Source organism: Takifugu rubripes, chromosome 12 (assembly GCF_901000725.2).
Source record: "Takifugu rubripes chromosome 12, fTakRub1.2, whole genome shotgun sequence".
Lineage (NCBI taxonomy): Eukaryota > Metazoa > Chordata > Actinopteri > Tetraodontiformes > Tetraodontidae > Takifugu > Takifugu rubripes.
The window spans coordinates 11,691,198-11,954,070 of record NC_042296.1 but is presented as its reverse complement, the minus strand read 5'-3'; the positions used below and the strand labels follow the sequence as shown (position 1 = coordinate 11,954,070).

General features: G+C 43.9%; 28 protein-coding genes, 4 long non-coding RNA genes, 2 other non-coding genes and 1 pseudogene across 68 annotated transcripts in view; 13 read left to right on the top strand and 22 right to left on the bottom strand.

The window, feature by feature from the left end:
* Positions 1 to 216: 216 nt before the first annotated feature.
* Positions 217 to 5,404, top strand: slc39a4 (solute carrier family 39 member 4). Its single transcript, XM_003969355.3, is given in 13 exon segments — positions 217 to 388; positions 1,681 to 1,804; positions 1,807 to 1,991; positions 2,538 to 2,748; positions 2,821 to 2,963; positions 3,087 to 3,264; positions 3,351 to 3,523; positions 3,701 to 3,886; positions 3,968 to 4,063; positions 4,208 to 4,256; positions 4,333 to 4,485; positions 4,568 to 4,755; positions 4,831 to 5,404. Coding segments are annotated over 13 exon segments (1,860 nt in total). The 5' UTR covers positions 217 to 343; the 3' UTR covers positions 4,960 to 5,404.
* A 1,671-nt stretch (positions 5,405 to 7,075) lies between these two features.
* On the bottom strand, positions 7,076 to 15,657 carry recql4 (RecQ helicase-like 4). The gene is made up of 28 exons (XM_029845436.1): positions 15,264 to 15,657; positions 15,018 to 15,051; positions 14,835 to 14,944; positions 14,604 to 14,749; positions 14,291 to 14,415; positions 13,052 to 13,952; positions 12,889 to 12,971; positions 12,709 to 12,808; positions 12,431 to 12,608; positions 12,079 to 12,189; positions 11,808 to 11,966; positions 11,625 to 11,717; positions 11,412 to 11,548; positions 11,257 to 11,340; positions 10,963 to 11,151; positions 10,616 to 10,798; positions 10,334 to 10,532; positions 10,058 to 10,251; positions 9,839 to 9,922; positions 9,585 to 9,722; positions 9,407 to 9,514; positions 9,183 to 9,345; positions 8,968 to 9,097; positions 8,728 to 8,894; positions 8,479 to 8,656; positions 8,248 to 8,401; positions 8,050 to 8,158; positions 7,076 to 7,282 (listed from the first exon to the last, which is right to left on the bottom strand). The coding sequence occupies exons 6-28, from the start codon at positions 13,568 to 13,570 to the stop codon at positions 7,161 to 7,163; spliced, it is 3,582 nt and encodes a 1,193-aa protein (XP_029701296.1). The 5' UTR covers positions 13,571 to 13,952; positions 14,291 to 14,415; positions 14,604 to 14,749; positions 14,835 to 14,944; positions 15,018 to 15,051; positions 15,264 to 15,657; the 3' UTR covers positions 7,076 to 7,160.
* Positions 15,658 to 16,469: 812 nt separating this feature from the next.
* cndp2 (carnosine dipeptidase 2) lies at positions 16,470 to 22,034 on the bottom strand. Its single transcript, XM_029845408.1, is given in 13 exon segments — positions 16,470 to 16,855; positions 17,305 to 17,420; positions 17,422 to 17,453; positions 17,591 to 17,732; positions 17,901 to 18,065; positions 18,158 to 18,318; positions 18,432 to 18,515; positions 18,638 to 18,866; positions 19,509 to 19,597; positions 20,685 to 20,847; positions 20,965 to 21,108; positions 21,172 to 21,249; positions 21,883 to 22,034. Coding segments are annotated over 12 exon segments (1,452 nt in total). The 5' UTR covers positions 21,232 to 21,249; positions 21,883 to 22,034; the 3' UTR covers positions 16,470 to 16,788.
* Positions 22,035 to 23,182: 1,148 nt separating this feature from the next.
* On the bottom strand, positions 23,183 to 25,767 carry LOC105417206 (zona pellucida sperm-binding protein 4-like). The gene is made up of 9 exons (XM_029845407.1): positions 25,471 to 25,767; positions 25,265 to 25,389; positions 24,988 to 25,180; positions 24,612 to 24,784; positions 24,195 to 24,292; positions 23,971 to 24,119; positions 23,700 to 23,877; positions 23,502 to 23,625; positions 23,183 to 23,383 (listed from the first exon to the last, which is right to left on the bottom strand). Exons 1-9 carry the CDS (start codon positions 25,646 to 25,648, stop codon positions 23,297 to 23,299), a joined length of 1,305 nt encoding a protein of 434 aa, XP_029701267.1. The 5' UTR covers positions 25,649 to 25,767; the 3' UTR covers positions 23,183 to 23,296.
* Positions 25,768 to 26,810: 1,043 nt separating this feature from the next.
* Positions 26,811 to 33,778, bottom strand: dus3l (dihydrouridine synthase 3-like (S. cerevisiae)). The gene is given in 24 exon segments (XM_029845394.1): positions 26,811 to 27,130; positions 27,204 to 27,297; positions 27,300 to 27,331; positions 27,428 to 27,618; positions 27,713 to 27,786; positions 27,869 to 27,904; positions 27,907 to 27,964; positions 28,297 to 28,407; positions 28,554 to 28,583; positions 28,585 to 28,620; positions 29,023 to 29,139; positions 29,228 to 29,262; positions 29,265 to 29,379; positions 29,500 to 29,541; positions 29,699 to 29,790; positions 29,876 to 29,938; positions 30,059 to 30,244; positions 30,247 to 30,409; positions 30,485 to 30,532; positions 30,534 to 30,607; positions 30,610 to 30,754; positions 30,929 to 31,029; positions 31,359 to 33,171; positions 33,651 to 33,778. Coding segments are annotated over 21 exon segments (1,737 nt in total). The 5' UTR covers positions 30,677 to 30,754; positions 30,929 to 31,029; positions 31,359 to 33,171; positions 33,651 to 33,778; the 3' UTR covers positions 26,811 to 27,057.
* A 1,986-nt stretch (positions 33,779 to 35,764) lies between these two features.
* On the top strand, positions 35,765 to 48,233 carry LOC115251850 (A-kinase anchor protein 9-like). Its single transcript, XM_029845525.1, is given in 11 exon segments — positions 35,765 to 36,017; positions 40,550 to 40,823; positions 43,635 to 43,679; positions 44,188 to 44,250; positions 44,985 to 45,134; positions 45,255 to 45,410; positions 45,503 to 45,699; positions 45,791 to 45,900; positions 45,962 to 46,381; positions 46,384 to 46,697; positions 46,699 to 48,233. Coding segments are annotated over 10 exon segments (2,859 nt in total). The 5' UTR covers positions 35,765 to 36,017; positions 40,550 to 40,772; the 3' UTR covers positions 48,052 to 48,233.
* Positions 48,234 to 48,247: 14 nt separating this feature from the next.
* On the top strand, positions 48,248 to 79,612 carry akap9 (A kinase (PRKA) anchor protein 9). 5 transcript variants are annotated; one of them, XM_029845002.1, is made up of 48 exons: positions 48,249 to 48,552; positions 49,710 to 49,766; positions 50,857 to 51,004; positions 51,109 to 51,179; positions 51,257 to 51,374; positions 51,492 to 51,589; positions 51,659 to 51,764; positions 52,000 to 52,234; positions 52,968 to 53,022; positions 53,801 to 54,121; positions 54,460 to 54,735; positions 56,080 to 56,192; positions 56,474 to 56,607; positions 57,394 to 57,626; positions 61,348 to 61,510; positions 63,409 to 63,503; positions 63,797 to 63,914; positions 64,531 to 64,569; positions 65,428 to 65,660; positions 66,061 to 66,180; positions 67,654 to 67,830; positions 68,288 to 68,380; positions 68,620 to 68,772; positions 69,009 to 69,095; positions 69,500 to 70,507; positions 71,015 to 71,152; positions 71,225 to 71,269; positions 71,355 to 71,480; positions 71,608 to 71,652; positions 71,748 to 72,328; positions 72,452 to 73,715; positions 73,804 to 73,861; positions 74,085 to 74,206; positions 74,337 to 74,504; positions 74,576 to 74,743; positions 74,971 to 75,254; positions 75,516 to 75,666; positions 76,106 to 76,444; positions 76,518 to 76,784; positions 76,898 to 77,088; positions 77,166 to 77,271; positions 77,361 to 77,546; positions 77,622 to 77,825; positions 77,907 to 78,139; positions 78,261 to 78,355; positions 78,487 to 78,628; positions 78,726 to 78,856; positions 79,070 to 79,612. In XM_029845002.1, the coding sequence occupies exons 1-48, from the start codon at positions 48,445 to 48,447 to the stop codon at positions 79,111 to 79,113; spliced, it is 9,447 nt and encodes a 3,148-aa protein (XP_029700862.1). In that variant the 5' UTR covers positions 48,249 to 48,444; the 3' UTR covers positions 79,114 to 79,612. The 5 variants fall into 5 exon arrangements, with proteins under 5 accessions (XP_029700863.1, XP_029700862.1, XP_029700860.1 ...); XM_029845003.1 differs by having other exon boundaries at positions 48,248 to 48,552; positions 71,748 to 73,715; XM_029845000.1 differs by lacking the exon at positions 64,531 to 64,569 and having other exon boundaries at positions 71,748 to 73,715.
* On the bottom strand, positions 79,605 to 83,092 carry cyp51 (cytochrome P450, family 51). Its single transcript, XM_003969360.3, has 10 exons — positions 82,763 to 83,092; positions 82,598 to 82,696; positions 82,227 to 82,403; positions 82,013 to 82,139; positions 81,764 to 81,938; positions 81,570 to 81,689; positions 81,266 to 81,461; positions 80,622 to 80,717; positions 80,360 to 80,528; positions 79,605 to 80,275 (listed from the first exon to the last, which is right to left on the bottom strand). Exons 1-10 carry the CDS (start codon positions 82,922 to 82,924, stop codon positions 80,097 to 80,099), a joined length of 1,500 nt encoding a protein of 499 aa, XP_003969409.2. The 5' UTR covers positions 82,925 to 83,092; the 3' UTR covers positions 79,605 to 80,096.
* A 499-nt stretch (positions 83,093 to 83,591) lies between these two features.
* On the bottom strand, positions 83,592 to 88,968 carry krit1 (KRIT1 ankyrin repeat containing). 2 transcript variants are annotated; one of them, XM_029845005.1, is made up of 17 exons: positions 88,745 to 88,968; positions 87,503 to 87,669; positions 87,216 to 87,372; positions 87,035 to 87,127; positions 86,832 to 86,961; positions 86,499 to 86,742; positions 86,285 to 86,400; positions 86,030 to 86,173; positions 85,772 to 85,928; positions 85,564 to 85,671; positions 85,157 to 85,313; positions 84,891 to 85,042; positions 84,634 to 84,800; positions 84,458 to 84,545; positions 84,175 to 84,381; positions 83,979 to 84,095; positions 83,592 to 83,822 (listed from the first exon to the last, which is right to left on the bottom strand). In XM_029845005.1, exons 2-17 carry the CDS (start codon positions 87,602 to 87,604, stop codon positions 83,733 to 83,735), a joined length of 2,229 nt encoding a protein of 742 aa, XP_029700865.1. In that variant the 5' UTR covers positions 87,605 to 87,669; positions 88,745 to 88,968; the 3' UTR covers positions 83,592 to 83,732. The 2 variants fall into 2 exon arrangements, with proteins under 2 accessions (XP_029700865.1, XP_029700866.1); XM_029845006.1 differs by lacking the exons at positions 87,216 to 87,372; positions 87,503 to 87,669; positions 88,745 to 88,968 and having other exon boundaries at positions 86,832 to 86,965.
* Positions 88,969 to 89,091: 123 nt separating this feature from the next.
* On the bottom strand, positions 89,092 to 98,939 carry LOC101064294 (krev interaction trapped protein 1-like). 9 transcript variants are annotated; one of them, XR_003890232.1, is made up of 6 exons: positions 92,714 to 93,255; positions 92,427 to 92,583; positions 92,246 to 92,338; positions 92,109 to 92,176; positions 91,905 to 92,004; positions 89,866 to 90,000 (listed from the first exon to the last, which is right to left on the bottom strand). XR_003890232.1 is itself a non-coding variant. In XM_029845012.1 (5 exons), exons 1-5 carry the CDS (start codon positions 92,813 to 92,815, stop codon positions 91,981 to 91,983), a joined length of 444 nt encoding a protein of 147 aa, XP_029700872.1. In that variant the 5' UTR covers positions 92,816 to 93,255; the 3' UTR covers positions 91,130 to 91,980. The 9 variants fall into 9 exon arrangements, 7 of the variants coding, with proteins under 7 accessions (XP_029700869.1, XP_029700871.1, XP_029700868.1 ...); XR_003890233.1 differs by having other exon boundaries at positions 91,905 to 92,001; XM_029845012.1 differs by lacking the exon at positions 89,866 to 90,000 and having other exon boundaries at positions 91,130 to 92,004.
* LOC115251703 (protein rapunzel-like) lies at positions 93,347 to 96,839 on the bottom strand. Of its 5 annotated transcripts, none has more exons than XM_029845014.1 (6): positions 96,281 to 96,447; positions 95,994 to 96,150; positions 95,817 to 95,905; positions 95,679 to 95,743; positions 95,475 to 95,574; positions 93,347 to 94,652 (listed from the first exon to the last, which is right to left on the bottom strand). In XM_029845014.1, the coding sequence occupies exon 6, from the start codon at positions 94,618 to 94,620 to the stop codon at positions 93,934 to 93,936; it is 687 nt and encodes a 228-aa protein (XP_029700874.1). In that variant the 5' UTR covers positions 94,621 to 94,652; positions 95,475 to 95,574; positions 95,679 to 95,743; positions 95,817 to 95,905; positions 95,994 to 96,150; positions 96,281 to 96,447; the 3' UTR covers positions 93,347 to 93,933. The 5 variants fall into 5 exon arrangements, with proteins under 5 accessions (XP_029700874.1, XP_029700875.1, XP_029700876.1 ...); XM_029845015.1 differs by having other exon boundaries at positions 95,475 to 95,571; XM_029845016.1 differs by lacking the exons at positions 95,994 to 96,150; positions 96,281 to 96,447 and adding an exon at positions 96,825 to 96,839 and having other exon boundaries at positions 95,475 to 95,743; positions 95,817 to 95,854.
* LOC105417217 (protein rapunzel-like) lies at positions 96,943 to 99,185 on the bottom strand. Its single transcript, XM_011609506.2, has 2 exons — positions 99,068 to 99,185; positions 96,943 to 98,251 (listed from the first exon to the last, which is right to left on the bottom strand). Exon 2 carries the CDS (start codon positions 98,217 to 98,219, stop codon positions 97,533 to 97,535), a length of 687 nt encoding a protein of 228 aa, XP_011607808.2. The 5' UTR covers positions 98,220 to 98,251; positions 99,068 to 99,185; the 3' UTR covers positions 96,943 to 97,532.
* Positions 98,803 to 100,270, top strand: LOC115251704 (uncharacterized). The gene is made up of 4 exons (XR_003890234.1): positions 98,803 to 98,847; positions 98,938 to 99,009; positions 99,147 to 99,668; positions 99,756 to 100,270. It is a non-coding gene; the product is annotated as an uncharacterized lncRNA (long non-coding RNA).
* Positions 100,271 to 100,617: 347 nt separating this feature from the next.
* Positions 100,618 to 103,225, top strand: LOC101062629 (1-phosphatidylinositol phosphodiesterase). Its single transcript, XM_003969362.3, has 4 exons — positions 100,618 to 100,746; positions 100,924 to 100,992; positions 101,755 to 102,325; positions 102,727 to 103,225. Exons 2-4 carry the CDS (start codon positions 100,949 to 100,951, stop codon positions 103,006 to 103,008), a joined length of 897 nt encoding a protein of 298 aa, XP_003969411.2. The 5' UTR covers positions 100,618 to 100,746; positions 100,924 to 100,948; the 3' UTR covers positions 103,009 to 103,225.
* Positions 103,226 to 103,521: 296 nt separating this feature from the next.
* On the top strand, positions 103,522 to 105,070 carry LOC115251674 (uncharacterized). Of its 2 annotated transcripts, XM_029844719.1 has the most exons (5): positions 103,637 to 103,755; positions 103,828 to 103,890; positions 103,991 to 104,041; positions 104,151 to 104,342; positions 104,541 to 105,070. In XM_029844719.1, the coding sequence occupies exons 1-5, from the start codon at positions 103,701 to 103,703 to the stop codon at positions 104,780 to 104,782; spliced, it is 603 nt and encodes a 200-aa protein (XP_029700579.1). In that variant the 5' UTR covers positions 103,637 to 103,700; the 3' UTR covers positions 104,783 to 105,070. The 2 variants fall into 2 exon arrangements, with proteins under 2 accessions (XP_029700580.1, XP_029700579.1); XM_029844720.1 differs by lacking the exon at positions 103,991 to 104,041 and having other exon boundaries at positions 103,522 to 103,755.
* Positions 105,071 to 105,207: 137 nt separating this feature from the next.
* On the top strand, positions 105,208 to 107,502 carry mrpl9 (mitochondrial ribosomal protein L9). Its single transcript, XM_003969363.3, has 7 exons — positions 105,208 to 105,492; positions 106,053 to 106,212; positions 106,321 to 106,445; positions 106,566 to 106,619; positions 106,692 to 106,790; positions 106,908 to 106,991; positions 107,190 to 107,502. Exons 1-7 carry the CDS (start codon positions 105,409 to 105,411, stop codon positions 107,439 to 107,441), a joined length of 858 nt encoding a protein of 285 aa, XP_003969412.2. The 5' UTR covers positions 105,208 to 105,408; the 3' UTR covers positions 107,442 to 107,502.
* A 456-nt stretch (positions 107,503 to 107,958) lies between these two features.
* On the bottom strand, positions 107,959 to 111,903 carry prcc (proline rich mitotic checkpoint control factor). Of its 2 annotated transcripts, XM_029844717.1 has the most exons (8): positions 111,635 to 111,902; positions 111,139 to 111,428; positions 111,014 to 111,061; positions 110,387 to 110,869; positions 110,025 to 110,117; positions 109,788 to 109,934; positions 109,628 to 109,693; positions 107,959 to 109,493 (listed from the first exon to the last, which is right to left on the bottom strand). In XM_029844717.1, the coding sequence occupies exons 2-8, from the start codon at positions 111,334 to 111,336 to the stop codon at positions 109,407 to 109,409; spliced, it is 1,122 nt and encodes a 373-aa protein (XP_029700577.1). In that variant the 5' UTR covers positions 111,337 to 111,428; positions 111,635 to 111,902; the 3' UTR covers positions 107,959 to 109,406. The 2 variants fall into 2 exon arrangements, with proteins under 2 accessions (XP_029700577.1, XP_003969413.2); XM_003969364.3 differs by having other exon boundaries at positions 111,139 to 111,903.
* Positions 111,904 to 112,552: 649 nt separating this feature from the next.
* Positions 112,553 to 117,024, top strand: LOC101063292 (heparin binding growth factor). 2 transcript variants are annotated; one of them, XM_029844718.1, is made up of 6 exons: positions 112,553 to 112,845; positions 114,016 to 114,092; positions 114,241 to 114,379; positions 114,731 to 114,886; positions 114,963 to 115,124; positions 115,560 to 117,024. In XM_029844718.1, the coding sequence occupies exons 1-6, from the start codon at positions 112,813 to 112,815 to the stop codon at positions 115,578 to 115,580; spliced, it is 588 nt and encodes a 195-aa protein (XP_029700578.1). In that variant the 5' UTR covers positions 112,553 to 112,812; the 3' UTR covers positions 115,581 to 117,024. The 2 variants fall into 2 exon arrangements, with proteins under 2 accessions (XP_029700578.1, XP_011607753.1); XM_011609451.2 differs by having other exon boundaries at positions 112,554 to 113,016.
* Positions 117,025 to 117,460: 436 nt separating this feature from the next.
* mrpl24 (mitochondrial ribosomal protein L24) lies at positions 117,461 to 121,476 on the top strand. 2 transcript variants are annotated; one of them, XM_003969297.3, is made up of 6 exons: positions 117,461 to 117,609; positions 117,814 to 118,000; positions 118,335 to 118,430; positions 118,760 to 118,863; positions 119,635 to 119,765; positions 121,121 to 121,476. In XM_003969297.3, the coding sequence occupies exons 2-6, from the start codon at positions 117,818 to 117,820 to the stop codon at positions 121,255 to 121,257; spliced, it is 651 nt and encodes a 216-aa protein (XP_003969346.2). In that variant the 5' UTR covers positions 117,461 to 117,609; positions 117,814 to 117,817; the 3' UTR covers positions 121,258 to 121,476. The 2 variants fall into 2 exon arrangements, with proteins under 2 accessions (XP_003969346.2, XP_011607754.2); XM_011609452.2 differs by lacking the exon at positions 117,461 to 117,609 and adding an exon at positions 117,636 to 117,730.
* A 3,635-nt stretch (positions 121,477 to 125,111) lies between these two features.
* Positions 125,112 to 140,468, top strand: LOC101063517 (versican core protein-like). 2 transcript variants are annotated; one of them, XM_029845478.1, is made up of 14 exons: positions 125,112 to 125,263; positions 129,550 to 129,629; positions 129,758 to 130,135; positions 130,610 to 130,784; positions 130,891 to 131,018; positions 131,484 to 131,777; positions 131,857 to 132,711; positions 133,272 to 135,644; positions 138,126 to 138,239; positions 138,344 to 138,502; positions 138,577 to 138,659; positions 139,085 to 139,229; positions 139,303 to 139,485; positions 139,839 to 140,468. In XM_029845478.1, exons 1-14 carry the CDS (start codon positions 125,244 to 125,246, stop codon positions 139,946 to 139,948), a joined length of 5,097 nt encoding a protein of 1,698 aa, XP_029701338.1. In that variant the 5' UTR covers positions 125,112 to 125,243; the 3' UTR covers positions 139,949 to 140,468. The 2 variants fall into 2 exon arrangements, with proteins under 2 accessions (XP_029701338.1, XP_029701339.1); XM_029845479.1 differs by lacking the exons at positions 138,577 to 138,659; positions 139,085 to 139,229; positions 139,303 to 139,485; positions 139,839 to 140,468 and having other exon boundaries at positions 133,272 to 135,517; positions 138,344 to 138,484.
* A 549-nt stretch (positions 140,469 to 141,017) lies between these two features.
* LOC115251791 (uncharacterized) lies at positions 141,018 to 143,836 on the top strand. The gene is made up of 2 exons (XR_003890334.1): positions 141,018 to 141,140; positions 141,594 to 143,836. It is a non-coding gene; the product is annotated as an uncharacterized lncRNA (long non-coding RNA).
* An 11,326-nt stretch (positions 143,837 to 155,162) lies between these two features.
* Positions 155,163 to 155,249, bottom strand: mir9-1 (microRNA mir-9-1). Its single transcript, NR_105287.1, has one exon. It is a non-coding gene; the product is annotated as a microRNA mir-9-1 (primary transcript).
* Positions 155,250 to 166,217: 10,968 nt separating this feature from the next.
* Positions 166,218 to 182,677, top strand: LOC101063738 (myocyte-specific enhancer factor 2D homolog). Of its 7 annotated transcripts, none has more exons than XM_029844513.1 (13): positions 166,218 to 166,432; positions 169,913 to 170,251; positions 170,864 to 171,067; positions 171,298 to 171,435; positions 172,223 to 172,436; positions 172,727 to 172,783; positions 173,781 to 173,962; positions 174,716 to 174,745; positions 176,400 to 176,529; positions 176,600 to 176,762; positions 177,839 to 177,907; positions 178,429 to 178,479; positions 178,979 to 182,677. In XM_029844513.1, the coding sequence occupies exons 2-13, from the start codon at positions 170,198 to 170,200 to the stop codon at positions 179,424 to 179,426; spliced, it is 1,740 nt and encodes a 579-aa protein (XP_029700373.1). In that variant the 5' UTR covers positions 166,218 to 166,432; positions 169,913 to 170,197; the 3' UTR covers positions 179,427 to 182,677. The 7 variants fall into 7 exon arrangements, with proteins under 7 accessions (XP_029700373.1, XP_029700372.1, XP_029700374.1 ...); XM_029844512.1 differs by having other exon boundaries at positions 166,219 to 166,432; positions 172,220 to 172,436; XM_029844514.1 differs by lacking the exon at positions 174,716 to 174,745 and having other exon boundaries at positions 166,219 to 166,432.
* A 603-nt stretch (positions 182,678 to 183,280) lies between these two features.
* On the bottom strand, positions 183,281 to 186,693 carry LOC101063963 (transmembrane protein 79-like; annotated as a pseudogene).
* A 443-nt stretch (positions 186,694 to 187,136) lies between these two features.
* On the bottom strand, positions 187,137 to 190,835 carry LOC105417208 (uncharacterized). Its single transcript, XR_003890148.1, has 2 exons — positions 190,696 to 190,835; positions 187,137 to 190,007 (listed from the first exon to the last, which is right to left on the bottom strand). It is a non-coding gene; the product is annotated as an uncharacterized lncRNA (long non-coding RNA).
* Positions 190,836 to 193,301: 2,466 nt separating this feature from the next.
* Positions 193,302 to 193,367, bottom strand: mir125a (microRNA mir-125a). Its single transcript, NR_105386.1, has one exon. It is a non-coding gene; the product is annotated as a microRNA mir-125a (primary transcript).
* A 216-nt stretch (positions 193,368 to 193,583) lies between these two features.
* LOC105417209 (uncharacterized) lies at positions 193,584 to 211,956 on the bottom strand. Of its 4 annotated transcripts, none has more exons than XR_964975.2 (6): positions 211,877 to 211,956; positions 211,285 to 211,463; positions 208,662 to 209,810; positions 205,979 to 206,030; positions 200,718 to 200,782; positions 193,584 to 193,658 (listed from the first exon to the last, which is right to left on the bottom strand). It is a non-coding gene; the product is annotated as an uncharacterized lncRNA (long non-coding RNA). The 4 variants fall into 4 exon arrangements; XR_003890316.1 differs by lacking the exon at positions 193,584 to 193,658 and adding an exon at positions 197,101 to 198,978; XR_003890317.1 differs by lacking the exon at positions 193,584 to 193,658 and adding an exon at positions 197,101 to 198,978 and having other exon boundaries at positions 211,285 to 211,385; positions 211,877 to 211,943.
* A 1,890-nt stretch (positions 211,957 to 213,846) lies between these two features.
* LOC101067258 (trypsin-3-like) lies at positions 213,847 to 215,309 on the bottom strand. The gene is made up of 5 exons (XM_003969299.3): positions 215,169 to 215,309; positions 214,944 to 215,094; positions 214,594 to 214,847; positions 214,332 to 214,468; positions 213,847 to 214,146 (listed from the first exon to the last, which is right to left on the bottom strand). Exons 1-5 carry the CDS (start codon positions 215,206 to 215,208, stop codon positions 213,997 to 213,999), a joined length of 732 nt encoding a protein of 243 aa, XP_003969348.2. The 5' UTR covers positions 215,209 to 215,309; the 3' UTR covers positions 213,847 to 213,996.
* Positions 215,310 to 216,107: 798 nt separating this feature from the next.
* kmt2ba (lysine (K)-specific methyltransferase 2Ba) lies at positions 216,108 to 239,473 on the bottom strand. Its single transcript, XM_011609456.2, has 36 exons — positions 239,064 to 239,473; positions 235,664 to 237,098; positions 235,144 to 235,307; positions 234,555 to 234,644; positions 234,147 to 234,303; positions 230,564 to 230,834; positions 230,270 to 230,331; positions 229,959 to 230,189; positions 229,730 to 229,839; positions 226,772 to 226,876; positions 226,516 to 226,629; positions 226,002 to 226,148; positions 225,625 to 225,717; positions 225,298 to 225,415; positions 225,107 to 225,220; positions 224,665 to 224,852; positions 224,467 to 224,565; positions 224,269 to 224,379; positions 224,026 to 224,102; positions 223,695 to 223,861; positions 223,527 to 223,609; positions 223,184 to 223,318; positions 222,917 to 223,075; positions 222,699 to 222,816; positions 222,502 to 222,580; positions 222,173 to 222,333; positions 221,883 to 222,047; positions 219,527 to 221,792; positions 219,155 to 219,277; positions 218,951 to 219,063; positions 218,702 to 218,827; positions 218,347 to 218,599; positions 218,154 to 218,264; positions 217,934 to 218,017; positions 217,715 to 217,844; positions 216,108 to 217,626 (listed from the first exon to the last, which is right to left on the bottom strand). Exons 1-36 carry the CDS (start codon positions 239,367 to 239,369, stop codon positions 217,351 to 217,353), a joined length of 8,541 nt encoding a protein of 2,846 aa, XP_011607758.2. The 5' UTR covers positions 239,370 to 239,473; the 3' UTR covers positions 216,108 to 217,350.
* Positions 239,474 to 240,110: 637 nt separating this feature from the next.
* Positions 240,111 to 243,416, bottom strand: LOC101064417 (zinc finger protein 271-like). The gene is made up of 7 exons (XM_003969369.3): positions 243,084 to 243,416; positions 242,507 to 242,627; positions 242,261 to 242,376; positions 241,939 to 242,059; positions 241,706 to 241,821; positions 241,436 to 241,579; positions 240,111 to 241,340 (listed from the first exon to the last, which is right to left on the bottom strand). The coding sequence occupies exons 2-7, from the start codon at positions 242,604 to 242,606 to the stop codon at positions 240,651 to 240,653; spliced, it is 1,287 nt and encodes a 428-aa protein (XP_003969418.1). The 5' UTR covers positions 242,607 to 242,627; positions 243,084 to 243,416; the 3' UTR covers positions 240,111 to 240,650.
* A 760-nt stretch (positions 243,417 to 244,176) lies between these two features.
* LOC101067620 (NADH dehydrogenase [ubiquinone] flavoprotein 1, mitochondrial) lies at positions 244,177 to 248,246 on the bottom strand. 2 transcript variants are annotated; one of them, XM_003969300.3, is made up of 11 exons: positions 248,156 to 248,246; positions 247,194 to 247,306; positions 247,035 to 247,117; positions 246,766 to 246,936; positions 246,376 to 246,559; positions 245,937 to 246,126; positions 245,650 to 245,862; positions 244,992 to 245,158; positions 244,823 to 244,904; positions 244,582 to 244,727; positions 244,177 to 244,398 (listed from the first exon to the last, which is right to left on the bottom strand). In XM_003969300.3, exons 2-11 carry the CDS (start codon positions 247,296 to 247,298, stop codon positions 244,321 to 244,323), a joined length of 1,419 nt encoding a protein of 472 aa, XP_003969349.1. In that variant the 5' UTR covers positions 247,299 to 247,306; positions 248,156 to 248,246; the 3' UTR covers positions 244,177 to 244,320. The 2 variants fall into 2 exon arrangements, with proteins under 2 accessions (XP_003969349.1, XP_029700504.1); XM_029844644.1 differs by having other exon boundaries at positions 247,194 to 247,309; positions 248,156 to 248,176.
* A 1,251-nt stretch (positions 248,247 to 249,497) lies between these two features.
* LOC101064641 (potassium/sodium hyperpolarization-activated cyclic nucleotide-gated channel 3-like) lies at positions 249,498 to 254,624 on the bottom strand. Its single transcript, XM_003969370.2, has 7 exons — positions 254,167 to 254,624; positions 251,804 to 252,233; positions 251,558 to 251,719; positions 251,249 to 251,467; positions 250,650 to 250,796; positions 249,938 to 250,178; positions 249,498 to 249,733 (listed from the first exon to the last, which is right to left on the bottom strand). Exons 1-7 carry the CDS (start codon positions 254,622 to 254,624, stop codon positions 249,531 to 249,533), a joined length of 1,860 nt encoding a protein of 619 aa, XP_003969419.2. The 3' UTR covers positions 249,498 to 249,530.
* Positions 254,625 to 255,960: 1,336 nt separating this feature from the next.
* LOC115251760 (GATA zinc finger domain-containing protein 1) lies at positions 255,961 to 258,162 on the bottom strand. The gene is made up of 6 exons (XM_029845261.1): positions 257,710 to 258,162; positions 257,434 to 257,556; positions 257,291 to 257,350; positions 256,922 to 257,105; positions 256,678 to 256,850; positions 255,961 to 256,350 (listed from the first exon to the last, which is right to left on the bottom strand). Exons 1-6 carry the CDS (start codon positions 257,887 to 257,889, stop codon positions 256,306 to 256,308), a joined length of 765 nt encoding a protein of 254 aa, XP_029701121.1. The 5' UTR covers positions 257,890 to 258,162; the 3' UTR covers positions 255,961 to 256,305.
* A 141-nt stretch (positions 258,163 to 258,303) lies between these two features.
* Positions 258,304 to 259,784, top strand: LOC101067848 (chromatin accessibility complex subunit 1). The gene is made up of 3 exons (XM_003969301.3): positions 258,304 to 258,530; positions 258,670 to 258,796; positions 259,140 to 259,784. The coding sequence occupies exons 1-3, from the start codon at positions 258,378 to 258,380 to the stop codon at positions 259,217 to 259,219; spliced, it is 360 nt and encodes a 119-aa protein (XP_003969350.1). The 5' UTR covers positions 258,304 to 258,377; the 3' UTR covers positions 259,220 to 259,784.
* A 111-nt stretch (positions 259,785 to 259,895) lies between these two features.
* LOC105417210 (uncharacterized) overlaps positions 259,896 to 262,873 on the bottom strand; it is a 3,418-nt gene continuing 440 nt past the window's right edge. For 2 of the 3 annotated variants that reach the window (XM_029845262.1, XM_029845264.1), the window contains exons 2-3: positions 260,769 to 261,314; positions 259,896 to 260,220 (exon numbers count right to left, since the gene is read on the bottom strand). In XM_029845262.1, coding sequence (XP_029701122.1) covers positions 260,079 to 260,220; positions 260,769 to 261,314 — 688 coding nt within the window. In that variant the 3' untranslated portion in view covers positions 259,896 to 260,078. Of the gene's footprint in view, positions 260,221 to 260,768; positions 261,315 to 262,097; positions 262,248 to 262,873 lie in introns of those variants that run through there. The other variant, XM_011609460.2, reaches the window with a different exon arrangement.

Here is a 262,873-nt window from a genome sequence, read left to right as displayed (position 1 = left end):
AGACACATGTTGGTCAGACAGACAGGTAGATCATAATTCACCCCTCAGCCAATCAGCGTGCAGAGCTCAGGTGCATTGACGGTAATTTAACCTGCGCGCCGAACTCTGGAGTTCAATGCTCGTGCAGAAGAACCCCGAGTGTCTCAGCCTCTCCACGACTTCACATTTCAGCGCTGCAGTATTCAGACATGCGGTGTTCGGCGCTGCTGCTCGTCACCTGTTGGGGTGTGTTGGTTTCCGTGTCGGCATCCCCCGCTGTGGAAGAGGCGTACCGGGCGGTGGTGGAGCTGGTGTCTCCGGGGCAGCAGCAACTGACGGCGGATTCCCTCCGCTCGCTCTTTAAATGCTGGAGAACCGTGTGCAGTGCGGAGAGGTGTCGTGTGAAAAGGTGAGTTTTATTAGGCTGACCTCGGCACAGGTGCTCGCCGGGGGCAGGTGAGGGAGAGGGCGAGGTCCAACACATTCCTGATAAAACCGAATATTCCATAAAATCCGCAAACTTTATCACAAAACGCGCTCAAATTCCACAAAACCATCAGGTCGAAATCAGCGACCCCAGCGCGCTCGTTATACTCTCAAGATGCCTTTTCTATTCTTTCTTTTAATGTTAAAATCCTGAGATAAATGAATAATTCATCTGATTGATAATGAGGGGAGGGGGTCTAAAAATCATTTCACCATTTAAAACATTTATTTATTTAGGCCTATATACATTTCGTTAATTTCCCGACATGCCGTCCTATTCAGGCCTTTTCTTTGACAACAGTTTGGGTCTTTTAGATATACAGTAATAACGGATGTAGGTATTTAGCTCGTGTTGTTATAGCAATTATTGTGGTTGCTGTTCATTTAAAGCCACTATTAATCAAAAACTACTCAGTGGATTAATGTGCTGCTCTGAATGAGGTGGTTATACATTCAATTAGTGCATCACTGCTGATATTCAGGTTCTGCATTAGTTACTTTTTTTTTTTTTAATTATTTTTGCTGGCGACCCACGATGTGTGATTATGATTTGCTACGTAAAGGTGCATTCCTACGTGATATAAAGGCATCAGTTCATCCTCTGCATCCAGAGGAACCAACCTGAACTAAATTACCTGCAAACCTGCACAATAATCGGCCTGTTTTTATCGTATTTCTAAAAACAAATGATATGAAGCAGCCAGTAAAAGAATTCGCTGGCCCGGCGTTTCTACACGCATTCATCGCACCATATAGAGTCGCCCATCAACCCTCAGCGTAGAAGAACCTGCCACCAGATCCAGACCCAGGTTTTAAACGCAGACATGAAATTCCAAACACATTCAACGTGACGAGAGCATTTATCGCAGCTCTTTGCTGCTCTGTGAAATAGTTGGCTCATCTGATTCTCCACTTTATGGGCGAGAGTCCCTGAACCTCCGCCATAACGAGCCGTTATCTGATGATCGAGGAGTGTGCTGCTCCGATAAGCCGCCGTTGCTGAACAACCACATTTTCCGCCAGCGATTGCCCCCAAAATCCTTAAAAAGACCTTTAATTTGGTGCAACCTGATATCGGACCCCGCCGAGCTTCAGGAGAGGAAGCCGTTTGTTTCAGAGGGTCAAGAACAGAATAATGAGGTTCTGCTGGTAAAATGGGGGAATTGTTGACTTCTTAACGTGGGTTCCTCAATGTTCTGCCGTCTTTGTGAACAGTGTGACCTCCTTGAGGCCGTTGACCAGCTGATCAGCGCCATCACAGATGCCAGAAGTAAAAACGGAGCGACAAATGTCACCGTCGGCGTGGCTCAGTTCCCCGTTTTTGCCGCTGGGTGCCTCCTGTACTCTCCGCACCCAACCTGGTCTGCACAGCAGCCAAGCAGGGCCAATGGGGAGACCGAACCAACGCCTTCATACACAAACTCACACACACGGAGGAGCAACCTGGACACCAGCACATGGACCTGAATGGACTCCTGGTGCTGATCCACGACCTCCACCACCACTATAAGCCTTTGACCACCGAGGTGAGTTTAGGTTGCAGGTCCAATCAGGAGAATGTGGGGAAAAATGGGGTTTTGTTGGTTTTTTGCTGGTTCTCTGGAGGCAGGAAATGATGGTGAATGCAGCACTAACAGGGAGTGACGATCGAGGTGAATGTTCTCAGTCATCCAGGTCGAAGAACTCGTCTCCTCAGCTTGGAGCGGGTCAACTGAAGACCTAAAGAATCCTCTGGGATGGAAAGTTGGCCTGTTTCAAGCTGGAGAGAAGAGTCAGACCTTCTGGAAGACTGTCATAAAATCCATCCAGTTATTGTTTTTTTACACTTCTCTTCTGGGCATTAATGCCAACATTGACAAACCATCACCTCATGGGCAGAAGCAACCAGAAAAGGGTGTAAAACCAACAACAGCAAGGAAACCAAAGATGTTAAAGTCTACTTTTGACCAGGATTTACTCACAAGAAGGATTAAAGGGCACGTTGGAAAGGAACTGAACTGAATGTCGTTTTAAAGAGGAGCTCAACTGAACCCTCATTCGTCCCTTGTCCTCGTCCTTGTCCTTGTCCCCAGGCTCCCCAGAGTTGTGTAACAGCAGGTGACATCATGGCTGAGGTCAACGCATCATCTCCAGAGCAGAAACAGGAAGCTGGTGCCGTCATGGGCCGTGCGCTGTTTCACGCCCTGCACGGCCGGTGCATCCTCAGCCGCGCGCTGCCCAACGAGAGCTTCTTCCTGGACTACATGATGAGTTTTCTGGGCCCGGAGAACTTCACAGCCATGGGTAAGCATCCTCAGGAAGAAGTGCGGCTTCTGGAAGAGCTTTTTCCTCAAACGTTGTGTTTGGGTTGCACAGATCTGCAGGTTCTGATGAAGAGCCTGAACCTGGGTAAAGAGACTGGACACGAGCACCAGGACGATGAGCACGTGGATCACGACCACAGAGGGCTGAGGCTGAGGAGCAGGACCAGGAATGAAAGGAACACCACCTGGGATCAGGTGTGCAAAAGAAAGATGGCAGATGATCATTCAGATGATCGCCATGACAGGAACCGCTCCCAAGTATCAGTTCCCAAACAAACGGGATGTATTAACGAGATGGCTTCACTTCCTGTTGTCCAGCTCTGCTTCTCGCCTGAAGAGTTGATCCTGATCCACGAGCTGGGGGCCAATGCCTCCTCAGACATGGGTCGGTCCGGCTTGGCCCGGCTCAGCCCCGCGCTCGTCCAGCAGGTCCTGAGCGGAGCGTGCGCCATCACCACAGACTCGCACGCGTCGGACGGGCTGAGCATGACTGAGAGTCAGTGTGTTTTTTGGTCCTTGATGACTTCCAACTTGTTTGTGTGAATGCATTTTAGCTGGTAACGACCTTCTCCTTCTCTTTAGGATACTTATATGCCACCCTTGCCAACGTGGTGATAACCCTGACGGCGCTGGTTGGAATCGTGATGCTCCTGTGTACCTCCTGCACCAGCGCCTTCCAGCTCGTCATCCAGTTCTGCGTCAGCCTGGCTGTGGGCTCCCTCACCGGGGATGCTTTATTGCACCTTCTGCCCATGGTGAGCAGCTTAACACACCCCAAAATCCTAAAGAGAACGCCCAAATGATGGTCCGGGTGGACTCAGGACCTATTCAGATGAGGAGTAACAGCGGGGTGGCTCGGTCTTGGCCTGGTCCCGCTGGCTCACAGGTCGGGTTTGGGGGTTCGTTCTGATTCTGAGCCTCCTGTGCTCCAGTTTCTAGGTCTGCATCTGCACTCGGATGACATCAGCGGCATAAATCACGCGCATGACGACCACGAGGAGGGACCTCCAGACTATATTTACAAGATGCTGGTGGTGGTTGGTGGGATCTACTGCTTCTATTTGATGGAGACGATCTTCTCCCTGATCTCCAACAGTCATGAGCACCATCACCATGAGGTGAGGAACACCCTGGTTCTCCTCCTGATACACTGTTGTCGTGACGATACACTGAATTCTCCTCCCCCTCTGGACCCATAGGAGGAATCAGAGCCGCATCACTGCGACCACGGCAAGGTGCTGGAGATGTATCAGCAGGAAAAGAAAAGAGAAGCGACACGATCGACGTCAGAACTGGTGAGAAAACCGACGCCAAACACAATGAATCAGTCCCGGTAAACGAGAACTGGGTCAGAATCTGTCGTTGATGCAAGAGAGAGTCTAAAACTAGAACCCGGGCGCCCCTGGAGTGCGTTTGCTCATCCTGGACCTGCGTTTCAGGTCAGCCGCGACGATGGCGAGGGGCCGCTGGAGAAAGAGCGCAGCAGACGTGAGTGTTTCCGAGGCAAAGCCGCGCTCGTCCTCCTCGTATCGAGCTACTGATCGCCTGATTTCCCCCCCCCCAGGACAGCGGATTCTGCCTTTCATGATAACTATCGGCGACGGGATCCACAACTTTGCGGACGGGTTGGCGATGGGCGCGGCGTTCTCTCTGTCATGGCGGTCCGGCCTGGCTACATCGGTGGCCGTCTTCTGCCACGAGCTCCCGCACGAACTGGGTAAGCTGCTCCTCCACAGCCGAAGAGCTTCTGCTCTGGTCACTTCTGCACTGAGTTCTTGGCCGATTCCCTCTGGCTCCAGGCGATTTCGCCATTCTGCTGCACAGCGGCGTGTCGGTGCGCAGAGCTCTGCTCCTGAACGTCGGCAGCGCCATGTTCTCCTTCATCGGCCTCTACATCGCCCTGGCCGTGGCCTCCGACCTGGCCACCAAACAGTGGATCGCTGCCGTCACCGCGGGCCTTTTCCTGTACGTGGGGCTGGCCGACATGGTGAGTGACGCCGCCACACGTCTGCCGCCGCTTCTCCGAAGGCCGTCTTTAACTTCCGCCTCCTTTTGGCTTTAGCTTCCCACCTTGGTCCACATCAGCCACAAGAGGCCCTGGCTGATGTTCCTCCTGCAGAACGCCGGCCTGCTGACGGGCTGGGGCATCCTGTTGCTGCTGGCACTTTTCGAAGAGAAAATCAGCTTTTAGACGCATCAGCTCGTCGGGCGCCTTCGTTTCTGACCGAGTTAATGTATGACTGAGTTTACACACGCTGTAAAAGACACGCGGGGACTGAGCGAAGAGGCCGGAGGAGAAATTGGTGATTGTTCCTGGCAATAAAAGTACTCAAGCAAGGCTTCAAAACACTTAAAATGCCTCTCAGATGACGTCCAAACTGCCAATCCAAGCCGCTCCATATGTAAGATTAAACGTCCAAATAAGGTTTAAGGTGGAGAATCGGTCACTCGACTAAACTAACCGGTTGTTTGTTGACTAAATCAAGCGTCCGGTGCCCCGATATCTGTTACCCTACATCGAAATAATAAGTTGTAGTTAAATACAGTCTCATGAAATCCTTGGTGTTCCTATGTTTTAGGAGGTAAACCCCCCCCCCCCCCCCCCCCCCCCCCCCCCCCCCCCCCCCCCCCCCCCCCCCCCCCCCCCCCCCCCCCCCCCCCGCACGCACACACACACACACACACGTCCCAGCACACTTCATGGCTCTTATTTTGAAGGAAACTCTGCACTTTGTAATTTAAGTACTTTGCTGTACTAATTAATGTAAGAAATTGTGTGACTGTATGTTTATGTAATATAATATGCTTGTTTATTTCTTTATTTTGTCCTGAAAAAATAAACATTTTGCAATCTCTCCCATCCCAGCGGCTCCTTCTTCCCACGTCGTCGTCTTCCAGGGGCCCTTTATAGCCAGAACATTGGAGAACTAATAACTTTAATAAGAGACATTTACATGACATTAACATCTAATGAATTAGATCAGGACTCAAATGTTGACAACATCCCATCAGCACTTTATTAAACTTTGTATATGAAGGTTTTGTGAAATGAGCATTTATCACCAGGGTTCCAAAGTTTACCAGCTGTTTTTACTTCAGTTCATTTGAACTTGGGGTCATAAAACCTCCCGATTAGGGTTCAGAGTTCCTGTGAAGTCCCCAGACCCACCGGTGTCTGTGACAGGCTCGATTTTAATAAAGCTGAATTGAATTTAACGGGCAGCTCATCACACATCAGAGGCAGGCGTCAGTCCTGAACACGCAGTTTAATAGTGTAAATAAAGACTGTCCAATAAAAGGCTCAGATTGGGCCCTGATCCCTTAAGCCAGAGCAGTAAAACAAATGCAGATTACAGGATGAAGCTGCTGACAGCTGCAGGAGGATTTCCCTTAAGTCAGCTCTCCAATTAAAGCAATCTATACTGCTGCGCCTCCGCGTTCCTCAAGGTTTTACAGGCCACGGGAGTCACGTAAATTGACTTAATAAAACATGTCATCGTCTAAACGTGGACCTTTGAGCCTCTGACACTTTACAGGGAGGTTAGATTATACTGGCAGGTTTAGATTTATAACTTTAGATTAAATATCAGAATCAAGGAAGCAGCGAAAGACTTCACTCCTGCAGGGCGAAAGCAGACGGTTGCATTGTTGTGGATGATCATGTGACCGGAGCTGATAACACTGAAGCAGATCCAAGTTTCGGGACATTTATTGGATCCACAAATAATTCTGTTGACTCTGCATGATTGACGGTTGTTGATTTTCCATGAAGTTATCCTGAAAGGTGCCCTCTTTGTGTGACATCACCTGGATGTAACACCAGCACATTTACACAGGACGGTACAGACGTGCACTCAGATCCTGGTTAGACATCATTTAAAGGGGCCAGAATTTGCCAACTTTTACGAACTATTCCGGCTGTTACACGACGGCCAAAGTCCACAGTTGGAATCAAAACTGGATCTGCTGCAAGTTTGTTCCAGCTGATTACTGTAAGAAAGCTGCTTTAATGTTTAACGTTTCTCCCATTTAATGATTCACCTTAACTCAAGAAGCAACACTTAAGATGGAATTTGCACGATTGGAGTCAAACGAGCTATTTTTCTATTCTTATCACATGGCCTTAATTTGTTATGGGTTCAAATTGCCACCGTGGAACCACTTTAAAGGGAAATTCCACTTTGTTTCACATCTTTCTGGGTCAGGAACGTTGCTTCCTCCTGTCCAGCCACACTTCACCTGCACCACATCCCCTAAAGAGGTCACACCAGGCCAGAGCTAGAAAAATAGATTTTATTCAATGATTCAACAAATTATGCAGCCGTTGTAAAAAAAAAAAAGGTAGTAAATGAAGTAAAACGAAGGAAGGAGCAGGAGCAGAAGGTAGTGGGGTCACTTGAAGCCGACGATCTCCCGCGTGGCCAGTCTGATGAGCTGGTTGAAGTCAAACTGGATGTACTTCCTCCAGTAGCGTCTGTCCTTCGCGTAAATTTGAGCGGGATAACAGGGACTTCCTGAAACAGAATTCGGAATTCTTGAACTCACGCTGTTCTACATTCAAACTTACTGGTAGAGACGCATAAAACCTGTGTTTGTCAACAACAATGAGACGCTGCAGATGTCATTTAGGAATCATTCATCCAGATTGCTGGATGCTGTGGCCTAATGACCATCCAGCTGTTGGATGATAAGATCATTAATTGCCTTTTTACACCTACAATGAAACATTATGAATACGTTTATCCAAAAGTAGGTTAATGTAAAAAAAAAAGTAGGTTAAGTAGGTTAAGTAGGTTTCTCAAGGAATATGTAGTGATAACACTTGCTAGGAATTGTTTAATAGAGTTCAGAGCAATAACAAGACACTAAAATGTTCCGATCATCTCTGCACAATGACGGCTCAGGCATCAGGAAGAAGAATCTCTGTTTGTCTGGTTGGGAATGACTAAAAATAGACCACACGCCACAAATCTGGGCGAAGTTAAAGAGAGACTGGTGGAATGATGAAAGTGATGGATAATCATCAACTGCAACAAAACCCTTGAAAATGTGGATTTTTCAATAATGAAGCATAGAAAAATGCCTTAAATTTTAAAGTTGTTTTTTTAAAAAAAAAAAAAAAAGGTTATTCTGTCATTAAGTTTATCGCTGAGAAATGCTTCACTGGTCCTACAACGCCCCCTACAGGCGCTACTGCAGCATTACAGGTGTTTGTGTTTTCGAGAAAACTTTACATTATTTCTAGGACTTTCAAAATCTATATTTGGTTTATACGCCTCACCGATTCCATGCAGGATTCTGGCAACAGCTCTGCCAGAAAATTTCTCATCACTTCTGCTGGCAAGAAAACCTCTGATGTCGGCTCTGATCTGATCCTCCCAGTCCAAGATCTGAAAACCAGCCGGAACAGAGGAGAGCGCGTTTGTACCCACACCACTGGGGGGGGGGGGGAATTTGGGATGCGTTTCCCAGGTTGTACCTTGTATTTGTCAAACCCCTCACAGTCCTCTGGAGCAGGGACGCCGCTTCGTTCACACCTTTTGTCAAAGTATTCAGACAGAAGACTTTTCAGCCGGAGGCTGCGACCGTCGTCCAACTCGTCCTTGCAGCACGAGACAGTCTGGAAGGCAACGCTGCGATACAGACAATAATCATCGAGGCATTCAGACATGTCGATGCACATCATGGTGTTCATCCTGAGACCTGGTACCTTTTGAATGCCTTGAAACAGGCGGTCAGCTGGTACAGCCGAGTCTTCTCCTGCTTCTGCACCCGATTATGGAGGAACTGACAAACTCTGTCCAGCTCCTCGTCGCTCAGGTCGCCGTAGGAACGGAAGTAGAAGGACAGCGAGGAGAATTCCACGAGGACGCCGCTACGTCCGCCGCCTGACACAGAAACGTCGGTGGCTGTTAAAGAGGAAGGGCGCGGCGTTTTGCCCCGTTACTCGGACCCGCACCTTTCCCAGTGCTCCACTGCAGCTGCCTGAGACCCCTCTTCACCAGAGGAAGCTGCCAGCCCATAGTGTCCGCAACCTCCACCACGTCAAACTCCAGCTGGTCGCACGTCTCCACCCGCTCCCCAGCTAGCCGCCGTCTGGCCAGCACCACGGCAACCGGGGGGCAACTGTGTGGGCAGTAAGTGGACGATTATTAAGTAAAGACGATGGAAGTGCATCGGTCTAAAGGAGGCTTCGTACATTTTGGTGACTTTCTGGAGCTGTCTGGGCCCGTCGTAGCAGCTGATCTTACAGACAGACAGTGTTGGGTGCAGAAGCTCCACGAAGCGCTGGGGGTGCAGCTCCAGGTAGCAGAGCAGCGTCTCCACACCTGGAGCGGAGCCAGAATTTCCTGGGTTCTACCTTCATTCTCGCCGGTGAAAAGGCAGCGTTTGATTGGTGACTGGCGCTTTTACCTTCCTCCGTCATGTCCAAAGCCTCCACCGTTGCTTGGATGGGGATGGCTCGTTCGTGAGTGTGACACGCTCGCCGACTGGGCCAGTCGCCGCCCTCGTCTTCCCGAGCCCCCGAGCGATGGTCTTCCTCTTTGTCCCCCGCAGCAGGAGAGGCTGGGGTCTGCTGCAAACACGCACGTTCAAGCATCGCAGCAGTTTCTCATTGATCGCTGCTTGCTAATTACCTGTGAGGGGGAAGGGGCGGGACTGACGTGCTCTTGGGTTCTGGGGGTCGTGCTGCGCCCCTGGTCACACACGTCCAGCAGTTCCAGCATTTCTGAGTCCTCGATTTCCTTCACACACACACAGATGTTGGTGGAAGGTCCGAGTTCTTAGAATCGGGTGAAGACACGAAGGATGTACCTGTACGAGCTCCTGGTGTTTCTGCTGGATCTGCTTACATTTACATGGTGGGAAAACCTTCTGAACCAGCTTCTTTACTGTGTAATAGTCCACCGTGTCTGCATAGATATGACGACGGAGCTCGTGGAGGTCCCCGCCCTACCAGCCCAGCCCAACACACACACAACAGTTCACTGGGTAACTGAACCGCTCGTCCATCCATCACAAGAGCGGAGGCTAAATAAACCACATCAGTCACATTCATACAGCCTCACCTCAGGGTCCAAAAACAAATGACAATGTGCCGGTTCTCCATCTCTTCCCGCTCTCCCAATCTCCTGCACGTAACTCTCAAAGCTCTAAACACAGGACCAGTGAGTTAATTTATCAGTGTTTTGCCTCCAGAGCGACAGCGATGATGAAAAGATGCTGCGCTCTGTCCTCGGTGGCAGAGACGACGCCTCAGGAGCTTCGGGACCAGCGTTTGTTCCCACCTTGGGCATGTTGTAGTGGATGATCCCGCGGACGTCGGATTTATCGAGGCCCATCCCGAAGGCAACGGTGGCCACCACGATTCGGAGCTCCCCGCACATGAAGTTGTTCTGCACACGCCGGCGCTCTGCTGCCGACAAGCCCGCATGGTAGGACTCAGCCTGCCACTTCAGAGGTTTGCGGATCTTCTTCCTTGCTAAATGAAATAACCAGAGACATGGAGGACATTTAATTTGACCTGTGTTAACCACATGCTTTTATTAAGAGTCTTTTCTTACCCAACTCTTTTTTCTTCCGACCCACTGGGTTGTTTTGGTCCTGACCGCCTTTGATTTGCTTGTTCTCTTTCACCAACACGCCCTGCAGGCAGGTCCGCAACAGGGCCGCTACGCGAACCGTCTCCTCTCTTCTGGTGCAGTACACGATGACGGAGTCCAGGCAGTCGAACCGTTCGCCTTTCAGCAGCGACACCAACGCCTGCGAGGACGAGGCCGGAAGAGACAAACAACTGCTGTGAAAAACACACGCGCGCGCGTCGCTCTCAGCGAAACCCTTCGCACCTGGTCTTTCTCCCGGTCCATGGACACGGACAGATGCAGGTTTGGAGGCACTGCGGCTGATCGGACCGCAATGCCGTCTTGGTTCCTGATGTCCAGATGGCGTGCGATGTCCAGAGCCGTGGATAGTGTAGCTGTGGCTGTGAGTCCCAGAAAACACTGCACTCCCAATCGTTCTCTTAATACCTACAATTCAATTCAACTTTATTCATAGTGTCAGTTAGTCAACATTGTCTGTGTGCTTTACAGAAACCCAGTTTGCCCCTTGAACATGCACTAGTGGCAGTAAAAAGTGTCCTTGAGCAGGACTGGGCCCCGGACCTCCCCCACACACCCACTAATTAACTTACCTTACATAATCTTAGATAGCAGGGTCTGAAGTTGTGAGACCACTCTGAAACACAATGAGCTTCGTCTATGCACGCAAAGGCCACAGGGGGGAGCTCTTGAGCAGAGGGCAGGCACCCAGAGCCTGAGCCGCCTCCACCAACAAGAGCTTCTGGAGAGAGGAGCAACACACACACCTGCCCTGATTTCACCTGGAGAAGAAGAGGAAAGTATACTGCAGTATAACGTAGAAACGAGATATGTCTGATGATGGCGTTTGAGCTCCTCGCGGCGGAGACTCCGAGAGCGTCCGTTACCTTTTCTACAGCAGCTTCTCTCTGTTTCATCGTCATGTTGGAGTGGATACAAGCTGCCTTCAGATTGGCTGGCAGACCAGACAGCTAAACAAGCACAGACGAGAATTTTCACTGCACATTTCCGTACCCACGCCTGTTTAAGAGAAGGTCGTTACCTGGTCATCCATTAGCGACACAAGAGGCGATATGACTAAAGTGATGGAGTCGGATCGTTTAGCATACAGGTAGGCTGGGAGCTGATAGCACAAGGATTTGCCCATCCCTGTGGACAGAACCACCAGTGTGGAAAGCCCTGAAGAAAGAAGGGAACCAAAGAAAAGAAGTGATGCGGAGATTAGTTGGTCACTGTGTGTTCGTACTTTTCGTACCTGACAGGATCCTCATGATGGCTTCCTCTTGTCCAGGTCTAAAAGACTGATAGCCAAGTTCTCTCAGGGCGGCATGCACGTCGGCTGGGGTTCCTAAACACAGCGTTCCGTGACTAATGAATCATTACTTACTCTTTACTCTTTCTTCGTTTGAGCTTTCTTGTCTTAGAAAGAAGCGTTTACCCCGAACGTTCCCGGCATCGTCGAGATCATAAAGCGGCTCGACTGGCGGAGGCGGAGCCGGACGCTCGTAGTCAGGACGCATCACGTTTAACAAAACCTCATCTGCAGGATTAAGGCCACCGTTTTTCTCGTGTTCCTCAGCAATACCAGGAGACGCTGCTGGGACAAAACAAATCCATCAATTCACATTCACATTAAAAGCAAGATCGATGTTTTCGTCAATTCTTGAATTGTTGCAGAAAATAGTGCTCTTGGGGAACTTCAAACACACCCAAGGGCCCAGATCGCAGTGTTCCCGTTGCCCTGGCAACCTCCTCAAGGGTGGGAAGTTCAAATGGTTCCTCGACAGCTGGGGGGTCTTCAGGAGCAGAGGGGGGAGGTGCTGCGAAACGTCGGCAGAATTACTGGAGGTTTAACTAATCTAGCGAGTAGTGATATTTGCCTTCACTGGGACAGTGAATCCATCCATGTTACTAACTGACCATCAATCCTGGGTTGAGATCATCATCAGACATTAAAATATGCTGAGGTACAACGTTGAGGCTTCGCTCATAAATGATTCATTGCATTCAGTTAGAATCCGGCACCAGCGTAACATAGGGGAGCACCGGCGTGGTCTTTACCTCGTCCCTTGCAGTCGATGGCCCAGTGTCCCGTCTCTCCACACTTGTAGCAGGTGTCCCCCTGCCGGCTGAAGCCCCCTCTGAAGCCCCCTCTGAATCCACCCCTCCTTCCTCTGCCAAAGTATCCAGCACCTCCTCCGAAGCGCTCCCCTTTCAGCTGGAACTTCTGCATGTATAACTGAGGAAAAGCACGAGATGCGATGACCGACCGTGCGTGCGTACGTGCGTGCGTACGTGCGTGCGTCCAGGGATCGCGCTGACGCTCACATCTCACTCACCTGCTTACGGAGGCCGACGCCTCGCAGCGCGTAACCTTTCACGTGAGATTTCTTCTTCAGGTTTATCTTCACAAAGTTACCCTCTGGACCGTTTGGGTTTCTGTGCAGAATGTAGGCTTTTCAAAATAAGCACGTGCACACGCACGTGCACACACACGTGCAGGGACCGTGGAGTCTTACCTTGCTCTGACGGGCAGAGACAGACGCGTTCTTCTGGTTTTATATTCCTCCTCTAGTTCTCCTAACAAGTTCTCCTTCGGATCCTTGACAGGACAAAGGTGTTTTTTTACCGCTTTGTTACAATGATACACAACCTCGTGCACGACAGGGACACAAACTTTACCTCCTTTGGCAGCTTGGTGTCTTTCTCTTCTTCTGTCTCTCCATCTTTCTTCTTGACTCTCCTCTTCTTTCCTCCTGCCTGATCTGGACTCGGGTTTCCATCAGAGCTCTCCTTCTTGGCGTTCCGGCGCCTCTTTTTTACCCCGCCCTCCTCCGACACCTCTCCACCCATGGTTTCTCCCTCTCTTTGCCTTTTCTTTCCTTTCTTCTTTGTGTAATCACCATTTTTTTTCAGTTTATTCTTATCCTCTGTGTTTGCCAAAGGGATCAGTGATGTTTCGGGAGATTCCTGCTGCCCATCGGTCACGTTTTCTTGCATTAGTTGTTGAGACTGTTTGGGTCTACGTTTGTGGACATCTTCATCAGGAGCGTGGCCCTTCAGGGCTTCACCTCCTTCCGAATGTCCTGCATCTCTTAATCCATCTTTCTCTTTATTCCCAGCTATTCTGTCCACCTCTTCTTCCCTCATGCCTGGAGGTTTCTCCTGGTTTCCTGCTCCAGGCTTCACCTCAGTCTCCATCTCTCCAAACACTTGACACCTCTCTAACCACTTTGTGTCTATTAGACTCAGTCTGCCAACAGGGGATGGTCTTGCTGCAATGCCTCTCACTCCTCTGAAAACCTGTTGATCTTCTTTAAAAGCAGAATCTCTTTTTGCAATTCCCACATTAGCTGGAGAGGCTAAAGATGATGATGGGACAGAAGCTCCAGCTGGAGAAGGATTTAGACCAGAGACATTCACATTGTCTGTGCCCACGGTCTTCTTAAAGCTGCTTTTACTATTATCACAGTTTGTATGAAAAGAGTCATCAAAGGACTCCGAGACAGGATCAAAGGGTTTATACTGATCTCCAGACGCCAATGGCTGATCTGTTCCAGGCGCTAGCGAAGCTGCTGCATTTCTGTAAAACGGGCAGATTTAGAAGAACACCCCCCACACATACAGATTTTGTGCAAAAAGACATTTAAATGTCAATGTGGCCGTGACAGCTGCACAAGAGGAAACAGAATTGTGATGGGATTATTTTAAACAGTCATGGGCAGCATTTACAATTAGTCCACTAAAATACTCCATTTTAATTATTGATTAAAGTGTGTTCATTATGACAGCATAAATGATGATGTATTGTTTAGCTTCTCCTTGTTTTGCATAATTGTTACTTGTAATTTAAGAGACAAATGATTAAAAAAAATAGGAGGAAAAATGAGGTTTTAAATTTAAATTCTTCATGTTTCTTACTGTGGTGAGAGTGGGTCGATTGTAGTGGCAGCAGTCCCTTGAGAGGCTTGTCCATGTTCCACTTTCAAAGAGTTTAGAGGCACACGACCAGGATGAAATGGCTTTTTATGTGAAAGGGGTCGATCCTGCATCAACACCAGAAATCCACAATTGTGTGAAATGAAGAATTCTTAACAAAATAAAAATGACAAACTCCACATACAGAGGAGCCAGTAGACCATGAGTGAAGAGAGACGTTTTTTTCATGTGTTTCATTCTCATACAGCAAGTCAAGTTAGTGTGTACGAGTGTATTTTATTATAATGCATTATACCTTAGTGAGTAAAGCCAGATTGCTTTTAAGCTTCAGCCCAAAGTATTGTGCAGAGGCCTTGAGACTATCTCTCTCCTGGGATGTCAACCTGGGAGGTGGTGTGGGCTGTGCACTTCGGTTCAGATGGGCACCCAAGATTCTGGTTCCTGCACAGATCGACAGGCAGTAATCTGGTCTTCGCCCCCCCCCCCAAAAAAAATCAGCCAAACCAAGAGATCAATTTTTAAGTACCTTGAGGGCTGTGGTGGCCTCGGGTGCGTCTCCAGACTGGTCCCTACCGACTGTGTCCTTACAGCTGTTCTCTTTAGCTTGTTTTAGCCTTCGATATTCTTTGTACAAGCCTGACAAAAAGACCCAATCTTTCAGTCCAGGTATTTTGCTTGTTATACACATATTATAGAATAATGTCCTCACCCTTGGTCTCCTCTGGAGCTTGATCAATGTCCTCCTGGAAATTTAAAAGCAGATATGAATAATGGTAACAAACTGGGGAAGCACCAAAGCTGCATTATTTGGACAAACATGTCAAAACATCTAAGGAGTGTCATCTAACATCTAAAGGAGAAAATAGACATGCATAATATACACACAAAATATATATCCAGTATGTGATAACTTAAAGCAATAAGCTATCTTTTTAAAGCTTTATCGTAAACGTACCTTGGTTGGCTTCTTTCGGTGCTCTTTGACAAACTCCTGCTCCCAGTTTTTTAGTAAAACCTTTGCCTCGTTGTAGCGATCCATGTTGAGGTCGAAGGGTCGAACGTCCAAAAATGTCGATGTTGTTAATGCATATGAATCTCTTTCGGGTTACTTTATAAAGACATCGGCACTGCTATACGCTTTCACGGAATTGTGTAATAAAAACATTTACAGAATTGGAATCAATTTGTTTTCAGATCTAGTACCTGTTACAATTGATAGAGATGTATATATTTTTAAAAAAAAAAAGGGGGGGGGGGGGTATGTGGACACTACAATATAACTACAATCTTAAAGACTAGCATCTCCCCAGTCAGATGTTTACAACTTTTCCCGCGCCGGAAGATGACAACTGGTCACTTCCGGTGTTGCACTGAAATCTGTCGTATCTTTATCTGCTTCGTTCTCAAAAGTTATTGCAATATAAACTATTGGGTCTGAAATACTGAGATGACGATCTCGCTTTTTAATATTACGCTGTCACGTACAATATTAAACGTAAATAGGATGTACAATATTAAATGTAAATAAGAATAGAAATTCTGCCTCCCCCATTATTTACATCCTGCAACAGTGAGGAGCCACACCAGGATCAGGCTGCTGCATCCAAAATCTGGAAGAGTACCATGAAAGGGCTTTCCTTCCATCCTCACAAGGACTCCTGACATACTGCACCCTAAATAAAGTATATAAAACCCAGTTCATAGTGTGCAATACACTGAATTAATATCCTACATATTAATACTCAACAGACTAAGTTCTATAACCAATATCAACATCAAATATTCACATTTTATGGATATTGTGCAATCTACTCTATATGCTGCATAATTGAACTTTTCTCATTTGCATTGTTATTAAGTGTAATACAGTATCCAGCCCTTGTCAATTAGAATTTTCCCATAAGAGGGACTAATAAAATACTTATTTTTTCAATCAAGTAAAGGCTAAAAAGCTCCATCCCTTTTTTCAATTGAAAACAAAAAACTTAAAATGTTTTCGTTCATAACAGAACATGTAGTTTGATTATATTAGTAACCACCCTACTTTTAATATCCAGTAATTACAAGTAAACCTGTTTGGTTCCATCTGTATTTGAGAACTGCAGAATATAAAATAATTGCTTCTGTTATTTGATTACAGTATTCATAAATGAGTCACACATTTTTACTAAAAGATGGATTTAATACAGAGGTCTGCAGTAGGAAAGATTTTAAACAACACCAGATTACTTACTTACAATATGCTGTCTAGAGGTGAATGTATGTAAGAACAAAATGAAATTCTATTAAACCCAGTAAAGAGGTTCACAAATCATGAGTAAAATGTATAATAAACCAATAAAACATGATATCAAAGGGAAGTGCTTTTATTGTCAGGGACAGTGTGTGTGTGATAGTTATAGTTATAACTGAAGTTGACCAGAGGTTAATTCACAAAGCTATGACTGTGAGGATGGAAGCTTTCAGAACGTGGCATCCTTTCATTCCAGCAAGGAAACCTCGTGGAAGTATGCACCTACCATCTTGATCCCCTGGATGTAGTTGGTCCTGAAAACAAGGAAGATGAGGCAGCGGAGTAAAAATAAAATAAAAATAAAATAAAAAATATCAGCATATGTGGTGGTCCAATTTACGACTGAGTCACAGAAGATTAAAGTATTGCAGCATACGGCTCAAAGAAATCAAATCGCTCATTTATTAAACATAAAATTCAAAACCCTGGAATAAAAACTACATTATTTTCTTTAATGATATTTCCCTTGCTGGGTCACGGGGACGCCTGGGTGAAAGCAGGATACAGCCCCTGGGTTAGTCGGCCGCTCACCGCAGGACCATATCTGAGCATTTTGGGCTTCGGTACCTTGCTCACGAGTACCTCAGCGGTGTTCTGATGGTGTCCTGGCACCTTCTCCTGCTACTAGCACACATAGGACCTTTTGTCCTTCCCAACCCAGACCCCTTACAGACTAAACTAAATGCAGCGAGACTCAAAGTACCTGTTGATCTTTTCATTCTGGGAGTGCGCTCCATCGTCAGACGATCCCATCGGAAGCAGCATGACGTTGCGTCCTGTGGCCTCCTGGAAGGTCAGGGTGACTGGAATGCTGCCACCCCTCACGTGTCAGATCCGGTTCCACACCAAAAACTGTGGAACACAACAAGGACAAGGAGACGCTGTGATGAACAAGCAAAAGAGGTTAAAATAATACATCAGTTCATGAAAATGCTGAGACAACCTTTCTGTGTCAGTGTTAACGCTACGCAACGTCACCGTCCCTGTACCTGTTTTCATGGCTTTTCGACCAGCTATGTAGTGTGGGTGGTTGAAGTCAGAGACCCAGGCCTTGGCTCCATGGCCCATGCTCACTTTCATTTTGTTTGGGCTCCCCAGCTCTGCAAACTTCTTTTGCAAATACTCCGTCACCTTTAAAGAAGGAAACAGACAGAGAGAGATACTTAAAAAAATATTCCAGTCCAGACAAGTTCAACTCATTAGCATCAAGAGCAAACTTGTAAAATCTGTGTTGGGATCAGAAACGGAGCACTAGCAGTCATCAGTGTTACATGAAAATGCTGTCATTTTAACGCCAACCTGTTTCTCCACGACTTTTGGATCCATGTCGGGCACCAGGCGGATGGAGAACTTGCCGATGACCTTACGGGGGATGACGGTCTTTGCCCCTGCTTCAGAGAACGCTCCTTCAATTCCATGAAGCGACAGAGACGGGTACCTCCACCTGTGCATTAAGATTTGCTCCTGCATGAATTTTATTGGGGAAAGAAAAAGACAAGTTATAAGAGAAAAAGGAAGTGTTTGTGTAGTACAATCAGTGGAGATGAGTTGCTTGCCTTGGTGCCGTGCAGCAGCTGTTTAACACCAACATCTTGGCAGTATTCTTCCAGGTCAAACTCAATCTTCTCGTACAGCTTCTGCTCCTCGTCCGTCAGAGGGGCCACACTGTCGCACATCCCAGGAATCATAATCTTTCCCCTTTTGTCGACCAAGGAGCCTGAAGGAGGCACAAAAGAAGTCATGTAAAGGTGTATAAAGGTCCAAATATTTTGTTTAATGAAAGTGTTTATTAGTTTTTTGTGATGTAAATCAATTATTAGAATCACTTACCCATAAGTGTAATTAAGTCTGTCATGGCTTCATGTACAGATCCACCAAACACCCCCGAATGAAGGTCTTTGCATCCACACTCACCTTTAAATATGGAAAAAAGAAAAGTTTATCATGGGGTCTCAAACATCAACTCACAACCTTTTGAGACTATAGAAAAAACTGCACTCAAAATTTGGTGGCCCAGAATATCAGTTTCCATTCACAGGACGTTCTAAACCATTTAATTTTCACCTCCATGAAGAAGTAGCAGATCCCTCGAAGACCGTAGGTGATGCACGGTTTGGTCTTTCCCAGCCAGTAGTTGTCAGAGATGCAGACATAGTCCACGTCTTTCAAAAAGGTGTCTTTTTGGGAGAACACCAGTTCATCCAGACCTTCTGAACCAGACTCTTCCATCCCCTCAAAACAGAACTTAATGTTGATGGGAAGCTCCTGTGTAATAAATAAGAGATGAGTGATCAATTAATGAGTCTCACAGTAAAAAATAAATATTTGCTTTCAAACAGCAATGTTAGTTTTTATCATGGTACCCAAGAAATATATTAAGAGATACAAGCAATAGAAGATAACCGATTTGATCAAAAGACTTTTGAACAACTCTTGATAGTATAAATTATTAATCAAATGCTAAATTAAGTCTGTCACTTTAGACAGCGTCTATTTTAATGTTAAATAAAACATGAGTCAATAGATTCTGTGCTGATGGAGTTAGATCAGCTGTCTTGTAAAAGCTGTTGAGCGCCACCTGGTGGTCAGTGAGGTTCTATACAACCTTGGGGTTGAGGTGAAAACCTTCAATACTGCACTGGTTTACTGAATGTTGTCGGTGGTGGTAATTCGCATTATTAATGCAAAGGTTAAAAGCTAATGTTTAGAGCTAAGGAAGCCTTAGAAATGGTTGGATTTAAGCACTTATCAACTATGAAGTTCTCAAATAATAAAAACTGAAAGTGAAACTTTCGGAATGTTCTAAATTCAATGTTATCGTAAAATCTATACATCCTCCAAATAGCAAAGATCCGACTTATCATCGCAGAAGTAACGTGGGAGGAACGCTGAAGTAAAAATCTTTACCTTTCCAATCTTCTGGTAGGCCTCAATGCAGTTGAACCAGGCTAAAACGGGACCCTTATCATCAGTAGACCCTCTTCCATAGAGCTTTCCTGCAACACAAATGTGTTTAATCCATCTGTTACCCAGAGTGCAGAAGTAGCATTTTTTCCCTCTGATGAATTTACAGTGCCTGCCTACACACATAAATGTCAGCTAGAGAGCAAAACGTGAAGTAAGCAAGAAGACAGCTGAGTAGACAGGAAAGAGATGCAAAGGAGGATGTTTTAAAAGTATATCAGGTGACTATCAGCAGACACAAGATTGTTCCATACTTGGAAGAGTTGGTGAAGGGAAAAAAGAATGAAAAGAAATGTAATAAAAATTCAATGTGAATTTAAATGGAGGTCAAAAACAATCATTAACACAGAAAAACATGATTGCTGACAGCAGATGAGATTAATCATTATTACAGGTCAAGTCAATCGAGTTTAACTGATAAAACCACACCTTTAGAGTTTGAACTAGAGTCCTAAAATAGATGGCATTCGTCAGCGTTGAGGGAAACACTGATATTGAACTAATTCAATCAAAAAGGCAACATTCACCCGTGTTTGGAACCTTATTTAAAAAGGTGCCTGTGCCAGTTACTCTTATTAAAAACAACAAAAGCTACACAAATTGACATGTCCTGTGTGAAGATAACAGAATTAAGGGCTTTAAAGGCATGAGGTAACTGAAGTGGACTTTGTAAATGTAGAACAAACTGTGATGTAATCACAAGTGTAAAAATGACAAAAGCTCAAGGAGTTTTTATATGATAAAAACACTCTTCGCGTTAGAGGATTATTTCAGGAGTGTTACATGTTCATACAGACATTTTAAAAAATGCCTTCAATAGGAACAACAGTTAATGGTTTCATTTGTAAACTTGTGTCCATCTTCCTGCCCTCAAAGCAAGTCTGTTAGATCTGTTCTTAAATTGCTATGTATTTGCAACATAAATCACACCTGACTGTGACAGAAACCCTGAAGTAACCTTTTAAATGTGGCTCTTTTTGCAAAGTGAAACAAGTGAAACAAAGGGAAACGGCGTTCTTCTGCTGACTCACGAAGGAAGCGAATCACTTTCTTTTTAAATAGATCAACATACTGTCTGCTTACTTTCAAATCAAACAGAAGGCAGAGTTTTTGTCTCACCATCTTTCTCCACCAATTTAAAAGGTTCCGTATCCCACCCATCCTCAATATTTGCAGGCTGGACATCAAGATGCCCATATATACACACGGTCTTCTTCCCGGGGTCTGACCCCAAATGGCCCAAGATAATTGGTGGCAAAGGGATCTCCTCTCCAGAGGGGAGCTGCAAGCATACGCAGAAACAAATTACACATTTACCTTTATTAGGTTAAAATAAAAAGTACTTCTTAGATACTTTTTTTAAAAAAACTTTTCCAACATGAACATCAGTGCGTTTTACCTTCTGATTGCCTATATCCACCATCTCAACTGTTCCCCCCAGTCTCTCAATGTCCTTGGCTGCCATTTCCATCATTTTCTTAATTTCACCACGCTTTTCAGGCCATGCAGACACACTCTGGACTTGCACCCATTCTGCCAGGCGCTAAACCCAAATAAAGATGTTACTCGATGCAGTAGTGTAGAATAACTAAAATTAAGAGCTTACCTGCACATAGAGATCCTGATGTTCATCCACATACTTGAAGAGACCTTCCAGATGAGCCATCTTTGACAGTGACAGGAGCTGAGGGTTCAACAAGACTGGAATGAGAATGCGTCACTATCTGTCCTATAAAACTACTAAAACCGCACCCTCTTCAAAACCTGCTGACCATGTCTGCATCTAAATCTGCCTTCAACCGCTCATGCAAACAGATTTTGTGATAACAGGAAGTTAAGCTGGGTCCGCAGTTATAACGGAATACAATGCTAATTCTTGCAAAAAACAAGTCTAAACCTGAAGCATAAGGCTGTGTCAAATGCATATCTAATAGGCTGACTGAAATATTACATCATATGAGGTGAGTTTGAGTGAAATCTGACCTTAAGAACATCAATTTCTCAAGATAAATTGAAAAGGAAAGCTGTCCCGAACATGCCTGAGCGAAACCTGATATGAAATGTAAATGTGCCAACGTGTCTTTGTAAGGTTTAATTTTCCTGCGAGGAAAAATATCGTTGCACTTTTTTTTCCCCCCAAAAAAACAAAAAACCCTGCAGGTTTATGAAACTCAGAATCTTAATTTACCAACAGCGACTCCGTCACTCTGAGGAACTAAACCCCGGTTAGCTAACTTTAGCACTTTTCTGCTTTGCTTCGCCCTAAAGTGAGCACTTAACCTTTAAAATAATTCAAATCTCCACTGAAAGTACTCACCTGGTTTATTTTTGCACAGCCGATGTCCACATGTGACTATTTTAACCAGACGACGCGTCCTTTGGTCACAAATGACGTAAGCACGCCATGACTCGGGTTTTGGTACGACTCGCTTCTTCAAGCGCAAAGAATTGTGGGAACGTTTTTCCTCATAAAACCATATAGATACACACTTTATCTATACACGTATTTATCTATACACGTACAGGCGCTTTCCAAAAAATATTAATATCATGGAAGAGTTTAATTTCATTAAAAAAATTAAACTTTCATGATAGTTTCAGGACATACAATTCAAACGATTTCAAGGGTTTATTTTTACACAATTTGGGCTCTCAGCTTATAAAAACTCACAATATCAGGAATTCCAAAAAATTGATGGGGGAATACAAGAGTAGCATAGGCACAAGTGGTGCCATTTGCAGTCTAAACACCAAGATCAAATAGCTAAATCGGGTAACTAAAAACATCCGACACAGGAGATCTTGGGAGGACAAGAACTTAAGACATTGTGATGGGTAATAAGCTTTATTTGATTAACATGTGCTCAAGGTTCCATTCCAAGTCAGCCTGGTGTTCACTTTTCCTAAGCTGTAGTGAATTTTTACATTAGCTCAATAAAAAAAGGGTATATTTTGAGGATGTATATGCAAAAAAAAAGTACAGTAATCAAAATGGCCCCAATAAATCTGATATTAAGTGATCATATTAATATCAAATACTTATCACTGACAGTCCAAAAGTGTTCTCATTTCAGAAGGTGAAGCCAACAAGTACTGCTGAAGTTTTGGTGGCTGTGCCACCCTCTGATCTCCCAATCTGTCAGTAGCACTTCAGCATCCAGGTTGCCAGTTAACGTCACGCTGCAGCGACAATTGTTTTGGGTCACAAATATTACAAAAAGCTCATTCCCAACTCTGTCAAGTCAAAACAAGGATCTCCATAGATTACTTTGAAAGATGAGGAAAGAATTCATTTAAATTTGGCCAACTTAATACAGGCATGGCTCACATGCACAAAGACTGAAGTGTACAACTCTCTTGCAATGGTAGCAGTTTGCTGACATCTGATGACCTCTAGTCTGGGGAGGGGGCATACCACCATTTCCAATGGGATTGCAGTAACAGTTTTGGCCAAAACTGTACATATGGTCCCTTTGAGGAGACCTAATCTTGATTACCAGTGTTTCTGCATGATTAAGATCTTAATTCCAGTAGTCAACAGGTCATTGATACTGGGGTTAAAACTTGTAATTTCCCATTTGTAGAAGCCTTTAAACACAAACTCAAAAAAACCCTAATTTCTTCATTAAAATAATCTTTATTTTCTCCAAATCAGCTACAAACTGTCCCCTATTAAACCTTAAAGAGTAGTTAAGTGAGATGAGGTGGGTACAGGAGGTGGCGAGAAGGCTTTAGGAAGTGACCTTCATATCAAAGCACCCTCCATCACAATGCTTTTCTCTTGGTATACAAACTTCTGTAGAACACATGAAGATTATCTGCAACGAAAAACGAACTCCATTGACTCAACCCTTCAAGAGCAGACACGTTTTAGTTTTAATCTAAAGAATCTTTATTTAATCCATGTAGAACCATCATGTGCTCCCGAATACTCACTTCCTCCTTTAGGTAGAGATTTGTCCTTTGCTCCATAAACTGGAAGGCCACGATAGCGACTCGCCTTTGGTGGCGTTGTACCGTCATATGGATGTAAACGTATGGATCGTATGGGTTGGTGCACCTTAGGGAGATGCAGAGACTGATGTCAATAGACCAAGAGGCATCCAAATTCCAAGTATGGAGATTCATGCTGACCCTTTATAAATGAAGACCAGAGCATTCCTGGCAGAGCGAGGATAAGCTATACAGTAGTTCACAATGAGTACCGCCTCTGGATACGGAGAAAGCAAGTTGAGTTCAAGGTACACTTTTGTTCCGAGTAGTCGTTCCAAGGGCAAACTGTTGGTGGGCAAGTAGGAAGTATAGGTTTCATCTGTTTGGGGGGACAGGGAAGCACTACATTAATATTTAACAGAGCTAAGCCCTTTCAAAAATACATTTTGGGAAGAATTCACAAATTCCCAACCTGTAGCAATCCTCAACTCAACAGCATAGACGCCATTAGAGAAGATTACTGATGGAATGGGGGAGGAGTCCATTCTGACTCTAAATTCAGCAGTGGTCATTGCCACTGAAACACCACCGAGTTTACTGTAACGACATTCAACCAGGAACCTACAACAGAAGATGGTTTGACCAGTTTTTCCCCACCGAACAGTCGTCACAGGGTAGGTCTACACACCTCCTCACCTGAGTGGATGACTCCTGGTAATGATGCCATACTTGAGGTTCAGGGCAGAAACAGCTGTCTGAACTTGAGCCAGATAGACTTTTATATCACCAACATCCTAGAGGAAGAAAAGGAGAATCACATATCAGTGTTTGCACACCCAGATGGTAGCTGGACAGCCCACAAATGTTTTTATTCCCCTCCAGAAGCTCTTTTCAAACTGAGGGCAAATGTCTAAAGGACATAATGTTGTGCGGCTCCATATTTGGCCACGTACAAAATAATGTTCATAAACGTTAACCATTGGGAGGTATTCTGGGTGCATCGTTTTATCCAATTGCAAAGACGTTTCCCCCAGTTCTTAATCCATATTTAGACCAGTTTAAACTGATTATGCACAACATAATGGATGAAAAACAAATGTTGACCAAACTTACATAAGTACGAGTTCCACAGCTTGTAACTTTGAACTTGAAGATGGCAACAGTCGCATTTACAAAGATTGGCCGACATTCGGGAAGCCCAGGAACAAAAAGTTTGGTGGTGTCCACTGGGATGGATGCACTGTTGCGTTCAATGCTGAAAACAAAGTAGTGATCTTGCGTGCACTCTAAAGCAAAGTGAGGAGGGGGGGGGGGGGGGGGGGGGGGGTAAAAACCAAAGAATATACCAGCAAATCAAATGAACCGGTTGCTTTATTGCATCCGACACTCTCAGGTCCACCAAATAAACAGATGAGATCTTTACTTTGATGTAAAGCTGGCATACATTTGTTGTGATACCAGACAACCAAGTGAACACGGTCACACTTACCATTAAGGTTTGGTATGGGCAGGGCGCCTGCAGGAGGTGGGGCTGCAGGTGCTCCGGCTGGATCTCTTGGGCATTTTCCCTGATTGCCACCAGTTCGTGGACTCAGTTGTATTTCTTCTTCACAAATTGCAGTAGCAATTTTGTGCTGGCCAAACTTATTAATGTACAGAAACTGCAGGCTGTAGGTGCTAGCCTGCAATGAGTCCATTATTTGGGAGAGGACATGAGTGATCCATAAGGGTAAGAGCAAAATTAACCACAACAATTCCATACTCACATTACATGTTGCTAAGTGCTTCACATGACACCCGGTGAGAGGGACAATTAATACGTTCTCTGGAATGTTCAATTCATAACCACAAGACGCGGGAGCGTCGACAACAGGCAGCAGTTCCTTTGGTCCTAGAGGAGACCACAAGATACACGACTGTACATGTGCCCAGAGGATATTTAATGGCCTGGGGATAGTTGACAAATGCATACCCAAAACTTTAACCTCACTCAAGGGACACATCAGGAAAGTAACCTGGACCATAATTAGTACAGACCACAACATCCAAATCAGAAGTCTGACTCGATTTGCCTGACCACTTCTGAGGGAACCCGTCGGAGAGCCACCTTCCATCTCATCTGTGACGCTTAGGGTGATCGGAATCCGCATCAATTATCTGCAGTCCATTTGAACCGAGGAATCAAGGAGACTGTAGCATGGCCTTCCACTTCCGAGAAGGCATCTTCCGAGTTGAAAAAATCTACCCTCCTCATATCAGAATTGAGGTCATCTGCAAGAGGGAAGCGACAATCAAAGCTTGAGCCATTACTTTCAAAAATGCCCACAAATATACAGAGTTTGTTTAGAGCTTAATGTGATCGACAACAAAATACAAGAAGCTTGTGTTTACACTAAAATGAGCACGAAAGCAGAGATGATGCTGGGAATACAAGCATCCTGGCAGTAACACTTAGTCTTCATTTTCTCCAACGTTCAGATTCACCAGTGGGAGTAGGAAGTCCCTCACAAGCGCGTTACCCCTGGCAGTTTAATGTATTGTGGGTCCGTCCACTCTCCCGTTTCATAAAAGGAACGCAACTTATTGTCATCGATTGGCTCCCAGCCTCGGACTGAAACTAGCAGCAGGCTCTCCGTCAAGACCGTCAGAAGAAAGTTAACCCTGAACCCAGCCATGGATCCAAAGGACAGCACTCCACCTGCTGCTTCTGTTAGCAGTGTGGCCTAGGTGGCAGCAGCACTAATAATGGTGAAAGCTAATGAACTGCACCTGTGCACCTGGTGGCCTGACCTCCTGACCTCCAGCCAACCGAATCTGCTTCTGTTGACAGGCGATTATGCAAATAATAAAATGTAGTTTGTAGTTCTGAAGAACTTTATCAGTGAAGGATGAGTTTGGACCTTTTGGTGAGCAATCTTAAGTTTTATTTTAACAGCCGATCTAACGTTCTCAAAAAGAACCTCGCGTCAGATTCAATTATTTCCAATTCCATTATTTCCTTGATTTGAATACAGTATATAATCTACTGTATATTCATACATATTTATAAAAGCTAGAATGTTTTTTATTGAGCTTCACAAAGTATAATTGCACTTTGGTGCAAAGTTTTCCATGGACACGACCTGGAAAGTTGAAAATGTGTATTGATTTAGCCGAATAAGCAGAACTATGACGTTTATTTCTTACATTAAATACATTTTTATGTGTTCATGTGTTCATGGCTGTGCAGGAACTTGTTTAAACAACAAGATAAAAATATTTTAGGTCATGTCATGCATAAAAATGTTTTAACAAAAAATTAAAAGAAAAAACTTGCTTATCAATCCCCAGTTTATTTGTTCCCACCCAAAGCAGTGATGGCGACTTTTTCTTTTACTATGTCCAAACAGCAGAGACATTTCATTGCAAGAAAAGAATATTATTGTATGACTTAAAAAGTAAAATAATCTTTATTCCGTTGCATGACAGAACACAAATGAAAACAGGTTCAATCCATTGCAATCTTACTTTCTTCTAGGGCAATAAAATCCAAAATACTCCCCAACCAGCAGTTAGAGAGTCACTTGTAAGCATTGGCTTTGTGTTTGGGCAGGAAGTTGAAATTCTTCGGCACCGGTCCAAGAAGCATTTCACTGCAAAGGTTTGATATAAATAAAACAGGATTACTAGTGAGTAATTGGTGTTTACTTGCAACCTTCTCCTTACCTAATCCTGACCCAGTCCCCAACATGCTGACTGGCCATCAGAGACTCCAGGTAGTCTCTGCCCGAGTAGTACGGCGGTCGCTCATTTATCCTCGTGGCACTCGCTCCAAGAGGCCCACTGGTATATATCTGAGAGAGGCGGGGGGAGGGGAAATGATAATAAAGCTTGGGATTTTCTCTTTATTTGCAGTCGATCGTTATGATTTGAACGTCACCTGCACATACCTGCACATGAAGGAGAGCCACTCTAACATGAAGCTGCGGGTCTTCTCGACGCCTCGGGTGTCTGAGCCCCAATGTTCGAGACCAAAATTGGTGAAATCCCTGAGGATGTCCAGTCGTTCGTTGGACGATATGTCCCAGTGTCTCCTTTCCTTTATCTCAGTGAAGATCCAAGGCTTAATGAGAGCACCTCTGCAGAAAAGCCAGACAATTACCGGTATTTTCATTTACAGTTTGTACAAATATGTTAGATTTTACATATTTTTATGTGTAATGACCAAACTCACCTGCAATCATAATTCCAGAAACTCCAGTTTCTTTTGCCTTCACGGCATCCTCATAAGACAAAATGTCACCATTGCCTGGGAAAATATATAAAGGTCAATTTGGATCGTCTCCTCACAACCTAGCGTATAGATCTAGCAATATAGCATGTTTACAGACCAAAGAGTGGGACGGGACTCGCCAGCTTGGAACAGTGGAGATATAGTCCCAGTCAGCTAGTTTAGTGTAGCGCTGCTCTCTGGACCGGCCGTGCAGCTGTAAGAAGACATCACATCTCATGGATTGAAGGGTCAGATCAAAATCCACCTGATCGGATTGGCTCACCTTACTCTTTTTAACATTCCAGCTTGAATTTGTAAAGATTTTGTTTTGTACCGTGTACACATTTCCTCAATTCTTGCCATATTTTGCTTTTATTTTTTATGAGGGAAGACATTTATACAAGAAGATGACACGCTCACACTTTAAATAAGAGAAAACATAAGGGGACAAGATGTCTTCCCATTTTTCATGATCAACTGTCACCTTAGAAATATGTTGAAATATTCTTCATATGTGTTGATCTTTTTTATTTTAACATGACTTACAGCGATCATTGAGATTCCCCATTTCTTCATCTCAGGGATAAGTTTGTGGGCTATGTTGCTTTTCTCATGAACACCAGTGCGGATCTTGACTGTTAAAGGGGAATCCAGGACCTTTATGCAGGAGAGGAAAAGGTCATTTATCCACTGTATCTGTACAGGTCAAGTAAAAAACTACCCATTTTCCCCTCCCTAGACACAAATCTGACCTAAAAAGACAAACGTATGAGAGGATAAATCAGTCAAGGTTTTCCACTTACATAGTTCATTCCCTTCACGATCTCTTCAAAACTTTCTGGTGCGTGTCATCAAGCCACAGCCCCCACCCTGGTGGGGCAAAACACAGAAATACCACCTGTCAGTGTTTAATAGTACCTGTTGGTGTCTGTATTTTATACACAAAAATAATAAAAGAGAGAAAAATCGGGCACCAAGTTAGTTGACAGCCTTCCCTGTTTTACCAGCACGTTTATCTCGATTAGATGGCAAAAACCTCAGGAACACTTTTATGTTGCAAACCAGCAGTCTCTCAAACGGAGGTGAGACAGGATGGTGGTATTATTGGCTGGTAGGTTATTTCCATGGTGCACGTCTGTGTGAACATTCTTATGATCCCAACTACTTAAGAGACTGTCGCTTTAAACGACACCATGCAAACCAAATTTGAATTTAACACAATTTGCACTTCTGTGCTGATGAGCTGCTACATTAAGATGATCGAGTGTTTACCTTCTTGAAGACAAGGTCGATGGGGCATCCGGAGTTGATGTCTACGAAGTCAACCTCCGTGTTATTATTAATGAGCTCTGCGCACCTCGTCATGGTGTCGGGGAAGCAGCCCTCAATCTGGAGAGGCAATGTGGAGTTTAGAGCCGAGGCCTCGGTCGACGCTTTAAGAAGTCCTAAATGTGTTAATAATCTCTAAATGGGTCACCTGGACACCGAACACGTCTTCACTTTCGTGCCGTTCAGCAGCGCCCACTCCGACTGCTGCCCCTGCAGCAGGTTCGTGCACATGGCCATCTCGCCGCACGTAATGTCGGCGCCGAAGCGCTTGCACACGCGACGGAAGGGAAGATTTCCACACTTTGAAAGGTATAAAACCAAACCTTATTTACACTTGAACATATCTTTTATCACACTCTTCTAAAATAAACTGCAGCATTTAAAATATAATGGCTCAGTAGTGAGATAGGCAACACTCACGGTGGTCAATGGAGCAAGGTAAAGCTTGTCATTAAAGTCGACCTGAAACAAAAGAATCGTTGAAGTTCCCTTAAATACACGACACTATTAGCTGGCTTATTGTTGTTCTCATTTGTCAAGTGTGAAACTGGTTGACTCCATATTAAAAGGTTACCACTAATTTAGTATACGAGCAACCTAAAGAAAAGGCTGCTGAGACTCACCTGCTTCCTTCACATGGACGCAGCTTAATAACATCCACATCAGTCAGTGGGCCAACAGTCTTCACGGGAGTCAAGATTTCTGGGATGAACCTGCAGTTGGTCAAGAAACAAATCTATATAAAAGACAACTCCTACAAAGGTCCTATGGAGCAGCACACTAACAAAATCCTAAACCTGTGTTTGTGCTCCAGGCGGCGGCTGCTCCCCTGTTGAAGCTGCTGCTGCACCAACATCCCCTGTGGTAGATATGAAGAGCTTGTTTCATATACAATACATTTCAATGAAGGCATAAGCTCTTATATCAAAAGGTACACAAAACCTAAGGCTGCCAAAAAATTTTATTAAATATCGTCTACCGTTGCCCTGTTGTTTTGACTTCTCCTTGTTATTTGAAAGTGTTTTGAGGTACTCTGCTGACTTCTTGAAGTCCACTGAATGTTTCCTCAGACGATTCTGGAGGTCCTTACTCAGACTGTTCTTTATAGAGGTCTTTCCCTCACAGGCTTTTATTACATCAGCATTTTCCAGGGTTTTAAAATCGGGGTCGTGTGAGCCTTGGCGAAGCGGCAGGTCAAACCATAAGCACACTTCCCAAAGGCCTCATAAAGGTAGCAGCGCTCCCCGATATCAGCTGGCTTGGTGCTCATGTAGTCAGATATATTGTGGTGAAAGTGACATTTCTCTCCAAAAGGACACTCTTTGTTCTCCTGCAAAGACGGAAAGTAGCTGCTGTTGGCCAGACGTGTGTGTGGATTTTGAAAATCATCTTTAGTTTCTGATACCTTAAAAACCGAGAGACACAGACGCTTTTCTTCATAGGTTGTTGGCTTGTGTGTGTGGCCTGGACTTATTCTGGCCTCGAAATCTTTTACCGTCGGCTTTTCTGTCTTTATTCCTGTCTTCATGTCCAGTTTGGCCTTTTTGGCGTCAGGCTCCTCAACATTTTGTTTCATTTGAATCAGCAGATTTCTCATCCTAGTGGAATTCCCTCCATTGAGACTTTGCCATTCTGAGTCCACAAATTCATGGAATTTTTCTTGGTTGTTAGGAACCTGAAAATGTATAATGCGTACAATGTTCTTCCATTTGTGCAGAAATACAAATTCTTTGGTAATACTAGAAACAATCGACCATTTATGACGTCATCACTGAGCTATTATCACATGTGTATCTCACCCAGTGGACAAAAAATAATTATCTTGTTCTTTTTAGGTCTGGTTACTCACCGTTGTTTGATGGCAGCTTCACCTTTGACAGCTGCATCTGTCTTACTGTCAACTGTTTCCTCCGCAGCTCTGTCCATCAGTTTTTTCTAATTTCTCTAATCCTTAAACAAAAATAAATCGATCATTTCTAAATCTAGCCAGCGTACAGAATAACTAAGAGAGACAAGAGGACGCCCTTTGGACATTACTGGGATCAGCTTTAATGAAATAATTTCAAACTATTTTAAAATAATACATTAAAACAACCGTGAAGCTAGATAATCAATCGTACCCATTGGAATGCTAAAGTCGGCTAACAAGCTACCGACGAATCGTAAATGATGAAAAGTGCTATAGACTAGCTAAAGCATACAGAAATACATTCCTGCCACAAATAAAATAAACATGAACGTTGTAAATGTTCCGACAGCTTCACAATAACATAACTCACATGAGCACGTCAACGGCGTGAAAGACGGTGCAGCACTCTAATTAGGTCCGGAGGGTTCACTGGCTATGAATCATGAGTTCCAGGTACCTTTCCCACCAGGGTTTATTATTATTTTATTTTTTTAAATGCTATTGTAAATGTAATTATTGAAATGTTTATTGTAGCTCCAACTTAAATAAAGCCAAGTCTTTGAATAAACAAACAGATTCGAATTGTCTGCAATTTTTAATTTCAAGAATTCTAATGTCATAAAACAATCAGAATTTAGGTACTGAAGCAACTAAGGAGAAACACTCTTGTCTGTTTTTAAAAACACAAACTGATAAACATTCAATTTTACCAATGCTGCTTTGTTACACCCTGAATATCACTTAATTGACCAACACAGTAAACTTCAATTCTCCCAATTTCCAAAATCCTGTAACTACCATAATGAATTTAATACCACTTAAATGTTGTGTCAATATATGACAATGACAAATTGTTCAAATTGGTTTTACTATCAGATACTGTAAAATAACACATCAAAGAAATGATTCTACTTACTAGAAACTTAGATTGAGGTAATAAAAGCAAAATTATCCTTAAGCTAAGTTCAGGTGCAGCATTCAACTTTATGAAACATTATTCCACAGAGTTCCAGCATTCATTCATCTTGTGAAACAGTGAGTTTTTCTATCTTGGCAAAAAATCTCTTTTGGCTAGAGTCCAGCACATTAATGCCATTCTTTTGGAAGTCATATCCCAGTCTCTTCAGCACCACAATCGTCTCGTAATATTTCTGCGTGCTGTAGTCTAAAACCTTGGCTTTTCCAGTATCTGCTTCATTGTTATCCCTCCATTTAGAAGACAGTCCAGTTTAGAGATGAGGGTGCTTGAACCAATGTAGAGGACCATGGGGTAGTTATGACAAGCTGTTGTATATCCTGCCTCCTGACAGCCAAGTGAATACAGCTTCTGTTGGAGGCTTTTTAAAATTCTTCTTCAATATTCACTGGAAAGGTCAAGGATAGCGGCCACCTGAGCCTTCAAGATGAGGAAAGCAACTCAGAATCACTCAATTGAGAGATACCCTCAGTAGGTCGATGTTGGTCTTGACTCTCTTTGTACTACGGATCAGAATGTAAAGGGTTCTGGAAATGACATTTTGGAAAATTGTTCTGGATTCTCTCCGCCAAGCTTAGCACAAATCTCCTGCAGCAGCTTCACCATCTCTTTGTTGAGTTCCAAGCGGTTGGAGAATGTCCGCGGTGCCGTTGTCAGCAGTCGATGGAGGTCTCTGGGAGTCAGGCCAAGCGAGGTCAGAAATGTTATGTTCTTCTCCAAATTGTTATTGTCACTAGACCGAAAGAAAGATTCAGGGGAGCGTTCCAAAATGCTCACAATTTCAGCATCAGTCTTAAAGATGTTTCTCCACAACTCCCAGCGCTGGTTCAAGTGATCAAAGGATCTGGTGACTGCGCGGGGATAACGAGTTATGATGCTGGCGATGACTTTGCCACTAGCACCTTTGCTTTCCAAAACGTAGTGAGACCTTGCTCGTTTGTAAAGGGCTTACGAAGAACTCCCGGCTGACGCTGACGTGCCAGCGTCAGGTCAACACCCAAGAGATTTAGATTCTCCAGAAGAGATTGATTTTCTGAGTTCACTGGGAGCTTTGATTCATTACTTTTGCTACTAGAACTGCAAAGCTTCCTTGTAAAACAGGTAAACTGCACAGAAATACAACCAAAACGGCATTGCAGCTTCGCTGAGTGGCGGAGACCGAGGACAGACCTCAGGACCTGTCCCGCTGCCATCTTTGACATCAATGCTGGCAATATAGGAGAAAAACAAAGAGAATATGAAGTCAAAGAACAAAAATTACATCTAATCAAAGAAACATGGGCTTGACAACACATCACATTGGACAGAAACATGTTTAGCTAACTAAGATTAACTTGTGTTTGCTATAAAAGGCAGCTACAGTTACGGTTCCTCTAGTAGTTCTGTTTTGAGAGAAACCCTTATATATATTGAGCATCACTGTTTAATTTATATGTATATAAGATGCAGTGTATTTACTAGTTCCCATTTTGTTTTTAAGCTCTTAAACTGTGCATATAAGCTCGGTGATAAAAGCTATCAATTATTAGGTGCAAGACATAATTCTTTTTTATCTTATTATTGTGATAGTCAATAATAACGGCTCTAATGGTTCATCTTATCAAACAGCGCACCTACCTTGTAAAATAATTCCTTATTTTATATATTTTTACACTTAGATTAACAAGTATCAAACAGTCCACTTACCTTATAAAAGAATCACATACTTCCCAGGTTTATACACTTAAACTAACAACATAAAAGCGGAAATATTAAAGTTGAAAACTCGCGAGAACATCCGCCATTTCATCTTCTTCTTCTCTTCCTCGTTCTTCTTCTTTCCTCTGAATTGCGCCGCCTGCTGGTATCAAATGTATGTGCAGTTAAACGTGTATATGTGCAGATTTCATTAATTACTGGCCAGTATCACAAGTACTATGACGTTTTATAAAATTTAAAATAAAAGCAGTTTCCCTCGCATAATTTTTTTTCACTTTTGTCATCTATGAAAACTTATTTCGTAAATTAGATTCTTGATTAGCTTTTCCTTTTCTTTCATTTTTATCTACCACTAGATGGAAGCAAAAACAGCATTTTTTTTCAATATGCAAACTACGTAGGTTCACAATAATAAAAAAGTCATGTTATTTCAGCTTAGGTGTTTTGTCTTTGTTTATGTAATTTCAGTTTAATTATTAAATTGTTCTTTTGCGCATTTAATATTTGTAGGTGACACATTTTTGGACAGATAGCATTGTTTTTTAAGAATATTTCAATCGTCATATTTCATTTTATTTCATTTATATAATTAATATACAGTAATTTAATATTAAGCAGAAAGTAAAGTTTGCATTTTGACTGAGACCTCACAGTTTTACTCAGCCCCTGAAAGGTCCTGTATGATATCTAGAATTACGTATATTAATAATTAATGCCAAACATATAGAATTACTTTATGTCTTGCCTTTCCTAACCAAGAGAGCATTTGCTATGTGGCGTATCTCACAGCTCAGCACTGACCACTCCATCTCTTCTCTGCTGAGAACCAGCATTCATGAATATTTATCATGACACTGTGATATCTTTATTATTTAAATTAGCTTTCACTCCCACTCCTCAAAGGATGAAGTGAGTATGGCTGTTTTATCGAAATCATCATCCTTCTTTATAAAAGACCCTGGATTACAGGACATTTGTCGCTGCAACAGCTCCACTTTCCCAACATCTTTTCAAAGCACTTGCGACTGTAAATGCATAATGATGTTGTCAGCAGCAGTTCTCAATTCCGCTTCAATCATTATCAAAAATATAGCGGATGCTTCCTGCCCCTTAAAACCTTGTTAATCGTAAATTTATTTTGTCAAATGACATTCTAGCGTTTTCTTTGGAAATGTGGTTGGAGTCGCTTGGGTAACTGCTGACACGATACCCCCTCAGCAGATGAATTATTTAGAAATGGCAAAACTTTCGAATGCACAGCGGTTCCTCTAGGCACAGTTACGGGCGCTGCAGGAGGTCACAGGTGGGATCGAACTGCAGAGAATGTCCAAAAGAAGATGGGTGGAATTCAAATCAGTCAGACTATCAGCTGTTCTGCTCCTGTCAGCCGGAGACGTAGAGCAGCATCTCCTGCTACAGCTGGTATGCTTTCTTTCTTAAAATCAGAAGAAACTTTCACTTTAGAAACAATTTGAGGAATAATATGTGCATAATATTAAGTGTGAACTGTCCTGCTAACCTGCCAGTTGTCAGCAGAGATGCTCAAATGATTTAATTTCAAAGAAAAAAATGCTTTCTTGAATAACGCAAACCAGAGATGTTTTCTAAAGTGTAAAGTGATGACTCAATGCTTTGAAAATTAAATATTTAGTCTTTAAAAATCTGAACGCGGACAGCCCTGGCAACTGTTCCTGCTGTTACCATAGGAACTAGATAGATAGTTAGACAGATAGGTATGAAAACAAGCAAATGTACTCTCCAAAGAAGACCAAAAAATGTCCAAAACCTTCAGCAATTTTAAACAATGAACGGTTGTTCTGTTATTAGATAAGATTCTCTATTTGATAATACTTTGTCCAGAGGCATTTATTAGCTCCTTCCGATGTGTGTAGGAGATTTTAACTTCGGCCCCAAATGATTTTTGTGTACCAAATTGTAGTGCACATTAAGACGCTGACCACCATTATGAAGCTACTCCACACAATACAGTACTTCTATGGTATATTAGCAACATCCTCCGAGGTCACACAAACGCATCTTCGGAGTTGGCGTTACTGTGAAAATCTCGATTCCGACGACCATAAATGTCTCACTTTTAGAAGGCGTGGTCATAAATGCACCTAAACGACGTCAGCAGTCTCATGTTTACGTGGAAAACATGGCGGCCGACTACCAACAAGGATACAACACTTTCTAAATGCGAGTAGAAGCTTTCTGGAAGTCAGATTAGAGACATATTTATTTGTCACTGTTATAAATCTCGCATGAAGCCCTTCCCTCCTTATTTTAGCTACGGAGACAGCGACGATGGAAGACGAGGAGAGACAAAAGAAGCTGGAGGCCGGTAAAGCAAAGGTGGGATTCTCAGTTTTGGTGTTAGCATAAGTCTCTAAAACAGCTGTTGTTGCTTTAAAGTAATAGGCTAATGTCTTCACAACTTATTTGAATAAAGCTGGGCCTGTGGGTTGTATTCTGTCGCCAGCCCCTGCTTTCATTGCGCCCTCTCAGCTGTCAGACCGGGGGAACATGTGTCCCGCACTGACAGCTGGGGGTTGGCTCTTGGGGGTAGGGGGGGGTGTTAGCATAGCTTTTGTTAGCAACACTTCTTTGTTGCTCAGTGTTTAATTTAGGTTTTCTGAATCAGCCTGCATGGTCGTGAAGGCAGTGATGGTCCTACATATTCCAGACCATTGCATCGCCATCGCCCCAGTTTTAAACGCCACTCTGACAGGCTGGTGTAACAGGATTTACAGGACTTATCCTCACTAGATGCAACAAACCTTACAGTACCTGCTAAAGTTGTGCAGCTCTGACTTGATCAGCCAGCTTCACCACTCTGGAGGTTCCAGTCAGGACAGTGCATATAAAATAACTCCTTCTCCACGTGTTATAACAAAGAAAGTGATGTTTGTACCTTGACTGATGAAGGGCAACTTTGCTATTAATATTGCATAGACATTTTACTATTCTTTATAAGTGATTTTTAATCGCTATGTATTGCTTCATATACTTAAAAGACCTGAATATAATTTTTATATCCTACCAGCAATTTCATCTTAATTAAATACTATATAATGCCTAAAAACATATCCTTTGAGGAGAAAATCTCTGATGGAAAAGTGAATTGAAATTCTGAGAGCACAGAGAAACCCCAGTTACACCTTGTCTGATGTGTCCTTTGTTACATTAGGTTTAATACTGGCGGTGGGTTTGTGCCTTCTAGAAGAGCAGGTAGTAGGAGATATAAGGACCCTCTCCGTGGTGGTGGCTTCACTATTTTAGATAATAAAGGCGCCTCTGGTGCTGAAGGAGCTGACTGCTATGTCACCGCGGCCCCACACGTAGGGAGGAAACTTCACAAGAGATTTTATGTATTAGGACTTTCAAAATCCAGAGATGCCCGTCAGCTGCAGTCAGTCTCAGAGCAACACTGAATCCTCTAATTGGCTGGAATTCCAATTTTTTGAATCGGAGTAAATCTGAGGAACACAAAAGATAGCTGTTTGTTACTTCCTTTACAGATACAAAAAGCAAACAATAGTGACAATAGGCAGATTTAATTTCCATGATTTTCAATCATTAGCTGGCGTGTGTTTCTATGCAGTAATTACTGTGTGTAGAGATGTGTGTGTGTTTTGTTCTCTTCTTCAGTTCTGAGTGATTCAATCCAAAATTGTTCATTGTGTCTAGTTTCCCAACAGCTCTTTCTTATGGTTCCCTTTTAGGTTTTAGTCTGCGTGTGTTACAAAACCTTCTCTCTGCCCATTTCAAGTCCCATTTTTAAAGGAATAAAGGTTGTTCAGAATGCCACGTAATGCTAGTTTGGCTCATCGGGACCGACGTAGACAGAAGGCGCTAGACCCCGTCAACATCACGAGAACAAGACGAATCATATAACATAATGGAGAACTTGCAGTCCCGTCTATCATGGAAACTTTAAGCAGATTTTCAAGTTCCCACAACCTCCAGGTCAGTGTTGTTGTCAGGGAACACTGGAAATGAATCTGCTTAGATTAGACCTGAGTGGTTAATCTTCTCCACCACTAATCATGGATGTCCCCTGCTCAGCTTATCTGGTCAAACACTGACAACGTTTGGTGAAATGATTTGGTGTGTTAATCCGAAAATGTCTTTCTTTTATGCCACATTTTATTCCTGCATGTTTTCAGAGCCTATGAGAAGGAGCTGGTGTGCTGATGGGTGGAGCTCGTTCAGGGGGCAGTCGCACTTTTCCGTGCCTCTTTGTCAGAAGTGCACGAACAAACGGGATTCTTCCCTGGAATTCAAATAGTGTCACATGCACAAAGCTGTAAGGGTTTGGTTTGACAAAGACCTTTTAAAGAACTCTCCAGGGTATTTAAAACACGACTTTGTTAAAAACACGAGTTAACTGGAAGTTAGTGGATCGGATGTTTGAGAGACGGGCTGCATGTCTGACCTGAACTGACCTTTCAGACCCTCGGATCACAGCACCCGTGTCATGGGGGGATTTCTTTCATTTGTACTCATTTCAGAGAGTTTCTAAAGAACAGTTTGTGCTCTCTGGTGGTGACTAACATGGGAGCTTCCTCCCTAAACCTTTGTTAAAATTGAAATGTGTCTTTGAATTCTTAGTAAACACATTTTGAATTGAAATGCTAAATCTTAATTGGACTCGTGTCCTACATTGAACGTTGATCAATAATTATCTGGATGTATGTTTTGGCTCTTCTTAACTGGTTGTGTCGACTGAACCGGACTGACCTGCTTGTATGTGCTGCTCATTTATTCTGATTGAATCAGACCTCTGCTGTATCTTTGTCCCTCCACCAGGCTGCTTCCTGTCGCAGCGACGCCGCCGGCCTGCTACCATTCACCACGGATGGAGATCCTGTGTAAAAAGGAAAAAAAAGCCTGTGTAAATGTTTTCAGACAGCAGATGGGATACACCTACGTAGTCTCTGCTCCTCTCCCAGATGGTGGTGCGGCTCGGCCGGCTCCATATGCTCGGCCGCTGCTCTCAGCCGAGCTGCCAAATAGGGCAACGTGCTTTGATAAGCGGCTCATTGAAAGACTCGGCTTCCTGCAGCCTGTCCTGCCGGCAGCTTCACTCTGCATCCGACACCCCGATATGTGCTCCTTTGATTAATATTGATTATTTGGTGGGAAAAGACGCCGGCGGTGGCGCGAACGTGCGGAGACACGAAGCTTTTTTGTTTTCACGCCCTCCTTTGTAGGTGGAGTGCGTGACCGTGGCGCCCACTCTCACCCGTGGCGCCCACTCTCACCCGTGGCGCCCACTCTCACCCGTGGCGCCCACTCTCACCCGTGGCGCCCACTCTCACCCGTGGCGCCCACTCTCACCTCAGGCGTGTCCGGCTCTAACCTTTAGAATATATATATATAATACCTTTACGTCATCAGCGAACAGCAGCAATTTTTGTAGGATAAAGTAGGAACTTGTATGTTTTTAGCTTATGAATCATCGTTTTCCAAAGGAAACTATCGAAACGATGTTTCTGCTTTCAAATGGGCCCCGCTCGGATCTCCAGCACTCGTTTGGTCTTCACGTGGCGTTCAAGTACCAGCCTGTTTTGGGTTTGGCTTCACTGATTCCGCGGTTCTGTTGGTGGAGGCATTCGGGTTTATAGATATCAGTATTGGCTGATTCTGTTTTTAAATATCAAGCAACAAACTTTACAGTGTCAATGAGAAGGACAATTAATTTTTTTAAAAACAAGGTTCAGTAAGCTTTTTAGGAATTTCACAAATAAAAAGAAACTGAAAGAACCCCTTTTAAAACTGCGTGTCAGCACTGATCCCCAGTACCTGATCCCCAGTACCTGATCCCCATCCAGGTGTTTGTCAGTGTCACAATCTAATACTGGTGCTTTTTAATCACTTCTTGGGGTCCCAAAACACCTTCCATCTTTCTTAATCTTTTATCGACACGTTCCCTGTCATTAGGTACGTTGGCATTTCCACAACAGGTGGGCTGGTATTGGACTGGTATCCCTGGCAACAGCCCCCCCCCATATCTATTGAAAACCAGGCAGCAGCTGCTGTGTAGCCCCGCTGTCTGCTGGCTGCAGGGAAATTGTCATACATAATGCATACATTATCGATATTTACGCTCTTCAGGCTGTTTCCAATATGCTACTGATTAAGAGCCTGTTTAAAATGCAATTATGTTACTCTTGTATCGAGGATAAAGTATGAAAAAGGAGTAAATGTCACAGCAAGCATGTGTAAATATTGCATTAGCCAGCCTATGTGTACTAAGATTTCTTAATTAGTTTTTTTAATCTTATATAATCCTTCAAAAAAATCTTTTGATTTGTTCTTTAAAGGAACATGCAGTGACTGTTGCTGTTGCTTTTGATGACAAACAGTTGCTTTAGTTCATTAAATGAGGCATAATTAATATTGATGAACATAGCTTTCCCTGCTGGTCGTGGTGCGTTTAATTACAGTGATGCTATTTGTAACTTAGCTGGAACAGGACTGCATTAGTTGCTGAGTAACGTAATGGTGGTGCTAACACAGGGCAGGCCTTTGACATAGTTGGGAAGTGTAATCCCTTTAATGAGGATTAGTACCTGGCACAGCAAGAGTTGTGTGTTGTTTGGACCCAGGGAGGGAGGACTCACTCGGACCGGGTTTTTTTTTTGAGGGCACACTATGTTTCACTTGGGTTTCACTAAACTGTGTGGATTAACGGTGGGTCCCTCTGAGGTTTTTAAGAACATTAGGTTGGTCTGAATTGTGCTGGGTAGATTAAATGTCACTAAACAGACAGATCTTGCTTTCAGATCTGGAAGTTCTGGTCAGATGCGGCTTAAAGGAGGTTTGCTGATGTTCTGACTTCCAAGGAGAAAGCACTGAATTTGATTTCTTCTTCCTTCCAGCTGGCTGAGTACCGGCAGAGGAAAGCTTACGCGGACTCGCAGAAGAAGCAGAAGAAGAAGAAGAAAAAAGAAGTCAGCCGAAGACTCGGAAGGGGACTCGCAGGAGAGGGGGGAGGTCGAGCCTCAGCACGGTGTTGGAGGAGAAGAGAGCTCAGGTGGGGGCCGAGATGGATCACAGGAAGGAAATAAGGACGCACCCAGCTCAGAGTTCACCTTCACCCGGATGCTGCAGAGTGGAGAAACTGTGGAGCACCATCAGAACTACTCTGTAGAGGTGGGTGGGTAACCTACACATCATGAGACTGTACAGTGGCCATGACTGTCGGGGGTTCCACACCTGCAATATACACAAAGAGCTTTAGAATATCTGGTTTTCCATGGACACAATATGACTGTCGGTCATCCAGACATTTTTATTTGAACACTGATAGCTGGCAGTGACTACAGATTAGTAAATTAAACTAGTGGATGTAGATAACCTAAATAAACGTGGTGTTTATATTTGACAATGTCTGGCCGTCCAGGACTGAGCTAATGATGCTGCGTCTGTATGAAGAACCACCAAAAACGATAGTTTAAAAGATACTTTTGTGAGAAAACATTCAATTAATCACTGCCTCCTATTTTTCAAGCCCACATTTTGTACAATTTGATGACAAAATTACTCATTTGTTCGTAGTGATAAGTGTGTTATAATTCTCTTAAAGAACAAACATGCATATAATCCATATAATCCAGTCATGATTCAGAAATGATTAGTGTTGTTACCGTGGTTACATTGTTACATGCATTGCTCTATATGTACAATAGTGTTGCAATAAAATCAGGGGTTTGTTTTAGCAAATTCTAGATTTACTAATGGCCCATATGTTGTTTTTTTTAAATATTACGATTATATTTCATTTATTTTATATATTGCGTCATCATTATACTACCAGAAACAATTTAAGGGACTTCACTTTGCTCCACGACCTTGTATTTCTAACCATTGCGCAGGTGATGCTCATCCAGCTTATAAAAACTATGGGTTGTCATGGAAACAGGAAATTGCCGGTGATCATGTTGAGTTGTGTCTGCGTGACTAAATCTCATGGTTTTGCAACATGGGTCAACAGGAGGAAATGTGAAAATGTTCCCCACATTTGTTTAGTCTTTTTTTTTTTACCTTGAAAAAAGGATGATTGAGATTTTCTCATTACCAGCCAAAAAAGGTGGCACAAGAAATAAAGGAAAATAATGTAATATGTAAACTGTAGACTTGGACACAGAATTCAAACATTTTTCATTTTCTGTCATTTAATTTTTCTATTTTTTCTGCTTTTTTGCTCCCTTAAACACTGAGGTTTGGTTCTCTTTGAGATGATAATACTGCTCTCTGTGAGCAGGAGGAGGTTGCCGTGGAAACACGTCGGCATCATTTTTTTTTTTTTCATTTTTAAATTTCTAAAGCCTTAAAAGGAAAAACAGTGTTTGCTGATAGAACCTTGGCTTTTGACTCCCAGCTGCTGCAGCAGACAGGGAGAAACCCAAAACCACACATCAGTGATGCTCAGCCAGCGCTACGGGACAGATGTTCACACAGATGTGGACAGTATAACAGTCAGAAGGTCCTCACACCTTCTCTGTCACACGTTATGTTGTGATTTTAATTAAACTAACAGTGAAAGTTAACGTTGCTGCCTGTGACACGTGGATTCAGCCTTCTGGTGATGGTTAATTCAGTTAGCTGGGCAGAACTGGGAAAGGTGCAGCAGACTAGTGAGAGTGAAGACCAAGTCATGGGGTGGAAAGACCTGCCTCCAGAGCCCAGGGGCTGGATCGTAGTGGCGCACAGATCTGGGGCAGACTCTGGTGCAGGGAGGGTTCCTACGAGCACAGTGACCTCCATCTGGAATGGAAGAATGGTCACTCTGGCGGTGCTCAGCGATCCTTTGTGTGGATGGTTCCAGAAGGTCAGCCTCCGCTGCATCACTCCGTCATTCTTAACTCTTTATATGGAATCATCAAAAGGAAGAAGAAACAAGATTCTCTGCGCTGATATAAGCAGCATGGAACTTTTTGGCCTTAGTTCTAAGCATCATAGCAGGAGGAAACATTGCCTGCCCAGTAGCATCCCTACAGCGAAGCCTGGTGGTGGCAACATCACCCTGTAGGGGTGCTTTTGGCTGGGATAGGGACACTGGTCAGGGTTGGGGGGGGGGCTGAATGGAGCCAAGGATTGGTGAAATCCTAATCCAGAGGGCTCAGCACCTCAAACTGGGCCAAAGGTCCATCTTCTAATAAGACAATGACCTGGAGCAGACAGCCAAGACAACACAGGAGTGGCTTAGGAGCAACTCTGTGAATATTCTGGGCCAGCCAGAGCCGTGGCGTACACCCAGACAGCTCTGCAGACACCCAAACATGGCTCCTCGCCAACAGAGTTTGAAAGCAACACTGTCAGAATATCTCCACATCCAGGTACAAAGCTGCTGTCATCGCTGTCATGAGGCTGGAGGCTGTAATTATTGCCACAGCTATTCAACTGAGGACAGTCTGAATGACTCAGAGCAATATTTCACATTTTCTTTTCAAAAATATTCAAATTGCTGCTTTCACGTTGTCAGTCTGGAGTCGGAGTACTTTCGAATTTTAATTTTTTTGGAATTTATTTTAGCATAAGACGACAACTTGAAAAATGGTCTGAAAACTTTCTGACTGCAGACTTCCTGAATGTTGGTGTGAGATATTTTCTTATTTACTTTGTTGTTTCTCTAACTACTTTATTCTTGTTCGTTATCATATTTAGTGTTTGTCAGTGTTGGTGAATTTAATGAAAAGTACAAAACCGTCGAGACATTAGAGACGTTTGAATTTTACAAATAAAGATGAGAGACTTAATGATGCTAAGTAAATGGATAAATAAAAGGTGACTAAAGGGAATTAAAAAAACGATACTTTTCCTCTGCCAGTGTTCATGTAGATAGATGCAGGGAAGAGGTAAATGTGAGTTTCTGACGGTGAAGGGGAATTTGTTCCCTGATCTGATTGCAGCTACTTTGAAATCGCAGCATTCCATTAAAGCATTTGACCACTTCTTTTGCAGGCTGAAAGTGAAGTGTCCACAACTGCTGAGGATTGCTCATCAGAGGTAAGAGGGCATTTCTGAACAGAGGTGTCATTACCTTCACTTTCCTTTGTCCTGTATCCGTCTCTGTGCCCACGCTTCATTCATATTTAAAATGTGTCTCTTACGTCATTCGCACACTCAGGATCCGTCCCCATCTGTAAAGTCTAGCTTGAATTGAGTTGGCATAATCTTTACATTTACATGGATGACGTGGAATAGAACTTATCTTATAATATGTTTACGCTGGTTGTAATCAGAGTATAATAGTTCTTTAACTTACTTTACTTTAACTTTACTGTTACTTCAGCAGTAATGAGAAAAAGCTTTAGTTTTTAAACTATACCAAGTCTTAGTGATTATTATCAGCTTTTTGGTATATTTTGGCATATTGTGTTAAGAAGATGAATTGAAATCTAATCCTGAGATCTGCAAGATGTAATTCAAAGTTGCTTTTTTCATTTGAGTCTTGAGTAGGTATGAGGAGTTCACTCGTATCTGATGTTTTGTTGACAACATTATGAATTAACAGGTAAATGGCTGCCTTGATGAGGTGACAGAGAACCTAATGATGTCCTCAAAGGATTTTATCTGGGTACAGTAATCCGATTAAGCCGTACTTTTGGCTTTGCTTTGGGCTCTACTGGCAAACTGAATACAGTAACCATGACTGTGATTTAGTATTTGCAGCATTTCTCGTAACCCACTAACAGTCTTCTGCTTGAATCAGTTAACACATGTTGGATGGTTAAGACGCATGCACCTAAATGGTGTTTCTGAAACACAACTGGCTGTCATCTTTATAATTGGACCGGACCCTTTGGCATTTCTAAGGTTTCTATTAACTGAAATCAGTCAAAAGAAAGATAAATGGCGAAGTGAGGGGCGTTCAAGAGGTGCTCTGATGCAGAGTCACTGAGGTGATAATAAACCAGTGGAGAAAGAATCCAGTCAGATGCTGATTAGTACCGCTACACATCTTCTCTTCTCTTCGGTCTTATTTAAAAACTGAAACCAACAACTGTTAGCAAAGCATCTAAATATTAAGCTATTTCCTTAAACACTGAGGAATACTTATTAGCATTACTTTACGAATGCAAATACCAAAGTATTTTGAAAAAAAAATGCTGTCAGATTTGCCACAATAATCACACTTTACTCCAAATAAAGCAAAAATCATTGTCAAAATGATACGCAACATATTTTGCATGCATTCCGCATTGGGCTCTTTGCTACCAACTTTCAAGTGCCTAATCACTCTTGTATAACAAGAAGGTACTTAACTTGTTTCTGAGTCATGAGGTTACAGTGTTGGGTTTTTTCCTACAGGATGAAGTGGAACCCTTGCAACAACTGAAAAAGGCAGGTGCAATTCAAGATATGGAAAAGGCATTAGCGGAAAAGACGAAGGTAGTGGAAGAGCTGACTGAAGAGCTTGAAGACATCAGGGCCACTTTCGGCACAGAGGGGGTGCAGCAGGTAGCTCTTTTATCAAAATGAGTTGATTTAGTATTTTTAGAGTAGACAATTCATTCTTTATCCTGTAAATACATCACTATTGATGCTCATTTAATCCATATTAAAATGTTACATATGTAGTTGCAGGACTTTGAGGCTGCGCTAAAGCAACGAGATGGCATCATCACCCAGCTCACAGCTAACCTTCAGCAGGCTCGGGAGGAGAAAGACGAGATCATGAAAGAATTTCTGGAACTGACGGAACAAAGCCAAAAGCTGCAAATTCAGTTCCAGCAGGTGGGAATCTTCGAGGACCTAGCTGTGACGGCCTATCGTTATATTCTGATGTCCTGATCTTTATGAATTTATTTACTGTGGTCAAATCCCAGCTGCAGGCAGGTGAGACCTTGCGGAACACGAGCCACAGCAGCACGGCGGCGGATCTTTTCCAGGCGAGACAGCAGCTATCGTTGTACCAACAGCAGGTGGACGAGATGAATGCTGAGTTGGACAAGCACCAGGAGAGTAGCAGTGAGCAGTTGGAGAACATCAAGCAGCTCCAGAACAAGCTCACAGAGACGGAGACTGGTGAGAGGTTTCTCTGTTCTTACCAACAGGATGTGTGTATCTCTTTTTTGGGGGGGTTTTAATTGCAAATTGTTTTTTGTGTTTGTGTAGGCGGGAAGAAAAGCAGAAGAATTTTTCAGGCAAAGGATCAACGAGAAGGACCGGCTAATTGCTGAACAGGAAAAAGTCATTTTGGGTCAGGAGCAGTCACTACGCAATTAAGAATTGCGGAGGACTCATTTGCACAAACTCTAAAAGAAAAAACTCAGTTGATATCTGAGCAGAAGGCAATAATCAAAGAGCAGGAAGCTCAAAACACTTGACGCACCAGTCGGATGAGAAAGACCTGATCATAGCAGAGCATGAAAGAGTCATTTCAGCACGCGAATGTTCCATTACAGGGCTCGAAGATGAGCTGGAGCGTTCCAAAAAATGCCTCCACGAACTCCAGCAGCAAATGGCTGCAAAAGAGACACATCTTGGAAAATGTTTACTTGAGTTGGAAAGCTCAAAGTCAGAGTTGGAAGAGTGTAAAACCCAGATAGAGAGTTCTAAATTAGAGCGAGAGAAAGAGCGAAGTGAGTTTGGAACCTGTAAGGCTGAACTCGCGGCTTCGAAGCAGAAAGAGCGCATGTCATCAAATGAAATCATGCAGCTCATGGGCACAATAGAAGATCTGCAGAAGCGCGTTCACCAGGGAACCTGTCTGAGAGCGACGCCATCCAGAAAATGCAAGAGGACACTGGGAGGAAGCTTGAGGTTCTCAGGGCAGAGCTTGATGAGATGTATGGCCAGCAAATAGTCCAGATGAAGCAGGAACTTAATCTGCAGCATGCAGCAAGAGTGGAGCAGATAGCCACTCAACATCATGCTCAGCTGGAGCTTCTAAAAGAAAGCCAACGGTCCCAAACCTCTGCTGCTACTGCTGTTGAGGTGGATGTGCTAAATGTTAAGATTCAAGAACTCCAGTTCTTGTTAGAAGAGTCTCAAGCAATTTGCCATGAAACCAAACACGAGCTTATCCCAGGTCACTGAAGAGAAGACCAATCTGCAGGTCAAGGTTGAGGCTCTTCTCCAAGATTCTGCTAAAGCAAAAGTGGAGCAGGTCTCCAACAGCGTCGCGACTCAGGAAAGCCACCATACTGAACTGCGCCGCCTCCAAGAGATCATCGAGAATCTGAAAGAAGAGCTCGCTCTTGCTCGGGAAGAAGCCCAGGAGATGGAAGCAAAACACGATTCGGAGATAACCAACTACAAGATCAAGTTGGAGATGCTGGAGAGGGAGAAAGATGCTGTTCTTGACCGCATGGCAGAGTCCCAGGAAGCAGAGTTGGATCGTCTGAGGACCCAGCTGTTGTTCAGCCACGAGGAAGAGCTCAGCAGCCTCCGGGAGGCGTTACAGAGGGAGAACTTCCTGAACACCGAGAACCTTCTTAACGAGGCTGCAGTTAAGCATGAAAGAACGACGGACGAGCTCCGAGTTGGTTATGAGGAAAAGCTGCATTTGTTAGAAGCTGAGAAGGCGGGGTGTGTCATGGAGCGAGATGAGCTTTTGCATCAGATTTTGGAGTTAAAGGAAGATCTGAAGATTGCCTTGCACAGCTCTAAAGCAGATGAGCTCGTTCAGCAGCTTCAGGAGCTTCAGGTTGAGCTTGTGGAACTGAGAAAAAGAGGAGCAAAGCAGACCCAGATGGAGAGTGAAGTTCAGCAGCTAGTCAAAAAGACAGAGATGCTCGAAATCAAATCAAGGGAAAAGGAAGAGAGTTGGGAAAACAAATGGAGAGAGCAGGAGGTGGAGAAGGGGACATTAACTGAATCTAATCACAATTTAAAAGAAGAACTGGCCACAAAAAATCAGACGATTGAGACACTTGAAGCTGAGAATATTCAAATACATCAACAAGTGGCTGAGCTGACTGAAGAAATCAAGAAGCAGAGGACTACTTTCTCTTTTGCTGAAAGGAATTTTGAGGTGAACTATCAGGAGCTGAAGGAGGAGTACACATGTCTTATAGAGGCAAAGACGCAGTTGGAGGAAAGGAGCCTGAAGGAGACGCTCGAATTTGAGGCAAAAATTGCCAGACTTCAGTCACAAATTCAAGAGCTGGAGGAGTGCGGCACTAAAACTGAGGAAAAGCACACTACTGAGCTAATGGAGAAGCTTAGCGTTACGTTAAACGAAAAGGAAAGCCTGGTTGGGAGGATTTCCGAAGTTACGGAGCAGCTGATGTTGACAGAGAGCAGAGTGAAAGAGCTGGAGGAGCAACTGTTGAGAGCGAGGGAAGAAACTGCGGCAGCCATCACACAGAACGAGAGCTTAGGGAAAACACTGGAAGGGAACGCAAGAGATCAAAAAACAAGGAGCCGCTGAGCCCCCTCTGTTCCGCAGAGGAGCAATCACCTTCAGATTCAGTCTTTGCAAGAGGAGATAAAGGCTCTCCAGTCGCTCTTGCAGGCGACAGAATCGGAAAGAGATGATGTCCAGCAGGCTCTGGAGCTCCAGAGGCTCGCGCTGACTCCTTCCCCCGGTGGCAGCAGCCGCCCTTACAGAGGAGGGACCTGTTGAAGGGAGATCCTCCCCAAGAAAGTCCACAGCAACAGGGTCAAACAGACGCAAGCGGCGGCAGAGGTCGAAGCAGGAACGCAGACTGGCCACCGCTGTTTCAGACTGCAGGGAAAAGCAAAAACATGGGAGGAGGAGGATGAGGAGGAGGAACAGGCAGCAGCGGAGGAAGAGAGAGCCACAAGTGCTGCAGAGCTAAGGATGCAGCCTCAGATGGAGAGCCAGGTTATGTCACGTTCACAAGAGACGGACAGCAGAGAAGACTCCACAGACGGGTACCAGGGAGACGGAGACTCCATCAACAGAGCGGTAGGCGCTCACATGCATCTGCAGATTATTAGTTTCTGTTCAAACAACCCTGCATCTTTGCTTCATGTTTAATCCCGTTCATCCAATTCCATGTATAATGGAGCGATTGAATAGCTTTCAGAGGGCTGAATAAAGGACCCCTGCAATTGTGCATTTTATATATTGCACAACTCACTTTTGTTTGTAGATTTATTGTCAGTGTGCTGAATGACGACCCTGAGGAGATTCAGTTATCACTGCCGACACAATCGGACAAGCACGCTCCGTCTTATAACTGCTAATTGCCCTAATCTCCGTAGGCTCATAAAATACACGATATACTGGTACCACAATCTGTTGTGTGGGAAAATAAGAAAATTATTTTAGTTTTATGCAGGGACTTACGCAAAGTTTGTGGAAAGAATATCAGTAAAAATGTAAAAAAAAAAAAAAGAAGCAAAAGTGTCAAGACTTCATCGGTATTGTGCTTGTTTCTGCTCCTGAAGGGGTTCGATGCAATATTTATGACCCGCTTCCACCCCCTGCGCCTTATTCCTCAAGCTCAGTTTCGTACATTCCAGTTTCTTTCCTTCCTGCAGGAAGTAAAGGTGTGAAGTGACGGGTTATTTTACCTACGATAAGTCTGCGTCTGTGTGTATATTTCAGTTTCAGCCTCATTCAATCCACATGTTTACCATTTCACATCCATTTTCCTATGTTTTTGTCCCCTCCTGGGTTGGAACACAGCTGGTCAAAATCAGTCTATATCTTATTATTTGTACAGTCTTTTATGCTTTGGTGCCATCAAATTTTCAAACCTCGTGTTCCGTATTAATCCTAAATTCTGCCGCTCTGCTGTTTGTCCATATGAGCAATGCGGCCCTGTGTAAACTTAAACACACGTGTTACACAACTTCTAATGTAGCTCCTCCACATGGTTAATTCTGTAGAGGGAAAACAAGCTAGATAACGGCCAGAGTGCCGATGTTGAAAATACATCGTTTGATTAAGAGGATTTCTGCACAGTTGCTTTCTGCCCCCCCCCAGGAAGTGATGGTGCACCCATTTTTCTCATCCCTGAGTGTCGTATTCAGCTGCATTTGAAGTGGGATAATGTAGTTTTAAAACACCAACCTAAGTAATGATTTTGAATGCTTCTCATCCCTTTGTTTATGCAGGTGAGGAAACATGTGTTTGGACACGACGTGCAGGAGGGAGAAAATAGGGCCGATCACGTAAGTGTTACACAAGCTCACGACCTGCCTCGATTCGTTGTCATCGCAAAATGCTTTCAGCAGTTGTTCATCTGAAATGGAATTCATTAGTAAGCCTCACCTTAGTATTTGTTTTTGATTTTATCAAACTCTTGAATGCAAACATTTGCATATTTTCCCATTTCACATTGATAAACCCACCTTGTGCGTCACTGGATGCAAGGCCGCACGGTGAGAAGGACAGTTACAGGCAAAATACACAAATGTCACAGTTTCCATAAAGGAGAATTTCACAAATTGTAATTTTATCAGAACCAGACATAAGAAATGGATTTTTATTATATTATAACATTGACGTTTCCAATGTTGCTCTAGGTAGTAAAAGTCTCTTGGCTGGCTTGAGTACATAGTCTAGGCTTGTATCAGTTGGCATGCTGAAATCTGACAATTGAATCAAAGAAATCTCCTTTTTATATTCTATAGGTCATTAAAATTACACACAACGATCACGTAATACATCAAATATCATGATTTGTAGGCAAAAGTATCATTATGATGAAATGTGGAAAGAAAACTGCTGCTGTTTAGGGTATATTTTTCATTGTTGGCCATTTATCTGCACTTATCTGAAGGTTGTAATCAGCATCCGAGCAAATGTTAGAGGTTTGAAAGGACACGACCGTCCACACATGGAATGAAAAGGGGGATTTATACCATGACAGAGCTGTAGAAATGCACCCTAATCAAAATATAGAGTGCACTTTGTACATGTCACATCAAAGGTGAAATAAGCCCTTTTGACGATTTACATAACCCGGGCAAATTGTGCTAATACATAATGCATTATTGCCACAAAAGAACTCACTGTTTGCCTTTTGTGCTGTGTTCTTCGAAGGAATAATTGCAGAACACCGATGAATACTGGCTCTGTTATAAAAAGAGGACGGATGAATTACATTATTTAGTCATTTAGCCAGTTAATTTATTCAACTGCTGCATTATTGAATTTGTTCTAAATTATCGGGATGGATTACTTTTATTAATTTACAGAGCCTAATGATACTCTGTAGATGGCCCTTGTGGTTTATTCTATGTTCCATGATGATTCCAGGGAGAGTGCCGGCTGCAGACGGAGGCGCAGCGCCTCAGCCTCTCTCAGATCCACGCCGCCCAGTTTGAGCTGCTGCAGGAGGAGACCGAGGCCCTCACACACTCGCTGGAGCTGAAGCTGCAGCAGCAGAGCGGTCGGGGAGACCCGGGTGAGGAGATCCATCACAGCATCGCCTGACTCTTCTCTCTGCCGGTTCTTTGGTGAATTTGGATTGTTACATATATGTAAATCCCTGTTTTTTTTTTTTTTTAGCTGGGCCAAAACTCCTTCAGAGTATTAACGTCTCGCAAGTTGTCCAGAAAGAATGCACTGAGATCATTAAGGTATTTTTAATGACAGGCCGTTATTATTGACAGCCGCCAAATGACCTGATCAGGTAACCTTGTTCTTTTGCACCCAGAGTTTCCAAAAGATATTTGGTGAAAAGCTTTTGGAGAGCATTGAGGTAGAGGAATGGAAGCCTCCGTTGAAAAGGGAGGACACCAGTGACTCTCCCTCTGTTCTAATGGAGGCAAGAGGTAATTTGTAAAAATAAAATAAATAATGACAGACTATAAACAGCAGCTCTGGTTTATGTTACTTTATGCACCACCATTAACATGTATTCTCATCTAAATCACACTGCTGTCACCTAGAGCTCTACGGAGATCTTCAGCAGCTGAAGGAGACGATCGAGCAGGAACATTTTCGGCTGTCGCAGCTTCAGTCTCTACTGAGGGACGACGGGAGCAAGGTTAAAACAGGTCATAATTCTAAAGCCACAGTGATCGGAGACACGCTAACCCATCTGTCGGTCCCCTAGATCATCGAACTTCAGACAGCGTATGATGATCTGAAGAGCAGCAGCGAGCAGCAGATCTCAGCCCTACGGGGGCAAGTTGCCGGGTTGAGCTCATCTTCTAGTAAAGGTAAAGGTGCTTCTCTCCATGGAAATAAATGAAACAGGTCAAACACTAATGTCTGGTTCCTTTAATGTGGAACTTTGCTGTTTATTAAACCAGAAGATGGAGCGTAATTCTCCCCGTCTGTCTCTCACCGTGCGATGGTGCAGGTGCATTTTGCTTCTGTTCAGTTGCCCCTGTTTTGCAGCCGAAAGGACAACTGTTGTTTTCCTCTCACCTGACCTCTCTATTTTCTTTCTAGATGTGGAAGAACAGACTGTTACACCCTCTGCCTGCATTAGTGAGGAACTGCAGAGGCTGAGGGCTGAAGAACAGGTGAAACAGCTCCAGCTTGAGGAGAGTCACAGAGAGGAGGTGGAGTGCCTCAGGGCTCACTACCAGCAGCAGGCCACAGAGACGGAGGAGCGCTACCTCACTGAGCTCCTGATGCTGCAGCAGCAATTGCAGGACGTCACGAGAGCTCAGGCCCACTCCAGGTGATGATTGCACATTCTTTCCACTTATGGAAGACAGTTTGTTGTTTGCAGACCTCGGCGAAGCAAATGAGAAGCAATCATTTTCTTCCATAAGTACTTTTTCAAAGACGATAGAGAGCTTTTTCACCTTACGTCAACAATGCTGTTACCTGCTGTCAGACATGAATGTTGTGTGATGTAAAATGCAAAAAACATTTACATGTTAGCTAATGATAAAATATATATTAAGACTGTTTTATTATAAAATCATTGTGTCACATCAGTCCAAACGGTGCTTTCAACATAACAGGTCTGGGCAGAGTCTTTACAAGGTTTCTTACTTGTAAACTGTTGTTTACACATTTCTCACTTTGTGCTTCATCAATATCTCTGCAGAACATTCCCGGTCATAATCTACGTGTTGCTGAGAATGTTATTGCTAAACACAGAGTATCATTCTTTGTTTTAACAGAGATTCTGTGTTTTTGGTGAAAGGTTATGAATGATCCATTATTCTCCTTCATTAGCCATTTGGAAAATTTTGATCTTTTTTTCCTAATCACCTTGAAATGAGTCCGGAATTAATTTTATTTCCAACATTCCAAATCTTTTTCATGTGGTTGTATTTCCAATACTGCCATAGACAAACTGATGAAATGAAATTCAGAATTCCAAAAAACAAAAAATCTGTTTTAATATTGACAAGAAAATTTGAAAGATTTGGTTGACGGGTTCTTTTTTTCTGTCCGTCCAGGGCTACAGAATCTGGCCGTGAGTGGAGTGAGGCGCACAGCGAGGAGCTCCAAAAGGTTAGCCTGAAACATTTTGCTGTCCTCTAAATCCTCCACGTCACACGCATGTCATCTCAACATCTTAACGAGTAGCTGAAACGCGTACATGCATTAAGACACTATGACAGGGTGGGTGGGAGGGGGGCGGTTATACCCTTAGGCTCAAATGTGCCCTAAATCTCCCGCTTTGCTCCTGAAGCAGCAACATGAACAGGCCTACATCTTTAAACCATTAAAAGGGTCGGACGTTATGTAACCTGCAGTTTTACCATATCACATCAGCTAAGGAGACAAACTTGGTGGCTGCACAAAAGGAGGATTCTGTCTCGCGTGAATGAGCCGCCCTCTATTTAAGCCACGCCGGCTTCAACATTCATCTCGCTCTCTCGCTCCGACCTCAAAGCGGCCACGGTGTGGAAAGATATGAGAGAGAAGAGTGACGTGGAGCTGGAGACAAACCGAAACAGATTTTTGCTTAGCGCTAACTAGGATATGAAATGTAGGAGCTTGCGGCAAGTTGTTAAATGTTAAGCACACAGGGATTCATTATAACACAGAGGATGAGTGTGTTAGGGGAATATTGGCTTTAAATAAATATAAGACGTTCTTTATCTTCCAGTGAAGAGGATAATGCTGTATTTATTTGTGGTGAAGGGGCAGGATCTAGACACAGCTAGGAGGACAGGAATTCTCCTGAGGAGCTTATCTTTCCAGCAGATTTTGCATTTCTTGTCTGCCATTTTATCACAATGCAGCTGCTTTTGGATTACTTTTGATTTTTAATCTGTTCTCGCAGAAGCCGGGCGAGGAAGAGTCGGAGGAAGGTGTGGATTTGCGCTCGCCTGTTGGGTCCGTGGGCCTGGCCGCGCAGCTGCAGGCACTGAGGACAACGCTCCACCAGAAGTACGTTCAAGAAGTAGCTGCCCTCACAGAACAGCACAACAGGGAGCTGAGGAGGGTCCGAGAAGAGAAGGAGCTAGATTGGAAAAGAGAGAAGGAGGAGGACTTTAACGATACTCACCGCTCTGGACGCTCCGAGGAGGTCAGCACGGCTGCTGGGCAGGACGTGCACGGGAAGAAGCAGGATTGGGAGAGAACTGAGGAGGAAGTTGCCAAGGTAGGGGTCCGTAGTTGGTGTTTTTACACCCGTCTGTTGGGCAATACAGCGATCAGCAGAAAAAATTTGATTCATTTAAAAAACAAAATAAAAAAAAAAAATCTGTGACATCGATTACCAATAGCCAAAAATGATTGATTCTTTCTTCCAAGTGTGTTTTGTAATAAGCGTGTTACATTTGGGTGATACACTGTATAGAAGTTAAGCTAAATACAAAAAATGTTTTATTCTTTATTACACCCCCCAAACTAACATTCTGTTGCTGCACTATTATATCTCTGATTTTGTGGTAAATAGTTTAAAGCTGTCTTTCTTTTTTGACCTGTCCTGTCTGACAGGCTATTGTTCAGATGTCTGTGCAGTTCGCACAGCAGACTGAACTGGTTCGGCTCAACAAGCGCTCCTGCCAAAGGTCCAGCTCCATGCAGACCGTGCAGTCGGGCCCAGAACAGATGGAGGAGACGGGGAATGAGGAGCCGACCCCCAGAGCTTCTCCCTCCTTGAGTTCGTGGCTGGAAGAGGTGGAGAGGCTTAAGACGGAGCTGGAGGAGAGGAACATCGTCATCGGAACGCTAAAAAAAGAGCTGCAGAAAATCCAATCGGGACCAGAACAGGTATGTGCTTCTCACATGTGTGTTTTACTCAACGTAATTCGTCTTCAGTTTTGATTTTTTTTTTGTATTTGTCATTTATTTTCAGGTTCTCTTGTCAGAATGCAGATTATCCATGAATTACTTTAGCATTTGTTTATCCAGTAATCGTTTAATGTTTGATTTAATGGATTTGTTGTTTCTGTGTAATATTGAAATGATAAAACTAGTGTTTATTTATGTTGGACATACAACTGGTTGCAGCTTCCTCGTGACACTGAGACTTAGCGCTGGATTTGGAAACAGAAATAACAAAAAAATAAATCAACTGCAGTCCCATTATATTATTGGTAACAATAGTCTTGCTGTGAAAATTAACACTATGTGTTTATTCTCGCCCTTCCTGAAGGTAGAACGGTAATTGGAGCTTCTGTTAGTCAGGAGAAGTGGTGAAAAATTGATCTGGGATTTTCTTATTCTTTTTTTTTTTTGCTTTGAAGAGCTTCTCTGATATTCTTCCAGGCCTTCATGAACCAGTTAATGCATGATTAGCCTTTAACTGTGTCATAGCTGTCAGTTTCCGTTCTGTTGGTGAGCATTAGGAGCATTTATATGAAAGGTTTCTGAAAACATCTACATTAGATGCAGGATGCACTTCATTGATTTTAAACTTGTTCAATTCAAAGATTTTACTGTATTAAGGAAATTTAAATTCAATGAAGTTTCACACAGACACACACACTTTGAGATGAGCTGAACTGGTTTCAAATTTCTCACATGACTGAAGTACAAAGACATGTGGGTGTCATAAAGGTCCTACTACTTGTTATCACATTTTTTTTTTAAAATAGAACAAGTCAATGTAATACTACTGCAGCTGACAAACATAATAAAAACACGTATGTGTGGGGATAAAACAACCCAGACCAACTGCTGAACTTCCCCTGGAGTTAATTAAAACACAGCCATGCTGGTGGAAGTCATTTATTTGCATCATGCAAAAGCAAAGCGGGAGTGAGAATGAAGCAAGCGTAGCGACACAGCTGTAATGCTGTGTTTGCACCAGAGGGCGGCGCTCTCCACCTACTGACCGATTGCAGCTGTGCGTCAGGTTCACCTGTTGCCATGACTGCAGGAACTACTGTTCCACTGGGCTCCTGTGGGAGTTATTAGTGTATCCTTGTGTGTAAGGACAGGATATACCTGCACCTCACCTCAGCTCGCCTTGGGTGAATTGACTTTTGCCAGTGGTGGCAAAAACACATCCATGTTCTTCTTGACTCTCCAGCTGTGTCTTTATCCATTTATGACTTTGAAATGACAGGACTTTTGTCTGTGTTCTCCCTGTTGCCCATCCAAAACCTAAAGAAGAGGGAAAATGGTCAGGAAGAAGATTTGGAAGAGGGAGAGTCAGAAAGGCTGGAGAGAACGCAGGAGGATGGAGGCAAACTGAGGCGTGACCCTGGCGAGGCTCCAGACAGGTAATGGCAAAAAAAAGACTTTCTTCAAACTTTCTTTCTCGCTTTAGCTTTTTTAAAGCTGCCCCTGTCACATTTATTTACAGATATAAATATACTTTCACAAGTAGTTCCTAATTACCCTTAAATCTTTTTTCCTGACAGACTGTGGTTGATAGGGTTAAATGATCGATGTGCTTAATGTGTAAATTTATTTAATGTAGTCCTACTAAAGCGCTACTGATGATGACCAAGCTCTTTTCCTTTATAGCAGTTTCATTTAACAGAGTTGCATCTTTCTTTAGAAACATCTTGCTTAAGACAAACGAGAATCTGAGTCAAGTCCTGCTGGAGGTCCTGAAGACGACAGCAGCAGCAGAGGAAACCCTGAGTCTCCACATGCAGAGTCTGGCTGCTTCCAGTGGATCGACCCCACCCAGTGAGCCCCTCAGACCTTCAAGCAGTGAACAGATAAACAGCATAAACACTGCAGCTTTTGTCACATATTCAGTGTTCCACCACATATCTGAGTTTTGCTTTGTGCCTGTTATTCAATATTATTCCAGCTTTGCATGTGCAGTGTAGATACTGAGAAGTGAACAGGCATCAGATACATTTCAAAACAATCATTCAGTGTTACACAAATGTTGCAGGCAGCCTGTAGCAACCTGTGAACCCTGCGATGGGCTGATGGATGCTGCTTTAATTATCACATGTTCACAAGCAAATGAGGCCTTTGCATGGCTGATCACATGGCATCACACTTTCTATAACTATTTAGTGTTTTATTGCAACAAGAGTTCAAGTCAAGACAAACAGTGTTGATGTCAAAACTGCCAAAGAATATTTCAGCACTGATTTAATTCACAGGTTTCATCACGTAGACCTTAAGTTGAGCACATTTCTGCTGCCCGGGCAGCTTCTCCGACATGGAATGTGTTTATCCACAACAGCGGTTTAGATTCTTTGCAAGTGTGGTATCAATTTATCAAACATCTGTTTTACATGCACAAGATGCAACATGGTTGTAATTTTAAAAATCCTTTCTCTGTAATACAACCTACAAATCATGCTGAATTCTAGTTCTAAGACTGAAAATCCTGTTCCGTTTATCTGGTTGTGCTCTTTCCAAGACCACTCCAACACACTTCTATTATCCGTTCATCCCAGCTCTCCTGTGTGTCTGTGCTAAATTGGTTGTGTTGTCTTCCTCTGACAATACCAGGTCACGCATCAGAATGTCACCAGAGCAGCGAGCCCAGTACAGAAGATGCAGATTCGTGGTCCAGAGAGATGGAAGCTGACAAGAGCCTTAAGATGTCCCATCAAACGATCGATAGCTTGTTGCTTGGAGTCGGAACTCGGCTAGATAGTGAAGATTATCTAATGGGCATCAGCAGCCGACTCCAAACAGCTCTGGAGAAGATGTTGATGGTCATCACTGACACAACCAACCAGGTACAATCAAGTCCAGTGATATGTAGTTTCCATACTGCCCACGTTTAGATAACCGCAGTGATTCAAATGAACAGATAATGTCTTGTTTGAAATACATCACCCGATAACGCTTCAAAAGCAAACCAATTAAGGGACATTATGCATAACTTTAAAACTTAGATGTACTTCCATTTAAATATATATTAAACTCTCCAGGTGTTGTAGAAGGAACATGTACTAAAACTTGGCCAAGGTGAATGCAAACAACTGAATGCTTTTGGCTCTCTGTGTTTTTAACTACGTTAATCATGAACTGGTTTATAAGTAACTAATAATATGAATATCGACATTTTTTTTTTTTTAAAGTAAGAGTTTTAAACTGTTTCTTATTTATGCTCAGGATTATCTAAAAATCAGACAGAACTTTAATGTTGATTCCTTTGGTTTCTTTGGTGGTTGAGACGTCTGAAGAATCCTAAGCATTCCTGCTTGTGGATTAAAGGGAAACGTGAAGCTCTAGTGACACATTTAGGCTTTGTCAGAACGTTTAAATAGCCGCGCTCGACACGGCCAACCCCCCACTGTGGATTTCTGTGCCTGCTCATGGAGACATAATGAGGATGAGGCTGCAGAATGTGGCCAGCAACAAAGTTGGCCTGTGTAGAATTCACACACAAAAGAGCTGCCTCATTTCCACTGGTTGCCTACAGATACACGCGGTATTTACACTGAGCTTTTGTCTCTGTTGACCAGCCAATCATAATGCTACATGGCAGCGCTGCTCCACCTTTGTCCACTCCCTCAGGCTGTGCATGAATATGTGCCTGGTGTGGGCCCAGAGTGATGAGCCCGTTTAACTAGGCCAGTGAGTTTACTACTGTAGTTGACTCCGCTGCGTGGCTTCCCATTGGCTGAAATTCACGTGTTAGTTATGCTGGGATGAGTTTTGTATCGCTGATCTAAAAATAGCTTTAAAGAAATGACACGTCCAGCATCACAATTCTTGCAACGCCTGTTTACAGCACAGAGTGCATGTTGGGTAAGGGTTGAATCATTTAATGAGATTTGGATTACGATCCACAAAAATCTATCCTTTCCTTAGAAATAGGAAGCAAGGAAAAATGCCATAAATGTATTCGTTAAACCTGAAGGTCAAACTCAGAATTTAGATTTGTTTGGAAGATAATCACAAGTAAAAGTAATTCAAACCCCCAGTAAAGATCCCTTGAATACATGTAACCCGGGCTTCCAGCACTCGCATTTGACTGTGCTGTAAACCTGGGATCAACAAAGGCTAATGGATCATTCAATGGCTCTGCTGCCTCTATTGATCTGGTGTACTTTACTCTTGTCTGTGAGTGTTGGATTACCATGTCTTGCCGACGCTGTAATGGCGTCTTTAAAAGAACCTGATCCAGTGAGGCAGCCGGGAATGTTAACTGTTTTTCTTGAGCGGCTGCTGTAAATTATTTCCCCACTAGAGATGTTTGCTCACAGATTCTTCACTGACACGGTGAGATGGTTCAGTGAGACTCAGAAATGCCGACAGCAGGTAGGAGCGGGAGGCAGCACATCCAGACAACTTGATGGCTTTTCTTCCCTGTCAGCGCACAAAGCAGAAATCCAGTTTGACGACTTTATACAGGAAGGGTGTGTGTATTTGGATAATTTGTGTGCGTGGTGGGAGCACATGATCTCTTTGTAAACCTACCTATCTGACAGGCTGTAAAGGTTGAAGCCACACCCGCTTCCCTGCCATATTTACTCGGATCAGTCGGATCAGTGTAGGAAGTGGAAGAAAAGTGGTGAAAAGTAGCTCAGAAGTCTCCAGGTTCTTTTCCCTCTTTTTTGGAACTTGAGACTCATTTTGTTTCACAAGAGGCGGCCTGGGATAAATAAGCCTTGCGTGACAGGAGAGGGAGCCGGATGCAGTGAGTAACGCGGGAATACGAGCATGCGTACAGAGGGAATGACGGCAGTGCAAAGAGGAACGCGAGACTTGAGTGCTGTCATTTTCCCCTCAGCTGGCTGCCGCTCGGACCAAACAATTACAAGGGGCCCCTGTGAGGCTTCCCCACAGGTTAGGGTTGCTACGGATGCCTACTATTGTGAATGAATCTCGGGAGAGAGAGCGAGTGGAACAGACGTGGGGGGGTGAGACCCACCGAGCAGCATGATATGGTTTTCCTGTGAAGAAAGAAGGTCAAAGCGAAAGCTGGAGATCTGCAAAGAGGACACGATGAGGCGGAACGCTGAGCTTTGTGGAGACACACCTCCTGCAATCGTCTTTTTAAGTGTTTAAGTCTCCAGATCAGGATGATGACTCTTTCTGGTAGGACTAAAGATTCTCAGAAGATTTGTTCGCAGGAGTGTTTACACACAACTTCTCCTACCTCTACTAGGCTGAACGGGCTCGAGGTGACATGACTGTCATCCTCTCCCCGCGCTGTTTTCACTTGTGTTTGCGGTAAACGCATAGAAACAGTTGCTTGGAGCTCTCCACGACATTGCTCACAGCTACATTCCCCACTGGACTTTATTCACAGCCAGGAGGAGACTGACAAATGGAACCCTCTTCTGATGAGTCAAGAAAAGCAGCCGCAACATAAAAATCAAGTTTGGGAGGTATTTTTGACACCCGGATCTCCGGCAGAATGGATTCCTATCGCTCTTATTGGAACTCGAGCATGCAGAGCTCGACCTGGTTGGAAGGAGAGGACAAGGATGTCTACGAAGTGGAGTCTCGCGTTCCTCTTCCTCGACCTTTTCCACTCTGCAGCACGTTGAATGACAAAAACGCCGTGGTGGTGCAGACTCAGATCTCACATGTCAATCACAGTACTGACGGTCACCTGCTTAAGGTGATCTCCAAAATTTCTCTGCCCACTCCTCCCTATACAGTAAGTTTGTGCCTAGTAACACATCCTGTTTTGGACACTGTATTCCAGATGTTTCGGAGGTTCAGAGCTGTGCTGGTGGTTAATATTTATTTATATAAGTGAAAATATCAATAATTTAATAACTCATGTATGCGTGCAGATATAATCTGGTTAGAATTAGGCACTCCTAAGAAGCTCTATCAGGTTTGCCTTTCAGACACAGGTTTAAAGATTATAGAACTTTGATGCAGCAGGGTGACGTTACTGCCGGTTCTCATTATATTACAATAAGACCTTTGCTCAGGAAGATATGGAGCTGTTCGAAACAACTGTGATGACTGGTGGGTTATAAAACCATGCACATGAGTTGGTTAGTGGTCCTCCCAGTCTCACCACGAGGGCTTGATCCTGGGCAGTTAAAGTGTCTTTTTTAACATTTGTGTATTCTTCAGCATGCCTTTTTGGGAAAGTTGGGGGGAAAAAGACAAACTTGGAATACTTGATCTCTCAGTTTGTAGCTGACTGTACTGTAAGAATCCATCCCTGAATGAATAACAACCTCTTGTTTTAAATGATCATTTAAAAATTGGGCTTGTTATTTGTAAACTGTGCAACTGTGCTTCATCATTTAGGATTTAATTCCTATTATTTTCAATTATCATTAACGCTTGTTGGACAGTTATATCCAAAAATACCAAATTACATGATATAGTTTCATTTCAAAACAAGAAGTTCCTTTCAGATGTCGCGTAGCTGTGTAATTCCTGACGTTTATTATAACGATTTAAAACCAATTGGTTTATCACCGCTGCTTCTACAGCCACCACTTATGATACCATCTCATTTCTTCTTCCCTCCTTCAGCTGGAACATGCCCGGTTGACCCAGACCGAGCTGATGCGGGAGTCTTTCCGCCACAACCAGGAGATGAATGAGCTGCTACAGAAGCAAGAGGAGCTGCAGGAGAGGCTGACGGAGGAGGCCAGGGCACGTGAGCAGCTGGCCCTGGAGCTCCACCGAGCTGAGGGTGCGCGCTTTACCGTCAATCTATCCTGCTATAAAAGCTTCCTCGTCAATGAAGCATCTCCGAATTAACGAAGATAATATTTTCATGGCGCATCGAACCCAGTGGTGATGCAGCGCGGAGCCTTAAGGGGCTCCCATAAATAGACACGTGTGTCAGGGGAGGGAGGCTGAGAGGGAGAGAAGGGATCAGCTGTTGGAAAGGAGAAGGAGCGAGGCTCTCAGGAGTGACAGCAAATGCTGATTTATATCTCAGATGATGTGTTTGAATTTGTCTAGGACAACTGCAAACTTTGGAAGTGAACCTGTTCTTATAATTACTATATATTACATTTTTCCATCATTGCGTATGGAGGATGTCTCAGCCACATCATAGACAGCAGCTCCTCGAATGCCAACTGTTGCAACCCCATCTAATCTCCCTCACACCACAGCCTAGTAGCCTGGACTGACTTCAGCTGGCAGTTGTGCCTCACACCTGTCGGCTCTTTAAACATGGCTTGTACGTGCACCAATGGTGATTTTACAGATTTCACTAATTAGATCTTATCTCTTACATGAGGATCCTTGTTAAAGTTTGTCCTCTGTGTTCTTGTGCTTAAGCTTAACAAATATTTGTCACCATAAAAAAGCTCTGCCCTTTTAAACTAAAAGGGCAGAGCTGTTGAACACAAGGGGAAAAACATCGCATTAACGTAGGACACAACTAACAAAAATCTGCCTTTAGTTCTGCAGATTCATCATTTACGATGTAAAAACCTAAAAATGCGGTCGTCCGGAGCCCTTAGCCGCGTTTTAAACTATCTCAAAGCTGAAGGAGCATCTGAAAGCATTGAAATCTGAGCAGAGGGAATAAATCAAGGTCCAGGTGGTGTGATTTTGGGGCACCAATTTAATATCGTTTGATTAAGTTCAGTATCCAAAATATGGCTGGCAAAAGGTTAAACCATTGGAAAAGGTTAAACCATTGGAAAAGACAACCAGGTCCTCTCCATTTCTGCTGTGGTGGTTGGCGGCAGTATTTCCAAAAACGTTTGTATAATTTGCCCAGGAACATAAAATGAGCTTTTACTGACAACAGCACCTCACATCAAAGTCCAGTCCCGAGGTGTGTGTTTTGTTGTGTCATTATGAAAAGGCGTATTCGAGTCTATTCACCATCCCATTGTATTTGTTGTAGGCATGTTCTGTGTGTGTCTTTTATCACATGGACATCAAGCCTCATCTACTGGGCGGTACAAGGGAAAAAAATAAAGGTTTGGGTGTGGCTTAAAATAGTTCTGTTAATTGATGCATGATTCCTTTTGAAAATAAGAGAATTAAGAAGATGAACTTATAATCTAAAGTTACTTTGTTACGGAATAATAATGACATGGGTTTTTAAAAGCTGTCCTGGGTGGACAGTGTTCTTCTGAACGCTGTGTATCTTAGAAAGATCCCTCCTTAAACAAACTTTACACACTCTGGTTCCTGTTGGCATGTCTGTAATAACAACTATCTCCTGGTAGCACAAGCAGCACGTGAATGCTACCTGTGAAGGCTCGCTGCTTCCAGAAATGCAGGATTTTACTGCCTGCATCTGTAAATGAAGAAACCTTTGTCAGTCTGCTGGCGTGCGAGAATCCATAACTATGAAGTGAATAACAAGGCGCTGCTTCATGCTTATTGACCTGTGACGGCGCAGTACAGCAATGATGGAGCGTTTCATTGTATTTACAGCTCAGTGTACTTCATGTCAAGCAAAATGGGTCATACATGCTCCGTCTACGTCCCTCTTCCTTATGCACTGATGTCTGTCTGCCAGCTCTCGTGTTGGTGGCTTTGCATCACCATTGTTTGTATCAGATTAGCTTGTGTTTCTTATAACACACTTATTCCTTTTCACTGATTTTCTATGTCCAGATCTCATCGATGGCTACACGGGCGAACGGGCTGCTTTGGAGGAACAGTTGCACCAGAAGGAGGAACTCCACTTGAGCCTCGAGCAAGAGCTGCAGGTGAGGCGCTACAGCTGCAGAGAAGCACGTCTGACATTCGCCTCGCAGCCTTTAAAGGCCGCTGGTGCATCTCAGTCATCGTATGCAAATAAAGCTACAAGCGGCTCCTTTCAGGAAAAACAAATATACAATGGGTACATTAAAGAAAATGAAATAGGAGTTATTTCTCTCTAATTCCCTGTACTGCATGTCTACTGTAGCACATAGCAACCGAAGGATGATGTATTTGTAATGGCAAATTAAGTTAGAAAGCACTCTGCCTACAACTAAAGCCATTCTCACCCTTCGTACAGGTGACCAGCAGCCGGCTGCATGAGCTGGAGCAGGAGAGACTTCAGATGCAGGAGGAGCGGGAGCTGCTGTCCCGACAACAGGATGCCATGCGGGAGCACGCCGGGCCCCGTGAGCTACGTACGTATCTGAGTCATTCTTATGTGAAAGGGAAACACGGTTGGTTCAGAAGATCGTCCGCTGGCTGCCTTCATTCCTAACAAAAGTAAATTATCAAGCATTATTCAACATGTCCAGAAAACTGGCTTTAGCATCGCAGCTCTATTTCATTGAAGGTACTTGAATCATGCAGGACGTAGAACTTGAGGTGGAACTAGCAAAGCAGCTTCAGTGCTGCATTTAAGTTTATTCTCGGCCCATAAATATTGGTCAATCTGTACGTTTTAGCAAAGGTTTATTTCTGGATTCTGTTTCTTGCATCTTTTACCTACTGTACAACAGGCAATCATTCATTTGCTGGTATTTTCTGAAAGATAATAATAACCTCTTTTTCATGACTCGTATTATCAGAAAGGTTTGCATTTGTTCATTCTCATGCGCACAGGTGAGTATTTTCATTTCCAGGAATGAAGTAAGCCAGTTTCTTAAGACAAGCCTCTTTTCCCACCGTCCTGTCCACAGCTTTAGGCTGTTACTGACTCCTCCAGAAATGCACTGCCATTCTGCCGTCCCTTTTCCTGTTCATGACACAGACAAGAGCATGTTACATTCTTGTGCTTTCTTATTCCTCCTGTAGGCCTAGTTGAAGCTGCAATGGTTGCAGCACCTGAAGCAGGTGTGTCCACTTTGAGCATGGCTCAGTCATATTCATTATGTGTTCTTCTATTTGTCCACTGTAGCTAAGTGTTGGTGAATCTCTCTAACCCTGATCCAGCACCTCGCCAACAAAGCCTGGAGCTTGCTTGCCATTAACTCACCAACTGAAATTGTTCACTCACTAACCTTTTGCCTAAGCTTTTCATTTTGACCTAATTTTGTCCCGGTTTGTCACTTCGATCGTCTTGGAGTCGGTGTTGGCACTTCTTTGAGCATGGGCAAATGAAAGTAATCGGGGAATTATATGTGACCATTCTTTCCTAATTGTCAATCTCTCAGAATCTTTTATTTTTAATTAATATACTTTAAATGCGTAAATGCTCTGATTACAGCTTTTCTTTGAGCGAGTGTGGTGTTTGGCTCTTCCGAAGTCCCTCTCCCCTGCCTGTAACGCTTATTGGGCATGGACATTGCACTGTCTGGGCTGTCCACCTTTGTTCCGTCATTTGCACTCTCACTCACCCTGTTACTTTTGCACTAATCCTGCGGGGGTTTGATCCTGGTTAACCCGGTGTGGCTTGTTCACTGGTGGCACTGTGAAGGCAAATACTAAGTATCATGATGGGCATTTGTGTTTGGTCCTGGTTCATCGTGTTGGGAAGTTGACTGAGATATTTGAAGAGTCCGAAGTTAGTGCAACTACTTTACACTTGAGAGTGTGACAAGCAGGAATTGAATTAAACAACACACACTTCAGGCTCTTCGGGATCTCAGCATCTGGTCTGTTATTGCAAGCTAACATGAATGAAAAAACTAGTACGTCATGTAATCGTCTAAGTCAGAAAATGATGCTTACTCGTGTATCTGTATCTCCTAGACCTGCTCGAGGAGACTGAGAAACTGATGAAAGAGAAGGTGGAGGTTCAGCGTCAGGCAGAAAAGGAGAACACGGACCTCCTGAAGCACAATAAGCTTCTGGAGGCAGAGCTGGAGGAGCAGGTCAGCAGGGTGTTTGAGCTGGAGCAGACTCAGATGATGGAGAGGAGAGACCTCCAGCAGCAAATCCAGGCTCTGGAGAAGCAGCTGGAGAAAAACAGGAAATTCCTTGATGTAAGTCACAGAAATATTGTCCCACATTCCCGTTTATATAAATTCTGTTTTCCAGCCATTGTATTAAAACCCATTATGACACTTTAGGTTTGTGATAAAATCATTAGATATGAAGTGTAACGCTTTAAAATGCTGTCCTTTAGGTCATAACAAATAGATGAATATGAATGTAAACATATCAGATCACATCACACTGCAGAATCAAAGCAAACATAGGTTAACTTCAACATGTAATCATTAAATATTTCAGAACAGGATAGTGAAGCAGTGGTTCGATAACTCTGAATCTACTAATCTTAATCTAATCTAATCTTGATGAGCATTTTAGACGAAGCAACTGCTAAACTCAGGATGTCTTTGCTAATAAGGTCTGATTTTCCATTTTTCTATTGATGTTTAGGAACAAGCTGTCGACCGGGAACACGAAAGAGACTTCTTCCAGCAGGAGATCCAGAAACTGGAGCAGCAGCTGAAGGCCCAGCAGAAGCAGCAGCCTGGCTCTGAGCACAGAAACCAGGAGGTAATAGGAGAACGCTCGGTTCTCTGCCAGAGCACTGTGATTGAATATTTAATGCACATCTCAGTGATCATGAACGCTGTGCTCAGGCAGCACAACAATAGAGCTGATTTGAAAATGACACCGTGATACTGGGAGTGAAATCAGAGTCGATGTTGGTCATTGTGAAAGCTCTGGCTTGCTAACTCTTGCTAACTAGCTGTCAATGCCGTCATGGCTAAAACCTTAGGAGTAACACTCCAAAATGCTTGTTTATTGTGTGTATCAGGGGCACTTTTGGCACATCATTTAACATTATTTAGTTAGTGCAACATTATTTTTTTAATCAGAATGTTACCTGTGTGGTAAAATAATGTCCTAACTACAGCAAACCCATGTGGCTCAGTCAGGATAGAAACCATAGTAACCTGTTCATTTCTGGATGAATGAATGAAGCACCTGTGATTGTTTGATTGGTGTTATGCTGCAGATTGATGCTGCTTCTGTGTTTTCCTCATAGTTGCTGTATTTATGGTGTATTTTGTGCATCCGTGGCCCAGAAGAAATTACCCTCAACAGAACTTCTATTTTGAGCATTTCTAGAGATTCCTGCCACATTTGCTCACTAAGTGCTTTTCCCCCCACTTACCCTCGAACTCTCCAACCTCTGCTCCTTTATGCCGCTACATTCTGACTTCCTATGGCTATTACAGGTGGATGGAGTATCCGTTAAGGTATTGCTTCTAGCTCTATGCAGATTCAAGTCTCCCACAGAAGTAGTACCTTTGTAGAACTCCTGTAGCCAATATCTACCTCACCTCATCTCAGACATTCTCTCCCTTGTTCCCCCCCTGCTATAAACAATATGTCTTCATTTGGAAGCGGTCTTTTTTTCCTCTCCCACTCTCTGCCCCCATTGTCCATTTGTCTTTATTGTAAGTCTAAATAATGTGGATGAAACATCAGGCTGCTCCTGACATTGTTAAAAGAGCTGTTGAGGAGTTCCAACAATAATAATTAAAATGCTTCAGCAGAGTTTAATGAATAGCTGACTATGAGGCGTCGTGTGTAAGATAGCATCCTGGCATGTGTGCATTTAAAACACGCGGGAAACATTTGGCCATTTAAATACTAAATACTTTGTTACTTTAGATAATCTCAACCAACCCCCCCTCCTGTAGACCCCTTTCTTCCTCCCCTCTCACAGATGGATGAGTTACTGCCAGCAGTCCTACTGGTCAGTGGTCTATTCTGTGCTTTGTGTCACCCTGAATGAAGTCCTCTCTCCCATCCATCCCTGCATTTATATTATCAGCCTCCTCCTTTCTCAGGTGGATCAGCTGACCTCCCAGCTCGCTCTACGTATGTCTTCTACGCTGTGCGGAAAAGTGGCTGAGAAGGAATCTCATTAACAATTCCCCTCATCTCTCTCTCTCTTTGTCCTTCTCCCACTCCCCACTTTTCTCCTCTCTCCTCTCCCCTCTCCCTCTCTACCAGGTGGACCGGCTGACCTCACAGCTGAAGGAAAAGGCAGATTGGTGCAGTGAGCTGCTGCTCAGCTCTGAGCAGCTGCGTCGTGAGTTGCAAGAGCGCGACGAAGAGATTGACAAGCTGGAGAGCCGCATTCGCGAGCTGGAGCAGGCCTTGCTGACCAGCGCTGAGTCCCTGGAGAAGGTTAGAAGGGGGAGGGAAAGATGAGGGATGTCAGAAATCCGAGAAAATGAGCAGTCCAACGCTAGCTGAGTAGCATGGCGGAATGAGTGTGTGAAGATGTGGCTGCGGTGACCGCCTGAAAAGGAATGGGAGGAGGGTGGGACAAGGAAAGCCAGAGAACAATGTGTGGGTGGGTCTACTTCAGCAACCCAGGCAGTTTGTTGTTGGTGACGGCATGCAGCAATAGCAACTGTCAAGATTGCCCCCCAGTGTTCACAGATGGCTAAAGAACCCCCCCCTCCCCCCAAAATAAAAAAACAGCTCACAAAATACTGGTAAAATAACGTATTGAAGTGACAAGATAACTGCAGAGGGTGTTATGAACCAAGAAAAACATGCACTGCATTTGTGACGCTCTGCTGTAATTAACCAGTCTAAAGGGTTTGTTGGTGTGTGTTGTTTTCATGTTGAACAAAAGAACCAGCATGCAACCATCACGGAGACCAAGCAGACCACGCTGGAGTCGCAATTACAGACAGAACGAGAAGCTCTGGAGCGGAAAGAGAAGGAGGTGGGGTACTGTTGCACTGTTACACACGTGTTCCAAACTTAAATAAGAAGGCAGGAGAACATTTAAAACACCCTGTTAAAGTCTCATCAATATATCTGAAAATGAAATGTTGAGTCAAGTGTTTTAATGACAGAAGTGTAATAGAGTTTCTACATTTGCTGTGCGATTAATAGGATGCATGATCTAAATGCTGCGTTGATGTTTCTTCTCATTAATGTCACGTGTATCTGTCGCCACAGATCTGTAATCTGGAAGAGCAGCTGGAGCAGTTTCGAGAGGAGCTGGAGAACAAGAGTGAGGAGGTTCAGCAGCTTCAGATGCAGCTGGAGATCCAGAGGAAAGAGATCAGCAGCCAGCAGGAATACCTAGAAACCAGAGATAGCCTCCTCCAGGTAAACTCACGTGCTCGTACCAGAACCTTATCTTGGATCGTCAGCACAGTCTCCGAATGTGTCATCTCAGAAGTATTAACTCGGGATTTTTTATCTGCAAAGTTCAGTTGCACTGTTGGAACACGTCTTCTGTGCCTCAGTCAGGGCACGCTCAGTAAACCGCCACAACACTGACTGAGTGGAATCTCTGACGTGATTATTAATAGCCATCACATTACAATCTCTGACTTTTGAAGGTGATGGAGGCGAAGGACAGGGAAATAACACTTCTTAATGAACAGATCACTAAGCTTCAACACATGGAAACAACCTCTGATAACAAGGTAACAGAATATGCATACAAAATGGACAAAAGGTCTGTTTAGAGTATGCATAATTCCGTGGTCGTACATCACTGTGTGTGTGTGTGTGTGTGTGGTCTGTAGTTTCATTCCCACTGTTACTTTTGGTTGCTTTTTATTTTGGGGTTGTCTTTGTTGGTTTTTTTTTGGTAAGTATTTCTACCATCGTGTCTCTGTGGTGACTTTAAAAGCCTCTGAGTCGATTGTTTCAAGTTCAATTTAAACATTTTAATTCAAATTCTAATTTGAACCATGTCGTAGGATAAAGACATTCCAAGCACAGAGGTGGCTCACAGGTTTTTTTTGTTGTTTTTTTAAAAACTAAAAATGACCAAAAACTGTCAAATCAATCAAATATGTTATGCTGTAATATTCTTTCTTTGAAGGAACTTGATGACAGAGAAGAGCTGATTAAAGAACTGGAGTCACGGGTGGAGTGTCTGCGAGGTGAACAGGAACGATTGAAGAGGAATAAAGAAGAGGAAGTGGACCAGTTGAACGCCGTCATAGATAAACTTCAGCAAGAGCTGAGCAATATTGAGCAGAAACAGGTCTCGGAGGAAGATGAAGACACCGGCGCTGAGCAAGAGAGCGCTGCGTGGGCTCTAGATAAAGAGGAGTACGACCAAATGAAGCAGAGCATGGATCTGGCCACCAAGGAGCTCACCAAGCTCAAAACAGAACACACTAGGCTGTTGAAGAATTATCTATGTTTGAAAGAGAGTGCAAAAGCTTTAGCTGAAACTGAACAGCCACAGAGTCCAGACCCAGAACTGGAAGATGCTCTCATACAGAAAACAGCAGGTCTTGTAGTCATGCAGGCCCAAGTACAAGCGTTAGAGCAAAGCGCTACATCCAGATTGGAAGAACTGGGTCTCCGTGTCCAGGAGCTGGAGGAGGCGCTCAATGAAAAGGAAGGCGAGTTACAACACTGTCGCCTCCAACTGGAGCAGGCTGAAGGACACGCAGAGGATTGGCAGCAGAAGGCGTCGGAGCTGGAGGTGAAACTCGGAGACAAGGGGGATGAGGTGCTCGCCGTGCAGCAGCAGCCAGAAGGATCCCAAGAAATGGAGGCGCGACTTGGGCACGTGGAGCCACGTTTGATGGCAAATGTTGACCCACACCGCTATGACTTTGGTATTCCCAAAATGGACTTCAGAGAGATCGGGCAGTTGAGACAAGCTTCCACAGGGAAGGTCTTCCATCTGACCCAGAGGCTTCAAGAGTTGGAGGTGGGACTTAGTGGGATACAGAAGGATCAGGAACTCCAGAAGCAGCTGCTCTCCAGTTCTGAGGAGGAGGTGTTGGAGTACGAGAGGAGGCTGTCTGTGCTCATGGATCTGCTCAGACAGATGAAGTCCCGGACACACCAGAGAGCATCCGCAGCTGCGGAGGTGAGAGTCAGTACTAGGTTAGCGAGGCCTCTTAGGTGACTATAATTACCAGTTTGCATCATTATGCATTTAAGTTTGTTGAATCCTGGGATACAGCACTAAAATCCGTGCTCTGGTTTTATTATTTGCATTTTGAAATTACTGAAATTACATTCGTGCCTCTTCAAGTGCCGACCATTTTCTAACAGAGCTCATGTCTGAATGCACATTTTACCTCCATGTTAATGACACCAGATACATTTTATTAAGCAATACTAAATTTGAGGGAAATTCTTAGTTATCAAAACTCAGGGCGTCCTCCAGTACTGTCGCAGCCACCTGGAGGCATCAGGATGCTTTGACGGATGCTTTGCTGTTCAAACATTAGATCTGCATCATCTAATAGTTATCTTTGAAAAGATAACTAGCTTTTATTATTCAATTGTGCCATTAGGAGACACCCAGCGTGTTAGCTTTTGACTTTTGACAAGATGAAATTAGAGTAACTTCTTCTGGCCTTCTCATCAGGCCTCGTCTTCTGATGACCCACGATCACCAGCAGAGGTTCAGCAGGAGTTACAGGAGGTCCGAGCAGAAGTCCTGGTCACAAAAGAGGAGTTAGTCAGCTACAAGGACACCTGTGGCAGACTCACAGAGGAGCTGCAGGTATGTGACGACCCCTTGATTTAGTACTTTAATGACAGTATTTCAAGTGTTGAAACATCTGTGTCTCTCTAGGAAAAAAACGGTACGATACAGAAGCTGAAGGACCAACTCGACAAGGTGTGGTGAATATGTTTATTCCCAACCCGATAGCAGTCTTTAATGGAATCCGTCTATCCGTGTCTAATATTTGAACTTTTTTTAGGTGGATGAGAGCAGGGTATCTGAGCTTCGAGGAGAACTAACTGAGGCCCAGAGTGAAGCGGCTGCAGCCAAAGAGGAGCTGAGCAGCTGCAGAGAGAGGTTGGAGAAGCTTCAGGAGCTGCTGCAGGTACAGACGCTGGCACCTTCAAACCCAATTTAGGGTGTCTGTGGTCATGCTTCACACACAGCACACTTAAATATTGTGAAACGTATGATTTAAACACATTTTATTTTATTAAATTACACTTTTGAAGGAGCGGGAAATGACCATCGCACACCTCAGTGGGGAGCTTTGCCAAGTAAGTGCCAGGGATACCATTTTATTGTTTATATATGGAATATTCTTGTGCATAAACGTATTGATTTTTTAAATTTTTGTTTATTGTTTTTTAAGTTAAAAGCAGAAAAAGACAGAGATGACAAGACAGACCACCTCCTGGAGAATAGAAATGATCCATTTTCCACCAAAGAAGAATTTGAAAGTTATAGAAAACACAATGAGAAACTGGAGGAGGACCTTCAACTCCGGGACATCTCAATAACTAAACTGACAGAGGAGCTTCTTGAGAAGAAAGAGAAGGTGGATGCCACCAAAGAACTACTTGACAGCCACAGGCAACACAAGGAGAAACTTCAGGAAGAAGTCCGGCTCCGTGACATCTCGATAACTAAACTGACAGAGGAGCTTCAAGAGATGAAGGAGAAGTTGGATACAATCCAAGATCTCAGGCAACACAAGGAGAAACTTCAGGAGGAACTTCACGATGTGTCAGTATTCAAACTGAAAGAGGAGCTTCAGGAGATGAAAGAGAAGGTGGATGCCACCAAAGAAGAACTTGACAGCAACCGGCAACACAATGAGCAACTCCAGGAGGAAGTCCAGCTCCGTGATGTGTCAATATTTAAACTGAAAGAGGAGCTTCAGGAGATGGAAGATAAGTTGGATACAGCCAATGTAGAACTTGACAGTAACAGGCAACACAAGGAGAAACTCCAGGAGGAGGTCCACCTTCGTGACCTTTCCATATCTAAACTAGAAGAGGAGATTCAAGAGTTGAAGGCAAAGTTGGATACCACCCAAGAGCTTGACAGCAACAGGCAACACAAGGAGAAACTCCAGGAGGAGGTCCACCTTCGTGACCTTTCCATATCTAAACTAGAAGAGGAGATTCAAGAGTTGAAGGCAAAGTTGGATACCACCCAAGAGCTTGACAGCAACAGGCAACACAAGGAGAACCTTCAGGAGGAGGTCCACCTTCGTGACCTTTCCATATCTAAACTAGAAGAGGAGATTCAAGAGTTGAAGGCAAAGTTGGATACCACCCAAGAGCTTGACAGCAACAGGCAACACAAGGAGAAACTTCAGGAGGAGGTCCACCTTCGTGACCTTTCAATAGCCAAACTAAAAGAGGAGCTCCAAAAACTGAGGGAGAATCTGGATACCACAGAAGAAGAATTCAGTAGCTTCAAGCAACATCAAGGGAAAATTCATCAAGACCTGCAAGTGTGCGAAGGCTCAATGTCCAAACTAGAGGAGGAGCTTCAGGAAAAGAGAAAGAACCTGGAAACTACAGAAAAAGAACTCAGTATCTATAGGCAGCACAATGAGAAACTTCAGGAGGAACTTCAGGTCTGTAAAGATTCATTATCTGACTTGGCAGAGGAGCTCCAGGAGATGAGACATCATCTGGATACCAGCCAAGAAAATCTGAACAGTTTCAGGCAACATAATGAACAACTTCAGGAAGAAGCCCACGTCCACGAGCTCTCTATATCTAAGCTCAAAGAGGAGCTTCAGGATGCTCAAAAAGAGTTGGTACGGGCCGTAGATTGTGTCCCACCCTCCCCGTCTCCTTCTCCATCTCCTCAGCCTCTTTCCTCTGCTTCCTCCTCCTCCACTGCTCAGCCCAAAAGAAAAGGAGTCAAACAACCATCTGGCAAGGGAAGCATCGTGAAGGATAAACCAACACTCTCCAGGAAGACGTCCAACCAGACCTCCGGTAAATCTCACAGCACCCGGCTGAACAGCAGATCGGAGCAGCAGAGCGTGGCTGTGACACACTCCTCCACACAGACCGAACCGCTCCGCCTCTCCGACCTCGGCCCAGACAGTAAGACTCACACGAATGACGAGATGGAAGAGGTGCTTGGAGAGTTCAGGGAGAAGATTGTACAGATGCAGGAGCTCCATGCAGCAGAAATCCTGGACATGGAGGCTCGGCACATTTCAGAGAGCGAGAGCCTCCGCAGAGACACGCAGGCTTTAGAGGAAGAGTGCAAGGCCCTGAGGGCTGCCATCGACAAGCTGCGTTGCCCAGAGCTGAGGCCGGGGAATGTGGCATCCCAGTTTAATTTCAGTACAGTAAGAACCTTCATCACTCTGCACTTACAGTTCCTAGTTGCAAACATAATGAGGAGGATTGAGTTGAATGGTGTTTAAACTTTACCAGGTCCAAGCTTCGAGGCCGGACCGCCCTGCATCACTGTTCAGAGATGACTACACAAGCGGTAAGAGACACAGCCACCCGCCGAGGCTCTTCTGAATCGGGTTACCCTCAAAGACACGGCAGCCGTTGATCCAAACACGGATAAAATCAGTACAAAAAAGGATTTAGGATCTGCATGAAATATACGTTTTCTCAGATTTCCCACAGACCTGCAGAGATTTAGAATAACGATTTGCTAAAGCTAAATGTAGCGCGTTAATGCTTCGGTCTGTGTCCTGTAACAGACAGCAGCTCAGACTACAGCCAACGGACTGGATTCGACATCCCAAGCTTGCAGCAGGAGTTACGGACCACTCCAGAGGGAGCCCGGAGGGACCCAGACGATCCCCTGCCCGACAGAATCAAGGTCAATCCTGCATTTATCAATCATAGCTGTATTATGAGCAGATGTGACTGTGGGATTTATTCTTGGGGTTAATTTATTCAGCCCCCTAATGAAACCGCCTGACCCAAAAACCCGTGTTCTTGTTGTGCAGACGTTACTCCGAGAGGTCCACCAGGAGGGAATGCAGGTGCTCTCACTGTCCGAGCTTCCTATCTCTGAAGGGGAGTCGGGCCACGTTCAAGGCTGGGTGAAGGAAAGAGATGATTTACTGACAACTGTGGAGTCCCTCAGAGGCCTCATCACCCAGATGCAGATAAAGGTAGAGGAGAAGGAGGGACTGCGGTGTTTGGTGGCTTTGTGTTTACCCGTGTGCCCTCTGTTCTGCTGCAGACATCAGGCAACGAGGACTGGCGAGTGCAGCTCCTGGATGCGGTGCGTCGAGTGTTTTTGAGCGAACGGAATGTGCTGAGGAGCGCCCTCTACAGCCAGCTGGACACGCTGGACACCAGCGACGCAATCATCCACCTCAATCGGCTGGAGCAGAGGCTGGCTGAACAGGTCAGCAATGGCACCAACTGGCTTTGACCCTCCTAAATGTTCACAGCTGAAAGGACTGTTAAGAAATGTGCCAATTCGAAACTGATATCCATTTAACGTCGCGTATATTTAAACTCAAACCTGAATCCAGCCTCCAGAGTGGGCGTATAAAGTTCCGTGCTTCCAAATTTGCTCCGGAACACGTTCTCCTGTCCTGGATGATTTCATTTATCCCAACCCTGCTGCAGGACGCCCAGCACAGAGAGGCCATGGACTCCCTCCACCTGGCTGACAGGTCCAGCCTCATGTCTGAGATCCATCAGCTCCGCGGTCAACTGGAACGCGTTCATCACGGTGAATCAACGGGACACGGCCTGATTGAAAAGAGGGAGGGAGGAGGAGGAGATCGAGCAGCGGAGAGTGACAGGCTGCTGCTGGAGGAGCTGAAGGGCGAACTGTCCCAGACAAAACTGGAGCTGGAAACAACACTCAAGGCTCAGCATAAACACCTCAAAGAAATGGACGCGCTCAGGTTAGATGAGATTTGGTCTGACAGGCGTGTAGCCGTCACAGCAACTGATGCTGATGATGTTGGTGAAAGGAGGTCAGAGAAAATCACCTGCTGACAAGTGTTGGTCTAATACGAAAATCACAGATGTTCAGACAGCTTTTCTCTTTGTTACTTCCTGGCTCCATAGATTCTGACCAATTTAGGAATGTCTCAACATAGATGTCAATAAAGGGTGATAGTTGGGAAAACGTTTAAATCTCATTCACATCTTTCCGTCGCCAGGGCCGAGGTGTCACAGAAGGCTGCTGAGGTGGACGCGCTGACCGACCGGCTGACGGAGGAGAAGAAAAGGAGCCGAGACCTGCAGTGGGCCGCGGAGAAGGAAAGGTGTGAAACGGACAGGAAGGAGGAGAGCAAAAGAGAGGAATTAGAGGTACGAGAACAGAGAAATGGGAATCGCATTCATTGGTAATTAATTAACAAGTTAACTCGCAAGCGCATCGGGTCGGTTACCATCATAATTGCCTGACGACAATGTGCAGTTTAACTGTTTTGTGTTACCGTAGCAACAGGTGACACTCAGTCGGTAACACAGAACCTCAAGCTAAAGATCACTTCCTGTGAGTTTCAGTGCAGTGGGGGGGGGGGGGGGTGCTGGAGGCACCCTGAAGGACACCAGGTTCAAGTTCATGTTGGAGTCCAGTTTCAATATTGTTCATTTTTTGGTTGATTCTGCTGTCGTGTCGTCTCATGAAGTTGAAGAGGAGTAATGTGGGAATTTCTTTGATGTCTTTGTTGTCTTGGAAAACGTCTCTGTGTTAGAGACACGATTTGTTTGCTGTCTGCTTTAATACCTCTGCTCTTCTGCTCAGGACCTGCAGCTCACTCTGGAGGATCAGAAGGACCGTGTGGCTCAACTCACTGTGACCCTGGAACAGGAGCGCCAGGCCTCAGCTCGGCTCTCCGAGCAGGCTGAACGGGAGCGCCTGAGCCTCCACAGACGCCTCCAGGAGCTCCAGGTCCAACTGGAGACGGAGAAAGCCAAGGCCCTGGAGATGAGCACTGCACTGGGGAGGGAGAGAGAGCTGCGGACGGGGGTCTCCTCGAGGAGCGGCCCTTCCAGTGAGCTGGGAGAGGATACGGCGGGCCAGGAAGTGGACGGCAGTCTGCTGGAAAAACTGCAGAGAGAACTGGATGACAAGCACGCCCAGGTGTGTTTTTGGATCATCTAGAAGAGGTTTTAATAAGAAAATCAAAATGTCTTTACTTGACTCTTCCCTGTAGGTGGTGCACTTACTCAGTCAGCTGGAGGTCCAGAAGCTCGAGGTGGTACAAAAGGAAGAGGAGCTCACCGCAGGCCGTCGGGAGCTAAGACGAGAGCAGGAGGCTCTGCAGGTGGCCCGGGCACAGCTGGAGACGCTGGAAGCACAGATATCTGAGAGCCAGGAGCAGCTGGGGAGAGAACTGGAGAAAAGCAAAGACCTGGAAGAAGAGAGGGAGCGGCTGGAGGGGAAGGTGCACTGGTTTATAGAGCAGAGCGGAGCGAGGGAGGTGAGTCCACTGATCGACCGGTGTCCTCATCAGCCATGGGTTTGGTCAGTGGGGATCGTCGGAGGGCTGTTTTTGTCGCACAACCTCATCAAACTGTCTTCCTATTCAAAAAGGACGACGTCTCGCTCGGCGACTCCACCGACCGCACCAAGGACTGGGTCTTCCAGCAGAAGAGTGGAAACATCCAGTCACCGAGCGCCTCTCCCGCTGCCTGCGGCCCCTGGCGCACAGTCGACAAGATCCTGAGTAAACTCTACCTCATTTCCTCGAGGGTCAGCAGCATGGCGAGCAAACCTACCGACAGGTAATTAGAGACCCTGCTAATCACCTCAGTAGGTCCTAAACCCCCCGACAGCTTGTCTGATGAATCCCTCGTAACAGGCCGACTGCAGAGGTGGAGCATGAGGACTTGTCCTGGGTGCAGACCAACGTGGAGGAAGTCATCACCATGCTGCAGCAGTGTCCGGGTCTGCCCGCCGTCCCTGAGGTCAGTCCTCTGAGTCTGGAGCCGTTTATGGAAAATCCAGCCAACATTGTTGCGAATCTGTGAGTTGAACGATGCTTGGCCGTCCCCAGAGCGCCTCCCTGCTGCCAGGAGGCTCCTCCAGCACCCTGACGCAGCGGCTGCTCCGGCAGAACGCTGAGCTGACAGGTTTCGTCAGCCGTCTGACCGAGGAAAAGAACGACCTGAGGAACCAAACGCTCCGACTGGAAGAAGAGATCAGACGCTACCGGCAGGCTGGACCGGCGACAGGCGAAGGCGTGAGTACCTGATTCTGGATAGCCCAGATCAGACGAAACTTCCCCTTTTATTGATTATTTGATTTCATTCTCCAGTTCAACTTCAGGAAAGGTGTATCAAAGTCGGACTCGTCGGGAATGCTGCTTTCCCAGGAGCGGGAAGCTTGGACCCGAGAGAAGGTCCGTCTGGAGAAAGCTTTACATCAGGCCCAGGCCCAGGTGGCCCGACTGCGTGGGGAGATTAGGAGCGACACCCTGCGTGAGATGACCGGGCCTGAAGCTGACAATGCTGCTCTGAAGGTCAGACACAGCTGAGATTGTCCTCAGGTGTAACTGTAACACGGCCGGAACATTCATGTCATTATCCTCCTCCGGCTGCAGAGGATTTACGGGAAGTACTTGAGGTCAGAAAGCTTCCGCAAAGCACTCATCTACCAGAAGAAATACCTGCTGTTACTACTGGGAGGATTCCAGGAGTGCGAGGAAGCAACGCTGTCCCTGCTGAGCAGGATGGGCGGCCAGCCGGCGCTGTCCACCCTGGAGTCCATCCACCAGCGCCGCCGGGGGCTCACGCGCTTCCGTTCTGCCGTCCGAGTCTCTATCGCCCTCTCTAGGTGGGCAGCTGGCTTCTTTCTTCTCTTGCTCAAAAAGGTCGAAGGGGCTGATGCGGTGTCACCAACAGCCACGATCTGGAGTCGTTTCGCACAAAAATCAAACATTTAATGTTCTGCTTAGGATGCGTTTCCTGGTCAAAAGATGGCACAAGACGACGGGAATAAGCTCCGCAACCTCCGGCACCGTTAGCAAAACTGGGGCAGGACAAACGCCAGGTGAGCTTCCAGCACTGACCTGTTTCATTCCTAGCTTTTGTAACCTACTAATATACTGCGTCTCTAAAATCTGGACGCTGGAACCTTTGAGCTTTTAGCCTTGTGGGCCTGATGACTGTTGTCTCTCCCAGGAACGGACGCCAGAGACTCACCGTACCTTCACCCAGGCAGCGTGGAGACGTACAGAGAAAGGGGAGGTGGGGGGGTCTCGGGGGGCAGGGGGAGAAGTGGGCGTGAATCGCCCAGATCAGTGGCCTCCTCCACACATCACAGGTAGGCTTCACTCAGACGGAGCGTAGAACAGCCAAAACGTCTCTGGTGAGGAGTGAGGAGCAGCTGGATCCTGTGATAATGATGGCACCTTCTCCAGGTTTCACCTGGCCGGAGAGCACGGAGGCCTCACCTGCTCCCACCTCCAGAGCTACGACCCCGACCGAGCGCTCACGGACTACATCTCCAGGCTGGAGGCGCTGCAGAGGAGGCTGGGAAGTGTGACATCAGGTAACGCGCAGAGATTTGAAGGCTGGGGTTTCAAAAAATGGAAACATCTGCTTCATTGGTTTATTTCCAAGCTCAAATACAAATATAGAAATGTCCAATGCATCAAAACACCCCTGATTATTGATATTATTATTTACATGGTTTGCTGCTGTCTGGTCATAAAGCATTTATAGAATGCGATTTCCTTCACTTTTCTCCCTCGTCTCTCCACAGGTGCTACTTCATATGCTCAATTGCACTTTGGCTTGAGAAGATAGATGCCATCAACTTATCATTGCTTGAAGAAACTGAGTTGCCTTTTCTCGTGCTGAGCGTCCTGCTGTTTTCTATCAGTCTTGTGTGAACTGTACCTTTCTGTCTGGACCAAAACACCCTTTTTATTATTATTATTATTATTAATATTAGCGTTACAACGTTCTGTTCAGACTGTTTGTTGCCAGCACTTGAAAACAGCTACGTTTGAGATTTAATCTGCCTCTTTTTTTGTGGATGAGCTGCAATCATGTATATTTGTTAAATGCTAATTTAAGACCTTGTGATTAATTTATGTTTGTGTTGTGTGGGTGGAGCGTTATGTACAGAATGTTTGGGTTTATTATTAAGAAGGCTGCTACAGGTTATTCTACACTACACTGTGTTTTGTTAAGGCCAGACTGAGTACAGAGGACATTTGTAGAGAATGTATTTTTGTAAAGTGTGGGAGCTTTGACTTTTCTGGATATTTTGGCAAATACTGAAATAAAGAGGATTACAATATTTGAAGGTTTTATTGTTATCACCAGACGCTGATGAATCAAACCAAAGTGTTTATTCCTAACAGGTTGGGGTGGACAGGAATGATGCAGGAATCTGGTGCTTTTTAACTCCAGTGGATTATTGGATTATTGGCTTCTGTGGTGCAGCATTTCAGCCTTTCAGTGCTTCTGTGTCGTTTGGGACTGTTCACATCAGTTTAACTTCAAAATGTATTCATTCCATTTAACACGTTTAGAAATTAAAGAGCTTCTTTGTGACAGACGGTGAATAATTGCAACAGTAACGGCCTGTGAATAAGGCACCGTATTAACGGCCTCTCGGGGTTTTTAATCAGAATTCACATTGTGAATAAGAGCATGTGCTCCAGTCCATACCCTAAATGTACGTATTTATCCCTGGAAAGACACATTAGTTGAGAAAAGCAGAGTTGGACATTTAAAATTCGCTCTTCCAGCTTCCTAGTTGGGAACGTTTCTCCACTCCTTCACTCGTGCCGCCTCTTGTATCTGATGACGGGGTTGTGGGGGGTGTGGATCATCGTGGTGTAGTTGATGGTGGGGAAATAACCGTCCACCAGGTCGAATTCGTACATGCGCAGCAGAGTCGACCAGATGGTTTTAATCTGGACGTAGGCAAAGTTCTCCCCGATGCAGCGGTGGCGGCCTGAGGGCAACAACCAAAACAGACACTCGACACCAAATTCTTGCATAGAAACACTTGAAAGAGGCTTTTTCCCCCCCCTCTTACCAGCTCCAAATGGGATGTAGGCAAACTTCTCCCCTGCAGCAGGATTGTCGTCGAGGTAGCGGTCGGGCTTGAACTCCAACCTCTGCTCCCAGGCGTCCCCCAGGCGGTGGTTGACGGTCGGGGAGACGCAGACTTGGTGGCCGACGGGGATTGTGTAACCCGCCGCCGTCTGGGAGGGTTAGGGATTACATCTGACGTGAGGACACCTGCAAAGGGTGTATTTTCTGTGTGGAACGCCTGTAGATGAGGGAGGTGCTCTCACCTGAGGGGAGCGAGCCATCCTCATCATGGTCATGATGGGCGGGCGCAGGCGCAGCGTCTCCTTCAGGCAGCCTTCCAACAAGCTGAGGTCTTTCAGCTGTGAACGAAGCAGAACATTCAGAAATCCTGTCCACCACCCGTCAGAGCCCCCCAGGACACCCATGAGGACACAACAGGACATATCAGCTTGGTTTTTAGGGTGCTGCCACTAATGGAACCTGCTGAATCATGTTTAAAACCTGAGGTGTCACAAAATAACAGCATTTCTTTCTAAAATATCAGGACATATTGTATCAACTATTACATTATTCCACTCTCTTATCAGCACTCGATGTCTCTTACGATCTACACGGCTTATACCGTAAATCCAGTGTATAAGGTGCACCGGTAATTACGGTAATTATCAGCTTTTACATTAATAAGCCGCATTTGACTTTACCTTTGCTTTGCGTTTCATTCTAGTTCCATCTGTAATCAATCTTATTTTAGTGTCGCTGAACGGGATCGATAAAAGCTCATCGAGAACAGAAACTTCCCGTCTCCTTTTCTTGCTTCTCATCAATCATTAAAGAGTAAAACGAGACGGTTCAGTGACGAGAGGAGACCGGGAGAAGGATCCTGCATCACCGGTCGTGCCGGGTTCACCTGATCAAAGTTGAGGGGCGGCAGGTCTTCGCCGCACGCCGCCTTCTGTTCGGCGTAGCAGCGCTCCTGCAGCCTTCGGTCTCTGGCCATGAAGAACCCCATCCAGGCGCTGGTGGTGGACGACGTGTGCTGGCCGGCGAGCAGCAGGCCGATCAGCATCCCCCCGATCTCGTCATCGCTCAGAGGTCGCCCGTCTCTGCGCGGGGGACCAGAGCCGTGCTCAGAACTGCGCCAAACCTCCTCCTGACATTATTAACCACGCTCGCGCACGTGTCTGACAGAAAGAAAACAAAAGCTTGCTTACTTATAAGTGGCATCGACGAGCGTCTGCAGGATGTCGTCCGTGTTCTCTCCAGACCGTCTGCGCTTCTCAATCACCTTGAAGAAAATCTTCTTGATCTCTCGGTGAGCTCTGTCCCGTTTCCTAGGCGGAACACACGAGCGTGAGCCTCTCTGCACGAGGACCGCGCGTCTCCTGGGAGTCTCCGGCAGCCTCACCTGAAACTGGGCAGGGGCAGCCAGCCGGGCAGAAGCCAGGCGGCGTGCGTGAACCCCCCGTCCAGGTCGGCGTACAGCTGGGCCACTCGCTCGTCCAGCATGCTGCGGATCTCCTTCCCGTGAAGGCAGCTGCTGGCTGTCAGGATGATCAGCTCGGACAGAGCCTCAAACAGGTCTGAAACAGGAAGAGCCTGTCTCTACAGCTCGTACCGTCGGTGTGAAAGTGGCTAAAGCAGGTGAAGCTCTTACCTCTCTCCCCGCTGTCTCCCCACCTCTGAAAATACTCTCTAGTTTCTGCTTCAATTATCTTCACATGTTCCTTAAAGTGGGCGATGTTCAGCCCAGTCTTCAACATCTTCTTCTGTTCCAGAAAGATCTGCAAGGCCACAAAGGAATTTGGACCCGTTACCCGACTGCTGTCCCACCGCAGCGCACGTGTTCACTGGCGTGTTCTCGCACTCACGGGGTTTGGGACGTCATAGGCGACTCCTTTGCCAAACACCGGAGTGGTCAGTCTGGAGTAGACGTCTTCGGCGTTCAGGTCCTCGTTCTTGCTGTTGAAGAGCAGCGCGGCGGCGTCGCTGCCCAGCAGGTAGGTGAAGGTGCTCCCCACCATGGTGAAGCTGAACACGGGTCCATACTGTGGGGGGAAAACAGCCGCCCTTTTTAAATTTGCATGAGCAGACGCTTTATTAACACTCTTCAATTTATCAGGGGTCTTCAAATCCCTGATTTTTCAATGCGCTGAATTTTTTAAAAAGACCATTGATATTAAAGCACAGTATTTTAAAGGAAAATAAGATTAACAATATATTTTTATGTAGGTATACTTACTTTTTCATACGCATTTTCCAGAAATTCAATGGGACTTTTCCCAAATGAAATGGCATGGCCCAGAAAGGGGATGCAGGAGGGAATATAAGGTGGGTGTTTCTGCGGGATGAATCAGAGTGAATGCATGTGTGCACATCATGCGCACCCTTGTCTGTGCTAACTTACCGCGTCCGTGACAAACGACTGACGGAGCAGCAACTTAGACACGTATCCCAGAGAGAGAGTTATAAAAGATGCTGCCAACACCACCGTGGTCAGGTTATCGTGCACTCTTCCAACGGTGTCCCCGATGAGTTTACTGCTCATCTCATACAGATGCGCTGACATTACAACTCCGTTGAGTCTCCGCTCTAAAATAAATGCCCCCCACAACAGCGGCTGCAATTATAAAGCCAATAAATTAAATTAAATTAAATTAAAAGACAGGTACTTCCAGGGTTCTGCAGCAGCTCCTCTGATGTTTATAATTGGGACCCGACTGGAACGCGTCCCACCTCCACCTAGTGTCTGCGCTTAAGTCCCACCCCCGCCTGACCGATGCTCCATTTCTATTGGCTGAGGAACGCGTGTCCGTCAATGACCGTGCTGCTGATTGGTTGCCTGTACCTGAACCGATGTCTCACTATATGACGTCAAAGGTCCTGCGCTGTCTATAATATCGATTCACAGCTTCTTTTTTTTTGTCAGAAAATATTCATATTTTGATTCAAGCGCATTTATAATAATAATATAGCTCTATGTTATAGTGAAGTCAATTTTTTTATTCCGACGAATTTAAGAACCCAAGATATTTAAATTTCGGTCAGATCTTAACAGGTTCATAAATCCGTTTTCATTAACTTGAAATGTTTTTGACTGTCCTAAAGAGAATATTAATTTTCAATTTTCTTGTCCTCGAAGTAATATAAATAGGTTTATGGAATCAGCAACAGATGTAATCCTCCTCTAGGTCTTTTTTTCATTGACCAATAATCTTTTAAAAACATTCAGTAGATCATAATTCTTCCAGCATTTTATTAAAACAAACACTTAAATAAAGCTATTTACAAGCACTCAAAATACAGCACCCATCAGAATATACAGCAAGAACGGTTGTTGTGTGTCATTATTACGGTCAAAGAGGAGCTCCAGAGGTTCACCCGTAGGCGTATTTTTCTGTTACACCTTTATCATTTGGTGTGATCTGTCCACTCAGCTTCATCAACAGCTTCACAATGAGGCCAGCCTGTAAGAAAAAGAGTGTTTTAATATTTCACCCAGAGATTTATGATCCAAAGAAGCACGAGATGCTTTTTAATTAAGAATAAACAGATGTGGTTATTGGAGTTTAGGCGAGGACACTTTTATATCTCCACTATATACTTTAAACACCAGCACGTACCTGTTTTGTATGTACAATGAAGTTCATTTTATTGTTGCCGCTGTGTATCTGGACATACTGGTCAGCGTGTCCTAGTTGCCACATGAATGTTCCATATTCTAAACTGATGAGAAGGACCTGAGGGGACGATACAAAGATCTAAAGATTCTCACTTCCTGAAACATTCAGAGGAATTTAACAGACTATTTTCTTCCACCTTGGTCTCCATATTCATGAGGTGCAGCCCCTTGGTGTTGACAGCCACGTAGACGCGGAGGACTTTGTGGTTGCTGGCGCTGGCCTTGGTGTAGACCTGGCCCGTGAAGAAGGCGGCTCCGTAGGTGGGGATGTCCCAGCAGTTCTGCAGGAAGAGTCGCTGTAAGTGGTGCATCTCTTTACTCACGCCCTCGCTGGTGCTCAGGGCCTGTCCGAGGGAGGAAGGAGAGACTGTCAGTCTGAATAACGGCAGCACATTTGCTCCTTAATGCACCAAACCGTACTTTGTATTCGTGGAGAATCCTACTGGTCCAGTGGTACGCTTTGCTCTTCACCTTAGAAATCGGCACGATTGATTTCAGATTTTCCTCACTGTCAGATATAAATGAGAAGATGGCTGCTGTCAACTCTGCGGTGCATAAACGTGGATCAGAACTTAAATAGAGAATTCATGTTTTACTTTAGGAAGCCTTGCTTATGCTTCTTGCTCTCGTAGTTGCCGTAGATAATCTGCAGGAGGAGGCTGGCTAGCGTGATTAGCTTGCTGTCTGGGGCAGGAAAAAAGCCTTTCAGGAGGCAATGACGGGCTTCGTCGAAAAGAATTAGGATGGCTAAAGGATCCTCCACCTGGGAGGAAACAGGAAGTAGAACAGGGAAATATGGTGTGTTCAACATTGCCGACCGCCCCATTTCTAGTCTCAGTGTCTAGTTTTCTACCTTTTTCTCAATTTCCAGAGGTAAACGAACGTCCCTGCGAAGGAAGAGCTGAGGCGTTTCCCTTTGAGGGTCCAGCACAGTCAGGTCGGTCACAATCTCTGTCCAGATGCGCAGGTGTTGTAAGGGTTTGTGGTACGGCTTCAGCTGCAGATCTGACGCACAAAAACATTACTACATCTGTAACTTTCCCTTTTAACGTGACAGAAAATAAGAATTCAGATATTTGGGCAGAGGCTAACAAGCTGCTGGTGTCAGTGGTGCCTTACGGAGGTTCTCGGAGCAGATCCAGATGGTGAAGTACTGCTGTGTATCCTGTGTGAGACGCATTCCCTCCATGATCTGCTGCACTGTCGTGTTGTTGCCGTGCTTTAGCTCCACCGAGCGGTAGGAGCCATCCATGCGGTAGATCCGCACCTTCTCGTACTGTTAAAACAGACGACCGTAGCGTCAGGAACAGATCCGCCGTGACTCTTAATACAACAGAATTTAAATAGACGCAACAAACTAAAGCAACCTGTGAATGAAAATGTGTTGGAAAATAAGATCTAATCACACACACACACAAGGCCCAGACACACTGTGGTATAATAACACAAGCAGCTTTAAATCAGCTCCCGACCCCCACAGGAACCTCCTGGTCCCTGCAGACACACCCAGGTGATGGGCAACTCACTGGTCTGCTGCTGGCCTGCTGCAGGAGCTTCACCGTCTCCTCCCATTCGTTCTGTTTGTTCTCCTCACACATTTGCAGAGGGGTTCTCTTCTGCTGGTCTTCTATGTGCTGGCAAAAGAAAAAAGCCATCAATGCTTTATGGCGATTTCATGGCAAACTATCTGCACATGTGGCCTCCATCCAGCTGATGTGAGAACATGTTTCCTACCCGGTCGATCTCTGGCTGCTGCAGCAGAAGCTGCACTATCTCTGCGTGGCCTCCTCGGGCTGCAAAGTGAAGAGGGGAGCTGAGCTGGCCGTTGAGCAGGTTTGGATTGCAGTTGCCCTTCTCCAGCAGCAGCTTTGTCGCCTCCACCTTACCGTGCCTGTGTGGGACCAAACGCAAGCTTCACCACTGAGAGGACAAACCGAGGACATTCCCCTACACCGATCCGATTCTGAGGGAGCGATGAGCATCAAAGCTCACCAGCAGGCGTAGTGAATGGGGGCCCAGTGGTCGCTGTCCAGCTGCTTCACCGAGAAGCCGCTGTCCAGGAGCTTAGAGAGCAGCTCCGTGTCGCCTTCACAGGCGCTGCGGTGAAGGGGGAAGTCGTCCACCCACTGCCGATCCCTGAACAGAGAAACACTCGTCTTGAAAATGTTGCCCCGGAAACGGAACGCGGGAGAAAGACGCAACAACAAAACGTGCAAATCTCTGTCCTGTTCAAGAACAATCCCTCACTTGTCTTCTGTCACACAGTTGGGACTGTGCTGCCACTTGTCTCTTTTGGGTATTTGGATCTTGGAATAGTCCGGCGCTCCGAGCCCAAAATATGGATTAATGATAACTTTGTCCACCTGAAAACAAGGAGCAGGAATCGGATCGGTGGCACTTTAGACAATCAAGCTATGTCAAAGAAACAAGCACTATCGCCACATAATCCCAGTTTACTCACTCGGTTGGTGTACTGCAGATCGGAGCCATAAAGAGGGTTGATGATGCACATGTCTGCCTTCTCCAGGGACATCATTTTGCTCTTGATCTCCAGAAGGTTGTAGCCCATTAGCATACCTTCATCGTTCAGTTTGCCCTCGCTGCCGTAGGCTGGGTTGATGACGTTGGTCTTCATCCGCTCCACAGGTGCCGGTCTGAACAGAGCAGCTATGGCGTGAGGAACCGTGTGCTGCTCCGCTAACCACCTAGAGGTTTAAAAGAAAAACAGGAGTCACAGATCCGTCTCCAAAGCGGGTCCCAACCAAGAAGATGGGCAGTTTAGGTGTAACCTCACTTGTCCAAGGCCAGCAGCATCTTGGAGGTGATTGGACAGAAGTGGACGCTGGTCTCGCTGCACACCCGCATCATGTCCTGGAGGCAGTAGAAGCTGGGGCTGCCGGCACTGTGCACAGGCTTGCTGTTGTCTGTCCAGGACACATTTCCAATATGTTACATCAACATGGTAAATATTATTTGAGCATCTTTCTCTTTACTCACCTTTAACACTAACTGGCACAACAAAGAGAGGCGCCTCCTTCCCTTCTTTTTCTCCTTCCAGAGGGAATTTCTTCATGTACACCACGCGCTTTCCTGAAACAAACAAACAAACAAACAAACAAACACTGGGGTTTGATCAGTGGTTTCTAATCTGACTAAGACGTTGGTTATTTAAACTCACCTATGAAGCCCTGGTTATTGGATATCGGTCTCACTGTTGCGTCAACATAATCCAAGATGGATCTGGATTTCTCTCCTCCTGCTTGGATCTTTGTTGCCAGGAGAACTTTTTTTCTCTTCTTCTCCTTGCCCTCCAAGGGCAGTTCATTCAGCAAAATCTTTACAGACAGAGAACAGCTGGAGATAAATGCCAGTCTTGCATAGCGGTGGAATGTCATTTGCCCTTGAAAAGATTTGAGGTGACTGTCCAGGCCTGCAGCTCATCTGCTGCCTGATCTCTCCGTTTACCTCATAAGCTTTGGCTCTATACTCTTTCGAGCTCTGGCTGACTTGGCTCTTTGGGCGAATGACAGCCACAAACACATCTTCCAGGCTGTCCTCGTTGCCCATGCTGATGCTTCCTCAGTCCTGGCACGACATTCTATACAGGGGCCAGATGCTGTGGAGTGGCATCCCTGAACAAGAGGGGAGGAAAAAGCCGTCATTTTAAGGACTTCGTCATAAGAGCCAGAAGACATCAAGATGTGAATCTGATATAGTGGCGGTAGCATCAGCCATCGATGCGGAAGGGGACAGAAACAGGCTAAACAAACCAGTGAGGGGGGACGGGGGTGGGAAGAGGATGTTGGTGAAGCTGGCGTCAGTCAGGAGCATCATCTCTCACCCCCTGCAGGGACCGCGGGGGCCTGAAGCACCGCTTTCAGCCTCAGACTGTTGCACCCAGAGCAGGAAGGAAAACTCTCGCAGGTCGTGCTTCTCCAACCGCAAAAGACTGAGCAATAATACTGAAGCCTTTTATCTACACCCTCGCCTTCTTTTCATTTTAATTCACTTCCCTTCAATTTGAACAGCATATGCATATGTGCATATAGAGCATGTCTACATAGTGTATTAAGATTTAGTGTTTAATGTGCATTTTTTGCACATTTGTCGAGCTGCTGTAAAATTTGAAATCAGGCTATTCGAAAAGTGGATTACTCGGAAATGGAATGTGTTTATAACTCAGTCTATTCATTAACAAAACCAACTTGAATTCTCCTCATCAGAGCTAAACATTACCAACTAAAATGCAGACTTGTTTAATGCGTTATACAAATATGTGAGGGAATCTCAAAGATTTATGCAAAAATAAATTAGTGATATTGTTAGACGTTATCGTCACATACTATGTAGTAACTTATATGACGGGTTCTTACTGCCTTATATTTAAACTTATATTGTTAGACCGAAAGGATAAATGAGAAATATATCATCGGAAATAATAGTTTGAAAGAAATTCGAAGTTTAAAGGGGTCCCGCCCCGGAAATCAGACACATTGTTGTGGTTAGTTTACCAGTTATGACAACAGCTATATTAAATGTTGTGCTGCAGTCAACAGCGATACGCCAGAATTAACAAGTATTGGTGAAATGATAAATAACCGCTCGCAAACTCAAGAAGAGCAACTTTTTGGCCTGAATCAGCAGCTGTAGCCGGGATGCTACGCTCGTCATCACCGCTTTTCCGCTCGACGAGCAGCTGAAACTTACCGAAAGTGACGTGACTTCTCCTCAAACGCAGTTAAGCGACCTTCCACCGTTGCCAACGACTTCGAGGCGGTTAAAGAGAAATATCCGAAGCAGGAGAACCCGAGAAGCAAGTGATTAGATGGGGTTTGAAGCGCCAGCAGGCCTGGAAGTTCTGGAGAGACATAACAGGAGTCGTGTTGCGGTGGCGGTGGCCGCCGGACAACAGCGACACCTGGCGGCGGGGGGGACTCAGCGCGGCCGCTCCGGAACCTTTAATTCACACACTTTTGGTCAAGAAAAGAAAATGAAAAGTGCAAAATGTTTTCAAATGTTTGTTGGGGGCAAAATGAGAGCAGAAATCCAAGAAATATGGAGAAATATTACTTTATTTCTCAGAGTTCATTATTCTTTACATGCATTTCCATACATGAAAAAGGCTTTGGTTTTCCATACATTAATACATGTTAATATAGTTTTTTGTTATTTTTTTACTTGCTCAAGCTAAGAGTAATGCGAGTTGCCTCCAGAGCCAGACCTGTTCTCCCCATTGGTCCTGGTTCAAGATGTCTTGTCTTTGCACTGACTGAGGACCTCCTGCATCTTCTCCTGGATTTCCTTCACCCTTCCTGCCCATTTTTCTTTCACCTCATCTTCATCGTCCTCTGTAACAGCTGTATAGGCCACGAGTGCGATGAGGCCAATTTGGAAGAGGTGGGCAATGTGTGAACAGTGGCTCTCCATGATCTCCCGATCACCATCGCAGTTGGCCAGGTACACCTGCAGGAGGGCTCTTCCAAACGCCAGCTTTTTACCCATGATGCCATTGTAGTATACATCCAGGCTCAGGTCACTTTTGTCTCTCTCATAGCTCTCTTCAAAGGTCTCCATGTAATGCTTTGAGTTGTCTGGATCTTTTTTGACACATGCGACCATGTCGTTGAAAGAAGAATACTGGTGTTTGATGTTCTCTTCGTACTTGCCATATGTTTCATTGACTTCATCAATACGGATCTTCTTGAGGCAAAGGTAGTTCTTTTGGGAGATGCTCTCTAGTTTGTTGTTGATCTCCTGAAAGTCCTTGTCTAGAGCATGGCCCTCTTCATCAAGCAGGCCCTTTCGAGCCACACCCACCAGTGAGGACACTATACCAAATATAGGGTGAATAGAAGAAGCGAATGATGACACTTTCTCGACACAGCGCAGCACCTGGGCCGCTGTTTTCCTGATTTCCCCCACATTGGCCATCACCTCTGTTCCTCCTGCGATAAGATTCACGCCTGTGAGCAGGAGAGAATAAAACATGTGAGAATAAAATACAGGTTTTTAGTTTCATTTCCTCTCAGCGCTTCAGCTACTTGAAACGTCGCTGCTACCAGGGCCCACATGTCCCCAGCTGTTGAACGAAGAAGGTGTCGGGTTGCTTGTTAGCAGGAGCAACAGGTCAGCAACTGAGCGGAGCAGGAGGTCTTTAAATAATGGACACAGTCAACTTTTATCATTCTGAGATCTGTTGTCATAACATTAAAACGCAATAATGGAGCGTTAAATAAATGTATGGTTTACTTGCTGAAGGATTGTTTGAGTTTATATTTGTAGATCAAATACTTGATCTAATACCCCTGGCCCAGTATATTTAAGGCATTTCTGTTACTGCAAAAGAAGCATAGTTAAGTTGCTCAGATTAACAGCCATTAATGACAACAATATAAACATGCTGCACATGTGAACTTGATCAGATGTAAAATATTAGAGTACAAGAACTTTTAATACTGCTACATCTTTTTAGTCTCCCCTTTGTTTTGTATCAACGTTTGAGCCTTTGACTGTTTTTAATGGAAACATTGGAAATATTGGATGGAACTGTCTGGACACACAGGCAAAACAAAGCCAAACTCTCGTACATATTTCTCATAGTTTCGGTATCAATCAGGGTTGTCGGTGCTGTCCTGCTGGAAATAAATTCTCTGAAACAACAGTGGGTGTGTCTTAGTAGTACTGCAGGAAATACTGGAAATAAACATGACGGTCCACGGTGATCTGCCCTCCTCGCCATCCTTGGTAACTTGGACAATTAGACAGTAACCATTTCCACCTTTAACTCTAACTGCAGTCCAGTGACGTGCGGTGAGGTTCATGGCTGGTGAGGCACTGACTCCTCAAGTCAGATTTTTGATTGTAAGAACTGAAAGAAACATCGTATTTCACCATTTTTCCAACAGCATACAACTACTGATCATGCTTGATATCCCATTAGCATTCCTCTTTCAATTACACTCACAAACCAACACAAACATATACACAGGAGCATATTTGTCCTATAAAGAACTTTCTTTTATAGCTATGGATAGAGCACCCATCTTGTGTTTTAAGAAATTCATATATACTGTAAACAAATTAAAATGCAGAGATGTGTGCAGCACAAATTTTATTTTGACCAACAGTAAAAATTTCTGTTATTTTTCAAACTTTAAATTCTGGTGCTTCAATAAATTTTCATAAAGTTTGCCTATTAAAATGAGCCAGCGCTGCAGCGAGAAAGCACCTGCCAGCCTGCGTACGCCCCCTTGAGTTGAGGCAGAGTACTGCCTGACTCACCTGCTGACTTTTCTCTGCACTTTATTGTGCGTTCAGCAGGAATAGTTCTCTCACACATGCATAAAAGACATTAAATAGACTGCAGAAAGCCATGATGTATATCGACTATTTCTGTAAAGTTCATATTAGCGATATGCTGAGGAACAAAAACTGGCACACGTCATGTAACCCAGTTTGGATTGGATCAGGCAGTCAGACGTGAGGCACAGTTCGCCCCTGCCTCACCCGGGATGTCTGCCCTGGTTTTGATCGGAACAACTCAAATTCGGCAATTTTTACTCAATAAAATGGCAAAATGCGTAGTCATACTCCAAATGCTTTTTTAACACATATCAGAGGAAAATATTAATATTTATTTATGTACACTCTTCTTTCTTTTTTTGGTCCGCACGTCACTGCTGGAGTCCATTTCGCTGTTTGTTTTAAAGCCTGTCTACTTCATTTCCTGATTCCTAGCCTTACATGCAAAACGGAACGACCATCTTCTACACTTGTTTCCTCGGTTCTAGGCAACGCCATCTCTCCAAGGTTAAGTATATCTCAGAGAACTGACATCAAAGCATCAAGACAAAACATGTTCGCTCACCTGAGAGAAAGTTATTAGTGTCCTTCTGTCTACTGCAACCGTCTGATTCCCTCTTTTTAATCACTTTCCTCCCTAATCAAGGAAGATCGGCCCCTTTCTGCTGAATAAGGAAATAAAGACCGAAAGTGACTCATGCTCGGCCTGTGTTAATTAAATGAGAGGAGTGATTGACATGAGACGCTGCTGATGGCTCCAACTGCTCACCTGCATCATGTCCTGGAGGCAGTAGAAGCTGGGGCTGCCGGCACTGTGACAGGCTTGCTGTTGTCTGTCCAGGACACATTTCCAAAAAGTTACATCAACATAGTAAATATTATTTGAGCATCTTTCTCTTTACTCACCTTTAACACTAACTGGCACAACAAAGAGAGGCGCCTCCTTCCCTTCATTTTCTCCTTCCAGAGGGAATTTCTTCATGTACACCACACGCTTTCCTGAAACAAACAAACAAACAAACAAACAAACACTGGGGTTTGATCAGTGGTTTCTAATCTGACTAAGACGTTGGTTATTTAAACTCACCTATGAAGCCCTGGTTATTGGATATCGGTCTCACTGTTGCGTCAACATAATCCAAGATGGATCTGGATTTCTCTCCTCCTGCTTGGATCTTTGTTGCCAGGAGAACTTTTTTTCTCTTCTTCTCCTTGCCCTCCAAGGGCAGTTCATTCAGCAAAATCTTTACAGACAGAGAACAGCTGGAGATAAATGCCAGTCTTGCATAGCGGTGGAATGTCATTTGCCCTTGAAAAGATTTGAGGTGACTGTCCAGGCCTGCAGCTCATCTGCTGCCTGATCTCTCCGTTTACCTCATAAGCTTTGGCTCTATACTCTTTCGAGCTCTGGCTGACTTGGCTCTTTGGGCGAATGACAGCCACAAACACATCTTCCAGGCTGTCCTCGTTGCCCATGCTGATGCTTCCTCAGTCCTGGCACGACATCCTATACAGGGGCCAGATGCTGTGGAGTGGCATCCCTGAACAAGAGGGGAGGAAAAAGCCGTCATTTTAAGGACTTTGTCATAAGAGCCAGAAGACATTAAGATGTGAATCTGATATAGTGGCGGTAGCATCAGCCATCGATGCGGAAGGGGACAGAAACAGGCTAAACAAACCAGTGAGGGGGGACGGGGGTGGGAAGAGGATGTTGGTGAAGCTGGCGTCAGTCAGGAGCATCATCTCTCACCCCCTGCAGGGACCGCGGGGGCCTGAAGCACCGCTTTCAGCCTCAGACTGTTGCACCCAGAGCAGGAAGGAAAACTCTCGCAGGTCGTGCTTCTCCAACCGCAAAAGACTGAGCAATAATACTGAAGCCTTTTATCTACACCCTCGCCTTCTTTTCATTTTAATTCACTTCCCTTCAGTTTCCGAAAACTTTAATTCACACACTTTTGTTTTCAAATGTTTGTTGGGGGTAAAATGAGAGCAGAAATCCAAGAAATATGGAGAAATATTACTTTATTTCTCAGAGTTCATTGTCTGTTTCCACATAGTTCTGAGTGTTGGTAGTGGTGGTGTAGCTGTGGTCTCATGAAACTTTTAAAGTGAAAACACAGAATGGGTTTGTTAACTGAGAATAACCAGTATTGAGTGTTTCAATTGGACTAAAATATTCACTTTATATTTTGGGCTTTTAGCAATTTTCTTACAAACAAAATATGGCTTTAAATTATTGGGTTCATACTTTTCACATCTACACATCCTAGCTAACAATTTACACATCTTAACCAACTAAATGTTTGTACATTTTTAACTATAGAGATTGTATAAAATATACAATGCAGTGCAATATATACAGTGCATATATTGATGCACCATGATGCACAGCAACTAAAATTTAGCAGTCTCTTTGAAAGTTAATCTAAACCTGGATAAAATTATTCTTTACATGCATTTCCACACATGAAAAAGGCTTTGGTTTTCCTTACATTTATACATGTTAATATAGTTGGTTTTTTTTAAACTTGGTCCAGCTAAGAGTAATGCGAGTTGCCTCCAGAGCCAGACCTGTTCTCCCCATTGGTCCTGGTTCAAGATGTCTTGTCTTTGCACTGACTGAGGATCTCCTGCATCTTCTCCTGGATTTGCTCCACCCTTCCTGCCCATTTTTCTTTCACCTCATCTTCATCGTCCTCTGTAACAGCTGTATAGGCCATGAGTGCGATGAGGCCAATTTGGAAGAGGTGGGCAATGTGTGAACAGTGGCTCTCCATGATCTCCCGATCACCATCGCAGTTGGCCAGGTACACCTGCAGGAGGGCTCTTCCAAACAACAGCTTGGTACCCATGATGCCACGGTAGTATACATCCAGGCTCAGGTCACCTTTGTCTTTCTCATAGATCTTTTCAAAGGTCTCCATGTAACGCTTTAAGTTGTCTGGATCTTTTTTGACACGTGCGACCATGTCGTTGAAAGAAGAATACTGGTGTTTGATGTACTCTTCGTACTTGCCATATGTTTCATTGACTTCATCAATACGGATCTTCTTGAGGCAAAGGTAGTTCTTTTGGGAGATGCTCTCTAGTTTGCTGTTGATCTCCTGAAAGTCCTTGTCTAGAGCATGGCCCTCTTCATCAAGCAGGCCCTTTCGAGCCACACCCACCAGTTTGGACACTATACCAAATATAGGGTGAATAGAAGAAGCAAATGATGACACTTTCTCGACACAGCACAGCACCTGGGCCGCTGTTTTCCTGATCTGCCCCGCATTGGCCATCACCTCTGTTCCTCCTGCGATAAGAGTCACGCCTGTGAGCAGGAGAGAATAAAACATGTGAGAATAAAATACAGGTTTTTAGTTTCATTTCCTCTCAACGCTTCTTGCTGAATCTGTCATTTTAAACTAATTATCTAACACTCAAAAGGATTGTTTGAGTTTATATTTGTAGATGAAATACTTGATCTAATACCCCTGGCCCAGTATATTTATGGCATTTCTGTTACTGCAAAAGAAGCATAGTTAAGTTGCTCAGATTAATAGCCATTAATGACAACAATATAAACATGCTGCACATGTGAACTTGATCAGATGTAAAATATTAGAGTACAAGAACTTTTAATACTGCTACATCTTTTTAGTCTCCCCTTTGTTTTGTATCAACGTTTGTACCTTTGACTGTTGTTAATGGAAACATTGGAAATATTGGATGGAACTGTCTGGACACACAGACAAAACAAAGCCAAACTCTCGTACATATTTCTCATAGTTTCAGTATCAATCAGGGTTGTCGGTGCTGTCCTGCTGGAAATAAATTCTCTGGAACAACAGTGGGTGTGTCTTAGTAGTACTGCAGGAAATACTGGAAATAAACATGACGGTCCACGGTGATCTGCCCTCCTCGCCATCCTTGGTAACTTGGACAATTAGACAGTAACCATTTCCACCAATCCATTTTCGCTGTTTGTTTTAAAGCCTGTCTACTTCATTTCCTGATTCCTAGCCTTACATGCAAAACGGAACGACCATCTTCTACACTTGTTTCCTCGGTTCTAGGCAACGCCATCTCTCCAAGGTTAAGTATATCTCAGAGAACTGACATCAAAGCATCAAGACAAAACATGTTCGCTCACCTGAGAGAAAGTTATTAGTGTCCTTCTGCTTACTGCAACCGTCTGATTCCCTCTTTTTAATCACTTTCCTCCCTAATCAAGGAAGATTGACCCCTTTCTGCTGAATAAGGAAGCAAAGACCGAAAGTGACTCATGCTCGGCCTGTGTTAATTAAATGAGAGGAGTGATTGACATGAGACGCTGCTGATGGCTCCAACTGCTCACCTGCATCATGTCCTGGAGGCAGTAGAAGCTGGGGCTGCCGGCACTGTGCACAGGCTTGCTGTTGTCTGTCCAGGACACATTTCCAATATGTTACATCAACATGGTAAATATTATTTGAGCATCTTTCTCTTTACTCACCTTTAACACTAACTGGCACAACAAAGAGAGGCGCCTCCCTTCATTTTCTCCTTCCAGAGGGAATTTCTTCATGTACACCACACGCTTTCCTGAAACAAACAAACAAACAAACAAACAAACACTGGGGTTTGATCAGTGGTTTCTAATCTGACTAAGACGTTGGTTATTTAAACTCACCTATGAAGCCCTGGTTATTGGATATCGGTCTCACTGTTGCGTCAACATAATCCAAGATGGATCTGGATTTCTCTCCTCCTGCTTGGATCTTTGTTGCCAGGAGAACTTTTTTTCTCTTCTTCTCCTTGCCCTCCAAGGGCAGTTCATTCAGCAAAATCTTGACAGACAGAGAACAGCTGGAGATAAATGCCAGTCTTGCATAGCGGTGGAATGTCATTTGCCCTTGAAAAGATTTGAGGTGACTGTCCAGGCCTGCAGCTCATCTGCTGCCTGATCTCTCCGTTTACCTCATAAGCTTTGGCTCTATACTCTTTCGAGCTCTGGCTGACTTGGCTCTTTGGGCGAATGACAGCCACAAACACATCTTCCAGGCTGTCCTCGTTGCCCATGCTGATGCTTCCTCAGTCCTGGCACGACATTCTATACAGGGGCCAGATGCTGTGGAGTGGCATCCCTGAACAAGAGGGGAGGAAAAAGCCGTCATTTTAAGGAGTTCGTCATAAGAGCCAGAAGACATCAAGATGTGATTCTGATATAGTGGCGGTAGCATCAGCCATCGATGCGGAAGGGGACAGAAACAGGCTAAACAAACCAGTGAGGGGGGACGGGGGTGGGAAGAGGATGTTGGTGAAGCTGGCGTCAGTCAGGAGCATCATCTCTCACCCCCTGCAGGGACCGCGGGGGCCTGAAGCACCGCTTTCAGCCTCAGACTGTTGCACCCAGAGCAGGAAGGAAAACTCTCGCAGGTCGTGCTTCTCCAACCGCAAAAGACTGAGCAATAATACTGAAGCCTTTTATCTACACCCTCGCCTTCTTTTCATTTTAATTCACTTCCCTTCAGTTTCCGAAAACTTTAATTCACACACTTTTGGTCAAGAAAAGAAAATGAAAAGTTCAAAATGTTTTCAAATGTTTGTTGGGGGTAAAATGAGAGCAGAAATCCAAGAAATATGGAGAAATATTACTTTATTTCTCAGAGTTCATTGTCTGTTTCCACATAGTTCTGAGTGTTGGTAGTGGTGGTGTAGCTGTGGTCTCATGAAACTTTTAAAGTGAAAACACAGAATGGGTTTGTTAACTGAGAATAACCAGTATTGAGTGTTTCAATTGGACTAAAATATTCACTTTATATTTTGGGCTTTTAGCAATTTTCTTACAAACAAAATATGGCTTTAAATTATTGGGTTCATACTTTTCACATCTACACATCCTAGCTAACAATTTACACATCTTAACCAACTAAATGTTTGTACATTTTTAACTATAGAGATTGTATAAAATATACAATGCAGTGCAATATATACAGTGCATATATTGATGCACCATGATGCACAGCAACTAAAATTTAGCAGTCTCTTTGAAAGTTAATCTAAACCTGGATAAAATAATTCTTTACATGCATTTCCACACATGAAAAAGGCTTTGGTTTTCCTTACATTTATACATGTTAATATAGTTGGTTTTTTTTTTAACTTGGTCCAGCTAAGAGTAATGCGAGTTGCCTCCAGAGCCAGACATGTTCTCCCCATTGGTCCTGGTTCAAGATGTCTTGTCTTTGCACTGACTGAGGATCTCCTGCATCTTCTCCTGGATTTGCTCCACCCTTCCTGCCCATTTTTCTTTCACCTCATCTTCATCGTCCTCTGTAACAGCTGTATAGGCCATGAGTGCGATGAGGCCAATTTGGAAGAGGTGGGCAATGTGTGAACAGTGGCTCTCCATGATCTCCCGATCACCATCGCAGTTGGCCAGGTACACCTGCAGGAGGGCTCTTCCAAACAACAGCTTGGTACCCATGATGCCACGGTAGTATACATCCAGGCTCAGGTCACCTTTGTCTTTCTCATAGATCTTTTCAAAGGTCTCCATGTAACGCTTTAAGTTGTCTGGATCTTTTTTGACACGTGCGACCATGTCGTTGAAAGAAGAATACTGGTGTTTGATGTACTCTTCGTACTTGCCATATGTTTCATTGACTTCATCAATACGGATCTTCTTGAGGCAAAGGTAGTTCTTTTGGGAGATGCTCTCTAGTTTGCTGTTGATCTCCTGAAAGTCCTTGTCTAGAGCATGGCCCTCTTCATCAAGCAGGCCCTTTCGAGCCACACCCACCAGTGAGGACACTATACCAAATATAGGGTCAATAGAAGAAGCGAATGATGACACTTTCTCGACACAGCACAGCACCTGGGCCGCTGTTTTCCTGATCTGCCCCGCATTGGCCATCACCTCTGTTCCTCCTGTGATAAGAGTCACGCCTGTGAGCAGGAGAGAATAAAACATGTGAGAATAAAATACAGGTTTTTAGTTTCATTTCCTCTCAACGCTTCTTGCTGAATCTGTCATTTTAAACTAATTATCTAACACTCAAAAGGATTGTTTGAGTTTATATTTGTAGATCAAATACTTGATCTAATACCCCTGGCCCAGTATATTTATGGCATTTCTGTTACTGCAAAAGAAGCATAGTTAAGTTGCTCAGATTAATAGCCATTAATGACAACAATATAAACATGCTGCACATGTGAACTTGATCAGATGTAAAATATTAGAGTACAAGAACTTTTAATACTGCTACATCTTTTTAGTCTCCCCTTTGTTTTGTATCAACGTTTGTACCTTTGACTGTTGTTAATGGAAACATTGGAAATATTGGATGGAACTGTCTGGACACACAGGCAAAACAAAGCCAAACTCTCGTACATATTTCTCATAGTTTCAGTATCAATCAGGGTTGTCGGTGCTGTCCTGCTGGAAATAAATTCTCTGGAACAACAGTGGGTGTGTCTTAGTAGTACTGCAGGAAATACTGGAAATAAACATGACATGTGATCTGCCCTCCTCGCCATCCTTGGTAACTTGGACAATTAGACAGTAACCATTTCCACCAATCCATTTTCGCTGTTTGTTTTAAAGCCTGTCTACTTCATTTCCTGATTCCTAGCCTTACATGCAAAACGGAACGACCATCTTCTACACTTGTTTCCTCGGTTCTAGGCAACGCCATCTCTCCAAGGTTAAGTATATCTCAGAGAACTGACATCAAAGCATCAGGACAAAACATGTTCGCTCACCTGAGAGAAAGTTATTAGTGTCCTTCTGTCTATTGCAACCGTCTGACTCCCTTTTCGACCATTTTCCTCCCTAATCAAGGAAGAACAGCCTCTTCCTGCCAAATAAGGAAGTAAATACAGGAAGTGACTCATGCTCGGCCTGTGCTGATTGGATGAGAGGAGTGATTGACATGGGCCGCTGCTGATGGCTCCTATTCGATACCGCATCACAGGTGATGGATGAGTTTTCTTTTCATGACGATCTTGTTGTTGTATTTATTCTATTTCTTTCTTGGTAGAGTCGCAGAAGTTGTCAAGGTCCTTTGTTCTGAGGCTCAGGATGTATGCTGCTATGTGAAGGAAGTCGAGGGAGAAGTTCCTGAACTATAGGCATTTGCAAGATCCAGCCAAACCAAATGAGATCTGGTTTGGATTTGCTCCCACATCATGGCACACTCTTCCATGCAGCCGAGAAACCCTGGGACGCCCATCACCTGGCAAGTGGTGTCGATGTAATTATTTGCCACGAGGGAGGCAGTCATTTGTGCTGCGAGCAGCGTCAAGAACCCTGATCCTCTCTGCTGTCCTCAGGTGTGGCTTTTCTCCATGACTTCTGAAACAGGTGTGGTTCCTTTACCAGCTGGAGGTTTTGGTTCTCTTGTCTCTCAGGCTGGTTAAGACTGTGACTCATTCTCTGCCTTCCTCCTAGACAACATGGACAAAGATGTTCGGCGTGTCTGTTATGGTGTGTTTGAGGGAGTTCTGCAAAGTGCTTTGGCCTCTTCAGCGTTTCTCCTGTGGAAACTCCTCAGAGTTTGTTGTGTGGGATAGACTGGAGATGTTTGATGCCTCTCAACCTGTGGCTGTTGGGAGAGGATCCAGCCTTCTGGTGACCCTCTGATGAATGAGCGGCTGTCAACATAAAAATGAAGTGCTCATTTCTGCCATTCTGTCAAGTTATCTGGCCTGATTGTTTCATAAAGCTGCTGGAATGTATTTACATGCAACAAGTATTACCAGCTGACCAAATAGTCAGCAAGGACATATGTTAGGTAATGTTTAACTCCTAATTGATATGAGGAAAACACGTGCACAGTTTTCCATCTCCCATGTCTCACTCACAAACACACACACCCAACACACACTTTGTGAAATGATGCTCAACTTTGTTTCTGTAAAGTTACCAGGTTGTGGATGCTGATTAAAAATTAATTCTACCCAAAACCTTGTCTCTGTTGTACACAAATAAACAACAAATAAAGAATAAAGGCAAACCTGATTTTTAACACCAACAGAGCAAAACCTTTGCACCATGTCTGTGAGGCAGCAGAAAGCTTTATTCACTTCATTTCATTTAAAGTATTTCAAATTTCAGATGTCAGCGTAATCTATTTTAACTTGCAGCAACTGATTTTTAACAAAACTGCACAGTGAGGGAACATTCGGTAAGTTTTGCTCATCTTTGGGATCCTCTGAAGCACATTTGTCAGATAAAATGATTTCCTCTGGCCCAAACACACCTGCTATTCCCACCCCTGCTCTGCACGCATGTGCACAGCTGCTTTCCTGTGGTAGTTCCCACAATAACGACACACTGGCCACTTTATGTGTGACCCTCCACTTGGCTCATTCTCTCCCAGCCCCTCTTTCTGTCCCTGGTCATTTGGACACGACTGAGGACCGGCGGCTTCTGGTTTTAGGTATGGAGCACAGTGCAGTACATCAGCAGCTTTGACGTAGTAGTGGCTCACAGTCTGCTTCAGTTTTGGGGATAAAAGGTTTAAGCCCGCCATTGAAATGCTCTGGTGGTGTGAGCAGAGGTCAAACTCAGCCTGGGTGGATTCTGAATTATTTTTCCTTTCTCTTGTTGAATAAAGGCTCATCCATCGGAACCCATCAAATATGAAGAAGACGCAGATGATAATCCACCTGATTGCACTATCAGGGTGAGTGAACGCGTCATAAATTATTTTCATTTTGCTACTATAGATGGCCCAAAATTACTACAATTAATTCAAAATATAAGCCTGCTTTTTTAAAAACTCTTTGAAATACATTTATACATTTTGTATATCTCTATCTTTACACTCAACAAGATGCAGGAGGAATGACCTACCTCCCTATCTTAGGTCGAAGTCAAAGGACCTTTATGCAGAGTCCTGCTTTTTTTTTTTAAATCAGTTAATTTATTATGCCGGATTATGTTTTGCCTTTATGTTAAGGTTGTTTATTTTCCCATTCTTTGTGTGGTTCTGTGTGTTCACCTCATGACTTCGCTGATGTCACCTGTGTCTAATTGTCTCCTCCCCTTCCTGTTGAACATTCTTCCCTTTCCTTTTGTGCCACATCGTGCAAGGAGCTAATGTGTGTATTCCTAGTGACATCGCACCCGTTTTGGTACCGCTTTGAGATCAGCAAAGCATATTTTGGCTAGTTTGTTTAGACTGACCAACGGTTGAAAAAATAGCCTTTAAACCCATTTTCTGGCAGTGGAATCTAATCTTTGGTTTTCACAGATTTTGAATAATTCCACAAATCCGCCTGATTATAATTTCTGTCTTTAGCTAAAACAAATAGAAGGAATATTAAAATAGAAATTCCCATTATGAACAGTTCTAGACGCCAAAAGCCTTTGACCTTTAACAAGATCTTGGCTGGATGGATTTGCTATAAATATTTTCCTTCTAATGAGCCCTGATCTGTTTTAGAATCATTGGTTTGAGTCACGGTGCTATTCAGAGGCCGGACTATGATGATACACCTACCCCTGAGTTCCTCAACCCATCCTGGATGGCGAGCATCCCTGATGAACGGCCACTTTCTCATGTCACCATGCCGGGGACCCACAACACCATGGCCTTGTACGGTGGCGTGTACGCCGAGTGCCAAACCTGGAGTCTGGCCTCCCAGCTCAGAGCTGGCGTGCGCTTCCTAGATATCCGTGTGCGTCATGTCAAGGGGAACCTCACCATTCACCACGGGGTGTCTTATCAGCGGGCGCACTTTGGCCAAGTACTGGAGGGCGTGGCTGTCTTCCTCCAGGATTTCCCAAGCGAAACAGTGCTGATGCGCGTGAAAGAGGAGTTCAGTGAGACAGGAGACATTTACGGTGCCGTGGTTGACTTCATCCACCGCTACGCTCACTGGAACCTGCTGTGGCACAGCAGGCTGGTGCCAACCATGGGAGAGGCCCGAGGAAAACTCATCATCCTTCAGGACTTCTCTGGACCAGACTTGGGCATGCGCTACGCTTCCCTGGACATCGCCGACGACTGGAAGGTACAAAAACTAAAACACACAATCAAAGCATCACAAACAGAATTACACATTAGAAAGTCAATTATGTGATTGAAAATTTTATATAAATACACATTTTATTCAAAGAAATTGTGCAATAAAGTGTTCCTCGATAAGCCTTAACTTTAAAATCCGCAGGGATACAGTGGTCCAGGAATCTGTCTGGATAGTGTTTTGGTGTTATAGCGACTAACATATACCTTAAAAAACATTGCAAAGTACACACAATAGAACCAAATATAGAACAGAGGCCCAGCATCACATGACCTAGAGGAACTACTGCTGTCCATCTGACTCGGCAAGGAATTTCTGTCCATTTGTTGCAAAGAAGTATAAGACATGATTTTGACACTGTGGTGTAAGCCTACATGCTTTCCCCATAGGTGCCCACACTTTCAAATGTGGAGGAGAAATGGAAGAGTGTCTATGACCACCTGGAGGCTGCACCGACAGGAAACATGGCCCAGATTTTCCTCACGTACAGCAGCGGAGCTGGTGTGTTTGCTTACCCCAGGGCCGTAGCACTGTGCGTCAATCCGATGCTCTACGACTACCTTGAGGCCAAGACTGACCTGAACCAGCGTCTGGGAATCATTTGTATGGACTTCCCTGCTGCTCCTATCATTCAAATGATTATTGACTTCCAGTTAAAGTCCAGGTTTTAACCCACACAAAGATTGATCGAAATATCCAGTTTCTTTACTGGAAAAGAAGATGAAAAAACAGGAAGACCGAAATCACCTCGGTGAGTTAATGTAATCAATGAACAACTCAACTTAAATGAAGTTTGGAAATGTAGTACAGCTTCTTTACTGTTTGCAGATTAAACCTTTAATCACATAAATCTGAAAACCAGTGAAAATAAATTGCTATGGAAACTGCTGCCGTGTCTTTTATTTGCTTTTTACAACGCTGGCAAAATAAGATGTATGAACCTCTGCTTGTCGCAGAGTGGCCATGCTGTTGTGGAGATATGTGGCGCCAGGTTGTGTTTGCTCTGTTTATTGGGCTGAGAGGAGGTGACAAGCTAGTAGGAAATAAGTGCATCAATCTTTGCATCACAAACCACATTCAACCGCCACGCGGCTCTTTCAGGGTTGCAGGATTATTTGCAGAATTTGAGCCACATTCACAAAAAAGTTTATTTTACTTCTGATTTATACCCGCAATCAATTGCCGATTTCATGCATTAAGAGCGAATTGAAATTCATCTTATTTATTTATGATTATGAAGTGGCTTACAATTGGTATCTCCACATTATCCAATCATGTGTTTCCTCACATTCAAGCAGGGTGAGAGAACAGCTGAAATGCTTTATCTCATGTGTCTTAACATCCTGCAGAAAAAGGATGTGAAATGTTAAGAAATGCCCATCGCAAATTCATGGAGGTTTCAGAGCCAACTGGAATGGGTAAAACACTCTTCTTTTAGATGTTTATGTCCTCTCTAATTGTAACCAGACTTTCACTATTTATCACTGCAGAGGTAAACTCACATCCTGAGATGGAAGACAATCCTCATCGTGTCATAGTTATTTCAATAGTTGGTGAGAAATCTATCTTTTATTTTCGAGGAGACTTACATCATTTAAAAAAAAAAAAATCTATAGATTTTTATTTGACTATCTGCTTTTTTCTTTCTTGTAGCTGTGCTGAATATCAGTACTTGGATGGTTATGTTAACAGGCATTGCTTTAGGTGTGTTTTAAGCACTGTAATCTTTTACTCTATTTATTCTTTATATCTGTAGTCAATGTCAATATTGACATTTTGTTTTGCTCTTTGCCTATTTGGCTCACCTGCCTAGGGGCGAAACATCTGGACCAGTGTCCAATACAGCCCAACATTCCCATGTACTTGATAGTGATGGGAGTGACCATCCTTCTTGCTCTGTTGCTGACCTACACAAGAACCATGTTCGAGAACCCGTTGGTCTTTGCTGTAGCCACGGGCTGCATGGCCTTCCTGCACTTCCACAATTTCTGCTGGCTCATCGCAGGTTGGATAATATATCACTATCACATTTGTGTAATTTATATACCAATTCTCTGTAATTTTTTGGATGAATCTTGATTGCAAAACATGAAACTATATTTATTAATATCATCAGATTCTACCAGTAGGAGGAAACAGCTATGTACAATTTAACCTGTAAAATCACCTTAGAACTTGATTAACATGCTAAATTTCTTCCTAGGCTCGGTCTGGATTTATTCTTTATATCCTCCAAACTACAATCCAGAAAATCTCTACTGCCACAAGACAACCTACCAGTTTGCCTTTGGTATGACCACTGCGGTGTGGGCCACTATGGGCTTCATAATTATTATTGGCTATTGTTTTGAATCGTTGCATGGCTGTAGGTCTGATGACAACATCATTTCTGACCAAATCCCATATGGTGCAACAGTATCAGAATCTGCAGCGGGTGATGTATGATTTCATTAATATGCAATGCTTTTACAGTGTATAAAACAGATATCTTTAAAGGAAGTTTGACAGGAATCTAATCTTTTGTGGAGCAAATTTGTGGTGCTGATTCAGATACATGCATAAGGTTGTTTCTTTTCTTGTTGCACACTGGAAAGTCATGGATGTTTGTATGTAAATTAAAACGTATTTTATTCACAGATTAGCTTTCTCTGTGCAAGTAGATGTGTTTTGGTTTGTCTTTTGTTTTTCCTCTTGTAGCTATGATGATGATAACACAATAAAGATATGATGTCATTTTGGGGGGTTTTAATTGTGCATTCATATCTGCTGCTGTGTCGTTAACTGTTGCAAAAAGTGGCAATCCTAAAAAGTGGAAATCCTAAACATTTTTCACTTGGATAAAATATTTAAAATCAGGCATTTGTTAGAACTACTAAAACCGGAAGGGTCCTTTGACGTCATCCAACATCACCCTCATGGCTAAAGCGGTTAGCTGTAGCTAACATTCCGGTGGTATTTAACCAGTAATTAATAGAAATTGCTTCGTGCGTTAAAGTCGGTCTTGTAGGAAACGTTTAGGTGAGCAGTCTACTTAGACGAGTTGTTTTGTGATGTTGTTAATCTGAACAACGATGTGGAGCTGCAGTCGCCGTGTCCTTCAGGAGCTGCTCAGCCAGCCTGCAGCAGTCAGGAGTTTCTCTCTGTCCTCTCCTCAGGTCAGTCTTTATCTTACATTAACCGTTATGTTAAAACTCAAGATCCCTTAAATTCCTCAGGATGCGTAATCTGTAGAGACGGCACATTATAAGATCTGCCTGCCGATACAGGTAGACATCTTTTCGTATAAACTCTTTAAAAACCTAATAGCTTTGTTTAACTGGTGGTTCATTGTCTTTCGACCACATCCAACACTATTTGTAAGGGCTTTGGTCATTACCAAGCCTATTTCATGTTTATTTATATTTGTTTTTATGCCTTAATGTCTAAAACGTGAATACTGTAATATTTATGATTTATGGAATAGTTGTGGTCTGTGGCTTCCCACCACCCTTCTTAAATAGGGATCTCAATTACCCGTTGCAATGGTCTACAGCCAACATAAAAATGATAGATTTATTTGAGTACATAAATTTATCTTGAGGAGAGTATTGGCTTGTTTAAGTCTTGTAAAAGTGACTTGTAAAACATTGGTCAGAATTCTTGTTCTAGTATGTTACTGGGGAGTGCTAACGTATATTTAAAATATCGTTCAAACGCATATGCTCTGTGTCCACAGAGTACAGTGGTGGTGGAGCGATGGTGGAACGTACCCTTATCTAAAGTAGGCAGTCCACCGAGGCTTCACCCTCGAAGACACAGAATATACAAATTGGTTGAAGACACCAAACATTCTCCAACACCGAAGATGGAGCTCATCCTGAGCCAGACTGTCCCCAGTGAGTCGTTAAGACCGACCCCAGAAATGTTGGGATTCTCCCCACTGTAACTGCTTTGAGATCTCTTTTGTTGCTTGATTAAAATAAGTGTGTTTACTTTACTGACAGAGCTTGGCGGACGAGGAGACACGGTTTTTGTAAAGAAATCTGTTGGAAGAAACAAGCTGCTCCCTCAAGGCCTTGCTGTGTATCCATCACCAGAGAACAAAAAGATATTTGCAGAGGAGTTAAGGGTGTGTGCGTTTGTTTGTGTGTGAGTGTGTGTGTAACATTTGAGTAGTCGTTTCTCTTGTTTTTACCCTTGCATAGGAATTTTCATCTTCTGATTACCCCTATCTTGTGTTTTTTAACAGCTTTTACGTGAAGGAAAACCAGAAGAAAGAGTCCAAACCCGCACTGGACAACTGGTGAGTTGATCAGAACGGAACCACGTGCTTGAGTCACCTGCTGGTTTTCTCATGTTTTTTTTTTAACTACAGACCCTGGAGTATTTTAAGCGCTGCAAACTGAGGATAATCAAAAAGCCACCGGATGATTTCGAGGTCAATAAAGAGGTCCTGTGCAGACAATTTCTAAAGGTGTGGTTCTTTTCTTTTTCTCCTTTATTACATCATACAATCCAAAATACTGGTCCTGTCAAACAATCATCATCTGTCCACTAAAGCAAGACTGACTTTAATTACATTTTTCCTTAGAGGGGAGTTGTTGTGCCACCTCATGCATTGGATTTTCCATTTGAGTCAGTCAAGGAAGAAGGTGAATACTGGTGTGACATTTCGGTAAGATATGCTGCTCCTGTTTCTATTCACGTGAAGATGGCAGAGAAAATAGCTGAATTTAACTCACATTTAGTCGTATTAGTGAGTTTTCCACAATTCAGACATCCACAGCCTAAATATAAACTTGTTTAGTGGCCAAAATCATCCTGATGGCGTTATTTCAGCAAATAGTTGACTGCTGTGATATTTCTCCCTCAGGTTAATGGAATAGACACAGTTCGTGTCCCCGTGTCACTGGAACCATATAAAGATGTGTCTGCAAAATACCAGAAACAGTTAAGAACGCAGCCACGTGCTGGCGCAGATGCTTCAGAAGCAGAAACTGTGGAAACAGATTCAGAAGACTCCGAGAATCAAAGCGGTGGAGTTCCTGGATTTGCAGCAGGAGCAACAGCAGCGAGGAGTGAAGAGGTCACGACCCCATCAAATGAGAGCTCCAAGAAGGATTAAAGGACTCCACATCTATTCAATTTTGTTAAGCTGTGGGATAAAACACCTGTGATGGACAGCAGTCTCGTGTGATTGCCTCTTCTGTTGTTCAGGAGTGTTAACTGGACCAAAACAGACACAATTTAAAGGTGTGTGGCCAGAAAACAGCAAAAAATCTTTATTCATTCATCTTAACTGCACAATAAAGAAAAGTGTATTGGGTAAACTCCAGACATTGACCTGCAGCTTTATAAAAGAACTCCCATTAATTGAAACTGGGACATTCCCACTGTTGCTTGGCTTGGTTTGTAAAGTGTCTGGAAGCTGCTGACATTTCTGCACCGCTGGTGAATTTCTGCCACCATCTGAAGTGTTTGAGGAGAATCTGGAGATCTGTGAGTTATTGCAGAAATACTGTATCATTTTATACAAAAGCCCTATTTTATCTTCTATTCAAACATTTAATTCAGTCCTGTCCATTATACTGCTGCAAGTAAAATCTTAAAATAGTGTAACAGAGGAGAAAACTCTTAAAGTGATTGAATGGCCTTTAATCTAGAGTCCACTTAAAAGGATCAAGAGAATCACTGGTCAGGATTCACCAACTACACCTGCTTTCTGTCTCCTGCAGGCAAATCTCTCGACTGCCCTTTTCAGCATTATCTCAAATACAATGGCTCGGTTACAGTAAACCACACAAACGGACAATTCTCTCATTTTAATGGCTGCGATTTTTCCTTAAACTGCTGTTTAAAGTTATATAGTCAATCCAACTGCTTCTACCTCTCTCCTTAATGGGGTCACGGGAATATCGTCGATCATCTTCAAACAAAAGACGTCACCATCAATATCACGTTAACTTGTAGGTACAGTAACTGATGTGGGTTCAAGGGCTGCCTTCAGAGGAAAATCTACAAACTACATGCGAGACTCTGCAAAGGAAAACTAGGATTTCTTTCATAGCAACATGGATGTTGGTCCTGGCAATGTGTGTAAACTTGAGCTAACCAACAAAGCCTGACTTCAGTTCAAGGGCCACAGCTTTGTTCCAGTTCATTTCTACAGTGACGTTTTGAAATAACTTAGATTGCCAGAGAAGCAAATCCATTCCAGATGTTTAACCAAAAATGCTGCATCTCATCGGCTGAATCAACAGGTCATTGACTTTGCTGTACAAATCAATTATTCATGTACACTCACCAGCTGCCTTAAGGCGGTGCCAGTACCAGGTTAACCACTTGGTATTATACCAGAAACAATATTCATATATATTGGTCCACACTGATATAACACAGGATGTGAGTACAGTAAAGTCAGTCAGAATGTGGGGGGGGGGCACTTTTCTGATGATACAACACTTGAACGGGGTGCGGTTTTCGATGGTCACCAAGGTCAGAAACAAGAGGTGATGCTACCAATGGCCATAACTGATACATTACTAGAGTGATTTGGGCCTTCTTAGCTCTCATGCCAACTGTTGTCTGACGCACTAGTGTTGTTTACTGCTGCTGACAAGGATAAACATCTGCACACTTTGGATGTTAGTGTAGTTATTCTGGTTACTGCTGCCACACGTTTCCCCGTTATCAATATCACCACGCAGAACAGCTGCTGACCGGATACTCCCCCTTTCTCTAAAAAAGAACAATCATGTAAACCATTGAGATCATTTTGTGTGGAAAAAGAACAGGTCACTCAAGTTAAATCACAATTTTTACTCATTCTAAAGCTCCGACTGAAGTCCAAAAATAGCCTTACTGTCTCCTAAGTTTGGAACTGATGTATCTGAAAAAGTGACTGATGAGTTTATGGCGCCGACACTGGAGTTTTAGTACAGCAACACATTAGCAATCTGCTAAACAAAAGAACTACTGAGAAATTACATTGCAAAACAAAAACAGGAAGAGGCAGGAGTGGAAATCCATAATAAGTATGAGTAGGCTCTAACATAAGCCCTTCAATTGCCAAGAGTCCAGAGTGTGACGTTTAGAAGCCGTATTTAGCCTGGGTCTGCCGGCGGGTTAGCCTGTTTTCTGCCCAGGTGTTCTTCAACTCCAATTCACGTTCCTTTGCCTGCACAGAGGAGGGTGGAATAAAACGACTGATACTTCAACCCTCGAATCCGATCCTCTGAGAAAGTGGGTATTTATTTTAGGGTCTAATCGAAAGGCTGAAAATATGAACAGCAGGATTTGAATGGCACTTACTTGGTGGATTAAATATGTTATCTGGTGCTTGCGTCTTTGCTGTCCTGTGGGCATGTGTCCTTTTCTCTGCAGGAATTTGGAAAGGCCACAATTTAACCTCGTGTGAATCCATACAACGTAGCACTCTGCTTCTTTATTTTGAGGGAATTTTCCACGTCACCTTGCTGTACGACTGACGGTTCTGCTTCTCTTCTGTCATGTTCTTGGTCAGCCATTGCTGGGTACCACTCAGCTGGTCGTCCCCTTTGATCTCCAGAAACTTCACCTCCTCTTTACCCCGGTTTCGTTTCCCCTGAAGCCTCATGAACTGACGTGCAGGAACAACATTCTCATCAGTTTAACACCTGGCTCGAAAGCCACGTGAATTTACACGGAAAATACAGCTCTGTCTTCTTACCCCTTCATCATCAAACATGGCAGACTGTCCCGGCTCCTCCGCTTCAGCCACTCCACTGTTAGGATCTTGGTAATATGGATCATTATAATATTCCTGAGGACAAAATGTCACCTCAGTTCTTGTCCAAATTGAGCTTTTTTGTACACAGCAGATAAATATTGAACATATGATGTTGCCATTACTTTAACATGTCTCCGTATTTACTTGTGATTTATAATGCAAAGCCAATTTCATAAATGTAAATCATAAAATTAATTTTGTGCAATTACCCAACTACATTAAAATACATTATAACAAGTGTTGTTTTAATCTTAATCCATCGAGTTTATATATGTCAAAAAGTCACCAAAAGTCATAATTACTGCTTGGAAGTCTTCTGGAGCCGCCGAGGGCTGTAGATACTGTGGATATTGTCCTCCCCAGGCACCCACTTCTTCATTGTTCCCCCCAAAGTCGAGAGGGGCGTCTGACTGGCCGGGCTCATCTGAAGGCAGAAAAGGTTGAACCTCTGCAGGAGCTCTTGGCTCGGTGTCTAAACTTGGAACAGCAGGAATCAGAGGCTGGGAACTTTCGCCCAGAGAAAAGTAGTTCTGTGGCGTCATCTCCTCCTCGTTGTCCTGGTCAGCTATTTGCCTAGCCAACTGCATGGCTGCAGACTTTGCAGCTGCTTTAATAGCAGATGGGGATGGACTAGAGCCAACAAGGCATTGAGAGGGAGTCCCGGGTTTGGTTCCTTTCGGGTCTTGACGCTTGGTGAGTGTGTGAGGAATCAGAGGTCTATCAACCTCCTTCAGTGTCAGGTTTTTCGGTTGAGGCAGCAGGGAGGACAGACCCGAGCCTGCATGCTGGAAAAGGTATTGATAAGAGGTGCCGTTTGAGTCAGAGTCTTCTGAAATACCCGAGTAATTTATCATCATTGACCATTGAAGATAAAGCGATTGAGAGTAAAAACAATATTTGGATTAATGTCACTTTGCAAGTCTTCTTACCTGAGTTGGTGTTCTTTTCTTCGTTGGTTCTTCATCATCAGAATCCGACTGTAAACAAGGGGCGTATTACTCCATAACCAACTATTTATTCATACGTCATATAACCCATAGGTTTGGACACTTACATCTCGTTTCTCTATCTCCGGTACCGTAATTTTCACAGGTTCTGTTCGCTTCTTCGGCTTTGGTAAACTCGAAAACAAGCCTCCTTTGTACTGCGCTGGATCGGTGTCTTCTTTTGAGGCCATTTCTTTAGCTCTTAAACCCTTGCCTGGTCCACGGCTGATACCTCCCGTCGGTCCGGGGAATTTCGCTGCGGGCATCGATGACAAAAGCCCCCCCGTGGTTGTTCTCTTCTCCCGTACAGAGGTCTGGGTTTCCTCTGCATCACTATCATCACTGCTGCCATAGGCGACTAGAGACATGTTTGCATCTATTTTCAAAGGCTGTTAAACTGCGGTAAGTTGTGCACATGGATAATCACTTCTTTACGTTCGGAAAACTCGCTCCCTTGATTGGTTCACGTCCGAAAATGGTGGCTAATCCGAGGCTAATATATCCACACAATTAATATCGTAATTCCACAAGTGCTACAGTGTAAAAACCAAAAGTAAGACTGACCTCTGACGAATTATAAGGACCTTATCCTTATCAAGAATCGATGCGAGCTAATGCTAGTTAAGCAACGGCGTAGGATAATTTCGTTACGCTTTCTTTGATGCCAACCCGAATTCGTCTTCTCTATTATATTTCAAAAAACAGAGCGTCGACTTATACGCCACGTCAATGGCTAAATATTTGCTTTTTTTTAGTCCAAAGACACCATCAAAACATTGGCCTCCATCATTCTTCACTAGAAAACGAGACCTGCGCAGCTTTCTGCGCAGCTTTTTTTCTTCTTCTTCGGTTTATTATAAAGCGACGACAACGAGTTTCGATCACTATCGCCCCCAGTAGACCCCAGGGTGTAAAAACATACGTTGATGTCGAATAAATGGACGCTACAAAAAATAGACAAGGATGTAAGAGGCCTGGTGGAGTCAGAAAGAGAAAGAATTCAGTTACAAAACAGTCAAATAAAGTCAAAATAAACGAAATTCAAAGCATACCGTGAAATCACACTTCATCATTCTAAAACAACCCTGAAATACATGAGGCGCTTGAGTTATTATTTCAGTCTTGTTATGTTGTGAATTTGCATATATCATTTATAGCCTGATCCGCCTACACCTGAACAGAGACCGACATTCTTATATTAGGAGTTATATTTGAAGGATAAACGGCACATGCAGACCAAACTGTCACTTTATTCAGGCACAGCACGGCATGTTTGTGCTCCGATCCTGCCTCTTTAATAGGAAGAGAACAGAAGAACGAAACCCAAATACATCCTACATCCTGGCATGTGCTTGCCCAAGGTCAAGGGGCAACAAATATGCTGCCACACTCACAAAATATTTTCTCATTTTCATTTTTATTTGTAAGTATCGTCCTGGGGGACCTGCAGTACGCAGGTTCGGTCGGTAGGGGCGCAACTGTGCGGTCTGAGCAGGTTGTGGGGGCGCGCCTGCAAACTGGGAAGCGGGTTTCAATTTCAAAACCTCAACGGCCCGAGGGACGAGCTACTGGCCTGTGGGATCGCATCAAATCTAACTAGCCGCGCCGTTTGGTCACGTTATTTTTTTTTCCATAATTAATAGCCGTTGTCGTTGTCACCGGGCATCCACTTTACAGAATCCGCGAAAAAAAAAGACGCTCGCCGTGCCTCCGCTCCAATTTTCCGCGCTTTGTTAATCTTGATGACAACCCGACGCTTTGCGTGTTTGCTCCAGGTGTGAACCAATCCGGATACTGCAGCATATTCAATTACTACGGTGCCGTAATTACACACACATTTGCCCATTTCTGCAAGAAGCATGCCGAGGTCAAACAGGCAAAGAGAATACAAGCCTGGTGATCTTGTGTTTGCTAAAATGAAGGGGTATCCGCACTGGCCTGCGAGGGTAAGCACCCGACGTTAACTGCCTGGTTTTCAGCATGACCATTCATTTCATTCCGCCTGCTGTTTACCTGCGAGGCCTAGCGTTAGCTAGCATCGGCTAGCGCTAGCTAGCTGCAGTTAGCCTAGCTGGCGGCGCAGCTAACGCTCCCGCTGCACCGCACCGCACCGCACAGCTAGCCCACCGCCGACGGTCGCACATGTCTTCCCGGTGATTCATCGCGTAAACAGACGCCTCGGTGCTTCAGGCTCCTCGCTAAGTGAATATCACTGCCAGACCCTGGCGGGGCTAATGCTGATTTATGTAAACCTGTTCCCGAGCAATTAAAAATAGCAGCAGGGCGACGAGGAGTCCGCAACAAATTAGCCTTTTAATGTCGCTTAGTATGCTGCCGTTAACATGAAGTTTGGGCGCTCTAAGCATATAACACGCAGCCATTTAAGTCAGATAAGTTAGGTACAGGGATAAAAACAAAGTTTCCTCCTATTAACTGTTGCACTGGATGATGGTTCGTTCTGAATTGGCCCAATGCTTTGGTGCATTAGTGATATTGACATTTATGCAAACCATTGATTGGATTTAATGTCTGTTTGGTCGCAAACGTCTTTATTTCTCATTTTAAATTAGGTTAAATCCACCTCCACATCATAGTTTTCTATAGTTAATGCTGATGCATAGTCTAGGAAAGCCCTATAATATTCCACTGTAGTTTCAAGGCGAGCTGAGAAATATTCATTTGAAACAAACCTGCCTGTAAGACATCCTCTGTTCTTACATTTTATCCTCCTTTGAACCACACCTTTCCCTACTGGTTATAGTTCTCAATGCCAAAAGGTGTGTTCACAGACAAAAGCAACATTCTTAGACATCAAATCAGACCAGTCTCAGTGTCGCTGTCATTTACATTTTTTTTTTATTGTTTTCCATTAAACACGTTCAAGTCCCCCAATAATAGAAGCATTTTACTGCAAGCATCATTAAGAGGCTGTTTCTGATCTGCAGATTGATGAGCTACCTGAAGGAGCTGTGAAATCCCCTTCCAACAAGTACCAGGTCTTCTTCTTCGGAACTCATGAGACGTAAGTAACGAGCTTTAATATTGCTGAACGTTATTTCTGATCTCGTCTTAATCCGAGAGGCCGAGATCAGCGAAGCCAAAATGTGGGCCGGAGGTTACGTTTGTTGATCTCGGAGAGTAATCCGAAGTGATTCACCTGTAACCTGCAGGGCACTCTTGGGGGCCAACGATTTGTTCCCGTATGATGAACATAAGGAAAAGTTTGGAAAAGCAAAGAAGAGGAAAGGCTTCGCCGAGGGACTCTGGGAGATCGAGAACAACCCAACTGTCACACACGAAGCCTATGAGGTGAGTTTCTCAAACCCTTTTGGGGGTAATTTTAAAGATTAATCATATTTAAGACCAATTATCCAATCTAATCATGTCTGAAAATGACTCTGGAATTGAGATTCTAATCACAGCGACTCGCTCCAGTATTGTAATGGTAAAAATTGGTAAAAAAGTGGTAAAAATTGAATTAAAAAAAATAAAATGACGTTTTGATGAATGACAGACGAGTTTTTCAACCCCTGTTGAGAGGATCTATAATCGACGAATCAAGAAAACAGCCAATAATTTATTCAAGCTGAATTTAAAAATCCAACGTCCAGGTTTGTGGCCTTTCTGACCCCGTCTGGGATGTTTTGTTTCTGATGTCAGTCGAAGAAGGACGACGCGTCAGAAGGAGCGGGCGAAGCAGGCAGCCCGGAAAAAGCCGACGCCGAGGGCAGCAGCGACGAGGACGAAGGCGCCCTGGTCATCGACGAGAAAAGCGAGAAGGGGGGGAATAAACGAAAAGTAGAGGAGCCCACGGAGGTGAGGCTCACGGGCGGCGGGTGGGGAACCGTCGGGGGGGCGAGGGCTCCTTTTGAATCTGCCAAAACGCCCTCAGGTGTCTCCCAAGCGGCTGAAGGATTCGGAGGGCGAAGGCGACTCCAAAGTGGACGGCAACAAGTCGAACACAGGGGCCAAAGTCAACGATGTGGCTGGAGCCGAGTTAAAGGCAGAGGCTCAGGAAAGTGCCCCCGAGGGGGGGCAGTTAACAGCAGAAAAGGTGAGGGCGCCTCGTCTGGCTGCTGGATCACTGTAAATTTAAGAAAGTTCAAGAAAAGTTCCATGTATATGTTAAATTAAAGGGCGTAATAATAATGATGGAAAATAATGTGCTGATTTTACTCATCCTCACGACTTATAACACATTATTATTATTATTCTATTTTTATTGTTACAGATTTGGTAAATGCAAATTCTAGTTTCCGTCCTCGAAATCAACTCCAGGTGTTTTTAACACATTTATTTACAGACGTTACCCATAATTTCTGCTCTTGACGGTGAAATCTGAAGCTTAAAGGAGCATTCTGGTGTTTTGGCCCCCTCCCGTCTTCAAACGCTCACATTCTGCAGCAGCTTTAATTCCTGGGTTGATTTTGGCCAGATGTTGTGTGCTGCGTGCCAGATGTGCTCCCTAACCGTCTCGTTCTCCCTGCAGCCTGCGACAGACAGCGCTTAACACCCACTTAGAAGAAAAGGAACCTTTGACGCTTTTCTCTGGAATTCAAGCATCAACACGATTACCTGCAGGAAGCCAGATTTAGGTGCTTAATTAATAAGAGAATTTTAAAAACCGACGTGTTTGTATCGAGGGAGAGACAAATCCTCATTTGCCAGTTTTGGGATATCATATATCCCAGAGACAAAAAGGTTGTTAATCTGATTTCAAACAATTGAAAGGGGCGCTTTAAGGCTCATTTCTAAACGGAATTATGGTGTGTATATATTTTTTATTTCTAAGTGCAATTACATAATTACAAAGACTGAATTCTAGGTGTCAAAATGTTGGGTTTTTTTTTTTTGTTGTTTGTTTTTTATTTTCAGTTTAGAGGGAATAAACACTGAATATATCGTAAATCCAAAAGAAAAATATTTTAACCACCAAAAATTAATTTGATGGTTTTAAGACTTAGATATGTACAAAACCCCCCCAGATATTTCACCCATGTTCTTCAGTTGCTAAATTAAGGCTTTTTCCTTCCATTTTGCCTCATCTGTAATTACATATTCAGCCATCGGATCCGTGAGTTGCTCCGAATGTTTTCCCGCCCCGTTCGTCATTGTATATGTCGCCATATGACATGTTCATGCAACACGGGTTCTGTTGCTATGGTGTAGTGTTCGCTTCATTGCTGGTGACCAAATCATGATAACGTTTCTCCAGGTCGACCCCACAAACCCCAGTTAAGTCGAGCAGAATTTGATTTTAAAGTAGCCGCTTTGCAAACAGCCCCAAGTGTTGATTGAAAATACATTCCTGATTATTTTGGGGGTTCAAGTGATCTGAAATCACTGATTTCTGGACAAATTCATCAGATGTTACAACTTAATTAGCTCGATACTGGAGATCTGACCCACAGAATGAACAGTTGTAACACATTTATGGACTCTTTTGGTTTCCAGTCTTAACTGGAGTCCTTTCTTATAGTAGTGATCTTTTTTCTTTTTTTTTGGCTGTGTAACAAAGTTGTGATATTTTCTTTAAGTATTTGCTTAAATGTGTTCAAAAAATGGTGTTTTTCCACTAGGGGCAATTTTTGAGGTTCTAGTATATCAAAAAAAACAAAAAAAAGAAATACTAGCTTTGTTCATGATGTTACATGGATCACTGCAGTTTTCCTTGTATTATTTGGAAACACAAGCCCGTTTAATCCAATTATGACCTTGAGAGAGCATTTAGAAGTGGAATTAATGATGGTTGCTGTGTCAGAGAGGGTTTAGACCCACCATGGATCACAACTGGTCACCGTTGCTGCTTTTCTCAAGCTGTATTTTGGCATTAAAGTGTAGTATTTGGTTTAGCTTTCACTATTACTTTCCAAAACCGTCATTCATTTTAAACTGTTGCCTAGTTTACTCTGTAGATGCCAGTTCATTTAATAAACATCTTGATTACAAAGAAACAGTGACTCTGTCTTGATGTAACTAAACCTTCTTAGTTTCTCTCTGCAGTGGGCTGCTTATTGGCAGTAAATCATTTTATGATCAGTTTTGCTGCACAGAACATAAGAGATTAATGTGCTTATAATTTAGGAAAGCAATATTCTGCTCAGTAGATGACGGTGAACCTTTGTGGTGATCTGAGGTATGAAAATGTGATTTAGTGAATACGTCTTGGCCCAATCGCCCGCCTATCACAAGTCAAAAGCCACTGATGGATAATGCAGAGCATGCAAACGACTAATGTGCCTGTTTTTGAGCTGTTGGAGGAAAAACCCAAAACGGCACAAGGCGGATAAAGGGACAAGCTTAGAATTAAACCTGCAGCTTAACTGCTATGAAGTGACTGTGGTAACGCTACAATATCGGCAAAATCTAGTTAAATTACCCCGTTTAAATCATCCTTTATTCTCTGTTCAGCGTCCAAATAGCGCCGATGCCCTGTTGGCCAAGTACGCATGCGCACAGCAAAGACTCCTCCCATCCAGCAGGTGGCGCTGCAGGTCTGCGAGTGCTGCGGACACATGTGACATTGAAGTCAACTTAAGGTAAGAGCTTTCTGCGCTCATCTACCTTTATAAATGATGGATTCTTAGTTATCTGCGTTACTCTCCGCAACTTCTGATCGTGGATTTTAATATTTTGCATGAGCTCAGCATTGATAACGATGTAACTGCACGCTAGCGTTAGCATAGCAGCCTGACTGGACGAGAGTGCGAATTGAAAATGCTTGATTGACTTTGTCCCTGCAGGACAATGAGGCTGACCACTCTCCTGTCGATGGCTCTCAGGGTCGTCGTGCCCAAAGATTACCGTTACGGCACTAACAGACCGTGGACGCAGGCTGCCAAGAGGCTGAATCCTCCAGGAAAGAAAAGGAGAAAGGTGTTTGTGGAGCCTATAGCCCCGGAAGACTGGTCGGTCCTCAAAGGGGACAGGGTGAGGAATCAGTCCCCTTCCCATCAACACATCACACAATTTAGATCTTGACAGTGTCCCTTGGAAGGACACTGTCTCCTGGAAACGTATCTACATATTGTGCAACATGGTCTGGACCAGCGTTTGGGCTGTTTAACTTACAAATAAGTAACTATAACTAGTAAATAAAGGCTTATTTTTTTAATGGATAAATTCCAACAGAAAACCTAAAATATTATATAAGCCTTGTCATTTTAAAAAAACAACATAATGACTATAAAATTAAGTAATGAAATGTCAATTTGTCCAGCTAACGAGTTTTTACATTCACAGACATCATCTTTATGTTCCTTAGGTTGAGATTCTTGCTGGGAAGGACAAAGGAAAGCAAGGAAAAGTGATCCAAGTCTTCAGACACAGAAACTGGGTCATCCTAGAGGGACTAAATGCAGTAAGCAAGTGATAGTTCTCTTTAAGGCAAAAAATGGAGTGATAAGGTCCATGCATTTATCTCTAACCTCCTGAAGTGCACAGTACAGCTTTAATATTCTTCTAAACATTGAGCTAAAGTGGTCTTTAACCTGGAATGTGCCCTTTAATTTCAGAAACTGAGGTTTTTAGAGCATTTTTCTCAACATTTTGTGTGTATGTTCCACTAGATGGCGACAGTCTGTCGACCAGATTCAGCCGCTGACCATGATCATGATAAAAAAATCCATTTCACTATCAGTGAATTAAGATTTTTTTTAGAATTAAGACTGGTCAACTGGTTTGTCTCAGCATCACAGGTATATTGGAAAAACCCATGATTACCGTGGCAACTACATCATCAATGAGGCTCCCATCCTGCTGCGTGACATCAGCCTCATTGATCCCTCAGACAGGTAGGAGCAAACCTGTTCATATCTGAATTCCTTCTGCTCATTTAACTGTTCCTCAAAAAGTGTAACCTAAATAGTTGCCCGCTGAGTTACTGCTCAGTTATAAATTGTTCATTTGATTAAAAATAAAGTTTATTGCTCGTAAATAAGAAAGTTAAAAGTCTGCTCTAATTTGTAGTTTTTGCTTCTGACGTTTCTCTTGGAAAATCCAAGAAGCACAAAAAAATCAATAAACGCTGGTTTTCAAAGTCAATGAGTAATTGTGTTAAAGTTCTGTGATGCCAATACCAACCCAAATGACCGTGATTATGGTTTTTACCATAATGGTACAGCCTGACAGGCCAGTTCTTTTGCCTCTGCAAGGCAACCAGTTTCCAGAGAGTAAAGCACAGCGGTGGGTCAAGAGGAAGGGCTGGGGAGGGTGTTGTGTAAGGGGAGAATTGGCAAAGCTCCTTTTTATAACAAGATTTGGATTGGAGGGCTGTTCATCAGTTGAATACTCTTCAAGAGGTTGCTATGGTTATGAGGCATGAGGTGAACTTTGACCTCCTAAAACTCAAGAGATTCATTTTAGAATTGGAATGATTGGAAAAACTTCAAATCCCCAAATTTTGTGGCATCGCTCACACATTTGGAGACCGTGAACTAAAGTCCGGCCGTGATCGGCGTGGATGCAGAATAGAATCCGAGTGTGGGTCAGTGTGCAGGAACGTGAACGACCTTTAGACGATTCAGCCTCAAATCAACCGAATCCCTCTGCTATCGATCCTGCAGAAAGCCCACCGAGGTGGAGTGGAAGTACACGGAGGAGGGGGAAAGAGTGCGAGTGTCGGTCAGGACGGGAAGGATCATCCCCAAACCTGTCGTGGAGCGGCGGGACGGGGTCGTGCCTCAGCAGTGGAAAGGTGGGTTATATTTTGGTTTTCTATGTTCTGTAATCTTCAAACCCAGTGATTTACCTCGAGGACCTTCATTTAATGACAGTGTCGTCTTGGAGCTCTGTGTTTATATTCGTCTCCTCTCATTAGTTTAGTTGTTTGTTTACGTAAATGGTTACTTTTACCAGCAATCAAACCTAATTAGCACTTGATACAATATGCTTGACTGACTTTTTACTGACTCATTCCTGTCTTGAGGGACACGAATGTCCAGCATTCTTTAAGCTAAAATCACTTAGCAAAACAAAGCAAACTGGGACATTTTGCCGATCACACGTCAACAATAATAATTTGTTGAGTTATGATTATTAGTATTACTATCATTATATAGGGGCCAGTAGTAGCTAGTCTGTAGGGGACTGACTGAGAAGCAGACGGGTCTCAGTTCAACCCTCTGGTGTGGAAAAATCTTGGTAGGTGTTCTGGTAGCAGGAGGAGGTGACAGGACGCCTTCACAGCCCTGCCAAGGTACCCTTGAGCAAGGTACCGAGCCCCCCAATGCTCCCATATGCCCTGCAATGAGCTGGCAACTTTGCCCACATGCAGCTTGATTAGGCTCCATCGTCCTCCCAGAAATGCTCGAAAAATGTGATTTTATAGATGGTTCAGTCATAGGGAGCCTCGGAATTTGCTGCAGCTCAGGTTTGGTGTGACCGGTGCGTGATGATTATGTGGGAATCTTGTAGTTTATGCACCGATTTGTCAGGTCAACCAGAGAGAAGCAAGTTACAGCGGTCGAGGTGGGGAGCGTCCAGTGTGTAGAGCTGGGTGTCGTCCACATAGCAGGTCAAATGTGTGGTATGTGTTTGTTGCCAATAGTAAGGAAGGCAGGACAACCAACAGTAAGGGACCAAACACTGAACCTTGCAGAACACCAGGATGTGATGTGGAATATCTAAGTTGGACTGATGATCACCAGAGAGAAGAGGATTAAACCAGTTTAGGGGAGTGAGCCATGGTTCTGAGAGTTAGGAGATGAGGGTGTGAGATTGTGTTGAATGTTCAGGTCGAGGAGGAGGAGGAGGAGGATGATGATGATGATGATGGTGGTGGTGGTGGCGTGAGTCTGGAGTGAAAACCAGTGTGGGACTGTTGATACTGGTTACTGAGTGAGAGGTGTTAGGCCACTGGTTTTTCCATGAGTTTGGAAAGGAAAGGGAGGGTGGAGACGGGCTGGAGTTTGTTGAATTTGTTGGGGTTTTAAATGAAAATATTATCCATCTGCCAATTTTCCACCACACTTTCACATTGGAGTTCAGCACAATGGAGGGCTGCTGCAGATATTTTGGCCATTAATTTTTTTTAAACTTGTGCCCTCACAGATGGTCCCAAAGACACAAGCCCCGAGGACGCTCTAGAAATCACATACGTTCCATCTCTGAAACTATTAGAGGAAGAAGTCATGGAGAAAATGGGCATCAAAGAGCCCAGGAGGCACCGGCGGTCCTACTGGTACTGAGATCAGAGCCCTGTGGTGCTGTTCAGACGCAACCTGGTGTTGAGCTGACTGGAAATGTGCGTTTCAACAGTCGGCTTTACACTATATTAATAAAAGATAAGATACCGTTGTCGATATCTGTAACTGGCATCTTCTCAGTGTGTATTCGTCCTATATTTAAAATCTATATCTGTTCTATGTTCTTTTTGTAAGAGTAAATAAATGATGCACATCTACAAACATGTACATTCTTTACTGTTTAATAGATGAAACCTTTAATCTACTATTCAGAAATATTTAACAATAATATTAAATGGCAGGATATTAAAATCCTAGGAATGATTTTGGTGTGATTGTATTCACATCAGCTTTTTACAATTGGGGGGGGGCGAGAAGTTCAGGTCTGGATTTCTGGTCTGGATTCAGTAAATTTAGGTTTTCCCTCATCAGGGAGAGTTCCGTCCACGCAGTGTCTCGGCGTCGGGTCTTGATCTGCAGCGCTTTCTGCTTTTGTTTAGACCAGATGGCGACTGGTGCTGATGGGGTTGGTAATGGCAGCCTACTGGGCTTATTTCTCAGGTGGAAAATTATATTATTTTACAGTAGACACACTGCGTTTCTGACAAATGGGTCTCTTTCCAAAATGTGGGAACTAGAAATGTGTCAGGATGAGACCACACACACACACACACACACTAAATTCATGTTGAGCTGACTTAAGATTTTTTTTTTCAAAGTAAAACCAATTTATTTCAGGCTGTTTTTTAACAATTGCATAAATCTTCGCGTCCTTTGTGTCAGCGCTGACACCATCTTGAATTGATGCACATTTGCTGCTCACAGCTTTAAGTCTACTAACACACTCACCCTTAAAGTCTCATTTTAAACTGTCAGCCTTTTTCCAGGTGGGAAAAAGGGTTTATTTTTGCAGTTGCATACATGAAATTGTATATTTTCCAATTAATATCACAGAAAACTTTTGACCCTGTGAAATAAGTAGAACAAAATGTGGTAACCAGCATCCGAAGATGTTTGACCACATATTGCGAAATAGTTCATTTTAAACAATGTCTATAAACATTTTGTCAATTTGTGTGTTAAAAAAAAAAGAAAGTAGCGGGTATAAATGTCAGAGTAGACTCAAAAGGGTGATATAACGGATCAAATTTCACCATTTATGGTTTTTATGATTTAGTATTGGCTTAAAAAAACATCTTCCAGCCCAATACTGTTCAAATCTTGACTCACGTGTGTTTCTTTGTGCTCTGCGACGGACCAGAAGAGCCCATCATTTTTATAAATGCAGTTTTAATTCTGTCAAATAAACATTCAGCCTATAATCGGGCTCCGTTGCGCATTAGATGTGCATTTCTGCGTGATATCTGAGGGCTGCAGCGAGAATTCCACATCTGTTTTTCCATGATGGTTAACCACCAGTTCTGACTCACTGTGAGACTGGGTTTACTGGTGTCCGGCTCTGCAGTGGCAGCAGAACCATCTGGCTCCGCTGCCAGACGACACATGATGGGTCACAGATAATATCGTTGCATCAAACTCTCACAGTGGCTCCCAAACCCTCATTTCTGGTCGGCACAGTAACATCATGCAGAAAGCATCGTGGATGGCGAATGGTTGGTTTGGCCGGTGAGCGGACGAATGCGGCGCCTTTCCCAGACCCGTCCCTCCTGATCCGGTTTGCCTCCACCGCTCTGCCATCCAAGAGGGAACCAAAGCTGCCAGTCAGCGGAAATTGGGCTTTTGAGGTTTCGATTTTGTGAGAGGAAAAACGATTCCAAGACCAGTTGTCTTTCCTGTCCACGCATGGGAGTTGTGTGGATTTCAGGCTCGGATTAGGCCAAGGTGAATTCAGTGAAGTGGGGCCATTGTGCTGCTCCATCTGCCTTGACTTTTTCCATTCACACACACAAAGATTCGTGTCTGCCCTCCACCGTGCGGCCCAGAATGCGTTTAAAGAATGTCCATCTTGTAATTTCCACTTTGTGGGAAGTTGACAGCAGTTCTGGTAACCCAGTTAAATGAAAGCCACTGAACATGACTCAGGCAGCATTAGGAATACATAAAATAGGACCCTGGATTCAAGCTGAGTCACAGTGTGCTTCTCAGCCACGTCGTCTAATATAAAAACCACCTGGCGGCGTAGGTAAGTGTCTGAGTCGGGTTAATGAGATTTTCCAAAAGTAAAAGGTTTGATTACATCAACCCCCTTCCCCAGCACATTTGAAGACACTTTAAAACTGCATTTTAACATTGCTCTTGACTCGCTTGGTAATAAGCTCAGCGACAATATAATCACAGTGTCTAATTATAGGCTGTTCTGTTCTGGAGGCTGCTGGAAAATGTAGCCTTAGCGGCGCAGACATTTAACCAGGTTTGATCTAATTTAGTGTCTGTCAGTGGATTCTTCTCATATGAAGAAAAGGCTCAAACATTTCCTGAATTTTATGCACCATTTGGTCAATTTACCAACTATGTGCTGCATGTGGAGGGTTTGAAGTGAATCCTGCATCGAAGGAATATCTAGAAACTATACACGCAAGTCAAACCCTAAAGAGAAGCAATAGTTTGTTGAATGGGTGATGACTTTAAGTTAAAATGAGAATTATTGATGCATCACTTGGGCCTGTCAATTTGTAAGGTCAATGGATCAGTCCAGTTTAATAATTAGAGTTATTCTGTGCTCATTCTCTTTGTTTTCTATCATAATTTAAAGGTGACTTTGATCTGTCCTCTCTGCTAAGTTGACTAGGAGGTTCTCTCACACACTAGGGAAGATCTAGATGGGCTGACAAACACTTCTGATCTTTGTCCGCTCTCTGGTTTAACATGTCCTCCCCAGGCAGCTTCGCTGGGTTCTGGGTGTCAGATTCCTCAAACCGCTGCTGCCTCATCACGGGCTGAGAACTAGGATGCAAGACTGGTTCTGTCAGAGTGGATAGAGCAGATAAATAAACAGCTGTTGAGGATGTCGAGCTCTGGCAGCGCCCCTCGCTTTCTGCTGCAGGTCTCTCTGCAGGTTCACAGAGGCGGAATGGTAGGAAGCAATTTTCTCTCTTTTTTCTACCTCTCTTTGTCAATCGCAGCTGGAATAAGCCTGCGGGAGAAAATATTTAATTATTATGATCAGTTTCTTTCCCTTCTCTTTTTGTTCCCTGAGTAATTATCTCCTGAAGATAGGATTTTTAAAACAACATACATTTACCACCAACCCTCTCCTTAAATGTATGCAGTCAAAGCTAAAAAGAAAAATTAAAAAAAAAAGGTTTATGACATCATTGGTGCAGAACTTCTATTTTTATTCCACTTCGAAGACCATGTTGTGTTTTTCCACTGCTGACAGGGGTATCAGCAGGAAAATTGCATTCCTGTACTTTTAAACGTGTATGTGTGCACATTTGCTCCAGTACTGCCAGTCAGCTCTGCGGGGCAGCACCCAGGTGTGTCGTTATTTCCCAAACAGTCTTTGACCAGCAGATTTTATCACTTTATCAGTTGAAAGAGTGAAACATTCTGACGCTATGGTTCAGATCATATGTGTAAATGCACAGCGCCAGACATGTCCTCTTCACTCACGGACTGCTCCAGCATCTATCGAGCATCTCGTTATCACCATGGCGACACGTGCTAAACGCAGAACGTGCATATCACGCCGTTCAAGTGACGTAATGCGGTTGTCAGTGTCACCTTCCCGCGGTGCGATAGTACCTGCAGCCGCAGCCCCTCAGGTCGTGACTGCCAAAAAAACGTGTTCATTTCAAAGCCATCCCTCCCAGCTCCACTTGAGAGACGCGCTCCATCTCCCTCCAGCCTCCCGGGTAGAAAAGTGGGCAGTTCAGGCTTTTATATCAGCTCCCTCCTCTCTGCCGGAGCGGCTCGGACGCGTCCAGCTGCTTCATACCTGCGCAGAGCATCAGAGCCGCCGGTCCCCCAGACAGGAGAGTCGCACTGCAGCAATCTGATCGCAGCTGACGAGGAGTCCGTCCGCTGAGATGGTGCCCAGAAGAATCCGGTACGTTTTAAGGTTTTGCTTGTATGTATCACGCGCTTTTCTTTCTTTCTTTCTTTCTTTCTTTCTTTCTTTCTTTCTTTCTTTCTTTCTTTCTTTCTTTCTTTCTTTCTTTCTTTTTTTTCTTTTAAATAAAAGTGTAATTTAATGAGACTATTGCAGGAAACCAGCTTCTGTCCCCACAGAAAAACCTTAAATTGTGATTAGTTTTCCCCCAATAAATGTCTTTAAAGCTGGTGGGCAAAAATGGAGTAGATGGTCCCACAGAAGCTCTTTGACTTTTCATTTTACCATCATCAGCCTGCATCAGTTCTAATGAGCGCCTGTGTGTGTGTCTCTATTTTTATTGCAATATTAAAGCATTAGTGTTGTTAAATCTCTTTGTCTTACAAGATTAAAGAAGTGTTTGTCTTTATTCTGCTTATTCCTCAGGTATAGAGACGGAGAGGGTGGGAACAAACTTTATGATAAAATTATCAAAAGGGACTTTTATAAAATGTGGTTTGATAGAAGCTGGATAAGCAAAAGCATGTCTGCAGTCTGCTGCACAGTTCAGAACAATCAGTTCAGTTCAGTTCTGACTGTGGTGAACTTGTGCAGATTCGCTGATTAAGCCATTCTTCTGGAACTGATATCATTAAAGATATCTGTGTGTTTTCTACGGTTTTAAATGTGTGACAGCGAAATGATGAAAAAAATAATCCTGAAGCCTGCCTATAAGAGTGGGCTTTAAGAGGTGACTTGGAAGCATTCGCTGACCTTTATATTGAGGCGTCCTGACAGCAAAAGCCTGGTCCCCTTTAGTCTTCCACCTCAACTTTGGACCACCCAGAAGGGTCCCAGATTGATTCATATGGATTCAACAAAAATTATTTGGAAAACGGATTGATGGGGTGTCTTCCGGTGTCTATTAGAAGCCAAGAGAAGCCTCGCTCCTATGGTTTGAACTCATTATGAATGAGGAAGAGGCTTTTGGGAGATGCGGGATGGAATGGAGATGCAGTAGTCTGACCTGCAGGAGGTGTGGGTGACTTCCTCAGGTCAGACCATGAGAGGGTTGGTTTTAATCTGGATAGTGATCTGAGACCTGTGAAATGCTGGACTGCTTTTTGAGATGCTAAACATTAACTCAGTATCTCAGTATAGCTGTGTGTCATCTGCTTAAGAGTAAAATGAGACTTCTCGTCGAAGGAGGTGGATATATAGAAAATACAATCGGGCCTAAAATGGAACCTTGCTGTACACCAAAGCTAAAGCCAGGATGGCGACTGCAAAAGTCCTCTTTAAAAGACAAGAGGCAAACCAGTGTCCTTGATGCTCACCTGGGGATCAGGACAATCCTCAGGTCTAAAAGGATCCCCTAAAACCAGACCGACAGTCCTTATAAGCAGCGTTTGGACTCATCAAGTAGGCAGAAACTGCTTTTTTCCCCCTCTAAAACTGTGGTTTATAAGGGGAGGTGGTGGCTCGAGGTGGGTGTTGGTTGTTAATGCTCACTGTTTAGCCGTCAGTGAGCAGGCTTCTCGCATGCTCCTGCTCATTATCATTTCAGACCTCAGCTCTGCTCTGAAAACAGACGGTCCATGTGATGTGCGCAGGAAGTCAGTGGTGTGGAGTTATTACTTTGTTCATTTTACGACAGGCGATGAAGAAGCTTGGAAACTTGAAAAGATGATTTTTGCAGTCTTGAAATCATCCTAAATTCCTAAAAGACGTAACGCAACTTACCTCCCGTGAACTGTTTCCCCACATTATGGCCTCATGGAGCAGCTTGCAGGGTTAACAAACCTGTGCACAGCATTTGTGTAAAGTCACTGTGCTGTTGTCTTTTAAGCTCAGAGAATAAACGAGCAGAAATTGCACAAAATGTACTGTAGGTTCATGTGACTCTGGCAGCTTCTGGACTTTATTGTAGCTGCGTGGCTAAGTGAGTTAGCAGTAATTGTTTAACAGCCAATCACAAGATTTCCTCTGCCCACCAAATATGTTATGTGTAGTTTTGCAATGTTTCTTCCGATATTTCTATTTTCAACTTGGGTGCACATAAAGCGATTTATATGTGTGGCGATTAAAGTGACAAGTACCAGTTTCCTCGGGCGTGGTTAGGGGGCGGGGCTTCAGTCAGGGTACATCGACCCGTGATTTTCCTCTTTGTTGGGGTGTTCTTGAGCTACACTTTGAAAAGACCCTGACAGGGGGGAACTGCCCACCCTATCGTAGATTCACAGAGAAGAGCTCGAATTTCCAACTAAATGTTCCCAGACCTTTTTTTTTTGTGTTGATGTCAATCTTATGACTTCATCCTAATGTTAGCGGTGCCACAACTGTTTCCACCTCAGCGTTAGACCTCCCAGCACCGTGTCTTTATGCCTGACTTGGTTAAAACTTGATTTGTAGACATTTGCTGTTATATTTGCTGATGAAGACATTTCGGCCGAGCTGACCTTCTGCAAACGAGATGAAGACGAGGCACCAGTGCAGAAGGGCAGGCCCCCGGTCGCTATTAAATGCTGTTGTTACTTTTACAGCTAGCAGTATTTTCAACTGGCTTGATCAGCGTTGCTCTGATCGTATACTGTATGTCACCATGAGGAAAATCCCGGGGTTGTTCCGCGTGCTTCGTGTTACTCATGCCTTCATGCTGCCACAACACGGTGTTGTGAAGCCAAAGAAAAATGCGACCCTAAACGAGTCAGAGGACGAGCAGCCACAGCCGAGACTTTCTGCTCTGACATGAAACTGAATGCACAAAGTCATTTAAGCACACTCGCGACAGCCGTTTGAAGCAGCGGGCTGCGTACTAATGTGGCCGGCTCTTTTATTCAGTCTGCTTTAGAATGAGTTTTCTGAGGTTTAAAACTTCCATTTTCCTCCCTGAAAAGATCCAGAGGGAAAAAAAGAGAAATATCAAGCAAGCGTGCCAGTGTCCTGTCCTTTAATTTTCCCCTAAGGCCTTTTTGTAAGGGAGTTGGTAAAAAGTGAAAGCACAGTGTGCAGCTGTCCTCCTGGCCCACTGCTCGCTTTTTGTGAGATGTTTCCTTGTCAAGAATACTAATAGTGATACCAGCTCTGCTGAGTCCACCCAGCTGGCCAGGAAACACACCGCAGTTATTCTCTAATCAAAGAGGACCTTTTAATTTGTTAGCGAGGTGCGCCGGCACATGCGGACCATCTGTTTGATATATGCTGATACACTGATTTGTAAGGTTAAATATTAAAACGATAAAAAAAGAAACCAGGGCATAATCTTTTTCATGTCACCACCGAATGTAACGACTACAGAATGTGCAGAAGCCGTCATTGAAGCTTTATTACCTCCTCTCCGCGCTTGGGTGGGCAGCGGTATCATATCAATTCCTCATGTTGAACAGTGGTCAACAGCTGTAATGAATACTATAAAAACAGGAACAACTAGAAACCTTTTCAAAAGAGCAACAATAAAATCAATAGAATAAAAACAATAAAAAAGAGCTTAACTTAAGAAGTCTGATGGTTTTTCACTGATAAAGTTATCGGGTGTCTTTAAAGTGCTGCTTCTTAATAATGAATGAACAGTTGCAGCTTCCTCGATGCTACTGGGTGAAGAACAGGGCCAGACTGGTGACAGAGAGCTGGCTGGATGCCGCTGGACTGAGACGCTGTGTCATTAGCTCCCGGAGGTGATGAATAGCTTGTGGTCAGGAGCTGGGCTCCCTGGAAAACTGCAGAAGTTCGGCTTTTTGCTTCACAGTTGATGTCAGATACAAAGACAGAGAGTTTTGCCTGACTGTTGAGCCTGGCTTATATACACAGACAAGTATAGTTTGTTAGATGCATTAATATCACCAGAATAGAGAAAAAGAATGCTGTCGTGCAAAATGAGCTTGATGAGTTTGGTCACAGTTACACATCAGATTGTATTGTGTTGCACTCTTGTACCTTTTCATTTAAATGTATTGTGTTTAAATGTGTTATTATGATTTTTAAGATGTGTAAACACTTTCTGAGAGAAAAATATTGAAGATGAATAAATTCTAACTCAGATTTTGTTGGAATTTTTATGCAATAGTGACACATGTTAAGTACAACAAATTACAAGGCTTGTGTGTATCAAGTATAATCTATATAGAAGTAATAATCTGTAATCATCTGCATAAAGGTACATAGCAAATGATATGACACAAATTAGTAATGAATAGCCTAATCAATGACTAATCAATAATAATAAGCCCCATTAGCAGTCATTCCTACATTCACTTCAGAATTGTCTTGTCCATTTTTATCGGAATCTTTTCTGTGTTTTTCCGCAGATGCGCCCGAATTCTTCCACTCTTCACCGCAGTCTGTCATCTAGCTCTGGGCTTCCCCACCCAAACTCCATATGCATTCGGTACGGACTCAATCCAATTATTTCTGACTGTCACTGTTGTTTTCTTTATCAATTGGGTACAAGGGCGTAAAATAAAAACACAGATTTAAGGGAAACTAAGGGAAGATCCTGATTTTTACCCCAAACAGATGATTTCCAGCAGCTCCAGGTGAACATCCCACACTCAAGTCCCATTTCCTCCTCACTGGGCAGCTCCATCTCCATCCCCTGCTCGGTAACTCTGTCCTCCTCACCTGCTCCCTCCTCCTCTTCTCCCGTCGAACCACGGGTCAAATGGTCCGTGGTGTCCGGCGGAATTGAGACGCAGATCTTGGTGGCACAAGGTCAAAGAATAAAGGTAAACGAGGCGTACAGCGACCGCGCCGTCTGGCTCAATTACACTTCTACCCCTCACGATGCGGCACTGTGGCTTGGAGATCTACGCTCCAGCGACTCGGGTCACTATCGCTGCGAGGTGCAGCATGGCCTGGAGGATAGCAGTGATGTCATAGAACTCAAGGTCAAAGGTAACGAAAATGTCTTAATTTCATGACTTCACATAATGAATGCTAACAGTCTGACCTGATTATGCCACGGCTTTATCGCTAAAATAATTCTTAAAGTTTATTTTGAGAAGTCTTGCTTTCTCTCTTATCACCAGAACCCTTTAAAATGGCTATTAATAGACTGAAATCAGGGCAAAAAATGGTGCACCAGGACAAACATTTAGTCAGCTGTCACATTAAGTTAGAATATCAAATAAAAATATCACTGTCTAGAATTCCACTTGATCTTTGTGGACGTTCTTAACAAAAAAAAAACCAAACAACTAAGGCACATGAAAGGTAAATGTTCCTTTTGTCTGGCTAGATACGGGCTGCTAGTTTGTAATTAAACCAACTGCTGGAGTATTATGAAGCTTGTATGAAGAATTGGTTGTTTGAGTAGTTTTACTGTGGTAGACTTCCAGTTGTGTTCAATATACCTGTATGTGTCTTTAGGGGTTGTATTCCACTATAGGGACGACTCTGGCCGCTATGAATTGTCCTTCTCTCAGGCCCAGGAAGCTTGTGAGGCAGTTGGGGCACAAATTGCCTCTCCTGAGCAGCTGCTAGCCGCCTTTCATGATGGCTATGAGCAGTGTGATGCAGGCTGGCTGGCTGACCAGTCTGTTAGGTACATACAGAGTCTTCTTACCCCCAAAACATTCAAATTAATTTGATTTCTACCTATAGACTTGGCAGCATTACCTTCGCATAAAAATGGTTAATATGCTTCGTAGGTACCCAATCCAAGTGCCACGTCATGGTTGTTATGGAGACATGCATGGCCATCCAGGTGTGAGGAACTATGGAACGATGAATCCCGATGAATTATTTGACGTTTATTGTTATGTTGAAGAAATGCACGGTAAGAATTTTCTAACATTCAAATCTTTTTGAGATCAATGTTTGACAAGTGTAGAGTTATACAGGATTTTTGTCATTTTCAGTTTACATTAACATCAGTTAAGCATAGTTACATGAACAAAGTAGTTTACATCTCACAACAAATATGGAACAAAATAAAGGTGATAACGATGGTTTTGATCAAATTCAATAGCATCTTTGGCAACAAGCTCAGCTCGGCCTTTCACTGTCTTATTTTCTCAAAATTGGAATACAACCATTTCTTTTCACCATGTAAGGGATTGAAGCGAGGGTGCAAAGACCTTTTACCAATTGACTTTATAGGCATGTACATTCGTACATCGTCTGCATAGCAAAAGAATGAAATGTTGTATTTCTTTAAAACTGACCCTGTTGCCACTCAGATGAATATACAAACATATACAAACATGCATGAGGTAAAACCAACCTGTTTTTGTGTTTGCAGGGGTGGTGTTTCATGACTCTGTCCCCCGGAAGTTGTCCTTTGATGATGCACAGGCTTACTGCAGAACAGCAGGAGCAGAGCTGGCTTCGACAGCACAACTGTACTTGGCGTGGAGGGAAGGTTTGGACCACTGTAGTCCTGGGTGGCTTTCTGATGGAAGTGTCCGCTATCCCATCACGATCCCTAGAGATCGGTGTGGAGGACCTCGGGCGGGTGTCAGAACTCTGTACCGCTTTAGGAACCAAACTGGGTTCCCTGATCAAAACAGCCGTTATGATGCGTATTGTTTCAAGGGTGAGTATGTTGTTTTGGGTGTAATAGTGGCGACGCATTTAATAAATGTTTATTTTAATCCTTCGTTTGCCGTCTACAGATAATGGAAACACCCGCATAGACTCTGTGGGTGATAACACCCCAGACCATGAGAACAGCGGACAAGATGTGGTCATTCTTACAGAAACTGATCAAGAACTGCAACTGAACCAGCATGCAGAAGTAGAGCTGAAAGCCCAACAGGTGGTGGAATCCATCCCTTTTTACCTCAGCTCTTCTGAGGAATATCTGGTGGATTTCCAGCCAACATTATCAGACACAACAGAGTTTTTACCCTCTAGTTCACCTGGAGGGGAGCAGCTTCAGCAACTGCATGCTACTGCATATCCAGCAGAAATTAGCTTTGACCCCCAGCATCCCACAGTGCTTGAGAAAGGCACCACAGACGCCACAGAAGTCTATGATTCCCCACAGAACACATCACTGCAGCCCAGTGTTTACAACAAGACGGACTCCCACCACATCTTTAACCTCACGTTTCAGGAAGCTGATACAAAGAGCACCACAAAATTTGTTAAATCGACCTATGAATCTGACACACAGGAGCCAACAGTTGCGGATAGAAATTTGAAAAATGAAACAGAAACACCTCAGAGGACAAATGATTCCCAAGAAATAGAAACGACCAATATAAATGTCAGCAGAACCCAACATCATAACAAGAAGAAGGAAGGCGATCAAGAGGAGAGTCTCTGGAATGTGACCCTTGACCCAAAGGTTCAGATGAAGCTTGAGGAGGCAACAGTCAATGTTCCTCTCCAGATGTTTCTTTCAACACAGGCCTCAAAAGAAGATGATGAACTTATTACCCAAACTGCAGAAATGATGATATCTTCCATCAAGAACCAATCCTCAATATGGGCACCTCTGGATGGATCTGGAGATGCGTCGCAAGGTACTTTACACGTAAAATAAACTACCGTGATCAATATGAAGCTACAGCAGCAAAACATATTAAAAACACTACAAATTGAGACCCAAGGTGTTAAAAAAAATGCAGTAGATTTTAGCAGCAGTCATCAAAAAAATAGAAAATGTGTTTAAGAAAATTATAGATAACAAACATTTTATAAACAAATGTAATTTTTTCTGATTTTCATCCTCTTGTGTCCACAAAATGTGACGCATATGTGAAAAAATACATTAATTTTCAAAATTGTAATGTAAAAAAGTCAAAATTATTACTAACACCAGAGTTCAAATGAAAATCATCATCATATAGATTTTCCAAAGGTTCCTCTACTTTAACAATCCTAATCCTTTTATTTAATAGCATGAGCATTGTGTCTTATCATTGAATAGACCTGTATCAACTAGATCTATAAACAATACATGTGTAAATATGCATACATTTAGATTTACTTCTACATCTGACATCTACATTCTTTTATCATTAAAACCTTTTTATAGAAGGACAAATGTAATTACAGCTCTGTGTTTTATCCCCTTTTCCAGAGGAAGACGAAAATATCAGTGTTGTCAGCATTATTCCAACATCAGAGACTTCTAGCTTCCTAACTCATCCAACACCTCCTGCATCAGCTAGCAGTTCTGCCACCAAATCACAGACCTCACCCGCCATGTGGACTAGCTCATCTGGTTCCGATCATTCCGATAAACCCAGCCTGGACAGCCTCTCCACAGTATCGCACTTATGGGAGTCCTCAGTTTCCAAACTGGAAGGAAGTACAAGTCTAGAAACTAAAGACACAAGCACATTGGAAAATGATAATAACCCAGCACACCTCTTTTCTGAAATAAATGTAGCTACCACAGAGTCTCTGGAGGTCTTAAATGCCTCCCAGTTCTCAGATACTGCTACAGCAAGTTCAAGCTACAGAATTTACTTGGATTCTCAGACCGTTCAGTTTGAAGAGGCAAGTGGACTCGAACCCGAAACCGTTACCGCAATGTTTGCAGAAGATGTGAAGGTTTATCCAAGTATTAGAGATGGTAATCTTAGCCAAATCACAACAGAAGAAGGTAATCTGAACACAACTCTTGATGACGAGGTTACAATTTCTCGAGCTTTTGAAGATGAAAATAACGTTACATCAACTCTTGGAGACATCTCTTCACTGGAAGACAAAAGCATCCCTACCCATAGTTTTACAGAAGATACTACAGCTACACCAACAGTTTCACCAATAGAAAAAACAGTTTCTCCAACAATTACAGGTAAACCTGATACCTTGATGTCGCTGGAAGAGGAAACTTATGTAGCTCCAACCCAGGAAGAAGCATATCAACAAGGAACCACTGAAACAGGTCTTATCTTTGAAGAAGCTACATCTCCAACCCCTGAAAGGGAACTGGACATTTTGCCAACAGTTGCTCAAAATGAAGAAAATAAAGTTCATGAAACATATGAAAACAATACAGAAATCATCTCCTCAACTGAATTTGCGATTACCCAAACTCCTAAAGAAGAAGCTCCTTTGGCAACATTGACCCAGAAAGAAGAACTTGAAATTATCCCAAACCCAGAAGAGGGCACTACTATTTCCCCAACCTCACAAAAGGGCACTAATATTTCCCCAACCTCACAGGAGGGGACTAATATTACCCTAATCCCACAAGAGGATACTAATACTTCCCTAACCTTACCAGAGGACACTAATATCTCCGTAACCCCAAAAGAGGGCACTAATATTTCCTTAACCCCAGAAGAGGGCATTAATATTTCTCAAACGTTCAAGGAGGGCACTAATATTTCCCCAACAACAAACACTTACCCAACCCATGAAGGGGGTATAAGTATTTACCCAACCACAGAAGCAGACAGCAATATGTCACCAAACCATGAAAGGGACATAAGTATTTATACAACCATAGAAGATGATAGTATTATGTCCTCAACCCATGAAGGGTACACAAATATTTACTCAAACATAGAAGACAAGAGCAATACATCCCCAACCAATGAAGGGTACACAAATATTTACCCAACCATAGAAGACGAGAGCAAAGTATCCCCAACCATTATTTACCCCTCCATAGAAGACAATAGTAACAAGTCCACAACCCATGGAGGGTTCACAAATATTTACCCCACTACAGAAGACAATATTAACAACTCCCCAACCCATGGAGGGTACACAAATATTTACCCAACCATAAAAGACAACAGTAATAAGTCCAAAACCAATGAAAGACACACAGATTTCTACCCAAGCATAGAAGCCAACAGTGATGAGTCTATATTCCACGGAGGGGACACAACTACTGGTATTTATTCAACTCTAGAAGAGAGCACTAATGTTTTCCCAGTACTGGAAGGAGGTACTAATATTTCTCCAACCCATGAAGACCATGCTAATACATACCCAGCCATAGAAGAAGACAATAACATTTCCTCAGCTCTAGAAGAGGAATCCGATGAAAGTTCAACATATGTTTCCCCAACAATGGATGACAACCTTGGGGTTTTTCCTGTCACTTCACAAAAATCATCTTGGGCTTTGCTGACCACCACAGTTGGACCACAACAGCACCTTAATCATCTAGAATACAGTAGAAAAACCTCCCCTGTCACCTCCACAACAACTCACAGTTCTTCTTCTACAAGAATGAAACCCTCTGCTGCTACCGTGAGGGTGACCAGCTCTCGCTTCACAGGCACAACACACTGGTCTAGAGGTGCCTGGAGTCCCACCACCTCGACGCCAAAGGTTTACCACCCAACAACTGAGCCCCAAAAGGTGACAACCTTCATTCCACCAGTAGATCAAGGTCTGGTGGATGTTGAATTTAGTCTCACCCAGCAACCCACCCTGCATATATTGCCCAATGAGGGGGCAGTTGTAGGCAATACAGGGAGAGCTTCAGGTAATGTTAATGCCACTCTCATCAGCCTAACCATCCTCTACTTGCTACTCAGTGTAATGATGCACTAAAATCCACCTGGCCTCTTTCCCAACCTGGCTTTTGCTCCATTTCTTGTAAAATACCCTACACCCACCATCCTCCCCCATGTTTGTTTCCCCTTTTTTCTCAGACAAACCACTCACCCTTCTGACTCTTCCCAGTTCATCTTAAACACTCTTCACTTCTGTCCTTGAGACCCAAATTTTCCTCTCAAGATACTCACACTGGACAGGTCCTGTTTGTCAGTCACCCAATCTTTTTGTGCATGAGTTCTCTGACTTCTGTGAAGTATTTCCAAACCCTTGCATGGTTACATGAATGTGTATTTGAGTGTTTCCTGTACTACTACTAAACCATTTTTGTCTCTTGTCATTAATGGATTTTATGCACTTGAGAAGACGTGTTTGCACCAAAAAGTGCAAATTAATCATCACTTTTTTTTAACCAGTGAGTTAGAAATAACCTGGTAGAAGAACTTTAGCTGGATGTAATCAGCTATGTTGAAGGCAATCGTGTCGCTAGCAATAGAGAAAATACCCAATGTCAGTATCTAGTTAACACATTTTAAAACTGTTGTGATTGTCTCAGATAATTCACTGGCAGAAGAGTTATACACAGATATTGTTCATGTCGTGTGTCAACAGTGTCGTGTTTTTAAGCACAAAAATGCCGCATTTACTAAATGTTTATTTTTATTTATGTGTGTGTGTGTGTGTGTGTGTGTGTGTGTGTGTGTGTGTGTGTGTGTGTGTGTGACGGACTAGTGACCTGTTCAGGTCACTTTCCCAGTGATTACTGGGACACACTCCAACACCCCTGTGACCCCAAATAGAAACAAAAAATTATTGGCTTCTATTACTTAAAATATAGAAAAATATTTTGTAAAGTAGCTTTAATTAGTCTGTTGTAAGGGTGTCATCAAACAGTGTTGCTTTAGAAAGAAGGAGTTTAAATGTAGGAAATTGTAGCTAATTGTAAAGTTAAAAACTTTACACCGGGGTATAAAAAAAAGACTGTTTTGAGGAGATGTCATTATTATCGCTCATACTATTCTTTCTCTGAGAAAGCCAACCTAAAGTTGGGAAGATTTTATTCACTGAATCATTAAGAAATATTATAATCGTGCCTGAGCACACAGATTAATTTAGCTATTTCGCCTCATTTAATAACACTTTTTTTCATCGAACCATTGTAAACACACCAAATAAAGAGAAAAAAAGGACAATAGTTCAAACCACCTGCTTATGTTAGTGCCTTCTAATAAGTTAATGACTTTATAGTTAAAGAAAACAGGCAAACATTTTTCTGAAGGGTCTATAATGTGATCCAAGGTCCATCCTGCTGCATGAATCCATATTTTAAAAAAAAAAACATGAATGATGGTTTTATTTTAAGTGCATGTCATTCTCGTCTGACTTGTGTAACCTTGTCATTACATCCGTACGCAAACTGCGGCAGAAGAAAGATTTCTGAACAGTATGATAGTCTGCAGTGTAATGACAGACAATGCAACAGATCTGTTTACCGAGTGTCGGGGGGGACCAGAACCACAAAAATGGGTCACTCCAGTTCGGCCAAACATGCCTCAATTCTGCCATCATTTTCACAAATTTAGAAAATAAAACAGGAGCTCATAATTTCAGAGACCTTTTTTTTGCCTGCAGTTGCCTCAATCAATGAACCCTGTGTTTATTTTGAACATGTAATCCTCCAAACTAAGTGGAATATTTCATCTTATTGCATTTTCCTATTAAACGTATTAATATAAATGTATGCATTTTTGAAATGTTTGAAATAATCTGTTTGGACTGATGTTTCAACATGTTAGTAATGGTCACATTTAAGTTTTAAAACTAAGTGAAGAGTCGCGAGACAAATTGCATCATAATTTTCGTATTTTCTGACGACCACAACAAAAGTTTGCTTTTATATGAAGTTCTGCACACAAGAAATGATTGACTTTACATTTATACCGATCAGTAGTTGTTTTGTCACACTTAATCGTTTCGATTCTGCAAATTTAAATTCCACGGCACCAGAAACAGGAGAATTGATGTTAAAATTAAATTACTGAAACTCAATGGAAAGAGTGACGGGTTAAAGGGCGGATGGAATGGAGAATATTTGAAGTGATGAAGAGGAGCTGCAGCGTGTGACGGGGGGATTCTCTGAAGTTGGTCCTCTGCTGCCATCTGTAGTCTCACGCGCAGCCTGACGTTTCTCCATGTTCTTATCTGAGCCAGTGACCTGTAATAAATCACGTTTTTCACGCGTTTACAAAAACCTTTGCACATTTCCAATCTTCATTAATCAACTCTTTCGAAAGCTGGAAATTCTAAACTTCTACCTTAATTCTTGATGTTTCAGGTCTATATCTAATCACAGATTCTGCTTTTGTCTATTTCCAGCAGCATTTTTGCTATAAATCCCCATTTCCTGTAGTTTCAGACCTGTGTGCCGATGACCCCTGTCTCAATGGGGGCACTTGTACTGATCATAATGGGGAGGTTACCTGTCTCTGTTTACCAACATATGGTGGCGACTTCTGTCAGAATGGTGAGCGGGCTTTGCTCTCATGGGGTGGACATTGGGTCGGGCCTCCATCCGATGACAGACAGCACAGTCCTGACACCCCCGCCTGTCCTCTGCTTTGTTTCCAGACTTAGAGCGATGCGAGCCAGGCTGGGACAAGTTTCAGGGTTTCTGCTACCGACACTTCAGCCAGCGTCTGAGCTGGGAGGTTGCTGAGCAGCACTGTCGCATGCTGGGGGCTCACCTGGTGTCCGTCATGAGCCCTGAGGAACAGAGTTACATCAACAGTAAGTCCAGGTGCTGGTGCTCGGCCCCATGTATGTGAACGTTTCACTGAGCGCATGTCTTCTGTCCTCTCCAGGCAATTATAAAGAGTATCAGTGGACTGGTTTGAATGATAAAACAGTTGAGGACGATTTCCGCTGGTCCGACGGGAGCCCGCTGGTGAGCAACCTGAATAAATATAACATACTAACTACAAACACGACACCATTAAATCACCCACACGTTGACCTGCTAATCAGTCCCAGTGACCCTCCCGATCCTGTTTCAGTCCTTCCCACTTGCCATACCGGAGGGCCCCTGTATGAGCCTGGGCCTGCTCAGGGTTTCTTCCTGTTAAAAGGGAGATTTTCCTTCCTTGTTTGAGGGGTCACATTCTGGGTTCCTGTTAAGTACCTCCAGACAACCTTGATTGTGACATACGCCTTATAAATAAAGCTGAATTGAATTGAATCTGCATGCCCCAGAGAAGGAGAAGAAATCAGGCTCCGAACAAAGATTTCATTCATTTAAAAGCAATCAGGAAGACAACAAGAGCACCGTGTTCCTCTGTGTTACGATCCTTCTAATCTCTGTTCTTGGTGCAGCTGTATGAGAACTGGTACAGGGGGCAGCCCGACAGCTATTTCCTGTCAGGTGAGGACTGCGTAGTGATGGTGTGGCACGATGGAGGACGCTGGAGTGACGTGCCCTGCAACTATCACCTCGCTTACACCTGCAAGAGAAGCACCTGTGAGTAACAGCAGGCGCGTTTCCTTCAAGGCGTCATGCTTCGTAGTTTAACCAGGACTTGAATCTTCCACAGCCTCGTGCGGACCGCCACCCAAAGTCCGAAACACCTCCATTTTTGGGAAGGTTCGACAGCGATACGAGACGGACGCCGTTGTGCGTTATCGCTGTGCTCTGGGTTACCAACAGAGGCTGAGTCCTCTGGTCAGGTGCCTGCCAACGGGCAGGTGGGAGAGGCCGCAGGTCCTGTGTGTCCCCGGTGAGCTCGGGCTCATTCAGTCCCCTTAAGTCCATGTATTATTAGTCATGTTGTTTGGGCCTTTTCAAGACAGACAACAGACATGAGTCTCTTGGATATGCCCCATCTCCTTGTTTCAGACAAACATTTAATTATTCACTTAATCTCAACAGTAGGAATAAAATTGATGCTGCTAACCTTCTGTCAATGGAGGTCCAGAACCTCCATCATCCTAACTTTTATTGTACTAATTCCAATTGCTTAGGCTTTCCTCTATTATGTAGCCATTATCTGCTGTTCTATTTTGTCTATTACTAATGGTATTTATTTTTCTAATTACTTTTGAGGCTGATTTATTACAATCTGATTCTCAGAGCCTGGAACACCAACCCTGAATCCTGAAGTGACGTCAGAGACCAACAGTAACTTTGAAGAAGACGTGACCCCTAAACAGAAGCCTCTGTTCTGGGGCATCGAGTTTTAAAAGTCAGTTTTTGTTTTTCTTGGCTAAAATTCTTTTGCTGTTGCCAAGTGGACAAGCATTGACTGCTCTGACCTGTGGAACAAACCAGCCCAGCAGCAAGTAGGGACCCATGTAGAAGCCAAGAAAAGTGCACAGAAGATCACGCCAGTATTCTTAATTTCATGTTTTTTGTGATATTTTTCCAGTGTTGTTTTCATTAGTTTGTAAGAATGTTGTTTAGTGACAAACAGAACAAAGGTCTAAAAGATTATGAAATGTAAATCACTGTGTCAGCTCTAAAGCAGCATTACAGTTGCCTTTTTGGTCCTTTTTAAACACACGGTGCTAATCTGTGGGAACTCTGTACGAGCTGTTTGTATCCAGAAAAAAAATCTTTACTTCTTTCAAGAATCAAAGCACAATGGCCAGTCGTATCATGCATTACACAGATTATCCGTTTCAGGGCCTATAATTTGTTTCCAAAAGACGCTGTTTTGTTCAGCTTTATGTTGTAATAAAGTTTTGCAGAACAGAACAAAGAATAAACTGTTCTCTTATTTTATCCGTATCACGGCGTGGAATCCTTGATAGCTAGAACTATCGGATATAGGTTTTAAAGAGTGATATAAAGTCATGTCTAGAATTTATCCACATCATCTGATTTGAAACAGATGCAGCAACGGTCCCAGATGCACATCACCAGTGGCATTGCCAGCCAAGCCATGACGTCATACTGGGGCTGCTGGGAGGAAAGATGAGGGAAGGATCAGCTCTGCTACATATAGGACTCTATATTAATATTCCCTGCTGCATATTTGCAACCTTCTCTTTGCACTCTTGTGGGACAGTCAAATGAGTAATGTTGCATGTTTGCTGTCTGGATGTTCTCTTCCCGGAGGATTCGACTGTAACGCCAGAAGCAGCCTCTAGATGGCGCTATCGACATCCCTCCGAAATCCACTTTTAACTGAGGGAAACGTGTCCGAAATGAACGCGTCCATCTTCCTTACGACACACCTATTTTACTTACGACACACCTATTTTACTTACGACACACCTATTTTACTTACGACACACCTATTTTACTTACGGCCAATGTCACGAGACAAATGTCGTAAAAATATGAACGCAAACCGACATGAATGACGACGGTATGTTTTGTTTTTGTTTTTTTTATTAAATCACCCTATAAACACATGCAAGTTCACCACAAGTGAGTGTATACATTTGCTTTTATCACTCTAACAGTGTCTAATTGAGTTCTTATATCGAGTGGGGACGTCAGACGTTTTATCATGCGCCATCATTTACATCATAGCACATCATTAGCCAACAATAATTATTTATTCTTTCCTCTAGTCTACGCAGACAAAAATGAATAAACTTGTGCCAGTCTGTAGAATCAGCATTATTGTTTGGGCATGTTTTGCTTAAAACACTGCTACAATAGCCTGTTTGGCAGATGTAATAGCTTTTGGACAGCCAAACTTTCAACAATTATACAGCATCATGACGCATTCATTATAAAATTATGTTTTGTAGTGTAAATATTCTGTCCAGCATATTTATTGTTGGCAAAAAAGCGCAGCACACATACAAATTTTATTTATTTTATTAATACTTATGTCACTGTGAGTAAATTGAAAACTTTGTTTCTGCTCCACAGGATGGACATGAGCTACCGCTTATTCGACCACGAGGTGGCAGCAGTGAGCCAGGTCCGCTCCTCGGTGTGTGTCGACAGAAAATACTGATTAAGCCAATAAATATTCATTTATCACGACCACAATTTTAGGTGACAAGGAACAAGAGATCGCTTAAATCAATTTACAATTACAATACTTCATCTTAAAACGTCTATTTTCACAATAGCTGGACATCACGTTGAAACATGCAAGACAATTTGTTTATTTATTAGTATTTGAAATTAGAAGTCCTTCTTAAGACTCTTACGTTAATGCAAACATAGGATCACAATGTAATTTATGACTATATCAACACCTATAAATACATTAAATACTTGCACTTCAAGCCTTACACTGTTAAAAAATGAAATATGCTCACAATTCACAAGCAATTAATGTCTTAGATTTATTTAATCCACACTTGAAAGATGGAAAATCATTATGATTCAAGTATTTCTTTGGGGCTTTTGATTGTAAGCCTCAGTAATAAACCTATATTAAGCCTTTTTTTTCCAGAACTGTAATGGTATTGCATTATTAACTAAATGATATTTAATTCAAAATACCGAGCAGAAAATAGTCAGAATACATTATTTGCCTAGTAATAATGGTATATATTTTATATAGTTTAATTATAACGTCTTTTAAAACATAATGGGAGAATTAGAATACTAATAAGAGAAAGTGAAAAGTGAAGTTTTGGGCATTAACATTTATATTCAAGCACATTATGCAAATGTAATTATTATTTTTTTTATAATTTTCAACCGCTGAGTTAGTGCAATAATTAAAAGGGTGTTTCGGATCATCATTAGCAGCCACGGGCTTCAGAAACAAACTCTTTGATCGTTTATATCGAGCGTCTTTAATTGCTTGCAGGACAGCAGTCCCACTGGCCCTAAAGGTTTCCTTCCTCGCATTATACCATTGAGCAAGACATTTACTAAAAAATAGCTCCATATTAGTGCTGCTCAGTGGCCATACATACAGGATTATGGTGGGTGCAGGCAGCTCCCCGGTGTGCAGCACGTATGTGCAGCCTTTCTTCCCTCTTGCTTGGCTCAATTAAAACCGGCAGGCCCGCATTATCGGAGCCGATCAGAGGGCGACGCTGAATTCATGCAGCTGGGCGGATGTTCAGAAAGGTGTTTCTGCCGTTCTCAGGCCCTTCAATGGTGTCCCACAGATTTGTCTGAATGCAAGGGCTTGTCATCCATCCCCTTCGACATAGAGCCGATAACACAGCCCCAGATGGTTGTTTATTGTGGCCTGTGACCCCGAGGTCGTAGGGTCAGCGCCAAGTGAAGAGAGGCCAGTCGTTAAGGACTCCTCCAGGAGTTCCTCTTTCTTCTGAAGGACGCGTGGCTCACTAATTGAGGGTCCACCTCCCAAATTCCCAAGTGCAAGGTCCTTGACACCCCAAAATGACCGCTGGAGAGAGCTGCAGGGGGGGTCATACAGATTTATATATGGACTGTTCACATAGGATTCGTTGAGGGTTTAATAAATTGGAATTCCTGAAAATGACAACAAACACCCTCATGAACACATCTGGAAATATTGCAACATCAAGATAAGAATCCAAATGACGTTCGCATGAAACAATCTGTTGTACTTTTGGGGCCGTTGGGAAGCGAGTAATTAAGGCGTAATAACAGGAGAGTGCGGGACGTGGAGAAGTTGAAAAGGCCTGGCGGGCGGGCTGGGAACCTCAGGAGGGAGCGTTCCCCACAACCCTTCACCCCACCGTCGCCCTTCCCTGCTGCACAAACAACCTTTGTGCTGTTTCCCCGCTTCAGATGAATGCGGCGTGTTTTGTGTCTTATGGTTTTCAGCTTCGCAGCACTTGCAGCCATATTCTGAAAGAAAGCAGCTCCTGTTCGCTGAGGTTTCTGCTTAAGCGTGAATATGAGGAAGTCTCGATTTTAGCAAAAATAGAATTTTTATATTGGGGTTTTCAGACAAACCAGCCCTCAAAATCTCATCTTATTATTTAAAACGTTTGCGACCAGAAACCTGTAAAAACCATCCAACAACCGTAGATGCTCTTATCTTTTAGTACTCATATTTTATTATTTTCTTTGATATTCAGTCAATATCTTTAATTCAAACAATATTGTTTAAGCATTTGATGCTGAATATCTATTCCCACTTTTCGGTTCTGTTTGTGGTGTTTTTCACCAAAATTTTTTCAAACTTCTGAAAATAAAATTCTGTGGAAATTGAAAACAGAGACACAGAATGTGTGTGTTCATCAATCTAGGGAAAAAAAAACAAGTTTTACCACAATTATGAAGGATTAACAACAGACCCCAAAACTTGCTGCTCTTCGGTTTCACAGCCGATAAATCCGGTTTACCGGTGACAAAATACTTTATAACAGATAAACCTGTTATTACAGTAAAAGCCTTTGTATTACACATCATAGTATCACTTTCATGCACGGCGTGCTGGTCGTGCCGGCGGCGCCGTCTGGAAGAAGTGAGTATATGAGGGATGTGTTATCGCTGTATCAGTTTCTCAGCATGATCAAACGTGTGAGCTGAAGCTTCGCTTTCAGATGAGCTCCACTGATATAATGGCTCCTTTAATCCACGCCAATTAGACCCACAGGGCACCGGGAGTGGCTGCTTTCACACCACTCCGGTTTACACTGGGGGGGGGGGACTGATTGACAGGCCTCCGTGTGAAGACAGAGAAACAAAATAGCTTATAACTCCAGCCTTTGGAGGGGGAATATGAAGGGAGCATGAGATGCAGTTCGTAGGGAAAAAAGTGTTCTTCATTCAGAAATTAGTTCTTTATTTGTTTTTCTTGTGGAGATTTAAGCATGAAACACTGGTTGGATTCATAGCAGTATTTACAAGCAGACTTAAGGCAGGGTTGGCAGGTTTATTCCTGCCAGTATCGGCAGAATTAGTTTAAATGTTTATCATACAGTGACTTTAAAAAAAAAACCAAACTCTTATTATTATGTATTAGAGAATAGAATAAGTAATATTTACTCTTAAGACAAAACCTTGAGTAATTGTTCAATGTTCTTTGAAGATTTTTGTCTTATTTTAAATCAGATTAGCAAAATATCAGTTCAATTATTAGAAATGCTTTTCTGGTTGTCAGTCGCTGCAGTACCGCAAAGCCCCGTCTGGGGGCGCTGTGAGCTGGGTGGGAAAACCCCTGAGAACAGAGTGTGTGTGTGTATGTGTGTGTGTGTGTTCAATCAAAAATAATCAGGATTTAAAGTAGATTAAATCTGAAACGCTAATATTCAAGAAATATTAATGTTTCAAATATTTTATTATGGTTGACAGGTTTGACATTTGTACTTGAGCCACTATACACATACTATATACTATATAGTCTATATAAATTATTCAGAATGTCACACTTGCAGCTCATCACACTACAAACATTCAGTTTGTCATCATCTCCTCTTCCCTAATATGTGTGCACAGTTGCTACCTCCCACCCTATTTTGAGGGAACTTTTCAGATTTTTAATCTTTGGCACCTTAAAGTGTTTCACATCCACCAGTAAAGTCAACATGTCCATCAAAGTGTGTGTCACCTTTAAACAAGCGACGTCCCGACAACATTATAATCACCTCTGTGTGTTTCTTGTGCCGCTCCGATAACATTAACATGTCAAAGGCACGAGTTCTTGTGAACTTATTTGACCTCTGACCTCTCTGTGTCTCGCAGACAACAAACAAGTGCAGCTGGGTCGGAGGGCTCAGGGCTGGTTCTCACCGGTCTTGATTGACTGAGCAGCGTCTGCCCAGAGCCAGAGTGAGTAAACTGACTTGTTTTATCCACAGATGACTTACAGAGACATTTCTCAGTCTTCTCTACGTTTAGTGTGACCATAAATGGACACGCACAATGCAGATTAATGTCCAAAGGCATTAACCCGTTGACCTCTATTCGTGTGTCGTATAACGTTGAATTCATTGGGAAAAAATATGACACTGTTAAATGTGGTGTTCAGGCAGTAGCCAGCATTTTATGGACAGGGATGGGCTAATGTTCTTCATGCTAAAGCTAAAATGGTCGCGTTGGTTATTGTCAACGGTTCCAATCGGACTGTCGAAAAAAATTTCAAATCCATTTATTAACCAGAAAAACACAATCTTCAAAGACCTGAGGGGACTGTGAATCCTTTACATCATTAGCGTCCTTTACTGACACGCCAGTCAGACGTTTCACAGGCCTACGGATCCACGGGGGCCGCCTGACGCCTCACACGATGTCACATACGTGGACACATTCCCAAACGCACTCGCGCGCAGACCTGCAGACTCAGACATGCAAACGACACGGGGGCGCACTTTCTCACAGCTCCGTCCAGACGCGCACGCACGCACGCCCATCGCATCGCAGACAGTTTGAAGGGCCTCATCTCGCCCGCCTTTATTTGCCTGTCTGCTCCTTCTGACCCAGCCTCTTTATACGCCTAATTAAGAAGTCAGACCCTCCAGCGTGCTGTGACATACTCACGGCTGATTCGTAGCCCTGTTTTTGTCCCTGTCTCTTCATCTGGATGGATTGGCTTTATATTGTAGGAGGTATTGTTTCCCCGATGAGTTTGCCACCTTAATGGTCAGCAAGAGTCGAGGGAGGATTCCAAAACTGGTCAATAGCGTCTGAGGCGAGATTGTTTATGTGGGAAGCGAGTGATTGAATGACTGTTGAACCGAGGTTCGGCATTCCAGGGCTCCATCGGAAAGCCTCCACGCTCTGAAGTCAGACGGCATTGTTGTCGTGGTCGTCTGTGCGTGGAAGCCCCCCAAAACTGGACTGAAATAATATTTCCCAGTCCGTCGAGGGCGGACGCCACACTCCGTCGTCCTCCTGTCTGACCTCTGAGCTTCTCATCAAAATGGAGGCCAAGAGGTTAAACTCCAGCAAACCAGCAGGTCAACAACCTCTTCATCCACACGCACGCACGCACGTCGTGCTTTCTCTGAGCTTTGTGGTCTTTTATTGAAGTTGAAAGTAATTTTCGGGCCAGCAGAGATAATTCCAGAACATTAAAAACACTTGAATCGGACGCTGGGCTCCTAACACATATGTGCATCGCAGAAATTAGCGCTTGAGGCGAACTGTTACTTTTCACACCCGCTCACGCACAAGTCTGTTTTCAGCAATATGTCAGCGAAAGACACTCCATTTAAAAAACGTGGACTTTCCAGCAAGACTTAATGGCATTAGAGGCAAGAGCGGAAGCTCTATAGAAACCAACCAGCAGGAGCTCACAGGTGTCTCATGGGAAATCCCAGAGGCCTGTAGGGACACAGAGCACCAATCAGAGGGATCAAAGGTCAAGTCACTTGTGGATTTAAAGGCCATCGAAGAGTCATCCAGCAACCTCCTACACACAAACACACACACACCCGTTGGAGGAGCCAATTGTGTGCGGCGAGGTGGTGAATGAGGGAGGAAGTGGCCATTGTCCATGTGCCTTGAGGTCAGATCTCTTCATGTCACGCTTAATTTCTGACCTTTAGTACCTCGCGGACTTCAGTTGATCCAGTGGTGAGAGCTTTGTTTGCTCTCACGCTGTTAACGGGGGCCCGTTCCGTTTGGGTTTGTTACCTGATCTGTAAAATAGGCATTTTTAAAATGCTCAGTTCAAAAACGTGCTTTAAGATCCCGTCCCTTAAACCGAGTTTCATTTCACTCCTGAGTGAATTAAGAAGTATTCTATTTACTGTGAATTTAAACTGTTTTTGAAAGATTTTCCTGTTAGTTTTTGTAATGCACGTTGCCTTCGTGGTGCCGCCCCCTGATGCAGTCTGACACCTGAACACGTTGGACCTGAGGACGGTTTTAAAAAGTCCAGCCATCAGTTTTGACCTGTCCTGTCTGATGTGTGCGGAAGAGCAACAACTGAGCTCATGAAGACATTTCGACTCTGTAGCTCCGTGAGGGTAAAACATCATATGGAACGCATCAAGCTACATTCGAGAGTTTGATATTCAACATTGAGTTTAAAACTCAAGTAAAGATGGTTTTTTTTCCCTTTTCAGATTTAATATTCTCTTTATTCAAAGAGTGAAACTTTGGCTCTGATGCATCGTGTTTTCTGTGCTTTAAAAGCAACTACGTGAAGAACCCCCCCCCCCCCCCCCCCGAAAGCCTTATATTGCAACAACACTTGAGCCAGTTTGTTTGGTTCTGTTCCTGTTCCGTCACTTCCTGAGTGTTTCTTGAACGTTTCCCAGCACTAACAGGTAAACCCAGACTGGAGGAAGTAGATGAATCGGTAATTTGTCTTCATCACGTCATCGTGCAGACGAAGGTTTGCCAGTGAACTTGAACCCAGTTCCCTCACACTGTCTGATTTCACAGTGACCCCCCCCCCCCACACACACACACACCCCCACCCCAACAGCACCGTGCCTGTCTTTGTGAAGCTGTCTTCCTCGACTTTCCTCATCCCCCGTCTGTCTCCGCAGCCCCTCGCACATTTCTGCCCCATTCTTCCCTTCTGGGTCGGGGGGCTCCAATGGACGGTCCACAGGGACGGGCAGCACAGAATGCTAATCAGGCCCTCTGTGGCACTTCCCACGATTTTCCTCCCAGACGTGAGCTTTTGTTTCGTTATTGATTCCATTATCATCAAACAGGTCCCGTAACTTTCCTGCTGTCTGGAGGCTGGTCTGCAGCGCTGCCCTCTGCAGGGCGTACCTGCCACTTGACCCGCCTCCATTCGCTCGTCGCTTCATTCGCTCGTCGCTTCATTCGCTCATCGCTTCATTCGCTCATTGCTTCATTCTCTCATTGCTTCATTCGCTCATTCCTTCATTCGCTCATCGCTTCATTCGCTCATTGCTTCATTCTCTCATTGCTTCATTCGCTCATTGCTTCATTCTCTCATTGCTTCATTCGCTCATTCCTTCATTCGCTCATCGCTTCATTCGCTCATCGCTTCATTCGCTCATTGCTTCATTCTCTCATTGCTTCATTCGCTCATTCCTTCATTCGCTCATCGCTTCATTCGCTCATTGCTTCATTCTCTCATTGCTTCATTCGCTCATTGCTTCATTCGCTCATCGCTTCATTCGCTCATTGCTTCATTCTCTCATTGCTTTTGGGGCAGACTTTGCCCACATGAGCATAATTCCTGTCTTCCTGCGGTTATCCGTGCACAGAGGCACTTTTATTAGGTTAAAAAACAACAGCCATTTGTCTCGTTGACGACCACTATAAAAGGTGTCCGCGTGACTTCATTGTGCTTAATTGTTAAACAAACATGGCAGCTTCATTTTATTCTCAGGCTGAGGACTCTGACTATGATCTAGATCCATAGGTTATAGCCATGAGCACTGTATCCTTTCATGAATGTAGCCGTAGTCACAATCTGACACATCCTTGATATTAAAAAAGCTTTACTAGGATGGAAGCAAGGAAGGAAGGATGGAAGCAAGGAAGGAAGGAAGGAAGGGTGTGTCAGATGATACATCATAATATACTCAAAAATGATCGTGAAACTTTTAATCTCTTTGCCATCATGTCTCAGGAATTCTGCCCTAATATGAAACAAACCATTTGCCCCTTCTGGCTTTCAGCCCCAGAGAGAACGAGAGAGCGCACGAGCACACGCACGCACGAGCGAAACGGCGAGCTCTCTTCTCGCTCGGATGCGGCAGCTGAATCCGCTGAGCTGCGACAGCTGAGGACCCCGCCAGAGACCCCGAGAGCACCCAGGTGGGACAGAGACAGACTACAGCGAGTAGCTGGAACCAGTGTGTTATTATCGTGTTATGACTCTGGAATGGCGAGATGCCGTGGCTTTATTGCTCCGGTCCCGTTTAAAACCCACCAAAAATCTGGAAAATGACAGAGCAAAATGCACCTTTAATTTTGTGTTTCCACTATGATACATTTTGGAGGTAGACAGACATCAAATTACGCTGACTTGGCAAATGTTACATCAGGGTTTAAAGGCATTAATGCGTCACAATTATTAAACAAGATGCTTCCTACTATTCCACCTGTTAACATTAGTGTTTAAACATATATAAATGTATCTTCTGTCATTCTTAAAAGGGAACTGGAAATATGTTTTATTGTTAGGTTCCTTTTCAGAAAGTGATTTTCCAAGTTAAAATTGAATAAACCCATTTTCTGGCGCAAACACTCATCATATAAATTAGTGCTTATTTAGATCTTCACTAATAAACTTTTACATCTACGCAAAAATCCCCCTCAAATAATCATTGATTCATTTCATCACCACCTAATTTGCTCGGCCGTTTTAAGAAACACTCATTTACAGACAGTTGATCACTCGTAAACAATATTTTTATTGATTTAAAAAACTGCATAGTACAAAGTTGGAGTGCTTTAATAGCACGTTGTGCAAATCCTGCTAATAAGACAGTAATTCATAGTGCAAATATTCACAATCGGAACAAATGAATTCATGTGATGAGACAAATGAAATGTCAAACATAGAATTTAACACACGAAAACAGCTCGATTCATAAATGACCTGAGCTCGTATTACATAATAGTAACATCACATAAACTGAAAATGTTCCAATAATGTGCAAAGTTAGCAAATCAAATTCCTCTGTAAACAACAAAAACAGCCTTTTTTTGCATAGATAAAAAGAAATGATGGATTTCATGGAATTGCCCCTCCAGCAACAGCAGCTGTGACTTTTGTTGAACAATTCGAACGCTGTCGTCCTCATTTTAGCAACATTTATTCATTCATGTGTTTTGAAGTGCAAAGGTTTTATTTCATACTGAGAATAGTGCCACATAATTATTCACCAATTGTACGAAATATAACAGTGAAGGGTTCAAGTTTCCCAAACTGTTTTGAAATTGCACCAAAAAAAAAACCAATCACATTATTTTGAAACTAACTAAAAAGCAGAAAAAGCTGAAAAAAATTATCTACGATAATTAAGGTGGATTAAAACCGTTAGAGCTAAATCATCTAACCCTTCTATCACATCTATGACTTGTGTCAGTGTAACTGAAGAAAGTGTGTGTGTGTGTGTGTGTGTTCTGGAGAAGCAAAATAAGCTTCAGAGCTACAGAAAAATGCAGCAAAACACAGCATCTGTGTTGAACAGTTCCCAACTATTAAAGACACAAACTAACTTCTGCATTGAATGCCCAGAGTTCCAAAAAAGTCCAAATTTGGTTCCTCTGGCCTGGATGATGCGTGCGTCCACCATTCGTGGCTGATTCCACTCCGTGCGCTCTCAGCTTGTTGGCGAAGGCTACATTTCCACCATTACATTTGTGGTCAAGTGTTTCACACTAAGCGCAGCCAAAATTGAAGTTTTCCCCGAGTCCAGAATGTCAGCCCTACAGACACACACACACACACACACACACACACACAGACACACACAAACACAAAAGGAGAGGAGGAGACGTTAACATCATACAAAATCATGTGCATGCAAGCTAACTCCGTCATCGTCCCACTCCAGTTATTGGCTTAATTTCTCAGCAAAATGTGCAACAGACTGTGCATTTATTGTTCATGTGGGACTGGCAACAACAAAAAGAGGCTTTGTTGATCCCAGGAGACCATGTGCTCTGTATTTTACTCTCCCCGGTTCTTGTAGAAGCTCCTAAAAGTGTTGTGTGTGCAGCTTGATTTTAAATAATCACGCATTCCCTTTCAAACGGCCTCCATCGTCGTCTTTTTATTTGTACCGTGAGCTCACAATAACTGCCTGAGCGGCATATTTCTGTGTCAGAAACACACGTCACATACAAACACACAAGCCCGACAGATGAGGGGAAAATATGCCCCCCAGCAACAACAAAAAAGCTTCAACTTCAAAACAAATGATATTTGCCAGTCTAGACACAAGCTGCTCCTCAACGTCACACCTCCTTCTCTTCCTCCTCTCCCCCCCACCCCCCCACCGGCATCATTGTCTGAGCCTCCAAAGTGTTTTTCCCACGCTTTTTTCCCCTCCGTCCTGTTTGCAGGAAGGCGGCGGGAGGAGGAGGAGGAGGAGGAGGAGGAGGAGGAGGAGGTGGCGGTAGTGTTGATGGAGGGTGTTGAGGGAAAGAGGGAGGTGGGTTTTGGGGTAAGAACTGATGAGGTCTCCATGGCAACCCCACATTGTCATGGCCCTGATTGGACTATGCGGTGGCTAATTATTCGCGCATATGCTTAAAAAAAAAAAACAATCAAGTAGGACGTATTGAAATGCAGAGCCAGGCATTGCACGCTGCACGATTACCATACGAGCCCGATGGGGCTCCTGAAGAAAGGAAGCTCCGTGTAGAACTTAGGACATTAATAACTCGGAGCGTAGCCGCATATCTTTAGCATTTCGTGGCGCGTCTTTAAGATCTGAGTGGTATTTTTTCCGAGGGAACTGCTGTCACGCTGTATATTTTCTCTGTACACTTATTGTGTGGGATTAATGTTTAATGCGTGCGTAAATTCTCGTCCCCAACTTTTCATTGAGCTGCTGGAAAAGCAAAAGCACCAGAGCAGCATGTTAATGGCAGGACAGCCAGCAGTGACGTGACAGTCAAAGTGTGTGTGTGTGTGTGTGTGTGTGTGTGTGTGTGTGTGTGTGTGTAATAAGGACGGAGGGTCCACTGTGTGAAAGAGGGTAGGGGTCTGTGTGTGTGTGTGTGTGTGTGAGGGGGAGGTGGTGGTGGTGGTGGTGGTGGGGGGGGTTACATTAACAATGGCCCCCATTGTTTACCAATCTCCCTCTTCCATTAATCAGGACGATCCGGGTCTAATTGGAGTTTTGGTTAAGCTGGTCTCCAGACCTCCGTTCCCTCCACTGGCCTAAATAATGGCGTTACGCCACAAGTGCCGCCACACATTGGCGAGGACAATGTGCCGCTTGTCTGAGGGCCCGGGATAGGATCCCCACCCTCTTCTCTTCCCCTCCTTTCTTAGGACCCCCCTGCACCCCCAAAATAAACCTCACACAGAAACACAAAGAGGACCTCTCACTATTGAGATCTCACTGTCGCAGGCTCCCCTCCTCGTCTGTCTGCCCCCTCTTATTCTTCATCCCTCCTGCCTTTCCCAGTCGTCCTCTTACTCCAGTATCACCTCCCTGAACTCAAAGGTGGGTCTATTTCTGCTGGTGTAGGTGCGGGTTAAAAATGAGCCCCGGCACCCCGCTGGTTTAACATTAAACAACCGCATTGTTACGTATAAACCAGCAAAATCAGGCAAACTAAGACATTGTGCATCCCTCTTAAAATACCAGTTACATTTTCACATAGTGATGTCGGTTGGGGGGGGGGGGGGGGGGGGGGGGGCAGGGTTAAATCAAACCACAAAGGTCTTGTTAAAACCTACAAAAGTGACTGTTTGAATTAATGTCACTTCCAATTAAATCAGACATATTTGAATGTTTATGATGCCTTGTGAAATAGATTCAAACAGCGGCAACGTCTTCGTACACAAGCTGAATAGGAACTACGTTGCCATAAGAATTAGTAGACAACAAGCAGAGATTTATGAGGACCAGTATGTTGCTAATTACGTCTCTCGTGGATGTGAAGCAACATGCAGGTGTGTATTTTCTCCCCTCATCATCGAACGACGCTGTCGCTAGCCGCCTGCGGCTGCGTGAGCGCAGTCGATAGCGCCGCGTCTCGTCATGGAACAGCATCGGCGTACCCTGGTTAGCATCCCAGACACCCAAGTGGTGCAGAAACTTTTCAGAAGATGCGCGGGAATCCACAAAATGGTGGATTCCTTGCAGACGAAGGGTGCAGCGAAAGCGACGCTCGTTCGCAGCTACCCTGAAAAATGCCAGCTCGGCGCTCGCAACGAGCCCGCGGTTTCCTCCTATCTCGTCCTTCGCCGCACGTCTCATGGGGCAATCTGTTCAATTAACACACCGGCAGTAATTAACACTGTCTTAAGGCGACCAATGGCATGGAAACGGTCGGGGGGGGCGGGGCAACGCGAAGTGGGGAAGGTTGGAGCTCTGGCTGTCCTCACTCCCCTGTTTCAGCTGCCATTTTGTGCCAGTCATAACACCTAAGATGGTGGCAGGACTGTGACTTGTCATGTGGGGAGGAGGACAAACTGGCACGGGAGGGGTCGGGGAAGAGGAGGATTATGGGATTGAAGAGGGAGTCTCTCATTTTCCATCTTCTAGTGGGTATGTTGCTGAACATTAAGAAAGAGGCTTGATCTGATTGCTGCCCCACATGCACCACACGCAGGAGGAATTCTCCCTCACAAAGAGCTACACAAACCCAAACGTGACCGAGGGGGCGAACAAAGTGTTAACGGTGTGGGTGCAGAACGGAACACCCTGCGAGGGCTTGTTTGTGTAAAAAAAAACGTAATTTACATGTGCTTAATGTATGCTGTGCACATAGAGGCACACATGTGCCCGTGCGTGGTCTCTCTCTCTCACACACACACACACACACACACGTGCAAACAACGCACAGCCGTTCTCATGGTATGGTCTGCCCCTAAGCATGCAAATGACATTCATTATGCAAATGCATACAAATCAGAACCGACCATCTGAGAATCCAGGCTGGGAAGGGGAAAAAAAAGATTAAATGAGCAAAAGAACGATGACCCGTGGAGGGAAATGTGCGGTTTGGGACGAGGACAGTGAGACGCAAAGTTGCAAAAACACCGGCGTAAACATGTGGTCGAGGGAGAAATGGTAGCTAAGATGAAAGAGTTTTAAAATGTGAAAGAAGTATAACACAGTTATGTAAATTCTAGTGTTAATTGGCTGTTTGAGATGAGTTTTTACCACAGTTTGCTCTGAAAAAGTGAAAAATGCATCAAAGGCAGCGGCAGAGAGGACGCGCTCTCAGCGACAGCAAAGCGCTGCTAATTACTGCTGCTAATAATTGATTTAAAGTCGACATCTCTTTAAAATGTATGTAGAAATTAGCGTGCACTGTTACAGGAGCAGTTTTATTCAAGAATTATGCCTTAACAATGGAACAGTTACTCAAAATGTTCCTCAGCCGATGTGTTGGGTTCTTTAAATTGTGTTTTCCAAGATCGGATCCGCTAAAAACCTTTAGTTTTTCGATTGGCCAGCGACTATATAGGAGAGCAGAGATTGAGAATAATGTCGAAAAAGTACTAATTAACAGTAATTCTATAGATTAACGTTGAGTGTCTGGGCTTTGAAAAGACACATGATGATGTTCGTTAATATCACATAGGCTCACGTAACAAGGTCATAAGAGTGTTCCTGGTATATAATTAAAGCACAATTAAACTTTGGAACGCATTAGAAAGGTCCCCGTACTGATTACTGCTTCTATCAGCCACTTCAGGTTCAAATCTGCAGGGTATCATTTGGGCTAAAAGGCTCCTGCACTGAACCATGTGCCACATTTCTAAGGGCGAATAAAAGATTCTTCAGATCACTGGGCTGATTTTGCTGTTTTTAAGTATTTTAACTACGACAGAAGTCTGATTTAACTGCATTTTCTCCTTGAAGCAGCTCCCGCACAAAAACAGCTCCATACCTTTATTAATCAGCTGGTCTCTTCCTCCCAGAGGTGGCTGGCCTCTCTTCCTCCGTGCAGACATGTAATGGGATTCTTGTTACTTTCGGTTATCTAGCTTTATGAAGATTGTACGTCACTCATACAGCTAGATAACCAAAGATAACAGACAACCCCTCTGGCCTGCAAACACAGCTCTCCTCCAGCAACACACACTCATTCCAGCACACCTATCAGGGCCAGACAACCAGAGAAAGCTGCTTAAACAGTGAATTGGCCAAAACAAAGATAATTGTGCTCTGCAGCTATTTGAGAGGTAAAGGTGACGGCGGCGCCGGTCATAAATCTGGAGTTAATGCTGATGATTTATCACGTGGCGTTAAAAATCCCTCGGTGCAATGAGATGAAAAGGCATGACTAAAGATTTGCCAGGGATGCTGCTGGGAGAACATTTTCTAAGCTATTAAGTGTTTACGTAGAAGACTGAAATGTGCTTGAGCTCTATAGAAAAACAAACATTATGGCTGTTCAGTCGACTGAAGACGGGAAAGATCTTTATGAGGGACGTCAAAGTGGGGATAAATAGCACTGAGGGGAATAATGTACACACTAGAGTTGTAAATAAAATATTATAGCACAATGCGAAGGACGTCTTTGACAAGAGGAGACCTATAAAGATGTTGAGAACGTTAAATTATCCCCTTATTTTTAAGTAGCTCTACAGCGGAGCGATTGTTAAATGAATATTTATTTTAACCTGCATTAATCCCATTTTATCACATCTTTAACGTGAATGAAAATGATTTTTGTGTAACAGTCAGAACTCAGAGGGAAGAGTGTGTAACATTAGTAATATATTTCTGAATAACTGAGTCCTTTAATTGATGCGCTGCCGAAGGTCTTTAGACTTTAATGCATTTATTTAAGATATATGGTTGGCATCAGCTTATTATATTGAGTCCATTTACATTTCACCCTGTTCGTTGTGTGTGCGTGCGTGTGTGTTTGTGCGCGCGCGTGTTTTCGTTTTCTATCTTCTCCCTCTAAAAAGCCACAATGGTGATTAGGAGGAGCGTGACGTCACCAGCATTGCTGGATTTCAATTAGTGCGCTAGAAGCCAAGTGTGAAGCCTAATTAAGGCACAAACACATCCAGGCGTGCACGAACGCCATTATGGAGAGAATGTTCTCTCTCTCTCTATTTTTCCACCGTGAAAAGAGGCCGAAGATTCCAAACAGAACACGAACACGCAGATAAAGGCGCGGGGCTGAGGTGCGTTTACGGTCTTTCTCTCTCTACGGTTTTTTTTATATCACATAATTATGTTTTTTTTTCCTTTTAGCAGGTCTCCAGGTTACGAATTTTAAATAACATTACACCCAAGCATCCATTAATACAGACCTACACTCGTAATAAATAATTATTGCATCGACGGTTTATCTCGCGTGGATTCCAGTTGTTCCACAAATCTGATAATTGTCATCATGATTCAAGTTTTCTTTGTTCTTTTAAATCTTTATAATCGCGCATTCAGAGCTCCTTTCTGATTATAAGCTCTTTTAATTGCCAGTAAAGCTCGTAAATGTTGGGGCGCAGGGCCCAAAAGGCGACTCGAGGTGGCGGCTAAAGGCAGAATCACGTGAAAAGTTAGTGCGCAGCAGCAGCAACGTCCAGGACGCCGCTGACCCTCCGGTGCATGTGGGGTTTTGCTACTTTGTTGTTCATGGTGAGTTACTGCTGCGATACAAGAGAAATGTTCGACTGTAATAGATTAGGAACATAAAAGGCTGCGGAAAATGCTGCAAAATGTGAGCGGAACAGTGGCCTCCGCAAAAAGGGATCCAGAAAGGATTTAAAATGATTTCCAGGAGTAATCAATTAGTTCCACGCTGCGTGCTGCTGCCTGTGTGTGTGTCTGTGTGTGTGTGTGTGTGTGTGTGTGTGTGTGTGTATAAAATATGGACTTTTGATTTTCTTGCTTCACATATTAGCAGATGACTAAAGCAGAGATGAGTGTTTCTAATTACCTGGAAATTGGAGGAAACCTTCTTCGCGTCTGCTGCTTTCAGGTGCCTGCAAGTAAAATGTAAATGTGTGATACACACGTAAGTCTGAGGAGAAGATCTCGCTGAGGAGATCTCCGAAAGACCGCTCTCCTCCCTCGCTCTCACCGGAATCCCGTGAAGGTTTTAGGGGGTGGAAATCTGCCCGTTGTGGGTCACTGAAACGGGGGTAACATGTGTCGCTCAGCAGGCTGCTTCGGCACCTGCAGAGACGCTGCAGAGACGCGCAACGGCCGCACGGGAGATTGTGGTTCCACGCACCCCCGCGTGGGTCTCATGTGGGTTTTGTGATAAAGGTCAGTTTGGATCTTCTGGCGGCTTCGCGTGTTTTATTTCAGGTGCAGAACACATGATTAAAACCCGCCTCGTCCATTCGCCCGGAGAGCTTATCCCGCCTTGCGTCACCTGGCCTATAAACCCCGCAACTGATGCAGTTCAGGGCCTCGGCGATGAAGCAAAAAATAGACTTTATAATCCCAGCAGGAGTTTAAAAAATCTGTGCTCCGACTGCGGCCAGTTGTAACAGCGAATCATCTCCTCTTCGGAGGCAGTTTGACGCAGCCAGTGTGCGTTACGCGCAGGTTGAAGCGCTCAATGGGACGCTGAATTGCGAGGGATGTGACATGTATGGGAGGGAGGTATGATTCCCCACTCATGGAGATTAAGCAGGCCTTATGTAAGAGCTCCACAATGGTGTAATCCAAGTCTGCCGCACGCCGCTACAATAATCATCTCTGCTTTTGCATTGCTCCTCTGCCCGCTGCTTTCAGGCGTAATCTCTCCCCAAACACAACGTTGTCAAAGCCTTTTCCATTCTACAATGGGCTTTAACTCACTCCCTAATTTGTGAATTACACAGAAGTGGCGCAAATGGGAACGCATCACTGCTTCGAATCAACACGTCTAACAAATGGATTCATTAGAAAATCCTCGTTTTGCCCCCAGCAAATTTGGAGAAAAGTAATCAGACGACCTTTTAAAGAAGTCCAGACGTTACTAGACTGGACGGCTCGACTCAGTGCTGGTGAGGGTGAAGCCGAACTCATCTGGATGTTGGCACCGATTATCTGGTGCCAAACAAAAGTGTTTGCAGTCACATGTGACGCGACACGTTTGTGCTGCTCAGATGCTGCTCGGCCACATCAGAAGATGCTACTGACGCGCGCCTCTACAACAGCCCCTAAACTGTCCCCGGAACAGCCCGCATCCAAATAGAACGAGCAAAGGTTTCGTCTGTGCTCGTCCTGCGCTCACAATGGGGTTAAAGCCGTGTGCGTTCCAGCCCCAACGCACCAAGTCTCGCCCCTCATCGCCGCGCCGCTTTTGGGGGGTTCTTGGATGAACTCGGATTGAGATGGACAACAAGTCACGATCCACAACACGCTTCTTACTTGTTTTCTCCTCGGATGCGGCGGGATGGATCGCGCCGGGCTCGGCGGTGCTCCTGGAAAGCTGCGGTCCCTCCGGACGTGCGGCACGCGTAGCGCCAAATGAGCGCGTTCATGAGCGGCGTGCCGAGCTTTGTGGCGACGGCGCATCGTGACGTCCCCCCCCCGGCCTCGTCCATTCTCAGAAACCGAACGGGTTCTCTCGTTTCGTTCCAAATGTGGCGCCGCATGGCTGCCGTCCACATCCCCAGCCCCCGTCCTCCCCTCCCCGCACTGGACAGTTGGGGCTGCCCGCCCGGGCCGCTACATCTTGACCAGCGTTTGTCCGCGAACAACTCTTTCCTCCCGAATTATATGCCGTCCAAGACCCACCCCCCCAAACGAGCCAGTGAGGTAAGGCAGTTCCCACCCCCCGAGATTTTTGATATTATGCAAGAAAGCCGATGTAATTGAAATAATATGGACGCCGCTCTCACGCCCCCCAACAGACGCACGCAGAAGTGCACGCGCGGCGCGACGCTACCAGAGACAATTAAACATGTGGAATCTGTCTGGTTCACATGCCGGACTTGTTCTCATGGCATCACCCACAACAAGGACCGTCTCCGCTCCTGAGATTAAGCCCCAAAGTGTTGTTTTATAAATTAGGAACCCAATCTGGTGTTCCAGGTCACCCACCACGTCTCTATTTCCAGGGAAAATGTGAGCTTTGAGATCTTTATGCCACATTTTTAAAGTTAGTAGGTTGACGTGGGGATGTGTGTTCATGTACGGTGCGGGTTTTAAGCGCGGGCGCCACATAGGCCCACGTTTCAGATGATTCAATATGGAGAAGTCGCCTCTTTGTACGTGGCTTCTCACCCGGAATCGACGTATCTCAAAGATGTTGGTGTCTGCAGCTGAAAGCTGGATGGAGACAGACTGGAGAGGCACTCCGGCTTGGCTAATTATCATGATAATCGCAGCAGGAATCTTTAGAGTCACGAAAAGACGAATCCTATTGAATAAGGTCTCCGCCTGTCTTTAGGCCCCTGAGTATGCCCAGACATGTTCATCATTTGCATGAAATTAAATCAAGCCAGCCACGTTGATCTGTCTAGAACACAGAGCAGGAATTCCTGCACACACAGCCCGGCATCTGTTTAAGAGGAACGGCTCTACGGGGGCTGTCAATCATCCGGACAGACTGGACATTTATGTACAATAATATATATTCTATTCTCCTCATACCCGCCACTACAGCTACTGTATATTAGCGCCTCCACCACCTGACAATGGAAACCAGAGAGGTTTAGCGGGCAGCTGCCAGCGCTTTACGTGAGTTGTGCGAAACGTCCTAACGAGAGATATTCACATGGCCTTTTCGGGCACTTTGTCCTGTTTTACAACAAACGCTCCAGAGTGGTTGGGATGGTTGTTGTGTCGGGGGCACGGCGTCATCCTGACGGGCCGAGCTGGTCCCAGTAGGCCTGACTGGCCTCCCACTGGAGGCCTGTTGGAGGCCTTCTGCTTCCCTCTTTATGTAATAGATCACCACAGTGTCCATGAAAGTGTTCACCGAACAGCAATATATAAGCTCAAAGGACGATGATGTTGTCTGTGTTGCCGTGGTAACGATAACAGAATCCAACATGTGTTCCCATATAACTCCCCCCCCCCCCAGTGATGCACTTGTTATTCCACTACATTTACTGGCCAAAGTCAAAGCAGCCATGCAAAATAATGGCTTTTGGCCCTGTTAGTTATTGTCACGTCGCTCAGGCCGTGAGAACAGACGCTCTCATGGCTGCCGGGTCACACTCTGTCTCCCTGCGTCCTGCAGCGGTAAAGCACCCAAACCGTCCCTCCATTGTTTTACCAGAGCCGGCCCAGACGTCACGCCGGCTTCGCTGAGCGCCGAGGCAGCAAACCCCTCGGAACACGCAGCCCAGTGGTCATCTGCTGCGCTGTAAAGGTACAGTGAGGGTTTTGGTGTCAGTGCTGATATTATAGCTGGGAGGTGTCCAGCACGTGGCCGCCACCTCGACATCACACCAGTGTTCAAACTCACAGTGTCTGATTTGAATAGGAGCTTAATGAGACGCCGTGGTGTATCAGAAATGAAGCCCCCGGCGCCTTTATCAGGCCAAGGAATTCAATAATGCTCATCAATCGGAATAGAGTGTTTTTATATTCAAATAAGGTGCTAAATAGCTGTGAAATCCAGGAGATAATGGTGACGTGTCCTCTGAGCTCCGGCTGTCTCCAGCAGCTCTGACAAACTTCCCAGAAGCTCTTTAACATGGTGGAGGAATCTTTGGTGGGAGGAATCCAAATAAAAGCAGAAACGCGTCTATTTCCACAAACAGGAGAAGATACGTCTGTTGTTTTCAACGAACCATCGCGCTGAAGGGAAATGAAATCATTTCCTTCTTTCTCCATCTGAACAAGACTGGAAACATTATCCAGCAGATTCTTGGTTTGTAATAAGGATTGGAACATCTTGAGGTCTGTACAGGCCACACAGACAATAAATGCATTATAGTGCTTTACTAAAGAAATTAAAATAAAAAAAAACATTTTGGCAGGCATTTTTACAAATAATACAGTTTTTATATGTCAAAGGTGACATTAATTAACAAAAATATGAAATGCTTTGGTGTGATGGAAACACTAAGTTAACATGTGAAACGTCATTTATGACATTTACATTTTTTGCTAAAGAGAATAATTTGTCAGAATGTGTGAGATTCACCCTTTTTATGTTATAGGTCTTATTTAATAGCTACAGAGTTTTACTACAGCCTGATTTCAGGTCTGACACAAATTTGATAACAGAAAATAACCAAAAATAAAATTCAAATATAGATAATTGACTAAATGAGCTAAAGAGGACATTTATAATGATTTCTGGAAAAAACCCAATGACTTTGAACGTGATCTGTTTATATCCTGATGTATATTCACTGTACACCAAGAAACACATTAAACCATGTTGAAACCATCTATCACGTTATTCTTGAAACGGAAAATTCGTTTTTCTGGACACTTTGCGTTTGAAAAAGTCAATTAAGTATAAACTCTTCAGCAAAATATGTTACGTTTTTTAAAATATCCACGTTTTTCCTCTGAAAAAATAAATTCTTTCATCAACTTGTTTGACTTTCGCTTTTATCTGACTTTAATTCTGCAGTTTTATGTCTTTGATCCTGACGCTGATTGTCTGACGGAAAAGGCATAAAAGGGGGAATAAAGAAAAGATACATCTTTCAACTTTTTCCTTTCAATAAATTGATTACTCGGTTTCACCTGATAAATTCTATATGTCTGAGTAAATAAGTGTTTCGCCCTGACGCAAAATACGAAATATTCAATATGTTCAGAGAAGTTTTTCTATTTTAAATGGAAAAGACCTTTGCGTTTTGGAAATTGTTTCCTCACAGGAGGCTTTCAGATTGTGGTAAGATTATCACAAATTAACACAGATTCACCCAACTCGGGTGTAAATTTACCCGAGGAAAATAAAGCCGAATGTCGGAAATATGTTTGAGGATTGCGGTTGAATGAGCCCGTTCTTGTTTGCTGAACCTGCACTGAAGTGAAGAGCTGTTGGTTCATTGAGGAATTTAATACTCGTGAGTGACATTCTGTTAGTTCACAGCTAAAAAGACTGAAGTGACTAACAGACTAAACAATTAAATTCCTTTAATATTCTGTCGCATGGTCCCAGTTGACATATTTGCAGGTCAAATGACAGGAAATCAGGGGCGGTTGACCGCATTTGTAATGCTGAAATTAAATTTGAAATAATCTGTGGTAATCCTTATTATTACATATATTTGTGTCAATAATGGGTGGATTAAACATCGTTTAATATCTACGAATAAAAACACCTCTCAGAATCTCCTCTCTTCTGCTGCCATCTTGTGGTCATTTCGTGCACTGCAGCCACGAACATCCCATTATTGAGTTTGAGCTCTCTGCTGCCCCATGTGGTCAAACCTCAGCAGCGACACAAATCATGATAAACAAGGCCATGTGTTCTAATTTTTTTAATTACTTTGTGTTGTACAATCTTCCTAATCACACTATGATTTGTTTATTTTAGAAAATTTAGGAGTTAAGATAGTGCTTCACAGAACGATATCGAAGATAAAAAAAAGATGCACTTAAGTAGGTGGGTTTGCCTCTGGGGACATCGATTATAATGTTGTTATTAATTCATGAATGACCAAAACAGCTAAATCACATTTAACCGTGGCCTTAATGGTGCCATATAATTCTGACCAGTTAAAAACAGAGTGAATCTGCCAATCAACTTGACTTGACAGATGTATCAAATTTTCTTCTATTTATTGTAGAACAACATCATCAAGCACCACTGCTAGAAAAGACTGTGATAAAATCACTGCAGCAGCCATATAAGAGTAAAAGACAACTGAGTGGAGTGTGTGTGGGAGGCAGTGTGGAGTGTGTGTGTAGGCAGCAGAGAGGGGTAGACCTGCGTGAAGAGCGCTTTGTTCCGACCATCAGAACGCTGCTGTCCAGGGATGCAGATGAGGCGCGGTGACCCCTCAGCTTTGTTGCTTTGGCTCCTGTTCCCAGTCACACATGACCAGGATGACTGATTTGATTGCATTTATTCTGCATGACTCAAACTGAAGTATATCTGAGGACAGTTATGAAATTAAGTCAAGGGTTATGCTCAGGTTTTTAACATTTAAAACCCCTCGAAAGGAGCTCCCATTGTGGCCAGTCGATAGTCCAGCACCACCCACACAAAGGCTTCCAGTAGGGATAACCACTTCCATTGCCTTTGAAGCAAACTAACCCTAACCCTAACCCTCACATGTGAAAAAGGACGTCACACAACACAATGCATCCAAAAACTGCTGGTTGTGCATCTGTCCAAGGTACAGTCCTTGTTGAGTGATTTAGAAATAATGCACTTCAGCATTCTTAAGTGTGTGGGGGCATTTTCTCCACAGATCGCTGGCAAACATAATAAGCAGGTCGTGAATAATGGCAGTAAATAAAATGAAGCATTTCAGGCAGCAGGAGAAAATTCTTTAAAGAAAGAAAATTGATGTTTTGAACAGCAGTCTAATTATCTGACAAGTGACAAAGCAAATCTCAATGGATATTCTGAATAAGTTAATAAGTTATCATTTATCCTCTTAAATGGAGTTTGAAACATCAATGTTAAACAGAAACAGAAACGTGATGAGATGCTGTTGTGTGTGTTGCAGTGCCAGATTTTAAATTTTAGTTACGTAATGGCAGGTTTTGTTAAAAAAAAAAAAAAAATCTGCTTTAAAAAAGGAACAATGACTGAGCTGTTCAGAGACAGTCTGAGGCTTTTTTTCCAGCTAGTTTGCAACAATTTCTCACTTCTCCTTTAAACAGAGCGACAATTCGATGAACCCAGATCAGCTTTTTCTAGAAAAACCAAAGATCAGGTCACGCCTTTATTGCCGTTCTCTCATTTCTCTCGTGTAATTTAACGTTATTTCAAACATGAGTTTGGATCTTTTCACAGTGCGTGCAGCACAGAAGTCACATTGATCACTGTTGTGGTAGAATTGACGCACTTGTGATTCCAGCCCCTTTCAAAAACAGCTTTTAAACTGCAGTCTTGATATCGGCTGTTACCAATCATCCTGTTTACTTGGGGAATGTTTGGAACAGGTGTTTTTGAGCATTCCGCAGCTTTTGGACCATTGTGGTCTTTTTTTCCCCCAACATCTGCTGTTGGCATCAGAACATGCATGAATTTTCACAAAGTAAACAAAATCAATGTGGATGACATTATGTCAAAATTGCTCCGGTATCCCCACTGTTTTCAACCCAGAAGTTCGCTTTCCATCCCGGGGACTCTCCTCCCAGAAGGGTTTTTATTCTTCTTTACTCTTCTTTTGCCCTCTGATGTGCCCTCCGCTCTCTGTGTTTCATTTCATTTGACGGCCTCTGAGCGCTATTGTGCAACAGACGTTTCTAAGAATGTCTTGACCAACTTAATTGAGACGACAAAATTCTGCGAAATTCTCCTGGCTTTCTTCTGTGAAGCCGAGCATCGGTACCACCTCACCGTCTATCCATTTGGAAGCTGGCGGGTTTAACTTTCACCGATGAAGGCCACTTTTCTTACCGAGTTCCTCCTCCAACTTTTCCATTTGAGGCATTTTTCCAAGATGTCATGTGTTTTATCTCTGTCAGCATCTCTGTTCCCAGGAGGCCACCGATCTGGGCCTGATACTCACTTCATTGTGTTGCACTGTATGCACATTCATGTTTTTGGCACCTTATTTACCCCCTTTTTTTTGCCTTATTTATATTTTTATATTCTACTCATATTTAATTTTTCATTTCAGTTTTAAAGCACAATAAGCTCCGGAGAAGAGAAATGGTATTTCAGTTCATCTGTATGTTCAAAACATGGAGTGGATTGACAATAAAAGTATCTATCTATCTATCTATCTATCTATCTATCTATCTATCTATCTATCTATCTATCTATCTATCTATCTATCTATCTATCTATCTATCTAAGTTTGCCTGTAAAGTTGCAGAATAACTGATAAAAACAAATGCAGTGCTTTTAATTTTATTAACTCTTTCACAACCAAGCAAACCACCAGGCTCAACTTTTACTTTTACTCGCAGACGTGCTGAGTTCTAGATTTCGCGCCACGTATCCAACCTATCGCCCGTTTACATGGTGAGTGTCTCATGTCAAGCAAATCATTAAAAAACATAAATGAATCAATATAAATAGTAAAAATAACAGTTTTGACCAGCTGCCTTGATTTTGAACATCCATCATTGGTACTTTGACAAAATGAAGGATGTGAAACCAGGAGAAGTGAGCACGACCTCAGATGCTCTGGGACACTAAGGGCCACGAATCAGTTGGACTGATGGGGAATTATGAACCTCTTAAGCTCAATATACCCTGAAAAAATAAAGGGCAGGACTAATGCATTTTGACATTGGACACACTGTTGGAAAATCGTATGGACAAGTCAAACCTATTTCATATATTATAATAGCACGTGCACAATGATGGAATTCCATAACGTGCATATGAAAATATTTAACTTGGAGGGGGGGTTGTGGGTGGGGTGGCTCTGCAAGAACAGGATGACACCTACAGGTCATTTTACCAGAGGTGCGTGTGCACGTTCTGTTATTGTGGTGCACAAATGTGCGCAGTTAATGAGTGTATCTACACATTTTAAACCTCACACACTTTGGCGCATCTCGCCATTTCGTGTAGGGGAAAAAGGTCAGTGTATATTTGGGCCAAGGACTGCCATGGTGTCATAACATCTGACCGCAGGATAAAAGGTCTGTGCAATTTATTAGACGGCACACGGGGGTATATTGTTCGATTTATCACACTCTAAGAGACACCAGCGGTCGCTTATTGGCTTCGTGCGTGGCTGTGGTGGACATGGACGTTAAAAACAAATGATCTAGCGGACTGAAGGCAGCCGGGCCACAGCGAGGCTGCACTGACATTTTCCCCACATGCAAAATCATGCAAAAGGTAAATAGTGAAGCGGAGGGATACAAACACTGTAGCAGAACATGGCCGTCACCTCCGTCATGTCCTCTCTTAGAGACCCGCCCACTTGGGTCGTATTGCACTCTGATTGGACGAGACGTTCATACCTCAGCTTCTGATTGGAGGTTGGACTCGTCAATCAGGAGCTCATGTCAATGACGTTTGTTCGCACACTGGCTACGCCGTATCGCCTGGGTGGACAGTATAGTTACTTCAACATTTAAAGGAATAAAATGCCGTGGATTTATGTAAATACAGACATGGATTCGGTGTAATTAATTAATAGTTCTTAATTAAGACGGGTTGCTTCCCGAGTCGGTGGTCGGACGCCTATTTTCGAGTTTTATCAGCAATATTTCAGGGTAAGTGGAGTGATACATTTCCTTCCTGCGTCTTTTCTCCTCGCTCAGCAGCGAGCCTGATTGCTCTAATATTTAAATACAGCAAAGTAATAAGTTACACTATATTTCCGTAGAATACCTAGAAGCAGCGTGTACATTTGATCGCACAATGCCATTACTGTGTTGTAATGCGTGTATGCTCCAGCTCGCATCGACGAGTTATATGGAGAGTGTAAGGAAGGTAATGGCTGTCGGTCGCCTCGTAAGTTGAACATTGTGAAATGGCCTGTAAAGAATAGTTGGTGCACGGATCTCTACAGCAACGCTGCTAGTGGCCTCTTAAGAGGGATCTTGTGGGGATCCAAGCCGACACACAGGGTTTTAAAGACAGGCTTGTCTCTCCAGCTGTCATATTAGATCGTGTACCTGTGTGCCGTCAGTGGGCCTCCTGTGTCTCCAGACTCCATCTGTCAGGGTGGTGGGATGCAGCTTCGACTTCCACTTTGTTATTAAAAAATACCCCATTTTGGTCCAAATTCGACCTACTATCCTGTTATAATTGTTATAAATGTGCTGATTGCAGACTATAAAAGAGACCTTTGGACCTAGATTCTCTCGGCTGTGTTTTTCCTCTCCAAGAGCCGCAGGAAAAACGTTGGTTGTGTTCACGTTTGGAGATTTTAGAGTTGGTAGTTCAAGTCCGCTCGGGCTCATTCAGATTAGGTGCTTTGCTTAAGCATGAAGCTGTACTGCATGTGTGCAGTGAGAGGCCCGTGGGATGGAAATCCGTGTCCATGACATTCCCAGGAATCTCAGGGACGATGCCAGAACCATTGAGCCAGATGTGGACCAGTTTGACGGACTGGTTCAGCACTGGGAGCTGTGGGCAGTGATGTTATGGGCAACACACCGTCATGCAGCTCGATAGGAAGAGCCTCATTTGTGCAATGCATAGGTCCAGGATGTTATTTGGTTTTTAACAAAATATGTAACCAAATTCCATAATTTCACATTTTTGAACGTAGCTCGTCCTCGTCTGAACTTTTCCTGGAACAGACAGTTTATTTCCTGCCCCGTTTGCTTTCACCAACAGATATACTTTGGTGGCTATATTAGTTGCTATTTTTTGTTTGTTTGCACATTTGGGGTTGTTTGTTTATTTTTCCTAACTTAAAAAGAAGAAAATAGAGAATTGAGATGGGAATATTTTCATTTTTCTTTGAGTTGCTTCATAATTCTGTGCACCAACAAACACGGTGATTCTTGTACAAAAATCCTCATTTTCACTTTATCCAAGTGTCATTAACTAACAATACTTATCCCCAATTCTTGCTTAATTAAAGGGGCACACATTGTGTATATGTACACTTTTATATTGAATATAGATGCTGCCAATGGTGCCTGTATCCAAGTCTCCAACAACATCTTTAAAAGCAGACTTTAGCATTCATCACACCTTTATGATCCTTCGTTTCTGGAGTTTTTGGAGTTTAAACTTCTGTTCTTCCGGTCAAACAAAGATGATTGACTTAAAGCCATTGAGGAAATCTTAGGTCACTTTCTCTTCCTTTAGAGCGTTTCCTGTCTCCACACCAGGCTTATTGTGCCCCTTTCTGTTCATTTCATCTAGAAATAAAAGCTTTTAACAAGACGTTAGCATGCGAGAGGTTCTATTTTAAGTGTTTCCTAACCCAAAACGCTTTAAGCCCTAAATTATTCACCATCAAAAGTTAAACGTGCCGATCTAATCGCCGTCAAATGTTGACGACGACGAACTGCAGCTCCGCTAATGACCAGTTGAAAATGTAGCAAGATATAAGTGATAATAACCAACAGAAAAACTGGCTTTCCAGCTGAAAAGCCTGTGATTAGAAGCTGCATTAAACCTTATTCTCTGTCTGACAGTGAGGCTGTAATTTTAGATTTTACTGGTCACCACCAGCCGCCTCCTGGTGTTTCCACTCGTCCTGATACTGCGGGTGACCGTTTGTCCTTTTGTCCACCGCTTTAACATCGTCCTCCCCCGACATCTTTGACCAGCCTCTGTCCTCGTTGGCACGTTCCTGCTCATCTGTTGGGACATATTTGCTATTCTGTGCGTCAGTCCATAAACCCCAGGCTGGACGGGTCGTCCACGGACTGGAACTATCCCACAGCCCGCTCCTCTGGTTGTAATTACACTGTCGTTACAGTACACCCTTTTCCATCCGTTTTTACTCCCGACTCCATGTTCATTTTTATCGGGAGGTGTTAAAGTTAATGCACACCCAGATGTGACTGCTAATTATTGCTGCCCTTTTTTAGGGAGCAGAGATTAGTCCAATCAGACATGTGTAACCCACAGTCGGGGCATCGCGAGCACGTGCGCGAGGCTCCGGCCATTTGTCGGAAGCCTTGGCCAAATTCACTGCAAGTGCATCTGATAAAGGTCACAGTCATTAATTTCACTGCTCCAAACCGGACAGATCGCTACCCTCAGCCTGATTGGACTGTCCTTTGTCAGGAGAATATTCCAGGGTTGCCTGCCTATCATGTTAATAATTTGAAGGTGTGTGGGTCGTCTATCATTAAAGTGATTGTCCTTCAGATAATAGAGCAAACCTTGTCCAGCCTGCTCCTTTACTTTCCATCATTGCACCCTTCTATTATTATCCACGCAGACATTTGGGTGTCTGACATCAGCTTCTCAACTCTGGCCTCGTCACGGTGGCTTTTTTTAATTGTTTTGGTCACCATGGAAGCCTAGTTTGGTTGTTGGATGGTGTAGTTTTAGCCAAAAGTTGGCCTCATTATCTTTGGCGTCCAATCAGTCCTTCAGCCAGCTCCTAATTGAGCCATCAGCGCCTTAAGGGGGAAGAGGAGGGATGAACGTGTCAATTCCAGTAATGAGGAAGCAGCCATGCAGAGGGCAGTCAGGGAGCGGGAGGCCAGACCGAAGCCCCAGTCCGGTCTGTCCCCATCCACTCATGGATAGGACCGGAGCTTGCTGCTGCTAAAGTTTGTGGAATTGGAGCATTTAAATACATTTCCTCTGTAGCAGCAGGATCCTGGGGGGGGGGGGTGTAATTGTCTTGTCAGCGTCTTGCATTTAAATGAACGATAATGTTGTAAAACACTGCTGTGAGTACAGGTAATGTTTGAGTTCCCCACCAAGAATCCACATTAACCACAGACGTCCTCATTCTTTAGAGGGCAGCATCACTTCACATCTCACTTCAAGCACATTTTGGACGTATCGGTGTCCTAGATGCCCTTTAGATTGTTTTATTAATCAAATTATTCTCAATACAGATTTTAGGCCATAAAGTGAAACCAAGTGCTGCAGTTTGGAGCTGATTAACTAGTCAAGACTTTTCCAATGGTTTGTTGGTCTTTTAGCGTTGAGGAGCCATAAATACTCGCTGACCTGAACATCTAAAGGTGTCGCCATGTTTAAAAAGTTGGAAACTCGAGAGATTGTTTTGGACTCTCACTTTTGTGTCTTTCTTTCTCTCCCTGCAGGATAATATTGACATTATCGTCATCACAGCGGCTCAGTGGAGGTTTGTCAAGTAATGAACCGAGGACGTTAATCCGTGACAACGTGCAGCATCCGCTCCCCCCTCCATGACACAACAGCCGGATCTGGACAGAGAAATGTGTGCGTGCATCTATCCCCGAGTGTATGACAGTCTTTGAGTGCTTTTGGGCTAAAGGAGTAGTTGGCTAAGCTTCCTCTCTCGGCCTCTGAGACGCACTTCTCTACTCGACCGACTGCAACGTTTGTGCTCATAACTGCAAGGCATCATGGGTAGGAAAAAGATTCAGATCCAGCGGATCACCGATGAAAGGAACAAGCAGGTGAGCGGTGTCGTCGTTTGTCATCTGTAACACCACTTACAGCTTGTTTGGTTTTTTTAAAATCAGTATTCATTTTAAAATATGGATTAAAACTACAATCTTAATGTTAGAGATAGAAATGCCATTATTTTAAGGTGGTCTGGAAATCGATTTGGTTTTTGAATGACAGTTAATGAATCCTTTATTCTTTAATAAGCAAAATAAAAAGCCTTGATTTTCTGCTTTGTTCAGATCCTGTTATAAATATCCCAATCAAATCCACGCGTGAGATCTGAGAGCTGCCTTCAAGGACCCGCGTTTGAGCTCAATTTGTAGTTTCCTCTCTGCAGGGGGCCGCCACCACATTTTACAGCTGCGATGCCAAATTTCCAACTCAGCTGCATAGCTGGCATATTAGTCCTTCCATACCATAACTTCTGGACAATCTATACATTATTCATGGCTGATTATGGCTGCAGAAAGTGTAAAGAGTTTTAGATTCCATGCCTGGCACCCATTTAATACAAAAGGTGGTTCGCCCACAGTTCATTTCTCAGCCCAAACAGGTTCTTTTTATTTACCCTCTGTGCTAATGACTCTTCCAAAACTTCCAACTTTGTTGTTTTGCCTCAGGTGACTTTCACCAAGAGAAAATTTGGCTTGATGAAGAAAGCCTACGAGCTGAGCGTGCTGTGCGACTGTGAGATTGCTCTGATCATCTTCAACCATGCGAACAAGCTGTTCCAGTACGCCAGCACCGACATGGACAAGGTCCTGCTCAAGTACACGGAATACAACGAGCCCCACGAGAGCCGGACCAATGCAGACATTATCGAGGTGAGGCGAAATACGGAACAGCAACAGTTGTTTTTCCTAAATGTATTACATATCATAGATAGTTGCTGTTGTTTTTTATTGTTTTCAGCACACCGACATGCACTGTTGGGGCCAATCTGTTGCTGTTATTTGTCATTTAAAGACTTTTATTGCTGTTAAGGGCACAAGGATTTAACAAGGAAACTCTGAACATCTGCATCCAACCTGCCCTTTGTCTCCATGTTGCATAGACTTTGAGGAAGAAAGGCTTCAACGGTTGTGATAGTCCAGAGCCAGATGGTGAAGACTCCATTGACCAAAGCCCCCTCAATGATGACAAGTACCGTAAAACTACAGAAGACCTGGATGTCCTGTTCAAACGCTATGGAGTAAGTCATCTAACAGGCAGCTGAAAGGCCTCTTTGCATTTATCTGGAGGATCAGCTGGATTGTAATTACAGTTCATTAGCTTATTTACTTTCATCTTTACTTCCCTCTAACAATTATTCAAGCCCGCTCTTGGAGAGAAGCTGTTTTGACAAAACTATTATAAGAAATATCTTTTCACACAATAAATTCTTATAGGTTAAATAGACATTTTCACATCCTTTCGGATGTTGTAGGCAGGCCAGTTATAAACAGGGACCTAATGAGGCAGAACGTCTTCTACAGTCCATGGTGGTGCTGGCTGCCATCGTCCAGCCCTGCAGCTGCCCTTACAAATGTTACCCATGACACATGCAGTCACACATCACAGAGGCCAGTTTCTCAACTGCACGCTGGTAACACACCCGGTGGCCCCTGACTCGCTTTATCCTGCACAACAGATTTAACACGATTTTTAAAAAAATGTCCAGCATAAATCATCAGAGCAGAGGTCAGAGCGCTCAGCACGATCATTCGTCTGTGGTGAATATCCTGTCCATGAATTTAAAAAATAGCCGCAGAAACTGGGCTGAAATGTCAGAATGTTTCTACTCATCCAGTTTTAACGTCTAGATTGAATCTGAACAGCACATTAATGTCTGGAGTCATCAGGTGCTGTCAGTGTCTCTGTTCTTTAGCATTAAAGCTAACACCAAAATGTGTGTAGATGCAGTCAGAACAGACCCGGTGGTGAGACGATGAGTAACTGTGTTACCGTGGAGACTAAGATTTTGTTCCATTTGGCAGCAGTCAACCGCTGCACCGCAGACCTTCTCCATGCCAGTCACAGTCCAGGCGTCCAATCAAAGCCCGCTGCAGTTCAGTAATCCCGGCAACGCACTGGTAACTACCTCTGATGTGGCATCCCCGTCACTCACGGATGCCCACCTCCTGTCGCCACAGCAACCTGCTCTTCAGCGAAATACAGTGTCTCCTGGGTTGCCACAGCGACCAGCAAGTGCAGGTGAACAAATGATTCAATCCCGAATGTGGGGCCTTAGCTAACCAATGTGGGGGGGGGTGAACCTTTGGTTCGTGGGTTTCCTCTTTGTGAAGTCCTGATAAAACCAATAGAATAGATGTAGCTTGATATATTTTGTACCCTTAGGTGATGATTTAAAATGTGTTTCTGTAGTGTAGAATAGTAGGAGAGCAGATGATTGCTCCAATATGCCGTCTGAAGGTTTTGTCATAATTTGTTTCTCTTGTTTTGTTTTTAAAAAAAACATTTTTATCTTTTTTCTTTTCAAATAGGTGCACTTCTTGGAGGTGACCTGAATAATTCAAATGGAGGCTGCCCGAGTCCAGTTCGTAAGTGGGACCTGATTTGTTTTCCCAAATGTCTCGGTGCCTTTATTCATTTATCCCAAATCCATCCATCCACATCCCAGGATGCTAAGTGCTTCCACACCCTGCAACTACATGTCCCAGCATGCAGGGTTTTGCATGTGTGCCTTGATTATTTTATAATACACCATGCATTTCCTCCAGTACATTTATGTGTCATTTCCCACAACTTGTTACCAATATGAGTTAAATAGCTCCTCAGATAAAACTGTTGGTCAGACTCATACAGGAGCAGAACACATTCTGCCAGAGAACTCTGTGAAAATACAGTTTTACAAACTAAAGTGGAACCGGAGGATCTTAAAGATCAGCATGGAGTGTAAATGCTCGTTATTCCTTGTGCGGTTCAGTGTGGAGAGCAAAGAAATTTCCTCAGAAATCGACTCTCTGCTGTCAGTTTTAACGTATCAGGAGGCAAGATGAACATTCCCATACATGTGTTCCGCTTCAGTCATTGTTCATCTCTGTTTTATAGAACTTCTACTGCATTTTGTGCTTGGATTTATTACTGACAGGAAAGAAGGTGATTTAGAGGAACCCTGTTCATCCTGTTCACCTAAAATGAAAGACAGAACATTGTGAACAGTGGAAAAGTCTGAATCAAAAGACAATTTTACAGTCAAAAATGGTGGTTATTTCGGTGGGGGAGTACTTTCAGTTTCTCATCCAAATTCAAATATTTTAAAATAGATGCTAACAATCGGCTGGCACGCTGTTCCACAATCCTGTTTCCTGTTCCCTCATTTCTGCCGGACAGATTCATTCTTATTATGTTTTAGATTAAATGCTCCGCGCTTGTCCAAATACTTTTGAACCTGACTTTTTCTGGCTTCGGAGACACAAACAAACCGACCCACAGTATTTCTTCAACGTGCAGTGATGAATCAATAGGGGGAAAAAAGGTTTTCAGAACAGAATATTCACTTGTTGGATTTCTCCTGGTTCTTCTTTCATTCTGCAGCTAATGGATACACCAGTGCCAGGGCCTCACCGGGACTCCTCACAGTTTCAAACGGCAACAGTCTGGGGAAAGTTGTTCTGGCCAAGTCTCCACCCCCACCTCCAAGCCCCCAGATGGTCAACAGCCGCAAGCCAGACCTCCGAGTCATCACCTCCCAGGGTGGAAAGAGCCTCATGCAGATGGTGAGCCACATCAAGCTGAACTTGTGATCTCACAAGATCACACAAAAATCCGTATTGCATTTATTTTTGCTCAAACTGTTTAACAAATTACAAATTGCCGTTCACTAAAAAGGAACAAAACCTAGCTTTTAGACAGGAAAATTCCAGAATTTGATTGAGGATAAACACTGGAGGCTATTTGCCATCATTTTGTGATGTTTGGCTACGATGCTGCCGAACATCTCAGTGTTTACCCTCAACAAGTTTGAAGTCCCGAGCGGATCAACCAGCCTCGCTGGCATATCGCTGAAATGTTTGTTTGAGTCTTTTATTAGCACCTCCACCCACGTTAGCTTGGAGCTGTGTACATTAAACTGTCATTAAATGACTAAAAAATCCTTTTCAGGCAGAATCGAAAGGTCACAGTTTAATTTGTGGGTGCAAAAATGTTTTTTGGATTTGTAATCAACCCGGTGGATGATGTCTGAAAAAGTGACCTGTCTGTATCGCGCTACTCTTATTGTTGCATCTTTTTCCAATTCTGTTTGTATTTAATAGTTTAAAAAGACTATTTCAATGAGAGAAAAGATCATGGGTCTCTGATATGAACCAATATAAAAGTATTAAAACTGAGCCTAAAACATCTGATTTATGCTCCACTTTGCTTCTGAATTTTAGGGCTTTCTATCAGTATTAACATCTTTTCTATCATTTCTATTGAATATTCAGGTTTAGTGTGTCAGATTTGTAACCTTCTGTCACCACTCTTTGCAGACAGAGGATGAGCTGGAATTGGTAAACGAGGTGATTGTTTTTATTTGTTAAGGATGGTCACTCGCATGGGTCGACGACTGCTCACCTTATATTGACATGTTGACATTCCTCTACACCTGTTTTTCATTGTTTTGGTCTATCCCCACTGACATTTTTTGGGATCCAACCTTTGGTTTCCACCTGACTGCATGTGGTCCAGCATTCTTTGTGGTGTTTCAGGACTGTGGCCTTCCCAGTGTTGAGAGTGGGGATGAACTCCTGACAGAAGCAGAGCTGCTGCGACCCCCCCACCCATTAGTTTAGAACCAGGACCATGTAATTCATCCCAGATTCCACTTAGAGCATGGGTGTGTTTTTCTCGTGCTGTGGCGCATGCCCACTCTTCACTGACTCTACCTTGGACGCTGCATTGTCACCTTCCACCAAAAGTATCAATAGTCAACGATAGTCACGTTACATTAAAGGCTTTTGAGACCAGTTTTCATCGACGAGGACATGAGAGAAGTCGTCAACAACGTTAGAATTTTTTTTATTTTAAATATTTTGAGGAAAGAAGAGGATGAACTGTGATTGAGACGCCCAGACGTCCTCTGACTTTACACAGCTAGGGAGGAAGCTTGCTGCCGCCGCTGATTTTCTGCCCTCCTTTTCTAATTCCACTCTGAGATGATGGGCAAGAATCTAATTTTCTAAAGGGTAGTGATTCATTTTCATCGCTCTCACCCTGCCGCCCCTCCTCACACAGTCACAAAAGCAGTTAATTGAATCTGCCCCCCCTCTCTAGCACGCTCTCTCTTCATTAGAGTCATAAGTCATAACTCTGCCTGAGTGCTTCCTCTTACAATAATCCAGATTCACAGGTTTTGCAATGCAGAAGATTCATTTCAAAACCAGAATTATAGCATTTGTGGCTTTTTGTATGCAGACTGTGGATGTTTTCGCCCTCTATTACAAAGGACCTGAGTTTGCTGCTGTATGCGTGATGACTCAGCAGAATGGGCCTGTAGCGTAGCGCTATTCTCACGACGCAGGTACACCATCATAAAAGCTGCTGCTTCACCTGAGAACAAGCAGCGGTAGCTCTGTCACCTGAATGACGCGTATGTAGGCCGCGAGGGGAGAGGAAACACTGACGTGTGATCAGCTGCTGCAGACAGTATTGTGACGTCCGCTGGAGAAACAAAGGAAATGGAAGATAAAAGACTAAACTGTTACTTTAACGTAGTCGTTGGACTGAGACTCAGCAGGTGAAAGCGACTGTTGAATTAAAATGGCCGTTTAAGTTACCCAGACGTACCGTAAAAGTACATCCATGAGCTTTTTCAGTCAACTTAATACTACAAACTGTAAGTTTACAATATGTGACATGAAATGACGCCAGGTTGCCATAAGATCATGCTCACGCCACGTGTTTGACGAGCGAACCTGCGCAGTGGCGCCAGGATTCGTGAGCTTCGCCTTTAATGTAAAAACTTCTTCATGGCCCTTAGAAGACAAGGAACCTTTTTGTTGCTGCATGCAGGGTCCTCCTGGTGGTAAATCCTTTTGATTTACTCGGCTCATCTCTACGACAACCATACGCATTCCTCATTCCATACACCTGAAATTAGCGTGACGACGGGTCCAAGTTAACCGATGGTTTCTGCTTACCCTGGCACTAATATGTCTGCGGGCTCTTTGACAGAACGCCCAGCGGCTGGCGGCGGGCGCTCAGGTGGCTCAGACCCTCACCACCCCAGTCGTCTCCGTAGCCACGCCGAGCCTCCTGGCCCAGGGGCTGCCCTTCTCAGCCATGCCCACGGCGTACAACACAGGTGAAGCTCTCTGCCACACAGACAGCCGGCTAAAGACATGTTGAGTAACCAAGATCCTTTGTCCCCTCAGAGTATCAGCTGACCAGCGCAGATATTACGGCTTTACACGCTCTGGCGTCGCCTGGAGGCTTGTTGCCCGCCAGTGTGTCCACGTGGCAGCAGCAGACTGTTTCCCAGCAACAGCAGCAACAGCAGCAACAGCAACTAAATCTCGCATCGCTGAGCAACTTGGTGTAAGTTTGGCTTGATTTTCCTCATTTCCTTTCTCATTTCCCCTCTTACTTGATCGGCGTCCGTTGTTGTTGTTGTTGTTGATGATGATGATGATGATGATGGCTCTTTGTATATTTCTGAGAAATGATGTCTGAGTTCTGATGATCCTGTTTGGTGGTACCACTTCTACTGAAGAGCCCTCGCTCTCCCAGGCAGCTTGCATAATCTCCATATCATGACCTGAAATGCAAGCGGTTACATTCTTCTTTAGCGGAAAGGTCTCATTTCACCATCTCTTCATAACATTGCGGTAGTTTCTTTGGTATTGAGAGGGACGAAACTAGAGCCTGTGGGTAACTTTAAAGCTGCAGACCTGAGCAGCTCATACATGTGGACACACGCAGTAGACAGCTGCACAGCAAGGCCGGCACCTTTTGGACCAGCGGGAAGATCAGGTGGAGTCTCAGTAGCTGCGTTTTCATGCACGTCTACAGTCTATTTGACTGCACGTCTCGCTCGATTGCCGTGAATAATTGATGCAAACACAAATCAGTTTGCAGTAGCCGGATCGTGGGTGGAGTCGAGCTTTGGTTTACCTCATTCTCTTTTTACCCACAAAGATACAGAAAAAGACCCCTCCCATGTTCTGTACACACATGAACCACCTTGGTCACATATTCTTCTGAGCTAATGCTGGGTCTGCCTCCACCCGGCAGAGCTTTGACCTTCCTGTTGTCATGGTAACTGTAAACACGAGGTTGAACGGAGAGATGTTCCAGAAGACGTTGACTTGAGAAATAAAGATTCTGCCAGCGGTGAAATTCACTTGATTTTGTTCTAATTTGCATGTGGATACGGGTGCTCCTATAAATAGATCCTCCAAAGAAACGATTTCACAGGTCTAAACTAATCAGATTCGGGGTGTTTATTTTTATATAATAGCTACTGCCAGATGTTTTATGCCTTCCTCTCCCAGATGGACGCTTTATCTCAGTAACCGAGTGGAGAGAAGGCTGAAACCGAGAGACAGCTGCAGGTTTCAGGTGTGGTTTTGAGCACCAGATCCATGAAGTGTGTTCTCTCCTCTCGTCCGCAGCATGTGGGGTGTGGACAAACAGAGCAGCGAGCTGTCTAGCCAGGTCTCCAGTCTGGCTGCCAACCTGAGGTGAACAGCCACTACCAGTGTGTGTGTGTGTGTGTGTGTGACATGTCAGGGGGTTGTCTGGAGGGCAGGGTGCCCCGTGATGAGATGGTTAAATAGGCAGTAAAGTTAAAAACAACAACAACTGCTCTGGAGTCAGCTCTAGAAAAAGCTCTTTATTTTCTTACTGTGTGTGTGTGTTAACTCTGTCACTGTGCCACGTCATTTGAGTGTATTTTTTAATTTAACACTGGTAAAATAGGTAAACCAGAGCTTTTGCTGCCAGAAGCCAAGGTGATTTTGGTTCATTTTCAACTGTATCTTCTGATTTTCTGATCGGAAGAGCTTTAGTTTGGCTGTTAAAGAGCATCGCCGTGCAGCTTTAAACACCTCTGAACCGTGTTTAATGCAGCAGGTCAGGGCAAAGGGCATTACCGACATTATTGCTGCGACGCAATAATGTTTCATACTTTCCTCCACACATGCCTTCTAATCCACCTCTTCTCCTTTGTGTTCGGCTCCAACGTTTTGTTTTCTCCCCACAGTGTTGGATCTCCATCCAACCTGCTCTTGGGTAGAGATGAGTGGTTGGGCCGGTACTGTATCACACTTCCTGTTTCCTGAGTGTGTGTGTGTTGTGTGTGTGTATGCGTGCACGCTTCTGGCTGCCCCCCCCCCCCCCCCAGCATGTCTGAGGCTGTCTGCAGTCAAACAGGAAAGAGACAAACTTCCGGTTTCCACCATGTTCTCTAACCTGACATTATTTTCAGTTTGTTATCTGTAGCCTTCTTCATCACATCACAGCTGCCAGCCTCGCTGTCACACACACCATTTCATGCTTTCTGGGCTGCTGTGTTGATCTTCTGAAGGAAGCGTGGGCGTCACTTCTGCTTGGAAGGCTCAGGCTTGAGCGTTGCGGAAGACTCGGTGTTGCTTTTCCCTGTTGGTGCTGTGTCTTGTGATGTCGGGTTTGTCTTGATGCCAACGACCTCGCGGCCTTTCAGAGACGTCGTCGGGCAGCTGATCAAATGTGTTTCTCCTCTTGTTTTCCTTTATCTCCCATTCTCTCTCTGCCTCTCTGTTCCCTCTTCTCAGGCCTGTGACTCATATACCTCAAGGCACCACGCTTACTGTCAACACAAGCTCTGGCATCAGCATCAAGACGGAGCCCGTCTCCCCCGGCCGAGAGCGCAGCACCCCTTGCCCCCCTCCATCATCCACCGCGCCGTCCACAACCTCAGGAGGAGCCATACTGAGCGCGCCGCCCCAGTACCCAGGTTCCCTGCTGTCCCTGGAGCCTCCGACTGGCCGCTCGCCCGCCGACAGCGTAAGCAGCAACGCCAGCTCCTTCGAAGGCAGCGATCGCGACGACAGCGGCGCCGCAGGAGGCGGCGGCGGCGGCGGCGCGGGGAGCGTCGGGTCCGCTGGCCGGTCCGTGCCGCCCGACTTCAGCCCTTCGTCCGAGCTGCTCAGGGCGCCGAGCGAACAAGAGCAGGAGGGTGGAAACATCAAGCGGATGAGATTGGACACCTGGGTCACATAGAGTCGCTCCTGACGCTTCTCTGCACGCAAAGTTTAGGAGACTCAAACATTCACACGCATCCATACTCATCCCCAAAACACCTCCCCACTGTCCCGTGACACTATCTTCATGATCTGCAGCGGCCCCACTGATACGGCGCAGCTGCAGCGCCCAGATTTCACCCAACCCGGAATACAAGCACCGTTCCGGGGAGCCCAGCTGGATATTTCTGTTCCAGGCTCTCATATATAAAAGGACAGTAGACCTTTAAAGCCTTCTCTCTTGAACTGAATCGCACTTAGTCATTAGTTTCGCTAGAAACGAGGCGTTGAACCTCTGAAGTCATCCACCATTTATAGCTCACACGGTTGCTGCAGAACCTTCATGCATTTTCACCGAGCTGCGACGGCGCCCCCCCCCCCCCCCCCACGTGACGGGCGACGGCGTCGGACCTCGCGTCCGTCCCCCGGGGTCACGCGCTCTTCATTCTTCCACAACTCACCTCCAAACTGCACTTTTGTGTCCAGTGTCAATCTGGACGCGGCGCTGAGGGACTGCACCCTCGGGGGGGGGGCGGTTCCCCGTGCGGCCCCGAGCTGGCGGCCTTCAGGTGAGGCTCTGCGGCTGTGGAGTCCAGGACTTTGCTGGGGTGCCAATATCAGCCTCTTCAAAAACAGAAAGAAAGAAACAAAATGCCAAATGCCTCTTGCACGTGGTGCAGGGACACACTCTTATCACTAGCACTGTCGCAGAAATGACGACCACCAGGACCTGTTGACGCTTTCGAAGCCGAATTCCCCTCAAATGGGCGCCCACCCCCACCCCCACCCCCCCATCTGGGCTCTAGAGCTCGGGTGGGATCTTTAGCCGCAGATTCCCGCCAGCGGCTTGTTGAGCAGGAGTAGATGCCATCCAACTAAATGCATAGTCTATGTTTTTGAGCCTCTGGTGGCTTTTGGGTAGGGAAATATTTGATTCTATAAGTGCAAGTGTTCTTTATCTGTTGGTATTTAAATGCATCTGTTTTGAAGGTCTGTAAGTTGTCCAAAAGTAGGAATTCTGACTTTGTATAAACTTCACTCCTTATACAGAAGCTTTGATGTCCTCTTTAGCTCTCCTTAGCTCTCTTTAGCTCTCCGCCATGTTTGAAACAGTGAAAGGAAAAAAAACAAAAACCCTCAAAAAACATTTTCTATATTTCTAACCGCTTCAGTTGGCGATAAAGTACAATAGCTTCAACGACGTGTATGTATATATGAATATATTTGCATAGACTTTGCTAGGTATCCCTTAAAACAAGCAATGTGTTGATTCTCAGTGGATCTGTTTGCATATATGAGTGTGACTTTGATATGTTTGGAGCTCCGGTGCAGGGCTCACGCCACACTGGGTAGCGCTGGTGGACGGGACCCGTTTCACTAAACCTATTTAATGCTAGTGTTGATGGTGTGTGCACTTTCTGTCCCTCACAGAGGCCTGCTTGGTTGTGGTGTCACGTTCTCCTACCACACATTAAAAACAAGGAAAAACTATATATATAAAAAAAAAAAAAAAAACCCACAATCTCAGTAAAATCATTCACAATCACCTGTTTGATGACACTGCCATTCACTCGTAGCGTAGAGACGATATTAAAGGCATATTTTGATTAGAATAATGTCAGCTCTTTCTCACACCAAGCGGTTACACACGTTCACGTCGAAGGCAGGCGAGGAAGTTGGCGAAAAGCGCCGAGTTTTGTTGCTTGATGGTATCTTTTCTCGTCCCGACGTGCTTCTGTTGGAACCATTTCAAGTTTTAGTGCGAGCCCAACGCACTCGGGTCGGCTGGGACGCACCTTTTACATTAGCCAGCCCGTTTTCACCCCCGGAGTAGCTGGAGCTCGGAGCGAGCAGACTGTTGTAGCCATGGAAACAATCCTCCATTATGACAGTGTGGGGGAGGGGGGGCGACGCGTCTGTGTCACATGGTCATGGGCAGCGTTTCCAGCGCAGTCGTGCTGGAGAACATTAGCCTCTCACCCTATTAAAGGAATAGTTCAACACTTTGGGAAACACCTCTACTCTTTTCCAGTCAGCAGCCAAGAACCCGACCGTCCAGCCATCAGCGCCTCATTCGCACCGCAGCTCGCGTCGTTTACGCCGAACAATCAGAGCAGAAGTCAGAAGCCAAGTCGTCATCCAAATTATTTGTAGTTTTAGAAGAATTGCTGAAAAATCGGAGAGAAAAACAACCAAAAAACACGCCCCCCACACACACATTTCTGCCAAATGTGATGCAAAATAGGGCGACCTGTGGTGGTGCCACCCCTCCGGGCTGAAGAGTCGGGCAATAATGCAGAACTGGTTCTTTTCACACCCCTCCACCTGCGTCTCCTCCACTAGAACAGGATTTGCGGGCGCCGCGGGTCGACTGAACTACGACGCCACGCCGATGGGCTCGGGCGTCCGTGTATAAAAAAGGTTTTCTGTCCGATCCAGCAGTGTAGTCACATGACAATCTATATGAGAAATGGATTCCTGCACCCCTGTTACTCGTCGTGTACAATGTTTTTTAGACTCACTTTTTTTGGATTAATTTGTGCTGGTGACAGTTCCATTGTCTCTTATTATGATTGATATTATTATGGAGCCTTTATTTATTGCTATTTTGTGTAGTCAACTGTTTTTTTTTCTTTATCTTTATCATAAACATAAAGTACTGGTTTCCTTTAAAAAAAAAAAAATAACTTGCTGAAAATTGCACGATCAGTTATTGTGGTATTAGCCAATGCAATGAAGGAAAGAACCAGTTAAAATGCTGCAATTTTAATTAAGATATAGAATATATTTATAAAAGAAAAACGGGGGAAACGGCAGAAATTAGTCCATTAAATTTGACAAATGTAAAATGCATGGGATACAGGTAAGAACAAAACTTATGTTACATACATTAACAATGACATGCATCACAAATGAGTTTTAACCAACTCGGAATAATGTAGCATACAAATACTAAAGATGAAATTTATAGCTAATATATTGTGTTGAGCTAGTCTGCTTTGGGTTTGTTGTAAAGAAAATATTTCTCTTTTTGTTGTTTTTTTGAGAATGATATACAGTTTGTGTATATTTTCATATACAAAGTATGCACTGATATGTTATTGAAATTCTATACTGCTTTTACAAAAAAGTGTTTGTTGTACCAAAGTATCCAAGTCCCTTGAGACCTTACCCTTTTTGCGTATGTTTACTGTATTTTATATATTAAATAGACAAACTGAGTGAAATGGACAAGCGTCTGCTTCCTTCATTGTGTTTTTGAAGTGATGGGATGCGACCCGCCGAGGACGCTCGGCTACCATCGAGTTAATACCGAGGAGAGATAGAAACAATGAAAGCTATAAAGTTAGAAACGATGTTTATAGAGGCAAACGTCTGTGGTGAGAGTTCTTGCTTCTTGAGGATCCCGGTCCTCAACAGCAGTGATCCCACCAGGTTTTCTGTCCTCCCGGGAGGAGAACGGCCTTTTTCAGGGTTCCTGAGACCCACGTTTCCACCTGGTAGAACAGAAAACCTGGTTTGACTCCTGGCCCGGATCTCATGGTCCCTTTCTCAGAATGTGTTTTAAGAAAAAAGGATTTTGACAGATATTTGGTACAATTCATGCACGAAAGGGGTGAAATTCATCTTTTTATTGAAAAACCTTTTTGGAAAATGGGGGATCTTTCCCTCGGGATCAATAAAGTATCCAAATTAAACACTTGTTCTTGGAAACAAGTTGCTGAAAATTAAATAAATGAAATAGACGAGGACGATCCCAATTACAGGAAAGTCCCTCGTCACCGGTGGTTTTTGACCCCTAACAGATAATAAATGAATCCACATCTGCTCGGCTGAATTTTTAGTAAAACTTTATTGATTCATTCCTTCAACAGACTTTCAGCTCATATTGAAAAAAAGACTTTTACAGCAGCGTACAAATGAAACATAAATCACAAAAATAATTATAAAATAACCAAAATACTCAGATAGATTTACTTTTGTTAACCACCACAAACGTTTGTGCTTCCATCATCACGTCCAAAAACCTGGATTAGACGTCACAGCAAGTCGGGCTTCCAGGTTATTTAGTATAAACTATATGTTCTATAGTATAGAATCTATTTTATATGTGCTTGGAAATAATAATAATAATAAAAAACAAAACTTGTGCACCTGGAATCAGCGTCAACTAAATGATTCTCAGAACAAATATCCAAAAATAATCCCGCCAATCCTGATTGTCGGAGAAGCGTTTATATTCCAGCGTTTCCTGACCGTGAATATTTAGATTGTTTACATCCAGACGGGTTTTATTGTTATTACTCGTCTGATTAAATCAGAATCGCAGAATTCTCGCAGGAGATCAGCAGAGAAGAAAGAAGAGAGGTTTGAAACTGTTGCACCTCTGGCAGAAATGCTGTAGAATGTAACACCCATTGCTGTTACCATAGTAACTGTGAATGCAACTGTAAATTACAACATTGAAACGAGCCGCTGGCGTCCGTTCCGTGGCGTGGTTAAATCCCGCTCCCTCACCCCCACCAGCGCTGGCGGGGAGGCGGAGCTGTTGTCGGGGGGCGCCACCCTCGAAAATGGCTTCCTGTCCGACTGAGGAGCAGACGTAGTAAAGGTTGGCGGCGAGCATGACCAGTATGGGGAGGAAGGAGAAGCCGAACCCGAGCGTCCTGGTGCTGGCGCTGCCCAGAGCCAGGCAGAGCCAGTAGATGAGCCTGGGGCACAGACGGACCACAGTTAGCACACAGACGCTTCACGGAGACGGGCCGAAGCGCCGCTACAGACCTGCCGAACACAAACACGATGGTGAGCAGGGGCACCAGCTTCAGCAGGTCCTGGCTGAGGTACGTCCGCCATGACAGCCAGTTGCAGGAAGTAGAAGAGGAAGAGGCTGAGCGATTCGTTGACGTAGTGCCAGTGCGCCGCCACCTCTCTGTGCACCTCTTTGGTCTGAAAGAGCGGCACCACGGCGCCGTAACGTAGCCTGGCCCCGCCCAGAACGACCATACTGCGGAGGGGGAAGAGCAGCCGCGTTTACTCCGGTGTCTCCCACGGCGCTCTGCATCGGAGCTCCCGAACGGGTCTCACCCAACACGATGGGGACGGTGGCGAAGAATGAGCAGCGCAGCGTGTACACGACCCGGAACGGCGTGCCCAGCACCAGCGGCGGGTCAAAGGGCAGGAGGGCGTAACCTCCCCACACCAGCAGGGGGAAGAGGATCCCTGACGCGACCATGGCCAGACACACCTTCACCTTTTTACCGCACAGCCGCTGGCACCGAACTGGAACAGGAGCACAAGATCCGGTGACATGAGGACGCGACCCGGAGCTCGTTTGAGCCCAGGTTGGACGTCCTGTCCTTTACTCACTGCGCTTGTCGTCCTCCTCGGTCCAGTCGGGGTAGAACCGCGCTGCCGAGTCGGGCCTCATCTGCTGCTCCTCCTCCTTCTTTAGGAACACCCTGCACTCCTCGGGCTCATCTCGGTAAGACGGTTGCACGATTTTGACATTTGCCATGAAGCCCAGAGGTGCTTTCTGTGGGATCCGAGTGGACTCTGCTTCACCCTCCTCCTCCTCCTCCTCCTCCTCGGCTTCGTCATCTGCCATGGAGCAGTCGTCTTTATCGTCCCGCTGCACCTCCTTCACCTCATCCCTCCATCTGTCACCCTCAGGCATGCTTTCCCTCCATCTGGCTTTGCTGCATTCGCTGCTCTCTTCGTGCGGATGCGGCAGGTCTGGACTTCCTCTGTACATCTCCTCGTCATCGGGTGGCAGCGCAGGTTTTTCTGAGGAGGCCTGATGGTTGTCAGGTGTCCTGTGTTTGTCTCCAGACCACGGCAGCGTGCTGGGCTCCTCATGAGCAGAAGTAACTGCTTCCTCCTCCTCTTCTGAAGCCTCCCTTCTGGCCTCTGCGTCGTTGATAACTTGCAGCTTTGTTGCGTTTGGTTCACTCTTTGCAGCCTCATCAGCAGGCGGACGCGTCGCGTCCTCTGAGGTTAAACCACCTTGGCCAGACATTCTTTTTTTTTTTTTAAAGGTTTTTACCATCAAATTTCTCTCTTTTCAATCTGTTGACTGTTGACTATCGGACTTCTGCTGCACCTTCGGATATTAGGTCATGTTTGATACCGGTTGACTCTTCTGGGAGGAAGAAAAGAGTCTTTTTCTGCCCCGGAAAACTCGGCGTTCACTGTTTATTATGGGCGTGTTTCCTGCTGCACCTGCACAGGGAGAGAACAGACCAGTCAATCAGGAACGTTTCATTTCAACAGTATCAGGTTAGACATCAAACAACAATAAAGGTCTCGCAAATCCAAAAAAAAGCATTAACATTCTGCACCAGTTTGGGTAAAATGTGAATTTTCTTCCCAGACACGTATGTTTTGGACTATTTTCTACACTATAAAATGCACTGAAGGAATGAAGAAAGCTGTTGTATACATTTCTTATTGTTCTGTCTTCTTAATTAGCGTCCATGTGAAGATTTAACACTAATTAGTAGTGAAATAGTCCAGAGGTTTGATACATTAGACATATTTAGTTTCTTAAAGCTATTAAAAACATATTGATTGCGTATTTTAAATGTGATTAAATTATAGCTTTGGGAACAAAACGTAGATGTTTACAGTGTGATCGCCGTTGCTCAATCCTCTTTTTGTGTGCTATTACACTATAAGAAAGTTGCCATATAACTTAAAAAGGCCCTTTAGAAGCGTCCTGTTGTCTCGCATTAAACTCAGCCCAACTACAGGAGAGCATTGAAAGGATGACGTGAAATGACAGATGGAAATCAGAGGAAATAGTTGAACACTGTCCAAAGCCTCCTGGGAGCAGCACCAACTGACTTTGATCTGACCCAACAACAACTATTCCTGTTTCAGCTCCAAGTTTCCTTTACCCAGCTATTGTTTTGTTTTTGTTTTTCCCCAGAAGAAATAATGTCATATAACACTGAAAAATAATGCTTCCTGCGCAACTTCACTCCTAACTTTACGTGTAGCTTATAGCTAAGTTAATGCTAAAGCTAATCGGCGCTATTTACAGGCCAATGTTCACAACTTCCTTAGATACCTAAAAATATTGAGTTTTGGACAAAGCCTACCTGTTATTATTCCGGTTTCATGACTTTGTTTTCACATATTTCGCTAAAACTTACACTGTTTTTAATCGGTGACGTAAAAAGTAACCTGACAGGTGTGACTGGTGGTCAGAGATAGTAATCACAGTCAGGAGGTATCACTCTGTGTCTGATTCTTATGGTTGTGCGGGCCGTTTTGTTTACCGTCTTATACCGAATCGTTTCCACCTTTCAAACCACATTATCGATTATATTCTTAAACGTATTTCACTGGGGCAAACAATGTGCAAAATAAAAGGTATTGCTGTTTTCCCGTAATACATTGCTATGTAACGTAATATAAATTTACTTCAAATTTGTTGAAGACCTTGTACAACATCTGTGTACCGCCACTACCATAACTGATATTATGGGAAAGATTCTCCTTTTGGTCTAGGCTAATCGAAAAAGTTATCAATATATTTTGGTTTGTTCGTAGTGATTCATCGTGTTGAGATAGGATCTTTGATTTGAGCGCTCCTCTGGTGCGCGAGCGTGAAGTCATGTCGGAGGTGAAGCGCGTGGACCATTTCCGCGTGCAACATTTCCCAACAAAAACATCCCATTCCCGTTCAAAAATGGCGAGATTGTTTATTTCAAGAGCATTATCGCACAAATTCACGTTTTCCTCTTCTCCAAAACACACAAAATCCATTTAAAATAATTTGACATCACAAAACGATTCAACATTCTCAAACTCGGAAACCCTAATTTCATTATCAACTCACATTCCTCGTTTTCACTAAACTGGACACACGACAGAACTTGGCTTTAAAAAAAAAAAAAAAAGGTAAATTATCTGCTCGAACCATAAAAGTGTTACCAGCCATTTTCCTTCTTATTACACAAGTCTCCAAAAAAAACAATCTCAGAAAGCTTCACATTGCAGTTAGAGGAGTGAGAGAACTACTTCTACAGCTGAAATGTATAAAAATAAAGGATAAAGTGGAAATCTTCAGGGCAATTGTGAGGAGGAGGAAGGAGGTTTGGACTCAGTCGACGTGTCACAAAGGCTGATCAGTGCAGGACAAATCTGGAATCTATGGTCATACATTCAAAGCTACGGCGATTAAGGCAAAACCAAACTATAAAATGTTACCCGAGATGTACAGTATTTCCTCTCGCGTGACCTCAAATCGCACCGACAGTCAAAGGTCAGGCGGCATGATTCGAATGACGTTTTATAATGAAAATGATGTTTGACAGGGCAGCATTTCCACTGGCGCTTGTATCCGTTTTCCTCGCTTCCTCAAGTTGCCTTTTAAAACAATTCTTAGATGGCCGGAGCAATAAGTAAAGTGGCACTTCAGCGCATCTTTTGCGGATTAAAGGTCGTCTCATGAGAGGACAGTTAGAAACTCTGCTCACTGAAGGACACCTACACCTGCTCCAACAGAGCGCTTCAAGCTGGTGAGGGGGGCAGACAGCTTTGTAATGGTTTGAAAGTGTTGTTTTTGCTTTAAAATCCTGTAATAATGTCTTGATAGATCATCAATAGCAAGATTCCGTAGGTCTTTAGCTTCACGTGGCCACGACAGACCCATGCTGGACTATATAAAACGCTGATTTCACCGTGGAAGTGCAAAAGCAGTTCTTTTTTAATAACACATCAAAATGCCTGTGTTCCTGAAAAAGACAGACCTGACAAACCCGTGGCCGCACGTTTATGCTGTATCAGCCCAGTTTTTAGCTTCATCGGTCGCAACGTAAACCCCCAGAAACATTTCATGGCGAGTAAAAATACGTATGGGGTCACATTAAATTGCAGAATTTAGATGCTCTGTTGGACGAGACGTCACATGGGACGTGGCTGATTCACCAACAAAAGGTTGTGCACTCACAGCTGGACTGACGAACACCGAGACTGAAAGACAAAACCAGCCTATAATAATATTAATAAAAATAGCAATAACAATAATCTCTACATGCCAGTTCTAATAAGATTATTAGTACAAATAAGCAGTAGTATTTGTAATGAGCAAAATTATGTTTTTTTTTTTTAAAAAAAGCACTAGTACACTAACAGACTACAAGATGGACAAAATGTTAAAAACCTATTTTCATTGATAAAACAAGGGCAGCTTTTGGGTCGGACCGAGCTGGATCTCTAAGTGTTGTCACCGGCTTCGGGGCAGGTACCGTCGCCGCTCGTTTCCTCGGCGCCGCGGCTGTGCCTGACGGCTGCGTCGGAAGGGTTCTCTTTCGAGGCCTCGCAATATTCCGTGTCGGGCGAATCGCCCTTCACGTGGTTGCGCGTCGTGCCGTCAAGCTGCAGTCCTCCTAAGATGTTGCTCTTGTTACGCGAACCTTTAGGGCGGCCCCGTTTCCTCTGGGGGCCGTCTTTTTTCACCTGTGGGGTCTTTGTGCCTGGCGGACGCCCCCTTTTTCTGGGGATTCCATCGTTGGATTTGCACGGTGCTGTGAGGGCGCTCTTGCGTAGGTGAGCGCCTTTCCCACACTCGGACTTGCGAGGCCGACCGCGCTTCCTCTGACGGGGTTTGGGCGCGACCTTATGACCCCCCTCTGGGGAGTTCACAGCGGGGTATTTCTTCGGCCTCCCCCAACGGTTTCCACACCTTTGGCTTGTTTCGCTCCTCGGGGGGAGGCAGCGGGTATTTTCTGGGTCTTCCGGGCCTCTTTCTTTGCTCCTCAAGGAGAGTGTGCTTCTTTTTGAAGGAACCTTTAGGTCGGCCTCTTCCCCTCTTTGCAGGCTGGTCTCCATCGGCATCCACGGCTACTCTCTCTGTGCAACAGTTTTTCTTGGCCTCCCTCTTCCTTTGTGAGGCTCTTTTGTTGTGCTGATGTTAGAAGTCAACACCTTCCTGGGTAGACACCTTCCACTTCTCACTGACATTAAGCTGCCACCTTCCTCCCCATTACCGCTCACGTCCAGTTTGGGTTTAACATTCAAAGAGCCTTTTGGCCGACCTCTTTTTCTTGGTGTGGCAGGACTTCCTTCATCGGCTTCATCGTCGTCTAAACTTTCGACTTTGCGCTTTGTAGATCCTTTTGGGCGACCCCGTCCCAGTTTTGGAAGAGAACTGCCGTTTGTCAAGTCTTCGGCACTAATTTTAGACTTTTTTGGCCTGCCTCTTTTCTTGGGAGAATGACCTGTTATCGATATCTCTTCTTCACTGCTGTGATTTGTAGATCCATTCGAGGTCTCTTCACTTTGTTTTGTATCAGACAGTCTTGGTCGACCTCTTTTCCTCTGCAGCTGCGTAGCCCCTCCATTGGAGAAATCAGCAATCAGGTCTGAAACATCGGCTACACAAACCCTTAACTTTTTAGAACCCTGTGGTCTCCCCCTTCCTCTTTTCATTGGGCTTTTGTCAGACAGCCTTGTACGGGATCCTCCACGTGTGCCTGCTCCTTGTTCCGTCTCTGCCATCTTTTTCACTTCGTCCATACCAGAGCCGTCAACTTGGCCCACGACTGTGTTGCACCTGAAAGCACCAATGCGTGCAAAAAGTATTAATGTAAGAGATAAAACAAAAACAAAATATGCTTACTCTATTAAAATGACAGTCATTAATATTTTCAAACCTGCATACTATGCAAAACAATATTGAACAATTTCAACTTAATACTTGAAAGGCTGTAGGGGTTCTCCATCTAAAAAGTATGCAAATTAATATGCCTTTATTGAACCAATGATGTTCCCAACTCTAGGGGTCTTCCTCAGCATATTTTTGACACAAGGGAAAATGAATAAAATCACAAAGACTATTTTATTTAAATCACACACTTGTAGGGCTTAGTCTATTTTCCGGACTACAGGATTGCAACGGCGGGAAGTTGTTGGGATATTGAAAAGCTAAGGAGACTAGCATAACATGTGCAACACTCTCATCTTTTCATGGCCATGTTTTAATATTTTACAGTCATGGTGCAAATTTGTAACTTTTGAATGCATGCAATTTAATTTAAAAACATACGTACGCCGTTTGCACGTAAAATTATGGCAAAAAGACATTTGGTTTGTTCCGATTTAGTCCACTGCAAAAATGGCTATAAACTATGAACCGGATTGTTTTCCAGTTGATAGTCTGCTTCAATATCGAAAGCTATGGACGGAGAAGATATCGAAGCAAAAAAAGAGAATGCTAACATCGGATAAGATTTATACATCACCTTAAATAAATCCTATGTCGATTTTTATCTTGATTTTCCGAAAAAAAAAATTAATGCATCTGACTGTGTTCTGATATTGTATGTATTATTTGCGACGGCTGTTTAAATATTCGATTACTTCCGGGTGTCCGTCACATTTAGGGGCTCTGAAGGAAACTGCAGGAACTTTGGGTTCCTATTCAGCATCGCTGTTGTCCAATATCGTCACTGGGAATATACTCCATAGTATTTCTTATCATACATGTAATTTTTATTTAATTCCTTCAAAAGTCACCCTCCTTGAGGCAGTTTGTTAAAGTCCATGTTTTTGTGGCAATTTAATTTTACACTTTATACTCATTATGTTTTTTGATAAAAGGGTTATTGTGACTGTGCGTGCACAACTTTATGTGCAGATTTCCATCCTAAAGAAAAGTTTTAAGCTCACCGGGGTACTCAAATATAATTTCCTATGTATCTGGCAACCATTACCATATAGCTAACGGAGGCTGAGAATGACAATGTTTGATTATTTCACTTCTGATGTACTTAAAGGTAATCATCAAGTTAAGCACCGATTTTAATAGCTGTAGTAAAATAACTGTGCAAATTACTATGATATAATTGTACTTTAGATAAAGAAAAGTATTCTGAAGTGCACACCATCATAGGCGGTTGCTACCTTGGCAACGCTTTGGATGTATGACTGCAACTCAGCTTCTCCCCCTACAGACGAGTCAGTCAATTACAACTGGTTACAATACAATTTAAATTAAAGATTTCTCAATTACTATAAATACTGATAGGCATTTCAGCGATCAGGACGACCTTTGATTCCAACTTTGAGTACAGGAGTGTTCTTAAATTTTATATGCAGCAAAACAATATCTCTTAGGCGTAAAGCAAACGTGAATACGTTTGCAGCGCTAAGTACAACTAGTTGTAGTTCACTTGTGGTCTGGTTTCATTTTGTTTCCTTCTTTCAGGTCTTTTCATGCATCATATTTAAAGGGAGACCAAGTTACAATAGAATAAAAAATGTTTCAAACTCATAATAAAAATCCTGAACTGAGTTTCCTGATAATTCCTGAGTTTTCCTGCTATGGCCACCATTAAAGGATAGAAGAGTTTAAGTGACCAATGAGCTTGAACAATACAATATATAACTGGCATTACAGTAAATGTATTTCCTCTTGTCTTTCTTGCACATCTTCTTTGAGAGCCACTACAATAATGGAAGCAGAGATGCTGTGGGGGGGGAGGAAAAATGACAGAAAGGCGGATGATAATGAAGCACAGTTGGATAAGGGGTAGAAGGTGTGGTGAGGTCAGCATCAATAAGAAGGTGGAAGAAAAAGAAATATGCAAATAGTTTCGATGTGTCTAAAGAGGGCAGAATGTGAAAGAGAAGCTGCCAGTTGAGAAGAGACAGAGAAAATGACAGACATGGCTGGAGGAAAGGAAAAGAGTGAGAGACAACCCCTGAGAGACTGCGTGGTGAACCCGCTGCCCCATCTCAGCACTCCTCCTCCCTCCCTCCCTGTGTGCTTTGCCATGGTTACCAGACAGGGCTCCCAGTGCAGCCAGTTAATGTGTTTTTCAGTGGCAGGAACGAGCGGGGTACTAATGTGTCTCGGTCTGTCTCCTACACAATCAATGTCAACTGTCCCTGGGATGCACAAACACACGGAGGGCGGAGGACAACCGAACCGTCGCACAGCCTGGATGTGAAAAGCCAGCGTGCACGTTACCTGGAAAACTTACCCTCTCCCTCGTGGGCATCTGCAGACAGAAATCTGACAGTGTGAAGAGGCTGTGTCTCGTTGTATCGGTCAGAAATGATTGTGTTGGTTAGGTGGGTGAGATGAGTCCTTATTTGTTTTATATGGGACAAAACTAAATGGACACGGGTTTTTCTGACACTTCCATTTTATTGTCATATTAAAATGGGTTCAAACAAAAGGGGGGGGGGGAAATAATACACAACTAAAACTGACCATGACAAATTGGTACAAGCTGTTTATTTGACCACATGTTCTCACAATATTTCTTATTTAATATATAATTCACATATTTTAATATGCATTTCCATGTTGCATATAGAAAATGTGACATAAGATATAAGCATTTATTCAACAAGGAACATATTTTTATGCACAACAGCTGCATTTTCTTCCAATGATTTATCAACAGATTAAATGATTTAAATTCTTTATTTGAAATTGGAAGACAGGAAATACAATCACCATCTATATTAACAAAGTTATATCTTCCTGAAGAAAATATATTTGTGTTGGCTGGATTAGTATAAAAATGGCAACAGACTCAAGTGTGAATGCCATGAAGTCCAGGCAAGGTTTGAATTCCCAGGTGAATCTCATGTCGGGGTCACAAACCTTCGGCTGCCTTCTTTATTGTACCGTGTAAGTGCTCAGCACACAAAGGAAGCCAAGAGGAGGCTGCCCCCCTCTGGAGAAACGTGCTGCTGATCTCATCCTTGTGTTGCTGAAGCCCGGCCGGGAAGTTCTGCGGTCAACTCTTACGGTATCGTTAGAATTGACTCGCGTTTGGGAATTTTCTCAGTTTGGAACCCTGATGAGCTTCAGCGAAGACCCGCATGCACCTTTGTTCCCAAGGACCTCACCTGTGACCTTTCATATCATCACAGGTTAAGGGTCTCAGGGACACTGAAGCACGCTGATGATGGCGTACGACAGGTGACATCATCAAAGGTTCGGTCGTCCACACTGAGACGCCAAAACCACACGTTTAAAACTCTAACTAAAAATGTCCCTTACTGTAAACGTTTCTTGAAATTATAAGACATTTTATAACTACATTAAAATGCAAATATCTGTTTGGAACACGAGCGTTGAGATGAGCGTTTGTGTCGTATTTGATGGTTACCGTTTTTTTTTTTTTTTACCAATGCGGATAAATTCCGACGACATCTTCCCGTCTTGTCCGCGACTGCAACGAATAACCTGGATCAGACAGAAAAAAATAGTTAGGGAACATCACAGATACTCCGATATAAATGCTGGCATCAGTATTCATCTGTTGTTAAACACTGCGAGCTCGTCCCTCCTAACATAGCCGGCGTCTGTTTTGCCAATGCAGGTCTGTGCCAGCACGAAGCGCTAAAAAAAAAAGCCCCCTGCTGGCAGACAGACAAGCGCTTCAGGACAGATGCACAGACGACAGGAAAGTCTTCGTATTTCATGTACAAATCAGGATTTTTAGACAGTGAGAACATACTAGCCTATCCTATATCGGCTATATCACCACCACGGCGGTCCCTTGATTCACTGGCACGTATACGCGCGACCCTTTGCACATGCATGAAACGCCGACAGCTGCGCTTGTAGTTGCAGACAACAGCGTCATCTTACATTTCCTAAAGGCCCTGTGATCTTACACAATTACGCAACCACAAAGCCTTCAGGAGTCACATGGATTTACTTTCCCCAGGAAAGAGAAAAGAAGCACCAGCTGTACGCTGCATATGGCAAAGCGTGAGCCGGGATCCGGAGAGGAGGCAGGAAAATCAGCGTTTACAGCAGTGTCAACCACGGCATTACCCTCCTACTACGTCCGGCATGTCTCCAACTTGCTGCGCAGGAGTTCCTGCATGCAGTCGAACCTCTGCAAAGGTAACGTGAATCTGCCACCAGAGTGAGATGTCACACTGCCTCTGTTCCCTTTGTTTCTGTGCTTTCAGATTTTCTTGTGTCCCACTTTTATGAGCTCATCTCCAGCTCTCACATCCAGGAGAGACAAAGACTCAAAGCTCAACCAGAAGCGGGAAGAAGAACAAAGTCAAATCTATCATTTAAAAAATGACTTTGTAAAATGATGAACGACAGCGGCCACAAATGGATGAAGATGGGCGGGTCGTCAGTCCCGACCGCTTCTGTTCGTCGGCCCGTTTAAGTCACTCTAAACTCACCATTTGCCTGTGGTCCCTCACACTGGCGCAACGCATTTAGAACATGCATACAAGTACATGTACATATAACACACATGCACGCACGCACGCACGCACGACTGGTCCATTTCCCACTCAGAAAAGCAACAATTAATCCAAAGGTAACAGCTGCTGGATCAGACCTATCCTCACCATCTCATGTTCTTCCTTTTCTCTGAGCGCTGTACGTGCGGCGACTGCGAAGCTGTTCCCCTCGTCGCTACCCCTCCATCACTCGCTCTGCTCTTTTGTCTCTCCTCTTCTTCCTTGCCTCTCTCAGACACTGTCCCTGGCTCTGTTTTCTGCCTGCTTCCCTCTGCCAAGTCACATCATTATTCTCCAGGCTATTAGAGTCTGAACGGGCAACGTCTATACGGCAGGTATGCTGCGCGTACACACACACACACACACCACTCTCATCACACACCTAGATACACGCAACAGAAAAAACGGACATTGCACGAATCCATCATCTGGTGCTGTACCAACACCCCCGCTTCCACACCGACCCCTACACAACCAACGGCGACTTCATCTATGACCCTCTCCTTTCAAAAATCTGTGTCACCTACATCACACACACACACACACACACACACTTATGCAAGCATGCAGTATCTACAGATATCGTTCGCTCTTCTCCAGCCTGAACACTCTCTTTCACTCTGTCCCCGCCTCCCCCTGCTCTGTCTCAGCCCTTCCTTATTTTCGTCCCTCCCCTCTCCGTGTCTCCCCCACTCCTTACTCCTCTTCCCACTCTAACCCGGTGCATTATTTTTCCCTGGCATGACATCCCATCCTATCCACACCGCAGCCTACGTCTGCAACGCTGCTGTGTCTCAAATTGGGTGTCCTGTTACTTTGTTGTTGTTGTGTGTGTGTGTGGTGTGTGTGTGGTGTGGTGTGTGTGTGTGTGTGTGTGTTGTGTGGTGTGTGTGTGTGCCTGAACTTGAGCTGCTACGTTCGAGCATCTGGCGAGGAGAGAGGCAAACGTGCTCAGATGGAGGTGCACGTGTGAGGTGGGTGCGTGCATGTCCTTGTGTACCAGTGTGAGCACATGCATCCATATGTGCGTGTGTGTGTGCGTGTGTGTGTGTGAAGAAAATAAGGGAGACAGGGCGATGGTGGGAGCTCGCAGACGGGCGGTTGTGGATTTTACAGCACAAAGATCAAAGCCACAGCAAAGCCCCAAGGTGATTAACCCCCCAGCCGTTGTGACCGCAACGCCGCTGCTCGTCTTCCATATTTCATTAACACAACAGGCTGCTATGTGCACCAATTCATCGCACAACCCACCGAGCGCCTTTGTTGCACTTTCCCCTCTCAAAAGACGATCTAAACGCCAGCAGACGCTGCAAAACCGGCCAAAGGGAAAAACGCCGTGTGTGCACAAATCAGGCAAAACACCTTTAAAAAGAAACGTCGAATGTTGTGCATCGCTAGCTGCTAAACTCTGAGAGAATAAAGACCTGAATGAAAAAAAAACACATGACGCTAGAAATATTTAACTTAAATAAACCATTAAAGATCGCAATGCGTTTTATAGAATAAGTAGTTTGAGACTGTAAAGGACCTATTTTCTCTGAGTAAGAACATTGTGGGGAGCCCTTTCTTTGGTGTGCGCTCCGAAAAGAGCAGCGCTTGACAGAGATTGCTGATATATGCTCTTTTTTCCCTTCCTCGCCGGAGCACTGCAACGCAATGCGGATACTGAGTGTCTGAGCCACTAACCAGACACACTAGGGGACACTGGGAGGGGGGAGTAAGGGAGGAGGAGGGGGGGCATCGATAGGGGGAGAAGAAAAAAGAGGTGGAGGTAAGCAAGTTCATATACAGCCCTTTGCTTCAGGATTCAAGACACACTCCTGTCTGGGCACACCATCATCTGCCCATCACCAGAGAGGTACGTGCATGCATGCCTGCACACACACACACACACACACACACACACACACACACACACACACACGCAGAGAAAGACAGCGGATGCAAAACTATACATACAGGTATCAGAAACTGCACCAAATAATCCATAAAGGTCTAGAACCAATAACAACAGCAGTGCAGCATAACAATAGTGTGTGTGTGTGTGTGTGTGTGTGTGTGTGTGTTTAAATGTAACCCTTCTAGTGCATCTGGACTTGATTGCCAGGTGAGGATAAATTAAATAACACCTTTGATAGCACAGTAAAGCATTAAAAAGGTGGAAGGGAAAGCATTTAAAATGGAAGCCACTTGTCCGCTCCCCCGTGTCCCGTGTCCGGTGTTGTACCACCTGGGGGGCTGGGAAGAGCGCTGGGGATCCATTTGAAGTCGGGGTGACGCCGCAGGGAAAGCTAGAAGGTTGTACAGTTATCTCCAGGCTGTTTATGATGCGAAACATACAACCAACTACCTCACGCTGCAGAGCACCGGAGCAGGGGCTCCACCTGGAGCCTTCTTCCTCTTCCTCTTCCTCTTTGTCGACGACATGTTTGCGTCACCCTCCTCAGACACAATCTTGAATTTCCATCATCACGCTGGGAACACTTTTACTGTCTTATAATAATAATAATAATAAATAACCTCCATGGGCAGGAGAGCAGTTTAATAGTGTGACTGAAAACGCCCAAATATCTGCACTCTCTGCATTTTTGTGGACTTGTCTCCCTCTTGTGGGGGGACAAAGTAGAGAGCCCCCCCCCCCCAACTCCAACAGCACTGCTTCAAAACCGAAGGCTAAGGAAGATTTTCACTGCTTCTGAATCCAAAGACAAGCATTTAACCTGCTGTGGCTTAATGTAGGCGTCTTCCTGACCTACTTCTGTAAGTGGGAGCTGCTGAAATATTCCCTGTGCTTAAAGACTCGCTGCAGCCTCAGAGCCCACAACTTCCGATTCCAGCGCGAGGTTCATGTCGACGGCTCTGCTCGTTCTGAAGCCGACTCCTTATCTGATGTTACACTTCATTCCTGATATGAACTTCTATGATATTTACTCTAAACTGGGAGCACTTGGCGAACCACCAATGCGAGTTTGGAATATTCATCACACAATTCTAATATGCTCTTGTTTAGACTTCAGGGTAGAGAACCACCAAACCATCGTGGGGGTGATCATACTGGAAAAGCCACCGTGGGGAGCAACCTGCCACAGCCCTCGGGTCGGGTACTAACGAGGCCAAACGCTGTCAGAAATGTGAGGAATCCTTTTGTCGGGGACACACATGAGTCATGTAACAGATTAATAGGAGCGAGAATGAACGAGAACAAATTTTGACAATAACCCCGACACACTAAAACAGTATAAACTTATTTTTGTGGATTATTGAGGCACCAGTGTAAACACCAGAGCACTGTAAACCAATTTTCAGTGTAACAAACAGAACCTAATGGCAGAGTAATAGTTGGACAATTTAGACTAACAGCACTATGCAGGCAATCTCTCTCGCGCTCCATAAATAATGGGGCGCACCCCTCATTCGACATCTAGCTGAGGTGATCTCCAGAAAAAGCAGCAAATTGGCTGTTGTTAGCACTCAAAGGCTGTGTTTTGACACCCCTCCTGTGCGCCTCAAGGACTCATTGATTATTTGATAGCTGTGTGTAGCTCAGTTGCTAGGCCTCCTATTCAGCTCAGTCAATGCAGAAAAAGTGCAACCTTTAAGTCTCAGACGACTGGTTGTCCAAACCGAGGCTGGGTTCACAGCAGTATATCTGTGAATGGTCGGGGCCGGGTCGCCCCCCCGACCCTTAACTGTGTTCTAAATGCATTCTTTAACAGGCGTAAAGGTGAATAAGAGGATCAGCAGCTGTTATGGGTTTGGTTTAACATCACTGTGTAGACAAAATCTGCTGGGAAGTCATTTTTTAATGATTAATATTCAAGATTTAACCTTTCACAGAAAGAATCCAATTGAGTGTGGATTTAAAATGTGTGCTCGCACCAGATGCTTAATAGAGTTTTTTACTGGCCGCCTTCCAAATGCAAACCTATTCGCCTTCCCTCTCTCCCCTGCCTTTTGCCCAGGAAAAAGCCCACCCTCTGGCTACCCTTCATTTTCTTTCTTTAGATGTCCTCACGCCTCTCTATTTGTCATTCATCAAGACATTTCAGGCCCCAAAACCTTTTGCAACTTTTCCAGACAACCCCCCCCTTGATCCCTGATTCTGCACCTCCTCTTTTAAAACCACCATCACCCTCTCATTCACAGTCAGATCACGCATGAATGCGGCATGGTTGTGCCACTGCCAGCTCTTTGCCAAACTGCCTGGCTGGTGCGAAGCGGCTGCTCCGGCCAGTTCTGGACCCTGCGTGGTACTGGTCCAGGTAGAGGCTTATCCAGGATTAAGGCTTTCACTTAAGAGAACAAAAAGAAATAATAATATTAAGCTGAAATCCAAACCTCAGGCAAAAGAAAGGACCAAAATGGAATTCCAATATCTTTTTTTTCATATTTGAGTTTACAAATTTTAGCACGTTTGCTGAATTTTACAGCTCGCTACGCTACGCCCACCTTTAAGTGGCTGCTGTCGAATTTTTGGTGCAACGTCCATTGTAAATTGTGTATTCACCCAAAGATTCTTGCTGAAATATCAACGGGAATAATCCTTATACAGCTACAAAAAAGGGTGATTGAGAAGTGACTTTTGATTCTGGTTGTTGGGTAATGAAAGTTCCTGATTCCAGCAACGACATTGGTAACAATAATATGGTAAAATTCTAAACTGATGTTGCCACCTAAAGGGCTGTTATCTCGCTAGCACACGGTTTTCTGGTTATATGGTGCTTATAAAACGCGTCAAGGCAGTTTTATTTTTCACATAAGGGGGTTTGATGAAGGTTAACACTGAATAGAAATTTCCGTCAGCATAAAGTGAATCTGTCCTTGTTGAAAATGATTTTTTTTAAACAGAGCAGCATTCAACAAAAAAGAAACTAGTTAACTGAAAAGCGGCAGTAAAATCAAATATATAGGCACGGACACTTCATGGTTCTCCCTCAGATCTGGGATCAATGTTAAGGTTAGTAGTAATACACAGAGAAACTCTAGTACCCCCTCACAATAAAGGGCCACGGACGAGTCAAATCTGCCCGTAACAGCAAATGCTTCTGGAAATCTGGCAAGTGCCACCTAACTGGAATGTTGGCCTCAAACAGCGCTTCTCTTTAGCCACCAACAGCTCTCCCCAATTTTACAATGTTCATGGTAAACAACTGTGATTTTCTTTAAGAGCAATTTAAAAAAGCTGAAGCAAATCAGGGTAAAAGAAAAGAAAGCGGGGCCAGTTTATGAAAAGAACAGCTACACTGATGACACCAAACAACAAAATTCCGATCCTTGTGCCAGACCGTAACTGTATTTATATCAAAGAGGTCATCTGGAAGTCAAGAAAGAAGCAACGATATTGTGAGGGGCTAATGCTGAACCCGGCGGTGACCCGTGCCAGGAGACAACGTCTCAGCTCCACCAAAGACGCCGTTGGCTGCCGCCAAATCGCCAACAAATGTAAATGTTACCTCTCAAAAAAAAGACGAGAATCTGCAGCACAAGTTGCCCGAACCTCCCTTTTTCTTCTCCTCGTACCATATTTACAAAGGCAGAAAACGTTACCATGGAACACACTACCAGGCAACCTCGGTGGCTTGGCACGATGCCCAATAGTTGCTAGGGCACTGTTGTCAAGGCTGTTGGTGAGTGGGCCACGTGTGCGTCTGCGAGAGCATGTCCTGTAATTATCGATGCATGGGAGAGAACGTGCATTTTAACGTGTTTATGGGCCCCCAAACTGGGAGCTTGAAAGATCTTAACTGAAAATCCAATGACTTTTCTGGCATAAGGAGGTTTCTCTGAACACAATAGGCTATTTTCTCTAAAAATTTGTGGATCACAAATTATAGAGGAAGCTTTTATTGTAATCATTTTCCTTGTAAATAAAGAGGAAACATAATGATGCAAACAGATTGAAAAGACCCAAATGCACTCATGTTAAATAACATACACAGTTGGTGTTCTTTCACGAGGCTGATGCCCAACAGGAGGGTAGTAGCTCATATTTGATGGTTTTGTAGACGAATGTGATGAATTAAAGTTTTACCTTAAAAGCTGGACTACTTTGACGGTTCTCCAGTCACTGCTGAGGTCCTCGTGATCCAGAAGCTCCTAAAATCAGCCAAACATTGTGCAGATTATCATCATGAAGTTGTGAGATGTAAATAAATAAAGCCAGCGACCCAGTTGCAACGTCCTCTGGGCTTTTATCCAGACTACATATGCAGCAAAGCTGTTTTCCACAAACGCCTAAACTAAATCATCAAAGGACACTACTGAATAATTAAAGCAATCCAATCGGTGATTATAGAAAAGAAAACAGACATTAATGACAGAGGAAGTACAAGAGCGTGAGACTATCAAAAGGGCAACGGTGATGAGAATAAATCAACCTGAATAGACCTAAAGTAATGGCACAAAATACATGAAGGAAACAGACAATGTTGATGAACACTGCATCAATAATAGAGCTGAAAAATACAATATGACGTTATGTTTCAGACAAGTAAAAAACAAGCCTATGGCTGAGCAGCGCAATAAAGGTGTCGTCTACTCAATAATTTCTACATTTTACACACAAAAGGCCCAATTTTAAGACCAACAAAAGTCAGAAAGCTTCAAGAACCTCAGAGTCCAACAGTGGAGTGTTTCTCCGAACATCTTATTACCAAACTCGTTCTTCTCCAATCTTGAAGTAATGAATTGTCACTAAAATTGAGTGTGTGTGTGTGTGTGTGTGTGTGTGTGAGAGAGAGAACCGTGCTGCAGTCGACGGTTCAGGTGTTCATCTCGGTACAGCAGGGCTGGATCAATAAGGAATCCAGGTTCATGACATTAATTTGTCTGAAATGCTCCTTTACAAATGTGTGTGTGTGTGTGTGTGTTTTAACTTCACTTGATGCAGAAGTGTTCACATCGTGGTTCTTGTGTGCGCTGCCTGAGGAATCAGGCAGGTGCTGCATCTGTGGACGCGTGGACGCAGGGTCCGTGTGCTCATGGTTAGCGGTTAGCATTGTTTGTCCAATGCGGCAGAGGGCGGGGTGGCGGATCAATAGCAAACAAATGAATTCAAATCAATATTAAACTGGGGAGTGAAGGAGGGAGGAGAGACTGAAAGTAAGCGTGAGGGGTGTTGCACCGCGGATACGGAGGAGGAGGAGGTGGGTGGGTGGGAGGGGTGGTGGGGTGGGAGAGAAGTAGCTGCACGCTGGGGGGAGAGCGCTGATGTCTGCAGCACAACCCTCAGCGCTGGGGGGCCAAACTGATGGTGAAAGGGGGGGAAATAAAAGGACTCCGTATCCGTGAGCTCATCCCAACGCCAAGGTCACGCCCCTCAGCTTCTTCCTCCACGTTCACCTGGCTGCATTTCTACTCTGCCAAACCCAGAGCGCTGATCTGTGGAGCGACAACAAGGCCCCCCCCCGTATGTTCTGTCCCACGCCTAAATGACAGGTTTCTTGTCCCTGCGCGGGATAAAAGTAAAGATCTTAGGAAGTGAGGATTTATTTCTGACCTTTAAACCCGATCTCCCGAATGGAACTCGGCATTTTCAGCCATTTGAGTTGGGATGGAGCGTGTTTGGACTGCAGGCGTCTCCGTCCCTCAGTGTTTATATTCAAGGTTTAGAAGCACTCGAATCGACACTTTGGTTCAATCATCATTTACAGTAAAAGCAGGTGATTATTTAGCAAAGCTAGTGTGGCTGCATTGCTAATTATTCCCTAAATTATTCCCTTTCAAATTAATTTACGCGGATGTTTGTTTTAAAATTTAAATATGAGAAGCCGTCAGTTGAAAGGGGTGTGAATATACTGGCTAATGGGTAAAAAAAAAAATCTGTTTATAATTACATGAAACCAGATAAATGCAGGCAAAATGGTTTGAAAGGGTCAGATTGTAGTTAATTTGCAGAAAGGCAGTGATTTTAATTAATGCTCTAACGAACATTAGCGTCTTTCTGAGGCTAAACTGTCAAATCGTGACAGTTCCACGTGTTTAATCTAAAGCTTCTCTGAAAACGCACATGCATCCCCGTTCCCAGAAATAGTGCTTCAGCCTTTTTATCCGAGTGGAACTGAAATCCACGTTAAATAGTTGTGTTAATAAAGTGTCGTGCGGAGGAGCATCTCCTGCCTGCACTTCAAAGGTGTTTGACATTATTTCGCTCCTTCTTGAAAGCGAAAACAGCCGAGCTGTATCGGTTCATCTCTCGCCAGTGGGATCAAAGCACTAAGAGCCGCTCGGGAGCTGAAATTGAATGAAATGTTGAAGAGATAGTGGCTAAAACAAACATGAGTGCCTGTGAATGGGCACTCTTCATTTCCAGCTCAAGGTTCCTCGGCGGATCACGTTCTGCGATAAAGGCCTCACTCTGCTTACAGATCATTATCTCCATTGTCATACAGGAAATCATGCATGCATGAGGTTATTTGTCTAAATGGATTCAATGTGTGACCTTGTAAAAGGCACGCGGTCGGACAGACGGGCCGTCGAGGCTGCGGACGGACAGACAGACACCTGAGGCCGCGTCCGCAGACAGGCTACAGGAGAAGCAAACATCACGTCTCTCAGCTTCTCCTCCGCTCTCATTTCAAATCTGACAGCCTCCCCCTCTTTGTCTCCGTGTCCCCCTGAGCTGTGCTGTGTGTGCACCATCCCCGCCTCTAATGTGGTCTGGCGTGCATACCCATGGGTGCCTGCGCGCCGCCGCCGCCGCCGCCGTCCTAATGCCGGGTCAAGGGGGCATCTGAAGCCGCGCAACGCTGTCTGTGACGTCATCAGTCACCGCTATTACTCACGTCTCACCTCCCTTCACTGTCTGGAACCGCCGGTGGTTCGGGCTGGGCGGCGGGCCGGGTAGATACACACACGGCCATGTTGTCACAGCTAAATAAATTGGTATTTGAGAGGCCTAACACCAAAATTCTCCAAATCCAATTTGCAGATTTAGGTCAGCTCACATAGAGTTGAGAGATTATTTTAGTGCCCTGTTCAACAATCATTTATGCCACATTATTATCATTTTTGTCACTACAGAATGTTTAATGTCTCTTTGAAATTAAAATCTGTTAATAATTCAGATGGAAACAGGCAAGACAGCTCAGCTGGGATTTAATACCCATTAAGCATACATTAAGTGATTGCTCGTCACTTTAATAGATAAAGACAATTTCCTAATTTGTTACATGGAAAAACACTTAAATAATCATAAGGACTGTTTTTAATTTATTTTATCTCGATCTAATAGTCAAAAAGTTGCATTAATGGCATTGCAGCCATTCCAGTTAGCCCTTTAAACTATCAGATCTAATTATATATCCAGTTTTCAACATACAGCAAATGCCACACAAATTAAATAATATTAACTTTGACTTATAGGCAATTTCAACTCTGTCAAAATCACCATACATTATAAGATAAAATAACACAAAAATAAACAACTAAGACAGGTACTCATTCATATTTTTTTTACATTCATTACCAAAAGTATTTAAATTATTCAATTGATTCCATTCGTTAAAAGACTATTTCAGACATGGATCGGGACGACAGAGGGAATAAATTGTGGTATGCTGTCATGTAGAAGTGTTCTCCGATGACATCTGACTCAGGGTTTCCACTTTTTACAGTTGTTACGACGATGTTACGATGTTCTAATGTGGCGAACATCCCCCAAGTACATAAAACGAAACAGCACCACATGAAACCCTCGAGCCAAGCGTTCCACGGGCGCTCGGCAAGTGGAAAGACGTGGAGCACGGTAGAACAATAGAATCTCCAGATGTGGCTGCATGTGGAGGAACATGTGTGAGAGGTTCCGATTGTATCAAATCACCACGTCTGCCATCAGCACACGCGCTCCCGCGGGCGGGGGTCTGTCTGTCACCTCCCCTGTCAGCCAATGAAAAGGTGAGAACTCAGGAACATAGATAGCTGCTATGAAAGCTCTCAGCCTGTGTGGGAACGCTTCGCACCCACCGCATAAATCATCCATGACCGGTAGCACCAGGCGCCATATGCATGCTACAGCATGGCGTTGATAACAAGGACGCCGACGTCATAGTTACAGGTTTAGAGAGAATGTGTGTCTGCGTCTGCACGCTTCGCCCTAATGAAGGAAGGATGTGTGGAGAGCTGGCGCCAACCGGCTTGAAAATATTAGCAAAAAAAAATACGGGGAAAATAAAGGGACGAGCACGTTGTGATTCATAATTACAGCTCGAATTAAAAACGAAGGAGGGAGAAAAAAAGAGGACAAATTCAGCGAGAGACAGGGTAAAATGAGGAGAGAGACGGAGACGGGCGGCAGAACGGGGCGACAGCAGCGGATGCCTGAAGAGGCGTCAGACTCTTGTCGGAGCAGCGGCCTCGTTGCACAGGACTGAGGAATTCTCCCCGTCCCCCCGGACACATTCCTCCGCTGCTCAAATATTAACCAGCGCTGCGCCACCTTACTGTACCGCAGCACCGCGCTTTGCTTATCCGGCCCGCTGACAACATATCTTACATTAACCGCATCAAAAAGCACGTTAGCACCCGCGAGCAAAGGGTGCGGCAAATACTGTGGAAAATCCAACGAAACGCCCTGCAAATCCCTCCGAATCCTCGGGCAAACGAGGACATATCAGGTGAAGAGCCCTGACTCGACAGGCTGCCCTGTGCTTTCTCCAGAGAATGGGAGCACATGCGTGCACGGAGCCCTGCGAAAACACATTTGGAAAATATCAAGGCAAGAAGGGCTCTATTGTACTGGAGGGGCAGAATGTAGCTCTTATTCTCCTGCTGCTGGACCAGGGGCACGAGGGTGACATCAGCACAAAGAGGAAAATGTAATGTGAGGCATGTCCAAAGCTAGTTTCAAGGCTACGGCCCACAGGACCGTCTTTATACCTACGCTCTCTCACTTTTCAGCAGCATCTGATAATCGGGACGTGACCACCAGATGACCCTTCCACTTGTTTTTGTCCAAGATAAGTCATAGCCAACAGTGTGACGCTCAAACAGGCGAATGTCTGCATGCAGGATTTGCACAGCACATATCTGTGAGGTTAATCGGGACGGAATGACTCAGGGAAGCGTAATTCAATTATTCTGATGGCGGATCGACGTTTCGATCAGGCCACAGACTAAAATGGCTGAACAAGTGATTCTGAATGCTGAATGCCATTTAGCAAATGTTTAGCCATTAAAGCACTTGATTTAAATCCAGCTCTACGTGGAGCCGAACGAGGCAGCAAAAAAAAACAAAAAACAGACGCTTATTCTGCATCATTTGTGAATGAAATAAAACCCTTTTTCTGCTCTTACCTTGAATAACGACCGCCATCGCTGGAAAAGGCTCAGGCCATTTCAGATGAACCTGAAAAACAAATAAAACAATCAGTGCAGACACCCCATGAAACATCATCAAGAGCAATTCCAAAAACATTGGTGATGTATTTGATAAACCTGCCAATGTTTAATGATGCTGCGTCCACAGATTTATCAAACCGCAGCACACATTTGTGTATGACCTCGGGGGGATTTGTATTTATGGTACCGGTGCAGACCACATTAGGATGGTGTAATATTGTACGGCTGTTCAGATTCTCAGTTTTCAGCTGGGAGCGAAGAACTCAAGGACCTCTGATTCAAATCTACGCGCAATGGCAGCCTGCATGGGAATTCCTACGCTCTACTTCCATCTATTAATGTGAGCTGTGGTTGAATGTCATCAATTATGCACCAGAAACACAAGATTCTCCGGGAGCTGGAGGATCTTTGGGTGAGGACACGGGACTGCGGCGCAGTGAATATATAGAACGGCTGCATTGTCCTCTGCAGTCAGATGTTCAACTCCATCGACGAGAACAAGCTGTCAGCACAAATCTTGCACGTTTGCTGAGCAAACTGGATTTAATGAGGCTAACGGTTTTGTGTTAACTCATTGATGTTAACTCACTTAAACTAAGTTCAACCACAAATGAACTGAGTGGAGGAAGAGAAAGAGCGTGACAGTGCTACTATAGTATCTTTACATTAGGGCCTCTTCCCCTTTAAGGCCCAGAGTGTGTTGACCCTGCCAGTGAGTTCATACCATGAGCAGACCCATATAGCTTCTCTTCCAGATCCCCTGATCACGACCCTGCTGAGCTGCCGCCTCAGTTATGTAAGATTACGTAAGACCAGCTCCATCTGAGTAACATTTCATAACTTGGGGTCTCCTCAAACTGGCATTGCCACCAAATCTCCCATGAGTTCCACCCACAGACTCCAACGGCTTTGGAAAGTAAAAACACACACACACACACACAAAAACTTGTTTAAAAAGAAATGATACCAGTTGTTTTTACTGGCACATCTCAAGCAACCTTTGTCTCTTCACATCAAAACTTTTTTTCTACTTTTGTTAGGTACAACAAAGGTCAAGGAAAGGTTAAATTAACCAAATTTATTTTGTATTTAACCAAAAGCTTGTTTAACGACAGAACGCGATAATGCTGCCTTTTCATTGGCAGCATCTCATCCCCTTTTATTCAGTCGTTATGAACTTTCTTTGCCCGGCGTTAAACACAAACATGTTATTTGTGGCCTGGCTTGTATCAGCATTTCATCGTTTGGGTCCAATTTCAATCAAATGTGTCGATTATTACGAACCAGTGATGCAGCCGAGGAAAGAAAACAGAAAATAGCCATGAATAGGAAGAGATGTTTCAGCGGTGGCGGAATACTCGGCACACGTAATGGCGGTTCCACGACACCAGCCGGTATATGCAGACAGATAACTGAGGAGTCAGAGCAGATTCAGACTGAACTAGCAGGAGCCAGTGAATCCAAAAACAGGGCAGAACCCTTCAGCATATAACAGAGGAGAGGAAAACGCAGGAGGAAAAAAAGAGTGTCGGAGGAACGTTAGAGAAAATGGACTCGAACGGAAGATCTGACACGACACCCGAATCTTGCAGGTGATACCTACAGAACACAACTCCGACAATCCAATAGAACAAGTCAGTATAAACTAAAACTAAAGACGTCTTTTAGCCAGAACTTTACCGCTATGCGCAAAAATATCCCGGCCAAATTTCCCCGAGACAGACGGACAGGAAGACGGACAGAACTCCTAGAACTGAGCGAAGTTTGTTAAATCAACTTAGATCTTTGAATGAATCCACCCCGATGGGTTTACCGATGACCAACAGTACCGCCGGGGGGGTGGGGGTGGGGGGGGTCGTCTTTAAAGGCAGGCAGATAGAGGAAGGATACCCGGATGAACGGGTGCAAGATGGGATAGAAAAAAACGGGAGAAGCATGGGAGGGGAGAAATCTGCAGGGAAACATAGGAAGAGACGCTGCAGCGTTTTCCTCTCTTTATTCCCGCTCCGTTCCCATTTAGCCTCTCGAATATGTCGTCCGTTCCCATTTAGCCTCTCGAATATGTCGTCCGTTCCCATTTAGCCTCTCGAATATGTCGTCCGTTCCCATTTAGCCTCTCGTATATGTCGACTTCCTATGCAGCCAAGATGCAAAGGAAAGAATCCCATCTGAGAGGGACACGCGTTAGCAGGGCTGACCAGCGCAATCCTGCTTTTACGCTTCATCGTGGCGTTACCAGATAATGACACATGCGTGCACAGATAGCGACATACATGAGTCACATCCATACACACACCGCCGCCTCATGTACTTGGCTCACGTGCACGGGCCCCCTAAATCTGGATGTATTCAGTGATCCAATTCCAGAGCCCCCATGCAAATGTGAACGGAGGTAATCCTTCAAGAAGAGGCAAAAGGAGCAATAACCCAGGATAAAGGAGGGCTGATGGAGAGAAAAAAGGAGAGGAGGAGCAACAAATGGGGCAGATGAATAGGATGGGGGGGCTTATCCACAAATTTTGCCAAAAAAGCAGAGAAAGAACAGACGAGTGTTGGAAAATTACACGGCGCAAAGTAGGAGGATATTTTAAAGGCAGCGTGTGTGTGTGTGTGTGCGTGTGTGTAGTGGAATACTCACAGGACTGAGAGCAGGGCTGTGCTGAAGTGATGAAAAACAGACTCAAACAAAAATCAGAGGCCGTCGCAGCGTTTCACTTCAGAGGAAAGTCCAGCGTCTTGTCATTCTGGAGTTTAGGGGTTTTTCCCTTCATTCTCCCGCGATTTTGCCAGTTCTGCTACTCAGTCGTCCCTCCTTCCTAAAAGCCCTGCTCCTCTCTTCCCCCTCCTGTTTCACCAGTGCCGGTACTCTTTACTACCTCTCTCTCTCTCTCTCTCTCTCCTTCTCTCTCATTCTGTCTTTCTCTCTCCATTTTCCCTTCATTCTGTGCCTTTGTCTGTTTATTAATCCCGCCATTTCTTTTCCTTCAACCCAAGTCTTCTACGTGCAAGTAAGTTTAAAAAAAAAAAAAAAGGTTTCTAAGCTGAAATCACGTTTAAAAAAATGCTGCTCGGGAAAAGACGAGCGTTTTAGAGTATTCGTTCTGCTGCAGCGGCAATCCGAGGCCTGCTTGTCCACGGCGCCACATGCAGCAGAGCTAAAACATCCGCGAGATGTTGCTGGGTACGAGAGCACAGAACCAGAACCAGCAGCCCAAAAGAAGAAAAAAAGGAAAGAAAGAAAGAAAGAAAGAAAGAAAGAAAGAACACGCTGCGGTCGATCTCCAGTGAGAAGTGAGGGGAAGGAGTGGGAAGGACTCCGGGGTGTGTGAGAAGTGGTGGGAGGGGAGAGAATGCGAGAAGAGAGAAAGAGGGAGCGAGAGAGAGAGAGAGGACAAGAAAACTGGGGTTCATGGAGAGATATCAGGAAGGGAGGGATAGAGGAGGAGTGTGTCAGTGGAGAGAGGACAGAGAGAAGGCGAGAGCAGTCATTCAGGGGTTTTTTTCTCTTTTCATGGTCGTTTTGCATGATTTTTTTTCGGCTCACAGTTCCAAGGCTTATTCCTTTTTCTGCACAAGGAAAATGAAGGAGGAATAAAGCCAAGGAGAAAGACTGACAGTGGGCTTTGTCTGCTGGCCCTGCCATTCCTTTTCCTGGTTTCCTTTCTGCTGTGACTCTCTATTCAGCCTCCTTTCTGCACGTGCACTTGAACTCTAAATCCTGTCTGCTTTCCCCTCCCCGCTCTCCCTCGCTCTTCCTGTCTCTCCGGGGCAGATGCTTGAAATAGAGCTAGCAGGCAGGAGAGAGAGGAGGCGGGAGGGAACAGGAGAGAGCAGGGGGACAAAAAAGGGGAGAGAGATGTTGAGGGGGGGAGGGGAAACACACAGACAGGCAGCACGGCTCAGTGTGCACGCATGCGAGTGTGTGTGTGCATGCGTTTAAGTGCACGCGGTCATAAACACCCGCGCATTTACCACAGATTTAGGAGAAGTTTCTCACACGCCAGGCGGGTGATAATCAGCACGCGCTGTTAGCCTACATACCAGAGAAAGACGACATGACTTTTTGAGGTCAAAGAAGGAAATAAATAAAACATCAGCAGGGATTTCTATATTTTCATCAGCTTAAAGTCTTGAACCAAGCACACCAGCAATGAAGCCACATGGCTGAGCGTGACCCCAGAATAACGATGGCTGCGAGCAATTACTTGCCGTTTTATACTGATTAATCCCCCCGTTACAGTAACGAGGGAATATGGTATTGTTAATATTAGCAGCAGCACATCAAACACGTTTGACTTTACTCACATTTAGTCAATGACTTTCAGCTCCAAATCAAACACCATACGCAGGTTATTAGTGTTACTAATACAGCCTGGCTGCTCTGCAGGTTTATTGAGTATTATTAGGGGTCTTTGCCTCTCATAAGCACTGCAGTACTTCACAACACGCTACTGTATGGATTCACTGATGTATTTTAGCATTTGTAAAGAAAAGCCTAGGACACGTAGCTTATACAAAGCAAGAATGTCTCATGTGGGTATTAATGAATGTGTAATTGACTGTTACTTCATCTCAAACCACTGTTTCTTAAACGTGTTTAAAAATATTTTGAAATAATATTAAAGCCTCACCTCGCGCGCAGCATCCCAACATACGACCACATGCATTCACTGGTTAACCACAGACAGCAGTGGCTGAATAACTTGCATACCGCATAGATTGTTGTCCAAGGAGGAAACTCTTGCGCTTGGAGAGGGTTTAATAGCAAACTGATCTGAAAAGATTGTCTTTACATTTATTAAACATCCACAAATGATTGAGACAATCTGTATCTAAAAGGAACTGTTAATTCCTGGCGATCCTAAAAGATATTTGCGGAAGTTGAGTCGACCTTCCTTATTTATTTGAGGTTAAAAAAATGTTAATGCAATAACGTCACAATAATAAGACACCCTATATAAATAATAACAATAGTACTGAAGTTGCCATTGTTTTTCCTGTCTTTGTGCCTTTAGTATTTGCTCCTCTATTACTTGTCTGATTTAAGATACTATGGCCTGGAAAGAGCTCTCTTCCTCTTCGAGCCTGCTCGGACGATGTTTTCTTTATTATTGTGGTCGTGTGTCTGAGGATTGTAGGGTCTTTAACACATTTCTTCTCGCTCTCAGGTCTCAATTTTAGAAGAGATTTTAATAAATGCACCCAAAACTAACCTGCAGGTATTATTTGCAAGCAAAAGAAAGGGCGAGGTTGTCACTTACTGGGTGCTGGTGATGTCTTCCCCTGCTGACCTGCAGCACACTTTCACTGGCCTGGAAATAACGAGAAGTAGGCCAGAACCGGAGAAACGCCGCACCGCCCCCTAGTGGAGGACGCACGGAATAGCTGAGCGCTGCTCACCGCTGACAAACGTCTCTTTAACCATTTTAATACGCCCGTTCTGACGCACAGGTGAGACAAAAGATATGGTTTATAATACACGCATTTGACTTCTGGTATCCTGGTGGAACGATTGTTAAAAATTGTTAGCGAGCCTTAATCGAAGTTAGAATATTATCCTCCGTTTACGTCTGCCTCCACATCTACGTTATGTATGAACTAGCTAATACTTTACCCACAAACCAAAACAAGGTTCTTTTGTATTGCATTAATAGGTTGTTAAGTGTAAAATACCGTCAGTGTGTGGCAATTTGTATAATTAATCAACAAGAGGTATATGCTAGTACCTGGCAGGTTTGTGCACACCTTACAGCTAACATAGCAACTATTGAGTTAACGCAAATAAAAGGCGTCAGATTTAGAGGACTTTAAAGCCGCTATGTAATCAACTGTTATATTTAATTTGGTGCTCACCTCTCCCCTCTGGAGATGCTGGGTGCAGCGGTGAAAGACGAAAACCCAGAAGTTCTGTCGGCTTTTCTTCAAGAATACGCAAAGAAAAATGCGCAGAAAATAACGTAGCGCACGCGGCCGCGAATGCCACGCCCACCTCAAAGCCTATAGTTATCGTTTAACATAAGTGGAATAAAAGGGAGCAATTTATAAAATGCAATCCGTTTTAGGCGCACCACTATGAGCGTCAAGGAGGAAAGAGGATGAAGAGTACGTAGGAAAACTATCATAGAGGCTTTATTCAACAATAAAGCGGTTTAAAATGCGTTACATAAAACAAGACCAACACTAAGACAGAATGTAAAACCAATATAAATGTGAACTGTGCCTTGGGTGCTGCAGCACAGGTGCTGTAGTCAGTGACCTATAATTATCACTGGAGGTGTTGGTATGAAGGAACTGTGCAATATGCAATCATTTTTCATCACCATGTTATTGAGGCCCTCCGTTTGAATTGCACCTGATAAACACGGAAAACAAAAATTAAAGGACCAATATTCTTTCAGCATCTTTCTCCTTGGGGTTTGCTGCAATCCTCTGAAGAGTGTGTCAATAAAAACCCACGGTCTCTGTTCATGAGCATCAGTTTTCACTTTAATGCAGAAGACTTTCATTCTGGCGGAGGTTAAGGAAAGAAAACTAGGGCAGATATTTGTGCGTAAGATGTTGATCGCTACTCTTTTGTGGTAAAGTTGTGCATCCTTGAATACAAGTCTCCATTTTTCTGTACTCTAATTCAAAAAGAGCTCATCTCAAGGCTTCTGCTGGTGCTGAAATCTCTCTTGAGCGTGAAGTTTTTACAATTGCAATAGTCTATACAATGAAAGCAAACCATATAGGCACATTCCTGTCTCAGTATGCAGTAGCTGCTATCTACTCAGAAAGGCTGACAACAATAGAATCAGGGTCTGCACAGAAACCTGTCAAACATTTGATAAGCTGGAATGTTTGATTTTATGTCTGTTCGGAAGAACGCGTCCTGACCTCTTAAATCGTATCGCAGCATGTATAGGTTGTGTTTCACCATCCAGCATCCGCAGTTCTTTACTCCTGCCTGCAAGTCTTCATTGGAACTATGATAAAAAAAAACTTATGAGGGGGTGTTAGAAGAATAATATTGGCCCCCAGCTCATTTTAGCTCGGCCACTCAGTGAGGCTTAAATGCTCTAGTCACGGAAATACAATTCCATACAATATACATCTGAGCTATATTTTATATTTAATGTCAGGTTCTCTCTCTCTCTCTCTCTCTCTCTCTCACACACACACACACACACACACACATTCAAGACAGGAGTAATCTGAGTTCATTCCTGGTATATGAAGTCCCTACATTGTAAATAGCACTGAAATATTGTCTGTTGTAACTTGTTTACACTGCGGAATGAGAGATGGCAGCTTGTTTGATGTGAAGCCAACAATATTGGGGGGAAAAAATTCTTCCAATGTTTTCTTTTGTAATATATTCCAGGCGTGTACGACAAAATTTGCACTCCAACGTCTGCGTTTGTGTTAATAAAAGTGACCGAGGCCACAACCGCGTTTACACTTTGCTCTGTTTACAGAGCAGCATCCAAGGGAAACATCCTCAGATTTCAGACGGGCAGAAATGGCTTATTGCTTATTTACTTGACTTTGTTATCCTCCCTTATCACCCTGCAACAGCGAGCAACCGCAAACAGCTTTCCATAGCAACTGATCCATGGGAACCAGCACGGTAAGTACAAATACCATAAATAGATGCTCTGTTACGCTGTTGTGTGTGTGTGTGTGTGTGTTTATGCTTTAACTGATGAATTAACTTGACAACTGCATCTAAAGAAACCCACCATCTGTAATTACAGAGAGAGGGAATCATAGGGGCAGCAATACACACCAAATCACAGGAGATTAACAACAAAACGACAACTTATACCACCACAAAATGAAAGTTCTTGTGAATTACGGATGTAAGTGGCCTTCCATTTATTTCAGTTTGTCAACATTACGCCTAAACATGTTATTTACGCACACAAATGCAACGTGTGTGGCTGTAAGTGTGGTCACGGCGATGTTCTGTCTTGGCGGCGTCACGTGTGCGTTTAGTTGTTTCTCATGGTGGTGCTGATCCAGCTGTTGTAGCGGCAGACGCGGGCGAAGACGCTGGGGTGTCCCTGCATGGCGCAGTCGTAGCCCCAGGAAACGACCCCCTGCAGCTGCCCGCCACACACCAGAGGGCCCCCGGAGTCCCCCTGCAAGCACACGCACACCTTTCTATTAACACTTAAAAAACGTGGAGAAAACACTGAAAAAAAATACCCCAACACACATGTTGAAGTTTATATCTATGCTAAAAAGGTGTTGCTATAAAATAGTTGTGAAAATGTTTAAACATTTACAGTCTAATTGTGTGAAATAAATGTGTGAAGCAGCTCACCTGGCAGCTGCTGGCACCTCCCTGCATGAACCCGGAGCAGACCATGTTGTCAGTGAAGAGGTGGGGGTAGGCGTTCCTGCAGATCCTGTCATCGATGATGGGCTGCCTCAGGCACTGGAGCCTGTCAGGATAGTATTCTGAGGAGAAGGGAGCAAAAACCTCAGGCTGTGGAGACCATTGAGGGTGTCAGAGAACACAGCGGCATGTTTTTAAATCGACTGTATAAAACTCAGACGGGGAGGGGGGACGTGTCTCTACTCACGGCCGTTGGCAGATGTGTTGCCCCACCCAGACACCATGCAGTTCTCATCGGCCACGGGGCAGCGGGAGGGCAGCGCCACGGTCCGGACGTAGCTGTTGAGGGTGGCGGGGCGGCTCAGCTTGATCAGCATGATGTCGTTGTCCAGGTTGTAGCTGTTGTAATGGGGGTGTGTGATGAGTTTGGCAGCATCGATCCACTGCTCGGTGCCCTCGTTCACAGCAATGTTGTGCTCGCCCAGGCGCACCTGCACGCGGCTAAGAGAGAAACGAGAAGGAATCAATACGGTGAAGAGCCTCTGCTTGATGGTGACCTGATGCCCATCTGTTACCATGGACAATAACTGGACTTACGACTTGTAGCAGTGGGCAGCAGACAACACCCACTGGCTGGAGATGAGGGATCCACCACAGAAGTGGTATCCAGAGTTCAGGGAGACCTGGTAGGGGACAGAGTTCCTGGGACACTCGTACCCTCCCACAACCTTACCGTCCTCAACAGCAACTGAAAACATTGGGTCCAACATGAGAGGCGGTTTACACATATAGGAAGGGCTTAAAGTTGGAGTTTTGACTTACATGCTGCTCCCAGCAAAGCCAAGAATACCAGAGCCTTCATGGTGACCTTTGTAGAAGTGAGAGATCCCTGTTGCACCTCCTTTTATGCACCAGCGTTAACCTTCTCATGTTCAAATCGCCAGCACAGGTAAACATATCGTATCTCTGCTCTGGGAAAGGTGCCACATGCCTGAAAATGACGCGACTTAATCAGATTTACAGAGAAAAAAAGTAATTCAGAAGTTAATGGAATTGGTACAAAGAAAGGTTGAATGTTTGTGGTCGCTAATGTGCGATTTGTGGGGATATTCCCAGCTTCGGACTGATAGCACCAGTTTGTGGTTATCACAGTTCAAATGGGCTGCAGGAACATTCCCACTGCCCAAAAAACCCCAATAAGACTCTTCCAAAACTCCATGCGTGTATATTTGGTTGATAAGTGGCTCCCTGAGTTGGTGTTTGTTTACATTACACATAAATGCTTATTTCCAACCTAATCGAATCATCCCAGTCGCGTCCATGTGGGACCCACTTCTGAGAAATATCCATATGCTCAAAGGCATCGGCGACCTTGAGTCGTGTCATAACTTGGGGATTAATCTTACGTCCGCCACTTCATGCAACCTCTGGCTGAACCGCAGCGGAGTTACGCAATAAGCAATTATGTAAATTGCTGCAACTGTGGATCACTCATGTCTGACACGCCTTCAGGTCATCAGGTGGTCTCTCTCTATGGTCAATAAATCTCTCAATCTACATTTTATTGACGGACTTAATTATATTAAATTAAGGGCGACTGTAACGAGCCCTTCAGGGTCCACAGCGATATCGTTCACCCCCGTGGGCCCAACACCACCAACCTTCAGCCCTCGTCTCAGGAGCGTCCAGCCACAAACGGGGGGGCATATTTTTGATTCCCCAATTTGATTTTCGCCGCTCACGGAAACAACAAAAAGCCCAAGCTGAAACAACTTGTTTTTATTGAACATAAATTATAAAACAAGGCATGTAAAAAAATATTCAACAAGTTTAGAAATTCTTTATACAACTATGTACAGGCAATGACGTGAGCCGATAAAAGTAACAAAGCTTTTTGTGTCATTCAGTTATCAATCACAAAGGAAAACAAAGTAACAACGTTCACCCTCCAACCTCAAACGTCCTTCAGCGGAGTTAATTGGACTGATCCGTCTCCTTCTTACTAAAGGTATAATTATACTAAAGAAACAACAATGAAGGTACTAAGCAGTTTTTAACAAATGTGTAATTAACTTAACTCCTGCCTTTTAACACCGAGGTAGTAAACCTGAGAGAAAAGAGAAAGAGAAAGAAGCAAATATAAAAGGAAAAGGGATCAAATGAGGGCGCTTATTTAGCAGGAGCTTCCATTCTAATATGTACAAAACTGTTAAAAGCATCAAATATTTATTTCCGTTGGATGAATGTTGCACATTTATTAATCAAAAACACAATGATGTCTCAGGAAGTAAGCAGAGAAGGATCATATTTGAATTAAACCCAGCAAACGTCCTTATCAAAGTGGTTGCGTAACAGTGGGATAAAAGCTTCCGAGCATCTCTGCAGCCACAGGTAAAATCAGAAACTGCTTTGGACGAAGATATTAAAAACATTTCATGGGTACATGTTGTCCGCGTCTGAATGGGCAGATTTTATCCAGACACAAATTAAAATGTAGCTGCACTAATGCGACAAAAGTGCCTCGAATGACATTAATTTAGCCTGGTCAGAAGGGAGAAAAGAAGTGTACGAATAAGGTGCTAAATTAATTCTGATCATGCATATTGATCTTGTATTTACATTCTATTCTCAGCATAATAAAAATATTCGATTCCCTGATAACTGCCTTCCGGTGGTGCTCGATCGCGGTTTCAAAAGGGACCAACGTAACACACTGGGGGATTAATGGAAACCAGTGCCGTTTCCCATTAGCTTCATTAGTTGGCATGGCTCTTTCATAACGCCGTTCTAGCTTCGGTGACTCAGAACAGCAGCATATTTGCAGAAATAAACACCTCCATCCCCCAATAAATTAAGCGTTCGATGATGGAAGGACTTTGAGCAGATCAGAGCTGTGCACCATACCTGCCGTCCACTTAAGACTACATCGCAACAACTGGCTTAATGGTCCCATCTACAGCGCTAAACTAGAAGCTCGTGGTAGTAGATGGCGTGTGTGCTACTACTAATTCAGGGACCCTCGGCAGCGTCTCGTCCCACAGTTGCAGTGCAACTTGCTCTCGTCGTCCTCGATGGGGAACTTGTAGTCGTACGTCAGCTCCTCTCCGCGGTAGATCTTCCGCAAGGCAAAGATGACGATGTGCTTGCGGCCGTCCACATTGATGACCCGCGAGTAGCAGTTTGGCTCACAGGAGTGGTTGATGAAGCGAGCGGCGTTGCCTTGCATCGTTGCGTCCACCACGTCAAAGTCATCGATGCGGAACATGTAGCAACCGATCCCCTGGAGGAAACGGCGACAAACAGCTTCCGTTACCATTAAAGCCTCCCTTCACAACAGGCTTTTCAGAACAGACTTTAGGATTACTGACTTTGCCATCATAATATTTTTGCCTCTTATCAGTCAGGACAGCGCGGATGACCGTGCCGGCGTACTCGATCACCATCTCCCCGGCCTCAATGTTCCTTTTGCAGAAGAGTCCACGACCATGAATTTCAGATCTAAAAAAGGGAAAAACGTTTTTAAATTGGAGGGAGTTGAGAACACACATTAATTTGGACATTTACAGAGGAGTATGGCAGGTTGGTACCTGTAAACTCCTACTGCCTCTTTAGAGATCTTTTCCAGGTGTCTGAATCTCATCGCCATGGGGAGCTCACTGCTGGTGGCACGTCTGTTCCAGCCAAGCACAGAAATGTAGGATGAGCATGGATGTGATATATGCCAAATAATTTGTTTTTAAAAAAACCTAATAAGTTCCTCTTCGGTGAGGCTGAAATTGAGTCAAAATGGCAGATTTTCTGTCTTGCCTGGAAGATTTCAGAGGGAAATCATCGTCCTCTTCTTCAAAGGGCCCTGTAATATCTGGGAGCTCCCTGTGCTGCGAGGCCAGGAAGTTGAACATATCAAAGGTTGCTTTCCTATTCAAGCAAGGAGAAAGACCGGTAAGCATCTGAAACCAAACGAGCTCACTACTTTTCGACCAATAAAGCCTTTCTGTACCGCGAGTAGACTTCAGAGCGAGCGCAGCCGCTTGGGTTGATTGGAAGCTCCTCCTCGGTGTCTTCGCAGCGGTGGAACCGGAAACGGTGGTGTTTGCAGTTTGCTGCACCCTGCAGCTGCTCCAGCAGGAAGATAACGGCGTCGTGGACCACGCCGAGCATTCGAGGACCGCTCGTGCCTCCCAGAGGAAGCTGCTTCAGGTGGAAGTCCGCACGGGCTTCAAGGACACCGTCGATCACTGCCCGCCAGGCGACTGCAGCGTGAGAGGGGTTAGGAGCTCGTTAAAACCGCACACGTTGAAGCTTTTATCTTTCTTTCTCTGCATATCCAAAGCTTTATTATAAACTGGACTTACCCTCTATGCTGCTGGCTTTGACAGTGAAACCATCGTCACTGGTGATTTCAAAGCGCAGGTGGGGTTGGTTCATATATGTCCGTTTCCTGTGTTTGGGTCCAAAAGCATCTTCTTCAGAGCTAAACCCTGTGAGTGACGTTAAAAATAATATGAAGCAGCTCATGGAAAGGACTAAAAACTGTCGTACATCATTGGATGCGAGTGAGAATTGGTCACAAAATATTTTATCGTTGACGCTTTGCTACAAACCTGAATAAGGGCCCCATTCAGACAGGTCGCCATGGCGAGAACTGATCCATACATGTGTTTTACCCTGTCCACTGCCGTTACTCTGAGAGGGAGTAGGGTTCTCAATAGGATGCCTGAGCAGGAATGAACCAACACGGACATGAATCAGGTACCAGTTTTAAATGAGCCGGTCAAAAACAACCGAATCATTCAAGTCAAACGAACCTGCGAGGTGTATAAAGCGGCGGGGCAGTGATCCTCAACTGTTCCGGCCTGTCAGGCGTATTTTCCTGGCCCAGGTCAAAAACCTCTTTAGAAGTGGGAGCTTTCATTCTCACCCCAGCTGGCCTATAAGAGACAGTTTAAAGTCGGTTGAGTCCATTGAGATGTACCCAGCATTTTTTGGTGCCATCTGAATCTTCTGTGACACAGCAAACCCAACATAACGCAGGTGGGTTTTTATTAAACATTTAATCAAACAGGAGAATGTCTACCAACAGTCCTAAGGATAGTTTACTGCCGCCCCCCCCCCCCCACTCTTTCATCTCAGCCTTTACAAAATCAACAATAAAAAAAAACAACTGAACTCTTAGAGACCTGAGATCAGCAAGTTCATCCAGCTCATCTTGATCCTTGATGCCGTCCAGCTTGGATTTCTTCCGGGGGGCTCTGTCAGCCACAGAAGACACCCTCTTTACTTTCACTTGTCGCTGTGAGGAAGTAGGCAACGGCTGCGTGCCGTAGGCTAGGCCACTGGCTAAACCAGTGGGGGCCCCTGGAAGTGCAGCTTTTGGCTCATCCGAGTCTTCCTTCACCAGGAACTTTGACAGTCTTCTGCATCTGGCCTTTGACCTTCTGAGGATGATCGGTTCCGTCTTTTGCGTGTCTTGTTGGGGAGTAAGAGCTTGGTCACCAATAGTATTGGTCGTTTGTTTTTCTGCCTCGGAAAGAGATGCTTCGGGAACACTCGGAGGGCTGATGGGAGTTGCTGTTATTGCACTGGTACCAGGACTTTTCACGGGCACCACCCTGACAATGACCTTCTGCTTGGACGCTGCGCCGCCACCGACAGGTGGTACACCTGCGTTGTTTACATGAGAGTTTGGTTTTATGATGAACCGAGGAACTGGGCGCTGAAAGGTATTATTGCTGTGGAGAATCCTGGCAATATGGCTTATTTTATTATATGTCGGTGAATTTGCACTAAGCGACTGGTAGGTGTTGGTCCTAGGATCCTTGATCAGGATCTGACCTTGACGGTTGACCAGCAGAACCTGAGGACTGGGAGCTGTGGCTGCAGCTTGATTCGGAATCACTAATTGCGGCTTAATTCCTGGCTGAGGGTTGCGTAACCGAATGGCAATGGCTTTGCCGCGTGTGGCGCCCGGCTGAATAGGCAACGCGTTTATCCCATTGAGAACAATAGGGGAGCTTACTGTGCGTGGGACTGAAGCAAAATTGGCAGCGACGGGCAAGTTCGAGGCACCGCTTATAATCTGTGCTGACTGAGGCGGCAACTTGGATTTAAGAATGCTCTGTTGTGGAAGACACACCCTAGGTGGCAACTGTTTAAAGTTGGAGGGGCTTTTCCGGTTTACAATGATAGTTTTTGTTGGCACCTTGGGAGATGGCTTGGTTGTGTGCTCTGGGGCGTAATCAGGATCGTTCAAATCATCTTTAAATGCCTCAAATGAGTCAGTTGAGGAACTATTTTCCTCCATGTCTTCGACTGGATTTTTACTTTGGTAGTCTAGAACGCCAGCAAACTGTTCTGTGGCAGCAACTGAAGCCCCCTCATCTTGAGGTGTTGGGATGTCGCAGCTCATCTGGACTTCTTCTTCCTGAAGCTGCATGTCGCTTTCTCCATAACCAACATGAAAAACATCTGGTGGACAATGGTCAAACGCTTGCTCAGCGGTCTGCTCAGCTGTTGAGCAGTCCGACTCCAGTCTCGTTAGAGCAACCATTAACGGTTTAATAGGTGTGTCATGGTTGTTATGAATCTTAATTCCTCCATCCAGGTTCTGACATTCATCAGCTTCATCACTGTCTGACCCACCGTCTGCTCCATCCAACTGTGAAATGGAGTTTGGTGGCGACGGGACGTGACCTGGGTCGGCTGAGCAACTCCCTGCGTCGCACACAACAGTACGTGAAAACTTCAAGTAATGGCTGGAGTCTTCATCTTCAGAATCCCCCTTGCCCTTTTCCATCTGGACCTCTGCATCTTGCAACACATCTTCAACCTCCCCTTTTTTGCCCTGCGCTCCACAATTGAGCGCCACATTCTCGGCGAGCAACGTCTCATCGAACTCAATCTTTGCGTTCAGCATGGAGGCCATCGCGACCTCCGCGTCGGCGTCGAATACAGTGTAAGGAAGCTCCTGGGCCATCAGGTGGGATACGTCTTCTTCCAGGTTCTCAGGGGCGAGGGAAATCCCATTAGTTGTGGCCACTGCAGCATCTTCCGCCTCAGATGATGCCAGGAAATCTTGCGGAACCTCTGCCGAAACCGGAGTGGTGATTTTAAAGTTTTGCCTCCCTCTGTATAAGTGGGTGATGACTCCTTGCGGAGGTGACAAACTGGCAGAGATACTGGAGCTAGATTGAGGTGGGGAACCCCAGACCGGGGAGGTTGGGTTTTGGTGTGATAGAAGAGGCGAAGTTGACGATCTTGGAGGAGAACTGAAGAGAGAGGTTCTGGTGTGACCCGTGCCACCTGAGCGGAGGTTCGCTGGTACAGATGGATCGTTCTCTGTAGGTGAAGAACTGCAACGGCTTCTTGAGGAGAGTCGGCGTGGCCGACGGGTGTCTTCCAGGTCCCTCAGGGTCAGGATGTGATGTGATTTGGGAGGAATGTTGCCTTCAATTATCCAAAAAAGGGAAAATAAGACATTTGCAGCATTAAATAACGATAACAACAGAAATAGAGAAATGTAATTCTGTACTCTACCTGGAGATGGAAGGGGCCGAGATGATACTACCGCTGGTTTCCTTGTCTGTGTGTAACCAGGGCTTTTGGATTCAGGAGGTGTATTGTGATGTTTAGAGAACGGTGATGATGTATTGGATTTAATTGGGCTCGAAGAAGAGCTAAAACAATCTGGAGACTCCATGTCTGGAAAGAACATGGGTAAAATATACACCATTAAAAAGTTAATATGCAGCATCTTTTGTTAAAATTATTTGATAAGTAATGAAGTGGTTAAGCCATCTTTGCAGAGTTCCCAAGTTCCTGCTAACCTCTTGGATGACTGGGGCTGTGTACTGTGGTGTAATTCTCCTCTTGGTCCCACTGTGGGTCTTGTTCCTCACCAGGAAGTGGCGTGCTCACTTCTGTCACCTTACAAGTGTACCGACAGAGCCTACGAGGGTCCACAGTGCTCCAGTATAATCGAGAACATCTGACGAAGGAACCAAAATAGAACATGTTACAAGTGCATGAAACACAGATTTACGAGATATTAAAAGATTTGGGGTCGTCAGAATAATTTCATTTATGTTTAATTGGGGAACACATACACACAAGTCTCTTCTACTCAAAATAGCAATTACTTGGGAAGGGCACTTACTGATAGCCAACAGGATAGAGCATTCTCCCGTTTGATGACAACTCTGTCAACACGCCGAGTTTCTGAATTTGCAGAGAACCTGAAGATTGGTGATAGGAAAAAAATAAAAAAATGATGAGATGCGAAATCCAGTGATTTGTGACTAAATCTTTTCAACAGTGTAAAGATGTGGTTCAAAGCAATAATCAGATCATTACCTATAGTCATGTTAATGGCTTCTGGTTCAAGGCCTGTCAAGAACTTTCTCCTGAGATTGATCCCCTCGAAGTCCACATAAACCCGTCGAGAGACTTCAAAACCCTTCCCAATTACTTTCTGGAGGGAAACAGATTCATCCAGAATTCTGAGATACTGATTCAAAGTAAAGATGAATTTGAATGAAATATTTAATAAGAAACTGCAACTGTTTTCATACCTTGTCACTGACGAGATCCCTGTGTTTGTGACAGTACACCTTTCTGTCTTGCTGAAACACGCAGTTTTGGACACGTGCACACATGAAGTGGAAGTTGCTCTGGCAGGTTGCAAGACAGCAACCCACAGTGGCTCCAGACTGTCCACAGTGATCACACCGCTGGAGATTGAGGTACGGAACACATTACTTACTTTGACCTTACTGCAATAGCAGTGATCCATTTACTAGACAGTTGATCACAGCTGAATAATGTCCACGCAAGCTTACTAGATGGCGCCCTCTTGAGACAGCGCTGTGTACTTGCAGAAGAGCGCCGTTTTCCTCGTACACTTCTGCAGACCATAAGGAGCAGTTCACGTGGGCCCACTCATTCTGTCCCATGTATAACAACCGTCCTGCCTCCTATAGAATAGAATAAATAAACCATGTTACAACACAAGCTCATGTTAAGATGCTTTAGGTTGACACTTGAGCCAAATGTGCAATGGGGGCGTTCAGATAGACAAGTACGCTGCCCTTTTCTAATAACAAAAATGTAATGTGTAGTTTTATCATCACATACACAATTTAAATTAGGTGGTCTTTGAAAAGTAAGACGACTAAAACTCACGCTGGGAACGGAATCACCATAGTGCTGGCATAGAGTGCACTGCCTCAAATCTTCTGTCTTGAAAGTTTCCAGCGCATTCACACCTTTTAGGGGAAAAACACAAACAACAATATTAATGTCCATGCAGCATCTCTAATACACCACTTTAAATTAAATCAGTTTACATACTTTGTGATATAGCAATATGTTGTGGCTTGACTGGGGATAACAACTGATAACCGTCAGTGTCCCCCATCTGTGTGATCCTGGACTCCCTGGGCTGGTAGGTCCTTTCCAGCCACTGTGCATAGCTGTGTTCTTTAGAGGGTGGTAGGACTGCCTCGGGTAGCATACCACTACAGAGTGAAGATGGCGTTGGAATAGAGAAGAAAAGACAAGCAACTATAACCATTTTCCAGACACATGTGACTAAAGCTGCTTGATATGCACTTAAATGACCCCATTATGCAAGAATTGAATATGTTGAACAACAAAAAAAAAAAAACACTCTTCAATTCACCTTGGAAATTCCTCTGAAAAGGAGCTCCATTTCTTTAGGTGGTGTGAAGGAGACCAAGTGAAAACCCGCTCAATGAGCTATTGGGGAAAAACAGAAACATGTTTAAGTAAAAATTGATCCATCTCTGTTTTAATTGTAAATTTTAAATTCGAATCAATAAAACATGAAAAATATATATCAGCAGAAATCGCTAACATACTAATACAAAAGTAAACAGATATTTAAGAACGTGAGGATACGTACCTTTGCATATTGTATCCTTGCCTGATTTGTCAGTCTCTGATCCTCAGGCACAAATTGCTCCTCCTTCAGTGACTTTTGCATCACAGAAGTCACATCTGCATGAAAGGCTTTCTGAGAGAAGCAGAAAACAGAATAGGAAAATGAATACTCCTTATATACTCAATGAATTGTATCTTTCGATCTTGTTATGTTACTTACAATTGAATTGTATTTGCCAGCTTTAAACTCCTTCTCTATGGCTTGGAGGTCACAGACTGGTTGCTGTTCCCTGTAGTGCATGTCGCTCGTGCTCTGACACTGAAACAGAAACGATACAAGGCGAATTGGCAACAGCAAAAAGGAAATAAAGGCTCAAATTCCACGCATATTATATACCGTATATTATATATATCTTACCGTTTTACAGATAAGAAGGTGTTGTGTGGAGGTGTCAGACAGTAGGTCTGCGAGCACCTCCTCCAAACCAGATGTCAGCTTGCTCTGCAGCTCCTCCTTTAAACCGCTGTGCTCATTTTGGTTATCCCTGCAGGGCTGACAGGTGAAAGAATCTTCTCTTTGGTTTGAAACCAACCCGTACAATTCATCTGTAATGACAAACATATTAGAAACACATTATGATTGAGAGAATGTTACGCACTACATATTGCCTCTCTCAGATTCAAAATTAAATTTACTCCCATACATGTGTCTGTAAGACTCCTACAGTCTCTACCTTCTTGTCAAAGTGCAGCTCATTTTAGAAATATATATATTCCACCTTAAATGTAGTATTTGACTGCAAACAAACTCAATTTGAAATGACATCTACAAATATGTATTCAAAAAAAAACATACTGACCAGAAATTCCTTCACATGAGTAATGAATCCAGTGGTTGCAGGCTGAACACTGAATCATCTCTGTGTGTTGCATGTTGTCATCATAGCACTTGTGGCAGATGGTACAGAAGTTGCCTGAGGTAAAATAAAATCATACAATACTGTCAACAACACCTGGACACAACACATGATTTCATATTTACAAATCCCACCTTTATTGTGAAGAAGGGTGCAGTCAGGACACAGGTCTTCGTCATGGTTCCAGGCCAAGTCCCAGCTCTTTCCAGGAGTCACTCCACAGCTTTTACACCGGATGCATGTCATGCACACCTACAAATAGTGCAAAAATAACCCCAAACAACATTTATAGTAAGCTATAAAAGAGGGTAGATTAAAAACCAAGCACATGAACAAAGCTAAATGATTTTAACTGATGAAACTTGAGCATTTTTATCATAGATATCCAAAGAGAACACAAATTTGAAGATGTTAGTGAAAACAAATGCCCTTATTCCTTAAAACATATCAAAGGTATTTACCCAAGGGATTTTGCAGTTCATAGGTTTAGGATATGTTGGTCCTAAGCAGGCAGGGTGGTAGGAGGTTTGGCATCGTCTGCACTGCAACACGGGCTGGAGAAGTTACAACGAGCAAAGTTACAAAGTGTGAAATATGATTCTGGAAATACAGAAGCCATCGAAATTATAATGCAACCTCGACTTGCTAGACAAAAGCAGATGTAAAAACCTTCAGCTGTGAAAATCAGCTGAACTTTCTGAAAGCATTTATTCAGAGGGCTTATGAATGATACACAGGAACAATGAGTGCAGTGGTCATAATAAACTATGCTTACTAACGTAATATACAATAGAAGTGGGTTAAATGAGCGGGTCACTCATCAACAGGAGAAACATACCTTTGTGTTTTTGCTTCGTCGGCCGCACACATGACAAAATTTGCAACGCCTGCAGCACCAGTTCTCCTTGTTGTCCTTTAAAGGACGCTCCTCTGGTGAGAGGCAGAAGCTGTGGAAAGGCTCACAGCAGATCTGGCAGAATATCATCTATAATACGAGACAAAAGAATGCTTAAGTTTTACAATGTTGTAATGATGTAAATAATTTGGAAGACACCTAAACTTTGCAATCTAAGGTACTACTGTTGTGTAGAAGGCTGCCTTTCCAATCCAACCACAAAGTCTCTTTGCGGTCGGATTGCAATGGAATAGCACCTGACAATAATAGACGGGTGCTGATAACTAAGGAAAAGAGTAGGACATTGTGTTCCAATCTGCCAAATGTAAAACGATGTCTTCAAAATGCAAAGTATTCAAATCTTTCGAAGAAGTTATTACCACAAAATGAATCAACATTTGTCAAAATGAAGTCCTCCCCCAGCCCTCATCAAGCAATACCGCTCAGGCATCATTACCTCATGCCGGCCTTTACTCGCACAGAGCAGACAGACAGGCTGTGGAGTGGTAGAGACGGACGTAAGGACACTGAGGCCACCCATCAGCCACACGTTCTGCACAGCACAGTCCTCCTAGTGGACACAAAGAAGGAATGGATGAAATGTTTCATTGCTGGCATTGACAATACAAGAACCTCCTCTTTAACCAAACTCACTTGGTAAAAAAAGAAGAAAAAAAAGCCTGAGAAAGTCAGACACACTCAGAAAAACACACCTTGAAGTCCACACGGATCTTGTGTTTGTTCTGCAACAGGCCCTTTTGAGGAACTCCACAAGTGAACCCAGACAGGGTGTTCACTGTAGGACACTCTGCAGGATTCTGAGAAGGAAGGAGACAGTGAGAATCAGTTGGACAGTTTTTCAGCACTGTCCCTTTCATAGAATCCTCCTCTTCAGGATGGTTCCAGCGTTTCTCCTCCTGTTCTGTTAAATTGTTCTTCAATTCTGCATGGGTTCCATCAACACTCTGATGGCACTCTTGCACAGTTTCATTGGTCATTTTTTCATTTCCTTTCTGCGATTCAGTCTCAGTTGGTCGCTGAAAACATGCGTTTGAAGAAATGTCTGGCAGCATGGAAGGAGCATAGACTCGCTCATGGAGGGCTGACCTCACCAGAGACAAGGGCAAACTGTGTAACTGTAACACTGGGAATTTCAATGAGGAATGGGCTTTGGCTTCTCGATGAGACAAATTGATTCTGGCCTCAGGCAATTTGGGAAAATGTGGTGCCATAAGCTGAGATAAAAACGGATGGGACTTTGCAATGCACTGGTCAACACACTGGTGCAACTGCAGGGGCAAACTCAGACATGACTGGAGTATAAAACGGGGCAGGCGGTGTAAGTGTATTTGAGGCTGCAGCAGCAGCTTCGGCCTCCTGGATGGGCTGGTTTCGGGTAAAATTTCTCTGGACTCCAGTTCCTCTGTGTTCTCGTGTTCCTGTGGAGGAGGGGACTGCCTAAGCCAACCAGCAATGACAGGAGACAAAGTTGCACTGATTTTAGCGACATGCAGAGGCGGCGACTGTGCAGCCAAAGTGGCAGAAAAGGCAAAGTTTGTGAGGTGAAGTCATGCTAGCCAGGAACTCAAAGAGAAAGAGAGCAGAGGATTTTAAACAGGTGAACTTAAGAGCACGAGGAACTAAGAGGCAAGAGAGCACACGACCAGATCCCACACAGATAATTAAAAACATATACAGTAAAAACTATATTGTCAAACTATACTGTGCATTTATCACTGATGCATGTGAGCCACGTGGAGTCCAAAGCATTGATGCGCATTACAATAAGAATGGAATTTCTTATAATGGCACATCAGCACAGTTCATGCTTCATGTTGTCTGGCTTCCAATTTAAAAGGTTTTTAATGACATCTATTATTTGTAATGTTAAAAAAATCCTGGACACATCACGATACCGTGCGTTAACCTGTCCATGCATATGCTGTACTTTCAAATGTGCGCGGTGGCTTACATTCATGCAGAAGCTTCTTTTAGTAAAATGCAAGTTACAACAGAGTGCCGATAGGTACCCGAGCTACCATATGCCTTCACACCCACCACGTGCACCATCCACACACATGTTGCACTTTCTGCTGCGCTCTTCTCCTTAATAAAGCCATCATGGAAATAAACTTTGAGAAAGCTACAAGTTGCTTAAAGGATTGATGTTGTATATACTGGATCACAAAAAACACTACCAACTAACAGGAACACAAAGGGAGACAATAAATTAATAAATGGTAGACAGTAGTGCAATGGTGCGAACAATATTAAAGAATTCTATGAACACAGACCTCAGAACAATGACCGAGCGAGCAAAAGCACAACTTAGATTGAACCGTACCAGTGATGTTACCGATGCCCATTTTCTTCTAAGAATTATGATTTCATAATTAGAGTTAATTGTAACTTTACCTTGAACATTTTTGACAATCTCTTATTGATTTGGCCCCAATATGTGCAGAATATGGAAGTGAGCATGATTAAATGTGATCATTAAAAAAGAATTTTAAACAAGGCAAACTACGTGTTAAAACATTCTGACTGGCAACATTATTTGTGTTTTTCTGTCAATATTGAAAATCAAAACAAAGAAACAACCATATTAAATGAAATGTTAATTTCAAAAAGAAAATATTCATGCATCTTAAAGAACATTGTAAGTAATCATGCAGAAACAGTAAAAAAAAAAAGTAACTTAAACTGGCATGACTAAAAGATTATCAGGGCGATATTTGAAAGATGTTATTCACTCTTTGAAACAGAATCTGATTAAACCTGGGTATAGTGATATTTGGAAAGGACTGTGTTTAGTCAAAGTTTTCTAACCATTTAATGTGAACAAATCAACAGGAACTGAAATAAGGCTGGTAATGACTGTTATTTAACCAGGTTAATCCCAGGGTAGCTGTGGATTAATCTGACTCAATTTGTCAATTTTAAAATATGCCTGATAAATTCCAGGTCAGCCAAGCCTTGCACCAGCAGTTGAAGCCCCGACCACACTTTACTTATTAATAGTTCCCGTTTTATTTGTCTCATAACGGAAGCCACTGTGGGGCCCCCAGGTTTTTCCAAACCATCCACCTATGGCTGCTCCCGCCTGTGCCCTGCCCTTGAGCTACGTCAGGGTGATGAGTTACTCAGGGTACGATAGCCGCTGGAGAACTGATGCATTCATTATAGAATCTAAATCCTTACAATTTAAATGTGGTAATTCAGATAGTGTTAAAAAACCCCAAAAGCAAATTTAGAGATTAAACAAATATGAACTAGGATGTGTGCTGTGGACTATATAGAATATATAGACGCCAATGTAAGCCTATTAGAAATAGTGCTAAAATATGCAGCAAATGTGCTAAGCTGTGGGGGGTTCTGCTTTTACTCACTGTTATCTGACAGACTGCAGAGTGTTTTTCCACATGGGAAAACAACACTTGTGAGGCATATGTGCATGTAGTCAAGCTCAGGGTCTTTCTTTAAAAGGCTGTATGGCTTAAACATAATCTTCCATTGTATAGTAACTGACTTAATTACTATACAAATAGTCTCTCCACTTACTTCTTAAATTGAAAATATCAAGACCAAAACACGTATTCCATAGATCCACTTTGACCCAGGGTAGATTAGGTGGCATGCAGAAGACTGGAGAGGAAATCTGTTGTTTTTACCTTGTAACCTCTGGGTCGGTTCCCCACTCCTCTGGAGAAGAGCCGGCGATGCTTAATCACCTCAGAGGGAGGATTCTCTTGGTGTGACGCACCGTCTTCATGCAGAAGATCTTCAGAAAATAAACAGATCGAAATAGACAAGACATTAGACAGAGTTGAAACAGAGGAAATGGATTGCTCTATGAGCCAACTCTTGCATTAACATGCTTCATTTTCCATTTCCACTTACTTGGTTTGACAGCAGGAGCTACTTTTGGCTTATCGGCCTTATTCTCTTGCTCCTCCTCATCTTCCTCAGATTCAGACTTGAGCAGGCTGCTGTAGGAGCGTGGGGTGATGTTTCTCAGCGACTTTTTCCTGATTCCAGGCAACACTAATGCGGAACCCTCGCCGTCCCCACCGACACTCCAGTTCCCTTCGTCGCTGCTTGAAACCGCTTCCACAAAGCCCCTCGCCTGGACTGAGAAACAGGCTCGTGATTAATTTGGCAAACCACATATCTGACTGTCAGACAGAGGCCGGGCCCATTAAGAGAAATACCTTTAAAAGGTTTTATAACTCTTTCCATCTTCCCTTTTTCAATTCGCACACACCTCCTGTATCTGGAGAGACAAGAAGTGAAAGAGTTGGTTTACAAGTACCCTGCTTACTCAAGCTACAGGAGCTGTTATTTGTTATCAGAATCAGAATCAGAGTACTTTATTGATCCCTTTAGGGGGTGTCCATTAGGGAAATTAGCAAAAAAAGAAGTTAAAAAAGAAAAACAGGAGCAAAGTTATTAGTCCAAGTATAGAGGTCTCATAGGGTATTCTGGAAATCCCGAGTTTAACTTACACGCAACACTGACGCTTGGTGTTCGGCCCCCCAAACTTGGGCTTATCGAGGCAGTTGATGCATTTGGAGCAGTCTTCCTCGATTAAACAGCCTTTACAGAGTCCGCAGCGTCGGGAACGAACTCCTCCATGTCTGTACCGACTCAAAATCTTCCGTGTTTTCAACCTGCGGCCCTTTCCCCTCCCCCTCCTTCTTTGCTGGATGTGTTCCTGAGAGACAGTCCACTGAATCCTGTCCTTATCAGTGATGTCATCGTCATCATCTGCCACATCTTAAGATAAAACAGACAAAGAGGATGGGTAAACGTGCCAAAAACACCACACTTGGTTCAACATGAAAAGCAGAAAACGGTAGCTAACGTCAGCAACCACAGCTGCTTTTTCTCTACAGGTGCTGCCTCAGGTTAAAGGACAAGGAGCCACTTATGCTCATATCTGAGATACTGCTGATAAGATTCTGATGCCGGACCATTTTTGTATTTTAAAATAGGAAAAAAGGAAAAAAGGAAAAAAGAATCATTCCTTTCTGCAGCCAGGCATTGAAATGCATGATTGCTGACCCAAATCAACTTCAGAGACAGAAAGCTTGCAGATGTTTCCACCTGGCTCTAATCCTGGGTTATTCAATCACAATTTAAGTAGATTCACTAACACGTAGAAGTGAAAGTAGAAGAAGTTTCAAAATGGAAAAAAATTCAAGAATGCACTGAAATGTTTCTTGTAAAGTGGGATTAAAATAAAAGCATTTCTTTTTGACACATCAAATGTGCATAAAATGGATATTTTTAGAGAGTACAGAGTTCCTATTTTAATTGTATGTTTTGTGCAATAAAATATTTTTATATAATCTGACATGTTCCCATGAAAATATTTTCCCCCTCTTAAATCTTGGATGCAACTACACCCCTCCAGATTTAAGAATCTATCTGTAGTCACACTTCATTTAAATACACTAACTTTTTGAAAATTAGCATTTGTACTCCGTTTTTTTAGATTTTGTTTTTTGTGCATTTATGTTCAATGTGTTAATACAGAATGTCAAAATAGGAGAAAAAAAAACTGTAGTCAAACATTAAAGGTTGGTGCCATTTTTTTTAGCACCAAGGTCCAATATAAACAGGTAGTTAGAAAATACACCAAACCAGCCAATTTTAGCCTCGACCCCAGAGCTTAAACGGAACAATTACACTAGTTCAAAGGAACACAAAATGCATGTATGACTATGGGTCACGTGGTGTTCAGAAGCACCATTTGTCTTGAGGTGTCAGCAAAGGTTTCAATCACACTTTTTAATCCCCGATTCAGAAATCTCACCCACAAAGACACTCAAAACCTTTGTGAGAGAATTGCAGTGCATTTGTCGTGTCAATGAGCAGCACTGTAACAGATCTGACACATGTCCAAACTACAGGAAAAGCAGCACGCGTGCACACTGGTTATCTTTGTGCATGTGGGGAAATCAGGAAATAAGATGGGGAAAAAGGAGATATCTGAAGTCATCTCTGAGAACACCCAACTATTTGGGACAGCCACTGAGCTAGAAAACCGTAACACATTAAAAGAATATCAGCTGTGCCTATTGGAGCCTGTATTAAATAAAAAAAAAAAAAACCTTTTCAAATTCCAGTTTTCACTGTCCACACAATTGGGGTTGAAGTTCTTAGGACAAAGTCAATGTGTGGACAAAAGGCAGCAAAACGAGGATTTAAGATTTCAAATTCTTCAAATTCTGTCGTGTGCCCAAGAGAGCCGTGCAATTCCAAAACAGGTCAGTTTGCAAACAGAAAGCGGTTTTGTTAAAAGTAGTTATGTGGGCAGATCTTGACTGAGGCCGAGAGGCATGAACACACAGCTAATGAACCTGACATGTACAAACACATCACATCTGAATTGGATCACATCTGAATTGGATCACTTGCTTTGCATTTAAATTATTTTTTATTTGAATTCTCAATTAGTGACCAAATCACCCAGGATGGGACACCAGGTGCAAACATGTCACAGTGCTGATTTAACAATGTAGGTTGTGAAAGAATCTTTTTTTTTTTTTTACCCCGACAACACTAAATATGTTAATTTTGTCAAATTGCACTTCCTCACCTCATACTGAGTGATGCTCACTTGACCAGTGTTGGGTAAAGCTTTCCAACAGCGGTGGCTAATCTGTGTGTGACAAAAGATATTTTTGCTGGAAGATATCTAAATTTACAATTACATTGAGCGAACAAAGCATTTTTTGCTCAGCGTGTTAATTTAGTCAAAAGCTTATAAAAGTGATTTATTTATTTTTTTTCTCATTTGTGTTGCAGAGTTTAACTGGGTCGTTTGGGAAAAGTAGATCAGCTAATAAATACTTGGAAAGCAGCTTTTTCTTCCAGAAATTAGTAAAAATATTACGGTCAGGTAGAAGCTAATGGACAGATTTTAGAGATACTAGAATATAAAACAGAATCTACACGAGACTACAGGAGGCTAGAGTGTGAGAAGATCAAGCTAATACCAGGCTTCAAAACAGACAGATCTGGAATTATTTTCACATTTGCATAATTTTCTAAACACCACAATTAATTTTCATTGAAAGGATTAAAGTGTGAGTGAAGTTTTGTGTTTCCTGTTTTACTGAAATTTTCTTTCATTAAAAACACGACATTTGTCACAAATTAAAGAGGGTCTCGACTTCGTAGAGCTCCTGTATGAGGACATCACAAAAATCTAGAGTATATTGACTGGAACTATGTTTTAAAGACAACTTTACTGACAATTAAACTGCAATTAATCAGCGATAACAGTATGCAGCACACGTAGCAACTCAACAAGCTTCCTCTCCAGAATTCCCAGTCTGCTCAAATACAGTAAGTAAAAGCTGTATTCGTATTCTTAGATCCAACAGTGAAATGTACACGGCCCCACTGCTGCAACGATATTTCCTTTAGTTTATATTCACAGTACACTGAGCAACAGAAACGACATCGTATTCAATCTTCCCAAATCTCCTGATGTCCTTTTAAAATGATTCAGTATATGAATTTTATGAATTGCCCAAGTCACATTACTTATTTTATGTCCAATACAAGGAATGCCTTTTCTGGCTTTATGCAGTATTGATTGTATGGGGCACAAATCCAAGAAACACAAAGAGCAAATGTCATCTTCCCACTTGAGTATGGAATTTAAAAATTCATCCATCCATTCCTCCGATCATCAAGTTATCCATCCTTGTTTGGAGTAAAGTTTACTTCCTGTCTTGCCCCAAATTTCCACCAAATGTGATGCAGAACATGGGTTGCATATCAAGCAATTATTTATGTATTTACAGTTTTGTTTCTACATATACACGTGTTAACCATCCAAAATAGTCTTGGTGTCATATCCTGACTGAGACGAGCGAATCCCTCACTGTGAAGCTGCTGTTGCAGCCATGGAGGAACTCAGGAACCCCAAAAATGTGTTCAGTGGAAATTTGGAGTTTGACTGTAAAACGTACAGCTACTGGCTCTCTGATGTGGTTTTTCCCCCCACATAAAATGTTACCAAATGGTGATTTTGGCATTCTGGTTTTACAAAGACATGTGTGGACACACTACCTTCTGCTGCGGGGGAGAAGGTGATGCCCTCTCTCTCATGAAGTGGTAGGGCACTCAGTCTGGGAATGTCGTCTGGCACCATGGCACGGGGTTGACCCAAAGCCACCGCCGCTGCTCGACAGACGTGTTTGATTCTGGGACCGCCCAGAGGCTGCTCCTATACACAGGCATACAAGATTTCAGCTGCTTGACAGTTGGGCATATTTAAATATTATCAAAATGCAGCTTATTTTGGCCTCTCAGTGCTCAAAGACACAAAATGTATGAGCGGAAGGAAAAACTAATAGAGGACAACATAAGGAGTATTGAACAAGGAAAAAATAAGGTAACCTAGAAAAGGACATTTGTATAAAATAAGGACTGGTCTCCTTATAAACTTTTATAAAAGATTTGTTTTTTTAAAATTACCTGAAGATCAACATCTTTGGACGATACACCAACTTTCCTTCTCCTCCTCCTTCTTGTCACTGGAACTCGAGGTTCTCTGTTGAAACCCAACTAAAAAAAACAAGAAAACATTATTAAAGTTCTAATTCTATGTCCTAAAGATGCAGGTGTTTAAGAAGGCCCAAGGTTAAAGCTGGACAGTGCCCTCTACTGGTGAAAAGAGAACTGCAGTTATATAGAGATAAAAACTTTATTCACCAACTGAACAATTCGGGGCACCAGAGTCCCCAGTTACAGGATTAAACAGCGAGAGAAATATAGTTTGCTGGCTTAAACAGGTATATGTTGGCTACAGTATGAATGTGAGATGCTGTCATACCAGCATTACTATTAAACTGTTTTATTTGGCAGTTCACCATGTTTCTTTCTGATCAGGGCAGCAATCGTCGTTCAGGGCGTTAGAACTCTGCCCATGCATGTAAATCTTACCCTGTGCCTTCTGTTCATTTGCTTTTTTTTTTTTACATTTGTCGCTGTAAAAAACATCATTTTGTCTGCCAAAAGCAATTTTCAAAAAGGAATCAGCAGAAGAAGAGTTTAGCTTTGTTACCTGTGACAACTTCAGCTGCTTTTGTTGATCAATCTTGATGAGTTGAACCTTGGCTTTCTTCAGTAGATGCAGCATCGTCTTGTTGGCGCCACTAAGACCTATTCGATGGCTTAGTGCACTGACCTCCTCTTCGCGGCTCTCAGCTGGCAATTTGTCTGCTTCTTCTGTACCAGAAAGGAGCAAAAAGGCATCTTAATAATGTCGCAACGATAGCAATGCAATGCCCAACATGGCCAAGTCGACCAATTTAGCCAAGATGAGCAGGGATGAAGCTACATTTTGATTGAATTTACAGTGACGTTTTCCCTAAAAGTAGACAATCCACCAATGTACAGAATTTTGTCCTAATCGTTAGAAATAAAGGACATTTAAACTCTAGAAGCTGTTGTTTTTACAGCGATGTACAATATATATTTACGCGTGTCTCTGAAGGCAAGTATGTAATCATTTCTTTGTTGTTTTTTTTTTTAAAAAAAAAGCTGCGACTCAGCTAATCAAGTGGACAATAAACAACTCTTACTTTTAACATCCTTCTCTGCCAATAATGCATCCGAGGGCGTCTCCACCGTACTGTTGACCACAACAGACAGCTTTCTGACAACGCCCGGTGTGTCCATCTCCTCCATTGTTATCTTTGATTTCCGTCTTTTCTTTACGTGAGCGAGCGAGCAGTCGTGCACGTGGTCCCCATCGCCGGATGGCTGCCCTTTCTTTTTCTCCGCCACCTTTAAGGTCAGTTTCTTGAGGTTCTTGTAAATCTCCAGATGACTGGTGGTGGGACTGGAATTTGAAGAAATATTCCCTCTCGACTGGTTATCGATTAGGTGTATAGAATCTAACGCTTGACAGCCATCATCGTAAGTGGATTCATGGCGCGATGGACTTGGTTTTTCGTCCTCCTTTGTTTGGCTTTTAAGCCATGTTGACAGGGAACCTTTTGGGAAGGGTATAATTTCCTCATCCAAAAACCTCTTTGGAACTTTAATAACACGGGAAGACCGTGCACTCAGAGGAGTGGAGTTGTTGGAGTTCTCCTGGTCCGGCTCGCTCACCGAGGGAATAATGCTCTGATTCTGCTGCGATTGCTCACTTCCCTCGGATTTTACCGTGGCCTGAACGGGCTCCACGACATAAGCGTAAAAAACCCGCTTTTTACGATTACGCCTCAACTTGGGAAGTGCGATGATGGAATCCTTTTTTAGCGCTTTTCGCTTGTTTCCATACAAACATTTGCGATGTCTCCTGTATGGTCTTTTTTCAGAGAAATCTTTAGATTTACCCTCGAGAGGCATCGCTGCCTCCTCGCCAGTCTGGGAACCAGCTTCCGCCCCAGCTTCAGGAGAGGCAACCATGCCCTTGGCCAGCCTCTTCCTTTGCTGCTTGTGAATGGACGTGCACGTCAAAGCAACTTCTTGAGAGGCGCATTTGGTGTTCCCAAATCGGAAGCCCCTTGTGCGTTTCACAGCTCTTTGCGGCTGGGATGGGTCTACGTCCACATCTTTTGTTCCTTGTCGTCCTTGTGTATGACCTTTGGAGGGCTGCCTGTCATCTCTGACTTCCGTCTTGTCTCGCTTCCTGTACCCAGTTAAACTAACTGATGTCTGGCTTTGCACACTTCCAGAATCTTCTGACGTTCCCGCTTTCTCATTTAAGCTCCTCAATCTTGTTCTTCTCAGTATATCCAGAGTTTCTTCTGGCTCATCGTCTGCTGAGGGCGTTTTTTGATTGCCACGCAGTTTGATCGCTCCTTTTGGTATTTCCTTGTCCTTTGCTGGGATGTCTTTAGCCGCTCGTGGTATAATTTTCCCTTTAAGAGATTGCTTGGTGGTTTTAGATATAACTTTCCCAATACGTGCTCCTTCAGTTTGGTCTGGAGCTTGCTGAGTCTTTGTTTGCCTGAGTGATGCTTTCGGCGGTCGACCTCTTCTGGCCCCAAAACCAGTGAACTCCTTCTCCTGTGGGGGAGAAAAGATCGGGTCAAGTTCATGTGAAAATATATGGAAAGACCCTAAACTTGGTGGATGATCCTAAAATCGGACCATATTTTCCACAGGCACATACCATAATTTGAGAGAAATTACTGATAATTTATGAAGTTGAAAATCATAAATGGAACAATCGCAACTATGATCACTCCATTTTCGGGAATGTAATTTATATACCGTACTAAACTACAATTTGATTATTAAAATTTTGATTATTTCACTTCAGTCTTTCAAAGACATAACCTTTGAAATTTTCTCTAACGAGTCACCGAAGCAGTAATCAAAGCAGCAAATACTTTAATTGAAATATATTGAAATTTCTTGACCATAATTGTACTCTGCTTAAAATCCACAGCAGCAAAACAAAAAGTACTTGTGTTACACCCTCCTGCAAATATGCCCGAAGACCCCAACTTATGCACTATGAATTATTCACATGCATCATGTACAAACTAATGATCCTGCAGATTAATTGCCACTAAATCATCACTGATGACATTCCAGCAGTAATAGAATAACGTATAAAACTCCCTCCACACTTCTGTAACACCATATGTAACGCCTAATGCAGCAAGCCTATCTGTAAAACACTATACAGAGCAGTAAAGGGAAACATGATATGTCAATGCTGACGAGTTTACTTCTAAATGTAAATGTGAAGAGATCCGTGTGCGACTGGCAGCGGCGGCTAATGCACAAACAGTCCATGTAATCCTGGAGATTGTGAAGCATTGTATGAGCATCCACACCCTTATCAAAGCCATCTCGTCTATCTGGTATTTCTGAAAATGTGATTCGACATCCAGGTGTCAGCACAACTGCGGGATTTTGTAGCTGCAAAATCAAGTGGCTGCCTCGGTGGGACAGGGATGATGGAACGCACCGGTGCACCTGCTCTGGGGATTAATATGTATAGATCTCATCTGTTATCAGCTCACAGTAGGGCCTTTCCTGTCTTATTCACTCCTGCCATTTCTGGGCTGATTACCACCAAAATAAAAGTCTTCTGTCAAATATATTACACCAGTATTCAACTGTCACTAGCATTAGCATGCAGATTTTAGCATGCAATCCAAAAGTATGTAAGAGTAGGTTGCATTTAACATATCATTGATCAGATAAGCTCAGAGCAACATGCAGTATATAGGTTATTGAATCGATTTTTTACTGAATAGGTACTAAAAGAAAGACTTGGACAAAAAACCAACAAAGGGAGCACTTTTCGATGCGTTTTACAAGTTATCCATTACCTATTTGACAACACGCTAAAGAGTAAGACCGCTAATAAACAATATAGTAACGTAACATTTAAAAATGGTCGAAATATTTAAAGACGCGGAAGCGTTTTTATTGTTCCATTTTCCGCTGCATCCAAACTCGGACATTTAAAACGCGAAGCAAACAGCTGACAGCGTCAACGTGGTGAGAGCGGTTCGCCAAATAAACCTTTTAATTACGAAAAGACGACGTGGAAACTCCTCGGTGCGAAGATCCACTCAAACGGTGGGAATGAAGAAAACCACCATATAATACCACCAAAGATATCTAAGATGGTCATCATGCCGCCAAAGTTTCCGCCGAACCATCTTTTCATGCAAACAAACCCAGCTGGGTTGATGCCGAGATCCGTGTCTGTAACAATAACCGGAGCGCTTACAACGCAAAATGCACATCAAAACCGTACAAACCGTGCAAATCGTTCCATCTACAATGAAATTCAGCTTAAAAAACCCATCCTAGACCATACATTATTTGAATACGTCCATTTAGGGTTTAATGTTTGCAAGACAATTCAGCGCTAGCTAGCGTTAGCTTTAGCCAAATAAACTAGCGATGTGTTTAAAACGTAAATTTTAAAAGAACCGACTTTAAGTACCGCATTTGGCGTCTTTATAATGTGTGGCTACCAATGTACTACTTGTAAATTTTAATCACCTCATCGCTGTTGCTGGAGTCGAACCCCACATCTCCCTGTCGGCTGTGTTTTTCCGTCATTCCAAGGAGGCGCAGCAGGAGCGGGTCCTCGCTCAACGCAAGGCCGATGTTCACGGGCCTCGGCCTTCCAGCAACAAACTCCGGGTCGTCCCATCCCGACCTACCGATTCTGGTACGTTTCTCCGACCGCAGCTTGCTCCCGCGGGCCGTGCACGGTCGCCCGGGGAAACGAGCCTTCGCGACCCCTTGCGCGTTCAAACCTGCGACATTAGCAGGAGATGATACCGCACCTCCCGATGCCGCCATTATTTACTCCAACAGCAGGGACGGCGCACAGACAGGAAGGTGACAGCAGCTCTACGAGGCAAGATGGACTACGCGGTGGCGAAGGCGCGAGATAGAAAGAAGAACTGGTGCATCATGGGAAACGAACTTCGACTGCGCAGGTCGGATGACGTCGACAGGGCGAAGTCTGCGGAGACGGGCGGTTGTCGCGCGCGTCAATTAGCAACACATTAGCAACGGATGATGTTAATGAGAGTAATAGTCGGTCAAAGAAAACAGCCCGAATCATTTAGGAGTAAAAATATCCATGGGATATTGTCAAAATTAGCAATTTTAACCAACACTAGTGTAAATTTTTTTGCCAATTACAATATTGATATATATGTAAAAGGTGATCGCAAGACGAACCAGAATGTTCCTGAATTCAATTCCTCTTCCAACTGAATTAGTAAACACTTTTAACCTATAAGAAACAATGAGTCTTATTGCAGCATTAAACTGTTTAATGTCCTTTATGTACACAAGGTAGTTGAAATTTTTGCTGTTCATTTTAGTTTTAATGCTGCTTAATTTAACATAATGAAATGCATCTGGCAACTACTTGATAATGATTAAAATATCTCAAAATCAAGCTTCCGCTTAATAACCACACAAATGTATCAACATGGTAACAGTTTTCAACTCATAACCAGTTGCACTTCTGCCTATTTTTGGAGACCAAATCACCTTACAAATTACAGCCAACATAAGATTAGAATTTTATTTTTTTTTTATAAATCTAAGACCCTACATCATGAAATCACACACTACACTACAACCAATACATCGTCTCTAAAAAGACTTCCATCATATTGGAGTTCAGATTTGGTGTTTAGTACTCTTTCAATTTCACCATTATTGTTCTCCAAAAATAACAAAAAGCACATATTTCTACAAGAGCTTCAGCTATAGGGATAACATTTATATAAAATATGTACAGTGCAACAAAAGCAACAGGACAATAGAAATGGCCTTGACGTGTTCTTAAAGTGGACATGAATCAATTTTGTGCAGATCAGTAGAGGATGTGAGTTGAGAAGTGTAAGATTACACTTCTGAATTAGACTGTACTGATCTGCACAGTCTAATCGAGAAGTGTAAGATTACAAATGAGCACTTAAAGTAAAATGTAAAAACCATTGCAGAAACAACCTCTGCACTTCTATGGCATTGTATACCTTTACTTGACATTTAAACATACCTATTTACAGAGAATACCATATTTAAAAACCCATTAATTGATGACATTACAGTCTTTATATATTATCTTTGTTCAGCTACTTCCTCTTTTTTCCTGTGGGTCTTTTGGTGAGTCTTTAGGAGGCTTTCTTGAGCAAAGCACTTCCCACAGGTGTTGCAGGTGTATCCTGACTGGTGAATGCTAGCCATATGTGCACTGAGCTGCTCCAGTCGGGTGTACCTCTGATCACATTCTGTGCATGCGTGAGTCTTGTGAGCACGCCCGTGGATCTTTTTCTTGTGGGCCCGCAGGGCTTCAACGGATGGAAACACAAAATCACAACCAGTTTCCGAACATGGAATCTTCAGTTCTATTTTGTGCTCACTAGAGGGACATCCCTCTATTGCAGTTGAGTCACTGTAGGCTTTCCAATCCTCGGCTTCTTCTTTGATTTTCTTGTCAGCAACAACCTCCACATGAGCATCATTTTTGGAATTATGGCCACGTTTTTTGCCCTGAAGTTTAACATCATGGTTAACATTACAAGCTGATTCTTCCTGGTGGTTCACAAGCTCGTCTTCTGTCTGGAAACACTGACTACATTTGGAGCATTGGTAGGCATTCATGTCTCTGACCACTACCAGGCACTCTGGATGCATGGCAATACGATGGTTGAGTAGTCGCTCAGAATTAGGGAACAAGGCACCACAGTCCTTACAAGGACACCGTCGTTCCATACACTCTGTGCATTCTTCTCTCCTGTGTTTGTTCAGCTGCAAGGCATTTAGCATTTATTAAAGTTAAGAAGCAACTAAAATTGTAAAATTTCCAAGCCTAAATAACAAGATGATGTCTTTTGTCGCCTTACCTCACTGAAAGTACAAAATTCTTTGCGGCAATAGCCACAGCAAAATGGCTTCTCCTCCCTGCTGTGGGTTGCCTGATGCTGACTGAGCTCCCCAGAAGTGAAGAAACACTTGTCACACCTGTAGCAAGTGAACAGTGTATTCTTCTATACAATAGAAAACATATATTAAAAAAATTAGAAAACAAGACATACAGACTATTTAGAGCTTATTAAGATATAATGAAATTTGCACTGGAATTTACAGTTTCTTTAAGCAATCATTTAGTGTACCTGCTGCAGGTGTTGCTTGTATTGGTCCCCATGAAATTTCTTTATGTGTCTTTCTTTAACTTTGGAGTTGGAGAAGGTGATCAAGCACTGAAAACACTGTAGACTCTCATCCTGACCTGTAGACAATGTGTAGTTACCACAGAGAAGGAGGGAAATTTCTGTTTGTCTCTTTCTACTTTAGCAGACCACTTATCATATAAGGTGAATGGGAAACAAAACATATTATAACTTACTGGGCTGCAGAGGGATGACCACAGGCTCTGGTTTTATCTCCACTGAGGTTGAACTGACCTCGTTTCCAACAGTGACCGGTTCTATTTTCACTGTGTCCATGCTGATGCTCTCATTGAGACACTAAGGCAAATTAAGTTGTAATATAGTGCTGTCGTAAGTGCAATGAAAATCCATGGCAAATGCTAACGGATTAGGCTAAATAGTGAAAGGTGACTGCAGTGACACATGCTAAGGTAGCCTAAATATCATCAAAAAGAGGTGTTCCCAATCACTGAATATACCCCACTGGGTTTAAAACAATTGCTTTGTTATTTTCTATACCTGCTTTAAGTGTTGTTTGTATTGGTCCTCATGAAACTTCTTTATGTGTCTTTCCTTAACTTTGGAGTCAGAGAAGGTGATCAAGCACTGAAAACACTGTAGACTCTCATCCTGACCTGCACACAATGACAGAAGCTCTAGATGTTTAGTAACCACATCAAAGGAGGGGAAATATGCTTGTCTGTTTCTACTTTAACAGACAAATGATTGTATAACATGTATGAGATACAAGTGATTCCAACTTACTGGGCTGCAGAGGAACGACCACAGGCTCTGATTTTATCTCCACTGAGGCTGAGCTCACATCGTTTCCCACAATGACTTGCTCTATCTTCATAGTGTCCATGCTGATGCTTTCATTGAGGCTCTAAGGAAAATTGAGCTGTAATACAGTGCTATCGTATGCGCAGTGACAAACCTACGAAAAATGGTAACATGTTGGGCTGAATAATGAGAGGTGACTGCAGTGACACATGCTAGGTTATCCTAAGTATAGAAAAAGAACGAGAGGTAGTTCCAACAAAGATGTGTTAATGGGATATAGCACGCATTACTAGCAGCATGGCTGCATGACCAAGTGGTAATTTTATCCCACAGTAACAAAATAAGGCAGCACAGAAAACTGTTTGCTGTTGTGACAGAGAATGGGCGAATCGTCATTAGCTACCCTGCAGAGCTGAAGCAAAAATACTTTATTTGGACGTGTTGCCTTGAATCCAGTTTACTTAGCAACGGGTCCTTTAAAGCGACCAATGTATTAAACATGTATTAATTCAGACTTGCAAATCTTTGTAAACAATTCAAGGAGGCGTCCATTTCTTACCGTCAACCATCGGAAGGAAGCTGCTGATTATTCAGCTAACGTCACGTGGTCCATGACATGCTCCGTTGGAGATCTCGCGAGAATACACAAGTGGCTTAACGGACCCATAGGTGACATTATATAAATGTCTGATTCGGGTATGAGCACGGGAAGTTAAAAATAATCCGTACTACACTTATTTAGTAATGAATAAATAAATCCACACGTAGGCCGATATTGTCCCTTACGTTACAGTGCGTTTCTGTAATTCTGCGGCCCCATCTAGCGGTACAACCGCACAATGCTTCGGTTCGGCGATCTCAATTAGACCCGAAGCGCCTTCAGTCACTGACCGAAACAGCGTATATGGTATCGAAAACTAAACTAAAGAAAACTAGACTTACGTCGCTTTTTTGTTGCCTTTAATAACATTTACCAATAACAGGAAATACTGAGCTTGTCTCATATTCTGCGCTGCCTCGAAACCATCTGACGGTGCTTCTCAGAACTTAAAACATTGTGTTGACTGAAGTGGTAGTTGTCCGATATTAACAAAACAAGACTTTGAGTTTACGTGCAGGCGTTTAAAAGTGCTCTGTGGACAGAGGTCAGGATGGAGCTGTGCACCGCAGGCGCCGCACCAGGTGTCAGTCGCACCTGGTTCTGGCTTCAGCCCCCTGTGATGAACTGGATCATTTCGCCGGGACGATACTCCTGTGTCCAAACGACACACACAACCGTGTATTGCGCAGCAGACGCCGGAGTGAAGTCCCGTCTGGTTACCTGCACCAAACGCACCCAGGCACCGAGCATAGCACCCTGGACTCGGGGCCCTGACAGACGGGAATTGCGCAACCTCCACAAACACAATCATTCACCATGTCCACGATGAATTTATGAAATCCAAAAGTAGTGAAACACACTCTGGGTAACTCGCCCGCTCTAACAGACATCTCCAATGACCTTCTGTTATTGAGTGACAGGTGGTAAAACAGCTGCTGGTGCACTAGCACCACCAGCTGGGCTGGAGTGTGGATGGAAAAAACAAAACAAAACCCAATATATCCTGCAACATGCTCTTTTAGTACAAAAAAAAGCATTTGAATAAAACAGATTTGGTTTCAGGTTCATAGGACTTTATTCAGCGAAGGCAGACACTTCAAAGTAAAACTTGAGAAGACAAGAGGGCACATTGTCACTTTAAATATTTGTGTGTGGGACATAAGCACAGGGACATGGGCCGGTGTGGAAGTAGCATTTAAGCTCTGGCCTGCTGCCGTTGCTGGTTTTCAGAAATTCGACTTTCCATCACGGGTCTGAAGTGCCTTATTAAGCCCTGACAATACAAGAGAAAACAAACATTACCTTTCACAAGATTTAATGCTGCTTTCGGTACATCTCCACAAAACATTCCAGAGGATGCAGATAGCATCAGTAACATTCATCTGTTAAAGCCCAGTGTGGCTATGTTTGCATTGTATGTCACTTCAGCAATGATTATAACAGGACACAGGTTTACCTGCACTGGCCAAGCGGCACCGTCTCCCAGGGCACAGATTGTATGTCCCTCAATTTGCTTGCTGAGCTCCCAAATCATGTCGATCTCCGTAGGCCGGGCGTCGCCTTTCACAAAGCGCCACATCATCTTATTCATCCAGTCCACTCCTACAGAAACAGAACAGACGGTCCGTCGACCCGCACCATTACTCTCAAGGACATAAATCCCTGCTTAGAAAAGACCACATTGGTGAAACACCTACCCTCCCTGCAGGGGGTGCACTGGCCACAGCTCTCGTGTTTGTAGAACTCAATCAGGCGAGCAATAGCCCTGATAATGTCCGTCTGTACACAAAGGATCCAGCCCCTTTAGCAAACCCTTTCATGAGTGTTTGGATGGACTATCTATACTAAAAAAAGGGAGAAACTTACAGATTTGTCCATGACGATGAGTGCAGCCGTACCCAGGCCAGTCTGAGCCTGGATGAGGCCGTCAAAGTCCATCAACACTTCTTCACACACGTTCTTGGGAATGAGGGGCGTTGAGGAGCCACCAGGGATGACTGCTAGCAGGTTATCCCAGCCTCCTCGCACTCCACCTACAAGACAGTTTGGTTTTCAAATTAATATTGCTGTTTTAGAACAAATACATGATAATTTTGATTGATTTTTTTTTACAAATTTTCTTGGTTCTAGAGAACAAGGTATTTCCATTACAAAAGTTCATGATAAAAGACCAATTAACCTTAATGAGACACAATGTTTTGATCCCACGAGAAGTGATTAATTCTAAGGAGTCAAATACTAAAAACCTTTGGTCCAAATGATACAACAGAATTTACAGGTGTTAAAAACTACAAAAAAACTCTTTGAAATTCTGAAAGGCTAAACCTGAAAATTAATTTTCATTTTCCAGAAACAGTTTTCTCTTCACAGGTTACAGGATCACCATGGAAACCAAGTAGTGTAATAAACATCCACTGTAATGTTGAAGGAGACACTATTACAACTGTATAATCACAGCAGGAAGGCCTGCATCAAAATATAGAAATAACTAAATAACTGTAACTAAAGACAACTAAACACTAACCCGCATGTCTCTCTATGAGGTCCTTCAGAGGGACGGACATCTCCTCCTCCACAGTGCAGGGGTGGTTGACGTGGCCGGAGATGTTGAAGAGCTTTGTACCAGAGTTCCTTTCTCTGCCAAAGCCCACAAACCAGGAGCCACCACGGCGACAGATGGTAGGGGCCACCGACACAGTTTCCACGTTGGCAACAGTTGTAGGACAGCCAAACACACCTTTGAGGTAAAGGACAGAGGTGAGTTGGATATTACCAAGACTCAAAAACGCATCAATTGTGGCGTTTTCTCACCAACATCGGCGGGAAAAGGAGGCTTTAGTCTAGGCTTCCCCTGCTTTCCCTCCAGGGACTCGATGAGGGCAGTCTCTTCCCCACAGATGTAAGCTCCAGCTCCACGCATTACAAACACGTCAAAATCATAACCAGAGCCACAGGCGTTCTTCCCAATGAGTCCAGCAGCATAGGCTTCGTTGATGGCCACCTAAGCTCATATAATAAAAAGTTTGGGCATTAAAAATACAATCACACATGTTATAGATGAACCTGAACAAACTGACCGTAATAATTTAAGGAGCACAATGTCTATAATGGACACTGCAGGTGTCAAACTCTTCAAATGCAACTACGTGCCATAGTTTTTGACTTTTAAACAATTTTGTTAAACCCTGTGAAGAGTTTGTTGTAACCGAAGCATTTCTTTGAAAAGACCCGTTGCTGTTTGCGATATTACCTGCAGATTGGAGGACTCATTGTAAAACTCTCCTCTGATGTAGATGTAAGCAGCACGTGCGCCCATGGCCCTGCCAGCAACCAGGCAGCCCTCCACCAGCTTATGTGGGTCATTCCTCATTATCTCCCTGTCCTTACAAGTGCCTGGTTCTCCCTCATCAGCATTCACCACCAGATACTTTGGCCTAAATCAAGGAAGAAAAAGGTGGATAAATTTAATTTTTTTTCCTTCCACTACTTTTACTCATAGCAAATTGGTGCGAATAGCTCGTCTATTAAAAGTATGATGTCTCATGTGCAGTGTGTCACGGATTTTTGTTGATATAGTAGATTATATGCAACTGAGTAACATCAGAATTATCCAGTCAGAAAGATAAATCTTGTCAATGACCTGCCATCACTGGGCTTGTTCATAAAGCTCCACTTCATGCCTGTTGGAAACCCAGCTCCACCTCTTCCTCGCAGACCAGAAACTTTGATCTCATTGAGGATCCAGTCGACTCCCTTCAACAGGATCTCCTTAGTTTTGTACCAGTCGCCACGCCTCAATGCCCCCTTTAGCCTTAAAACATATAGCACAAGTAAGGATTTTTTTCAGAAATGTATTATAAAGAAGAGTTTCCGGTAATATGGTGCTTATAACCACATCAGGGATAGTACCTCCAGTCATGGCGGCCATAAAGGTTTGTGAAAATCCTGTCCTCATCGGCCAGAGGTCCAAATGTTGTTTTCTTGGGAGTACTCTGGGAGAATATGACATAAAGAAATTTGAATTCCTGCAACTATCTGCATTTTATTAAGGAGTTATAAGCCAGGTACCTGTGCTGTGCTGTTGAACCGGGTGATAGCGCTAACTCCAGCTTGGCTAACAGCAGCTGGAACACGGGTCACTCCAGCTACCACAGCTCGACTAAGGGACAGCATCCTTTCTGCTGCTTAGACAAAACATCATTTGAAGTTAATGGTGTGCACATAAATAGGTTCATTCAAGTTCATACTATTTGTCATTCATTTTGCTCATCATTTTGTTTACATACCCAATTTATTTTTCTTTTACTTAACCAAAGTTAAAAACCCAAATTATTCACTGCAAGTACACAATGATTTCCACCAAGTTCTGACTGGTTATACTGTTTTTTTTAAATTATAATTTAAGTTATTATAATCTTGGGTTCCATTTATACAGTATTTGTAAACTGCTTCTTACTGCTGATCACTCCCAAATAAGTTCTTGGGTAACACTTCGAGTCCCCAATCAACAAAACATGCCGTTGAATTTAATTTAGCTTTAAGCAAAGTTCACTTTTAAAGCACAAAATAATTAAGTTTAACCACGCGAAAACCTGGTTCTTATTCTCCTCCGTAATCGGACCTGGTTTTTGTAATGTTATGTGATGTTGTGACGTCAATTGTTATGAGAGCTAGCTTATGAAAGTGAACTCTGGTGCTAGCCATGCTAGTATTTGCAGCGAGCCAATTGTCAGATTTCAGTTAATGCTCGGTAAAATAGTGATCGTTATGAACAATTCGTAGATTCTTTGATACGTACAATAAAACTATGGAGACTGACCTTCATGCTCATACAACTAAGCCCAGAATAAGCGAATATAGCTAACGGTTAACCTTGTGGTGAGTGATGAAGACAGCGAGTCCACGACCAGCAGCCAAAACGACATATTAAATAGTTTATTCGTGTCCAAACTATTTACAGTTACATTAAAATCAGTTAAGCAGAAGACTACGTTAAAATAGGTTGCAAAATACATTGCCTTCCTCCTTACCTCCTCGGTGTCCCGAGCTAATGACTTATGAAAAGGAAGTGGGTGGTGTTACCTACAAACCTGTCCGCACCCGCAGAACTGAATTTAAATGTTCCCATTCGTGCAAAGACCGTCATTTTACGTAAAAATGCTTCATAATACGAATAGGCATTTATTAAAAGTCATTTGGTAGAACGACTTAAGTCGTCCAGTTTATTCTAATTAACTAGTTATTATTTTAAAATAAACTTGCCATTATTCACAACATCAAATTTTGTTTAGACTCAAAAGCACTCAAGACAAAACCATCTCTACCAAAACAAAGTTTTATAAAAAAATGCATTATTTAATATTTCAAAGGATAAAAATATTAATATTTACAGTACATCACGTGACATTATTAAGAGGAGCCTTCATCCATAATACATATAGGGGAAAAACGGTCACATCTACATGACTAGATAGTGCAGACACTCTTTTAAACTGCAACACTGTTACTAACCAGGAACCAGGTCTCTACAATAAATGTATTCGAAAAATGTTAAATGATACTATAACTGTACTTCATTTTGATAAATGTATTAAATTAAGAAGCAGAAAATGCATGTGAGTTAAAATGTAATAAAGATGGCAAAGCAAGTTATTAGAGAGACATAAAATGGACAATTCTGTTTCTCTCTCTCTCTCTCTCTCTCTCTCTCTCTCTCTCTCTCTCTCTCTCTCTCTCTCTCTCTATATATATATATATATATATATAGGGAAACTGATTTATATAATATATATATTATATTGGTTCAGTGAATGAAAGGAATGGATTAGATTTCCCAGAATAATCTGTAATTTTCCTGGACAAAGGTAGAAAAGTAGAAAAACACTGGAATTTAAACTGCTGGGATGGAGCATAGAATACATCTTTAGTCTGTCATTTTCTGAACACAGCTGCTTACACTGTAATTTAGCATTGTACAATCAATCCGGACAGTTATTACATCACAGCGGCTTATCCCAAGAAAACATTCGTATAAATCCTTAGGGGGGATGATTTAAGTCAGCGATATACAGTACATACATGTATGTTTACGACATATTGCCCTGGTGTTCCTGTGCCCATCCAGCCTGAATCATTCAAAACATTATCATAGTTACAGTAAGGAAAACATTGTAAATTATACTACTTACATTGTTCTATATTATTAGAAGAAAATGTTTACCCCAAAAATATTCACCGTGTGTAGCTCATTGTGAGTGAAGTAGATAATAAATAATCCTGTATCCTCCAATATTTATGTGCAAAAACAAGCAGAAAGGTTTAAATTGAGAGTCATGTTTAGCCCCTTGACCAAAAGGGACAAAAGTGTCCAGCTCTTTCTTCTGGAGCCTCTTTTGTTTTGTTGGGTCAGTCAGTTGGTGCCGGCTGAGCACTGGATCTGCGAGAAATCCGTCCCAGTCGGTCCACAGCCACACTCTCGAACGCCCTCCTCATCAGAGGATGCTCCTCCAGCACCTCGTTGAAATTGTCCACACTCAGGGAGTACAAGCGGCAGTAGGTGTCAGCCCTCACGGTGGCCGTGCGTCTCCCTTGGGTGAGCAGGCAGATCTCTGAGCCGAGTAAGAAGGGTTCACTTTAACTTGAGCAACAGTGCACTGCTTTTATTTTAAACTCTTAACTTGATTTTTATAGTCTTTTAATTTACGAGTGTTTTGTGTCTTTGCATCAGTAGGATAAGATGAACTGTATCGTACCATGTTATGCTTTCATGACACTGGTTTAGATTGTGATATTCAAGAACAACTCATATTTACCTCCAAAATATGCTCCATCATTGAGGGTAATCTCCTTGGTGCCACGTGGGATGACGGTGACGGCGCCGTGTTGAATGAAGTACATTTTCCGGCCCAGCGTTCCTTCACGTATGATCAAGTCTCCGGGCTGAAAGACTTCAAAGCGCAGCTTGGTCAGGATCACTGTCACAAAATGAGGGTCAGTGTTTGCAAATAGCGGCATGTTGGCCACGAGTCCACGGCAGTTATAGCTGACGATCTCCTGCAGAGCAGAGCAAGCAAAGAGCAACAAATCTCTATGAAACTGTGAATCTGAACATACTGTATGTTTATTTAGTGACACTATAATCACCAACTGCCTGTTTTACACCTGTTAAAGGTTTGATCTAGTAGAAAAAGATTATTAAGATTAAAGAAGTAATTTTCCATCAACTTTGGTGTCATGTACATAGAAAATGATTAGAAAAGAATTGATGAAAATAAAGTAATTAATCATTAAATTTATTGTATTTTTTTGTGATGACATTTATAGATGACAGTCAATCAGACAGGAAATAACAGGTTAATGGATAAAGTAGGGTAACAACTATCCTCACTGCCTGATCATTTGATACGTTGATTGACATTTTAGGGTAGTAAAACTATTAAAATGAGTGAAAATGAAATCAAAAAGTCTACAGAGGTTTTAAGAGATGTGCAGTTGGCGGTGGGAAAGGTTTAATAAATAACAAACCTCCTTGAGTGGATCGCTGAGCTCCCCCAGGATGCTGTCCTCATCGAACATCTTGCCTTGGAATCGTTGCTCATAATAGTCGTGGATCCTCTGTCGGACATCGGCTGGCAGTTTATGGAAAGACATGTACTGCTCCACTTGCTTATACTGGAAACACATTACTGTTGTTACTCTGGACGCCACAGCGGACGTTCCACACTGTTGATGTCAAATGTCACATTTTGTAGCATGTGCTGATGTTTTCCACCCACGATAATTAAGCATTACCCATTTAACAGATTTGTACCGGTAAGTGGATTACAGACTCATTTAAAATGGGCATTAATTAACAGAACAAAGGTGCTTCCATTTGTCTCTCATCTGTGCTGCTTTATCCTGTGAAAATCCCTGCACAGATTCAGAGTACAGCCACAGAATCCATTAGAAAACACAAATATTCCCTCTGCACTGGGCAGAGTGTCTGATTTAGCATGAATCAAGTACAGTGAGCTTAAATCCAAAGCATAAATGTCAGAATGGCGTCGGTATCCACGTGACTCAACAGAAGCCGACAACAGGGAAACTGATTTAAAGCCAGTGGAGGGATGATTATACGGTACCTTCTCTTGATACTGGCGGTGTGATGCATCCAAGGATTGTACCAAGTTAGCAGCATGACCCAGGAACATGGCGTAGCAGGTGGCCCCAACAACCATACTGACCATGGTCAACCAGACGTCACTTATGCCTTCTGGTGGGTGAGCACCATATCCTATACACAGCATATGGCTCATGGCCATGAACAAGGAGTAGGAGTATTGAGTGTGCCAGGTAGAATTCTGCAGACAGTGCGAAAAACACAAGGTACACATAGATCCCCCTCAGTTAACGACCGGCTTAGTCGAGTGCGTACGGGAACATTTGCTCACCACCATATTGTTTTTGGACACCCAGCAGTCGGGGGGGAAGTCTTGCAGCATAGGCACCATGAAAGTTAGGCAGCCATCCCAGTGGCACAAGAGCAGCATCATTCCAATCAAGTTGACTATGCGCACCACGGCACTGGCCAGGTCATAGGTCATGTGGAAGATCTGATAACAGAAATAACAGCATTTTTGTAGATGAAGCATTTGTAGGATGGCTGAACGCTTTGGTTTTTATGGCTTTTTTTTTACCTCTTCCCACTGGTGGATGTAACGAATGAGGCGAGAGAGTCTAAGAAGACGCAGCAGACTGAGGATCTTGGTGAAACGGACGATGCGGAGGGCGCGGGTGGTGCGGTACAGGTCAGTGGAATCGAGTCGAGACTCCAGATCAACAATGAGAAAGATGTAGTCAACAGGGATGGAGGAGACAAAGTCCACCAGGAACCATGTGCGGAGGTAATGCATGCGGATCTCTTTGGGGTCCAGGATGATGTGACTGTCCTCTCCGGGGATGCCTGTTCGGAAATTCAAGACCAAGTCCATGAGGAAGAGAGTGTCGGACAGGACGTTAAAGGTGATCCAGGGCAGGGTGTTCTGGTCCTCGAAGAAGGTGATCCCCCATGGTAAAATGACCAGGTTGCTCATCATTAACACCAGCATCACGATGTCCCAGTAGAATCTAAACACAAGGAGTTGGACTATTAAATCAACCAGATATTAATATTCAAACATATTATGGTAATTGCATTTTTTGTGTTTTAAATGATTGTTTGTTTCTTAGAAAAATGTAAAAGTGCTTTTTTTGGGAGTAATGGGTTTGAGAAACTTTTAGTTAATTTCCATGAATATATTAATGTACGATAACATAAGATGTAAATAAATACTCGTTTTATCTTTTTACCTAAACATTATTCCTCTGCATAACGATTCTGGAAATGATGGTGGCATATTTTATGGTCACGCACAGTCGTTAGCAGTTTTGCATCTCTGTCACCATTTTTGGGTCACTTTTAGTCTCATTTTAGCTCCAGAACAAGTGAAGAGAAGAGACCGGTTCGTGTGAGGAGGTCACATCCCGATACGTCTCCCTTAGAGAAATTAAACCGCAACCTATCAAGGTCAAGTGGCCTCACATAATAGCAAACCGACCCTCTCGTCAGAGGAGGAAACCCTGGTATTAAAAATGTATGGTGTTTACCTCCTTTAGCTCAATGTCCTTACAAATAAATGATTACAATAAATGGTTATGACCACTAAAATGTGGGACTCCGTCCGGCGCTGCTGTGATGGTGAAGGCCTGACAGCTGGGCTGATCTAATCATTACACTTGGTTTCATTTCATTCAAATCCTCCGCCGCCCCGAGTGTCCAGTGTCCTGTTACGTACACCAAAGCCACATGGTTTGAGTTTCCAATTGTTTCCACCGAACGTCAATCACTTGCTCTCTCCTGCTCTACTAGTCCTTCTTTACCGCTGTGCAGAACATGACCCAGACTAGTTTTGGTTACTGGGGCGGTAACAAGACCCCAGTGAGAATTACAGGAACTTCCTCTTTCCAAGTTCTATGACCTCATTCACAGTTGTCCCTCCATCTCTGCATGTCCTCTGTGTCCACACCACCACTAATCAGCTTGTCTCAAATGCAGCAGATTAGTGATTAATAGTGGTTAATAACCCGGCCGACCCAGGACGACGGTGTGACGTGCGCTCTTGGAAACGTGTGCCTCAATGAAACTTGGGATTAATTCCACTGGGTGAAAAAGATTTGAGACACCTGTGGATGGTAGAGGTGAAGGAGGTTTGAAAACATGTTCAATCAGGCTTCTGGCATTTGGATTAAAGATTTTCATAGATCTTGGGCTTTTGAATTGACGTGTCAGTGAACTCTTTTATATATATACTGTATATATATACTGTATAGAGAGAGAGAGAGAGATAAAGAGAGACGCAACTCATCCATGATAAGTGGAAGTTGGAACATACGGCAATAAGGAGAACAGGCCTTCTGTAATCCTCCCCTCAGCTGTCTGTATATTATTGCATAATAGAGGAAGATTGGAATTATAGGGATTCTTATGGTCAATAATCCCTCGGCGGGGTTTTATCCTCTGTTTGGCATCTGCCTATTGTTTGAAAACTGTTTAACTTTGAAACTGTTATGAACGACCACACAGATGTATTGCTGCTTGGGCATCCGCCCGGCATGCTTTCAGAAAAACCACAAAAAGAGCTTCTCTTTTCTGCTAAATTCTCCAAAAAGGAGGACAAAGATCAAAAAAATGATTGCTGTTTTTTGGTAACGCACGGGATCACCTACAAGCACAGTCTTCAACATAGGAAGGCTTTCATCGGTGTCATGGTTAATCCAGAGGATCTTGTCCTACATATTGTATCATTAGTCGGATCCCTTCATCGTCTTATCGTGTGTGGGGCCGTGACATCAGCGACTGTGCAGCCTGTCCTTGGAAAAGGAGACCGAGCTTTGCCACAACTGGAGCGTTTCACGGATGATTTGGAGACGCTGGCATACGTTTACATCCGTTCTCACTCATAACACAGAGAAACTGAAGGGGAACCGAAGGGGCCTGAAGATGAGCCGTGGTCCTCGTTACCTGAAGTCGCTGTAGGGGTGTATGATCCACACCCCGAAGCTCTTCACCCTCTCCTGCTCAGCAGCGACGCCTTTATGGCTGCCAAACATGCGCAGGGAGAATTTGTTGACGCCTGGTTGCAGCATGGACCCAAAGTGCCAGTGGAAGTAGCTGGAATGGTCCTGGTGGGCGCCGTTGTTACCCTCTTCGTGTGCCACGTCGCCCTCGAGCAGGCCATCGGGGTCGGCCGTGTAGTCGTCGTTGTGAGTCTTGACCAGGGAGAAGAGCGTCTTCGTCACGTCGCCCCTCTTGTCGGTCTTTGGGGACGGCGTTGCGGGCGGGGTCGACCTCTGGGAGCTGCTCCTCCACCTGGAGAAGCGGAAGCTGCTCCAGCTTCGGTACCTGGGTGTCTCGGGTTTGTGCGCCGGGCTCTCGTTGATGCCTCTGCGCCCCTCGGCGCTCTGACACGGGCTGGTCATTTCTAAAGCGTTCACTGTGAACAAAGTCTAATCGAGCTTTGTGGTCTGTGTGATGCAGAGCTTCACTTCCCTTTGTTGTTTACTGCAGCTTCCATTTCCACATGCATTGTTGTGGCATTGACTTCATTTAAAAACAACTTTTTAAAGGCTGTAAAAAAAGAAGTGTTGTTTAACGTATAAAACCCCAACGATACAGTAGCAGAACAGTGTTTAGGGTATTCTTTACCTCATAACAAAGGTCCAAACAGAATGCACAGACACGCAATGATTGGAGCGATCACAATATTAATCCACATAAAAATGCAGAAGTTGCAGCATCCATTAAAAAGGGATGGAAAGTGCACGTTAAAAAAAGAAAAGAAACAAAACAAATAAAAATAACTTCAGCCCCGGACGTGTTGAGTCCGCCTCGGTGACCCTGACAGGATGGATGCAAATTATCAGAGAGGACTCAGTTGCCTTCAATAATCGGCTTGCTGGCATGACTGTGACACACACCTCCTCTTCCTCCTCCTCCTCCTCCTCCTCTCCATCCCCAGGACTCCCTCCGGTGGACTGAATCCTGTAGCTGCAGATCATGTTGCCTACTGGTGGCAGTGGGACGGTCCCATTTCCTTTTCATGAGCAACACTGCCTACTGTAACATACCTGCATGCCCAACTGTCTGAACAATTATGAACTCAAAAAAGACATTTTAGTTAAAAAGCAACCATCCCCGATTGTTATTAAATTACACATTAATACAATGTTCTATACGTTTTATTTATATTTTGAATTTATTTCTCTGGTCTCAGCAAAGCTCAAGACTCTCAGATAATTTTTATTCTTGTAACTGCTTCAGCAGAAATTTTAATTCATAACTGGCCAGATATCATTATTGCATTGTAATTAACCAGATAATAATGTGTCCCCGTTCATTTTCCAAATGTTACCCTTCATATATCCTGGTGCTGGATGCAATCATCAAACAACCTCAGTCACCTCGGTCCAGGTGTAAGGTGCACACCTTCTCTCACCTACAGACACTATAGAATCTCCAATCAAGCTAATGTGCATTGAACTGTGTCAGAGAACTAGAGCGACCTAGAGAATCCCCATGCAGACACGTCATTGTCCATTTAATTACAGACTGCAAACAGGTCCCTCTCACACGACGTCCTTACACTCCCTGACGCTACAGGCTTTATTTGCATTTACACCAGGGCTGACGTGCACACTATTCAGCACAAACCAGTTGTAGATGAGGTAACTCTGTGGGCCCAGTGACGTTGCATCAACACTTTTGTCTCTGTATGATATGTGTGCAATATGCTGTGATCAGTTGAAGTTTATTAGGTTTTTTGCAACTGCAAATATCCTTACATAACATCGTAGGCTGCTTTATGATCAACACCAAGATCAAGTCCGACTGGAATCCAGAACATCACCAAATCTGATCAGCTCTTCCTCCCTTGGAGCGTTATCAACATTTCCTTGAAAAATCATTACATCAGTTCATAACTTTCTGAGTCCTTTTGCAAGATAGAGAAAAAAAACCCCAATGCTGGCTGTAACATAACCTCCTTGGTGGAGGTAATAAAATAAAATGTGCAGTTTTGAAAGCTTTTGCTGCTGCCAAAGGCTTTGACCTTTTCTGACCTCGCCCAGAAAAAAGGGAAACTCAACGCTGCCCCCTAGTGGACTAAACAAGCGATGACGTTATTTCTTTAGTCAATCGTTGCTTGACCTGCAAAATTAAAAAAAAATTCAATTATTGATTTTGTTTTTTGCCATTTGAGATATATAAATAGTGTCAGTTTAATAATATGTAGAACCTTAAACGATATCTATAACGTTTCTAAGGAGTGTGCAGTTAGAAAAAAAAAACACAGGCCAAATAATAAAGTAGAAGAAGCTTTGTGTTTATTAAGAATTAATTATGAAATAGTTACACTTTCCTTTTTTTTTTTACAAAATTCCTTAACAACTTCATAACTGAAGTATTGGCTGGTTGCATTTTAATACATAAACATACAAAAACCTATTTCCTGTGCGGTTAACTGCTGCCACTGACCGACTCTTTGACAGTGAAGGCTGGTGTGGAACCAATGTGTGTCCAGATGTAACCTTTTTCTGGTCGGATTGGGATGGTGGGGAACGGGGAGCTCCGTGACTTAAAATATTCTGAAGGGGCGTGGCACACAAATTCCAGGTACTCCAGCTTTCTGGGTAGATCCTCCTCTGGCCCTATGAAAAAAAACAACAACTCATCAACTTGCCAAACCCAGACGCTTAAAAAGTGATTTCCCATTGCTCACCGACGATGTACGTCCCAGGATCAAACTGGTCTTTTGGGCTGGACTGAGTGGGGATCAACCACGTCAGCGCTGCACTCTTTTCACAGTACTGGTCTTGCATGAAGCCTCGAATCTGCGCATAGTAAGGCTTCCCGTCCTCCTCATCCGTTACCTTAATCACATCTCCAGTCTGGTAGTACACACCCTGTGGGTTTGAATGCAGACATCACGGTGACAACTCTCCATTCTCGCATGTCACATCGTCACTTACGTTAAAGATAAAGGCAACTGATGACATTCTGACAAATGATCAGAGACGTATCTGGTGCATAATGACAACAGGAGCATTTTTGGCATTGTACAAAAGCAAGAGGAGAAAAGTGTTTCTACCTTATAAAATACTGATTCTGATGTGATGATCGTTGCGACCGATTCTGGTGCTTTGATTGGCTGCAAAAACAAAACAACCCCCCCCCCCCTCATGAATCCAGTGTTCACCAGATGTAGTGAGCAGTCAAATCCTTCCGGCTTACATTTTTGAGTTTGAATATGTGCCTTCTTCCCTTTCCTTTTGTTGACACCTTCTTCTCAGAGGCGGGAGCTTTATATTTGGTGCTTCGGAGTCGTGCAGACCTTCTGTGGATCTCCTGCTTGGACTGAAGGGAAACAACAGAAAACGATCAAATCAACGTGCCCCCCAGAATCCTATGCAGTGATGTCAGTTATTTTTCTTTATGAACGCGAGGAATGCATGAAACCGATGTTTAAAAAAAGGGGGGGAAACCTCTGACTAAATTGTATGAGCCGACCTGCTTTCCCCCGCCATTGCTGGGGGGAATGCTTGAAGAAATGAGTGGTCCTGAAGGTCCACCACTGCTGTTCTTTCCTGTGCAGCTGTTGCAGAGGATTTCCCCTTGGTTCCCTTTCTTCCACATCGGCGAGGAGTTCGTCTTGCAGACTGCACAGCATGGCTTCAAACCCAGCGGCATCGTTAACAACCGGGATGCGACCCAGAGAACCACAGCACCTACATTAATCTGTACGTTGATTTAAAAAAAAAGATTGTTCAGCTCCTTCTAACCGGGTCAACAGCGAAGCATTAACGGCGCAAACAAGTGAACAGAAAATAGACTTCTGTGACAAGTGGGAAATTAACTGTGAGAAATGACCAACCACAGGACCAACATAGCATTTATATTAGCAGCTAAATAACGCCATTGTTATCGTTAATGTTTCTTTTGCTTCCTCTTCTGTGGTTTGAAAGGTGCAACAGCTGAGTTGAGCGCCACCATTGGGCTGGAGAAGGACAACACCAGTGCTCCTCTCTGGCCTGCAGGACGCGGCGGTGACCCCCACGCCGCTAGGTGGCGATAAAACACATCAGCAGTATGAACAGACTCCAATGAGGGAGCGAAGAAGAACCGCGTCACACTTCAAAACAACTTGAAGTTCCGTCTCGCGCCGTGCTGGCTCGAAGATGTCCGGCAACACTCCCGAAAAAGATGACCCAACGTCTGCTAACAAGAAAACCATCTCGCTGCCGATTTCCAGGGTAAGGCTGATCATGAAGAGCTCCCCGGACGTGTCGAGCATCAACCAGGACGCTCTTTTTCTCACCACCAAGGCAACAGTAAGCATCAGTTTAATCTGAGCACCTGCTCATCATTGCTGCTAACAGAGATTAGCTCGACCTAAACATGGCTGCATCGTCGTCCGTAGCTTCACTGACTGCGATTTTTCTCCCGTGCGTGGGTGCTGTTTTGTTGAAGGAGTTGTTTGTTCAGCATCTTGCTCTGGCCTCATTCAACCACGGCTCCGGAAAAGAAAGCAACTCTCTTTCATACAGCGATCTGGCTCACACGGCGGAGAAAACGGAGACCTTCCACTTCCTCACAGGTGAGGTTCTACCTGGACTATCAGGTCTGTAGATGGAGACATGAGCTTTCTATTTCAGATCGGCAAACTTCACGTTAACAAGGACCTAATGTTTATGTCGTGGAGACTAATTTTTCATACTCAAAAGACATTTTACTTGCACAATGCAAACGTGCTTTCTTCATAAAGCAATCCCGCATGGTTGCATTTTAAAGTATGTCAAGTCCATCAAAAGAAGGTGAACTGAGTCCTTTATTTAAAATTGTCATTGGAGATCTGCTGCCTACTGTCATCCAGTAACACCGTTAACAGTTTCTCAGCAATTCATGAGTGGCCAAACTCTAAAGTTCGTCTTGCCTTACAGACATCCTACCTAAGAAGATTTTGGCTCGCGATTACCTCAAAACTTTGGAGCAAATGCAAGAAGAGGACGCTGACGTTTAAGAGGACAGAGGCCTCCATCTGAGTGGACATTGTCAACTATGCACACATCCTTCTACAAAGAAAAAGGAGTGTTGGCTGAGACACGTGGACATACTCGACCCCTTTATATATATTGGACGGAGTCTGAATATCCCAGTGACATGTGGGATGTGAATTGATGTGAAGACTTCAGGGTTTAGAATATTTGACTCAAATCCTTTTTGCAAAGGCCTTAAATTTTTCTAAAGATGAATCGACCTGTAGTAACAGAATATTTTGTAAGCGTGATACACTTGAACAACAGGTATGACACCTGCTTGACTTTCGTCTGTATGTCCAAAAGAATACTGAAGCTGTTAATTAACGTTGTGCTAAATGAACTTTTTTTTTTCTTTTTTAGAAGACTGAAGAATATATTTCTTAACTCTGGTAGTGTCAACTACTGTTACTATTATTGTTGATGAACTTAAAAATATATATAAATGTGGTCTCAAAGTTTTTAAAAAAAACCCAAAACATCTATTTTTTCCCCGTTTTGATTGCAAATACCCAAAGAACTGGTCCAATAAAAGCTTAATAAGTGGGATTAAGGTGTCGTATAGCTTTTATTGCAGTCGTCGCTTTATTTTTAATCATTAAAATGAGTGACTGATGTTGCACTTTAAGTTAAAATGAAGAGACATGAAAATGCTGAGTGACTTGCTCAAGTTTCAATGCAGACTTTTAATGATACTATCACTGAATTGTGAAGCAGAAACATCCTACAGCTTGTTTTTAGCGTTCTGTTTTTGGGTGCCTTGTTGTCAGAATCCACAGTAACACTTTCCTGAGCATCTGCCTGTTACTGTATAAATACGGTCCTCAAGTGAACATCTCATTTTCACTGATGGATCAACCTGGAGAGCCGAAGCTGCATGTTGACCAAAGTGTTCTCCAAAACTGTAAAATGGTTCTCCAGGATGTTCGCCATGTGCTCTCTTCTGTCCATATCACTCCGCGTGCTGAAGAGGTTCTCCTTCATGCTGGAAATGGTGATAAATCACATGTTAATATCTGAATTTGAACATTATTACATAAAGTTGCCCAACACGATGAAAGCGCTTCCCTTTTAAAACTGTGTTTTTGCTCAATGGAAGAAGGTGCCGTTGTTTTCCCACATGTGCTGTAGATGTTTCATGGAACACGACAGTTTAAGCAACACAGCAAATGACGATTTCTGACTCCCCTAAACTGGGATTACTCACAGAGCTGGCCTGGTGTTGGCCACCACTCCTACTTGAATCAAGAACTCCCGGTTACATAAGCGGGTCGTTCTCATTTCCTCGGCCTCTGCTCAGTTTGTGACAACTGGAAACAGTTTGTAAGGTAAAAAGGGAACCCCGCTGTTGAGGCTGAAACTGATTAGGGGAGGTCTCACTCAGTGTTTTACAGCAAGTTAAAAGGAAGTGCAGTTTTATTTGGAAGAGCAACATACAGACTCGGCACTGGATTCCAGTAAGGATGAAACGGGGGGGGGAGGGTTTCAAATAAAATCCCCAAATATTTCTCCTGATGTTTTCTGTTTTCTCACCTTGTCAGGAGCCCCTCCTCCTTCCCTTGTTTCCTCTTCTCCTCCAGAGACACGAAAACCTTCTCCATGGTTTCTATTGTCTCCACTGCTCCCTGGTGGTCCGACTGGATCCCCTGCACCTCCTCTCTAGCCTGATGTTCATAAGGGACCGCTCCATCCTCCACACCGCTGGAGGCAGACACAGCCTGCAGCGCAGCCCTGTTCTGCAACACGAGGAGGCGAGACTTGGCGAACTCCTCGGGCCCGGCTATGTCCTCCCAGCAGATGTCGGAGGACGGCGGCAGCCAGAACTGCTGGCTGCAGTTGACAGGTTCTCCCGGGGTCTCCGTTCTGAAGGGGCTGTCAGCTGGGAAGCTGTGGAGGAGGTGGAGGAAAGATGAGCCAGAGCCCCATTCCAAATCCTCGAGGCCAGATTCCCCGGACTGATCTTCAGGTGTAAGAAGAGGAGGAGCCTCTGCAGCCCCCGCTGGAAAACAGACTCCCAACAGCAGGAAACTGTGGAGACAGAGTCCAGCCGAGCTCGCTGCCCCCCAGAACATCTCTGAACTAAGAGAACCGAGAAGAACAAACACAGACATACAAAATCAGGCCTCATCCTTCAAAACCAATAAAATAATCAAACCTTTGTCAGGGGTTACTGGTGCAGTCGCCTTCACATGATGTTGAAAGTGAAATAAAGCAGCAAAGGGAAACTTTAGCCTGACATAGTTTTATATTCTGAACCTACCCCTCCCACTGCACACTATTGAGAAATATTGTGCAAGATAACATTTGCAAAGTGGTATTTTCTCTACCTCGCCAGATGGTAATTACTTATTGTACTTCAGTGATTCATTTCAGATGTTTGTCTTGCTTGTAATTTGGAGAAATCCTAGTGCGAATCTCCTCAAGAGGCAACAATAGCACAACAGTGCTAACACACACATGCTGCAGACGCCTGTTAAAGCGACAGATTCTGTGATAAGTTGTTCATTTAAGTACACTTTGTTAGTCAACTGTCGATATTTATTGCCTTTGTTGTCGGTACAGAACTGAAACTAAAACTAAAATCCAAGAGAGAGAGATAAACATTCAGGCAGCATCACCACCCAAAATATTCCCATAAAGACCCTTTAATCACCAATATTTCACGCGGTTTGTTTTAATGCTCGAGGATGAAGCTGAGCTCCGCTGGGAGATACAGAAGTTTCATTGCGCAGCTTCATCTGCGTCAGAATGGAAGCGCAAAGCTTTACGCGCAGCCCTTTGATCCCTGCGACGCACGCAAACACGCTTCACCTCGTTGCCAACACGCAGACGTGCTCGTGTTTGGCGTTTTTCGGGTCTTACCTCGCAAATAAAGCCCCAGAACACGGACCAGGAAGCCGAACTAGAGAGCTGCCACGCTCCACCGAAGTCGTCGGAAAAAGTGAGTCGTGGCTGCAGCCGGTTCCATCTGAACTTCACTCCTGCAGAGTGAGGGCCAGCAATTTTCCAGACGACGCGAGCATAGAACGGACGTATTTGGAATCAGTCTCCTGAACTAACGCGGGGTCGGAAACTCCACAATGGCTTGTGTTTTTACTTTTGGTGCAGTTCTGCTGGAATTCATGAGCCTTAAAAAACAGGACCTACAGATGTAAAGGTGACCTAGTTAAAAGACAATATATGCACGTTCACACTTTATACTGGTGCGTAAGAGTTAATCTGGTTAGGGAAAACATCTGTGCTTTTATTGAGGCTTTGGGTGCACGATCAGTGTTCACATCAGCAGCAAAGAATGAAGGGATGAACATCCTGCGTGCACCACTGTTGAACATGTTGACAACGTTAAAACACGACGAGCTATCATTGAGATGCACTTGATAGTTTTGTTTTATAACTACAATTGGTAAATTGGGGTGAAACAGGTTGTCAGGAGCAACAGTTTCATTTAAATTGAACAAAATGTTAAAAATTCTCCAAATTTCTGCAGGATTTAGAACTACCGGGGTATATAATATCTAACATAAAGTGATATACTATATGATTTGAATATTATTTAAAAAAAAACCATACCGATTAAGGTATTTAAATGAATTTTCCAACACCCCCAACTCATAAAGTATAGAGCCCCCCCCCCCTCA

What these genes read in the sequence shown, in the direction of transcription:
- recql4 (XM_029845436.1), bottom strand. Translation starts at nt 13,570, where the DNA reads ATGGAGACTGAGGTGAAGCCTGGAGCAGGAAACCAGGAGAAACCTCCA. An exon ending in TCTCTGCCCGTCAGAGCAAG is followed by an intron (nt 12,809 to 12,888) that starts GTAAGACTCCAC and finishes CATTCTGCACAG; the next exon opens with AAACCCAAACGGTCCAGAGG. An exon ending in AACACCAGGAGCTCGTACAG is followed by an intron (nt 9,515 to 9,584) that starts GTACATCCTTCG and finishes GTGTGTGTGAAG; the next exon opens with GAAATCGAGGACTCAGAAAT.
- LOC105417206 (XM_029845407.1), bottom strand. Translation starts at nt 25,648, where the DNA reads ATGCGGATTCCGATCACCCTAAGCGTCACAGATGAGATGGAAGGTGGC. An exon ending in GCCCATACCAAACCTTAATG is followed by an intron (nt 24,785 to 24,987) that starts GTAAGTGTGACC and finishes ACTTTGCTTTAG; the next exon opens with AGTGCACGCAAGATCACTAC. An exon ending in ATCTCTACCTAAAGGAGGAA is followed by an intron (nt 23,384 to 23,501) that starts GTGAGTATTCGG and finishes TTTTCGTTGCAG; the next exon opens with ATAATCTTCATGTGTTCTAC.
- akap9 (XM_029845003.1), top strand. Translation starts at nt 48,445, where the DNA reads ATGCAGCCTCAGATGGAGAGCCAGGTTATGTCACGTTCACAAGAGACG. An exon ending in CTGAGGAGGAAGTTGCCAAG is followed by an intron (nt 54,122 to 54,459) that starts GTAGGGGTCCGT and finishes CCTGTCTGACAG; the next exon opens with GCTATTGTTCAGATGTCTGT. An exon ending in GACCGGCGACAGGCGAAGGC is followed by an intron (nt 77,547 to 77,621) that starts GTGAGTACCTGA and finishes TTCATTCTCCAG; the next exon opens with TTCAACTTCAGGAAAGGTGT.
- cyp51 (XM_003969360.3), bottom strand. Translation starts at nt 82,924, where the DNA reads ATGTCAGCGCATCTGTATGAGATGAGCAGTAAACTCATCGGGGACACC. An exon ending in GGGAGACAGCGGGGAGAGAG is followed by an intron (nt 81,939 to 82,012) that starts GTAAGAGCTTCA and finishes TTCCTGTTTCAG; the next exon opens with ACCTGTTTGAGGCTCTGTCC. An exon ending in CTACATCCCATTTGGAGCTG is followed by an intron (nt 80,276 to 80,359) that starts GTAAGAGGGGGG and finishes TGTTGCCCTCAG; the next exon opens with GCCGCCACCGCTGCATCGGG.
- krit1 (XM_029845005.1), bottom strand. Translation starts at nt 87,604, where the DNA reads ATGGGCAACGAGGACAGCCTGGAAGATGTGTTTGTGGCTGTCATTCGC. An exon ending in CAATAACCAGGGCTTCATAG is followed by an intron (nt 87,128 to 87,215) that starts GTGAGTTTAAAT and finishes TGTTTGTTTCAG; the next exon opens with GAAAGCGCGTGGTGTACATG. An exon ending in AACTGTGTGACAGAAGACAA is followed by an intron (nt 86,174 to 86,284) that starts GTGAGGGATTGT and finishes TTCTCTGTTCAG; the next exon opens with GGATCGGCAGTGGGTGGACG.
- LOC101064294 (XM_029845008.1), bottom strand. Translation starts at nt 90,025, where the DNA reads ATGTTTTATTCTCTCCTGCTCACAGGCGTGAATCTTATCGCAGGAGGA.
- LOC115251703 (XM_029845016.1), bottom strand. Translation starts at nt 94,620, where the DNA reads ATGGCCAATGCGGGGCAGATCAGGAAAACAGCGGCCCAGGTGCTGTGC.
- LOC105417217 (XM_011609506.2), bottom strand. Translation starts at nt 98,219, where the DNA reads ATGGCCAATGCGGGGCAGATCAGGAAAACAGCGGCCCAGGTGCTGTGC.
- LOC101062629 (XM_003969362.3), top strand. Translation starts at nt 100,949, where the DNA reads ATGAAGAAGACGCAGATGATAATCCACCTGATTGCACTATCAGG. An exon ending in CACCTGATTGCACTATCAGG is followed by an intron (nt 100,993 to 101,754) that starts GTGAGTGAACGC and finishes GATCTGTTTTAG; the next exon opens with AATCATTGGTTTGAGTCACG. An exon ending in ACATCGCCGACGACTGGAAG is followed by an intron (nt 102,326 to 102,726) that starts GTACAAAAACTA and finishes CTTTCCCCATAG; the next exon opens with GTGCCCACACTTTCAAATGT.
- LOC115251674 (XM_029844719.1), top strand. Translation starts at nt 103,701, where the DNA reads ATGTTAAGAAATGCCCATCGCAAATTCATGGAGGTTTCAGAGCCAACT. An exon ending in CATAGTTATTTCAATAGTTG is followed by an intron (nt 103,891 to 103,990) that starts GTGAGAAATCTA and finishes TCTTTCTTGTAG; the next exon opens with CTGTGCTGAATATCAGTACT. An exon ending in TTTCTGCTGGCTCATCGCAG is followed by an intron (nt 104,343 to 104,540) that starts GTTGGATAATAT and finishes ATTTCTTCCTAG; the next exon opens with GCTCGGTCTGGATTTATTCT.
- mrpl9 (XM_003969363.3), top strand. Translation starts at nt 105,409, where the DNA reads ATGTGGAGCTGCAGTCGCCGTGTCCTTCAGGAGCTGCTCAGCCAGCCT. An exon ending in TGTGCAGACAATTTCTAAAG is followed by an intron (nt 106,791 to 106,907) that starts GTGTGGTTCTTT and finishes ATTTTTCCTTAG; the next exon opens with AGGGGAGTTGTTGTGCCACC. An exon ending in AATACTGGTGTGACATTTCG is followed by an intron (nt 106,992 to 107,189) that starts GTAAGATATGCT and finishes TTTCTCCCTCAG; the next exon opens with GTTAATGGAATAGACACAGT.
- prcc (XM_003969364.3), bottom strand. Translation starts at nt 111,438, where the DNA reads ATGTCTCTAGTCGCCTATGGCAGCAGTGATGATAGTGATGCAGAGGAA. An exon ending in AGAAAAGAACACCAACTCAG is followed by an intron (nt 110,870 to 111,013) that starts GTAAGAAGACTT and finishes TACCTTTTCCAG; the next exon opens with CATGCAGGCTCGGGTCTGTC. An exon ending in CCATGTTTGATGATGAAGGG is followed by an intron (nt 109,935 to 110,024) that starts GTAAGAAGACAG and finishes CCTGCACGTCAG; the next exon opens with TTCATGAGGCTTCAGGGGAA.
- LOC101063292 (XM_011609451.2), top strand. Translation starts at nt 112,930, where the DNA reads ATGCCGAGGTCAAACAGGCAAAGAGAATACAAGCCTGGTGATCTTGTG. An exon ending in TCACACACGAAGCCTATGAG is followed by an intron (nt 114,380 to 114,730) that starts GTGAGTTTCTCA and finishes TTCTGATGTCAG; the next exon opens with TCGAAGAAGGACGACGCGTC. An exon ending in GGCAGTTAACAGCAGAAAAG is followed by an intron (nt 115,125 to 115,559) that starts GTGAGGGCGCCT and finishes TTCTCCCTGCAG; the next exon opens with CCTGCGACAGACAGCGCTTA.
- mrpl24 (XM_011609452.2), top strand. Translation starts at nt 117,708, where the DNA reads ATGAGCTCAGCATTGATAACGAT. An exon ending in TCCTAGAGGGACTAAATGCA is followed by an intron (nt 118,431 to 118,759) that starts GTAAGCAAGTGA and finishes GGTTTGTCTCAG; the next exon opens with CATCACAGGTATATTGGAAA. An exon ending in CGTGCCTCAGCAGTGGAAAG is followed by an intron (nt 119,766 to 121,120) that starts GTGGGTTATATT and finishes GTGCCCTCACAG; the next exon opens with ATGGTCCCAAAGACACAAGC.
- LOC101063517 (XM_029845478.1), top strand. Translation starts at nt 125,244, where the DNA reads ATGGTGCCCAGAAGAATCCG. An exon ending in GGTCCGACGGGAGCCCGCTG is followed by an intron (nt 138,660 to 139,084) that starts GTGAGCAACCTG and finishes TTCTTGGTGCAG; the next exon opens with CTGTATGAGAACTGGTACAG. An exon ending in CACCTGCAAGAGAAGCACCT is followed by an intron (nt 139,230 to 139,302) that starts GTGAGTAACAGC and finishes AATCTTCCACAG; the next exon opens with CCTCGTGCGGACCGCCACCC.
- LOC101063738 (XM_029844512.1), top strand. Translation starts at nt 170,198, where the DNA reads ATGGGTAGGAAAAAGATTCAGATCCAGCGGATCACCGATGAAAGGAAC. An exon ending in AGGCTGCCCGAGTCCAGTTC is followed by an intron (nt 172,784 to 173,780) that starts GTAAGTGGGACC and finishes TTCATTCTGCAG; the next exon opens with CTAATGGATACACCAGTGCC. An exon ending in GAAAGAGCCTCATGCAGATG is followed by an intron (nt 173,963 to 174,715) that starts GTGAGCCACATC and finishes CACTCTTTGCAG; the next exon opens with ACAGAGGATGAGCTGGAATT.
- LOC101067258 (XM_003969299.3), bottom strand. Translation starts at nt 215,208, where the DNA reads ATGAAGGCTCTGGTATTCTTGGCTTTGCTGGGAGCAGCAT. An exon ending in GGCTTTGCTGGGAGCAGCAT is followed by an intron (nt 215,095 to 215,168) that starts GTAAGTCAAAAC and finishes CAATGTTTTCAG; the next exon opens with TTGCTGTTGAGGACGGTAAG. An exon ending in GCTGCCCACTGCTACAAGTC is followed by an intron (nt 214,848 to 214,943) that starts GTAAGTCCAGTT and finishes TTTCTCTCTTAG; the next exon opens with CCGCGTGCAGGTGCGCCTGG.
- kmt2ba (XM_011609456.2), bottom strand. Translation starts at nt 239,369, where the DNA reads ATGGCGGCATCGGGAGGTGCGGTATCATCTCCTGCTAATGTCGCAGGT. An exon ending in AGATCCGTGTGGACTTCAAG is followed by an intron (nt 226,630 to 226,771) that starts GTGTGTTTTTCT and finishes TGTGTCCACTAG; the next exon opens with GAGGACTGTGCTGTGCAGAA. An exon ending in ATGGTGATTCCGTTCCCAGC is followed by an intron (nt 223,319 to 223,526) that starts GTGAGTTTTAGT and finishes TCTATTCTATAG; the next exon opens with GAGGCAGGACGGTTGTTATA.
- LOC101064417 (XM_003969369.3), bottom strand. Translation starts at nt 242,606, where the DNA reads ATGGACACTATGAAGATAGAGCAAGTCATTGTGGGAAACGATGTGAGC. An exon ending in ACAAACAACACTTAAAGCAG is followed by an intron (nt 242,060 to 242,260) that starts GTATAGAAAATA and finishes AATTTGCCTTAG; the next exon opens with TGTCTCAATGAGAGCATCAG. An exon ending in AATTTTGTACTTTCAGTGAG is followed by an intron (nt 241,341 to 241,435) that starts GTAAGGCGACAA and finishes AATGCCTTGCAG; the next exon opens with CTGAACAAACACAGGAGAGA.
- LOC101067620 (XM_003969300.3), bottom strand. Translation starts at nt 247,298, where the DNA reads ATGCTGTCCCTTAGTCGAGCTGTGGTAGCTGGAGTGACCCGTGTTCCA. An exon ending in TATGGCCGCCATGACTGGAG is followed by an intron (nt 246,937 to 247,034) that starts GTACTATCCCTG and finishes ATATGTTTTAAG; the next exon opens with GCTAAAGGGGGCATTGAGGC. An exon ending in ATGAGTCCTCCAATCTGCAG is followed by an intron (nt 246,127 to 246,375) that starts GTAATATCGCAA and finishes ATATGAGCTTAG; the next exon opens with GTGGCCATCAACGAAGCCTA.
- LOC101064641 (XM_003969370.2), bottom strand. Translation starts at nt 254,624, where the DNA reads ATGACCAGCCCGTGTCAGAGCGCCGAGGGGCGCAGAGGCATCAACGAG. An exon ending in TGTCCAAAAACAATATGGTG is followed by an intron (nt 251,468 to 251,557) that starts GTGAGCAAATGT and finishes CACTGTCTGCAG; the next exon opens with AATTCTACCTGGCACACTCA. An exon ending in ACCGCCAGTATCAAGAGAAG is followed by an intron (nt 250,797 to 251,248) that starts GTACCGTATAAT and finishes ATGTGTTTCCAG; the next exon opens with TATAAGCAAGTGGAGCAGTA.
- LOC115251760 (XM_029845261.1), bottom strand. Translation starts at nt 257,889, where the DNA reads ATGCCGCTGGGTTTGAAGCCATGCTGTGCAGTCTGCAAGACGAACTCC. An exon ending in GCAATGGCGGGGGAAAGCAG is followed by an intron (nt 257,557 to 257,709) that starts GTCGGCTCATAC and finishes GTTTCCCTTCAG; the next exon opens with TCCAAGCAGGAGATCCACAG. An exon ending in ACATATTCAAACTCAAAAAT is followed by an intron (nt 257,351 to 257,433) that starts GTAAGCCGGAAG and finishes TTGTTTTTGCAG; the next exon opens with CCAATCAAAGCACCAGAATC.
- LOC101067848 (XM_003969301.3), top strand. Translation starts at nt 258,378, where the DNA reads ATGTCCGGCAACACTCCCGAAAAAGATGACCCAACGTCTGCTAACAAG. An exon ending in TTCTCACCACCAAGGCAACA is followed by an intron (nt 258,531 to 258,669) that starts GTAAGCATCAGT and finishes GTTTTGTTGAAG; the next exon opens with GAGTTGTTTGTTCAGCATCT. An exon ending in GACCTTCCACTTCCTCACAG is followed by an intron (nt 258,797 to 259,139) that starts GTGAGGTTCTAC and finishes CTTGCCTTACAG; the next exon opens with ACATCCTACCTAAGAAGATT.